Raw genomic sequence first — 253,111 nt, 5'->3', positions numbered from 1 at the left:
AGGGGTTCATAAAGTCTCTCATCTTGGCTGCCTTGGCTCTGGGAAACTCTGGTCTCACCGTGGCCCTGCTGTCTTCTATTGCTGACATTTGATATTTAATGACAAAGAATCTCAAATATCTTTCAATTTTAAAATGGTACATGTTTATGCAAGGCTTGGAATACCAATATAATTCTAAGTAGCCTGATAAAAGAATGAGGAACCTAACTTTAGTATTCAGAATCATTTATATTTAAAACCAAATGTTTTTTTTTTGTTTGTCTTCAGATAGTGGATTGTATTTGTGTACTTATTTGATTACTTTATTCCTATGCATTTATGATCAAATGTTCATATTCTAATTATATCTAAGTAGCATTATTAATGTTTAATAGTAACACTTCTATAACTCTTGAATCAGCCAAAAAGTATATATACATGTATATATATATTCATGTATATATAAAGAAAAGTGCAGCCTGCTCATGCTCATACATTTCTCAACATGCACTTAAACCACACACGGAGACAAATGCTCAAATATTATGTTGAATTTATTGTTCAGTCTATATGAGTATGTATTGTGTGACAAGTATCCCAAGGCTTGTGTTGTCCAATGTAGTTATCTGTAACTGTTCTGAATAAACATACTACACCATGACATCCTATTATACATCAGTGTATTACATAACATTCTTAACCCAAGATAACATTGCATGTCAATCAGTATGACATCACATCACAGCTTTTCCATGCACATCACACACAGAATCACTATGATGCAATAACCATCAGCTAGACAATGAGCCTGTGGGAGATCATCAAGCTCAGTTTCTACGTCAAAAAAACAACAACTCAGTAATCCTCTGAAAGGTTGGATAAGATGGTCACAGATGACAGATGACAGATGTGCTTACTGTGTGTGTGTGTGTGTGTGTGTGTGTGTGTGTGTGTGTGTGTGTGTGTGTATGTATGTATGTTTGAGAGAGGGAATGTTGTGTATGCCTGTATCCGTCCTATAATAAGTGTGTCAGTGTTTGAGGCTGAACATGTGTGTGTCGCAAATGTCGCTAAAGCTGCTGTTTTCTGATTGGCTGCTGCCCACACACACTCAATATGCCCCCCGCTGGCACGGAGAGAGAGAGAGAGAGAGAGAGAGAGAGAGAGAGAGAGAGAGAGAGAGAGAGAGAGAGACAGAGAGAGAGACAGAGGGACAGAGGGGGTGATATAAAGGGAAGACAGGAGTATGTGGGAGACGACAGTGGTATAGGAATAGAAACAGAACATTCATGGCTTTCACACCCGCGTAACCAGTTGACATCACACTACTGTCACAGCTGGAGCAGCAGGTAGGACACAACTCTCCTCGTGTTTTCAGTGCTTTTGCTTGTTTTGAATGTTTTTCTAAGGCCTGTGAAACTCATTGACAAGAGTGAATAACTGCTACAGGAGATGCTTTTCTATGTGCTTTATACATCTGAGAAGAGATCCCTCAAGGTGTTCTGTTGTGAAACTCAGCGTTAGAGTTCTGATACCTGTAGGAAAACTAGTAACAATCTGATGTGTAGTTTATGAGGAAAAAGATAAGTGTGTGATCTAATCATTATGGAAAAGTCTGAGAGTTGTTGTCTTTACATTTTCCGTCTGACAAATTAATTTTGAATGTAAAATCAATTGTCAAGAGGCAGGTTTGGTTGTCAGTCCAAGCTTCGATTCCTTTTTGTGCTAATGATCAACAATCCTCATTAAAGCTGTCTGCATTAACAATACTCCTGACATGATAAATGATGAGTATCACTTCTGGACACTTTTCTCTGAAAACACATGTTATCACTCAATGAGTGTGTGTGTGGGGGGCTGCCACTCACGATGTAGTGCGATAGCCAATTCAAAAGTAACACTGTTTGTTCTCTGATTGTCAAAGGTCATTCTGGAAATGTAGGAAATAAGTAACTAAGGTAGAAGTAGGCAAGAAGAAGAATTGGTCCATTACTGTTCAAAGCTCCATAACCCTTGGAGAAACAAATTGAATTTGATCAATGTGTTTTTATGATCGTTACAACATGCGAAAAAATACTGATTGCCTTTTATCTCTCAACACAAAGTCACGTATTATTTTGCCCCATGGCTCCATTGATTTCTGTGTGTGGAATACAGGAAACACTGTACACAGAGTGAAAGAGTGTGTGTGTGTGTGTGTGTGTGTGTGTGTGTGTGTGTGTGTGTGTGTGTGTGTGTGTGTGTGTGTGTGTGTGTGTTGTGTGTGTGTGTGTGTGTGTGTGTGTGTGTGATAAAGCTGGCAGCACAGTGACATCTAGCTGTGACCTTGTATTTCCTCTACTATTGAAGACAAACACATGTAATTATTTACACTGTTAGACAAAACCACTGCCATAGAATGACAAAAAGCCATTTTGACGTCACATAAAAGTAGGATTACACCCATGTATGGGACTGCTGGATTAAATAGGGAATCTGATCCAGTCAGTCAGTGACCTCTGATGGGTGACAAATGGAAATAAAAACCATAGATTGATAGAAGTTTGGAACTCTACAGGAGAGATGATCAGTAATCATAGCATTATATCATTATGTTTCTCCACTTGTCCACTGTATTTATCTCACACTTAAAGATGAGTGAAATGCTCTCACAATGGTTGTATAAACGGTGCCAAGCACAGGATAAAAGTTTTCTTACATTTAGAGATACAGCTAACATGTGTGCATCCCAACCGATCAATCTAATATAATATAATACCAAAATATATTCAATTTGGAACCATACAGAACAGATGGATGTTTGAGAATTTTGCTTAATTAAACATTAAATCAATTATCAAAATAATGTATCTTTCTGACAATCGGCTTAATTGTTGCAGCTCTACTTACACTGAATCCAAACTCTTGTGTTTGCACTACTAGTTTTGTCAAAGAGAGCTTTAATGGTGTAGAACAAGCAAAGGTTTGGCACCCACTTGTCAGTCAATAAAGAAGCATACAGACAGACAGACAGGCAGACAGGCAGGCAGACAGGCAGACAGACAGACAGACATACAGACAGACAGATACTTTATTCATCGCGAGGGACAGTTATCATCAAATAGGCCTTTTTCATGTTAGAGCAGGAAAGTGCAGGAGTAACAAATAACAGGAATAATGTCTGCACTCCATTTAGGTGAACAGTGTCATCAGGAGCTTTATGGGCAACAACTACGTTGGATGGATTAACTCCTCCCTTAACTTCATGTATGTGGTTTTTCAATTTCTAATTCTCTCCTAATTTCCTTTGTGTGTTTGATTTGCTCAATATGTTTACACTGGCTTTGTAAGTGTATTTGCAAGATACATGTATTAAGTCAATAGTCATTGTAATTCTCTTTGAGGACTAGATGGACTTGATCCTTACTTGATGCCCTGTGGGTGTTTTCTTAAACTTTTTCTTCCGAAGTAACCCTTAACACAAAGCTAGCAACTGATAACAAATCAGCCATATTGTATCACCCTTGGTGACAAAGAAAGATACCAGAGGTTTGGTTCATAACAATGTCTTCTTCTTCTCTGCCAACTACGAGTAAATAACACCAGCACCAGGCAATCAAATGTATGCCATCCACTTTCTTTTTTAAAAGCATTGGGCATGTGTATTGTTGTTTCCACACACTCTGGCACTTGACATTATGAGTGGGGGGTATCACCACAATTCATGCATGGACCAAGCAATACATCAGAATGGCATTATGTGTCATTATGGCAAAATGTGCTCCTGAAGCGGGAACTATAACAGAAGCCATTTTGAGTACTTTGCCAGGTGTTTATATATTCTCTGTGGACAGAGTTTTTCTCAACCGTGCAAGATGCAGTCACAAAACTTTACAGATGTGTAGTTGAGATCAAAATGAAGGTCGAGTTTGCAGATATGTGTGTTGTCCATGCAAGGATTTTACAACACACTTTAGGGACACCAGATAGCATTTGCCCACATAATGACACCACATACTATAATCTGTAGCAATACTGTCATATACAAACTCTGTACTCTACTTTGTAATTTATATTGCATTAAAAAAATAATCCCAGAGCTGCCCAATATACAAAAGCTTTGTATGTACTATAAAGGGTTAAGAGCAGATTGTCACCAGATTAAAGTCATTACATCAACAGTCTAGTTGGGTGGCAGTTCAATGATGATTTCCTATCTGAAGGACAAATCTGGCTTTTGCCCTCATCACTCTCTCTTCCTGTACAGTATGTCTCCCTCTCTCCCTGCTCATCTGTCTGTCTGTCTGTCTGTCTGTCTGTCTGTATGTCTGTCTCTCTGTCTGTATGTCTGTCTGTCTGTACAGTATGTCTCCCTCTCCCTGTTCATCTGTCTGTCCCTCTGTCTGCCCCTCTGTCTGTATTCCTCTCTCTAATCTGTAGGCCATATCCTGGGTGTGTCTGTGTGTGTGTCTGTGTGTGTCTGTGTGTGTGTCTGTGTGTGTGTGTGTGTGTGTGTGTGTGTGTGTGTGTGTGTGTGTGTGTGTGTGTGTGTGTTCAGACAGATGTGATCAGACACTTGAACCTGACCTCAGTTTACCTAGCTCTGTCACACACCCACACGCTCACACACACACAGATGACATAACAGTCTGTGAGTCAATATTAGGCCATGAATAAAACTCCAGCAATTCATTCCATCATCACCTCTCTTGCGACTGCAACAACAGCAAGACTGTTTTGATATATTTCTGTAAATAGCAAAGGGTGGACGATGTATTACTGATGTCAGGAGTGAGGTGTTCAGACTAGACTGAGTTATGACTCTGTGAAGGAGCATGAACTCAGACAGAAATGTAGAGATTTAGAGTTTTAAAATATGGTATTGCCTCTATGATCTGTGTGTCACTGACACTACTGCAGCTCCAATAACTAACTTCTTGTTGTCTTTGGAACCATCATGCACCTGTTTGATGAGTACAAGCAACTGACTCACATTTCACATTTGTTTCAAAGAAACTAAACTTGTATAAGTCAACAAGAGAGATACAATGCAGTGTGGTGAATTGAAGTGGTTTGTTTTAAATTGTTACAGTACAGGGGGGAGTTGAGGTTAGTTTATATCCCCATTGGCTGTACCTAAAGCACAGAGTCTTCCTGTTAGAGGTATATTGTCCCACTCAGCAGTGAGAAAGTACCAGGCTGCATTATTGACGTGATGTTTGTTAAACTGCACACCCTGGGCTATGAGTGAAAAAGCACAAAAACAATCAATTTTTGGTGAAAGCATGCCGGATTATACTGAGATATATATTGGCCTTCTTCTTTTTTCTCTTTTTCTTTTGACAGGATGGCATGTGTTTGTTATAATTAATTGAAAATGGAAGAAATATTACCACTACCTACTCCATCCCGTCAACCTTAAATTCCTATAGTCCGACTCGAGTCGACTTTCCTTACAGTGTTGGAGGGCGGGAACGCGCGTGCAGCCGTAGAGCGAGAGGGCGAGAGAGAGAGAGAGAGAGAGAGAGAGAGAGAGAGAGAGAGAGAGAGAGAGATGTACAATATTCTGCCAATACAGATTTATCTATTCTGCTCTAATTCACCGGCAACATAATACCCCGGGTCGATACAAACGTCCTCTCTCTCTCTCTCTCTCTCTCTCTCTCTCTCTCTCTCTCTCTCTCTCTCTCTCTCTCTCTCTATCCACCACATACACATACACGCGCCGGCCGCAGCCGTCAGCTGCTTGTATGCTTCCCTCCTCGCACCAGCGGGTGGCCGCCTGGCTGCTCGCGCTACCGTTAGGGAGAGGTGGAGAGGAATGCGCGCGCCGCGGCCGCCTGGAGATGATCTCGTTTTGGTTGCTGTGCTGGAAGCTGTTGGTAGGTAAATAAATCAAACGACACAAGTCAACAACGTCTTGATAATAAACAACAACACGTGTCCCGGGCTTTATGTCCTTCTCATGGTGCGGTGGAGATTTGGGGACGTTTTGGCGGCCACCGTGTAGCCTATGAGCGAGGTGTATGCGCGAGGCTTTGGCTTAGCTTGAGCTACCATCAAAACCCGGATTTCTTGGCTTCTGTTTGTGTGCTTATCTGTCACGATTTTGATGTTTTGCCCGATTTTAGGATGCTGTGTTATGTAACACATTTGGCTCAGCACTGAATAGAATATATTATCTTCAGAATGTAACAGAGCAGAAGAACAGAATGCAGTATATATGATTGAATAGAATAGACTAGTGAATGGTTTAATGCTTACTGATGAGGCAACATACCTCATCTTCCACAAATGATGTCTAAAGCTGCTCTGTAATCCCCCCCCCCACACACACACACACACACACACACACACACACACACACACTCACACACACACACACACACGCTCACACACACACACACACACACACCCACACACACACCCACACACACACACACACACACACACACGCACACACACACACACGCACACACACCCACACACACACGCACGCACACACACACACACACACACACACACACACACACACACACACACACACACACACACACACACACACACATTGTCTCCAGCTGTTGATGGGGGCTAAACAGAGGTTTGAAGTGAAGTTGATTGACATTACAGGCAATTTCATTGTGTGTAGAAACTGTCTTTCATATATTTGAAATCTGAAGTTCAGACAGAAGTTGTGCAAGTTGACAGAGGTTAGATAGATGATCCAAAAGGTCACTGGTTCAGATCCAGGAAGTGATAGGAAGCATGGATTAGAGCTGAGAGCTCTCCAATCCTTCCCCATATGTTGTGACTTGGCTACATTTAGAATAAATTGATTGAATGATCGCAGAAGAATTTATGCACTGTCATTAAATCTCCTTCATAAAGGCTTATGACAGCCCAGTGACTGGTGCTTTCATCCAATCAGTTGTAGAAAGGGTTCAACGTCCTGCTGATGTTTGAGAGATGAACAGAACTAAATCATTGGCTGTGCGATAAAGAAAATGCCTATTGAGCTTTGTCAGATCACACTTAATTGAGGGCTGTAGTTTCAGTGCTCATTGGTATGAACGTGTGTCACAGATGCAGATCATTACTAATCTTTTCATAAATGGTGTAATTTAGTCTTCTGAAGCTGGACTAAATTCATTTCAGGTCTCCTGTTTGTAAATATGTTCAGGTCAGCAAGCATGGACAGAAATGTTGGTATTTTCATATTTCATATTTAATCTTCTATACATGTACTATCTCATCACATCAATATAAGTATCATGCTGCTCAAGAAGGGCATATAAGATGTCATCATATTCAGCAGAGAAGTAACTGAAAACTGTGATTAATTGGATCTTTCTCCTCACAATTAACTGAAAGAGAACTGGCCTTAGCAGCTTGCCTGCCTCTGCAGCTATACCTACTGTTACCATGGCAACCCCTCTCATCTGTCACCAGCACATGCCTGGAACAACAGACCATAATAATCTGCTAACCCACTCACAGCCAACGCATTGCCACCATGGCAACAATAGGAAGGCTTGAGTTTAGTATAGTCTCCTACTGTGTGTATGGGTTGGGGGTGAGTGTGTCTATGTGCATATAACTGCTGTATATGTAACTTAACATGATCCAGTTCAGAACTGAAGTTGAATTTTTGTTTTTCTTAAGCAATCATTACTACAGTGTTTATTTTGACTTTTCATGTACAAACCACATGTGTTGCTTGCATAAAGCAATAGAGCAGTTTACCAATTGTTCTGGTTAAATCGGGATAGAAATGCGGCAGAGAGAAGAATAACAGCCAGGGATAAAATGAAAAGATGAAAAGTCATAAAGGGTTAAAAAGATATATATAATCTTAGTGAATCAAAATTAGGATTTTTTTAGATCATACAAAACTCAATAAGTAACATGTCAATATTGTAAGGTACAAAGTCAACATGTTGTGTGGAAACTAAGACTAATGTCCCAATTATGAGATAATAAATAAACCTTATGAGACAATAAAAGCATCTTATCATTTTTACCAAACAAGTCACAATTAAATCATTTAATTGTATGTACATTTTATTTCATTGCATAGTTTTGACTAAGCATCTTATCATGTTGACTAATTCTGATTAATTAATTAACAAACTTGACTCAATATTTCTCAATTTTGACATCCTGTTCCTGACCTTAACTTGTCAACTCAGGCTCTTCATGAATTGTCACCGTTGACAATGACCAGGCCCAAGTGGTCTACCTGTATTAAAAGAAAATGCTGCGATAGGGAGGGTTGCTGGTGCGTAGTTCACTCCACTCCTCTCCTTTCCTCCGCTCTGACTTTAGGTGTGTGTGTGGGAGCGAAACAGTGGTGAATGCGCAAGGCAAGAAAAAAACTTGAATTTCTGGGGGCACGGGGTTCCGTTGGGGGAATGTATTGTGGAAATAATCACAAACTGCTTTGAATGTTTAGAATTTAGACTGATATCAAGTTATGAATTAAATATTAAGTGTTTGTGTCTGCAGAGAGCATCAGCTGGACTAAGGAGACCAGCTGAGCTAACAGACAGTAACCCCGACAGCGGTAGCTCCAGCGACAATAACCCTGTCAACAATTCTCACACTCCTATTCAGTCAACAAATACAGTTACCATGGAAATCAGCTCATCGCCACCAATAACAGACATGGAGAGAGAAAACTTGGTTAGCTGGCGCAGCCAGGAAGTCGAAGAGCTCCATTACCCAGAGGTCCATGGGGTGCAGCAGCCAAACGGGGATGAGCAGGAGGAAGAAAAGCCTGCAGGGAAAGAAAATGGAGAAAGAGATGGAGATGGAGATGAGTGTGATTATATTGTTTTTGAGATAGGAGCGCAGAAGGGAGGGGACAAAGGAGGTGACGGTGAAGATGATGGAGGACAAGACACAGAGAGAGGAGACGAGGAGGGAGAAGAAGTAGGAAGAAGAGACACAGAAGGAAAGGAAGAAGGGAGAGAAAAAACAGAGAGAGAAGATGGAGGAAGAGGAGACACAGAAGAAGAGGACAGGTGGATAGGAGAGAAAGTGGGAGAGATAAAGGACGATGCTCTGTCGGAGCTCCTCTTCTTTAGTCCTTCATCACCAGAGCCCCTAACTGTCACCTCAGATCCTTTAGAGGCCTGGGGTCACGACCTCAGCAACAGAGATGACCTAAGCGACAGTCACCTTAGCGACTGCCTCCAAGCTGAGCTGGCTGTTGTGTACTCGGATAGCGACGCAGGAGAGGACCAATGGGCTATCTTCACACCCTGTGATGTCACTAACCAAGAAGAAGCAGGTGGAGGGATTCATGATAGCATCTGTGATGGAGAGAGCAAGGAAGAGGAGAGAGGGTATGAGGCAGAAGTAGAGACTGGAACAGAGGAGCAGAGAGAGGAGGAAGAGGAGAAGAGGAGGGGAGGCAGGGGTGATGATGATGAGGAGCAGATGAGGTCAGGGAGAGATCTTTTCCTGCGTACTCCTTCTGTCAGCTCCTCAGCCAGTTCCACAGACCCTGACAGGAAGGTAAGACTTTCCCTATTTTTATGGAACTTTCAGCCCAAACATTTGTTTTCATCTGCCCCACAGAAGATTTGATGATTTGTGAACTTGTTGAAGGTAAACTTCATACCACTCTGTAATGCCCTGTCCAGTAGCCCTAGGAGTTATGTTCACATTGAATGATTCTGCAATGTTCAGTGCCAGTGCAGGAAGTAGTGTGACCTTTCTGTAGCGGTGGAAGGTCAGGGTATAAAGGTTGGCGGGGGAATATCTATGAAGCGCATCCGTTTTTCATGCTGGAGAGATCCCACACACATTAATGATTTTTTGATAGCTCAGCATTTAATGCACGAGGAAGCATACTTACGTACTCTTTCCGAGAGTGAGTTGGGGGGGCTTAGCTACCCAGCTTCCCTGAGTCTTGACAACACAGTGAAGTGGCCAGGTTAGGTACCAGTGCCCTGTACCAGGACCTGTACCAAAACCTCCACACTACGCCCCTACAGAGAGAGCAATGCCACTAAATCCTCTTAAAGTGTCTGTGAAATTGAACAAATCCAGATCTTATTTTGGAAACTCGACACTGTTCCTTTTGACTTTTGTTAAGCGTTGTTGATGCTCCACATGCTGTTACTATGGAGACAGCGCCATCAGACTGTGTGAATCCTCCAATACTTTATTCATTTTTTCATATTCTCCCTTGTTCTCAAAAGGTCTACATCTTGTAACACATCTTATAATTATTTCAGTCTCTGTTTAGTGTTCCTTCAAAGGTCTGTTAGGAGACTAAACACAATCCCCTCTATGTATAGTAATCTAATCCTGAACATCATCTTTCCTTTCAGGTTCCTGTAGACTTCTGTGTCCAACAGCAGAGCCACAGTGAAAATGTCTCCAATGAGCATGTGGACTTTCTGTTGGCCCGCCAGCAGTGGAGGAAGATGGAGGATGAGGTGAAAGGTCAGCCAATCCCCAAACCAGGGCTCAGAGCTCAGGGGAGCTTCCAGGGCACCCACACTTCACTGTATCCCCCCACTCGCAGCCCCCGACTCAAACACAGGTAGGAAATACTGGAGCTACTAAAAGTTTTACTTTTCCTATTTTGATTGAGTTCTGCTCACACTAATTAAAACATTCATTTATACAACAATTTAAAATTGTGTGACAGTAAATTGATTGGGACGTGAATTTGGACTATTGCTCTGGAAAACCGGCGTTGACGTCACCCATTGGGTTGTGGACTACGTTTTTTAAATCTCGAGTTTGCCGTTTTGGCCGTAACCATCTTGATTTTTGGAACCAAAAGTGACACATAGAGGGTGGAGCTAAGTACAACCGAACACTGAACAAAAAATTTGTAGGCGACCAAAATGTTACAATAGAAACACATTAAAGGGTTAAATGTAGCCCCGCCCTAAAGCAGACGCTGCTCTATCGTCTATTTTACTCCAAATGGGACCATCAGTTACTGAATGAAACTAGAGATTGAGAACTGAGGTACTGAGGTAATCAAGTGACAAGTTCATTTTCTCATAGACTTCTATACAATCTGACTTCTTTTGTAACCCCTGCTGGATGTTAGAGAGAATGCAGCTTCCAGGCACTTCTGCATTAGCTTAATTTTTCAGCCCCGGGGTTGCTGCTTGTTAACAACAAGACTAGCTAGATATCCTGCCATGTCATTGTCCCCAAATCAATATCAATAGTTTCACAAACAAATGATAGGACAGAGTACTTCTTATGTGACACAAAGTATCAGTAAGTTCAGAGGACAGAGTACCGTTACTTCTTGCAGCGTGTGTGTCACATTCACCATCCTGTGGTGTTGTGAGGATGAGGTACTGAAGGACTCAGTGTTGAATAAGATTTTCAGATTAATTTCCCCGGCGTTAACTCCTTGTGCTGTTTCTCCATCTTTTTAAATTTCTCTTTCTTTCTTCATCTACATCACAGCCATTAAAGCTAACATATTCTCCAAATAGATTAAATTAAATGTTGATATTATTCATTGTTGTAATTACATGTCAGTTTGTTAATGTGTTGCTTTGACTGCTCCCCGTTGCCATGGTCACTAATTTCAATACAGCCAGCACATTCATTTAGAACGGAGGTTGTTGTACTTGATGGGACATCAGTGTGGCATCCGTCCAGGTCTCCCAGCCCCCACAGTCCAGATTGTTTTGTAACACTGAGTAAAGATTCTGTGTTTTGCTATCTGCTACTTACTGTAGAGCCAAAACACAGTTTAACTTTTAACATTTAATTGTTTTACTTTATCTTGAGATACCTCATGAATTACACAAAATAAGCATAGAGTGTGAAAGTTGTCAGCTTACCTGCCGACTGTAAAAAGACAGTAAAGAAAGTATGCTGGCTTTTTAACTTAAGCTAGGTTTTCTCCTTTCCTCTCAAAGGGAGATCCATCCACCACCAGTGCCCCGGGAGCCCCCCCTGGCCTACACCCTGTCCCCCAGTTCAGAGGACTCAGGCCTGGATGACTTGTCATACCGCAGCCCGCTGGAGGAGCCAGAGAGTGCGGTGGAGAGAGAGATCCGACTGACTCTGGAGAGAGAGGAACGGCACCGCAGGGAGAGGGGTGTGATTACACAGGGCCTCACTATACCCAGGTAACAAACTAATATTTTCTACACTTAACAGTAAACAGTAAACCGCAGCATAATGCAGTCTTTGTGGTGTCTAATATGATAGACTGGGTTTGCTAATCTAAACTATGTTTGCTTTTGGAAAAGAGAACCCAGGTTTAATGACTGAATAATGAGGATTAATATTTGTACTGAAAGGTTTACAGTATATTTAATGTTGCTGTCTTTAATAGTACACTTGGAAAGGTGTTTAGGTGTGGATACTATTTAAGATAACTATGAAAGCTACATTGGCTCTTAAACTGATCCAGTACATGAATGAAATGTACTTCAAAGAACCCTCCTTCTTACATTGTGGAGTTGAATATATTGCGTCAGTATGATCAGTAGGGTTGGGCTGGTTTATCCAATGTTACCACTAGGTGTCGCATTTGACTCAGCATCCTGTGACTGAACATAATGAGACTGGGAGCCATGTATAAGAGTGGAGCGACTCCACTTGGTGGCAGTAATGACAACAAACACTAAAGAAAAAAAGAAGCAGCGAGTGAAGGGGCACCACAATCAGACAACATTTTGATCTTTATAAACAGTTTCTCATGTTGCACTATATTTTATTTATCATTTTAAAGTTTAGAAGAAGAAAAGTTAAGTTGAATGGTTGTTGTGAGAAATAGAAACACGTGTCAGTTGCAACACTGCATTTATACTGTATAATTCAAGTAATATTTTATTTTTTAGTATTAAATGATACTATTCTTGCTTTATAACACATTTATAGATCCCATTTCTCAGCTTTATGATTCACTCTGTTATTATAATATTGTAGTGTGATGCACATATTTTAAACGTTTCTTTGTATAGCCTATTTTTTTTTTTTAGCGGCATATATTGTAGTATAATGCACAACACATTTTTGTTATTTTCAAATGTTCTTTTAATTTCTCTATGCTCAATAAAGTATTTCTGATTCTGATATCAACATGCAGTGAATGCATGTGCCCTGGCTCTGTCAGCGTACACTATAAATAAATGGACATCACAGGACCTACTGTACGTACAAGACTTATGTTATTGGTCTTTAATAATTGTTACACAAACATTACAGTTCACTGTAATTAAAGAGCGCTCCGGTAGACCCAGCTTGCTTTTTTTCCCCACTAGCTTTGGGAAAATTGGCCAATGATGCTGTCAGATCCCCACGGCTCCTTCTGTGCATGGCCTTTCATGTGAGACTGCGTTAGCCACGACTAGATTGAGATTATAGCCAAACATGTGTTTCTAAATGTTATTGACCTCTTTCCACTTGGTGGATCTTACTGACGGTCAAGTGTTTTAAAGATGGCTTTTCCACTGTATTGAAAGACACCATGTCTTTAGCAATGTATGTGGTGACTGCTTCAGTGCACTGCTTCTATCCAGCACTCTCTCGTGCTTCCTTGTTAAATACCCCTTCTATGGATAGTTGTGTTGAAGTCGTCAGCCCAGAAGACTGTCCATCTTTTGCTGTGTGGGCAGCAATGGAGGCATGATTTGATCTATTTTTTAAATTATTAGCATCTTTTGCTATGACCTTTTTCCTGCAGTGTTTACACTTTGCCTTGTCTAGGTTTTTTGGTTCACCTAACCCCTCACGCCCAAATCCAAATTTTTCCATATTGGCACAGTTTTATTTTAATTTTAATTTTAGAGATGAACTCTGCCATGTCTCGTCTTGTCACACCAAAACAAAACATGGGCGAAAATACTATGATTGGCAACATTTAAAGCTGCATTAACATTATTCTTTTTTTCTTTTCAACCACTTGATGGCAGGGGGACGATCCTACAACCCTGACATAATATAAAGTTATAAAGTTGTTATGGCATGTTATTTTCATTCCTATTTTCACATCCAAGACACAGAACAATATTAGTCTGTATTTGGTGCTAACTTTAAGTCAAATATTCACTCTCCTTTTAGCTCTGTTTTTGAGGAACACATCTGTTTCTTTAAATGCTCAGCTATGTTCACAAGCTAGTCATCAGCTTTGTCTGTCAGCTGTTTGCTGCTGGGTATGTAGTGTGTTGTGGGTTCATCAGAGTTTTTCTTGCTGAAAACATCATCCTGTAAACTTGTTTTAGAGTGAGTCTGTTGGCTAAAAAACAAAACAATGAGCTAAAAGATGCTCAACTGCCCGGCAGGGCTGAGGTTAACTGCTGGTGAAATGATTCTCTATTGGTTTGTCATTTGATTCACTGTCAATGTAAAAAAAGATTTATGAAAAAATGTAATATTGAATATTACATTTAAAATTGCTCAGTATTTACAGTAAATACAATAAAAACAGTAACGCTCTATTCTACTTTCTTTCCTTTCACTGGGAACCAGATAAACTGAGCTCAAATGAACTGATTGTTGCTTTTCTGTTGGTTTGTGTACAGACCCTCCACCCTGCAGACAGGACGATCTCCACCCAGACCTCCAGCCTGCCGCACCCCTACCTTGTCCATCTCCCCATCCCCTTCCTGCTCCTCTTCCCTTCCCCGATCTGTCTACCATGAAATGACAGCCAATAATGTCATTATCTTGGAGCCTGACTGCTCCAACTCCGCCTCCAGGAACCGCCTACTCTCCTCTGCAATCGGGGGCCTCTCCGATTGGCCGACAAGCCACGATGCCATGCCATGTGCCACCGTCATCGTTGTGGAAACCTCCAATCTCATCATTCGCAGCGCTTCTGAATTCTGTCTAAGCTCCGCCCCTGTGTCCATGGAAATGCAGGAGAGCACTTTCTCATCCAATCCGTTCTTTAAGCTACGCTCCCTCAGCAGCCAGTCGCTGGTGGAGCAAGAGATCCGCATGGTGAGGCAGCGGGAGGAGGAGTGGAGGAGGCAGAGGGAGGAGATGTGGAGGAGGAGGAAGGAGGAGGACTGGAAGAGAGGGAGGGAGAGGTACGATACTGTGCTGGTGTCTCCAGGCCTCAACGATAATATAAGTTTCAACGGTACGTACGGTAGAGTCATGGCCACTTATCCAAGTATCAGGAGCATTTCTGTTGAGCTGGAATTCAGATCAAAGAGGTCGTAGAGTTTTCAATCAATGTATAGTTGGAGATTCAAAATAGTGTTAGCAATAATTCAGAGGTTTGTAAATGATGGTGTGTTCTTAATCCATTGTTGAACAGAACAATAGACAATACTGTATACAGAGTGTGTGGGATGAGACATATTTTTTAAATTCTGGCTTCTGTCTGCAATGATAATTTTATTAAATGATAATATGATGAGATCATTCTTTTTGCTCTTTGTTTTTATTCAGTGCCAGAGGTTCCAGACAGATGTGTCTCCTCCCCTTCCTCCCCCTCCAGGAACCGCAAAATGGAACGCTCCAGTATGTCTTGTGACCAGAAGGTTGGCTGACACACACACCCACGCACACACACACACACACACGCGCGCGCGCACACACACGCACACACACGGCCACACACGCGCGCGCGCACACACACACACGCACACACGCGCACACACACACACACGCGCACACACACGCACACACACACACACGCACACACACACACACACACACACGCACACACACACACACACACGCACACACACACACACACACACACACACACACACACACACACACACACACACACAGACACACTGTACTGTATGTAAACTTTGGTATAATGTACATGTAAACTGTGTTGCAGACATAACAGTCAGAGAGAACTTATTGTTGTAAATACAAGAACTTGTTCCCTTCCTGCAGTCTTTTGCCATGCATACTCACCTGGTTGCAAGTATACATGGCCCAGAAATCTGAGTTCTACCTGGGGAAACCATCCCTCCTTACAGAAACAACGTTTCTTGTTTATAGATCGTTTAAGACAAGCTTACTGCAGAAAACTGACTTTAACCCGGTTACTTAGTCCATGTAAACACACTGATAGTAATTAGCTTCAGTGGAAGTTAATCCAATATCAGAGAGAACAATATCTGGTTATTTAGCTGCTAAATGCTCTACATTGATCCATTGATTATATATAAATATCTACATACACAGTACATTACAGGACATATTTACAGTACACCAATGAGGAAACATTTGACTTTACATTAATGTTTTATTCCTTTACAATTGTATTCACTCAAACTTTTCATGTCTTCCTGATTCAAACATGCTTAATAATGACTTTTGTAATGTATACTGTTACACTGCAGCTGATTGCAATTTACTGCGTTGGATTGCTTCATGTCAGTACATTGCATGAAAATCATGCAAAATCATCACATTTCCAATATGTTTTTTTACAATTTCCATGTTGGGTAATTGGTTTCTTCCTTTACTCATTCATTAATTTCTTACATTTATTAATTGTGAACTTTCTTTCTGATTTGTTAATCAGTTGGATTGATTTTTGTAATCCAGAAGTTCACAATTTAACAAATATATTCATTATTCGGCTATTATTATCATCTACCCATCACTCTTGCGTTCATCCATCTATTAACTCCTCCAACTATTCCACCTTCTGTTTATTCCTCTTTTCCTCCATCCATCATCCATCCATCATCCATCCATCATCCATCCATCCCATAATCCATCCATAAACCCATTTTGGCTCCAGTGGTTCAGCTGAATCTCCCCCTTCCTCCAGTTCCCCTCTTCCCTCTCTTCGGTGCCAAGACGACAGAACGCCATGGCGCAGCGATGGGAGGCCTCCCTATCAGCCAATCAGAAGGAGTGAGCGATGACTCAACTGTCAGCCATTTAAAAGCCAAAATGAAATGTTACGCCTTGTTCCTTCTGTTCAGAACTCGTTAATGTTTCCATAATGCTTTAAAGTCAAACTGTCTGCTGCATGATGTCTGAAACAGAATGTCACAATGGAAGTGCCAGCCATGTCACACTTTAGATATTGTTTGTATTATACCTTGTGTGGACTTCTAAGGCACATTCCCAGGAGGTGTATCCTAATAATAACTGAGTAAAATTGCAATCATAATGATACCACTGTTTTTTACATGTGACCTAGATTTTATGTAAACTTCTAAAGCACATGTCAGAATCTGGGGTATTCTCCTTTAATATTTACAGCACTTTGATTTCTAGATGTTTATGAATTATGGTACTACAAGTGTGGATATTTATTGATTTTATGACTGACTGACTGTATTGCAGAGATTTTCAAACTTTTTCTGGGCAGTCACATTTAGACATTAAAATGAGTAACAGCATATACAGCTTTTATTAGAAAATATTGTAGCTTTGCAGAGATTTGACAAGGTACAACATTATTTAGCATGTTGTATTCTTTAAAAAATGACAATTCATGTATTTTTAGTTGCCAAGCCAGAATTTAAAAATCACTGCCTGTGTGAAATGTTATAATGAGCCATCGATCAAAAGACTTTGGATATTGCGGGTTTCCATGTCAGCCATGTTGGCTGCTAACTGAATACTATTTGGGTCATATTTTCACTGACTAGTTTTTGCCTGTTCTTTGGAAGAGGTCGGTTGTTACCCAGTGTTCCGGAGGGGGGCAGTTTTGTGGAAAGAGCAAACACACTCTTTTCAGACATATTGTAATTTCAAGCCATGCTAATGTTCTTTACTCGCCGTACGCCACAGGGCTTTTCTGATGAAAGCTTTTGATGTTCTACATAAAACCAACAGTGGTAAGGCCTACAAGTTAACCTGAGCCGTGTTAAAACAATTAAACCTTTATCAGATAGCTACCTAATGTAAGATTAGATTGGCTCCGCCCTGTTTGCCCTTTGGCTTCTGAAGAAACATGTGAATACAGGCTCTGATATATCAAAACTACACAGTCATTACCTGAGACAGGAAGGCTACAAATACACAGCTGGTAGGGCTGTACCGAATGTCTTTCTCTTTTACATTTGAAGCTTCTGTTGAGGTTAGCTAATGAAGCTTTCCCTAAATCCTCAATTTGAATGAAATTATTTGTTGGATTAAATTAGTCTGTCTTTTTAATTTTTTTATTAAAGAAACTCATCAGTTTTGTCAACATAAATACATGTAGGTGCGGACTAAGTTTCAGTAAATTATGAATCATTTAAGCGCTGCTTTGATACTCCCCGCACGAACCTGTGATATGTTCTAGTAAGCTTATACAAACCCACGCATCACTTCTACTGGAATCTAATTCTACAGATAGTATAATACTATTAATATTCGTGTAGCCTAATCTTTATTTCCACCTGTGCAGAAATACCAGTTTTAAACACAATGAACAGACATACAGAAGAAAAAAAAGCTGAGCAGGATTTCGATGTTGATTTAGAATTTGAATGTCAACGTGAATGAAGCTTCTAACTATTCGGTACAGCCCTAAGAGCAATACAAAAAGAAAACTTCCAATATGGATTCCTGACACCTGACACACAGGCATTCTCCACACAGTCGGCGCATACATGCTAGCTAGCTTACAGCTAATGTCTGTTCAGTTGTTACATTAGCTGTTGGGTCAAATAGGCTGTAAAAAAAATACTCAGCTGTCAAAGGTATGTGAATGTTCACATTTAGTCTGAACACATTTAAAGTGAGCTGTCATTAGCACATATTTGCAGCCAACATGCTTTAGCTTTTAGCATGGAAGTCCCGTCCTGACTCTACAACCTGCCACTCTGTCTGTCTGTGGCTCTGCTGGTTTAGCTCAGTAACTCAAGCACTTCTCAAAGACTCATAATCTAATCTAGTCTAGTGAAAAGTTTTACATATTTTTATGTCCTGTCTTGATTTCTAAAAAGAGATTTCTTGTACTGTATTTTTCTGCATATATTTATGAATTGAGCAATGCTTATAAATCCTTAAAGCTTTTATTTGTGAAAGGTTTATAATATATTGTGTCAGAATGTTTGAATTGTAAGTCTGCTATGTTTTTTAGAGATGACTTGTGTGTGGTGTGTGCATGTGTGTGTTTTATAGTTCTCATTACATCCGCTAGTTGGAGCTTCCTTTAGTTTGGCTTCTCCAGCCCCAGGACCAGCCGACTCACTGTTTCCCCACTTGACTCAGCCGTATAAAGGTGTATTTAAGTCAACTCAGAAATGACAGATTTTAACTTCCAGGTTGGAAATAAAATAAGGTAATACTATTTTGATTGTGCGATAAGCTTTGATCTGTTACAGTATCATTTGTTTTTGCACAGAATCAAACCACATTGGTCACAAATGAACTACATTTGAGCTGTGAGCCACTGTGCAACCTGAAGCTGTATATATTTTCTAAACTCAATTTTGAGAGGCTAGGTTTAAATTTCCTCAAATCTATCTTAGTAGCATATTACATTTCATTTGAGTTGATGGTCGCTATTTTCCTCCTTTTTATTGGCTGTAAAATTAATTAAGTGAATTCGGCAAAAAATACTCCACATTCTGTGAAAAAATGTTTTCCCAAGTTTAGATGAAGTTAATAAGGCAAGTGTGTGTAAGTACCATTAATTTCTGTTTTCCCTTACATTTTTTACTGTGTGTGTATATATATATATATATATATATATATATATATATATATATATATATATATATATATATATATATATATATGTATATATTACCTGAACCTAGTCTATACAAGTCTGAATGTCCTTGTGAGAAGTACAAGCAGGTTGTTAAATATAATTTTGCGCGATGAAGAAAACACTCAAATTGCAGAAGCCTATTTTTTTCTTTATATTGTCTTAGCTGCATTTTTGCACAGAATTAAGCTGAGAATGTTTTTTATAGCAGTCACACTAGGAAGAGATCGCTTCAGGACCAGCACGGAGAGGAGGAACAGTAACTGTTTCATCAACCTTTAGCATGTGACATGTGTTAAGGTAGACTTGAATAAATCTGAACATATCCTTTAACACAAATCTAGGAGCGGATGTTGTTTGAGATTCTGAGATGTGTTGAATGCGCAATAATAACTGCCATGTGTAAAGTTGTGCATGTCATGATGTTTCTGTGTAGATGATATACTGTATGATACTACAACTATCTAAAATACTTCATTACTCCACAACACTACTCTAGTTTTTAGAAGAAAGTGCATTTAGTTCTTGTGAGGTGTGGCGATGTTCATGCTGCTTCTCATATGCTACCTGCTAATCTTCTGTATGGACTCATATAAACTGCTGTCCTGAACATTAATGCTTTTCCTCACTAGCCTCACATTTATCAATTATTCTGGTTCTGTTTATTTGCCTTGAGTTTCAGTCATTTATTATTGCCAAATTAAAGGTCTGGTGATGACATCGTCAATAAAGCGTGTGACTCCTGAAACCTACTGTGTGTGTTCATGCATGTTTATCTGTCAGCAACTATCTTCATCTTCAGACACACATACATATTATTATTTTTTACAAAAAGTAAGTAATCCTTATCCGTCTTACAAACAAAGCAAAGAGTGCAGTGTCAAGGTTGCACAGAACAAAGCATCGACATTAGAAGTAGAGGAACAACATGTTCATATTTGAGACATTGATGAAGCTGGATCACAGGAATATGTAGAATATTAACACACCTATGATGCTGCAATTATGCCAAAACTTCAATCTGGGACTGGAAAAACAATCCAAGCTGTGACTACGGAAATAAAAGCTTCTGATATTTGAAGTCTGGCAGCAGTGGTGATCGGTCAGTGAGGTCGGTCAGGATCACGGCAGGACTCTTCCTCTGGACCTGACACACGCACACACACACACACACACACACACACACACATTACACTGTGCAGCTGTACTTATAAGTGTCCTACCTGATACACAATAATGAATAATCTCATTTAAAAAGGTTAACATATTTAGAATTTAAGTTATAAAAGAATGAGGAAACCTTACAAGGATCCAGATTGACGCTTCATTCTCAAACTTGAAGAAAATGTTCTGGAGCTTTCTACCATGTCACATGGTTTTCATCAGCAGCAGTTTGTTCAGTTATCGTGGAACTGCAGATATTCAAACTGTTCTTTGTTCTGATCTTACAGTTCTTCCCTGTCTTAGAAAACAAATCCTTCTGCAGATGAAGATCATGTGATTCTGTTGAAAGCTCCAGAACAAGCACGGAAGTGGACCATGATCACAGCTATACAAAGATTGTCTTTGAGACCTGCTGTCAGGATGTATCCTGTACACACACACACACACACACACACACACACACACACACACACACACACACACACAGCGTGCTGTTATGAGGTACAGACCAGTACAGACAGAAGGAGCTGTTAGCATCACTCTGTAACAAATGTTTATTAGCGTCACCATTACACATGCTCATCATATAAAAGTGTGAAAAGCATCAGCAGTTAAAAAAACTATAGTAAGTCAAACTAAAGAAAAACAAAGTGATCGGGTTACATGCTTTATAATATAATTATGACACAGTAAGATATGAAGTTTTTTTTAAGTTGAGGGTTGAGCAGTGATGAAACCTGCCTCATACCTCAGAACACATTTTATGAAGATCCCAGTTTTTATACCAATTTGATTTAATATTGGGCTAACATGTAGTAACAAGAAGTCAATTGAAATCATTGAATTTGCTTGCTACCACTAAGTGTCTCTGCAAACAACTTTAGAAATACTGTAATAAAGTACACAGCACAGTACAACACTACAAAAGCACTTACTTTAAAAATCATAGAAATGTCATATAGTTTCAGCTGAAATATATTTCATTATCTGTAGAGTGATTATAGCTGCTGATCATTATGACCTTGTTCGCAGCTCCTTCAGTATCACCTGTCACTCCACACAATACCTTCTTCATTACTCTGTTCCCTGTATTCAGTTAGTCACTGTAACTTACTCAACTCAAGCTGGTCATGGTTTTATCTGGTTAAATAAATATATACATTGCATATTTCAACATGGAGCAGACATGGAGCAAAACGAGAAGTCTTTCAGAGTTGTGTTTGTCCATCTGATGAATCTAAATCACATATTCTCTTTCAGCTGTTTTTGGTCTCGACCAACTCCTGAGGGGAATGTCTGTGTGTTTAGCAGCTAAATGTTTCATATGTTCACCAGCTAGTCTTCCTCAGAGCCCTGCCTGCTAGAAACGTGCTTGATGAGAGGGGTGAGACTCCACTGTGGTGCTGTGGAGCCACGATGTGTAGCTACGTCATCTGCTCTGTAGCTCAAGCTATAAACCCTTAACACGCTACACACAATCGAGCTTAAGATTTACCAGACCTGTTCCTAGTTATGGTAGCTTATTTACAACATGTCAGCTAACTAATGATCCATGTATGGATTGAAACGGGTATTGTGTATTTCAGGCCTTTAGTTTAAGCATCCATACTTGTTCTCAGAGTGCTGCAGCAGCTCAGTTTAGTGATTTAAATGCATGTGTTGCTGTTAGTGGTGAGGTTAGCAGACCTGTCACTCATGCATTAGTTAGTCCCGTTAGCATACAGTACAGCAGGGTTTGTGTTTTTTCTGGATCTTTCTGATACCTGGTCCCCCCCGTCTCTCAGTCACTCTGTCTCCAACTCCCTCCACACGACCCACATTTCCATTGGCTAAACTTCCTGTGGAAATATTGCTCCCAAGGTGGGCGTGGTGTATCTTCTCCTTCATGCTGTTGTCATCACTGTTGTCTTCGTTGTCCTCAATGATGACCAGCTCTGCCCTCAGGGCGCCCTCAAACTCCTGACCCCTACTGTCATCCTGCGCCATCTGGAAGCCCATGAAGATGGCTGTGATTGGTTCAGTGGTGTCAATGGCGTTGAGGATGGTGTAAGGGTGGTCATCTCCGTAGAGGGGGGATGGCACTCTGTCAGAGTGGGCGGGGCCACTGTACAGGGCAGTGGGTGGTCTGTGATAGGAGGGTGTGCTGCAGCTATAAAGTTCTTCTTTATCCACGCTGATGTAATCACTAAGAGGAATATGATTGGCTGGAGTGTAGCAGAGCTGCGGTTGGTAGGCACACACTGCTTCCTGGTCATGTGATCTGGGAGGAGGGCAGTCATTGGTTCTGCCTCCATTCACCACACTATTACTTTTGATGATGCTGGTGGTGTGGTGGCTCGCAGGCCGATCTTCCTGAACACCGTGACCGTTTGTCACCTGGTACGAACTGTGGTGACCATCTTTGTGGTTGCCATAGTGATGTCCCACCCCCTTGTGGCTTCCAAGGCGATGAGCTTCCCTCACGTTGCTTTGGTTATTTCTCTCTTCCTGCCGTCTGTAATGGCTTTCCTGGTGACCACAGTGATGCTCTTCCCCTGCTTTCCTCTGCCAGTTTTCCCTGCAGTCTTTCTCTGTCATGTTGTTTCTGAGGACATAGTTCCCATGATGTCCTCGCTGGTTTCTTAGGTCAAACCCCTCTACCCCACCTCTCTCGTCTTGGTGGTTGTAAAAGCATTGCTCCTCCCTTCTGCTGGAATTTTGGTGGTAGTTTTGCTGCTTTACTTGCCGATGCACTGTTGCGCTTCTCAGCAACTGTTCCACCTCGTTGGCTGACAGCTCAGACACGCAGCTCTGATCATGTGACCCCTAAGAGTAGAAAGGAATATGGGTAATTATTAGGAGAACACAATGAGAGATCAATGGCAAAAGTATAAAACGCAGACGTTCCTGGTAAAACAATAAGGGTACTTCATAGGTTATTGTAACTCTCTCTTTACCTGCCTGAGTAGCAAAGCTCACCCATGCCTTCAGGTTATACTGAATGCTGCAGCCAGACTGGTAACTGGAACAAAGAGAGTTCCCATAACCCCCATTTTAGCCTCTTTGAATTGACTTCCAGTTGGATTTTAAGGTTTAACTCGTTATTTATAAAGCAATCCATGTTCTGGATCCAGCATACATCTCATGCAACAAAACTCTGCTAGCAGTCCCCTAATCTAGGCTTAAACCTTAAAAGCAGATTGTGCATCTGCTGTCAGGACCCAAAACAGTCAGTGACTTCTTTTAAATCTCTACTAAAAAGCCCATATAAAGCCATTAATTGGTCTTTATGTGCCCTGTAACTTTTCACTTCTACTTGTACCAATACATTTTGCTATATTAATGCTTGGGTTTTTCGGTTGTTTTGATGATGGTTTTATTGGCTACATGAATAAAGGTTATTATTAAATAATACCTCTTGTGAATTCAAGGCAAAAACACACTTCCTGCCGTCGTCGTAAACCTTGAGCCCCACGTGTTGGTTTAACTCCTCAGGAGGAATGGTTGCAGTAGAAAGTACTGTGCTCTTCCCAGTCAACAGGTTTTTAGTCACATTGATCTCCATGGCAAACAGAGCTGAGACAGAAGGAAGCAGGCAGTCTATGTTAATATCAGTCTATGTTGGCCATATCTCATCAGTATATATGATTACATCGGGAAGCATGATAAACAATGACCACTGCTGCTTCAGCTGCTGCTCCATTGTAAACATTTAAAAAAAGAAAGAAGGATATAACAACTCTAGCTATGTTTGAAGATTCACCCTCAATCGGAAGTTAGTCAGTAAAACTAAAAAACGAATGTTAAACAATTAAATGATCAATGCGCTGAAATGTTAATTATAGGCTGATATGAGTAATGAGGAAGATGAGCTGGATTGTTTCTTTGGTCTTTCACTACTGGTGATCAGAAGCTGACGTCATCACAGTAAGTGTAGCAGTATACATAAACTGTTGACGCAGGATGCACACTGACCATCAGACAACTGGATACTGTTAGGATCAAGTCTACAGGGATATAAAGAACACACCTCTTATAAACTCAAAGTTGGTTTGTAGCTTGCCTCCTCACAGAGAACAGGTGATGTAGGCAGTTTGGCTTCAGAGCAGTTTACATAGTTACAATGGATTCCAATGCTGGCCCAGAAAAATATCAAAATGTCCATACAAACACTTCTGCAGAACAATCACCTCTACGCTGTCTATTGTATGCTCAGTATGTTCTAAACACTTGTGTTTTTGCCAGAGTTTCTGTCTAGCAACAAGTGGCAGAGGTAAACTTGATCTCCACTGCAATCCAGGTTGACTACATCAGCTGCTCTCTGAAGGGAGTGAGCTACAAGCTTTTCAGACACATATCAAGTGAGGGTTTGTATTCCTTTAAGGTTCTCCATCAAGCTTCAGGACTATGAGTGAACCTTTTTATATCAAAACCGAAAGATTGCAAAGTACAATGTGCTTTGCATGACTTTACGGAAATGTGTAAAAATGATCTCACTGTGTCTTGGTGGGCTTTGTTCAGGGTGTTTGTTGGCTGGTAGACAGAGGGATTCTGGGACATCAGGGGTCACTGTGGTGACCTGTAAAGGCTCTGTGGGACATAAAACAGAGCTGTTAACACACATTCATCTTTGGTGTTGGTTAAAACATCCACATGATGTCATGACTTACCACAAACAAAGCTGTCCTGGGCCTCCTACAGGATAGACACAAATCAGTGAATGCAATGTAATGGAAGCAATAAAATACAGCTGTGTGTGTGTGTGTGTGTGTGTGTGTGAGTGTGTACCTTGATAATGTCGCATGGACTTTTCTCCAAAGTCTTCAGCCTTTTGAGGATGAAACTCTCTTTGGTAGAAACCTTAGACTCATCTCTCTCCAGAGACTCCACCTCCATTTCTATCCTAAAGGGTAAAAAGACACAGTGCAGGTTCAATAGCTTATATATATTGTGTGTGTGTGTGTGTGTGTGTGTGTGTGTGTGTGTGTGTGTGTGTGTGTGTGTTGTACCTGTGGATGTTGAGCTGCAGTGCTCTGCTCTGCTGCTGGCCATACAGAAGGCTCTGTTGCTGTAGGAAGTCTGTTGCATTATGGGAAGCTGAGTCCTGTAGCAGCCACTGCTCTCTCAGAGCCTTTTTCTAATGATTTCAGAGGAGAGAACAGACACAGGGTTCAATATGTGCTTCAGGTTTACACGTACAGCTGCTCATTGTTCTGAGTGCATTATGACAGCAGCTGGTGAGTGTAGTCACAGTTAATGGTGTCCACAGTGCCTGTCACAGATTATTCATGCTAATAAGAGATAATACCCATCCATCCAAACAGTTTCCTACACTTCATCTGTTGTTATTGTTGACCATGTATACATTTATTGAGACAATGTTTCAGTGTAAACGAGTGTAGTGAACCTTTAGATGCTGAAGTTTGAGTTTTTCTTGGTCCAGTTCCAGTTTCCTCTGTCTAATGTCTTCCTGAATGCGATGCTTCTCCTGTTACATTAAAGACACACAGTGAATTTACAGAGCAGTAAGTACACAAGTGATTTATTAATGAATGTTTAGCTTAGTTAACTGTAGCAGATATTATAGGTCCCACATTAATGTCTGACTTTGACAGATATGGAGCAGTTATAGTAGAGTAAAGCATTACAGTTATGGCCTGCAGCCTCTCTTTCAGCAGGTCACACTCCTCCATACTGCTGCAGGACAGAGACAATGAGAGAGAGGAGAAAGTGGACACAAACAGAGAGACATTTGTTAGACCCCTTCATCCACAATAAAGGCATACTGCATTGAACTACAGGATTAACCAAGCAAGGCTCAGCCACTGTAAGTACTGAAACAATAATGACAGCGTTTACAACACAAAGCCGTACAAATGGATTAGAGTCCATAGCAGGAAAACCAGAATCTTATTGATCTAATGCTGCAATGATGTAGCTCTCTATTTCACTCTGAAATTAATTTCCTGGTAGTTATTATTAATACATTAAACAAACACAGCAAGGACACTAACTAAAGAATGTTTCAATGGATGTAACTAGTATTTAATCAGAGCATGTAAGTGGCTGAGAAGAGCTGCATGAATGATACACAATAGACAATATATGGTGGAAAGTTAACAAACAAAAGAGGTGATACAGCAAGGCAATTAAAACATCAAAATTGAAGTAAGGTGTGAGCAATACTTGCCAAACAAAGACTTGATAGATTGAATAAATACATATTTATTCAACATACATGTTACTGTAGATAGAAACATGTCAATCAGATTTAGCTCAAACCGTAGCTTCCACTTGCATTTGCATATTAGTGAAGCTTTTTTAAACTTTAAAGTGTGACCTTATCGATCATCTTACAGTACATCTAACACATAGAATGTCAACCAGCTGACATGAACACATCTGCAGAGTTCACACAGTTAATAAACATTTAGATTAAGATATCTGTGTATGCTTTATGTAATGCTAAAGAAATGGTCTGCACTATCAACACTATAATAACAACATATCTTAATAACTGCAACATTAAGAAACAGTAGTATGATTATGATACACTGTACTGTATACTGGGCAGCTAACAATAAATTACCTTTAAATATATTGGTCACTGGACATACTGCTTCACATCTTTGTCTACACAAGATTATTATTTTAAGAAATAATCATTTGTCACCATGAAAGTGCTCAGTTTAAAATATACACATAACATGGTGTGTGTGTGCGTGTGTGTGCGCCACATACAGTCTCAATCAGTGTTTTCATCCTGTTGGTTTTAGCCTAAATCTATCTACTGACACATTTAAATGATCACATTATAAGGGGTTAGGTTCTATGTATGCAATATATATTAGGTGTATTTTATTCTGTGAACTACATGTCTAAAAGAGCTGCTGTATCAGGAGTACATCTGTGACTTCCTGTTCAGAAACACAGCACTGTCTTTTTATATACTGCTGGGTCAAAGCCTTTATTTATATCAGTGGGACAGTGGACTGTCTGCTGCTGCAGCTGTCCTCCATGTGTGCCATGTCTTTGCCTTGTTGTGGTTTAAATATACAGCAAACGTTAAAAAACATCCAAAAATGTCATTCTGATCTCCCACATGATGAGTTCCCTGATTAATGCAATCAAAGATTCAGCTCATCCCCTTCCCCCCACTAGTTAATTCCCCCATCTGTCCCCAGCACACACATATAAACAACTATACATTCATGATGGCCATGAGGCCGCTTGATATCTTAAGAAGTGTGTCATCCTCACAGTTTATCCAGTAGATTCAGTTGTTAACAACTCTTCAGCATGTCAGTTTCATATTACACATGATAGCTGGAGTCAAATAAACGACACTGTTGTTCAACTGTTCAACACCCTGCCAGGCGCACAACTTAATAACAGATATCTGTTTAAAATTGGAGGAATCCTTGTTACAAACACAGAGCTGGTGGGCAGCCGATACAGACTTTTTAAATGCTGATGCCGATAATCAAAGAGCAGCACGGTCGATGGTCCATATATAATGCCCATATATTGTTGTTTTTTGCATGTTTAACAATAATAACAAAAGAGACACAACATTGCTGAACATTTATTTAACACTGTTATTGTCTGCATTGCCTCTGTTTGCTTAAGTAGATCTGCACTTGCATCAACTCAATAAATGTCCACAGTTAATCATAAAATAACTTTGTGGGAAAAAAACTTATGAAAGAAAAATAAATACAGTTTTAGTGCCACAGCATTTATCAGCATGTATGTATTCATTATTTGTTCCTGAGAGACAACAGAAATGTTGGCTCAGTGAAATACTATAATAAATAAAAAAATCAACCTCGTAAGCGCAGGCATTGGCTAATGCTGAGTAATCGGTCTAGCACGACACAGGGCTGATGTTGATTAAATACAAAATTAAATAGATGTTAATTACATCACTCTGGGTTAATTTCCCTGCAGAGTCTGCTGTATGTATATAGGCAAGCAGGCGGTGTGTTTAATATAGATGTGGGACAGGAGAGTATAGCGGGGGTTCAAACATGTACATGTGTATAAGGGGGTCGTAGGGTGGAGGGTATTCTTAGACAGAAACATATATATTAACTGCTTCTATTTCCAGGGCACCATGTGCCAAACTGTGCTGTGTAAGGCACATATATTTCTCTACTGGCATTGTACCAATACTGCAGTATAGCCTACAGCTAAACACACAGTATGCTAACCTGTTATTGACCCATTGCCTTAGGTCAGCCAAGAGAAAAGGGTCTCAGATTAATTTAGCTCTAAATCACTTTATCAAACCGGTCCACCCTGAGTGAAGGAGAGGGACTACATATTGTTCTACCCTAACTCCATCCTGTCAGCCTGGGGCGAGGGCTTAATCTGACCCTGTGCAGTCACTTGTCACATCTTCTCCTAAATGAAAGGAAAACACACCAACCAGCCTGTCAGTAACAAATTATTATCACTCCTACAGAATAAGAGCAGAGTAGAGTTTATATCAGCCTGTCTGTCAGTAAAGCAGTGGGCAATCTGAGCTAATCTGCTCATGAGGCTGCTAATCTGTGTAAACCATCTGTTTTCCAGCTACAGTATAGACAGAAGGACCATGTGGGCCGATCAGTATGACTGACCATGTGCTCACTACCTGACTATCTACACATTCTCCCAACATGTTCTTTTATAGTGCTTCAAAAAGCTTTTACTCATCATCATTGGCATCATATTATCAGAGCATAGGGCTCTACTTGCTTTTTTAACAGTTGAATGAAATTAAACAGTTTTTCTTTTACAAAGAATTAACATTGATGCATCCCTTCAAGTTTGAAGAATAAATATACAGTACTTAATTGGGCCTGCTTTCACAGAATGTGTCTACTATTAACAATTACGGCACCAAAGTCACGACATCAATGGTAACATGTATTCAGACACGTCTTATTTTACTGAGGGTTCAAGATGTAACCCTACCCCAGCCAGACCAGAGACATATCTGGCAGTAGGGAGTGGGATCAACTGTAATGATGTGAAGTAAACTAAAGAAAAGAATAAAAATGTCATTAGTAGCATTTTGTCCAGTAAAAACCTTGTACAGGATCAATTTAAGGCTCAGTAACAATGAATTATTTAAGTAATACTGTGGGCTTCCAAAAACCTTTACCAGGGACCTTTTGACTTGTCTAGAGACATACAAATCACTTTTCACTGAACAGCTAGTATATAGTGTGTGTGTGTGTGTGACAAGGACCAACCAGTGTCAAGTCAGATAATGAAAGCCGGAAGCTGTGCGAGGAAAACTGTACAATTTGGTAAATGCACTGGCTCAGACCCTTATAGTACACTATTCCCACAGCCACTAAAGTATGCAATATATTAATTTAATACTGAATTTAATACTGAGAATAAACTGAGTTTGTATGAAGTTAATTTACAAATGAGCTCACCTCCACCTGGGACAGGCTGCAGCACAGCAGAGAAATTGAAGCTTAATCAGAATTAAGGAATTATCTCCACCTCTCTCTCTCTCTCTCTCTCTCTCTCTCTCTCTCTCTCTCTCTCTCTCTACCTGCCTCTCTGTCGCTCTTTCTATGTGCACTTCAACACATTGAGCCTATCAATGTACACCATCTGTCCTATTGTAAACCTACCGTGACCGTTTATCTAACTACAGTAAGTTTACTCGTCTGCTGGGTAGTAAGGGATGATGGACAACAACATACAGTAAATACCTCTGAACTGTTGTAGTCGAAGTTATGTGGAACTATGAAACAATGTTGCTGCATGTCGTAAAGCTTCAAGTTACTGTAATAGTTGGTGGTACACATTATGACTTATCTACGCAGCTAGAGAACACATCATTCTTCACCCATTAATAAAAGAAAGAGTAAGCCTACCTCTCTGGAGATGGACGCTCGTGCCTCTGTCCGACTCAAGCCGCGAGAGGCTCGAGACCACAAGCCTGCAGGTGGAGGTGGGCGGGGCTATATGCGTGTGCGTGTGTGTGTGTGTTACAGCTGATTGACAGTTACCCGTCCTCCTGTCAGCCAATAGCAATGAGACCAGTGTTGCCACGAGAGAGTTTACTAAATGACAGATATTTGTTAGAAAAAGTCCGCTGACAAAAAGCCCAAGTGACTGTTCTGTAACTGTGCGTGACAGTTTGGCAGTAGTCTTTGAAACCCTTCACTTGCATGCAAGTTAGAGTTAGAGCTTATAACTATTAATATTGTATATTATTATATCACTAATACTTTATCATACTTTCAATGCAGTAGTGACTTTTGCTGCAGCTCTGCTTTACTAGTAGCCTATCAATCAAGTATGAACAACAGCTAGCAATACGTGATTGCTTTTATTGCGTAATTATGTTCTGGTACCTGCCTTTATGGAAACATCTGTATGTCATCAAACTGCATGTTTTGAAATCGAAATGAGTGGCTACTGGCTTATAATAGGACAGCATGTTTATGTCTGAATAAGCTAGTCATTTGATAAACTTATTACTGGAATGGCCAATAAAAATCTTTACACATTATTTACAATAAATAATGTATTTAAAAAACATAGGTTTTATAAATACATTTTAAGTCAAGGGCAGTTGTTGTTATATTGAGATATCATCTTTTGTATTGGCACATGCCTAATAGTGCTGGGATATTTCAATGATGTGTTATATATCAGTCAGCTGCAGTAAGGTGAGGGAGCAGCAGATGGGAGCAGTGTATCATTAGTGCTCAAACCCTGCCTGACTGCTCGTCTACTGTGGAGGCTCTGCATGCTGCACAGTCCTGAGGATTATTTGTGTAAGTATTAGGGTTATAGTTAATACACATTATTATTATAGCTTATCATTATTATAACATTGTTGTTATTGTTACTATTATTATAACATTGTTGTTATTGTTACTATTATTATTATTATTATTATTAGAAGGGTTCTTTGTTATGGGTGGTTGTTATATCTGAAATCATGATGAATGTATTTGTAAATTAGAAAAAAGACAGCAGAGTCAAAGTTGCTTTTATTTATTATTTAAGCATTTTCAAAAAGAATGTTATGCTATAGCAGAGCAGCTCTGAGCGTAGATCTCTACTGACACACTTTTGTATTTACACAACCTCTTACAGAAAGTCATGAAAGCTTACTTGAGTCAAGCTCCTACTTCACTGTGACACAAAATACATTTACATCTGTACACATTATACCTCTATATGAGCTTATTTATCACAGAATAAAATAAGTAAGCACATAAACAAAACACATCATTCCAGCTGATGAATGCAGATTTACATCATTTTGATCAGTAAGGATAGTCATTTAAATGTGAAATACTGAACCTGTTTGGATACACAGTAGAATTTATTAGAATAGTGGGATGAATAGTAAGGGGCATTGCACGAGGGACAAAACACGGTAAGTGTATAAAAACTAAATAATCTCTTTGCTGGCCTGTGAGTGTGAAGTGATGCAGGACACATATTCAACAATGATAGCTTTGACCTGCACAGGAAGACACATCATACAGTAAGGGAACACATTGGGAATAGATTTATAGTTACTGAGGTAATCTGAGGTGTTTTTGTTCATCGTAAAATGACATGCAAATTACAAAAAAAGTAATTAACTATTCAACTAAACTACCATCTTGAGATAACAGCAAGGGCATTCTATTTTAAAGATGTCCCCGTTAACAGAGAAATAACCCACATGACATTATTTCACATAATATAGAAATATATTCTATGATGTTCAATATAAATTCATGGTCCAGTGTTTTACTAAATGTCACATTAGACGAGGGGTGCCCAAACTTTTTCCCTTGGAGGGCCAAAACTGAAACTCAGGACATAGGGTGTTGTAGTCTGTACAGTGTGTAAAGCCCACTGAGACAAATGTGTCATTTGTGATATTGGGCTATATAAATACATTTGATTTGATAATAATATTATTATTATTAATTTTTGCAATAAAAATATCTGCCGGGCCAAATCAAACCTTATGGCGGGCCAACTTTTGCCCGCTGGCCACACTTTGGGCACCCCTGCATTAGACATTGTTTTAAATATGTGTGTGTTTGTTGCTTCTGTACCTTCATTTATAATATAGCACCAACATATAATACACCGTGGTATTATTATAGTAAACAAATGAGACTGCAGTTTTTGTCTGACACCAAAATTATTTTCAAAATCAATAACACACTTATGATTAACCATTTTGCTTTTTTGCTTTCACTCTTTGAAAAGTGCCCTCTTCCTGTTTTGTGAAAACAAAGCAGCAGATGAAGCAGAACAATGGAAAAGCAGATCCATGTAGTGACCGCTTGTTCTCAGCAATTAAACTAATTACCCAATATTAATGTGGTAACCATTGATTTATGTTCAAAGGCTGCAAAAAGCATCTTGAAAAGACTAAGGTGTGACGTAGAGGGGGGGGGGTTATAGTCATGTGACTTCTGTGAAGGATCCTGGGCTCTATAGTAACAGAAAAGAAAAACATTTAAATAAAAAATTGCCTCTAAAATATAATTTGTACATTTATGCAGAAAATTTAATTTAATATTTGTTATTTGAGTTGTTCTGAAAACTGTTGATGTGTTGTAATTGTAAAGACACTGTGACAATGACGTTCACTTTACTGTGTGACTGTTTTTGCTTTTGGTATGTTTCAATTCATGTCATTTCAGACAAACAGCAAGTACGGACATATTGGTTTTCACATGTATCGTGCACTGAATGTGTTAAAGAGTAGCGTGTAACTTACCTCTGGAACAATGTATTTGTCACTGGCTTCCATTGAGTAATTTCTTTTGGGTGAAGACTCATCGGTGTTAGCTGTGCCGGCATCTGAGGGACTCTGAGAAATCTCAGATCTCTTTTTAAAATACTGAACCACAAACGCTACCTAGAAAGAGAAAGAATAGAAGGTACACTGTCATTTTAATCATTTCAAATGATTTATCCAGACCAAAAAATATGTAGACAATTATAGTCATACAAAAGAGTAAGCCTAACACCAAGAAATGTATGAAGGGACTTATTATGCTATACTATGGATGAGTAGAAAAAGAGAACATGTCACTTTTGTTGACATTGTTTCTGTGACCTAGCTTTTTGTGCACGCCACTTACACAAAACAAAAATTCAAGTTTATTCAAGCAACAACAACTTGTGCAGTGTGCATATGTGTCCTACAGCAATTTAGTCCATTAGGCCGGTTTTCTGTGGAGGAGAGAGCCTAAATAACATGATGATGTGCAGCGGCCTGACTCTGGGAAAAGTGGTTGGCTTGAAAAACCACCTTCAAATGTAACATTAAATCAATATCGTAATGAAAGAGGTAACAGGGTGTGGTGATCTTTGTTTACTGTCCGTCTCATTGGAAAATGCAAAGATTACACAAAGACTTGCTATTGATTACTTTTGATTTAATTGACTGATTTATTGATTTAATTGATAGATTTTTTTATATACAATATTATAGCATTGGTATCAATGCATTTCTGTGAATGGGCTGTTCTATAGTAGAACTACAGATGAAGCTAACATACTACAGTTGAATGTACTGAATGCTAAGCCTAGAATAAGGAAATAGGAGTTGAGCCTGACACATGTTGACTGACCGTCAGACCACCACATCCACCCCCCCTCTAACACTAAGCAGTCGGTATCAGGACACCGACTGCACAAGAGTCAATATTTGACGCCCTGGGAGTGAGACGAGGCTGTATAGCCCTCAGATTAATTACTCTGGCTAATTAGACAGGTGAAGTTGGGATGGAGCTCTACAGTGGAAATTGTCCCCCAGGGAGAGTGAGGGAGTTGTCCTTAAACACAGTCTGTACACACTCACGCAGGCAATGTCAATGTCAATGAAAATACACGTGTGGTCGACTCTGGCTGTGAGGGGGTTTAAGGCAAACAGTGAGAAGGTTATGTTTTGGTAAAAGAGATAGTTGGCTCTGGTTAAGGGTTTGGTGAGGGATGCCAACAATGCCTTGAGATTGAGCTGTCTGTTGTCTGCACAGTATTAGAGGACACTGTGTAATCTGAACTGAGTGGCTTCTCATTACAGACAGATGTACAACTTACATACTTACTTATGGACTTAGTGAAAAGGTGAAAGCAAACAAGTGAACTGTGAGATTGATCATAACAGTGAAGTTGCCTATCAATAATAATCCTGAACATACAATGAACCAGTGAATGTCAGTGTCATTAGATTGGTGTAATGTATGTATGTAGATATCAGTTAGAGAAGGAGTCTTCAACGTTTTTCAGGCCAAGGAGCCCCGAACTGGTGTAGCGTGGAGCAGGGACCCCTACTGTATATATTATATCGAAGAGGCTTGAAGAGGTCCGCGTGACAGGGGGACAATATATACAGTAGGGCAGGGATCGGGAACCTATGGCTCGCGAGCCATATATGGCTCTTTCGATAACGCAATATGGCTCGCAGACAATTTTGAGCTGACATTTAACATGATTAATAGGTAATAAATAATTATATTGTGTCATTTTAAAGTAAAACATTTAGCAGCAGATCTGTTTTTAGTTCTCCCCTCTCTTTCCTCCGCTCTGTCTCTGGCTGCAGGTGAAGGTGTGTTCACACGTGTGTGCGTAGGGGGCGGAGCCCCGCCCGTCGCGAAACCGAGCAGAGGAGAAACTGCGCAAAGCAAGCAGTAGACCGGGGGGGGGGGTCAAACTCAATCACAGAGAGGGCCAACATTAAAAACTGGGACTACGTCGAGGGCCAAACACGGTCCACATTTATTGAACAGGGTACACATAAAGTGCAAAAAGATATGGAACATATTTAAGTCAACTGCAGACGGATTGCTGAGCAGTTCAATTAAAATATCTGAGCAGCAAAGTCGGCAAATGCTCTCAGTGCGTCAGCATAATGCTGTCGGGAACACAGCGGTGGAGATGTTTGTCAGTGTTTGGAAACACGCAGTGACCAAAGTTTCCTTCTGCATCAGAGTCTCTCACAGGCAGCTCGTCATGATACATGTCCGTGATCACACGGCCCTGAAGCTGCAGGTTTAACAGTGAGATGCTTCGTTATGTCGCACAAACAGGCCAGCTCACATCGTCCCAGAGATCTGTGGTGTGTTTCCCTTTGCTTTCCAAAAACTTTCATTTCATTCACATATTTAGATTTTTCCTCGAATGGTTGTGCCATGCATTGATTTAATTACCAAAACCGGCGGGCCAGTTATGACAGACATATATTTTCTCGCGGGTCGGAAATAATTGCCTTGAGTTTGACACCCGTGCAGTAAACTGAAACGTGCTCATAAATGAGATACATAACGTAAGCATTTAGTTTATTTAATAAAAGAGCACGTGTTCAATGAAACACTGATACCGCTATTAGTACTCGGAGAAGTGTTATTCTTAAAAAATGCATGCATAAAGTTGCATTCAAATTTATTAAATATATGGCTCTCAAGGAAATACATAAAAAGATATTTGGCTTTTATGGCTCTCCCAGCCATAAAGGTTCCCGACCCCTGCAGTAGGGGGTCCCTGCACCACGCTACACCAGTTTGGAGGTCCTTGGGGGCCTGAGAAACATTGAAGACCCCTGAGTTAGAGGAATAATAATGGACCAGAAAGACAGCGATAGCTCCCCCGATGGCTTGTCCTGCAATGACATCGCTCCAGTGGTTTCGGTACTCGGCCACTCTGTTGATGCCTGTTAGCACAGCCAGACTGACCAAGGAGAGGCTGAGGAGGGGGCCGGTCAGACGACCTCCTTTGGATCCGACACAGGACATGATGTACATCTGGAAAGGACACGTATTTTATTCTGTGACACTGTTCAGAACCAGTGCTGTACTATACGGTAAGGCTTATAGTGGAGATAAACTGCTGGCCTCTGCACACATAAACATAGCCACTCACTGCCAGGTAAACAGCTGTATACACGCTCAGGGCAGCCTCTTTAGATGGGAAAGTCTTCCTGGCTCTCATGATGTCATCAGGCTCACCAGTACAAGCATCTGATTGGCTGACAAAGAGGGCCGTGTCCAGGCAGCCGAGGGCAGTGTAATTTGGCAGACAAACAGACAGGAAGTGAGGAGCCAGACTTCCTGTGACCAGCTGACCTGCGTTGACAAAGATGTCTGTTGTAAACAGACCGAAGACATACACACCTACAGAGAAACATACAGATACAGATTAGATGATTACATTTGTATGCAGCATGTTGCCATATCATGTTACATTCACATAGTAAGACAGCACATTAAAGCTTTAGCTGAAATAAAAGATTCATGTCCACACAGTGGTGGAGGAAGTATTCAGATCCTTTACTTAAAGGTGCTCAATAAGGAATTCAGAGCAGAGGGATTGCCTCCACACGTTTCTCACACACAGCGGCTAGCAACAAACTGCGCTAACAGCAGGATCAGTGTAAGCAACATTAGCAGTGATAACAGACCTGACAGTGTTAATCTGATAAATATCTTGATATAAGGAGGTTAGGATGTCAAAGTGCTCTCTTATGACGTGTTACCAACCCCACCATGCACACATACTGTAGTGAACATGAACTGGTCACAGCATCATAATGTTACATCAAGAAGATGATCAAGCATCCCAGATCAAACAAACATGTTTGACACTGCTCATAACTACTCTTGTAATTAGTATTGTGTTCTAACCAGAATATGTTCCTATGCAACAAAACCATCATCTTTTTGTAATTTTATAAACTAAAGTCATTTGAAACTAAAGTCAACTGACCACTTGACTGAACTCTTCAAGTCACGATATGGTTATCATGACATGATGTTGGGGCGCCCTGCTAGCTTATAACAAAGAAGGTATCTCGTCATAAAGTGTTTTATCTTGTATAAAGACAGAACACCTGGGAGATGCTGGATTTGAAGTTTTTTACCCATAAAGTAAAACCTGACCTGCCTACATCAGTAGAGACAGATGATACTTTTATTGCAAGTCGCTTTGGACAAAAGCGTCAGCTAAATTAACTGTAATGTAATGAGACTATCACCACTCAATGACTGATTGATGATAAACAATTGTATTTAGTATGAATAACATTTGATTAAACCACAGAAGCTAAATGTCAGTGTAGGTTTTAGTTATTTTAGTGCAATATTTATAATTAGATTACCAAGGAAACGGAAGGTCCTGCGCACCATAGGGTTCACGTAGCAACAGTCACCCATGACAACAACCTTCTCTTGGTCGTACAGGTTGTCTGAGTTGTATTGAAGGAGGAAGATAACAAGCTCGACACCTGAAATCTGAGAAACACAAAGAAAGAAGATTACATTCAGCCACATTCCCACTTCCTCAGGAAATTTCATTTCCCCTCTCTACCTGCTCACCAGATGCCCTCACTCTCCCATCTGTCCCATCACCTGACTCCCACATGAAGCCTCCTGCCCTGCACTAACCCTTTAACACCATTCCCATTCCCATTCCTGACCTGTCAGTACATACACAAACCCCTTTCCCCAGTCTGTTGCCAGATTGTCATTGATGCGTTGCATCTTATCCTTTCAAGCCTTTGTTACCTGAACCCTAAACCCTGAACCCTGAACCCTGGAACCTGTACCATTACCAGTATCTGCATCCCTGTTTAAGTGTTGACTTTGTTACTTCTGTTTGGACTTTCCACCCATGTCAGAAAGCTTATGTATGTACACTTTCTTTAGGCTGGACCTTCACAAAGCCGAAATAGCCAATTAGACATAGTGGCTAAACCTTGGAATTACAACTTCTAGGTCCGTCTTTCGCATAGACTTTGACCATTGGTAAAAGAGATGTCTGTAAATATAATATTTTTTAGGTAAATCCCCTTCCCAGTACAACACTATAATGCCCGTTTATAAATCACTAGGTGCTGAAGAGAGCAGCTAGGAGACAGGGTTAAAGGAAACGCTGCTGCGCTTGCTTTATGGGCCCCATGTGTCACGGTGGGGAAAAGGTGAGGACCCAAATGCAGTACACTGGACAAGGTTCTAACAAAAATAACTTTATTTTATAAAAAAGCTAGTAAAAACAAAGCAACAAATAAAACACAAACCACGAGGAGCACGAGGAGCACGAGGAGCACGAGGAGCCATCAACAACAGGGGTGACACTTAGATGACGAACTCACAAGGAACACTGGGACAGACAGGGATATATACACACAGACACTAAACGAGGGAACGAGACACAGCTAGGAGAGAAAGGCAAATACACAGGAGGAAACTAATGAAGGGAACAAGACACACCTGGGGAGAAAGGCAGAAAACACAAGGGCAGGAACTAATACCAGACATGACACAAGGGGAAGGGAACATTTCAAAATAATACAGGAAACAGAAACCAAGATCATAACACCATGGAGGCAGATGATCCGGGTATAATATAATTTAATTTTATACCCGGTAGACAAACTTTTTGAATGAACATGGACACGCTGTATCCAGTTCTCTTTATAAATCCATGAGGCCAGCACTATAAATGTGAAAGTCTGTCATTGAGTGAGTAATGGTGTTACACCATTGGGTGGTTTTAAAATGGGTAAAAAGGGTTACGTGGTTACGGTAAGCGCGTCATTTCCGGTTGTTAATGTTTCTGTGTTGCTGGTAGAATACTTCGGCAGCTCCAGCTTGACCCAGTTAATGTTGTTATATTCTTGATCACATCGGCTAATTACCTGTCATCTATCTAAAACTATACTTGTACTTCCTAAGCACTTACAACTCTCTCCTTATCCTCCTTCTCTTAGCGACTCTCGCTAAATCCTCAATTCTTTACGCTCCGTTCGGCTCTGCTAACGTTAGCTGCTGCAGCTCGGCAGCTAGCGATGGCATCTCCCTCTTCTGCTCTCTCCTGCTCGGTGTGTTTCATGTTTAGCTATTGCTCGGCCTCCTTTAGTGATAATGGTACGTGTATTAAATGTAGTTTATACGCAGGGTTGGAGGCGAGTTTTAGAAGGATAGATGAGCGGCTCCGCACTATGGCTAGTCAGCGGTTAGCAAGTGTAGCTGTTAGCAAGCCCCCTATAGTCGGTGCGGGCCGACCAGTGGTATCTCCTGTTAGCCGTCCCCCGGCGGGACCCGAGCAGCCGGGAGACTGGGTGACTGTCCGAAAGAAGTGTTATCAGAAGCCCACGGTTCACCACCAACCGCTTGCTGTTTCTAACAGATTCTCCCCACTCAGTGACACACCAGCTGAGAAGCTAACTCTGGTTATCGGTAGCTCAATTTTGAGATACGTTCATTTTGAGACACCAGCGACGGCAGTCACGTGCATTCCGGGGGCCAGAGCGGGCGACATAGAAGCACATTTGAAACTGCTGGCTAAGGCTAAACGTAAATACAGTAAGATTGTTATTCACGTCGGCGGTAATGACACGCGATTGCGTCAATCGGAGTGTACTAAAGTTAATGTGGAGTCGGTGTGTACATTTGCCAAAACAATGTCGGACTCCGTAGTTTTCTCTGGTCCTCTGCCAAATCTTTTGAATGATGACATGTTTAGCCGCATGTCATCATTCCGTCGCTGGCTCTCACGGTGGTGTCCAGATAATGATGTGGGCTTCGTAGACAATTGGCGGACTTTCTGGGGAAGACCTGGTCTGATTAGGAGTGACGGCATCCATCCTACTTTGGCTGGAGCAGATCTCATATCCAATAATATTACACAGTCTATTAGTGGACCTAATCCATGACAACCCAGAGTTGAGACCAGGACAAAGAGTTGCAGTCGTACACACTTCTCTGTGCTTCTTTCCGGGCAGTCACCCACTCAAATCCCCATAGTGACTGTGTCTGCCCCACGACCACTGAAACTAATCAAGTCTATGGTTAACAGAAGAGGAGTTATACATGAAAACCTAATTAAAATAAACACCACCGCTGCAAAAGTACAACTAAATCGAAAAATTAAATGTGGGCTCTTAAACATCAGATCTTTATCAACGAAAGCTGGATTGGTAAATGATTTAATATCAGATAATAAGATTGATTTATTTTGTCTCACTGAAACCTGGCTGAGACATGAAGAATATGTCAGTCTAAATGAATCTACTCCACCTGGTCATATTAATACTCACATTCCTCGAGGTACTGGCCGAGGAGGTGGAGTTGCGGCCATATTTGACTCAAACCTCTTGATCAATCCTAAGCCTAAACTAAACTATAACTCTTTTGAAAGCCTTGTTCTTACGCTCTCAAACCCAACATGGAAAACAATAAAGCCAGTTTTATTTGTTACTGTGTACCGCCCTCCTGGTCCGTATTCTGAATTTCTATCTGAATTCTCAGAATTTTTATCAAATTTAGTCCTTAAAACAGATAAAGTAATTATTGTAGGTGACTTTAATATTCATGTGGATGTTGATAGTGACAGCCTTAATAATGCATTTATCTCAATATTAGATTCAATTGGGTTCAGTCAAAATGTACATGAACCAACTCACTGTTTAAACCACACTCTGGACCTTGTTCTGGGATATGGTGTTGAAATTGAAAGTTTATTAGTGTGTCCACATAATCCTCTTTTATCAGACCATTTTTTAATAATTTTTGAAGTCCTGTTACTGGACTACAAGCCAGTTGTTTATCTGAAAGTGCTGTGACTAAATTTAAGGAAGTGATTCCATCAGCACTTAATTCAATACCAGGACTCAATCTCAATATAACAGAGGACTCCAATGCTAACTTTAGTCCCTCCCAAATTAATAATCTTGTTGATAGCGCTGCAGCCTCACTGCGAATAACACTCGACTCTGTCGCTCCTCTAAAGAAGAAGATCATAAAACAGAAAAAGAAAGCTCCATGGCTTAATTTACAAATCCGCAAACTAAAACAAAAGTCGAGAAATCTTGAAAGTAAATGGCGTTCCACTAAATTGGAAGAATCTCGTTTAGTCTGGTTAGATCATCTTAAAACGTATAAGAAGGCTCTCCGTAATGCCAGAGCAGCTTATTACTCTTCCTTAATAGAAGAAAATAAGAACAACACCAGGTTTCTTTTCAGCACTGTAGCCAGGCTGACAGAGAGCCACAGCTCTACAGAGCCTTCTGTTCCTATATCTCTCAGTAGTGACGACTTCATGAGTTTCTTTAACGATAAAATTATAATTATTAGAGACAAAATTAATCTCCTCCTGACCTCAATTGGTAATGACTTAACTTCAACTGTTGGAATTTTAAAAACATCTGTAACTCCTGAAATATATCTAGACTGTTTTACTCCAATCAACCTTAACCAACTAACTTCAACAATCTCATCGTCTAAACCATCAACCTGTCTTTTAGACCCGATTCCAACTAAACTGTTTAAAGAAGTTTTACCCTTAATTAACACTTCGTTATTAAATATGATCAACCTGTCTCTATTATCTGGCTACGTACCAAAATCCTTTAAAGTAGCTGTAATAAAACCACTTCTTAAAAAGCCTGGTCTTGATCCAGAGGTTTTAGCCAACTATAGGCCGATATCTAACCTACCCTTTCTCGCTAAAATCCTTGAGAAAGCAGTCAGCAAAATAGTTGTGTGACTTTTTACATAATAATAGTTTATTTGAGGTTTTTCAATCTGGATTTAGAGTTCATCATAGCACAGAGACGGCACTGGTGAAAGTTACCAATGACCTTCTATTGGCATCAGACAAAGGACTTGTCTCTGTTCTTGTCTTGTTAGACCTCAGTGCTGCTTTCGACACTGTTGATCATGACATTCTACTACAGAGACTGGAACATTGTGTTGGCATAAAAGGAACCGCACTAAGCTGGTTCAAGTCCTATTTATCTGAGTGATCTCAATTTGTACTTGTTAACGATAAATCCTCCATGACAGCCAAAGTCAGTCTTGGAGTTCCGCAGGGTTCTGTACTTGGACCAATTCTATTCACCTTATATATGCTTCCTTTGGGCAATATTATAAGGAACCACTCTATAAACTTTCATTGTTATGCGGATGATACCCAATTATATCTATCAATTAAACCAGATGAAACCAATCAATTGGCTAAACTTCAAGCATGCCTTAAGGACATAAAAACTTGGATGTCTAGCAACTTTTTGATGTTAAACACAGACAAAACTGAAGTTATTATACTTGGCCCTAAACGCCTCCGAAACGGATTTTCTAATGACATAGAAGCTCTGGATGGCATTAACTTGGCCTCCAGCACCACTGTAAGGAATCTTGGCGTCATCTTTGATCAAGATCTGTCGTTTAACTCCCACATAAAACAAATCTCAAGGACTGCCTTCTTTCATCTACGTAACATTGCAAAAATAAGACACATCCTGTCTCAAAATGATGCAGAAAAACTAGTCCATGCATTTGTTACTTCAAGGCTGGATTACTGCAACTCATTGTTATCAGGTTGTCCCAAAAAGTCGCTTAAGACTCTTCAGTTGATCCAAAATGCAGCGACACGTGTATTGACTAGAACAAGGAAACGGGATCATATTACTCCTGTATTAGCTGCACTGCACTGGCTCCCGTTAAAATACAGAATAGAATTCAAAATCCTTCTCCTGACTTACAAATCAATTAATGGTCAGGCTCCAGCATATCTTAAAGATCTCATAGTACCTTATAAACCAACTAGAGCATTACGCTCCCAGACTGCAGGGTTACTTGTGGTTCCTAGAGTCTCTAAGAGTACAATGGGAGCCAGAGCCTTCAGCTATCAAGCTCCTCTCCAGTGGAACCAGCTTCCAGTTTGTGTTCGGGAGGCAGACACACTCTCCACATTTAAGAGTAGGCTAAAGACTTTCCTTTTTGATAAAGCTTATAGTTAGGTTCTGGCTCAGGTTTGCCCTGGATCAGCCCCTAGTTATGCTGCTATAGGCTTAGACTGCCGGGGGACACCTCCCTGCTCTCTTCCTTCTCTTCCTCTCTCCCCCCCTCCCTCTCTTCTTCTCCCTCTCTATCTGTATGCATTTATGTAAATGTATGTTACTAACTCACCATCCGGGGTATCATCCCCGGAGTGTCTGTCTCTCATGTGACAGGGTGCCACTGATAAAGTTTACGTCAGGATCATGAATCGTGACAGCACCTGCTGACCTGGTCCTGCTGGACACCGGGAAGCCTTATTGACGTTTTCCTGGATTCATCCATACTTTCTATTTCTTTTTTTTCCAACACAACATAATTTCTGTCAAATGTTGTATTTGTACTATGTTGTTTATCCTGTACACACGACATCTATTGCACGTCTGTCCGTCCTGGGAGAGGGATCCCTCCTCAGTTGCTCTCCCTGAGGTTTCTTCCATTTTTTCCCCTTTAATTTTGGGGTTTCTTTTTAGGAAGTTTTTCCTTGTGCGATGCGAGGGTCTAAGGACAGAGGGTCTAAGGACAGAGGATGTCGTAACCTGTACAGTCTGTAAAGCACACTGAGACAAATGTATAATTTGTGATATTGGGCTATACAAATAAATTTCATTTGAATTTGAAATGAATAGGTGTGACAGTGTTTCCACTGGTTACATCTTTGCTACTACAGCAAAGAATAAATCACTAAACAAAACAAAATATTCCACCATAAGTCATTTGATTCACTTCATACCCATGTTGTTACTCAGCACGCAAAGCAAGACCTCCCCCAATAACACGAGTTTACTTATATTTTCTAAGGAAAAGAAAAGCAGATAAACACGGCAGGCTTTGAGTTAGCTAAATTACAGACACTGTGTATTTCCAAAGGTGCATTTTCTAGTTAAAAACACATTAGCAGGACATGAGATGCTACATCAAATTAAGGGGCATCAAGCAATCTATGAATGTTGTAGGAAGGTAAACCATAGTATTGGAGCACAGTCAACACACTTGAAGGAAGTTAGTAGTTCAATTCATCTTTAATGTATGACAACAGGATGGAATGTGAATGTGAAAAACATTTCCCCTGTAGCATGTATCACTCAGTAGCATCATTATCTCCCTCACAACCTTCAGTTGATTGTGTTTAAATCACAGTTACTCACCAGTACAACAGGCAGTCCCCCCACCACAGAGTACAGTATCACAGGCTGCAGGCGACTGTCCTGTTCAGGTCCAGGGTCTGGTTTAGTTAAGGTCGGGTCTCTGCACATGAAGCCCTGCTGTGCCGGGCTGAAGGTGTCAGTGAACTCACAGTAGTAAACCAGCATCGCTGTAGCTGCCAGAATCACCACCTGGAAGTACAGCATGGTGACCTCAGTCTCCAACAGTCCTGGGGACTTTTACCAGGGCGAGTAGGAATTTAGTCGTAAGAGGTCCTGGGTACTGTTACCACGATGACGAAAAATCCAACTTATAACTACTACCAATTTCTGGTTTGTGTCACCATGGTGAATACTTCTTCTTAATGTCACCCACCATAAATAAAGCTTTAGAATCCATCTGAATTCTTGAAGAATTCTCCAGTGCAAATATCAAACCACAGAGGATGACGACGATGATGGTGATGGTGATGATGATGGTGATGGTGATGATGATGATTTGCCCCTCAGAGACGGACAAAGTTGTTCTTCTTCATCTTTTTTGTGAACGTAACCTTGTCCTTCCGCTCTGTGAACTCTCTGAATCGTCGGACTGCAGAGATGCAGGGACACATTCTGTTTCACTGAACAATCTCTAAAGAGCAGCTTGCAGTCTACTGAACACAAACTCACATCAGTACAAGGCAGAATTGGTGAATTAGAGAAAGTGGAGGCAGACTGACCTTAAAGGTTGGATATTTTTTCTTAAATGGTAGAATAAAAAATCATTAAAACAAGGGTTTTACATTATTAAAGCTGCGTTAATGGATTTGTTTTGTGTTGGCAGGCAGTTGCCTATTTAACAGAGCAGACACAAGACAACATGATGAAAGTACAAGGCTGGATTAACAACCAGGAGACTGTTCTCTGCATGGAAATAGTTTTTGAATGATCTGTTTAATTGTACATGTGTTACAAACCTTACACTCCAGCATTAGTTTACAGTTCCCTGTCATGTGTAGTCTGGACTTGATGGGGACTTGCAGGCTGGGTGGAGGTGGGAGGGGGAAACTGGGGGTCCACCGCCAAACTAAACAGTTGAACTGGCCATGACATTATCCCTGAAAAATTAATATTTAAAAAATGGCCACTAGATGGGTAGAAATTATATTTCTGACATTCATTTGTCATTTTAATACAAGAGGTCAAATCAATCCCAGTGAACGCCACTACAGACAAAATAAACACAGTGAGAAAGTTCTCATGCAATAAGCTCTGCTGCCCTCCAGTGGTAATGTGAAACATTGTGTTCATAATATAAACTATCTGTCTGCAAAGAACTGTGTGCAGAGGCCCACAGGAAGTCTATCAGCAGCCCTGCTGCCCTGTATACTTACACACTAGCAGCACTGATTTCAAACCTTTACATATGGATACAAAAGAAAATATGTTGTTTCACCTTTGCCCAGGTATCACTAATGTGTTTCTGACTGATGTTCTCCTCTTTCTGAAACAACAGTAACACATGTGGATATTACACACATTTATATTCATTCATGTGAATCAGTTGGAACATAATTAGTGTCTCAATCAGTGGCCACTTTATTAGGTACACCTGTACAATACAACAGCCCTGCTAAACATGTATCTTTATGAAGCTCACATGTTGATTATGGAGGTACTAGTTGAGTCTACATTATAGTGAGTTTATAGTGTTTACATGATTTATAAACATGATAAGGTTATATATTAGAAACCTCTCCACCGCAGTGTCAACAAACTGAACATTGTCGGCATCATAAAGCAGGGTTTGTGTTTGTCTCTGATCAGTATGTCTCTCCTCTTGATGTCTGTCACTGGTGCCATCTTGTACCATGACCATGATGTCTGTGTAGTTTCCCAGCTCGGTGATCAGTAGATTTATTGTCCCACAGGTTATGAGACCTGTCTTTATCCGCTGCCCTCTCATATGTTGTGCACATGAGCCCCGACACCTGGCTGTACTGCTCAGTGTGAAGTATGGCACCTGATTGTAATTTAGTTTCCATCTTAATCATTCATCAAAATAATATTGAGTATTAGCTTCAGTCACATTAAATAATGTCATTATCGTCAGATTCAGTTGATTTGCCAATACAAGTCATGCAAGATTTAATCTTATTTTAGTCTATTTACTATTTCATCGAGTGTCATCAAGCCTCACTGGATCTGAGGACCTTCCAGTTACAGAGATGATTGTTCACATGAGGGAGTATAAACATGTTTGGAATTGTGAATGAGTTAATTTGATTCAAGGATCCTTTATTGTCATTCTGCAACACAGGGTTACACAACAAAATGCAGTTGTAGCTCAGTCCATAATGGTACACAAGAAAACATTAAGAGCCAACAGTAGTGCATTTTTTAAAAATTTGCAGCAGGAGGAATGTAAACAGCAACAACAAAAACAATTCTCTGTGCAGATAATAAGACGGCGTGTTAATCTTTAAAAATGTCAGGGAAACATTGTCCATCAACTTTTGACGTTTGAGTCAAAACACAGAGTCCTCCACTCTGTCCTGTGTCTGCCAGCCGAGTGCATCTGGAGCCAGGATGATGGAACCACAGTCCTGTTGCTGGGTTACATTACATTACATTACGTTACATTACATTACAGGTCATTCAGCAGACGCTCTTATCCAGAGAGACTTACAGTGAACTAAGTACAGGGACAGTCTCCCTGGAGCAACTCAGGGTTAAGTACCTTGCTCAGGGGCACAATGGTGGCAGCCCTGGTGTTGAACTCACAACCATCTGGTGTTCTGTTTGGAAGCCGTACTACTAGACCACGAGGCCATCACCACCCTATCCTAGGGTTAGCCTAAGTCTGATTTTCCTGCGACCGGATCTTCATTTTAGGTATCTTTGACAGTCTGCAGCTAATGTTCTGTCTGATGCAGTAGTGTTGTAGTGCTCTGTTCCAAAAGACAAATAGAGCGTTTTCCAAACCGTTCGTTATGATGATACATGTTCCATGATAACACATGATACTTTAATTTGGTCTACATTATAAATGAGAATCTGCATTTTTGCTTTACCTTGTCATTATGACGTACATGTTGAGTGCACAGCGTTATGGCAGTAGAATAAAGACATTACATGTTTATGTTGGTTCCCTTTAAGCCTTAAGACAGACAGGCCTGACAGCAGCACAACACCATTCTGAAACCCTAGGGAGAGATAAACAGACTATCTTGTTAGCATCCAGCATCATGAGTCTGAGCCACAGAAGCCCATTTACTGCTTTGTAACTACAATGAATAAATCATCATCAGGGTTTTATAGTTTGTCATGTTATTGGGAGTGTGTAGAAGTGAGCAAGCTCATCTCTCAGGCTGTTTACTACTGACTGCGCTGCAGTGTAGGTTACCATGGTGATCCAGGCCCCAGCTCTCTCCAATGAAACAAACAATGTGTTACAGTCAGTGATATATTTCATATGTACACCTCATGTGAACAGATCCAGACAGTCGTCCAGCTCTGGTACAGACCCGTCACCATGGAAAGAGTCAGTCTGATGGTGTAGTTCTCTCTTCCGCCTCCGTTCATACACACTGGTTTTCTTCTTCTCCTGTTCCTCCTCTGTCTCCAGTCTGTGAGGGGTCTCTTGTGCTCCATGTGAGATGGGAGGATCTGAGATTTGGAGTTTCTCTATAGGCAGGGCTGACAGGAGGTTCTGGTAGAACCTGGAGATAAGCAAACACAAATACATGAACGCATGAATGAGATTTCCCTGTAGCAGATTTCAATTAAATTCTGATGAATAGAACTAGTAATAAGCTTGTGATTTGTGTTGTGGGCCTGGATAGGAGGGAGCCGATCAGCAGACTGACCTGTGGATGCGTCGGAGGTTCTCCTCCATCTTCCGATTGGCTGTCTGACTCAGGAAATGGATGTATTCATGAGGAACCAGGAGCTTCCCTTCATGGCTGAGAGGAGCCTCCAGGCCGTGGGTGCTGCGGACGGCCTGGAGGGACAAAATACAGCAAGGACATGATAACTCCTTTTACATGCAAGCAACTCATACGGCAAAGCAGAGGGACATTTCTACTGCCTGGATTGTCCAAAGGTCAATTTACTAATATTCAAAGGAATCTGATGGTACAATCCTGGAAATGTCATTGATGTCACAAAGCCTACCGTGATGATTTTTCCTGTCTTGCTGACAGTGAGGCCAGAGTTCCTGAAGCCTGAGTTGATGGCCACTGAGTGCTAGAGGAGAGACAAGACTCACTTTATTTAAAATAATATAATAGCACTATACTGAAAAATGGCCCCATACCAAAGTCTAATGAGACAATCGAGCAACACAATCTCCCACGACACTTATGTCTGAACAGAAACCTAATCCACAGTGTTAAGTGTTTAGTTGGTGCACTGGAATGCAGACTGTCCTCCATGTTGATCGTGACAGTGAAGTGTAAATTCACCTGTACATCGATCACAGTTTGAGGCTTTAACTACAAATTGATAATGCATTTCTCAGCGTGTACAGGAACTTTTAGTTTGGTTTCCTTCCTTCTACGTACACTAAGAAACAAACTTAGCACTAGATAGAGATAGGTACTCCATCAGCTCCTGAGGCCTGCACTATGAAGCGAGTTCATCATATCTTAGCTTCACTAACCCCCGCCATCCCGCTAAACTGTCCTACGACGGTGGTCGTCACCTCACTAAGTGTACCCAGGGTTTCTCAGCCTGACGATGAGCCTTCACATTAAAGGGGCGGGGTTAGCAGCGTATGACAATCATAAACAGGAACAAGTGTGCTGTCATCAGAGCATCATATTTCACAAATTAAGAGTAAACTATAATATCAGACAAATACGAAAAAGTTAAACACATAATCGAGCTAAAAGTAACAGTTTAAACTGACACATGCAGGAAGGACAGCTGGTATAAAATCTCTGACTGCATGAATGTGTAAATAAATAGATATAATATGATATCACTAGGCAATCAGAGGCAAGAGTAACATAAACTGCTCCGGAGCAGGTTAGGTGTGCAGCATGAGTTACCATGGTGATCTACCCCAGTAAGAAGTGAAGCACAGTCGTAGGACTGAAACCCTGAAGTTACCTCTGTGGGGAGTGGAACATGCTGTGGTTTTCCAGTGCCAGTAGAAAAGCAGCAACATTTAAATAATGATAGTGGCATACCACTAAGAATGGGAATATGACATTGGACTAAGAGTGGCATACCATCAGCCACTTCTCCATACCGGAACAATCCCATTCCCGCTGACTGAAACCAATAGAGAGCAGAGGCTCACTGGAAGGAAGGAAATCAATCTTAAGACATAGAGTATGGTACCTGTAAAAATCACTGGCATTAATTAGTAAGAATCAACGATCATACAAATGAATAGGACATCTGCAGCACTTTCAATAATTACAGTAGTATGACAGTCATTGCTTTCTATAATAAGCAGTAAAAGAGCAGATCTTCATTCACAGCATCAGTGTTGTATGTAAACCAACACTGTGATGGTTCTTACACACAGACACACACAGTGTCAGTCTCACCAGCAGCTGTGCGTCCTCCAGCCGCCTGCACTGTACATGGAGCACAAAGGGCTCAAACTTCATCACTACATCTCCACTGGAGCTGGCCAGAGCAGCCACCTGAGGAGCACACACAGTGGACTCTCGGTAATATTAAATACACAATATTAGATATATGTCAGAAGTGCTGAGCAGGAGTCTATTAAAAAGTGTCTCACCAGCTCATCAGATTTGCATTTGTGGTGCGAGACAAACAGCCAAACACAGTTCCGTTTGTGAACTTCACTGCTCTCTGGAGCCTGGCGGGAAGACACAACACTTTAATAACCACACTAACACAATGCTGGGAATCTAACAGTCATAACATTGAATCATTTCAAATAGGTACGCATGTCTCATGCCAAAGGAATAACGTTTTCCTGACGCTAGCAGCTTGTTAGCTAGTTAGCCTGAGTTAGCCTCCGCCTCTCACCCCGTCGATGAGGATGATCCTCCCGGAGCAGGAGCTGGTGGTGAAGTACTCCTCACAGCCGTTGAGCAGAGACACTACATGTGTGATGTCCTCATCCACACTGCCCTTCTTACTCTGGTCCAGCTTGCTCACACACTGCTTCTTCCACTGACTGAACCTTTTCTCCATAGCTTGCTCGTGTAATGTGGCTACAGGCGTTACAGCGCCACTAACCTCGACAGCTCAGGACCTTATTGACACAAGCAGACACACTTTGAAACGCATCTTTAACCCATGCCCTACTTTAATATATAGAATATAAATTAGTTGATCCCACTCGGTTGTTTCTTCTTCTACAGTAAAACATGGCGGTCGAGTTATGAGGCAATAGCTCACACTGCCACCTGCTGTACCGGAGGTAGAAATGTTCCTTATTAAGAAGCATTGCATACTAACGCGTTTAAGCTGTCAGTGCGTTGTGGCACATGTTAATAAAACCCTTTAATACAAGTAAAAGGTAGAAGTATGCCCAGGTAAAGTAAGTCTAGTGAAATAAATCAATTGAAACCATGAGGAGGGTACATCCCCTGTATGTGTACTGTATGTTTCTGATCATGTCCTCATGACTGCCCAAACCTCTAAGAGGATTCAACCACTTCAAATGTGTCTTGAATCCTTTTTTTGTGAATCATACATATTTAAATGATATAATAGCAAACCTTTAATGATGACCTTTAATACAATAATGTAGCATTTTGCATTATTCATCATTGCATTTGCAATTGCAACGTGGTGTACAGTCAAGGTGGGCTTTGCCGCATTTGCACGTGGTACAATTTCCTTTGCATGAGCATCTTATCAATTCCCTACATGATCTAGATGCTTCTGGAATTGTCATCCAAATTGGTGCCCATGAATCAGCTGATTTTGTCCATCCATAATCATGTGGAGAGGGAACCACTTGCAGTGTGTGTATGCTGGTTGTCCATACCCCAGCTTGGTACATTGCCCGTCGGATATGTTGTAGTAGGGCATTCTGAGTAGGTGGCAGTCTGTCCATGGAGGTATTCCTATGACAGAAAATATATTTGCTTGTCTCATTGACAGAGTGTGATGCACTGGCTTTGTCATATAAGACTACAATAAGCCGTGCAAGCTTATTGAAGTGATGCGACTCTTCATTCGAGACCTCAAAAGGATGGCGAGCAAGATGTGAAAATGTTTCTGTTACCTCATTGTAGGCCTGTCAGGCTTGTCAGGCGGACTTCTTGCCCTTTCCTTTGAAGGCTGATGTGGTGTCACACCCAGAAAGTACATGGATAACTGGTAGAGCATGTGATCTTTCAGCCCCAAGGCTGGCACAGAGGGCATTAATGCTATATAATCTGTAATGCTTCCCCATGTCAAATGCCACCCAGATGTCGGCCAAAGGTTGAATTGCTGTTAAATTGTGGAATGCACCTACAAGGATAATTACAACATCTGTGTCCACAGTGCGTACTAAAATAGTTTTTCTGTCTTGATCCAATGCGTGCATTGCATGGGCTACAACACGTGTGTCAGCTTCCTCATGATTGCAGTTTGGCATGGGACTGTTGGAACCTATACATATGACTGATTCACCCGATGTTATGTAGACAGATTTCCCTGGTGGACATATGAACTCTGCAACACTGGAGGTCAGAAAAGCAAAGAGTTCTTTCTTGTTCTCGGGGTCATGCAGGAAGTCCATCCAGTTGCTTGGCATCTTGGTCTGACCAGACACCTTCCTTCACACCCCTTTCCCCCTCTTTTCCCGAGTAGCTTCTTTCAAACTGCCAGGGATGTATGTATCCCACACAACATTCAGCCTTGTGGTGTCCTGTAGTTGCTTTTCTAGATGAGGAATAAAAACGCTGACTGCATATTCATTGAATATTACAATACCAGCAGTTGGCAGGCAGTGGACAATAACAGCCCCATCCAGGACCTTGCAATCACATATTTTAGGTGGCTCAGATTGCTCCAAAGGTTCAATACATTTCAGCAGTTCAGATTTTGTACTTGGCAAATGTAGCTTGTCAAAATAAGAAAGTGAAGGTGGGAAGGATTGTATTTCATGGGCAGAGAATTCCTTCAAATCACTATCCCGCTCCATTCCAGCTCTGCATGGAAATGTACAATTGGCCAAAAAAGTGCCACATTGTTTTGAAGCACCTTGATTTGCTTCCCCTGTGCTGTGGGGATGCTGGAGCATCTGGTGATGCTGTCAGAGACAGAAGCCCCTCACCACATCATCAAAGATGGCAGACTGAGGCAGAGCCCGATGATGGAGTCCCTCAACCACCCCAGGTGTCCAACCCCTCTTGATATGGGAAACCCAGCACCAGGTGACATTTATTCCCACTTTTATGCTGCAGTTTACAAACTCCTCTGTAAAAACTCAAACAAGAATGCAACCAAAAACATGGAGAGAGGGAGAAAGTTCATCTGCACTGATATAACTCCAGAAGAAATGAAGAAGTTCGTAGGCATGTTGCTGTACATCTCAGTGTTGGACCTGCAGAAAGATGAGCAACTTTTGGTGTAAGCAAACCATTTTCCATTTGTCATTCGGATGTTTTGAGGCTTTTTAGGCTTAGGTGTTAAAGGGTTAATATTAAATTCTAACTAATAAATAAGAATTATACATAAGTTTTATATCCTAGCAATATTAAAATGGTTGCAACATTTTAAAATAATAAATCAGTACAACAGAGACATTTACAGCACTTCCAAGCCAAACATGAATTTGGGATTTTCATGAATTATGGGCAACCCTAAAATATTTCACGAAGGCTCCTACGGTTAAAATTGATCAGTAGGACCAGGAGAACCTTCATACAAAATTTGGTGCTTGTATCCGCTCCGTAACGTTAAATTCGTTAAGCCACCTGACTATATGACTCAAAAGAATATCTTCATGAACTCCAGAAAGAAATACTTAATTTCCAGTCACTTAGCTCTGTAGTGTTATGTGAGGATTGTAATGCCAGAACTGGGGAGGAGAATGATTCTAGATACAGATGGCAATAATTAGTGTGATTGATTAGGCCAGGGGTGTCCAAACTACGGCCCGCGGGCCAACTGTGGCCCTCGGTCCATTTTTAATTGGCCCGCAGCAAATTCTAAAAGTCTAATGGAAGATGGCCCAGATAGAAACTTGCGCTTGAATGTATTGTACGTCTTTGTTCAAACACAGAAACCCAGTTTTGACTTGCCAGCTAACTTAACAAGCTTGAGATATATCCATCCCCATTTCCCCTCATCCCCCCCCCCCCCCCCTTGGTTTTTTTTATAGGCAATATACCTCAAAAGTGTGGCCCAGCCCTTTGTATATTTTTCTGTATATGGCCCTCAGTGAAAAAAGTTTGGACACCGCTGGATTAGGCCATCACAGATCTATATCCAGACAACATAAATGCATTTACAGTCTTATCACAACGTCTCATATCCGACCACACATCCCCCTGATGACAACATGTTACCCTCCAAAACACTACAAATGGACTGAGAAAAGTCTCAATGATAACACCAATGCATTTAAAAACACAAAGCATCATATAATAATCATATATTTATGAATATTCTAAATTGAAGAGAACATACTGCAAATCAAACAAAAAACAATGCTTTAACAGTGATTGTTCCTTTTTCATAAATCATCTCAGAAACCTGTCAAACAAGAAACATAAAGACCCTGAAACCAAGAATTACGCCATGAATACCACACAGCCCTTAAAAGGTTCAGTGTGTAAGAATTTAAATTTAAAACAATAAAACAATGAACTAAAATTATCAACAGAGTGTGAAGAGGTAACAATGTTGACGTTGTGTCAAAGACGTCTATGTGTTGTGTTGCAGAGATATCTACTGAAGTTAGCATGCTAACATGGGTAGTGATAGTCTAGTGGTCCAAATACAACACCAGAAGGTTGTTAGTTCAATACCAGGGCTGCCACCATTGTGCCCCTGAGCAAGGTACTTAACCCTAAACTGCTCCAGGGAGACTGTCCCTGTACTTAGTTCACTGTAAATCTCTCTGGATAAGAGCATCTGCTAAATGACTTTAATGTAACATAATCTAATCTAATCTAACAGCTAGCTGCACTCTGTCCAATCTGTAATACCACTTGTTCCTCTAGAGGTGATAGTGAGTCACTGTAGCTGCAGTCTGTCCTCAGTACAGAGGGAGAAGAAGTACAGCTGCCATGTTCCGTGTCTGTTTTATAGTTTGTTTATTGGATTACATTAAAAGTGGCAGAAATGAGAAAACATCCCAAACCATCTTGCCTCGTCCTCACTGTTTCTCCAAGTATATGTCAGTCTGCAGCCGTCAGCAGACTCACTGTTGACGGAGAGTGCTGACTGGGGCTCCATCTGACGAAGGCGGCTCTCTCCCCCCCTCCACGTTACTGCCACTTTGGATTTAGTTCAATAAATGTAACTAACTAACGTAAAGTTACACGATCCGTACAGCCCCCAGTGCCACAGTCAACTCACAGATATCTCAGCCCCACGTTATAAGATATAAAACAAACTACAACTAAAATATAATCAGGTTAACATAATATAGTTGTTTTTTAATAACTGATGGTTTTGATGATTGATGAATTTAGGACCCAGTTTAGAGGTGAAATACTGCTGCCTATTTATTTGAAACAAGTGGCCCGGAACTAGACATTGAACCTTTAAACAATACAAGAAAAGAATCAACCAAATAAAGGCCAAATACAAATGACAAATTGTCAAAATCAATAATTCAATAGAACAAAACTATTTTTGGAAACCTGTGGGAAAAATGTAATTGAACCAAATATAAAGAAAGCTTTGCAAAACAGAATGGAAATGTTTGGGAAAACTATTTCTCAAAGTCCAAAATCCAGAATGCTATAGCGCCATATATTTAATACATTTGAATACAACTTTATGCATGCATTTTTTAAGTATAACACGTCTCCGAATACTAAAAGCGGTATCAGTGTTTCATTGAACAGGTGCTCTTTTATTAAATAAACAAATAATCAAGAAAGGGAAAATGAAAACAATGACCCGCAGCAACCAAAAACAAGACATTCAATTAACAGCCGGAACACCAAATGACCAAATAAATCGATCCCCAGAAACACAGCAAAGAAACACCCAGCCGTGCACAAAATAACACCACAGGCCAACACGGGCCACCCTTGAACCATGCCGCACCCCAGAAAGGGGTTTGCATAAGCTTGTGTTTCAAAGGGTTAACAGAAAATAATAAAAAACTATCCAATAAAATCTTGTGTAAATCATCATCACTGACGTTTAAAAGTGTCTATGTCTCCTATATGTTTATAAAACCTGAACTCGAGCCAGAGTCTTGCTCTAATATTGCACAGCCACACTGCTTTCGCCTCCTGCCCTTCTCTTTTTTCCACTCTGTTCTTTCTACTCATGTAGATGGCCATTTTGGCTTCTCCTGAGAAGAAGTTTAGGAGCTGCCACTTTTCTTTTTTGTAGGCAGCTCCCATGACAAAAACACTCTCAATAAAAATAACAAAGAGACTAAAAACCAATGTTAAAAGAGAGAAGAAACCCGTGAGTCTCTTACACTCAGTGAAAACGTGGAAGACAGTCTCACGTAAATTATAAAACGGACAATTATTTAAAACAGCAGGATTAATAACAGAGATAAAGGCATTTGAGGCGATAGCACCATGTAAAATCTTCAACTGAAAGTCGGCAGTCCACTTTTTGAGGGGAGGTTTGTATAAAATCTTTGTATTTTCTCGAAGTGAGGCTCTGGGGAAGAACTGGGAGACCGCCACGCCACTCCCCGACAGCGAGGGTTTCACTTTTCTTCCAATTCACCCTCGCTGCTGATGCCATGCTGAAATCTTTTACAATATTGGTTAAAATATCTGCTTCCTTCTGGCTTTCAATGAAAACAATGACATCATCCACATAAGCTGATAAAACAATGCTTCTACTAAAACCAGGAGGAGAGATTCAAGGGAGAGCGCATAGAGCAGGGGTCTTCAACGTTTCTCAGGCCAAGGACCCCCAAACTGGTGTAGCATGGAGCAGGGACCCCCTGCTTCAAACAAAAGGGGGGGGGGGGGTGCTGTCAGAGTTCTGTAAGAGGTGGGGGTGCTGTCGGAGATCTGTGCGAGGGGGGGTGGGGAGGATGTGAATGTGCGACCCCCCTGCAGTACCTCCGCGGACCCCCTGTTGAAGGGGCACAGCCCTGCCGGACCCCTCTACACACTCTAAAAGGAGCACATAAACTACCATTGAACTTCAGCACACTATCAACTTCACTGTACAACACCTTGATTTTAGCTATGAATCCAGGGCTGAACCCAAACTTCTCCATCACTTTCCAGAGGAAGTTGGCTCCTTGGACAGAAGCTTGTAATCCGCACACAGCAAACACACAGGACGCCAATTACCGATGTCCTGCAGGTTTCCCTACTTAGGCAGAAGTGTTATTACGGCTCTGTGGCAGGACATCGGCATGGAACCAGAGGCCAGGCTTTCATTAAAAACATCTAAGAGATCATTTGCTAAAATGTCCCAGAAGGCTTTAAAAATCTCAACTGTGAGGACGTCGATGCCGGGAGCTCGCCGTCCCTGCATGACCTATAAAGCTACCTGCAGCTCCTGCATAGTCAACGATCCCTCTAGCTGTGAGTTGGTCTCCTCTGAGACCTGAGGTAATGCATCACAGAGTAGAGTAGAGGGAAGAATAAAAACGAACAGCTCACCGGATCACTACTGAGATGTTAAAAGCAAAAAAACAAACAAATATATTATTTAAAACACGCATCATTAAAATGTGTTTTATTTTATTACTTTTACCACAAGTTTCTTTAATCTATAATACTCTTGGTCAGTGAGGCTGGACTCCTCTCTTTGACTTATATGGAGTCTGGTTGAGGTATTAAAAACTACCAAATCAGGAAAGTAATCCTCCACTTCTACACCATGTTGGTTTTTAGTTTGTTGGAGGAAAACTTTTAAACTTTAGCCGTATACATTTTTTCCCTCTGACTGTTACTTAACTTAAAACCAGGGATATCACTGCTGTTTTACAGACACTCTTCCTCACTAAGACTCTTGTCCGTCTGTCCCTGCCCACAGTCTGTTCCTCTTCCCCAACTTTACTGTTTTTAGCATCGATGGATGCTTTCTTTGACCTTTTCTTATGTTTGGCAGCAGGTATTTGCTGTACTGTCTCCAGTGCTGCTGCTGCCTCTTCCTCCTCCATCTCCGCTTCCTCTACCTGCTCACGCCATGTAACCTGCACCTCTCCTGTTACCTCTCCTGCCTCCTCTACGCGCACCTCTCCTGCCTCCTTTACCTGCTCTCCTCCCAAATCAACTGCCTCCTTTACCTGCTCTCCTCCCAAACCACCTTCCCTCTCTACCTGCACCTCTTCTCCCTCCTTGTTTTTTTCGACCTCACTTCCTCCTACTTCACCTAGAATATCTTGGTAATTTTTTTCCCCATTATTTTTCCCCATACCACTTAAATTAACACTACACACCTCGTGCGCCAGGTCGGACACAGATCCCCCCGCCGGAGCCACGGCTACCCTCGGCAGAGAGTCCTCCGCCGCAGCAGCCACCGCCCCTCCAGGACCAGACGGAGCTGGGTCCCCGCGTCTCGGACAGGCTCTTGCGGTGTGTCCCTCCTCTCCGTAGCCAAAACATTTCATGCCTGATGAGGTGACAAAAATCACGTAATCATAATCATCTACTCTAACATGGAAGCGGAGGTTGAGCTCCACATCCCGGTTATTAAGAATCATATACAGCTGTCTACGGTGAAGACACTACATGTTTCAGTAACTGAGACTTACATCCAGACAGAATCTTTTTCACCGGGGAAACAACTTTCCCGTGTCTGGACAGCTCTCTCCTGAGAAACTCATCGGTTATGAAATAACCGTTAGAAATAACAACTTTGGTTGCGGGTTGCGTGAGTGGCAACACCTTCACAAACACATCGTTCACCACGATACCTGTCTCAATGACGTGGTTCACCTTCTCAAGCTGGTCCAGGAAAATTACAACAGCGCCGTTCATCCGCGCCAGTGACTTAATACTGCTGTGTCCGACCTTTTCCCCCACAGCTAAACCAATATCCTCTACGCTACACAGGAAACCGGCAGACATCTTAATGCCATGTTTCCTCGTGAGCTTGGCAAATTCTCCATTGACCATGGCGTCAGACGCCTACCGGCGAGACAGCAGCAAGAGAAAACCTCACACACACCTCAAACACCATACCCAAACACACCGAAAAAGCACACGCTCAGTGTCTCACTCGCACACAAACTCCCAGCATGCGCTTAGAGAGAGAGAGAGAGAGAGACACACACACACAGAGAGGGAGGGAAACAGAGGGAGAGAGAGAGAGAGTGAGAGAGAGAGAGAGAGAGAGAGAGAGAGAGAGAGCGAGAGAGAGAGAGAGAGAGAGAGCATTATCCCCTATTGGACTGGCATGCTTTTGCTGGCCCAGAATCTATTAGTGTACCAGTAGTCTTCCCTTTCAGTTGTGATAAAAGCGGTTGAAGCAGATGAGAGTACAGTGACACAGTGCAAGTACAGGATCTCTGCCATGAAGACATAATGAGGATCAGACCCCAGGTCAGTCTCACTCTTCTTCTCTCACTACATGTACATGTTGTAGTGAGCTGTGATGTGTGCACAGGCATTATAAGCTTCAGTTCCTCCATCACTGACCAACGGATCGCCGGCAGTAATAAAGTGTTAGGGTCACATAAGAGTCAAGTGCAGCAGGACCATGGAACAAGACTGGTGTCTCAGATATTGTAAGAGATTATTGCAATCAAAATATTTGATCAACATAGCCCCCAGTAAATACAGCTGGTACAGAGTATTATTAAAAGACAAGCAGTCCTGCTAACAGTGGTGAGCAATGGTTTATTTTTATTATTTGTAATACTTCATAATATATAGTGGAAGTTAGGCATACAGAAGGTGCCAACATTTGTGTTATTAAGTGTATTTAGTCACCGTTTTGTCATCTTTAAATTTCATGGCCAAAAACTGAGAAAGGGGTTCAGTTTTCTATTTATTCTTGTCAGTGTGGAAAGGGTTCTGAACCATCATTTAGACTACGGTTAAAAAACACATTTCATTAGAATTACATCAAGTGGAAGTAACAGATGTCATGAAAGCACTAAAAAGTGTGTTCTCTCTATAATTTGTGACTTCTCTACTTCTGTTTCTCAGCTATAAGCCCCGTTCTAACTGAAGACGTAAATCTTAAAAAAGCTTACAAATGTATAGTTTCATAAAGAAAGAAAACGCTAAGTCATTGATCAGGCAATCAATCACATTAATAAATGAATCAAACTACCTAATATTTCTAAATGTCAGAAGAGGATAACAGTGACGAGGTCTGACCTTAAAACATTTTTTTGACAGCACATCGTGGATGATTTTGGGAGAGCATCATTATTGATTTACAATGTATTGTCATTTTTACAAGTATAGTTGCAAGATATGGAATACTTGTACCAAAGCTGTACTCATTAAATGTTCTATTTTCAACATATATAGCGTCACATAAAATGTGAAGTTCTTATTAAGATCAGCATCAGGCGTCTAACACAAACCCTGCATCTCTGATTTTGATGTCTGACCAACAGGCAAAACATTTGATAGTGGCATGAAAAGGACTTTCAATCTAGTTGTATCTGTTTGCAAAACACTGCTTCATATCTTCCAGCTGGTGTAAATCCTGTCACTTTGGTGTAATTATGAACTTCATTTTAACAGTATCAGTTAAATTCACATTTTTCGTTATTGTCACTCGTGTACTTAAATTATCCCAACAGTTTTAGAGAAATGTGTGATCTTCCTGAGGGTAAAGTTTCCTCTCTCCTGTCATGGCGTCGTTGTTTGTCTGCCAGAAGCTTCATAAACTCACGTTTTAAGACACATTTTTACCAGACACTTTTTACATCTTGGTGCTTTTTACCTCTATATTTTAACCAGATGAAGGATTTTAGTCCTTGGACGTCTGGATCTTAAGAGAAACAAGCTGAGCAAGCGTGAGCGGCAGCCGAACAGCGTGCAGGAGAAACTCTGCTTTTTACCTGCTTTATTTACTGTTTTTTGAGGAGAGGAGGAGACCTCTGTAGAAAATTCTGCTTCTGAACTAGGGACACTGAAGGAATCCTAAGGGGAGAAGCTGACATAATGAACTCCCATGATGTCATACTGCTCCATTTTTTTGCGTTTAGAAATGGATTTTCTAATTCCTAGAAAATCGATTATGAACATAATGACTTATTATGCATTTATCACGTTTTAATTAAAGTACCTCCAGCTACCAGTGTACTTAAGCAGTGTACCCTGCCCGTCACACTGCCCTTAACACTGGTGTAAAGGTGCAGCTGACTGATGGGGCTGATCACATGTGTGCTGGCGGTCTGTCAACACAATGACAACATATTGCATACAGTGCCTCAGGCCATAACTTGGCACAGTGTTGTGTGGCCGTGTGTGCTGAAGGCTGTGTGCCCCACATATGATCACAGCACAGCTCTGTTGTGCTACAAGGGGGCGTTCACACACGCTCATGCGCACTACCCTTACGGAAAATAGGTTTTTAGCACACTTCTGACGTCATGCCCATCGATAGGTTTTGGTTTTCCTCCAAAGGTTGTATAATGAGAAGATGAATCACTCAGTCGGTGAACCCTGTTGGGTTGAAAATGTGTAAAAGGAATACACATTAAACTGCTAGTGATATCTCGTTATGCAAAGAGTTTAGGGTTATTTTGATACAATAGAGGCTAATGGATAATGTATATCAGTAGTTCTCCAGCTGGGGGCCAGGAAAGATGATTTAAAGGGACCTCTTTCTAATACCAAATGCTAACACTGGATACTTTCACCTTTTCAAAATACTCTAAAAGTATCTGAGAAGGAAACGACACTGCTGTCAACTCATGTCCACACAACTGTGGTATCAGAATTATTTGTATTATAGTACAGCTGATACAATATGTTTCAGTAGTCTACTGATAACAAACAATATGTTTTATTGTTAAGTTAACTAACTTAACAAAATAAGTTCACACATGTTAAATGTAGCCTAATCTCAACACAAGCAGCCACACAATAACTTTACCTAAATACAATGGTCTAACATTCGAAATAAAATTAAGATTTGACACAGTAAATAGAGGTGTTAGAAGCATAGAAGCATGTCAACCCTCCCGTTTTCCCGGGATTATCCCGTATTTTTAACCTTTCAAAAAAAAAAAAAAAATAGGCCTAATTAAAAAAAGTGTAAAGTGGCCTCTGGTAGAGCAGATGGCAGTATTATGTTTAACATTAGCTGAAAAACGTTATCCGCCAGTAAACACACAGAAGAAGAAAACAGGAACAATAACGCAGAAGAAGACGAAAACATATGGATGAGAGTCACAGTGAACGGGAGATAGATGGAGACGCAGTTGTACCTGCCAAACAAGTTAAAACTTTATGTAAGTACCAAATGAGAGGAGACATTCCCTTATTTATTAAAAGCAGAGTCGGGCAAACTCGTGCTTTTTGTAAAGTGTGCCATTCAGATGTTAGCATCGCACACGGTGGAACAAGCGATGTTCGCCAGCAAGAAAAATCGTCCAAGCACAAGCACGCCAAGAGGCACAAACACATACACTGTCAATGACTTAATTTGTGACAAGAACTGTGTCGGAGGCAGACCAAGTGACCAAAGCTGAGGGAAAGATGTCAATACTTTGCGCCAAAAATAATGTAGCCTTCAGCTTCTGCGATGATTTCAGTCACAGTGTAGCGGACATGTTTCCCGACTCTGCCATCGCTACTTATGGCTACTTATTTTATTAAAACATTTATTTAAAAAATTTTATTTTATTAAAAAATAAATACTACGGTTTGTTACCCACCCTTGTCATTTCCAAAACAATGAAGGTGAATGGATTTTTCTTCATTCTTTTCAAATATCCCAGTAGTCTGTGGATAAACTAGACCACACTTGTACAAAAATGTACAAAGACAATTTTTTACCGGCAGAAATTGTTCACAGCGAGGTCTGTGGATCTTAAAAGGTAGGTTAAATAAAAACTGAAAATAGAGTACGCCTTAATTTGGTGCAGAGTGGGACGTAATTAAGTTTAGCTCTTCTCAATGATCTCTTTCACTGCCTGGCACCTGCTGATATGCATCAAGTTAGTGAAAGTTAGCCGGATAGATCAGATGTGGTTATTATTTTTGTAGTATAGTTCTAGCGTTAAAATATAAGCAAACTTTTTTTTACTTATACTAATACGAGTAAAAACGTTCCTAAGTTTTGCACAAGCGTTGTTTAAACATGACACATTGATTGAATAGGAAACAGTGCTGAGAAATGGTCAAATTGGTTTATTTTGAAAATCATGACAGGAAATGTAATTGGTTATTGTGTCTAGCTTAACGCCGCTCACCTGCTGCAGCAGAGCAGAGCTGGAGGAGAGAGAAGTGAAACGTCGCTGAGGTGCCCGGGGTGACTGCTCCTCTGAACACCCTACACATTGTCACGATGGATTTTAATGCCAGCACACAGGGCGGACAGTGCCAGTCCTGCGCTGGCACAATTATTTAAAGCCCAAAAAAACGTATTTTAGGGACTACCTCGGACCAATCACATTAGGCATCTCAGCTCTCTTCGCCGGGCTATGGAGATCCAACGTTAAGGGTTTGGGGGAACCGGACTCTTTCGGAATTCCGCCAAAATTACGACGGGAATCAAGTACAGCTGCCTGTCTCCCGGCAACGGGAGAGACCACCGGCCACTCGTGATGTCTCGTGCCAAGGAGCGGCTGAAAGGCGGGAATGAGACCAAGGACAGCGTCACTCTTCTGCCGTGCTTTTATTTTGTAGAGGTGAAATATCTATCTATCTATCTATCTATCTATCTATCTATCTATCTATCTATCTATCTATCTATCTATCTATCTATCTATCTATCTATCTATCTATCTATCTATCTATCTATCTATCTATCTATCTATCTATCTATCTATCTATCTATCTATCAAACTATCTTTCTATCTATCTATTCTATCTTATCTATCTTTCTATCTATCTATTCTATCTTATCTATCTTTCTATCTATCCATCTATCTTTTCATTTTCTTATTATCTATCTATCTATCTATCTATCTATCTATCTATCTATCTATCTATCTATCTATCTATCTATCTATCTATCTATCTATCTATCTATCTATAATAACGTTGTTATTTTGCAGAGGTGTACATGGAGCTGACTGGTGGGCTGGCGGCCGCTGTTTGATTTGGCTGGCTGATTTATTGTTTGACTGACTGGTCAACAACCACACTGAATTCCACAATCAGGTTAAACTATTGATGCTAATACATATGGAGTTATCATTGTGGATACTTGAACATAGCAAAGACACTGTATGCTGTTGAGATGCCACATAACAACGAGGCCAGGCTGCAATCCTGGTATAAAGAAAGCCATGCAGTTTGATAGCAGTGGTACTGACAATCTGTATTCACCTCATCCCTGTTTACTCTGTGGTTTTTGCAGCCAGTGACATTGCAGTCTCCCCTGGATAGTATAATTCTTTGGATGCAGGATGCTAAGACTATACTGCATGTATGCAAGTGCCTCATCATTCATGTATCATCAAAAAAGCAGCTTGATAGGAAAAGAGTGAAGAGAGCCACAGTGTTAATAGATGACTGTGAATGATAACAACTTACTTACTTCAATTTCATGTCACACTAACACAATTTAGTTACAATATTTTTTTAATCATCAGTATTTAGAAATGCGTGTCCACAGCTTGGCCTCGATGTTCCACTGACTCTCAGTTATTGTTCCTCGCCCCAGGACTAAAGCCCACAGTGATGCTGCATTTAGTTCATACGCCCCCAGACTGTGGAACAGCCTTCCTCTGGGCTCAATGTGCACTTCTTTTAACATTCAATATTATTATTAGCATTATTATTCTTACTAGAAGCAGTAGTGGTGGTGGTAATAATAGTGATATTAAGATATCCCTTGTCTGTTCATAACTTACATTTCAAGTACTTTGATAGTATCATATTGAAATACAAACATTAACAGAAGATTCTGTGTCACTGCAGTCTCTGACAGGCAGCCCTGGAGAAGGAGGGCTCAACATTAAGGCTTGCCCGCTTGTCCAGGCCTAGTAAAATGCCACGTCGGGCAAGTACATCTAGAAAGTCACTTGTCCGATCATGCAAGGGATAAAATAATGAAACACATCTCTTTCTTGCAGAGCTGATGATGGAAGTAGCTAGGGAATGATCTCTGTTGAGAGTTGCACATGTACAGTACTACCTGCAGTTAACTTTAGTCTTACACTCATAAATACAAACAATTTGTATGGGTAATTGTAAAATTGACTTTGAGCAAGAATATTTCTGACCCTCTTGCTTCAGTATTCCTGGTTTCAAATATTGAAGTTGTATTTATGATCAAAGGTCTTGGGACTGGACTGAGTCTTGCTTGCTGCTGCTCAGCCACTGATTGCATCATCAGGTGTTGAATTTGGGGTTGCAGTGGGTTAACAGAGTCTCGCTACGACCAGCAACAGTCAGTGTACTGAAACATGTACTGGCAGGACATACTGTTACAAATACAGACAGTAGCTTTACTTACCAATAACTGAACTACCAGCAACCTAGATTGATGTAGGCCTAATACGTATAAATGAAGACAATTATATGGTTCACAGTTCCCATATTTGTCCTGATACCTTGTGTGATAGTCACACATTAAGTATTGCATTTCCATAAAGTTCAGTGAAAAACATTGTGTGACATAGTGACATTTCCTGATGTTTGGTCCTCTATAGGTTGCATGCTCCTTTTATTAGACCTTCCAGATAGGGATGGAAACATACTGTATGTAGAAGAGCTTTCTGTAAATCATAATATTGATATTAATATAGTTTGGGACGTAGTACATTGAGTAAAAACTAAATTCAGAAACAATTTACAGAGAAATAACCAGATAGGAATTTCTGCTTTTGCTTAATCCAGTGAATTAAATATCTGACAAACCTAGGATCAACAATATATGGAATATTGCCATAAAGCAGTTTTACTCATTTACTTTACTCATTGCCCACAATGAACTAACCAGAGATATTAAAGGGAAATATATCTCATCATTAAAGGTATGGAAAAATCAATAATAAATAATATTACTTACAGAGACCAGTCAATTGGCAGTGATGTACCCCTTTAATGTCCAGGAGGATCTTGCAGTAGTGTACAAGCTTATATAAAGGATTTCTGTAGATATGTATAGATGTTCATTTTGATGAAAGTACAAAGCCTCTTGACACATGCCCTATTACTTGGGGTGTACTTTGTTTCCAATGTAAGTATGACGGCAGCCTCTCCGCAGAGGTTGCGTCAAGGAGAGAGAAGCCAGCTGTCGCGCTCATGAACATGCATGGCTATCTGTTGCTGCTGTCCGAGTCGATGATGGTTTACCCTTCTTGGGTTTTCCACCAGAAACGACAAAGAGCTAACTTTCCTGATACCTGAGTTTTCTGTATTGTGTGTCCACCTCTGGACCAGTAAACAATGTTTATGATATCAGTTAACTAAACCTGCTATATTAATTATGTCATATTGCCAACAATTTCCTCTATTTTAAGCTACAACCTGCTCTATGTAGCTGCGTTGGTAAGGCTACATCAGCCAAAGATTGTGTCAATATTTGTTTGGACACAGATCTGACACAAGGCTGAATGTACACTGTCAGTTACAACAGCTGTAGAACTGTGCCAGTAGTAGTGGCTACTAGGGATGTTAATAAACTCGTGGCACAAGGGTTACAGTTTACACCGTAAACATTTTTTTGTCGAAGACTTACTGGCTTACTTTGATTTTTAACATTGGATAGCTGTGTGTCTGGCCTCTCCGGTCCAGCTTTCACTGCCAGGAACATTTTGGGAGCCTCCATCTTGCCCGGCTCAATCTGCTCTGTGCAACGCGCTAGACTAGACATGTTTTTAGTGGAGCAAAGTGGAGAGCCTCTACTGGGATGCTTCTGAACTGCACTGCAGCGCGTCTGGTGGAATCACAAGCATTGTCTAGAGCAGTGGTTTTCAAACTTTCTGTGGCCAAGGCACACCAAAGACCAAGCCAAAATCTCAAGGCACACCTGTGTTCATATCTGGGCAAAATCCCCTCTATAACACATAGTATCACTGTTATCATTTATTTAGCCTAGTCCTTTTAAGATAGCTATTCTCCTTCACACTAGCAGAGAGCCTTTGATGTGTCACACTCTAATATTTCCCACCATGTGCAAATGGCTGAAACGGCTTCGCTTTGACAGATTTCTTTTTTTAATGATTGTTTTTATTTATATTTAGGCCAAAGCATATAAGACCTATTGTTTCTATATTGTGACATAAGTGTGTAGGACAAAGTACTGATAAAGTACAGTGCTCCCTGCGAAGTAAATTACAAATCATTCATAACCTTGTGTACAGTTAAATGCAATAGGCCTAATTGTTTCAAAATCCCACAGCACACCGGGATTTGTCTGGCACACCGTTTGGGAACCACTGGTCTAGAGCATCGGTCTTCAACAGGGGGTCCACGAAGGTACTGCAGGGGGGTTGCAAAATTGTTTGTAGATAAATCTTTTAAAAAAATATTTTGGACACATTCCCTCCTCCGCTGTGTTCCGCAAAGGGCGGGATATCCTTGGCCTGAAAACTTTGAAGACCCCTGGGTCTAGAGTGGCCCTGCTCATGTTTTCGGTCAGGTCTCCTTCCTCTTGTCATGTGATAAGTGGCGACTCTCTGCTTTCACTTTATAACTGTAGTGTCCGTCATCCGCCTAAATATGGATAACATGCTTAGTGTTTCACAAATAACAGTTATTCTATTTAATGAATGTGGGCACTGACACGCAAAAATATACTAACTGGGTTTTACTTTAGAGAAAGAAAAAGATGCAAAATGACGATGAGGGCGCTGGGCAAGTAATACAATCAGTTTGTAATGGGTGTACGGCCGATTAGCAAGGCTAGTGGCTGCTGTACTAGCAACAGAACACCCAACTGAAGTGAACTGCTGGCAGCAGAATAATGGTACATGTTTGGTTATAGTATTAGATGCAGCATGTCCCCAGGTGCAGCCACAATCACTAACTATTCGAAAGCACCTTTACTGTTACTTTCAATATAAAAATATCAATTATATAAAAATATTTAAATTGTTGTTATTTATTCAGCCAACACACTTGTCCACTGGCTGTTTGTGGCCATAAGACAGAGTGCAGAACCTAAACCAACAGCAGTGGTCAAAGCCAGCTGAATGTGCAGCTTGTGCAGTGGGATGGAGGGCAGAGAGAACAGTCGAACTCTGCTACACAGTGACATTGCAAACTCAGCTGCCTGATACATATCTTCATGTTTTTGAATCAGAAAACATTGTGCCACCTTATATCTTTACAGAGTCTAATGTGATGGTTGGTATTGGAGTGTGTCCCTGCTTTCTGCCCAAGGCATGGAGACACAATATGATCCAACCATGATCCACCAAGCTATAGGCAGGGCTGTATATTATGTGTTCGGCACACTGAATAATGGATGAATGACTAATGAGGAAAAAGCCTGTTGGCACATTTTTGCTGATTTTATGCTATTCTTGAAATATTGCCATGTTAACTGTAAACAGAGTCCATGATTAAGAATAGTTTTAGCTTGGCCTCTTTTTCCAGAATCTACAGTATTGTGAGGTCTGGTGAGAACACAACCTTGTACATCAGTGTGTATTAGTGTTGGCTGAATGTTCTTGGCTTTGGGTTAAAAACATTCTGAATCTATCATAAAAATTGCGTGTTTTCTCCTCCTTTCTCTCCCTGACAGCACTGCTCTGTGTCTCCTACATTTTCTATCTCACACACTGTCACACCATCCTACCCACCAACTGGCTGCTAGGCAACATGGCCCTCTGAATGGGGTGTATTTTTACATCTGTGTGTTCAGGGCTAGAGACATTAAGAGGAGAAAAACATCCCTACTGCAGTCTGGTTTCGTCTGTGTGCACAGTGGCCACTAAGGCTTTGGTTGAAAAGTCTTTAAAATGATCATCTCGATGTATTTACTTCGTCAGATATGCATGATGTAGTACACTCCGGAGAATCTACACCCTGCATGTTATAATAGTAGTTTTTTCATCTATTTTCTTAACTAGTGCAGTACAAGTTCAAAACGTGCTTATTCCTAACGGACCTATTGCTTGGCCTCTAGTATTGCTGCTTGCAGCTTTCTCGAGAAAGTATACACATCATTGCTAACAGCTATATACTGAATTTGTGACCAGGCTATTTCCAGGAACAAAGTCGATCTTTCCGGACGTTACATCGCTGATGCTTGAAATGTTTGAGTTTGCTACAAAGTAACATCTCTGGTCTCTCTTTCTGCAACTGTTTTTGAATGTACTGTAGCGAGCGACAGAGAGATAGCTGTACCCAGCATGCCGTTTGGTGTTGTAGCAGTCAATTGGGTCACAGTATATATAACGCACTACTAATAAATGTGTCCCAACACTGCACTTGTGTCCTCAGCAATACCCCGCCAAGTGCGAAGTCGATCGGATGAACGGTTGTAGAGAAAATCAAAGACTGGCAGACAGACAAGACAGACAGACAGACAGACAAGACAGACAGACAGACAGACAGACAGACAGACAGACAGACAGACAGACAGACAGACAGACAGACAAGACAGACTCCTTTTTTAGTTAGATGTAAGCATTTGCAACGCCATTCACGTACACATCAGAAAGCACATCGGCAACTGCACCACAGTTCTTAATGCTGGGACATTATTGCCTGGCTCCTGCAGGTCTTCTTGTAATAATCTCAAAGACTTTCATTTAAATGAATGTCTGTTAAGTCACCTTCTATTACCGAATGATAAGATAAGACATTAGATAAGGTTAGCCTTTATTGTCTCTCTTTGTGCTGGGCAAAGCCTTTCCATATACACACAATGTATCTGTTTACATGTACAGTCAACATACAGTAACACACACACATCCATATAGAACAAACATCTAAGAATAAGGCAGGATGCCCTTCACCACCTTGTCCCGTGTAAAAGCCCTAACGTTCGTTGAGGTGACACAGTGGTGGCTGTGAGAAAGCCCACCTGTAATACGGACATTGATGGCGTAATGTTTCTCTTTTGCCGGAGTCGCCTCAGTTGAATGTCACCAGAAGTGGAGCTAAATTGTTGATTCACATAAGAGGATTCTAATAGACGTATCTATTTGTCTCAAATAGATACTGGTTAATGTTACTAGTTAAGATCACCGTTGTTATTTCTAATAGAACTACAAACTGGGCCACATTGTGGAACACACTGTGAGATACAGAAACACACCTGCAACTACCGCTTATCGTCATAGGTGCCGCCAGGGAGAAGGAAAAAGATCTTTGAGACTTTAAGTTAGAATCGAACACATCTGTGCTCATGACATTAATGAATAATGTGCGGTAGCGAGGTCAGTGCTGCAACACTTTGAGGTTAGCTTCCCTCTACTTTCACTTTTCAATGTATTTTGGAATAGAAAACCTTTTTATTTTCCTTTTTATTATTTCTAAAAAGAAATTCATAGAATGCCTCAGTATGCGTCAAACAAAGTGTGATTATGTAACAGCTCCATCCTTCCTACAGTGCAGTCACTCCGGCTTTGTCTGACAAGTTGTGTAACTTTCTGAGAAAAGATAGAAAAGAGAAGAGAGAAGATGGAGGGGAGAAAGTCAGCCAGGGTTTCATTCTTCACACAACCTCTTTCATCACTTCTTGTGTGTACGACTGCGTGCAGCACCATGAATGTCCCATCTCCTCTCCCCTTCTTCCAGTGTGGACGTTAACAACATACAACAACTCATAAAAAGCAACTCAACAGTCAAACAGTTCTGTAAGCCTATATAAGTGTTGTCAATAAGGTTAATAGCTCAACATCCCCCATCTGTCCTGATTGTTTCAGTGTACTTTGTAGTATTTTATGGAGCTTTTAACTGGAAACTGACCAACACTGGACTTTTGTGGCAGATACTAAAATCTATATTTGACCGTTTCACATGGAGACACTGTTTCTAAACAAACTTGTTTACCATCCAAAAAATCCCAAACAGAAATGAATACATACACACTTGGCTTGTTGGTGCACACATCTGCTGCCACACTCCCAGGGTAGCTTCCCACTACATTTCACTTTTCAATGGGTTGAGAAAAGTTAGTTTCACATGATAATAATGTAATATACTATATAGATACAGATTACATGTCCCATTTCCATGAATAAATTCACTGCCAGAGTATTGAAACACTTTGTAAACCCTCCTGACTTGAATGACTTGTTTCATTTCCAACTTGGAATACATACTGAAATGATTCCTGCATGAAGAGACTAGACTAGACTAGATTAAATGCTAGGACTTTAGGAAAAGTGAAACGCTGTATTGCACTTCCTGAATTAATGAATGACATGATGTCTTACATGTGGAGGGTTAAAGATGGTGGCAAACAGTCTTTGTGCCTTTGCCTTGTGATTTTATTTTTTATATATATATATATACATATATAAATCTAATATAGCTTACACATGTTTTCAATGGATGGCCATGTGTTTCGCTCCAGCACTGGGTCCATCACTTAGGCCCAGGCTGAAATATCTCAACCATTGAATGGATGCCATGATATTTTGTAAAGAGATTCATGTTCCCCAGAGGATGAATCAGAACCACTTTTATAATGACTGACCAACTTACTGATTTTTTCTCTAGTACCACATGAGGTTGACATTTATAGTTTTGAGTGAAATGTCTGACATCTACCGGATGGATTGCCACAGGTGAATTTGATCAACTGCTTCTGAAACACGCTGCAGCGCGTCTGGGGGAATAGTGTTGTGACTTATTACCTATGCAGCTCCTGTCAGGTAACAGCAAAGATGCTCTCTAACAAAAGATGATGCGTTACAGGCTGAGTCAATGGTATGAAATGGTTTACATTTTCTGAAGAGCCGGCTGTCGCTCAAGAAGTAGAGTGGTCTGTGGTTCGATCCTCGGTCGACATGTCGAAGCGTGTTTCTTGGGCAAGACACTAAACCCCACATTTCTCCCAATGGCTTTCCTAGGCTTATTGACAATGAGAGGGTTTCAAGAACTGAAGTCCTAGCCATCCAATTGGTGAAAGAATTATTGCAGAAATCTCCAATTGTCAAAAGTTGTGCTGTCAAAAGTGGTTACATTTCGCACCAAATCTGTGTAACAGATGCAACAAACAAAAAATTGCTGCAACACCTTGAGACATAATAGAGCATGATAGTGTTCATCATATACTTCCATCATAATGTTCTAAGCCTTTATACACTCTCAATACACTTTCAAATTTGAATAGACTCCTAACCAAAACAAAATGTTTATTACAGATTTATGACGAGAAAATCTTGGCACACAGTGCTGAGGTGCATCTCAATGAATCTTCAGGTCCCCAGCTTTCAGATGATGTATACCAATTTTATGTGGCATATACTGTTGACCTGTGATCTCCTCCCAGATGTCCCAGATCCCAGTTCCTTATATTTTTCGTCATTTAACGATTTTTAAAAATAATTTAGAAAACTGAGGGCGATCTACCGTAACTTTAAGTAATTCACAGCATGTCTGCGTTCGTCCTCTCCGCTGCCGGTGCAGAAGTAGTTGCTGCAGGATTTCCTTTCTGTGAAGCGAGTGCTTGCGGGATCGGGACATGAAATCCAACATTCAAAGAGTCCTGCCAACTTATGATCATTTCCCTAGGAGAAATGTTCCCTGATTTTGGCTGAAGTGCCTGCTTATTCAGTCTCCAGGTGTGGCAGCAGAGGGAGTTCAAACCTCAGAACACGATTGAAACTGCCATGAGAAGTCGTCTGTGCAAGGAAAAGACCCTAAAACAAATGTTGTAAAATTGCATTGTTCGTATTTTCTTGTTTAGGCACACTGGCCAAAGTGTTTTCAGTGGCCTCCGCTGTTGCTATTGGGAAAAAAATAATTAATTTGCTTTGTGTGTGTTGACATGAAAAGTGACCGTACGCTCTCTGTTTTCAAATGTTTTCTAACGCAACCACTGCTACCGGCGCCTGCTGGTATGGAGAGTTATTTTCTCTCACGCAGGCAACGTGAACAACGCGCTGGTTGGCTGTTGGTCGGAGTCTTTGTTGTGTGTTGAAGTGCAACTTTTTGGCTAGGAGATAGGCTATGTAAGATGACGCAACAGTCTGCCTTCGTCACCACTAGTTCTTTGATGTCTGTTTGCTGTCAGTGAGTGTGTGAGAGAGTGTTCAATATTTTGGTTTATAACCAAATATCTATACAACTAGTGACATTCCCATCAGCATCAGCTGCACTTTGTGTTTTGTGTTTATTAGCAAATGTTAGCATGCTAACTCACTACACTAAGATGGTGAAAATGGTAAACAGTATGCTTGCTAAACGCCATCACGTTGTCATTGTCGTTGTGAGCATTTTGCCATGCGCCTTTGTGGTTATGTTAAACTCTCAGCTAGTCTGCCTTTTAAATATTTGGTGTTGTCATGCTGTCAGAAGGAAATAATTGGTAAATGTGTAATTCTATAAATCATGAAAAACTTGAAGCAACCCTGGTGGGTACTGGTGGTTTGCAGGCTGTGGAAACAGACAGGTCTTTACATAACTCAGTGAGAAGTGTGTGCGTCTCAGGCCAAAAGGCAGATCATGTAGTCCATCATTTGAACTGCAGGAAAGCAAAGCAAGAGGATGCAGCCTCAACTCACGTTTAGGTAATCTCTATCATTTCCAATTGTAATCTTGCTAGATGACCTACTCAGTGTTTCCCACAGGACTTAGAGAGGGGGCATGCTCCCCTAGGAGAACATTTCATACATTTTAAAGTTAAATGCAATCTCACTTTGAGAGCAAAATTAAGAGGTTAGATCTATGAAGAGCTCTGTGCACTTGTAAACAATTTAATTATATACACATTGGTTGTATATAATTGATACACACATCTAATCTACTGTCCCCACCCCCTTACACACATACACATGCAGAACAACATGCACACTGCACCCACAGACATTTAGCTACCCACTGTCTCTCTGTATATTGTTTGTATACATTGTTGTTCTTTATTTCTCACTTTTCCTTTGTATACGCCGTTCAGAGTGGAATGCAAATGAAGAATTGTGAAGGGAAACTGTTTTTAACTGTGCATATGAAAATCAATGTTTTACTTGATATGAATGTTGATGACATGGTAAAAGAGATGGGTTGGTTGGGTTGCCGACCGAGAAAAGTCCACCCAGGTGACTGCGCAGGGGGCTCTATCCCTCCCCACAGAGAGAGGGACGGCGCAGCTCGTCCACCACGATATCGGGAAGAGGTTCTTTAAAGCTGAGGGCCGGAGACGCGAGCCACCTTCTCCCTGGGGAGCCGGGCCTTTAAACCAACCTAGTGGAGGAAACGCACTCGACAAGGAACCCACCCGCTGAGAAGTGTACAAATAATTTTGGTTCATTATGAAACGGAACAAGTTAGACTATAGCAGGTACTCAAACTCAGGTTTGTCATGTTGCATCTGTGCAGCGGTCCAATAGTTAGTAACAATCAATCAGTCGTTCTGCTCTCAATGCCAACAGCCAACAATAGTTTTCTTTATCAATCAATGTAGCAATCTTTTTTCTTTTAATTTTAAATGGTTCAGTCTATGAACTGACAGAACATAGAATTAGATGTAGCCTCAGGGAAACATCCTCTAATTGCTTATTTTGTCTGACCAACAGCCCAAAACCCAAAGATATGTTTACAATCCTATAAAATGGAGAAAGGCAGCAAAATCCTCATATTTGAGGAACTTGAATAATTTTTTCCATGATTGATTTAATAAACTTAATCTGTCATCTAAATTGTTGTTGTTTAATTTTCTGTTGATCATCTAATCTATCAGCTCTTTTATGAGTAGTGACATTACTTTGCTGCATCCTATGGGGTCACTGTGCTACAGAACCACCTCCAGCTACAGTAGCTGACCATCACAGAGTAGCTGCTGAATCTACCTAGCTGTCCAACATTGTGATTTCCTTGCTAACACGACCCGAGCAAAGCACGCTGCTTGTTCTGTTGTTGGCTGAACCAACAGAAAAGTCTTCATGTCCTCCCATCACCTGAGGACGTGCAGTGGATTTACTTTATTCTTGACTTTATTGTCGCCACAACAACTGGACAACTCTTTCTCAGTACACAGCTACACTCACACTTAGGATTCACTTCAACACTGAAGCTCAGGATGGATCAATACCAGTGGCGGGCCGTGCATTTCACACCTAGGCCTTCAGTGATGTCCTACACAGTCCTACCTGAATTATCCCACCTCTTAATACCATCATTATGACGTCATGGCTCTAGAAACTATACATTTAGACAGAAACACAGTATAACCGGGCCATGCATCACCTTAACAACAGAGTTATATTAATATTTACGAAACATTTAGTTGTAAATAGCAGGCATTCCCAGCAGTACAATGTGCAGTGCCTCTCGGAGGCTGTGAGCCGGGGGTACCGCTCGTAGTTAGTGATTTGAAAGTGGCGGACAAACCCTTTTCCCGGCTGTGATAGGCTCGCTAGCGTCGGGTTTGGCCGTTCTCTTCTCACAATGTCTATCTCACTCAGGATTGACTAACCCTAACCCTTTACACCCATCAGTGCATTCACGGAAATGCTCCATCCTACCTCAGAGAATTGCTCACCCCACAAACCTCCACAAGAAACCTCCGTTGTGTAAAGGCTAACCTCCTCCTTCCCCCCAGGACCAAGCTCAAAACCATGGGAGATCGCGCCTTCTGCTCCGCCGCTCCCAGACTGTGGAATGCTCTCCCTGAACATCTGAGGACACCACAGACTGTGGATGCTTTTAAAACAGGCCTAAAAACCCATCTTTTTAACAGAGCATTTTGCTAGACTTTAACCATTTTAAAGTGTTGTCTTGTCTGTCTATCAAATGTTTTTATTTTATTTTTTAAATGTATATTTTGCTCATCGTTTTTAATCTGTAGCACTTTGAGTTTTGTTTACGCAAATGAAAACTGCGCTTATAAATAAAATGTATTATTATTATTATTATTATTATTATTATTATTATTATTATTATTATTATCTTTTCTTGAAAAGTTTGTCTTGAAAATAGCGTTGTAATTATATCTGCGACCAAATCTTCTCCTCCTTCAGCCATGGTGGGGTTGAAAAAAACAGCTTGTAGAAATCTACACAAATTAGCTCGTTCAAAGTTTGCTAGCTCTGCATAGCTCTGCCTCTCAATAGTGCGTATCCAATCAAAAGATGTGGACATGCTGACGTTATCGTACGCCTGCTAGCTGGCCCCGGTGTCGTCAACTCGAAATCTGATTGGTTAACACCACAGTTTTGTCTCCGTTCACTTTAAGCGACAGGCGCCCGCACTGTTGATTCTGAAGGCCTCAGGGCAGATTTCTTGGACCCTGGCAACACATTATGGCTGAAATATGATTGGATAAAAGCTCTAACATAAAGGCCAGCCCTCCAAATCTCCATCTGAGGCCGGAAGCAGCACAACCAAGAGGAAAGCTATGAAATGAAGAGAATAGATTATGGGGAATATTTTAATACATATTTGTGGAAAAAATATATAAAAATTAAATTTATATTCTGATGATGTTTAGGCCAGCAGAGAAGGCCTTTCTGGCCCTGACGGCCCACCACTGATCAATTCCAACTGTCCGTGACCCAACTTTCACTTGGAAGCTGTAGGTTTTGCCATGTTTATGCTGTGTTACTGTTTATTTTGCAGGTTAGCCTGTTGAAGTTAGTGTTAGCGTGTTGCATGGCTTATGCCCCAAGTTCTCAATGTTGCAGTGTGTATTACTGACAGCGACTGTGTGAATGTAAATCCTGCTGAGAGACACTCAGCCGAAAACAAACTGCTTGGCAGAGGTATTTGTACAATATTCTCTACACTATTTTGAAAGGGTATCAAAAACATAATCTGCAGTTTTGGCAAACTTTTCACAGCATAAATATGGCAATAACTGCCTGACAAGTAATAAGATGTAAGTTACTCAGTGAAGCATGTAAACAGCACAGTCCTCACAGAAGCTGCGGATGCTTCCGTTACTCAGCAGTTTTTATATAAGATCAGTCATGTTGACATGATACAGGATAAAGTGTGTTCCAACATGTTGCCTCATTATGGTGAGTGTCACTGTTCAGATGTAACTAATATGTGGTCAGGGTTTTACATGGGACAGTTGCTAACATTACAGTAATCACTATACTCTAACTTTGATTGAGTTTTTTAATGTTAATGATCTGACTAATGTTCAACATCTATTGTTTCACGTCGCTACAATTATACTCATATATTGTCGTTATACAATTTCAGTGAAATGTAATCCCACCAGTTCCTTCAATTTGTGCCTTAAAAATAGAATAGGAATAGTAATTTTGGGGTTTCTTTTAGGAAGTTTTTCCTTGTGCGATGCGAGGGTCTAAGGACAGAGGATGTCGTAACCTGTACAGTCTGTAAAGCACACTGAGACAAATGTATCATTTGTGATATTGGGCTATACAAATAAATTTGATTTGATTTGATTTAATTAATATCTGTGTATTTTTGGCTTTGCATTTCTTTCGGCTGACTAATGGACGCCGTGGATCGCCACTAGGAATGTTTTCAATGAAGTGAAACAGCAGCAGTAGAAAATGTTCACTGCACTAGAGATTTTAAGTTTCCACATCACACTTGTTTTAGCTGCGTGGATGTGAAAACAGCCTTCTAGTGTCAAACTCTGCACATACATCATTCTGCACAGTGAAGCAACTAAAAGCACAACATGTTTGTGACTGTAACACAGCTCTGACATGCTGAAGAAAAACAATCAGTAAACAGAGAGGCTTCTATCGGCTGGTTTAAATTACCAACAGTAACGCTGGAGTAAATTTATTATGGCAACTAAAGTAAAAGATTGACATCCCTGAGTGTGTGACTGTTTATACCCTGCACTAACATCGTGAGGAGTTCAGGTTGGTGTTCAACCTCAGACATTTGTATGTGTAAACATTACACAACAGAATATCTAGTATGTATGCTTGTGTGCGTCCTTTTAACTCCAACAGAGCAGGCATCGGGTAGAGCTGGATGCCTGTCTACCAGCACTATAAAACACTTCTCCATGCATAGTTTTCAAAAATATCTTATAAACTCACAACCTGTGCTCATGATAACAAGGTTTCTTTGAAGGATTTGTTCCATTCAATGTGTGTTCAAACCGCCATCTGCACTGCAGCTGTGTGTCTGTGTGTATATGCTGCCCACCTAACAAGTAAGGTTACCTGAAGCAGAGAGTGGTCTGTCCAGCAACAAACCATTCACCTCCACCTATTACTGCATGTTTGTGTCTGTATTTCTCTGTGTATACTAGCCATAACCGGGGTTAACTGAGGTCGATATTTTCGTTTCATTAAGGAAATCCAGTATTATCTGGATCAGCCTTTACTGGACTTCTTCTGTTTTTGATTTTTGCCTCAGTGTATCAAAGTATTAAATATGGCATAAGTATTGACACCTACATATTATATATAAATATTTTCATTTTGAACATTAGACTTTTTGAAGTATTTTCTTAATTATTTTGTATTTTTTTTTGTTTTTTTACTGCAGCTTCCCATTCTGGCCTCCTCTGTTGTCAGTCTTTATTTCCTGGAGCTGACGGATATTTTCCAGCCGGTGCATTCTGGGTACAGCTGTAATGACCGCAGTCTGTCTCTGCCCTACGTCCTGCCCAGACAGGAAGTCTGCTCTCTGCCTCTGCTCTTCAGCTTGGCCTTCACCGCTCCCACCGCCACTGTAAGTAATCCCCTTCACTGGCCCTCACAGTAATATCATGGGGCTAACACACTGACTGTGATTATACATGTAGGGAGAGAGCCAGCTGGTGGAAAACTGTTTCTATAAACTAGTGTTAACACAAATAAACCCTTAGTAAACCAGGTGACAACATTCCTCCTCGTATATAAATGTATATATATACATGTAGTAGAAGATGTTTCAATGGGAAAGCCAGAAGTGGTCTCCTGCATGTTAAAACGTGCCCATAATGCTGTGTGAGTGAGACCACACTGAGACAAGTACAAGTGAAAACACTAAGCTGTTTCCATGCAACACTAACTTTTGATGGGAATAAGCCAGCCATTTCAACCATGTTGACTAGAATTCCTTAAAACTAACTGCCCTTGTTGAGTGAAATTGCCTAATGCAGCTCTCGGAAATGACTTTCTTTCTATTTTCAATTTACTTTAAAGTGCAGATGTGGTAGGTAACAGAAACAAATTCTCAGTTAAGAATTTCTATGACTTCGCAGAGGATTTAGAATCTAGTATACAATTACTCCTGATTTTGTAAACTCTTCATTCTGAGCTTTTAAAAAAAGTATTAGGCAATTGCTAACTGCTAGTTCAGCCGAGTCAGTGGTAGATTTTTTTTTTTACCAGCTTTATGTTATTACACAGCTGACATTAGTGTATCAGACAATTATTGTACTCTAATCAGCACAGTACAGAACTGTATCGGGCTACAGTGCTAGCACAACAAACCTTGCCATCATTATACCCATATCAAAGGTCTTAAATGCCATTTTCCAAAACATTAAAGTGTTGCTGCTGCTGCTTATTTTTCTGATTGACAATTGTAGGCGTAAACCCCCCCCCCAGTCTGAAGTCACTGAGACCGCCAATGCAGTGGCTCATCGTCCTTTATATAGCCTGCAGATCATCAAGAGAAAAAATAAACAGATAATATTTGTCAGATTTTCTCCCATTTGTCCGGGTCTTTAAAATCTTCCAGGACACCAATTTCTTTCTAATGGAAACCATGCTCTTCCCCTTGCCAGGAGTTGGGGGAACTGTTTCTGACAATTTTTGTAACTTTCCAAAAGTGATAATCTGATCACACCTTTACAAAGTGATTGGCTCGGTGTGTGAAGATCTTTCTCAAGTCTTCATTCTTCACACAACAACTTCTGTCACTTTTAGTGTGAACAACCAAGTGCAAAACCATGAATGCCTTTGAGGAGAGAAAGTGTCTGAAAGTCTGCGCCATCATCCATTTGTAATATTTATCGCTTCGGAACTCTTTCTACAAGCAAGTTTACAATTTGACCATAAAAAAATGTGTAAGAGGAAAGACTTTGAAGTCGAAATATCACAAAAAGTGCAATGGAAACATTAATTTGGCAGATTGTTTTGGGGGCCATGAACATTTGCACATATCAAAATGGTTAGCCAAGAAATAATCTTTGCCGTGGCAGTCAAGTTTCTGTAATTCCCTATGCAAATTACGGAAACCGGGTTTTGTGTTTACATGATTAAGAAAGCCGAGTGTAACATCTAAACGCACAGTTCACATTTTAAGATGAAATAATGTTAATTGTTTGCCTTTCAAGCAGTAGACACAAACTTACTAACAGCTTTTTCTAAAGCATCTTGCAGTCTTCCTCGTCTGGGATTGACATCTCTGGATTTTTATGTCATTTTTTTTCTATAGATACATTAACACACAAAACCGCAAACTCTGTCAAATTCAGTTATCAGTCGTGGCAATGGGATATTAGTAAAATCAAATGGTGCAGTAATATTTAATGTATCTGGCGGATCAGTAAGACAAATGTATATGGTAATATAAAATCTGCATTGCCAACAATCTCTTCTTCATCTTTGTCTGTGTGTAGATTCTTATAGGAGAGGCCATTCTGTATTGCTATTTATCCAGGAGGTCATCAGCCACACAGACTGAGTCCAACATCAACGCTGCAGGCTGTAATTTCAACTCCTACATCCGCAGGGCTGTACGCTTCATAGGTGGGAGAACATATGCATTATACACACAACTGGTTATATGTTTTCACTAACTGAACCACAGAAATAAAAAATGACAACAGGCAACAGCTGGAACAGTTACAGTAACATGACTAATGTGCTCTCAGAATATGACTGGATACAGAACATTAAGACAACAAATTACATTTTAAAATGCAAAGTGTACTAATGCAGTGTTTGCTGGTGTAAAATGTATTGTTTTCCACAGGTGTCCATATCTTTGGCCTGTGTGTGACAGCACTGATAACGGACATTCTCCAGCTGTCAACGGGTCAACACACCCCCTACTGGTTAGATGTGTGTAAACCCAACTTGACCCATATTAACATGTCTACTTGTGATGAAGCTTTTATTCTGGAGGATATCTGCTCAGGACAAGACCACGGGCTCATCAATGCTGGGAGGTAATGCTGTGTTTTACTTTGGGAGAGTGAGTTAGTTTGTCAGAGGATGTGTGTGTATGTGTTCTCTGGTGTTATGGTTCAAATCTGCAATTATTGAAGCATAGAAAATAATATATTAATAGCTTAATAAGACACTGTACATCATCACTGCCACTGCTACACCACGGACTGGTAACAACATGGCTGTTTTACAATGACAAGATTAGAAAGAAAATGTATTGAGGTTACATTTAGGACACGTGTTACATAAGCCCCCGGGTACAAATCCAGGACCCTCTTGTTGTGAGAAGAACAGGGTTTGGCAGGGTTGTGAAAAACTGAGACAAACAGGAGAGAAGAGGGTTAGACGCACCGATTTAGGTCTGCACAGGTGATTGAATTAGAGAATTAGGAAAGCGTGGTCTTGTTCCTGAACCTTAGACATAATAACTCCATTAAGGGTTGTTTTATTCTTAAGGTTAGGATCTAATCTCTGAGAAGTTAGAGGACGTCCAACAGACTGATGTCACTGAGAGCGGCTCACAGTCAGTAAGTTGCTGCAGTTCATAAGCCCTGTGGTGGAGGATCATTAAAGATCACAATGGAGATGATGGTTTGCACAGCTTTATTGAACTCCTGCAGCACAACAATTGGCCTGATGGACAGATGAATGGTGATGCTGGTACAGATGCTACTGGAGGGGCACACTGTTTGGCAGATGTAGATCAAAAGTTACATATGTAACTACGGTTCTATGAATCCTGGATGACCGCCAAAGGCATTGCTTAACACTGAATATCTTCCGTCTCGCGCATGCGCAGGTCGAATATTTATATCAACAAAATCCTGTGTGACCTCGGATGACCCCGGTCATGTATAAGATCCGGTGTCATCGACGAGATCAGTCCTACAGAATCTTCTCGTTAAATCACGAGATTCCGAGTGACTAAGAACTCTGGCAGTCATCCAGGTTTCATAGAACCGTAGTTGCATACGTAACATTCGTTCTATTTCATCCTTACTGACCACCAGAGGCAGTGCTTAACACTGGATGACCTATAACAACAGAGGTGCGAGGAATCCTGAGTACCTACCTCATAAAGGTGGAGCAGAGTGACTCTGCAGAAGAACCACACCTAATGGATGAGGGGTGGCTACATTGACCCTGTAAAACCTGGAGAATGTGCTCGGTGATGCCCATGTGGCCGCACCACATATGTCCTCCAAGGCCACACCTCTCAGGGTTGCCCATGATGTGAAGACACTCCTGGTGGAGTGGCACTTCACTCTGGGTGGCAGAGAACAGTCATTCATGTATGCATGGGAAATTACATCCACGATTCAGTGGGACAGGCTCTTTGAGAGAGCGTAGCCTTTCCTAGGACCACCATAACAGATAAAGAGTTGTTCTGACAGTTGTATGCATGCGGTAGCCCCTATATAAGCTTTGAGGGCTCGCACAGGGCACAAGAGTCTTGACCTTTCCTACGAGGGGGTCAAACTGTGCCAACTGGATAGGCCGATTCAGATGTGAGCGTGCCAACACCTTAGCTCCCCTACACAGTTTGCTGAAATGATGGCAAGGAGAAAAGCAGTTTTGGCTGACAGCCATCTCAGCTCTGCCCGTTCCAAGCGTTTAAAGGGAGGTAAGCATAGGGCGTCCAAAACCAGAGGCAGATTCCATGTAGGAGCCCTTGGGACAACTGTGTCGTGTTGACTGATACCGGGATGGCGCACAAATCAACCAGTCGTCTAGGTACGGCAGAATTTTTATACCCCGAGACTGCTGGGGCAAGAGGGCTGCCACAACACACCTGGTGAACACCCGTGGGGAGAGGGAGAATCCAAATGGAAGCACCCTGAACTGAAAATGACAGCCTTGGAAGGTGAAACGAAGAAACGGCCTGTGATAAGTCACAATAGGGACATTAAAGTAAGCATCCTTCAGGTCGATGCACGTGAACCATTTCCCCTGGCAACAATGCAAAGAACGTCTGCTGTGCTCAGCATGTGAAATGGCAAGACTTTTAGGGACTTGTTGAGTCCCCTCAGATCCAGGATTGGTCAAAGTCCACCACCTTTCTTTTTTACAAGAAAATAGGTTGAGTAGAACCCCCGGGGCTGTGAGAGGGGATCCATAGCCTTGATTGCACCCTTGGCCAGGAGGGTGGATAACTCCTGGTTCAGGGCTAAGGCTTTTGCCGGATCACTTATGATGGTAATTTTCACCCGGCTGAAGGCAGGGGATCTGCGTCGGAACTGAAGCTTGTATCCCTGGGCTAAGGTGGAAACCACCCATGGGTCTGAAGCTTGAGTGTCCCAGTAGCTGAGCTTTTGCTGGAAAAAAAAGCCCACAGCTGGCCCCCTGGTGCCTACTGGAGTGAGCTGGTGGCTGTGGCCGGCCTCGGGGTGCAGATCTGAAACCCCTAGGCCTGCCAGGGGGGCTAGGGGGGACACACGTATCCCTACGAAGACACAAGAACTGCTGTCTGGTCTGCCTAGCCTGGACAGTCCGCTCTAGCACATGTAGGGCAGCTGAACCGAACAGCTCCCCTGGCTCCACTGTGACAGAACGGAGAGTCCTTTTACATGCCTTTGACAAAGGTGACCGCACCAGCCAAACCTGGCGGAGAGTCTGAACCAAAGTGGACATCAGGCGTCCAAGTTCTCTTGACATTAGGGCAAATGCTTGTAGTGAAGCATCACTGAGGCTGGTGGAGGAAGCGCCGAGAGCATCCTGCTGCAGGGAAGATGATGTGAGGGCGAGCATGAGGTGAGAGAGGGAGTTGCCGATACAGCCCATGCGCGCCGCTGTAGCATAAGCCCTAGAAAGTAGGTCATCAGTGACCCAACATTGGGGTCGAGGGGACCTGGTATTCTGCCTCAGAGTTTCATCAGTGGAAACTATGAGGGAAGCGATGGTAGGCTCAACAGCTGACATGTGGTCAAGGCCAAATTTTGCCGCATGTCTGCCAGGGTTCGGCCGTCAGGTGGGAGACGGGAGAGTGCCCTAGTGTCCCTCCATCATGCATGTAACTCCCTCAGATATTCATCAGAAGGAGGAACAGAGAAGGTGGTGGGTGCTGGAGTGCACATGAAGAAAGCATTAGCAGGCGTCGATTCTGACTGCCATACATCCAGCTGCTGGCGAGCCAGCGCCATGCGAATGACAGCCCCCATGGAGCTGTTTTCTGCCTCCTCCAAGGAGCCAGGCCCACTTCTGGAAGCGTAGGAGGGCTGCTCTTCGTCGTACTCCTCTTCGTCGTACTCCTCTTCGTCGTACTCCTCTTCGTCGTACTCCTCTTCGTCGTACTCATTAAATTGAGTGGCTGGAGTCAACTGCCCAGACAAGGGGACGCCAGCTTCACCCATCTGCTCCACCTCAGCCAGCCTAGCAGCCCTCACCGCACGAGGCTTGATGGTGCAATTCATGTCCTCCGAGAGGCCCTCCCTCAGATCCTGATCCTGGAGGCCAAGGCAAGAGGGGCAAAGGTCATGGCCGTCTTCTAGTTGAAGAGGAGTCATACAGGTGTTACAGCCGGGAGAGCTAAACATGGCGACGACGCAGTAGAAGCGAGAGCACTCCTTATAGAGAACCAGGCCAGATAGCAGTATATGCAGTGAGAGGGGAGGAGAGCTCTCACTTCACTGGTGCAGTCTGTAGGTTTAGCGTGAGCGAGCTTCTTCTTAGCACTCCGCTAACTCGTATTAGATACTGTACGCCCACAGTTTAAATGACGGCAAGCTACTGCTAGTAGTCCACCAGTTAGATTTGAGTGAGAGCATTCCACTAACTGAAATGAAAAAACAGCGGCAACAGTAATGTACACCATATAATTTAACAACACAGAGCAACGTGCTCCAGTTGACCGGAGTCAGCCAGTATGAAGGTCCAACCAAGCACCTCCGATAAACGCGGACTTTAAATAATAGTATATATTTCCTGATTAGCTCAAGCTAATGCTCGGAAAGTACTAGCCTGCGTCTTAGCAAGAAGAAATTAAGGACTGATCTCATCGATGACACCGGATCTTATACGTGGTCATCCAAGGTCACACGGGACTTTGTTGATATAAATATCGACCTGCGGAAGACATTCAGTGTTAGGTATGTAAGGATTAAATAGAACAACTGTGATATAATACAATTAGTATTTTTAAGTAAGTTTAGTATCGGTTACATTGCAACTTCAAGCTCAAGCCGTAAAAACACATACATGCCGTAAAACTTGACCTGTTCCAGGTGCCCTCTATATAAGCTGGAAATCCCACAACGCTACACTGCAGGGGATCATGCTTGGCAAAGCAAGTATGCATATTGTGTTTCAAATTAAATCAATCAAGCAAATCAAGTTTACTGTCATTTGAACATACAAGGTGCAACATAAATAAATCACACTATATACACAAACATTTATACAACCCTGAGCCTGCATACTTGATGTGTGAAGTGCAAGTTAAAATAGTGTAAGTTAAAAATAGTAAAAACAGTAGCTAGTTTAAAAGTCTAGTTAAGATAGTAATACACCGACAGGACATCAAGACCAGCCTCATCTCCATCTCATCTGCTCCTTCATTTGAACACCTGGCTTTCAAACTCTCTGGTCATACACAGTTAGTCATGGCGGTTGTCTACCGCCCTCCGAAACCACGCCCATCATTCCTCTCTGACTTCTCCGACTTTCTGACCCAGCTTTGTTCTCTCTCCCCCTCAATCCTCCTCCTCTGTGATTTCAACATCCACATGGATTCCACTGACTCCACAATGACCGCAGACTTCATTGATTTGCTCAACTGCTTTAGCCTCACTCAACACGTCAATTTTCCCACCCATAAACGTGGTCACATTCTGGACCTTGTCTGCTGTACTGGACTAAACCTACATCATTTATCCGGCTCCGACCACTTAGCCATCACCATGACCGTCAACATTCCCACCCCAACACCAAGGCAAAAACGCATAATCAACTTCCGTAGGCTAAACTCTGTTTCACCTACTTTGCTCTCATCCTTCCTCTCTGAAATAATGTCCACCTCTCCCTTCGTTGACCTCCGCAGCCCCTCTGACCTCACGAACTACTACAACCACACTCTCTCCTCCTGCTTTGACCAGCTGGCACCTATAAAAACCAAAACAGTTTATTTCACCCACTCTTCTCCCTGGTTTACCCCCGAACTCCGCCTGATGAAAACTTGTGCATGCCAACTTGAAAGACTTCGCAACAAAACAGGTCTCACAATTCACTCCCAAGCCTACAAAGACCACCTGCAGCTCTACAAAGATGCCCTCTCCCGCGCCCGCTCAACCTACTACTCTCAAATAATTCACTCTGGCTCCAGAAATCCAAAAATACTCTTCTCCACAATAAACAAGCTCCTCAGCCCCCTGGACATCACCTCCCAGTCATTCACAGTTGACAACTGCACATCTTTCCTCTCATTTTTCCAAAGGAAAGTAGACAACATCTACAGCAGCTTAACCACCACTGCACCTGCTCCCCCTCAAACCACCTGTCCCCTCATATCCTGCCAGCCCCTGTCTCAGTTCTCCCCAGTCTCCCCTACTGACCTCTCTGAACTCCTCACAGGAATGAAAACTGCCACCTGCACTCTGGACCCCATCCCCTCCAGCTTTGTCAAGGCCTGCCTTCTTGCTCTCTCACCACTTATCACTACAACAATAAACTCCTCCCTGCCAACCAGAATTATCCCACCATCCCTTAAAATCACCGCTGTCACCCCAATCCTGAAAAAACCTGGTCTCAACACTGACACCCCAAATACCTTCCGACCAATCTCCAACCTACCCTTTCTGTCCAAAGTTTTGTAACGTGCTGTAGCCTCTCAACTTAAACATCACCTCTCTGCCAATAACCTGTACGAAACATTCCAATCTGGATTCCGCTCCAACCACAGTACTGAAACTGCACTGCTCAAAATCACCAACGACCTTCTCCTCTCCTCTGATGCCGGAAACCTCAATATTCTTGTTCTCCTCGACCTCAGCGCAGCCTTTGACACCATCAATCACTCCATCCTCCTCACCCGACTGGAAACCACCTTCAACATCACCGGCACTGCCCTCTCTTGGTTCAAATCATACCTCTCTGACAGGCACCAGTTCATCTCTATTAATAATTGCAAATCCCCCACCGCTCCACTCCCCCAAGGTGTCCCCCAAGGTTCAGTTCTCTTGGTCATATAATCTGCAGTCATGGTCTCAAATTCATAAATACACTAATCAGCTCACCAAGACAGCCTTCTTCCATCTTAAAAACATCGCCCGTCTCCGTCCATCCTTCTCCTCCACAGCTGCAGAAATCCTCATCCATGCCTTCATCACCTCCCGGCTGGACTACTGTAACATCCTCCTCTATGGCTCACCCGCAAAAATCATCAATAAACTCCAATACATCCAGAACTCTGCTGCCCGTCTTCTCACCCACTCCCGGATCCGTGACCACATCACCCCCGTCCTCTACAAGCTCCACTGGCTCCCCATCCCCCAGAGCAGGGGTCGGGAACCTATGGCTCTTTCGATGACACAATATGGCTTGCAGACAATTTTGAGCTGACATTTTTAGTAATCAAGTAATAAATAATTATACTGTGTCATTTTAAAGTAAAACTTTTAGCAGCGGATTTTTTGTTCTCCCCTCTCCTTTTCTCCGCCCTGTCTCTGTAGGTGTGTTCGCACATGTGTGTGTTGGCAGTGAATCCCCGCCCTTCGCGAAAACCGAGCAGAGGAGAAACTGCGCAAAGCAAGCAGCCAGGGGTGTCAAACTCAATCACAAAGAGGGCCAACATTCAAAACTGGGACTATGTCGAGGGCCAAACACGGTCCACATTTATTGAACAGGATACACATATTGGATAAAGTGCAAAAAGATATGGAACATATTTAAGTCAACTGCAAATGGATTGCTGAGCAGTTCAATTTAAATTTCTGAGCTGCAAATACGCTCAGTTGATCAGCAGAATGTGGTCGGGAACACAGCGGTGGAGATGGCTTGTCAGTGTTTGGAAACACGTAGTGACCAAAGTTTCCTTCTGCATCTGAGTCTCCCACAGGCTTGGAAAGCTCTCACTGCATCATACATGTCCGTGATCACACAGCCCTGAAGCTGGAGGTTTAACAGTGAGATGCTTCGTTATGTCGCACTAAAAGGCCAGCTTACATCGTCCCAGAGATCTGTGGTGTCTTTCCCTTTGCTTTCCAAAAACTGGCAGATTTCTTCACGCATCTCGAAAAATCTATTCAGCACTTTCCCACGACTCAGCCATCGCACCGCCATGTTCAGAAAAGACTTAAATTGACTCTTATAAAGTTTCCTTTCTGTGTTACGGTGCTTATTACATGTTCCATCTCCAGAGCTTTACAACACAGCGCTTCCTGGTGTAAGATGCAGCTGACGGTGTATCTTCTCCCGCATCGTCACATCGCAGACTCTCCATCTGTCGTCAGTCCCGTCAGTTTGTCCCGGGACAGTTTAATTTAGATACTTCCTCGAATATATATTTTCCCGTGGTTGTGCCATGCATTGATTTAATTACCAAAACTGGCGGGCCAGTTATGATCGACATATGATATTTTCTCGCGGGCCGGATATAATTGCCTTGAGTTTGACACCCGTGCATAAACACTGAAACATGCTCATAAATGAGATAAACAACATAAGCGTTTAGTTTATTTAATAAAAGAGCACCTGTTCAATGAAACACTGATAGCGCTTTTAGTACTCGGAGACGTGTTATACTTAAAAATGCACACATAAAGTTGCATTCAATTTTATTAAATATATGGCTCTCAAGGAAATACCAAAAATATTTGGCTTTTATGGCTCTCCCAGCCAAAAAGGTTCCGACCCCTGCCCCAGAGAATCCAGTACAAGGTCCTCCTCATGACCTACAAAGCCCTCCATAACCTGGCCCCCTCCTACCTGACTGACCTCCTCCACAGACACACTCCCACCCGCAGCCTCCGCTCTGCTGCTGCTAACCTCCTGTCCCCCCCCATCCGGACCAAGCTCAGATCCTGGGGAGACAGAGCCTTCTCCATCGCTGCTCCCACCCTCTGGAACTCTCTGCCTCAAACCATCAGAGACTCCTCCTCACTCACCATATTCAAATCATCACTTAAGACTCACCTGTTCAACACTGCCTTCAACCACTGACCGTCTCTTCTCCTTATCCTCCCTTATCCTCCCTTATCCTCCCTTCTTTTTCCGTTTATTCGTTTATATATTTATCTTTGTGTCACTCACTCTGTCAAGCGTCTTTGAGTTTCTAGAAAAGCTCTATAAAAATTATTATTATTATTATTATTATTATTATTATTATTATTATTATTATTATTATTATTATTATTATTATTATTAATAAAGGTGGCAGCACATCTCTTGTTTCCTGCAGCTGTGACAGTGAGTGGACAGAGGTTGTGTATCCAGCAGCCTGATGGCCTGTGGGAGGAAGCTGTTTGACAGTCCTGTGGTCATTGCTCCGATGCTTCGAAACCTCCTGACTGATGCAGAGGAACGATGAAGTTGTGAAGAGTGTGTGAGGCCTGTCATACATTATTCAGAGCACGGTGAAGGCATTGGTTCTAGTAGAGGTCCTGAATAGATGGTAGTGGGGCTCCCCTGACCCCCCTCTGCAGATCTTTGATTTCACAGAGTAAGTGGCTGACAGGGTCTCATCTCGTATACAGCTGCGCAGGTGTACTGAGGTAGGCTGAGGTGTGCATTTTTATCATCTTAAAATATCCTGATAAACCAGGAAGTGAGAGAAGCTTCAGCTGTGCATGTAGTTCAATCATTGCTTCTACCAACATTTGCTGAATGTAAGACTGGCATGTTTTTCTAGTTTTCAAACTTCACAGTCCATGGGTCATTTATGTAAAGCTAAAATTCTTAATGAGCAGAGTACTGGGAACCAAAGGAGCTGATGGAGACCGAAGTGATGTCTTACACTGAAGGTTTATTAGATCTTGATAAAGGAGAACAGATGATGAACAATACAAGTGAATACAGAGATGCAGTCCCATTGTCTGCCACCATCCATTCTGCCAACCAGCCGCTCTCTTGACATCTATCCTAAACAAGTATAAACTTTCTATATTTTGTTTACCTAAAGATGGATCACCTAGAATGCTCCAAATCCTAGTCAACACATCGTCAACTGAGGGTTAACAAGGTCTATCTGCACTTTGACGAGTTTTGAGAAAAACGCATTTGAAAATTGAACAGTTCATAACGTGGACTGTTGAGACTATTTGGGCCATCCAATTCAGTGTGTATTATGGGTAGAAACGAAACTAATTTTGCAGATAGACCTTTGTGGTTCCTAAATTGTTGGAAAACCAGAGTCCCAAGGGTCTATCTGACATTTCCCCACCCGAAAATTGAAATTGTAACCCTCAACTGTATTTTATGCAACTTAACTTCATTTTAAGCTCTAAAAATGTTTACACAAGTTCCACGTGGCAGGAAACTTAAAAGAGAAAATTATATTTGCTAATAAATCTGAATTTTTAAGACTTTTTATTAAACTACTAATGATCTTAACTTGGACTACTAATGTTCTTAACTTGAACTACTATCTACTAGATTACATACATATAAAACAGTTGGCAGCAAAACGTTTTGAATAAATTATTCCTGTGCTTAAAATGATCACGTGATTAATTTCCCGCTCTGCTATTGGTTGTCAGCAGATAGACCTTTGTGATACTAAAATTTAGCTTGAACATGTGGAGATAGACCTCTGTAGATCTCACTGACTCAGCAAATATATACAAAATCTGCATTAATTAGTGATGCAGATAGACCCTGTTAACTTTAAAGCCGTTTGAGACATAGACCTTCAATTTGTCCAATTTGTCAGATAGACCTTGTTAACCCTCAGTTGATGACATTGTGAGTGACACAGTCAGAGCATCTCCCTGACCTCACCATTCTGAACAAACTGGGACAGCCTAAATTCTTATCCTGCAGCTGTTCCTTACCAGGTTCGGGTTAGAGTTAGGCTCAATATAAATCACAGTTCCAAATATGTACAGAGACTGAGGTTTGGCCATATCGACATATTGGATGTATACTAAGAATAGTTATTTAACCTGGTCCAGCTACAGGACTTCAGGTCCAAAATGTAGGATCTACTTAATGTTTTTCTTTACTTTTTCATGATAACTCATTTTCTGGTGATGATGACCTACTTGCAAAACGGTGGATTGAGTGCTACAGCTGAGTTTCTGCATATAAAGATTTTTTGTCACCTATTGTTAACACCAACTAAATGATCTCTTATCGTAAAGTGCACAGAGCAATTTTCTTAGCATTAGATGGCAGTGGCACACACACAGACCTCTCTAAAAAATTCTGCACACCATTACACGTTGTGACACAGCAGGCTTCAGCAGACACAGCATCACAGTTCTGTGTGTCTGTAATAAGAGTTTGTACAGTGAAATTATCTGGTTGATAGTAGCGTTCTCAGGATGCATCCTGAGCTCCTTCCAAAATCTCAGGATATGTTTTTTATTCAATCTCAAAACACCCTGTCCTCTGCATAGTTAAAACATTATTACTACGGGGACATGTGTTTATTCAAATGTGTAAACAGATTAAACAGACAAACAGTTGCTTTTCTCTCAATATTTACAGTTTGTAGTTGTGACATTATTGTGCATATTTAATTAGATATGACTTACTGAATGTAACCTGTTTAATCATTACAGTGAACAAAACAATGGATATCAAAGAAAACCGAAAAACGTTTTATTGTACTGCCAGTTACTGTAGCTGTAGCCTGAACATACATCTCATAAAGATATTTGGTGAAGCTTTGTGCTAAGTGTCTCCATGTGAAGGTCCTGGACTTCCACATCGACTTCTTTTTGTACTTCTCGTTTAGAATGAAAATTCAAGACTACCAACCATGTCAATGCAAAATGAATAACAAGAAGCAATTATTACCATACACTGCAGTATCAGCATGAGGTATAAAACTTTAGTTTATTACCAGAATTCACTTTTGTAATATTTGGCTTAACACACATAGGTATGGAGTTGTTGCCCTCCTTGTATCCTTCAAACACTGCATCTATTAAACACCTGCTCTCTCACACACACACACACACACACACACACACACAAACAATCAAGTGTTTGAAAGTCACTGTTTCAGATGAATATTCATGTAGACCTTAGCTGTCTGAACATGATAATTACCGGTCCTTCTCTTTTTTGTTCATAGGAAGTCTTTTCCCTCCCAGCATGCAACTCTTGCTGCATTTGCTGCTGTCTACATCTCAGTAAGTGCTTAATATACACTCTCTTATGTAGCTGGCAATGTCAGCTAAAATCTCCCCACAGAAACGTAGAAGATGTAGACAAGTTTGAGGAAGTTGTGTCAGTTGTAGGCAATTAAACAATGGTTAGATATCTAAATAAATGTCATTTAATCACAGGTGTGAATTAAATACGGTATCAGTAATCTGAGTTGACTATCACAGGTGTGGGATTATGTGTTTTATATCAACAATAAAAGATTGATAAGGGATTGGCTCATTGTGTGTTTCAGATGTACTTCAACAAGGTGCTGACAGACTCTGCCAAGCTGCTGAAGCCTCTGCTGGTCTTCTCTTTCATCATGCTGGCCATCCTGGCCGGGCTCACCAGGATCATCCAGTTCAGAAACCATCCTGTGGACGTCTACTGCGGATGGTTACTGGGAGCTGCTATCGCCGTTTATCTGGTAACACAGCTAGCCAGTCACAATCATTTTCATTAATATATGTTTCTTATGTAGCTTAACCGATTACTGTAGTAATTCTTACAGATACACATTCCCACTGCGTTGGTGTAAGACTCACATCACAAAACTGAGCAAATAATAAACCTCATGCAGAGCCATATCAATGAACATTGCTTATTGGTTGGAACTGCATCCTTAGCAGCATAACTCTGTAGCCTAAGATTAGAAATTAATTGTCAAACTTTGAGAAATGTCCACATTTCCCAGCCCTAATTGGGCGGCTGTGGCTCAGGAGGCAGATGTAGAGTCCTAGGGCAAGATACTCGACCCCAAATTGCTCCCTATGGCATACCAAAAGGTGTGTGAGTGTGTGTGAATGTTTATCAATCCTGATAAGCAGGTGGCACCTTGGCAGCGATGGTCAGGGACCTCGACGGACCAGACCCGGGCAGCAGAGGCCAGCTCTGGGGATGTGGAATGTCACCTCTCTGTGGGGGAAGGGGCCGGAACTAGTGCGGGAGGTGGAGCACTATCAGTTGGATCTGGTGGGGCTTACCTCTACGCACTTGGTTCTGGAACTGTACTCCTGGATATGGGTTGGACTCTATTCTTCTCTGGAGTTGCCCAAGGTGTGAGGCTATGGGCGGGTGTGGAGATACTCACAAGTACCCGGCTGGGGCGCCACTACGTTGGAGTTCACCCCAGTGGATGAGAGGGTCGCCTCCCTACACCTACGGGTTATGGGGGGAAAACTCTGACTGTTGTCTGTGCCTATGCACCGACTATGGCGAGTATTCGGCCTTCTTGGAGACCCTAAATGGGGTCCTGTATGGGCTTCCAGTAGGGGACTCCGTAGATCTGCTGGGAGACATCAACGTGCACGTGGGAAACGATGGAGACACCTGGAGAGGCATGATTGGGAGGAACAGCCTCCCTGATCTAAACCTGAACGGTCGTTTGTTGTTGGACTTCTGTGCTCTGGACATATCTGGTAAGCCCAAACGGGTAGTGCGGGTGAACTTGGAACGTCTGGAGGAAGCCCCTGTCTGGGAGATCTTCAACTCACACCTCCGGTGGAGCTTTTCAGGCATCCATGTGGAGGTTGGGGGCATTGAACCTGAGTGGGCGATGTTCAAAGCCTTCATTGCTGAAGCTGAGGTGAGGAGCTGTGGTCTCAAGGTCTTAGGTGCCTCAAGGGACGGTAACCCTTGTTGGACCTCGGTGGTCAGGGAAGCCGTCCGACTGAAGAAGGAGTCCTTCCGGACTATGTTATCCGGGAGGACTCCGGAAACAGTTGCAGGGTACCAACGGGCTCGAAGGGTGGCAGCCTCTGCCGTGGCAGAAACAAAGCAGCGGGTGTGGGAGAAGTTCGGAGAAGCTATGGAAAAGGACTTTCGGTCGGCACCAAGGTGCTTCTAGAAAACTGTTTGGCATCTCAGGAGGGGGAAGCAGGGAACCATCCCAGCAGTGTAGAGCAAGGGTGGGACCCTGCTGACTTCAACTGAGAAGGTTATCGTGCGGTGGAAGGAGTATTTTGAGGAACTCCTGAATCCAACTAACACGCCCTTTATGGTAGAGGCAGAGATGGAAGCGGATGGGGGACCATCGTCAATTTTCCAGGTGGAGGTCACTGAGGTAGTCAAACAACTCCACAGTGGCAAGGCTGGGACAGTGCCTAGGGGGTGGCAGACCGGAGTGGTGGTTCCCCTATTCAAAAAGGGGGACCATAGAGTGTGTGCCAACTACAGGGGTATCACACTTCTCAGCCTCCCTGGTAAAGTCCACTCCAAGGTGCTGGTAAGAAGGGTTTGGCCGATAGTGGAACCTCGGATTGAAGAGGAACAATGCGGATTCCGCCCTGGTTGGACCAATTCTTCACTCTTGCAAGGATCCTGGAGGGGGCCTGGGAGTACGCCCAGCCGGTCTACATGTCTTTTGTGGATCTGGAGAAGGCGTACGACCGGGTCCCCCGGGTGATACTGTGGGAGGTGCTTTGGGAGTATGGGGTGAGGGGGTCACTTCTGAGGGCCATCCAATCCCTGTATGCCCAAAGCGAGAGTCAAACTCGTTCCCAGTGGATGTCGGCTTCCGCCAGGGCTGCGCTTTATCACCAATCCTGTTTGTGATTGTCATGGACAGGATATCGAGGCGTAGTTGTGGAGGAGATAGGTTGCAGTTAGGTGGCCTGAGGATCTCATCGCTGCTCTTTGCAGATGATGTGGTCCTGATGGCACCATCGGTCTGTGACCTTCAGCAGTCACTGGATCGGTTCACAAGCCGAGTGTGAAGCAGTTGGGATGACCTAGGCCCCTCCCTAGGGAGGTGTTCCAGGCACGTCCAGCTGGGAGGAGACCATGGGGAGGACCCAGGACTCGATGGAGAGATTATATCTCCACACTGGCCTGGGAACGCCTCGGGATCCCCCAGTCGGAGCTGGCGGATGTGGGCCAGAAAAGGGAAGTTTGGAGTTCCCTACTGAAGTTGCTGCCCCTGTGACCCGACCCCGGATAAGAGGTAGACCAGGGGTCGGGAACCCTTTTGGCTGGGAGAGCCATAAAATGCCAAATTTTTTCGAAATGCATTTCCAAGAGAGCCATATAGCCTATTTAATAAATATTGAATGCAGCTTTATGCATGCATTTTTCATACAGTTTTAAAGTATAACACTTCTCCGAGTACTAAAAGCGCTATATATAATAAATTAGGGCTGTCGAATTAACGCGTTAATTTCGATTAATTAATCACAGAAAAAATAACATGTTAAAAATGTTAACGCAGATTAATCGCGCTCCTAGATGCCCCTGACTTTTGGTCCGACAGCACGGAGCACGGAGTTCCGACAGCCCCCCCGTCCCCCCGTCTCACGGAGCTCAGAAAGCACGGAGCACGGAGCTCTGACAGCCCCCCCCCCTCCCGTTGCACGGAGCTCTCACAGCAAATATTGTTATATGCGATTAATCACAAAGCTTGTAATTAATTAGATTAATTTTTTTAATCGCTTGATAGGCCTATAATAAATATATTTATTATTTTTAATACTCTTGTTGATATACTGTAGCTAACCAATAATAAATTAAATACGTCTTACCATTAATGCGACTTCTGGTGCTGCATGGTTTTGCTGATGGCCTTGTAGTCTGGTTCATAAGTGGTGAGGTTCAGCTTCATGCAGGCGTTGAGGCTTCCATCAGTTAAACGTGAGCGTAGGTTGGTCTTAATGTTCCTCAGATGCGAGAAAGACTGCTCACATGCATATGTAGAGCCAAACATGGTTAATATGGCAACACTCACATGCTGCATTGTGCGGTATGTGACCGGAATCTCGTTCCAAGTTTTGAGAATCAGCTGGTCTTCAGGTTGAAGTTTTTTCATTTCTGTCCACTTGTGTTCACTCGCCAGCTCTGCTCGCTGTCGCGCAAGTCTTTCCAACTCTCCATTAAGGGACTTAAACTTACTCACCCACATGTCTGACGCCTTCAGGTCAGCAACTTCCAGCTCAAAGTCTCTGATGGAGACCCCGGGGATGCATCTCAGGTCAACTTTGTCCACTGCACACTCGTGTGGATGAGTGATGAATTTAAAAAGATCAGTGCACTCACGAAATTCTCTAAAACGCGTTTTGAATGACTGCAGGAGATTTGACGTAAAGCCAGTTATCTGCTGGAGATCAACATGTTGAGTGGGCTCACTTGATAAGCACGCATCTCTAAATTGTTGCAGTGTTTCAAAGTGCAGAAGACGACCTGTTTCAATGTCCCTGATGAAGAGTTCCAGTTTGCTTTCAAATGCAAACACTGCTTGTTGAAGGGATAAGATTGTATTTCCAACACCTTGCATTTTCACATTGAGCTGGTTCAGATGGCCAGTTATGTCCACGAGATAGTGAAACTGCAGGAGCCACTCAGTGTTAGCTAGCTCCGGATGCTCAACGCCTTTCATTTCAAGAAAAGTCCGGATTTCACTCAGGCAATCTGCAAAACGGCTGAGCACTTTCCCCCTTGACAACCAACGCACGTTGTTGTGTAAAATCAGGCCGGGATATGTATTCCCAACTTCGTCTGACAGTGCTTTAAACTGGCGATGATTTAAAGCTCGGGCAACAATAAAGTTGACCACTCGAATGACCAGCGACATCACCTCACCAAGCTGCTTGTCGCACGTTTGAGCACAAAGCGCCTCCTGGTGCAGTATACAATGAAAACTTAGGATGGGTCTTTTTTCATGTTCACAGAGAAGCGCGACAAATCCTTTGTTTTTCCCCAACATGCAGGGTGCACCATCAGTACACACAGAAATCAGTTTATCCATCGCTAAATTTTTTTCTTTGGCGAACTCCATGAAAGACTTGAATAAATCCTCTCCTCCGCCTTTCATTGGCAAAACAGTAACACTTTCCTCATGCATTGTGTCACCTTCAGCATACCTCGCAATGATGCTAAACTGAGATAAATGGCTAACGCGAGAGAAAAGTATGTCCCTGCGTTTATGTCCTTAATTTGCGTTTCCTCGACTTGATTTGCCATCATCATGAACAGTCCTTGCTGACAGAGGCATGTCTTTTATTCGTTTGATTATCCTGTCTTTATGTGGGAAGTCATCAAACAGTTCATTGGCCACATCAAGCATGAAACTTTTGGCATACTCGCCATCTGTGAATGGCTTTCCATTCCTTACTATTGCCAAAGCATCAGCAAAGCTAGCCGAATTCCCGTCACCTTGCTTGGTCCATCCGAGGAGTTGCTGCTGACTGGTTAGCACTCTCCGCTGTAGCTCTTCGCAGGCTGCTGTCCCCAGCTGGATATTTCGACGCAAAAGAAGCATGGTGTGTATCAAAGTGCCGCTTTACATTTGTCCGTTTCATGGATGCAATTTTATCGTTGCATATCAAACATACCGCAGATCCTGCTCTCTCCACAAATGCAAATTCCTCTGTCCACACGGCCTGGAACAGACGATAATCCTCATCTTTTTTTCTTTTCGACATCTTTTCTGTTTTAAGGGTTGGAAGCAGATAAACTAGCGGGTGTCGACTATTCTATATTTGGAATTTTATTTTTAAAACTAATTTCTGCTAAACGTTTTACTTTAAAATAAAATTATTTATTAATTGTTAATCATGTTAAAAAATGTCAGCTCAAAATTGTCGGCGAGCCATATGTCGTCATCAAAAGAGCCATATATGGCTCGCGAGCCATAGGTTCCCGACCCCTGCGGTAGACGATGGATGGATAACTTTGAATGTCAGCATTTACCACCAGTGTGTGAATGGGTCAATGCTTACTTGTGTTGTATAAGTGGTCTGGAATAGAAAATAACTCTATACATGTAGTCTATATACCATTTAATTGCTATGTAACAGGCAATAAAGTAAGTTTTACTGTTGGAATTGATGATGATGCCCGCCACACTGATTGAGGTGTTCTGCCTCGTAACTATCGGAGTCTATGGATATTTTCTTTAGGATTAACCAGTCTTTAAACATTGCCAAAGCCCATCCCGTGTCCCCTTTACTGTTTAATTCGTGTGTGTCTTCTTCAATTTTGACATTGATGTCAATTATTCCTTTAAAAACAATGCAATTCAAAGGAGCTTGACCATTCTGTGCCAATGTATAATAATATCTATCTCTCTTGCAGGTAAAGCCTTTTTGGGTAAAGTCTTCAAATCCAAGTGGGTTGTAATATTGTGTTCCTAAACAAGTTGCATATTGAGTTTTGAAAGTCAGAAATGACATTGATCAACAACATATAACCCAAGAAGATGCTTAAAAGGGTGAAACATGACATGGTATGATATAAGAAAATGGATGAGGCCGAGTTAAGTCTGTTATTTTCTATTTTGGTACACTTATTATCCCTCTTATATGATGGCCACTTACCAATAGAAGAAAGAAAGAAAGATGAAATGGAAGGAAGGGAGGCAGAAAGAAAGAAAGAAGACAAACCCCCCCACCCAACCTAACTCTTTAGATTTCCAAAGAAAACACTGTGAACAAACCAGCCCACATACAGTACCAACCATACACAAATACAAAATAAGCAATACACAAAACCATACCAAGCAGTTTCCGACAAAGCAAAGCCATTAACTTGTACCAGTTAACATACATGTAGTCATGCCCATTCAGTACACACTGCCCCTTCTGATGGCCTCACATTCTGAAACCCCTCAATGTCCAACCCCCTGAACATCAACACTGGTGAACAGGCAAACTTCCCCTCAGCTGCTTTCTCCGAGTGAGTACAAAGGTCCCAGAATATACAGAAAAAACTTCACAGAGCACATTAAAACATAAATCATAACTGCAACATAGTTACATTAAACAAAGTATAAGAGTCTCAGGTATGTCGCAAATCCTGGCATACCCACACCTGAGTCAACCTTTGCCAGAAAAGTGGTTGTTGCCATGGCTCCATGGATATGTATGACCCTCCACTACCAATCTCCTGACCTCTTAAGGAGAGGAAGCTTATGAAAGCTCTCCACCTGTAGCCTGCCATACTGCCCTTTCAGAACTCCCTGCCACTGAGTCTCTTTTACATCCTAAAAAGCCCTGAGGTTCCTCATCTTTACCCCGTGCAGCACTTTCCCCTTCACCGACCTAGGCTCAGTGGCAGAAGTCAGCAGCTCACTTCCAGCCAGTCATCCACCAAAGAGAAACAGGGAGGCCGTGGCAGATTGAAAAGGTCCAGTACTGACCCAGGCAGTGAGGTCAGCACTTCTCCTCTTTGCCTCTCCATCAGGCTCAGTGATTACAGCACAATCTGCCAGTTCCTGTGGAGTCTTCCATGACCCTGTCCCCATCTGCCTTGGGTGGCCCAGTGAGAAAGTCCTGGAATGCTCCAACCTTGCTAGGTCATCAGGAAATATTGTCGGTCCAGCCCAAGCCGCCAACTCCTTTGCAACGCCCGCAGCGACTCCCACCAGCATACCGAGTCGGTCTTGTACAGCAACTGTTGCGCTGCCTGGATTCTGAAGGCAGCTGGTCTGCTCTCGAGCTTCACCAGCCCCCGTCCTCCATTAAGCCAGTGGAGCCTCAACCAAAGAAAGTCCACCAGCCTGTTCTGGACCCCTTGCAGAAGACCCAGAGGAGGAACAATACAGCCAGCCGGTGCTACAAGGATGATGCCGCCATGTTATTTTTGATGAGCACCCACCCTCGATGACACCTAGGTGAGAAGCCACTCCCCATATAACAAAGCCAAAGAGAGGGCAAAATATTATGTTATAGTTCTAAATGTTTTTGTTTCTCCACAGCTTATTTTGTACTAGCATGTGTTACAAATTGCGAGCTTTATGTTTTTTTCACTCGCGATGAAGATAGGAAAAACTCTCCCAAAAAAAACTATTGGAAAAAAATGCTTCAGTGTATTATTAAGAAATGCTTTATGGGCTGAACATGGATGTTCAACTCAAACTGGTAGATATTAGCAGAGTATATCTGATACCTCCCACACACCATCACCTCCAGCCCACACACTCTCAGATAAATGTCCAGCATACACTCAAGCACACACACGCGCACAAACACACACACACACACACACACACACACACACACACACACACACGCACCACGCAGCCCTCTTCAGCTGCCTTCATATTTGTTGTTCTGCCTTCTCCTGCAGGAAGAAACGTTGGCTACAGATATGTCAGGTTGTGCTCCAGAATATCAACTCTACATCAGCTGATGCAGGATCAGTAACTTAACACAATTTAAACTAAATGCATTTCACCACTGGATTTCCCTTATTTTATACCAGAAAATGATTGACCTGGGAAAAGGTTATTAACTTAGGTTGTAAGCTGATGATTACTCACAATCATTGTTCACAGTACAGGCTTCACTGGGATATTTGAGGGTTCTTTGTTGAAATGAAAAGAAAATATGTAAAATTTATGCTGATTGGCAGCCTCCACTTGTTTCTATTCTGCAGTTCATCCGTACTGCACTCGGTCAGGTTTGGCAGGAAGTCTGCTCATGACTTGACATCACAAAACTAAAAATGTTGTACTCTTCCAGTAAACACTTTTATTCCAGTTACACTGTTCTGGTAAATGTAACCATGTCATTCTTTTTGTATATTGTTGGTTATGTCCCTGTACTGGCTGCTGTGCTGTGTGGTGCATAGGAGGATGGAATTGGTAATACTTATCAAGTCATTGAGTATTAGTGCTGCATGGTATTGGAAAAGCATATACAGTATATAAGCAGATATTTTTTATGACTTTTCCAACAACAAACTGTATCCAGGAAGCCTTACATCAGAGTAAATGATGTCGTATCAGACACACTTCTCTTGTAGATTAGTCAGTCACAAAACAGTTGTAGCATTACGTGTTTGAATGTTGTGGAAATGTACCTATAAGCACTCAGAAATAAAACACACAAAGGATTTGACAAGTTTGAGGTAATGGTATAATTAAGAAATATAATGCACGTGCCATAATCCTACAGGTTGGTGAGAACTGTGTAGAGGTGTGACATTCTTGACATCTCTCTCAGTAATGTTGCAAACTCATTATTATATCACATCATTGTAAAAGGTCATCTCAACCTTTGGTGAATCAATGGTTGCTTGCTCTTCAACCTAGTTACAGATGACACTCCTATTTTCTACATGCAATCTGCCGGAGGTTATGTCATGTAGTCTTAACAGGAGGCAAGTATAAACAATGAGCAAAAAATAAAGTTGTGACTGTTGCACCTGCACACAATGTCATTGTTGAAACTATATTATCACTATTGAAAATGTTCAATTAGAACATTTTATTCAAGTAATGTACAGAAAGGTAGTCATCATGCAGTGTTGTGTTACATTACATTTTTTATTAAAATATTAGTATTACTGATGCATTAACATGGAAGCAGTTGCTGGTTGAGGAGGATTTACTGTTGGGTAATTTTATCTATAATAATACATCACATTTTATAAACTTTTCATATGTTCTGTCAAATCTTAACCTGCAAAGTAAGATAGTATAGATAGTTGAAAGTATAACATAAAAATAATAATAAATAAACTATATATATATATATAAAAGAATTCTACTAAATTAATAATTTCTTTCGTATTTTTGTCATATACAGATATGCAATGATTATTGCTGGGTAATATGTATGTTGATATTGTCCATTGTCAAGTCTCTATTTGATCATGTGATGATAAGACACGATGGTGTATGTGTTTGTGTATGTGCTTCATAAATAATTACTAGCGTGCACTAGGGCCTGTCCTAACCTGGCACCACTGATTGAAATACTCAAGTAACGTACAAATATCTCAGTACTGCACTGTTTTTTCCATCTTTTACATGTTCCTCTGTCCTTCACCTAGCATTTACAGTCTTGATGTGTGTGCTTTTGTAAATACTTACATTTTTAAATATATAAATGTCAAAACTTAGTGTAAAGGTATCACACATAGCAGAATAATTATAAAGTCACTGAACTATCTCAGTAATGTCAGTTACACAGCAATTACAGCTAATATAATTTTTTTTATATGATGTTAGCTAACCATCATTTTAGTGTATGTACCCGGGCCTGAGCGCACATTGTGGACAGTTAGAACAGAGCTGTCAATCAGACTGGCAAACATTCAGCATTTCTACTGGGGCAATAGATGGGACATGGTCACGCATTTGCCCATTTCTGGAGCAATATACACTGTCCAAGTTCCAATCCGTTGTAACTCTTGTTACATTCTAAATATGTGTATGTGTATCAAAGTTCCTCCTAAGGTGGGTGAGGGAGTTGTGTGGAAACAGTCCTCCCCATATCTCTCACAGTATTATTACAGCTCCGTAATGCATTGCCATCGCTTTGTAGCGATCCAATTTGGATTTGATTTAAATTCCTCGAGTAACTAAATGCCGCCAACACATTCTGTGTCACATGAACATGCATTACATCACTAAAGCTAAACACGCTGTAGCTGTGACTTCAGTAAAGAAGCCGGTATGGCTGTCACCTGAAATGGGATTTGCCAAACTCTTTTTTATGCTAATATCTTTGCTGTATGCTCCTCTGTGTCTGTGTGTGTGTGTGTGTGTGTGTGTGTGTGTGTGTGTGTGTGTGTGTGTGTGTGTGTGTGTGTGTGTGTGTGTATGCAGGGTGTGTATGCAGTGGGAAATTTCCAGCCCAGCGAGGATCGGTCCAGAAGTCGAGCACCTACCCCCACCCTGAGAGAGCCTCCCCTCTCCTCCCTGCCCAATGTCAGCCAATCAACAATTAGCAACAGCCACCAAGGTAAAACCCTGTCTCTTAGAATTACAGATTACATCACCCTGTCATGTTAATTTCTAGAATACATTTCCAGAAAGAATGCTACACATACACACCCTTATTATGATTTGAACAGAGGACCTTGTGGTTCAGCTTTGCTCAGTCCCAAAAGTCTGAGTTTGGGTATACTAAGCACTGTGTACCAACAATGCAATGTCTTTGAACAAGGTGAAATGCCATAAAAACACAATCACAGAAAAAAATAAATGCCATTAATCTGAAAGAGCAAAGAGAGGCCTTTGCTGACCTTCTTTAGAATGTGAATTTGTTTACAACAGTGCTTTTAAACAGTTGTTTAAATTAATCCAACCAAAAGCATTTTAATCATTTATTCAGACTAAACGTAAACATCTATTAAAGCTGTCTGCATAGTGTGCAGCTGGTAGATGATTTAGAGATGCTAGTCTTTGAAACGCTATGCTAATTGGCCATACTTCTTTTCAGCACAACAGACTCCCTGTATGTCTTGATTTCCATTAGAAATTCTGGGTTAAAGATTCAAGATTTTGTAGATTTCCTTAAGTGAGCAATGTTGATGAAATCTTATTTAAAATTTCTATTTTGATCCATTAAATAGTACCTCATTGTATTTCCATTGACCTGAGGGACATGCTAGAGAAAGTTTCTATCTTTGGAGCCGTCACTGATGTAGAAGGTGTTTATATGTTCCGCTGAGGACCAAAGCCTCAATCTAGGCTCTGAAGTCTTGGGGAACATCTGTGGACAAACCTGGTTCATGTTCAAATCCTGGATCTACCAGCTTGGCATCCATCCACACATCACGTTCTTTGATCGTCTATGAAGTCCCATTAACACCGTCCCATTAAGTGTCCCATTAAGTCTCACAAGCAGGCATTGAGGTGAAACAGTCGAAATTTCCACTGGTAAGCACTGAGTCCACCCTCAGATCGGACATTGTCATGTGGTCAGTGTCAAAGGCGCAAATGGTCGCACTGGAGCTCACTGTTCCCTGCGAAGCCCGGAAGAGGAAGCCAATGAGAGGAAGAATGCCGAGTATGAAGAACTGGTTGCAAGTATAGGAGCACAGTGCTATACTATGGAAGTGGGATGTAGAGCAAAGTACTCAGTCTCCTGGAACGGGTTATGAAAACACATGAAAAGACTATCAGGAGTGCCCCTTAGGCAGCGGCAAGACCCTGATTGCTGTGGATCAAACGGAGGGGTCTAATAATAATGCTTATAATCAGTTCTTTCTTAATGAGTTCTTTGTGACACCAAAGAACATAATGTATAGCAGGGGTATTCAACTAAAATTCTAAGAGGTCCAGTTAGAGAACATGTCCGCGAGCAAAGGTCCGGAGCATCATAATGTCTAACTTGCGTTATGAATTAGTGTGATATATATTGAAGTCTAGTAGCTGTATCAACGTCTGCACGTCATCAACAACTGACTGTCAAATATAATAAAGTACAATTTAAAACATTTAGACAATATTTATTGTCACTTAACATTGAACTATACAGATATATATAATACTGTAGATATGTATATGTTCTTCTCGGCCTGCATTTAAAAATAAAATTGAGAAAATAAATAAAATAGCTTTTGAAAAATTGTGCATCTTAAAATAAAGTGCTTAATCTTAGAAAAATAAAATAAAGTGTAGCAGCATCTTGAGTTTCCCTTTTTCTTTAACTGTTTCACATCTTGATTTAACTCTCAACCAATGTTAGTCTCAACACATCTTAACAATTGAACAGTTTAACCCAGACTAGCACATCCTGGGTTAAACTGTTCTCTGTGGCTGATGATGCTGACAGGTGGCCTATTTGCTTTATTTTGTCACAAATCAAAATCACATTGGGCTCTGAGTGCTTATTTTCTGTGACCTCAGTTCAGACTTGAGGGGGTTTGTTTGGTTAAAAACATTGTGCTTTGCCTCATAGTGGCGTTTCACATCACCACTGTTAATGAGCACCACGGTCTCTGAGCATATGAGACACTGGTGAGACACAGAATGAATGAGTCCATTCTGGGTTGAAAGCTCTGTTGACTTTTCTCTTCTTGGAGAGCACCATGAGTAATAATAATTTCATCTACGTAACATTGCAAAAATAAGACACATCCTGTCTCAAAATGATGCAGAAAAACTAGTCCATGCATTTGTTACTTCAAGGCTGGATTACTGCAACTCATTATTATCAGGTTGTCCCAAAAAGTCGCTTAAGACTCTTCAGTTGATCCAAAATGCAGCGGCACGTGTATTGACTAGAACAAGGAAACGGGATCATATTACTCCTGTCTTAGCTGCTCTGCACTGGCTCCCGGTAAAATACAGAATAGAATTCAAAATCCTTCTCCTGACTTACAAATCAATTAATGGTCAGGCTCCAGCATATCTTAAAGATCTCATAGTACCTTATAAACCAACTAGAGCATTACGCTCCCAGACTGCAGGGTTACTTGTGGTTCCTAGAGTCTCTAAGAGTACAATGGGAGCCAGAGCCTTCAGCTATCAAGCTCCTCTCCAGTGGAACTAGCTTCCAGTTTGTGTTCGGGAGGCAGACACACTCTCCACATTTAAGAGTAGGCTAAAGACTTTCCTTTTTGATAAAGCTTATAGTTAGGGCTGGCTCAGGTTTGCCCTGGATCAGCCCCTAGTTATGCTGCTATAGGCTTCGACTGCCGGGGGACACCTCCCTGCTCTCTTCCTTCTCTTCCTCTCTCCTCCCCTCCCTCTCTTCTTCTCCCTCTCTATCTGTATGCATTTATGTAAATGTATGTTACTAACTCACCATCCAGGGTATCATCCCCGGAGTGTCTGTCTCTCATGTGGCAGGTTGCCACTGATAAAGTTTACGTCAGGATCATGAATCGTGACAGTGCCTGCTGACCTGGTCCTGCTGGACACCGGGAAGCCTTATTGACGTTTTCCTGGATTCATCCATACTTTCTATTTCTTTTTTTTCCAACACAACATAATTTCTGTCAAATGTTGTATTTGTACTATGTTGTTTATCCTGTACACACGACATCTATTGCACGTCTGTCCGTCCTGGGAGAGGGATCCCTCCTCAGTTGCTCTCCCTGAGGTTTCTTCCATTTTTTCCCCTTTAATTTTGGGGTTTCTTTTTAGGAAGTTTTTCCTTGTGCGATGTGAGGGTCTAAGGACAGAGGGTGTCGTAACCTGTACAGTCTGTAAAGCACACTGAGACAAATGTATAATTTGTGATATTGGGCTATACAAATAAATTTGATTTGATTTGATTTGATTAATAATAATAATAATAATAATAATAATAATAATAATAATAATAATAATAATAATAATAATAATAATAAGCTTTATTTGTATAGCACCTTTCATACAAGAATTGCAGCCCAAAGTGCTTCACATCAAAAACATAACAATTAGTACAAGGACAGAATAAGAGCATTTACAGTACAATAATCACAGTGTAGATGTAAATGAGTCTGAAGTACCATTATAAAAATAGCCGAATTAAAATTGTATAAGATAGCAGATAAAATAGTATAAAATAGCAGATAAAATTGCAGAATTAAAATAATATAATATAGCAGAATTAAAATTGTATGAAAATAGCTGAATTAAAATAGCAGCCTTTACACATTCTTTGACATTTTCATAATCGCTTTGTCTGTACTTTCATCTATATTTGTCTTTGCAAATAATCCACATACTTTCTTCCTATCCCTGTTCTCTGCTTCCTTCTCCCATAACATAAACTGTCTTCATGTTCTTCCATTGTTTTCAACGCTTCAGATTTAATCTTTCTCTTTGACATTACTTTTTCCTCTTGCTCTCTCAACCTTACTTTTAACTTTCTTACTTCCTCAACACTAAATGATCCTCCTTCAGGAAAACCAAGCTTAAAAATGTATGAAATCATTTAAATGAGTTTAAAGTGGCACCATTAAAAGGCTAAGATAAAGATATATAAAATATCACCATTAAAAAGCTAAAGTAAAGAGATATAAAATATCACTATTAAAAGGCTAAAGTAAAAATATATGTTTTTAGCTTACTTTTGAAGATATTGAGCGAGCTTGCCTCCCTAATGTCTGCAGGTAAAGTGTTCCATAGCTTTGGCTGCGTCCCCAATTTTCTTTTGGATGTTTCTGGGAACATTTAATAAACCAGTAGTGGATGATCGCAATGTTCTTGGGGGCACATAGTTTATTAGAGAGTTGGCAGTGTAACTTGGTGCGGTTCCGTTTAGGGCTTTGTATACAAAAATCAATTCTAAAAGTTACTGGAAGCCAGTGTAGAGTGGCTAACACTGGACTGATGTGGTCTCTCCTCTTGGTTCTAGTAAGTAGCTGAGCTGCAGAGTTTTGGATGAGCTGAAGTCTCTCCTTTTTTTTTTTGGAAGGCCTGTAAAGAGTGCATTACAGTAATCGAGTCGGCTTGAGATAAAAGCATGGATTAGTTTTTCAGCATCCTTTTGATTTATAAATTGTCTTATTTTAGCTATATTTCTAAGGTGGAAAAATTATGTTTTTGTCACCTTGTTTATGTAGGATTTAAAGCTTAGATCTGAGTCTATGATAACACCAAGACTTGTAACTTCAGGTTTAATCAAAGGAGTAAGTTTCCCCATGTTATTCAGCATCATCTCTCTTTTTGCTACAGGACCTACTAGTAGGATTTCAGTTTTGTTCTCATTTCATTTTAAGAAATTATTGCTCATCCATTTATTTATTGCTGACAGACAGGTGGTGGAGTTAATAGCTGTAGTATCATTTGGTTCAGCAGAGATGTACAGTTGTGTGTCATCCGCGTAGCTATGGAAGCACACATTGTGTTCTCTAATGATGTCCCCCAGTGGTAGCATGTATAGGGAGAACAGTAATGGACCGAAGCAGCTCCCTTGTGGAACTCCAAAGTGGGCATCATAATTCTCTGACACAAGATCTCCAAGCCTGACAAAATACTTTCTCCCTTTGATATATGTTCTGAAACAGTCAGAAAGACCAACCAGTTTTTCTAAACGATTAATTAGGATGTCATGGTCGATCGTGTCAAATGCTGCGCTCAGGTCTAGCAGGATAAGAATTGAGACCTTGTTTGTATCAGAGTTTAGTCTGAGTAGTTATTTTTCCCTCCCTGTCTGCCGCTCACTCGTCTCTTCGTCAGTGTTTCTCTCCCTTTCCCTGTCTTCTCTCCGTGGATCGCTAACTCGTCTTTCCGTCTATCACTCGCCTCTCATCTGTCTGTATTATTCAGAGTCTCAATGTTTGCCGGTTGGAATGCACATATTTGATTGGCTGCGTAGCATCACGTGGGATGGCTCAACTCACATGTAATTGGTCTGTGAGTTTCCTGAGCCGCTAAACCAGTGCCGTAAAAACGAGTGCGGTGGTTCTCTAGTTCACTCCTCTCCTTTCCTCCCCTCTGTTTGTGTGTGTAGGTGTGTGCGAAGCGCCGCCCTTCATGATACAGAGCAGAGCGAATGTGAATGTGCAAAGCAAAAAAACAAATGCGCCGTTAAAATAGAAGTACCGGTCTGGGTCCGTATAGGTCGGCGTCTGGGTCCGGACTCGGACCGCGGTCCGCCTGTTAATTATCCCTGATGTCTAGTATACACATCTGATATGTACAACTGATGACAATCACCAAAACTATCCAATCAACGAGTTACCTTTCAGCCTGTATATCTTCATGTTTACTCCTCTTGGTTCCTTTGTAAAAAGTCAGTGAGAACAGGAACCAGACCAGAACTAAAATGCAACAGTATATCTTTTGAACCGAGCTACAGTTCAAATCATCATCCCCTTTTTTTAACTTGACAGTGTGACTCTCCCTGTTATCCGCTTACAGGTCACCACAACCTGGCTCCCAGCCAACCAGAGCCCATCATCACGAGGACCTCTTCCCACACGTTGTCCCCCATCCAAACAGAGCACATCCTGACGAGAAGCGCCTCCTACCGAGAACCTTCTCTGTCCAATCTGAAGAGAGCCAGTGCTGAGGTGGAGGTGATAACCCCATCCAGTCCTCTGGGCAACCATGACAACATGATGACCTTCAGCAGCAGCACACTGCCAAGGTCAATATTTGTAGTGGAATTTTTATCCACAGGTTTGGTTTCGGAGAGAAAACAAGGTGCTAGTACTTTGCCTATCCATAACATATTATGTTTAACTGTCACATACTGCTCCACCTGTTGAAGGCTATTTTGCTATCTGCTTTGCTGCTCTTTTTATTATGGATAGAGGACTGCCTTTCAATTTAAGTTCAGTTAATTACAATTCTGCCTTGTTCGCTACTAATTGTTTCAACATGGAAGGAACTACACTTTACAACAGGGGTAGTGTTAGTGACCCCTGCTTTACAGTATACGCTAAAGGAAAGTTTTATTTTCCAAAAGCACCAGGAAATGGTGGGACTGGGGCATAGTCATACTGTTGCTGATGAGCAGATAGGAAATAGCAGAGCAGGAAGTATTTTACCAGCCGCCACACCCCCTTATTGGATATCAGTTATTGATTGGAAGCTGCAGCTGATCAAACTGATCTGATACATTTCAACATCACTGGAGTTTCATACCGGAGTGAAGACAGATAACAGATCAAACTCTATTGCATCACTCTAAAGTTTTATATTGTATTTATTTTCTGATTTTCGAGCGGGGATGCAAAGATGTTGTTTCCCAGCAGTTGTGGTATCGGGCGTTCCAACTATCCGACAATGTCATTACTCTCAGATTTGATATTTATATGTTTGATCTCCGGCTCAGGTTTTCTAGGTCGTCCGCCTTGGTTTTCTAGGCGATCTCCTTTTCCATCTTTTCAATTCCAGTGCAGGTATATCTCAATATGTCTTTGTTAGCACCTACCCGGGTCTCCTTCTCGCCAACCTGCTTGGCTAAAGTTGAGAGCGACTAGATTGAAGGTCGACTGTTTTCTTATTTTTGTGACGTGTTGGATTTTCTTGGTCTGCTGCCATCCTTGCCTTGAGGGAGGTCTCAGTATGTGTGTTGAATATTGTTACAATACGTTTCTTAACCTTTAAGCTGTACTGTTCAAGCAAACAAAAGTCCTAGAGGAGGGAAAAATATTTTCTGAATTGGAGTTGAGTTAATAGTTAATGACTGTTGAGGCGCACCAGAAGCTCACACGTGATCTGCGTCACGTGATCCCATCATTTATTAACTTTAGAACAATTTGCTCATTTGAGAGCAAATATTTACCATTTTCAGTTATTAAATTGCGAGAACATTTTCTTTATTCAAAAGCATGAATTGGTAATTATAATAATGTTTTTGCTAATCACATTGTTGTACTTAGCACACTGGTAACTTGCCTCAGCAGTATATCACTTATGAATGCTGATGCTTCATTCCCATAATCGTCTTCTGTCTTGCTGCTCATGAAGTTTCTTTGCCCTTTCCTCCAGGTCCCATGGAGGCTCCTCATTGGAGGAGGGTCGCATTCCACGCCGCCATGCCTCCATCCACGCATCAATGGACTCAACCCGATCCAAACAGCTCCTCAGCCAATGGAAGAATAAAAATGATAACAGGAAGCTATCCCTGCAGGTGATGGATGGAATCAGACCGACCTCCTCCTCATCTCCTCAGAGGAACATGGAACTGCGCTGCTCCTCTGAACCGTCTGCCATGGGCCTCGAGGCAGAGCTCCGGGGTGTAACACACCTGCCTTCCCTTATCGCGTGCCAGGAGACAGAACTGCGTGCTGGGGCCCACATCCCAGCTCAGTACATGAAATTAGCAGCAAGCTCTGTTCCTATGGCCAATCATAATCATCTGACCCATAACGGCAGCACCGGATTGACTGGTGGGGCCAGAGTGTCTATCCAATCCCGGCCTGGATCCTCCCAGCTGGTTCACATTCCTGAGGAGGAAAACCTCACCAGCAAGGATCAGGAGAGTGAATCAGAGGACAGCATTATGGATGGTGGCGGGTCTGTGAGGGAAAAGTGGCTGAGAGTGGCTGAGAAGACCACCATTCCCTGCCGGCCGCTCAGTGCTGGAGGACAGCCTCGTCTTATGCAGGTTCATCATTCTTTTTCTTTACCAACTTTACCTTTTGTAATCCATCTGTCTGTTGTGAATCTGAATCAAGTCAAGTGCTCATTAGATTACATTACACTAGTTCAGTGAGAACCACAGTATGGCTGGTTGAGCATTAGGTGATGCCCCTAACATCCGCTCTGAAATATCTGCCAGGCAAACAGTGAGTGTCAGAAGGGGGGCATGAAAAGAATAGTTGGATGTTGTCAGCCTGGCTTTGGTATGAGAAGCTACTCAAGTGTATGACAGCACCAAGCGTCCTTGTTTAGAGGGAGAAAAGGAACCCCTGTTCCTGCATAGTTTAGACATGGTTCCTTTCCATGTCAGCTAGTGAGAGTGACCTGTCAGGTGGGATACAAACAGAGAGAGTGCAGAGCCTGAGGCAACCAACACAGCCGACACGTTCACAAGTGTGGGCACAGAGTCGATGTAATCTATAGACTGATAGAAAACTTAATCATCCACACTTCTGATGGCTGATCTATTAAGTCATTTATCGAGTACAGTTCCCAAACATACAGTACATGTAGTGATTCCACCTTCTTAGATGTGATGTTTCCCTGCTTTTGTTTGTTTCACATGATTGTAAATTAAATGTCATGAATGCATTTGTTGTTCTGACTGGCTCTGATAGCTTAATAAGAATCATAATGACAAATGATGGCCATCTGGCATTATTTTCTGTCATTAACGATGAATTGCTTAGTTGACAAAATAAGGACAATAAATCAATATCAATAAAGAAAATAATTAAGTTTACCAAACTAATCTTTACTAAATATATATGGGCTTTTTGCTGAGATTATAACAGCAGTCATTGAAATGGCAACTTGATTTGGTGAAATAGAATTGTCAGTTACGTCAAGTACACTTCTCTGAGATAAGAAAAATAAACTCCAGAGCTGTGAGAAAAACTTGAGCTTACCAACAAATAAACACATCTATTAAGCGTTATAATCCATTTTAGTTCACTCCCCAGTAATGCATAGTGATTTAAAACTATTATTTGAAAAGAAACATAAACCTATTATTTCAAGTTGAGTGAATTTTATTTATATAGCCCAATATCACACATTTGTGTGAAGCGGTTGGGATGAGGATCAGCACCTCGAAATCTGAGGCCATGCTCTCAGCAGAAAACCGGTGGATTGCCTACTCCGGGTAGGGAATGAGTCCTTACCTCAAGTGAAGGAGTTCAAGTACCTCGGGGTCTTGTTTGCGAGTGAGGGGACGATGGAGAGAGCTGAGCCAGAAGGCAAATCTCTTGATCTACCGGTCGATCTTCGTTCCTACCCTCACCTATGGTCATGAAGGGTGGGTCATAACCGAATGAATGAGATTGCGGGTACAAGCGGCCAAAATGGGTTTTCTCAGGCGGGTGGCTGGCGTCTCCCTTAGAGAAGCGCAGCCATCTGTGAGAGACTTGGAGTAGAGCCCCTGCTCCTTTGCGTTGAAGGAGCCAGTTGAGGTGGTTCGGGCATCTAGTAAGGATGCCACCTGGGCACCTCCCTAGGAAGGTGTTCCAGGCACGTCCATCTGGGAGGAGACCCCGGGGAAGACCCAGGACTCGGTGGAGAGATTATATCTCCACACTGGCCTGGGAACGCCTCGGGATCCTCCAGTCTGAGCTGGCGGATGTGGCCCAGAAAAGGGAAGTTTGGGATTCCCTACTGAAGCTGCTGCTCCCCGCAACCCGACCCCGGTAGATGATGAGATGAGATGAGAATATCACATCTGCCTGTACAGCATAAAACACCCTCTATCCCAGGGGTGTCAAACGTTTGACACCCCTGGGATAGAGGCCCGTGGAATGACTTTGCAAAGTGTAAAAATGTGTTTTGATCATAAAGTAAAAGCCTTTGTAGATACACTGTGATCAGTAAGTTGTACCACACATGTGTAAATGATAAACTAATACTATTGTTGAAATTGCACCTTTTTTCTTAAGAAATTTCAGGTTGTTCATAATGTTTTGTAAAAAGATTAAGTTTGAACATTTTCAGAATGTAGGGTACAAAGGGAGTTGTCGTTATTTATAGGTTATTATGCTGTGATTTTACTGGTCCGGCCCACTTGAGATCAAATTGTGTTGTATGTGGCCCCTGAACTAAAATGAGTTTGACAGCCCTGCTCTTTCCTCTCATAACAAACCCCTTTAACCGCCAGCCAGATAATGAAAGAATATGCAACTAATTGAAAGTTAACACAAACACATGAGTTTTGAGTTTGGATTTAAAGGCCTCAATAGAATCAGACTGTCTGATGTTCATATTATTGTCAAACATGAAACAGGAGCACACATAAATAAGACTTTGAATATAAGTATTTACATGGCTAAAGATTGTCTTAGTGATTTAACAGCTCTGTGATTGTAATACTAGTGCAGAGTTGAGGTATTTGCTGTCAAAAAGACGGGTTGTTTTTTTCTTGATGCCAAATGCAGTGATGCAAGAAAACAAAGAGCTTGAAGACTCAAGATGTCACCTATATCCTTGGCCTCATAAAGTCAATGTGCTGCAAAAGCTTATTCAACAATGTGTTATATGATAAGATCAGGAATTTATTGTAGTCACTATACAATTCCTGTCATCCTCCTATTACAGGTGATAGCCTTATCCAAACAGCAGGGTCTGCTTTACTCTCCTCGGTCGGAGGATGGTGGATCCATTCGGTACCGAGCCCTAACGGACCAGGACCCATCACCACCAGCCTCCACCACTGGAGCAGTGGGAGGAGGAGGTCTGTATGCTAATAGAGTCTTATATATCTGCTTATATACTACATGTCAATCATTATGACATCAATCATTTGTATAATTAGCATTAATGACAACCACAGCTTGCAGCTTAAATGCAAAGTGTTGGGTGGAGTGCAGTTTTGTTATTGCAGAACAACACAGCCATTTTATGGCGACGGTATAAGAAAGAACCGTATTCTCAGGGTGTCAATTTGAACAGAACTGGTCCAAGATAGAGGCTATCAATAAACATAGCCATGGTCTCATTCTATTATAAAACTTATTGTGGTTAGACACTTAGCCTTTCTGCCTATTGATCGTGTGCATGTGACGTCACACTTATTTCCAACCCGGAATTCAGCCATGTTGGATGGTATACACAACCAAGACGGCGGCCATTCACGTGTGAGTTGCTGCAACGCTTCGTAATTTTCTTTGTATTTAAATGTCTAAAATTGAAAGAAAATGCCAACCTTGTGCTCAGTGTATAATAGTGGTAATAACGCTACACGTGACCCAGAGAAACAGTTCTTTAGATTTCCTACAATCATCAAAAACAACAATCCACTAAAGAGGGATGAATTACTGTCTACCGAACGCCGTAAGCTGTGGTTTAGCAACATAAATAGATTTAACAGAAGAAAAAGCACAATTCACCCGTGTGTGTGGCGACCACTTTATATCTGGTAAGAGTTCATGCTAAAGCTATGTTTACGTTTACGTTAGCGAGGATAACATCGCCGCTCTTCTCACTCACAAACCACGGCTTGAGCGGTGTATCTCGAGATCTTTGAGAGTGATTTACACGGGCATGGACGAGCACCCCGTTATCTTTCACTGATTTGGTAAGAAGACTACCAACCCAGCCAGAAACAAAGAAATTATAAGCATCTAAGCTCTTGTATGCCTTCATTTGTGCATTGGTTGCCCACAACGTTTGTAGCACAAGATAGTTCACAATATCAGGATATTCAATCGGCAGTAATGAATCTAAATCCTCAATATAATCAGACGGCTTCAGCGTGTACGGGTCAAGACCGTAAATTTGGACTTTTTCTCTGAATCTTGCCTTTGCAGAGGACTCCAGAGAGTCAAAATACTTCGAAGAAGTCGGAGTTGTATTGTTGTAATTGTTCGCTTTAGACGCCATTTTTGATTTGTATATCATCCAACATGGTGTTGCACGCGTACGTTACACAGTTTTGTCACGTGATTGCACACGAAGAATAGTATGGCTGTTTTACTACATTTAAGGCAGATTGCATTATGGTGCATTCACACCGGACGCGAAGCAAACTTCGTGTTGCGTTATAAGCTCAAGTTTAACTATGACATCATTTGCGTTTACTCACGTCACTCGTGTTGGACGTGCCAAGAAGGAGGCGGGGCTTACTTATACATACCAACAACGTTTGATCAATCATGGCCGAAATAACTACTATTGCATTGTACATGTTGTTGAAGTCCCAGATTCATCGGGAAACTAAACGCTGTCATGTCTGGGTTCATAACATCATTCAGCAGCACACAGCTCAGTGAATTTCACCGAGCTGTGTTCACTGTCAATTAATGTTGTGTACAGTGGAACCCAAAATAAATTTATAATTTTTTTTGCTGGGATTTAGTTGGAATAAACGTATCAAAAGGGTGCCAAATGAACTACATAATTATTCTGATTAGTAAAAAGCCTGAATTAAAGCTTTGTCAGGTCTGTCCGCAAGACGACAAGCGAACAACTTTTAAAATGCTTGTTTTCTGAATGGAGATCGGTTCGATCAGGGCTAGGCTGAGTTCACAGTGCAACTCCATCAATACTCAAAATAACGTAATTTGGGTTCTAAAAACAGCAGCAACTTTATTGTTTGTACCATAGACAGTGTGGGGTTTATACACATACATTTATAAATATTGATTTTTGTCTTGTCATTGTATAAACATGAGGTACTGTAGAGCTCTGGGTGCCGGTGCTAGCAGCCAACCGCTACTGTTGTCCTCCGTTTCGGATTCAATGTCAGTACATCACTGACTACAGAGGAGAATCCACACCATCTCGCAAACACGCCCCTAATAATGCATATCTTTAACGATACATTAATGAAACAGGTGGGTTATATAAATAAATAAATAAATCACCCCACATACAGTTGTCATGAAAGGAAAAATTAGCTATAGAGACCCAAACCGTTTTATTTAAGATAAGGATACATACATATATATTTTTAAGCATTTGAGAGATGTGTGAAAACCTTGTTGATTTTTGTCTTTTTATCAGACTTCTTGGCAGATACAAAAATATTTAATTTGGCCAACCTTAAACTTGACAACAGTTAAGCACCGAGGAAATCACATTTGTTACTTTCCCAGAATCAGATGATGAAGGGATATTAATTTCACTTCTGTGCCTCCAGCCCTTTAATGCTGTGAATAAGGTATAGAACTAAGCCAGTGAATACTCCTAGATGTATAAGACTAAATGACCATACCTGAGATTTTGTATTTGATACCAATACCAGTGAAATTGTACCAACTGGATACCACGGTAAAAACTAAAACAAAACAATAAATCCCATGTAACATACATAAACCTCCTTGCACAAAACAGTATTCAAACAGTAATAAAGAAATGTAACAGGTCATAATTCCCTATATAATATCGATGTATTTGGCTGTGAAACCATCTCCTTCAAACAACAGTAAACTTGAATAAGTTTATCATTCAAATTTTACAAGATTACATTTGAACGTACTATGGTAATTGAGATGTTTTATTTCCTTTCGGATTTTAACGTGTCGTTAAAGCCCCTTGGTACCTATGGTACTTATGGTACCTCCAGTACTGTAGAAAAAGGAGTACAGTCACTTTTTTAGAATTTTAGTATTGGTTTTAGTGGCATCTCTAGTCTGGAAAGTATGAAGAATGGCAAGGAGTGGGACCTAATGTATGAACACTGTGCCTTTAGAATTATGGATTTAAACATTCAAGATGATGACTATCATTGTTATAATTGATTATTATTAGAGGCAGTAGTAGAAGATAATTATTGAGTTATTGATCCTTTGTCTTATTCTGTTAGGAGGAGGTTTGGAAAGAAGTGGCAGTATAGTCCGTATTGATGCCCACCCAGAGTCCAGATCAAACAAACCTGTGGTGAAACCTCCGAGTACCGACGGAAGTGGCTCCTGGCGATGGAAGCCACCAGAACAACGAGCTTCGCTCCGACAGTCAGCTTTCACCCTCAATGACATGAACAGACACACAGACAGCTGTGATTCGCTGAGGGATGGAGAATCAGTGGACGGGCGGACGAGTGTGACAGGAATTGAAATGGAGAGCGAAGGAGGAGGAGACGAAGGGGGAGGAGGAATAGAAGGAGGGGAGGAGGAAGATGTATACACAAACCATCCCCATGTTGTACACCCTTTACACCCCTTACATCCCAATAACCCCAACAACTTCCAGCACCCCAATTTTAACCCCAACAATCCCAACTTTAATAACGTTCACTTTAACTACAACCCCAACTCTGCCAACTTCAATCCCAACTCTGTCAACTTCAACCCCAACTCTGCCAACTTCAACCCCAACTCTGCTAACTTCAACCCCAACTCTGCCAACTTCAACCCCAACTCTGCTAACTTCAACCCCAACTCTGCTAACTTCAACCCCAACTCTGCCAACTTCCAACCCAACTCTGCTAACTTCAACCCCAACTCTGCCAGCTTCCAACCTAACTCTGCCAACTTCCAACCCAACTCTGCCAACTTCCAACCCAACTCTGCCAATTTCAACCCCAACTCTGCCAACTTCAACCCCAACTCTGCCAACTTCAACCCCAATTCTACCAACTCCAACATGCCTTTCCCCCCCACCTTTGCTCCTCCCTTCCATCCCCACCCTCAGGCCATCACCACCATCAGGGTCACTCCGGTGGAGGGAACGGCTGCCAGCAGCGACGGTGGCTCAGATTGCCAGTCTGTTGCCTCGTCCAGCTGTGAGTCCACCCTGAGGAGGAAGAGTGGCTCACACATCATCCACGTCCCCGAGCGAGGACCCACCCCCGACATACACAATAACCACCGCCTCTGTGATGACAGTAACCGCTTCGACAACGAAAGCAGCAACCGTTTTCATGAAAACCTTCAAAGTTTTCAAGAAAACCCTATCCACCCCATCCACCCTATCCACCCCATCCACCCCATCCACCCTAACCATCCCATCCACCCTAACCACCCTAACCGACCCCAACAGGCAGTTGCAGGGGATGTTTGGCCGTCCCGGCCCAACCCCTCCCCCTACCCTACCCCGCCCCATCTTGACACACACTCCGCCTCCTACTCTGGGGTTGGCCTACAAGGAATGACACGTTGTGTGTTAAATTCATATTCTATACCTGGGATTAAAATGTGTCCTACTTGACCAGTACAAAATGTCAATGGGGATGCTGCATTGGTCAATTCAGAACTTCGGATTGGGTCAAAAATGAAAGGAAATTTGGTTTAAGCTGTCCACCAACCAGGGTCAGGCAATAGGGGATGGGAATGGCCAAAAAACAAGTCCCACCCGCAACCTGTCACCTGGCGAACTACCCAACTGAATAAATATTATGTCATAATAGGAGACGTACTGTTAGTTTATTAAAACCGAAAAAGGTTTACAATCTCCTTTGGGTCAAAAGCCATAGAGAGTAGACACACAATTAGCCCTAACCACGATCTCCAACTGGCCAATAAGAAATCACTTTAGTCAGGGCCCAACAGAGGATGTGTGAGTCAACATTTTTCCTTTTTTTTTCCATCTGGATACACCAGTCAGTTTTTTGTAAATGTGATAAATTGAATGCACTTGCTTCATACAGTAAAGGATAATGGGCTAAATAAAGTGCTGAACCTTTGACTCCCTCAGCAGGAGACTCCAGCTCCCCCAGTATGTCATAAAGCTCCCTGCCAGCGAGGAAGGATTCAGCCTAATGACTGACTGCTAGGTCAGCTTCTCATCACCACAACAATTCTACAAACAGTATATTCTCAGCGCCATCGTTTTGTCACACACAGGTAACAATATTGATATATAAACTTTACTGTGTGTCACATGTCATTAGATGGGCATTTGCATTCAAAGCCCGTATCTGTGCTGTATATGCACATTTGTACATATGAATGTGGGTGGCCACAGTGGAAACTAAACCCACAGTCTTAATTGTGTCTTGGCTACAAGGAGTCCCTTTTGGGCAATAACAGTATCTCTTCAGTCATGGTGGTGTTGTGTTTGTGTTGAAGAACAATATCATGGGACATACCTTGTGTTTAAATATAGCTCAACAAGCGCTCTGTTTTTCACATGCTGTGTGTTAATGATGTGAATTATTCTGTCTGTGTAGTAGCTGTACTGTACACTGGCACATGCAGCATGTGAGTCATCTAAACAAACTTAGACCATACACAAGTCCAAAGAGTGAAGGAAGTGAAGTCTTTGTTTGGTTCATTTTATCAGCTCATCATGTCTCCCAGCATTACAGTCTAGTGTATTTACAATTCAGTTTTAGAGCAACTATTGGGGAAAAGAATTGTGATATTTTGAGAAAATAGTTGCAATGTTATGAGATAAAGTTGTAGTTCTATGTGAAAAAAGGTCATATTATCTGATGAGAATAGTCGTGATTTTACAAAAAAAACTGGCAAAATATTATATAAATATTATATAAATAATGAAAAGCAACTTAACAAGAAAGTAAAATACAACATTAATACAGTAGAATACAACTGAGTATACAGATGTGGTTTGTATAAAAGTTTACTAGAAAGTAAAATAATTCAAGATAAAATTATAAACAAAAAAAGCACTAGAGTACAAAAAACTTTTATTTTTGAGTCGTAATTTTACATGAATGAATTGTAATTTTAAAATACAATAAAAATGTGTAATATAAAGAAAATAAATCCAGGTAGGCTGCCAGGCTGCTCTAACCTGTTTACTACAATAGAATATTAATCTAAAAATGTTATTCTCAAAATATAAAAATAAATTATCAGAAGATTACAACTATATTTTCATAATAATTGTGACTTCTTTTCTTGTAAAACAATAACTTTTTACAAATGTTGAAAACGTCTTAGCAAATTAACTTAATTCTCATACTATTAAGACTTTTTTCTTGTACATAACATAATTACTATCTAATTTATTCTTGAAATCAGTTGTTTTCCCTTAACAGTGGCCCTATATATCAGTCATAGTGTTATATTACACACTAACATTGCTTTGGGATTTTGTATGTTGAATTTCTGTGTTGAGTAGAAATTATTCTGACATTTATACTCCATGTATGTTGGAGAAAAAAAATCAAATCAAATTTTGAATTGACTTTGCCAGAAACAACACAGCGTTTGGTCTATTCAACAGACATCACTCATCGTTTTCTTAGCCCAGTGTTTACATTCTCTCTTTAACTTAGTGCCCAAGTGCCATCAAAGGAAGTCGTGTGGCTGTGGGCTAGTCACATACAGTAGATATGGTGTTCGTGCAGAACAGCAGTGAGTGGGAAAATAAAGATCCTTAAGTTTGGATCATGTAGAATTTAAGAAAGCACAATTACTGCAGCTTGATGACAGTGTCAGCAGAACACAGTGGACATTTATTATAGCTGTGTACATATTTATATATCTCGTATGTCACATGTCTCTCTGGTTATTGCATCTGTAGGTGCCATGATGAAGACTGAGATGATGATGATGATGATGCTGTTAATGCTAATGGTATTAATATGTTTTAAAGGAATACATAATAGCTGAGTGGAGAGGAGAGGACTTATATTCTAATATTTCAACATTTATTATAGGTACTATTTGAGTTAAACAAGTGGATATATATCAAGTGTGTGTATGGTTGAATGTGAGAGTTGCTACTCAACTTATTTACACGTGTGGGTGTGCAAATGTTCTCTTCTATCTAACAATAAAGAATGGACACAGTTAAATGAGATGTAGAGTTTGCAGGCAAGTGCCCTGATTGGTCAAGAAGAAACAGTGACTTTGCTTGATGGAAAGGATTCGAGCAGGTTTCTGTGGCTGTTGTGGCGGCGAGCAGTGATCCAGATCTATGCTTTCTGCTTCTGTTGCTGTCATTATTGTTTTGAGCTGGTGTGAACATTTGGAGTGGTGTAAAAGGTGTAGAGCGTACGAGCCACATCATCATATTACCTGTAAACACTGATGAATACTGTTTTTGCGGATTTCACAAAGCAGCATGATACAGATGTCATGAAACAGATGCGTGGTTTTGTTCATTTAAAATTAAAATAGAAATTTAAGTAGAAGAAGAACGTTGCAACTTTTAAAGTGTTTAACAACAAAGGGGAGCCATGTGGAGTAATCCTACAGCTGTACAGTAACTGTTCATTCTTAGGAAGTGAAGTTGTGTTGAAATGGCCTGTTAGTCTTAGTGAAAGTCAACATTGTTAGTAAAAAAGGCTGTATCGAGATATGGAGACAGTATTTTGATATTGATGGAATTTCAAAGAAATTGATATTTCCTCAAATAGTTTCAGCCCTACCTGCAGCAGACGTTCGGAAGAAGCACAACTAGTTTAGCACAGAATACAAAGGTTAATGCTGATGTACATGTGTTAGCTTTCAGCCCCAAGAACCTGGCTTCACTTTGCATATACACTACGTCGTTAACAGTTTGAATGGTCTACACATAACCCACCCCTTAACCAAAGCTGCTTTACCTGCATCAATATTTTCTCATGACAAAAATGGCAGGACACAGTTGTGTTACTATTAACACAATCCAGAGGAATGTAAGGAATAGAATACAACCATTAGAGAGTTTGGTGGATGAGGCTTCGTCCTTCCCACAACATGTGTTTAACATGAATGCTGTGATCAAACAGTCCCTGTAAGAAGAAATAATCACATACATTAATGTGTCATCCCTTTGTAAAGTGTTGGAGACAGAGAAATATATTTTAGTATGATAGATGTTGTGGAATGTGCTTTGTAATCAAACTCTAATTTGATGTAAGCATGTCAGTGGATTAAAGTGAATATTTTAGTTTCAAAGTTTTATGAGCTTATAGCAAGATGAAACAAGGACATTTGTTTTGATTCATTTGAGAGGGACTTTTGCTGAGCCTTGTACGATATGCTGTAGTGGAAACGAGAAATAGATTTTGGAATACTGATTTGTTATCGCTTACGAGAAAGGCAATCAATCAATAGTCAAAGTATTGGCAGAATATCCTGAAAGTATGTTTCTGTTCATAACTAATGTGATGATGTCTTTAGACTTGGAGTATTTATATATTCTCATGTGAATTCATATTTTTAGTATTCTGATGTAGTATTTTTCCAATTAAGAAGTGACATTGTTACTTTATTGCTGTTTCTGCATTGTTAAATTGAAAATCATGGTTTTGCTAACAGATGCGTTTTAAACGAAGACATTAGAGAGGATTGCCCTGTGAGAGTAAACCAGTCCAGTCCCAGGAGGGCTGCATCTGTGCCAACATATGGTACGAATACAAAGAGGAACATTTTAATATCAGTGTCCAAGAACATTGTGGACATCCAAAATTGAATTGTGCCAAGTTTCAAGTACAGTGATACAGACACGGTGAGCGCAGGAGAGAGCACTTTACTGGAACAATGTCCCTGCACCTGATCATTACTGCCACACAAGTCTCTGCACTGTCCCATTACTCTGGCTTTCACTGTATACAAATGACATGTTTTTATTTGCATAGTCATGCTAGTAGTAATGTATGATTTGCTATTACAGAAGTAAATATTTTATAAAATTCTGATGATGTTTATCTGTGAAGGCCTTCTCACAATGTGCTTACCTAGCTGCATTATTAGCTCCATCTTGCAAACCCTTGAACACTCGAGCAAAACTAGTTTGCAGCCTTAACACTCAAACTTCAATTTATCCCTTGATACTGTTATATAAAATGATATGATATGAAAACAGGTTAGCTGATGTTGAAGTGAGTCTTTAGTTTGGGAATGGAAATGAACTAGTTCATATGTGAGTAGCACCTTATTAGCTCACTTGCGTACAAAGTGGTTGGTGATGTTTGTTATGCTAGCAGCTACATAGCTAGCCTTCATACTACCTATTGTTACAACACATGTTCATAGATTTAACCAGCTGCTGAATGTGAATGATCCACAGATAAATATTCAATAATTACGTAATATTTATATCAACCACTTATTTTTGTCTTTTCTTTTCATTGAGTCTCTATTGATATGATATATATATATATATGTATATATATATATATATATATATATATATATATATATATATATATATATATACAGATATTTTTGATTAGTGTATGTGAAAGAGATTTTTATACATCCGCTTGTCAAATGTGTTGTTAATTGCCATGGTAACCATCTGTACTCATGTGAGTGCATGGTCAGTCTACCTTACAGTTAGTCCTATAGTCAGGGAACTCTTATAATAAAAGCCATGTTGGAAATCGGTAGTATTCTGCAACTTATGGATCCTGAAAGCAGTCAAATATAATTGACACTTTGCATTTCTACTGCAAGTCAGTGAATAAAGCAGCTGCTGAAGGCTGAGCCTCACAGCAAGCCGCTCACATCAGCTCCTACAGCACACTGACACAACACACTGGCTGTCAGCACAATGACCGCTTGCTCAATCTTTCTAGTTGATGATACAGTATATGTAAAAAAAATTATAATTAAAGAAAAGTTACACAGTAGAGAAATGCTCTTATTTTCTTTCTGTCAGAGAGTAATTTGAAAAGATGATATAAATCTCAATTCTGTACATTGCACACACAGATTGGGAGTTAAATTGTGGTTAGCCTAGCTTAGCATAAAGGCTGAAAGCAGAGGGAAGCAGCTATACTGGCTCTGTCTGGTTCAAAAATAAACCTAGCAACAAGTCTAAAGCGGACTGCGACACTCTGTCCTCCACAAGAAAAAAATAGTTTCTGGATAATTTCACTCTTGAACAGTCCTCTTGGAAAGAAAGCAGATTAGCGTATTTCCCATAATGTGGCACTATTTCTTTAATATGATCAAGACAGGGGACTGTTACCATGCTATTGGAATGTAAGACAGTACTATTATATATTATGTCATGGATCCAAAATGAGTGGTTACATAATATTATACAGAAGTCATTCTTACTGGATTTATGGTTTAGTTTGATGTTGTTTTTTTCTATTACATTCATAATCAGTTGACATGAGCTTCTAGCTGTTTATAATGATTCTGATGCTGTACATAGACATTTGTATCTTTATACTCATCATTATATCCTGTGTGTGAGCCCAGCCTGATACTTTGGATGGTAAGCTCGGTGGAAAATGCTAATGTTTAGCATAGACTAAAAGACATTTTCAGCCAATCCACCTACAAGGACATCCATCCACAAGCTGACACCAGAGTTCTCTACGGCCCACTGATTTTTACGTGATGTTTAGTTGGCAAGAAGACAGAACTGTTACTGTGATTACATTTGAACTTGAACCCAGGCCTCATGTCTGTTTGGTACACTACAAGACTTCTAACATGTTAATAGAAAGTGGTTGTGAAAAAGCTGTTTTCATGTGAATACCTTGGAACTCCAGTTTAGATGTGCTTTTCCACACACACACATTATGCTGATAGCTGTAGGAAACATCAGCATCAACTGCAGTTAGCCTGTAGTTAGTAGTTAGGTTCAATCTATTTTGCTTGCTGTAAGACCCAGAAATGAGTCAATGATAAGCAGCACTTGTGAATGTTAGTGTTCTCTGCAGCTATCAGCAGGATTGGTGAATAATGATAAATAAAAACATCAGAATTCCTGAAAGTTTAGGAATAAATAAGAGAGTCATTATACTTAGATTCAGTGAGTATTAATGGCATTCAGCATCTGTGTGGTCGCTCTCAGTGACACTGTTCCCACTATTCTGTATAATTTATTCCGTTGTACAGTACATGTATTGCATCGTTGGCTATACACCATATCTTATACGAGTACTTTTGTACAAGCAATATTTACGTTTGTTGCAGAATAATAAAGAGTGACAAAGCCCCCTGAAGAACAAACACAGGACACTGGAGTTTGTGTCCCATGTGGAATCTAAAGTCAATCTATTGTTAGCTAGCTAATTCCAATTAACATTAACAATAGCAACCAATGCAGACCTGAAGTCTGTATCTAATTAATGTGTAAAGAAAGCTACTGACCCACAGTCCTTCTCCACAGACTGGACAGATGTGAACGGTTTTTAAAAACACTCTGAAGTATTGCTTTGCATTTAGACTCGGATTATGTTAATGTGCCATCATGTTTGGGCTCACTATGTTGAGGGCTGTTACATTTGAAATAACTCTGTGAACATGTACTGATAATGACAGACATCCTTAAGTTTCTCTTTTCCAGTGGTGTCTCTGTAACAAAATAAAAGTTTGATATCAAATCTGTCTGTCTCAGTGTCTTTGTACCTTTTCATTTTGTTTTCTAAAAAATGCGTGCAGATTAAAGGCAGGAGAAAGACAAAGGATGCCTAGAAATGTCATCATAGTAAATTGATTGGCCTGTAAATTCAAGTTCATTGTCATGTGTATTAAAAATACAGTGAAATGCTTGTGCTCAGGATATTCTCTGGCTGACTAAAGGGGCACACAGATTGTTAGAGATACTTTGAGCAGAATATAGTACATCTAAGTAAAAGGGATTTTACACTTGTGCAAAACTAGATTACCAACTGCGGGACCCACAGAAGGTTTTAGGGGTTGTACAGCACTGAAGCACAACATTAAGGTAGGTCCTTTTGCCCCAACCAATCAGTAGTAGCCATTCTGCAAACGTCACAGGATGCTAGGAGCAATAACTTTGTTTTTCACCACAAATGATCACAGAAATGTGTTAAATTACAGCATGGATTTATGGATTTAGCCAGGATCCCTCCTTCAGGACTGCTGCAAGAGGGACCAGAACCAGGTTCCCACCACGCTTATAGTGTGTGACTGATTACTTGATTCTGTCCATCTGTCTGACCTCCAGCTGAGACACTCCCATCTCTCCCCAGCAGCCGGCACCCTAACCACACCCACTGCCACAATATGTACTATAAACTCCTCCGGTGATTACATTTTGCCAAATTCCCTGAAATATTACAGAGGACATAACCTCAGTGTCCTTCATGGTACAAGCTAAGGCCCTGGGTTGCTAACTAGCTATGTAGGAGGATGTTTTCTGTGTTGTTAATCTCACCTCATCATTGAGCTAAACATCATACCTGTTCATATCACAGAGGTCTGGAAACAAGCTTATCAATGTAAATCACAAATGTAACAAGTAAGTGTCCAATCGATCACTCAGTAAGAAGACTTTCAATGTACTTTATCACAAGAATGGAATAAAAGGGTAATGCAAAATAGTTTCTTGCAGCCACTGCCTCTTCTCAAAGTGTTGTGGTGCACTCTCGCAGAGGAGGAGGAAGAGGAAGAAGAGGAGGTGGATGAGAGGAAGTGGATGTGCTAACAGAAGCTATTCAGACTATTAATAGTTTAGTGAGTAACAGTGATAAGACCTAGTTATAATATCATAAGGTCCTTTAAATCTGGATCACTCTTGCTCACTAGAGGGAGGGATGTTTACTGAGGCTAAACACATATTTAGCCTTACTGTGTGTGGAGGCAGTGCCACATCATCAGGGATTTTTGGTAGGGAAAGTGAAGCATAAAGGGAAACAGACAGGATGAGACGGAGACATGTGATCAGCAAGACAGTCCAATAACTTATGACTTGAAAACATAAACTCAAAAAAAGATAGAAAATAAAAGGAAAGGATAGAGTGGGGATGTGGTAATGATGACTTAGACACCCACAGATTTGTTGATTTTAAATGTGAAAATATTACATCCACCTTTATAATATTCTTACTATTTCTTTTTACCTCAATGTACCTCTTCTGTCGCTGCCTTGCTCATTCACACTCAATCTCACCCCAACTACTCCCCTCGAAGCTGCTGCAACCCGAGAGTCTTCCAAGCTGAGTTTCCATGGCAATAATACGAAAGAGAGCCTAGAGACCAAACAGACTGGAGGTGGGTGGTAGACAGAAATGTGCTTTATTACACATATCTCAGCACAAATGTAATATATCTGTGTTTATTATATGTATGTGTATACGTGTTTGCGCACATACTGCAGACAAAGCTTTGATTGGCTGGTCAAAAATTCACCATGGCAACTATGTCAGAGAGCCCAGTATGCGTTCAGCATACTGGGTGCTTTCACGTGCGGTAGGGACATGTGAGTTGTGTGAAGTGTTGAGTGGGGACATGCTTTTGATCAGGTCACAAGTCTTGATGGTTCCCCACTGCACCCTAACGCCTCACTTACTCACCCAGACTTTACTGTGATTAGGGACAGGTTGTATCATGTGAGCCGTGACACACAGAAGGGAGATGAAAACACCCAGATGTTGGTGCCAAGCAGCCATCGCAAAATGATTTTCCAGGTGGCTCATCATAACCCAATGACTGGTCATGACAAAACAGTACACCGGTACCTGGTCCGATTTTATAATGGAGGTGCCGTTTGAGAGGGTTGGCATGGACCTCATCGAGCCATTAGACCGGAGTGCACGGGGATATCACTTTGTGTTGGTCCTCGTGGATTATGCAACGCGATATCCCGAAGCAGTGCCGCTGCATAATACCTCGGCAAAAAGCGTGGCAAACTGTTGGGGGACCTTTCCATCCGGACCAGTGTCTACCATCCGCAGACAGACAGGCTGGTGGAGCAATTTAACAAGACTTTAAAGAACATGGTTCGTACATTTGTTCACGAGGATAGCCGTAATTGGGATAAATGGTTAGACCCTCTGCTTTTTACAGTGCAGGAGGTTCCCCGGGCCTCTACAGGATTTTCTCCCATTTAATTGCTGTTTGGCAGGAAGCCACAGGGTGTCTTGGACCTGGTAACTGGGTCCAAGCAAAAGTAAAAATTCAATTCAATACGTCCCGGACCTGAGAGCAAAACTCAGTTTGAGTCGGGCGGTGGGGGTATGTGGCAGTGGGGTGTTGTGACAGCGTCAGCTGCTGGTGATGTGATGGGAGTGGCTCAGCTGGAGATCAAAAACTGAAGGAGCATCCTGTGGTGATACTGAAGTACAATGGAATAATAACCAAATAACTTAACTGAGAACAAACCAGGATGGCAGGATGGCACAAGGAACACAGGAATAGAATTCACTAGACTAAATACACAAGGAGAGCAGGCTCCCTCCATCGCAGCTCTCTCTTCCCATCTCCCTTCTTCCAGCTCTATTTTCCCTGCACCCTGCACCCTCTTCCCAGCGCCCTGCTGGTAGCTTCCAGCTTCCTCCTTCCACCTCTCTCCTCCTAGCTCCCTGCTCAAAGCTACCACCTCCCTTTTCCCTTCTCCCAACTCTCTCCTCTCAGCTCCTTCCTCTCAGCTCAGACCCATTTCCTTTGTTAATCGTTGCAACGCAAATACTATAAACAGCCACTCCCGTGTTGTTGTAACGCTCTGAGCTAAGAAACTACACATCCACGTCCATATGGAACCATGTTGCCCTTTACATTTTCTCATAATTGTGTTATTGCTTCAAGCAATGGGTAAATAACCAACAGTAATGTAGAAAACACTGGATAAATGTTTAACCCTTTGATTTTTATTCATACACAATAACAAGAACAATATAAATAGAACATTTTTTAAGCATAATGAAACATACATGGCAGGAACATAGACGCAACAATAAAATGACACAAACAAATAAACAAAACAGGACGGCACAATTCAGCGGGACACAAAGGCTGAAGAATAAATCTAGGTTTTGAGTTGTGTTCTAAATGAGCTAAGTGCAGGGGGTGATGTGGGCTCTTTTCTTGTTTCCAGTGAGCAGCCTAGGTTGTTAAAACTTTAAGCAGCTCAGGAAAAACCTGTGGAAGCTCTAGAAAAATAAAATTACATAAATACAATTCATACAGATCTACGCTGAGGTTTGGATGCTTCTGATTACCTCCACATTGAAATAAATGCATTCAGTTGTTCTGGATAAGACTGACGAATGGTGTACACAAGCCAACAATGACACATATCAACAATGACACAGGTTTTTTCTTTACACACTTCACAACACAGTTTTAACGGTACAGTCAAATGTTAAAAGATCAGAAATCATTTTCAATTTCAGCCCAAACAGCTCAGCATGTTCTGTAGGAAACGACAGTATGATCAAAGGAAGTCACACTCCTTCATAATAAGAGTCCTCTAATCCTCTATCAGTGTTTGTTTTTAGTTCTGCATCCAGTTTTGAAAGAAAAGCGTGTGTGTCACAGGCAAATTTGAGCAAGTCGACTGTTGGATTCTAACTATTGTCTTCATAGAAAATTACAGTCCATAAGTTGGTACCACTTTCTAATAAGGCACCTTTTATGAATTGTTTATTACTTTAACCTTAAACATTTTAAAATACATTTAGCTAAAACTTTATTGACCATTAATAACAACAAGTGATCTATGAAGTTCCCATAACTGAGACTATTACCTGATCTGTTGCTTGTTAGTATGTGCGTGATTCTAGAGCTTTTAGGTTTGCAGAGGTGAGGACAGTTTAAAACTACCATTTAATGCAAGAAATGTGAAAAACAAGCATTATATTCCAAGATGTTCTTGTGCGTCGACTTATTTGCAAAAAATGTCCTGACATTCCCTAACGCACTCTGTTTGGAGACACCATCATATTCCACGCAATTATTTCAATACACAACTCTATGACATGGTATCTTTTAGAACAAAGACCATCTGCCTGGCTACTTTACTGTTCTATTCCAGCCCATGCAGTCTGGTCAAGTCTGGGACTACATACAACACATGTGATGTTAACAATATGTCCTGCTTAAGCTTCTGTTCTGCCCAGGTTAACTGAGCATGTTCATTACTTACACTGTTTGATGAAACAAACCAGGACCAGAAAGACTTAAACATATGACCACATATACAAAATGAACCAAATTAAAACAAGATTACTAATAACATTACACAATGGATTTACACTATCGTTACAGTATTTTGTTTGCTACTGCACTTTTTCTAACTTGATTCATTATATTACACATGTATTCTACTATTCTGCCACACATGCCTGCTAGGAGATGTGCCACACACCATCAGAGTCCCTTTGTGCACATGGCATACCATCTTGTACATACAGAGTTGGTATCAGTCCTGCGAGTATGAAATATAACTTGTCTAGATAGAGAGAAAGATAGAGAAGCAGGCTTGTCACCGTGAGGTTCTTGGTCTAATCCCCAGCAATGACCGGATTATTTGATCCATGAATCTATGTTTTAGTCATTTATTGTTCTCTATGTGTAATTATGTTGACAGAAGCATGTTTACAAAGTGGTGACCTCTTCATTACTGCTAATCTATGGGTTTCAACTGTAGTGTGGCTTCGGCTAGCTGCTATCCAATGATGACGCCGGCTCACCCGGCATCGACAGGCGCTGCTGGCTCCCATGCTGCTCTGATTGGTCAATTCCACTCTGGAGGTGAAGCTCTGCCTGACTGTGTTGTGGATACGTTGGCTGATGGAGGAGTTGGCTGTCGACAGTTGGACTGAGTTTGGAGGACTGGTCTTGCCAGGGAGGGACATATAGTAAGGTCATCAATTTTAGAGTCCACAGAAGCCTGTGTTTCTGTGAATGTGGGTTTGATTTGAATTGTGTCATACTGAACTCTAAGAGGGAGAAAATGATGGCTGTCTAGATAGTGCCCTGTAAATAATGCATTAAAATCTCAATGAAATTCTTGATGGATACGTTTACATGGACACTTGGATAATGTGTTCTGTTCTTTAAAGTTTGGCTTAAGTAATTCAGGCTTAACCTTGGAGGATAAGGCTGTGTGTTTGAGTTGATTCATCTCAATATTCTGGGAATAAAAGTCAGAATTGTATCACTTTATTTGCATTAATCTGATGGCTGGGTCCTACTATATTCAGTCTATATCTGTATTGCAAGGTTCTGTCTGTAGACACTTTGCAAACAATGTCAAGAAAGAAATTGTGTGGGAAAACAAGATTTCTGATTAGAATTCAGAATTGTGGAACAGAACAGAACATTTTGTTCTCTTTCCTACTTCCCTCTTAAAGCTAAGAGACTACTGAAAGGTGACAGTACCTGTGAGACAGAGGCTGAGCTCTGTGTCCTGACAGGAAGGGCTGGTTGATCAAGTCTCTCTGAGAGCAGGGGATTTAGGGTGGAAGTTTGAGGAAGGGGTGGAGAGCTGTTCTGGGGTAAGGTGGGGGAAGAAAACAGTGAATGAAATGAAGTGTGAGGGGGGGAAGCAGGTATGAGAAGCGGGAAGGCAGTAAGATGGAGGACAGAGCCACAATCATGAGAGTTAGATTCTGGAAGTTGTTGAAGGATTGGATCTTGGTTTTCATTGGACTGTTGCTGCAGGGTGCGGGGGGTTGGTGGTTGGGGACTTGTCTGTGGGGGAGGCATCAGTGGGGGACAGAATGGGGGAGGAGGGTGCGTTAGGTGTTGATGTGAGGGTACTGTAGGAAGGTGGAATCATTGGCATCTGCCTCTGCAGCAGCTGCATGATGTTCCCAACGTCTGCTGACATACGAGACTCCAACCTGGAAATACAAACACACACACACACACACACACACACACACACACACACACACACACGCACACACAGTGATGAGATATATCAGAAATATATCTGGAAGTCTGCAACAAAACAGCTAACTACTAACCTGTCAGTTTGACAACCGTATATATTCTAAGTGTTCACTGCTACACAAAAATAAGATCTTACATGTTCTATATACGGCATTCAGAGCATTAATATAGCAGCAACTATGTGCTATGTAAAGCTACAGTGTAGTAATGTCTACCTGAGCAAAGAATGAAGTGTCTCTCCCTCTGTGTGTGTGGTAAGCCCAGCTTCTCTGTGTTTTGTTTATGTAGCTGGTACGGCCGCATGTCCATGTTAGTGCATGTGAGTCTCTGTGTGGCTAGCTAATGGCTGCCACTGACGACTGACCCAAACCACCTTTGACCCTTCTAGAACAGCCGCCATTGTCTATCATAACTCACCTCTAAGAGCCAGTCACCCACAAAGACAGGCTGGAACCAACTTTAATCCCACTGTGGACTCTGATCTTTACCAAAATGCAGTTTAGATCATGTCTCAAGACAACTAATATAGTGTTTTAGTATGTGTGTGTAAATAATTGATTACAACACAAGACTGGACGGGGCTAGTCAGTTATTGTGTGTGTCAAGGCTTCTGTTCTCACCTTAAATCTCAGTTTCAATGACATCACAACTAGTGTGGAGACAATCATGGTCCAGTTTGTTATTTACATGTGTGATATGGACATTTAAAGTCATAAATTAATGCACATACATGGAGAATGGACTTTTCAGTAAGGTTTTGGGTCTTGGTAAACTTTGTAAATAAACAATATTAGTTATAAGTCTAAAAACATGTCTGGGTATCTTTAAATATCTTATCTTGAGTTGGTCTGTAGTCAATAAGAATAAAACTGAACTAGTTTAATTACCTTCTCTGTAGTAACTAGTAATATAATTATCTTTTTGTAAATTCAAACATGTAGGCTCCACTTCTCGCTTCTGCGCCTGGCCTGCTCCTTTCCTCTGTTTGTTTGTTTTCATGTTGGGCTGCCTTGGACTCCTATTGCTGCAATCTCTATGTTGCCCTTCATTTCCGGCTTCCCTAGCAGGCATCCACCTCCTCATCACGTCTGTTACTACTCGGCGACCTCAACATCCACATGGACTCATCCACCAGCAAGCTTCCATCCACATTCTCTACTCTATTGGACAATTCTTCTCTCACCCAACATGTCACCTTCCCCACCCACTCCAAAGGGTAAATTCTCAACCCTGTCTGCTTCACAAACCTCCCAGTACTGGACCTCCACCTGTGCTCCTTTCCCCTATTTATCTTTGCTTCCCTCGGCCACCGCCCCCTCAGAGAACTCACCTTCCACAATCTACAAACCATTGATCACCACCATCACTGTGACTTGCTATCCGCTGCTTTCCCCCTGGACACAACCCTCACCTGACCTGATGACCTTACAAACCACCTCAACTCCACCCTGTCTACTGCCCTCAATACCCCTGCCGTAGCCCCAGATCCCTCTTCTCCATAGTAAACATACCTCCTCAAGCTCCGTGCCGACAACCTCCCTAATTCTACTACTGCTCTATGCAACTCATTCCTCCAGTTTTTTGCAGACAAAATAATTTCCATTAATCAGTCACTATCCCCTGCATCCGACCAACAAGAATCTCCCCCAGCTTCCACTACTGCCATCTTTCCCTCCATCTCCCTGAACCTCCTGTCACCCCAATCCTCAAAAAACCTGGTCTAGATCCCTCATCCCTCAATAACTTCCGCCCAATCTCCAACCTCCCTTTCCTATCAAAAACCTTGGAACGCATTGTTGCCAACCATTCCCATCTCCATAACAATCATCTCTTTGAACCCCTCCAGTCTGGTTTTCATCCCCTCCACAGCACAGACACTGCTCTCCTATAAGTACTCAACAACCTCCTCACCTCCGCTGACACCGGTTCTCTCAACAGCCTCATCCTCAGCCACAACATTCTGCTCACCCAACTCAAGGACATCGGTATCGAAGGTACTGCACTCAGGTGGCTCCAGTCATATCTTTCCAACAGATCCCACTTCATCTCCCTCCACAACCACTCCTATGCCACAGCCTCAGTCACCCAAGGTGTTCCCAAACAATCAGCGCTTGGCCTCCTCCTCTTCATCATCTACATCCTCTCCCTTGGTCAGATACTCCGCCATTTCAACCTGGACTTTCACTGCCCCAGATATACCTCAGTACCAAATCCCCCCATAACCCCCGCCCCTCTCCCACATCGACTCATGCCTGTATGCAATAAAAATCTGGATTCAACAAAACTTTCTCAATTTGAACAGCAATAAAACCTCCTCATTGGCTCCAAATCTACCCTCAGCAAAACAACCAACCTGTCACTCACAATTGATGGCACTGCTGTTTCCCCCTCCACTCAGGCACGCAACCTTGACGTGATCCTTGACCCCATCCTCTCCCTTGAGCCTCACATCCGCCAAATCGTCAAAGCCTCCTTCTACCACCTCCACAATATCGCCAGGATCAGACCCTCTCTCACCTGCCCCGCAGCTGAAAGACTTATTCATGCCTTCATCTCCTCCCGCCTTGATTATTGTAATTCACTTCTCTATGGCATCAGCTTAACCTCCATCAATAAACTCCAACTGGTCCAGAATTCAGCCTCCCGACTCCTTACACACACCAAATCATGACACCACATCAGCCTAGTCCTCAAAGAACTCTACTGGCTTCCCGTCTCCCACCGTATCATATACAAAATCCTGGTCCTCACATATGAAGCCCGCCACCATTTGGCCCCCCCTTATCTCACTGATATCATCTCCCCCTACCAACCCCCACGGTCCCTCAGATCCACCTCTGCTGGTCTCCTCTCCACCCCCAACTCCAACCTGCACAGCTTTGGGGACAGAACCTTCTCTGTGGCAGCCCCCAAGCTCTGTAACTCCCTCCCCATAGATCTCTGCAAAACAGAGTCTCTCGCACTGTTTCGGTCCCACCTTAAAACCCATCTCTTCTCCTCTGTCTACTCATAGCCATCCCCCCACAACAATCCATGTCTGTTGATTGTCTTTGTTTGTCCCACTCCCACTCCCCCACCCCCACCCCCCTTATATTATTGTAAAGCGACTTTGAGTTCTAGAATAGCGTTATAGAAATTATATTTATTATTATTATTATTATTATTATTATTATTATTATTATTATTATTATATAGACAGCTAGATACTGTTTGGATGGAGATGTGCAGTGCTCCCGGAGTTTAGACTCTTACAGCTATTTTGCTGGTATTGTGGTATTTGAATTTAAATCTGATTTACATGTAAAGTTATCACCACTACTGATGAGGTCCTCAGACCCACCTGGTTATCTGTCGCTGCATAGCATCCAGCCTCTTCTCTAACGCCACCTTCTGCCTCAGAGAGATGATGGTTGGAGGAGGAGGGCTGGAGGGAGGCTCAGGACGAGGGGAGTGAAGGCTGAGGGAGGAGGTCTCCTCCTGGTGTCTCTGCTCCTCTCTGCTCTCTGAGTCCCAGAAGGTAAAGATGTTGGACACTCCTGAGAATGTTTCTGGTGCACACACACACACACACACACACACACACACACACACACACACACACACACACACACACACACACACACAGTGAGAAACACAGAGCCAGGTGGAGCTGTCATCACTATACACAGTGTCTTAGTTATCTCATGGGCCTTGAATGCATCTTGACACTTGCCTGTTACAGGGTTACAGGTCTTCTCTCTCCTATCAGTGTTTGTGGCAGCAGTATGAATCATGGAGGTCACCTCTGAATCCTCCCCTTCATCGTCACTGGATAACACAGGGACATATCTACAGAAGCATTAAGTTCACAGTTTCCTTTTGTAATGGGGATGAAAGTCTGTTTTATAGGAGGGGAACAAAATAGCAAGTCTTACAGTGCACGTGTGTGATCATCTCTGTTGTGGCCAGCACGCTGCTCCCCGTTACTGTGTCTTCTTCTACATGTGTCGGCAGCAGTCTGTCTCTCTGCGGTGTCACCTGACACGTACACACAAACAATTACTGTCAGTTTGCAAGCTGAAGAAGTTAACAAAGTTCAGAGAAGCTGAGTATCAATCAAATCAAATAATGGTACAATTAACATGAAACAGACAATTAACATCAAAGGCAGGTCAAAGTGAATCTCAAGTCTTATAAAGCTCCAGTTCAAGTTCAACTTCTAAACTTTGTGCTTTGAGTCCAAACCAAATCATTATGTACCCTTAAACCAATTTACTGCATGTCAAAATGAATTATTAAATTCAAGGTTCAAAGATGTATTCGTTATAATTGTAATATGGTCAGTAGCACACTCTAGAGCAGGGGTGGGGAACCTATTTCATGTCAAAGGCCTTTTTTTTTTTTTTTACAACATCCTTCGAGGGCCATACTAATTATTGAACTCATAACCTCTGCACATTTTTTTAAGACACAGCCCATTCATTTCACCTTTCTTTTATGCTGTGCAAAAAAGCAACTTTTTTATCCATGTATCTTTCTGTTTTATCAGAAATCAGAAATCCTTTATTAGTCCCACAACGGGGAAATGTTTCTTGTCACAGCAAAAGAACATATGAAGTAAAAAGGCAGTAAACAATAATTAAATAGAATAAAAAAAATAATATAAGTACCAAGTGGTTGATCGAAACTAAAATGAATATTGCACATGGCAGTGATAATTGCACAAATTATAAAAAGTGAGTATTGTAAATGACAGTGATAATTGCACAGCAGTGGTGGAATAGTTCTTGGTGTGGTGGTCTACCTCTCTATCTCTCCATGTTTGTATGTTACGCTCTGCAGAGAGCTGCTTGTTGGGACAAACTCCGCCGAAGAGCGTTTACTTTATCCAAACGCACTCGTCCTTTCGTCCCAGTTTGACATGTTTCGTGTTTCACCGCAAGCCCGTCGGCACAAACTAGGCACACTGGCCTTTTACTTCCTCAAATAAATAATTGTTTGTCCATTTCACCTGGAAAGTGCGACATTCCGCATCCAGCTTTCTCTGTTTTATACTCGCCACGCTGCGTTCACTGATGTTTATGACAGTCTCGTTTAATATTGAAGTGTTTTGACATGACGTGACCACATGATGGCACGTTCCGCTTGTGTTGTGTTCAAGGACCCTGACCTTGGCCAGGAAAAACATTCAATCGCCCGTCTATTGCTGTCTAGATTTTTTTTTTAATTCTAGTTTTTGCGTGTGTTTATGAATTACTTCGAGGGCCGGATCAAATGGTCTCGCAGGCCGTATACGGCCCGGAGGCCGGAGGTTCCCCACCCCTGCTCTAGAGCATAGGTCTTCAACAAGGGGTCCACGACCCCCAGGGGGTCCACGGAGGTACTGCAAATTGTTTGTAGATAAAGCAATTAAAAAAAATATATCTATACAATATATACAGTCGGGGTTCCCTGCTCCACACTACACCAGTTTGGGGGTCCTTGGCCTGAAAAACGTTGAAGACCCCTGCTCTAGAGGAGGTTATAAAAGGCTGGGCAGTAATAATAAAAACAAATAATAATAATAATAATAATAATAATGATAATGGAATAAAAGTACAAAAAATATACAAGATAACATTTATTTATTAACAATTATATTGACAAAGTATTCCATGTACACAGTTTGAGAAACACTGACAGCAGAACACAGAGGTCTGTTACACTGTCCAGCATCCTTCTTACAAGCTGTTTGTAATGGTGAAGTGCTACCTGTGTGACTGGAAGAGAGTTTATGTTTCCTCTGTGGTCTGCTCAGTTCCTCACAGTCAGAGTCTTCTCCACTCAGAAACTCATTATTCACCTTCAGACAGGGAGGGAGGGGGAAGAACATGACAAGGTATAGAGAAGAAGAATCATGTGGGTACTATAGATTTTATATAGTATTTTATAATACACTAATTCTAAATGTTTCTAAAAACAGCCTTGATGCGACAGTGTACGCCATCACAATGGCTTGTTGCCTCTTCAACCACTTTTCTTTGTCCGACAAAAGTTTCAGAGACTTAAAATCCAACATTCACATCTACCCAGTGAGAGGTCAGCTGTGTGCAGGGTTTGTATTTCTGTCACTTTCACATGTACAAGCTAGTGAAACACTATGAAAGTCTTTGAGGAGAGACTGTCTGAAAATGATTATTATCATTATCATTATCCCCATATTTTAATGGCCCCTCCACCTCTAGATAGATAGATAGATAGATAGATAGATATCTGGTAGACCTGGTTTCAATTAAAAGAGGAGTAACATGAGTAACATACATCTCTGAGATTGAAGGTGATCTCCAAATTGGACCAGAAATATTCACAAAATTCAGGATACATGCCAAGAACCTGCAAACACAAATAAAAGGAAATCAGCAACGTCAACACTACACTAAAGCTATTATGTGTGTGTGTATGTGCGTGTGTGTGTGTGTGCGTGTGTGTGTGTGTGTGTGTGTGTGTTTGCGTGTGTGTGTGTGTGTGTGTGTGTAAAAACACTGATACATGTTTAGAGTAAAGGACTCTGACACTACACTGATGGTTTGGATTCACTTTGATTATTTATCACATTAGCCAACTTCAGCCATTCATTCACTTTGTCCCTAGAAACTGGATGGTTATTAGTTGGGAAACAAAACACGTGATACCTCCAGCATATCCTCTCTGTGTATGGTGTGCAGATCACAGTAGGTCAGAGCTCGGACATCAGCACTGGATTTTCCTGGCTGAGCATACAGATTGATGAGCTCCCCAAAGATATCATTCTTCCCTGGAGAAGAAACACATGAAGTCAGGATATGAACATGAATTCTGATGTGGTCTGTTATTCATATACAGTAAGAGACATTACTGACTCTAGTCACTAGTTCAGGGGTCAGCAACCTTTTTGGCTGGGAGAGCCATAAAAGCCAAATATTTTTAAATGTATTTCCTTGAGAGCCATATATTTAATAAAATTAAGTTTTAAGTATATCACGTCTCCGATCAGTCTTTTATATTCACAACTCACTTTTCACATTGAACAGGTGCTCTTTTATTAAATAAACAAAACGCTTATGTTATTTATCTAATTTATGAGCATGTTTCAGTGTTTACTGCACGGCTGTAAAACTCAAGGCCACAATTATATCCGGCCCGCGAGAAAATATCATATGTCTATCATAACTGGCTCGCCGGTCTTGGTAATTAAATCAATGCATGGCACAACCACGGGAAAATACATATTTGAGGAAGTATCTAAATGTGTGCAAAATAAAACTGCCCCGGGATAAACTGAAGGGACTGACGTCAAATGGAACGCCTTAGATGCGTGGTGAAAGACCGGATTAGTGGGCAGGATGCGGGAGAAGATGCAGCTGACGGTGTATCGCTGCATCATACACCAGGAAGTGCTGTGTTGTAAAGCTCTGGAGATGGAACATGTAATAAGCACCGTAACACAGACAGGAAACTTGAGGAGATACATTCTGTACATGGCGGTGCGATGGCTGAGTCGAGGGAAAGTGCTGAATAGATTTTTCGAGTTGCAGGAGAAAATCTCCCAGTTTTTGGAAAGCAAAGGGAAACATACCACAGATTTCTGGGACGAAAAGTGTCTATGTGAGCTGGCCTTTATGTGCGACATAACCAAGCATCTCACTGTTAAACCTCCAGCTTCAGGGCCGTGTGATCACGGACATGTACGATGCAGTGACAGCTTTCCAAGCCAAGCTGCCTGTGGAAGACTCAGATGCAGCAAGGAAACTTTGGTCACTACGTGTTTCCAAACACTGACAAACCATCTCCATCGCTGTGTTCCCAATGGCGCATTCTGCTCATAAACTGAGCGCATTTGCCGACTTTGCAGCTCATAAATGAAAAATTAACTGCTCCGCAATCCGTTTGCAGTTGACGTGGAAACAGCACCTGTGAACATCCAAATGGAGCTGATTGACTTCCAGTGTAATGACACACTCAAGGCAAAGTATGACTCTGTGGGCGCTGCACAGTTTCCAAGCTTCATCCCCAAAACGATGCCTCAACCTTCATGCCGCTCACATGCTTTGCATGTTTGGAAGCACATACCTGTGTGAGCAGCTTTTTTCTGTGATGAAGGAGTCGTCTCACTGATGCTCACCTTCACTCACTGAGGGTTTCCACAGAACCCCACACATTAAACTGGCAGCTAAGAAAAGATTCCAAACATCTGGCTCTGACACATATGCATACTCGGAGGATGTAGCCTACCTAAATATGTTCCATATCTTTTTGCACTTTATGTCTAATATGTCTATCCTGTTCAATAAATGTGAACCGTGTTTGGCCCTCGACGTAGTCCCAGTTTTTTATTTTGGCCCTCTCTGTGAGTTTGACACCCCTAGTCTACTGCTTGCTTTGCACAGTTTCTCCTCAGCTGTTTTGCGAAGGGCAGGACTCCGCCCCCTACACACACACACACACACCCACACACACACATACACACACACACACACACACACACACACACACACACACACATATACACACACACACACACACACACACACACACACACACACACACACACACACACACACACACACACACATATAACTAAAACAAAATCTGCTGCTAAATGTTTTACTTTAAAATGACACAGTATAATTATTTAATACTTGTTAATCATGTTAAAAAATGTCAGCTCAAAATTGTCTGCGAGCCATATCGCGTCATCGAAAGAGCCATAGGTTCCCGACCCCTGCACTAGCTTGTACCTGAGCCACATGCATGCACCTACCCAGTATCGCTACCACCACGTTTCCTTTGAGGATCTCTATGGATCCTGTAGAGATGAAGTACAGAGCTGAGATCAGGTCTCCAGCATGGACGAGGGTGTCCCCAGGAGGAGCGTGGGTGGTCTTAAATCTCATGGCTAGCGCCCTCAGACAGCCCTTAGTGGATCCTAGACAGCAGAATAAATTCAATGTGATGGTCTATTGCTACAAGAACCATGTTCTTGATCTTTTCTTTACCAGGTTGACCAGTGGTGTAAAAAGTACTCAGATTTTTTACTTAAAGGGGAATTTAGCATCATGATGTGTCATCCGGCCGGCAGGTGAGCGGAGAGCTCCGAGGGCCAGTAACACGGGAAATCAGCAAAGTTACCTTTAAGTAAATGTAACGATACGTTAGTGTAGTTTACTCTGTTACAAGTCAAAATCTTAATTCATGAAAGTACTTAAGTATTAGGATCACAATTTAATTAAAGGGCAATAGGCCTTTAAATGCCAACATTCAGAGCCTATGAGTATGCTATGAGACTCAGACTCATTCATAGCACATAGTTGTTTGTTGCTATATTAATGCTCTGAATGTCGTATATACTGTATCATCTTTAAAGTACCAAGAACAAAATTACTCATTATGCAAAATGGCACAACTTAAATTATATATTATATTATTGACTCTAAGTTGCGTTAAATGGAGTAACTTACTCCTCAAACTGTATTTAAGTACAGTACTTCAGTAAATGTACTTACTTTGGACTGCTATAAATGTGCGATATATCATTTTGTTAATAATATATCCAATTTTCATGTGTAATGTAAATTAGTATTACCTTTAAAAGCCTTAAAGTCTTGCAGCAGTGACCTGTTGAGGTGGAGACAAATGTCTGCCTGGAGACATTCTGGGAAACCTTTTAGAACCTGGAGGAGAAGTAGGGACAGGGGACACAAAGAGAGGACACTCTTGGATTAAGATCTTAGCTAGACTGTAAACATGATCAGTAAATAAAGTTATCTTATAGTTGTGTTTATCAGCAGAGGATAGAATCTGGTAGTTTGTGAAGTGTTGAGTCAGCAGTTGAAATGACGCAGTGAGCATTTTTGGGTGCTAACTAGCTGTTGAAAACATCTCTGTTAAAACGGGGCTTGTGTTTGTGTCATACCTGCTTATGACTTGTTCTGACCATGTTTGAATTACAGTACTTTATTGCAGGTTATTAGATTAGATGGCAGCACCTCACATTTGCTGTACTGGTGTTGGAGCAGTCAGCGCTCCAGGCTGTAACTAGCAGATTGTTAGTCCCTAATAGGACAGGGATGTCCTGCGATTCCAAACATGAACACATATTAAATGAATGTCACTAGGATCCACTAACATCACTACATGATGAGTCCTCTTTATATCTTGTATGCACTTTATTTGCTATAAACAAGCTATATTTGATTATTAATAATAATAAAGATAATAATTCTTTTTTATTTATAAAGCTAGTTCGTTAACAAGTTTACTAGGTTAAAAATAGAATATATAAATAATATAAATGATTATCAGCATGATTACAGCACATATAATGTTGACCTAATATAAAGCTTCTTTTTAAAAGTAGATTTTCTTAAAATGGATTTAAAAGCAGACACATAATTAGCTAACCGAGCAGTACCCCAATAAGGCCATTATTATGTATGTAGATGCATTAGTATTGCATATTCCTAAATACAATTACCATAAATCAGTTGCCAAACGATGAACCTGTGGTGTTTGGGGCCCTATGACAGTTGCCCATATTGCCTTGTTATCGCTGCATCTTTAAATCCTGCATCCTGCATCCTGCATCCTTTTTGACCCCTCCTGCCAAAATCAGCATTATAATTTTAGTAATCTTTGGAAACTATAGGATCTTAAGCAGAAGTCTTTATAGTGAAAAGAATCACAAACAACATCGACCGTGAGGACTTCCAGGTATGGCTGTCAGAAAGCGTTAGATCCCCTGAAAGTCTTCCATACTCACAGCGTTCATATCTATCCCATTAGTGTAGGACCAAGCGTGTTGGAAGTATTCCTCCAGCCTCTGTCTCAAAGGGTTGGGGATCTGGTGGAAGCGGATGAACTCTCGAACTCTCATCATCTGGGTGTGGTAGCGTGCCGTACCAGAGTACAGCCGCTGGATAATGGCTGACACATTACCAAAAATACTGGCATACATCAGAGCTGAGGAAGAGACCAACACAGAGACCATGTATCATTTACCTCCTATCCGAACAAGAAGTTTAATAGATGAATGTCTAGTTCATTAGGGCACCAACATCACAAACCAACAAAAACAATCAAATAATGAAGGAATTACACAATACAAAGCATGCTGGCATGCATTCCATAACCATTAATGAATGTAAAAAAAAACACAGGAGTGAAGCTATACCCTGCTTAGAGGCTGTCGAGGAAATGCACGTCATCTTGACTTGGCTCGGCGTGGCTAAAGCAGACTGGACCCATGAAGAACCCTACACGTTACCATCTAATTCAATCTGGCAAGGTATTCCATCAGCTGGGATCACAGAAACCAAAAGCTGCTTCACCAATTTTAGATTAGAAGAAGAATTTCTGGTTCATATTTAATGAGTAGGTCAGAGACGTAGTGTGGAGAAACCCCATTTAGGGCTTTATAGACAAGGATATGTAATCCATTCTGAAGCTAACCAGGAGCCCATGCAGAGATCTGAGGACAGATGTGCTGTGATCTTGCAGCTGGCTGTTGGATTAGACTGCTTAGATAGACCAGTTGACTGTTTTATACTGTCATTGACTGCTGACTCCTCATTACTCTTTCATTCAGTTTGGACTGTTTTGGTGAGTTATATTTTGTTCCTTTCCAGTTTGATTGCAGTGTTGTTTACTGTTGTATCTGTCTGTTTAATAAGGAGAATATATGTAAAATGATTTCATTTCTGGGCATTTTGTGAGTTTATTTAGTTTATTCATTTGACTAGAAAAGCTAAGAGCATCTTGAACTAGTGCTGAACAGCTGAAACTACAGGAGGGGGGGGGGGGTTCACATGATCTAAATATAAAATGGTAAGAAACAGCAGTTAACTCAGATATAATGTGGATAATTAAAAAAGTATTCGTAGTGTGACTTTTTCTTGCAAGCAAAATACTAAATATTATGTCCTCAACATTTTGTATGGTGTTTTTATTATACCACTAACAATTGAGAACTATGAATGATAACAAAGTAGAGAAACAACATTTTGATTTGATATCTGATGGTGCACGATGACAATTGCCAAAACTGTCAGTCTGAATTACTTTATTACCAACCCCATCAGCAACGCTGTCTGTGTCTAGACATAATTTGTCACTGCAATATTGTCACAACAGTGCAAGACGCAGTCACAAAACTTTACAGATGTGTAATTGAGATCAAAATGAAGGTCCATTTCGAAGATAGGCGTGATCCAAAGAAGGGCAGCAGAAGTAGGAAGCTTTGAGGGATCAGAACAAACTGTTGAATGCATACATTGTTGTATCCTTGACATGTCTGTGGCTAAACTATGACACTAGTCAAAATCCTTAGTACTGCCTTCAAAAACTGCTGTTACTTTAGCTTCACTGGTTTTCCTGATATGGCTAAAAAGTCCTAACAAGTTTTTTGTAGAACTCACCACCAACAAGCATGACGCAGATGGAGAAGATCTTCTCAGAGTTGGTGTTTGGGGAGACATTCCCGAAGCCTACGCTGGTCAGACTACTGAAGGTGAAGTATAGAGCGGTGACATATTTATCTCTAATGGAAGGGCCTGACCCGATGATGGAGTCATTGTATGGCCTCCCCAGCTGCTCTCCCAGATTATCCAACCAGCCGATCCCAGCCGAGGCCAAACGCTCCACATTACCTATGGCATACCTGGGAAAAGGAACACAGCAACACTGGTTCATTTATAAAAGAAAAAATAGCATGAAAGAAAACTAGTATTTGAAAGCTCCAGAATACTTTTTGTTTTTCATACCAGAGTAATTGTTTGAAAAATAGGAGGCCTACAATTTTTATTATTCTGTAACTATGATGTAACAAAATTGCAACAAATATTTCATCAATAGATTCACAATTAATTTCCCCACAACACTATTATATATAATACTAATTACATAACCAGAGCAAATAAACCATATGCCTATACTTAAACCAGACAATTGTCTACAGGCTGCGTAACCTGAGAAATACTGCAGGATAATGTACCAGATGCAAGCCAGCCAGTGGGCAATGAGGGCGAAGGTGCACATGAGGAGGAAGAGGACAGCTGCCCCGTACTCTGAGTAACGGTCCAACTTCCTGGCTACACGAACCAATCGCAGTAACCGCGCTGTCTTCAGTAAGCCAATCAGTGTGGTGGTCTGTTAGGAGCGGGAGACAGAGAGCAGCAATGTGACCATGTGACTGGATCAAAATGTAATGTCAGTATTATTGGAGTCTCTGCCCTCCACGTGTTCTTTTTCTTTCTCCTCTTTCTCTCGTGCTCATTGTTTCCCTGCAATCACTTTTTACCCATACCTTCATTTCTCACACCCATCTATCTTCTTCTTTCCCTCCCTCCTCCCTCCTCCCTACCTCTCCCTCTCCCTCTCCACTTCCCCTAACCACCTCCTCTCCTGAGCGGTAGATGAGGAGGTCAAAAGGAATGGCTGCCACCATGTCAATGAGGAACCACCCTTTGAAGTAGTAGACTGCGATCCGAGAAGACTGGCTCACCACCTGAGCAGATAAAAGACAGACAGGAGGCTACGTTTCTTTAAATTCAAAAACAAGCACACAGTTTTACCTAATTTACCCCCGGGATCAATAAAGTATTTCTGATTCAGATTTTTAGCTATGTATTAATTTGTGGAAGACTGTTGGGTTTTTTCAAGAATAAAGCAACGACTGGAGTTTAAAAATAGTTAACCTTTTTTGTGGAAAAAGTTGCAAAGTTTTAATTTTACTTTCCATATGTGTGACATTTTCATAATCATGTGCATTTTACATAGTTTTCTATAAAAACGGTATAGAAGAGAGTACAATACTAAAACTATTACTATAGTAATATTAATACTTTCTATAAATGAGCCAATGAGTGAGGGTGTCAATAAGTCACACAGGTCAGCCATACACACACACAGAAAGTTAGTTAGTAGATCAGTCAGTTTACCTCATCATTAGAGTTAACATATGTAGTCCTGAAGTTGATGATGATGTCCACAATGAACATGATGTCCACTATAAGATCCACCACATTGAGGGGGGAGCAGGAGTAACCACAGGTCTGCATGGCTGCCTCCTCCTGGTCACTAAAAGGAAATACACCAAGATAATATAACATCCACTGTAAAAAAAAAACTTGACAGCAACAATTAAAATTAATAGACCACAACATTGAAAACGAAGAATGTTACCTGGCAGATAACAAAGGATTTAAAACACATTTACATGCTTACATTTACATGTATAAATGAATCTCCTATATTAAAACACTTTTAGCAAGTGTAATGCGTGGACACAAAAATAATTCTGGTATTCTTTGAACTTTGTGAGGCCAAATACATTTGTTGTGTGGGTGGTGGAGGAAAGAGAGGACAGGTCATGGGGTCACTTCAGGTTTAATCTGCAGAGTAGATTACAGATATTATGTCAGCAAAATTCACATTTTGACCTGACGATGGCACTAGAGTAAAGGTCAGGAATTCACTAAAACGAAAGTGATGGATGTAACTACGGTTCTATGAATCCTGGACGACCGCCAGAGACAGGATTTAGCATTGAATATCTTCCATCTCACAGATGTGCATGTCGAGTATTTATAAGAGTGCCCTCTTGGTGGAGTGGCACTTTACTCTGGGCGGCAGAGAATGGTCATTTGCCCTGTATGCATAAAAAATGATATCTACGATCCTGTGGGACAGGAGGTGCTTTGAGAGAGCACAGCCCTTCCTGGGACCACCGTAACAAAGGAAGAGTTGTTCAGACAGCTGTATGTACGCTGTAGTCTCAATGTAAGCGCTAAGGTTAATGCAGATGTAACACGATGCAAGATGTTTAAAAGTATCAACCTTCATCAGCCCTATTAGTTCTAACGAGGGAACATTACATCATCATAATTAACTTATGCAGGTCAGATGTGCAGTGTTGTGTGAATTTCTACCAACCTCAATAGAAAAGTAGCAGAATAAGGAGTGAATATGGCTGTATAAATGACCAAGAGCAAAATGACCCAGTCCCACACAGCTTTGAATGGACTGTAGTGAAGGATGGTCCACTTCTGGATCCTGGGAGTCTGCAGTTTATACTCTGGTAACACATCCGCACCCAGAGACAGCACCTAGAGGAGACAGACAGATCTGTTAGTCTGTTCATCCACTCTTTTAACATTTTATGATCGACAGTATCAAAAGCCTTGATCTACAAAGAGTGCAGCACAGTGTTGTCTTTAATCACGCAAGTTAATAATGTCATCCACATGTGCAGATGCAGCCGTGTTATTGACGTGGTTACAGGTTTACAAGAGGGGTGTTCCGCTGACGGGCGTGGCGTGGTGCTCCCCGCGATACCCTAACACAGAGCATTTGGACCTGAACAAACAGTTAAGAGTCATATTTATAAGTGTTCACATATTTTATAACAAGAATTAGAATTGTTTTTTAATTGTTAAAACTAATCTGAATTAATGGTAACAAACTACCGCTCTGGTCGGGACTTGGACCAGCAGCAGACGAGCTGCACTCTGGCTGCTGGTAGTAGCAGAGCTAACACCAGCATCACTTCTGCTGATTCAGGCTATTTGCCTTTAAAAAACGTGGATATTTTCGCCTGAGTTTCCGAACATTGAGGTCGACGTCAATCCATTTATAATTAATGTGTTGGAGTACACGTGCGTGTGTGTAGGGTGCAGAGCCCGCCCTTCGCGAAACAGAGCAGAGGAGAGAATGTGAATATGCAAAGCAACAACGCAGTAGACACGGAAACGTGCCCATAAATTAGATAAATAACATAAGCGTTTAGTTTATTTAATAAAAGAGCACCTGTTCAACGTGAAAAGTGAGTTGTGATTTGGCGCTATATATAAATTGTTTCACATTTCTGAGGCTGCTGTGTTTAACACCAATTAAAGTTTGAATGTTTGACTCGTTTCTGATTGGCTGCAGTTTATGACACCGATTAAAGTTTGAATCGTAAACTTCCTACCGTTGCATTTGTAACACTCCTGAATAAAATGTATTTTTCTGCTCCCTGGGTACATAGGGTATTAGGGCAATTGAAGGTAAAAACAACAACAACAAAAATATTGTAATAATATAATATTTATTATTATTTAGAAATGTTATTATGTAACTTCAATCTCAGAGAATTTCAGTTTTTATAATAACATAATATAACAGCCTAATAATAAGAAAATAATATAAGAATTTAAATACAAGATTAATATAATCAATATGTAATATAAATAATAAATACAAAGAATAATAATCCTAATAATTCAAACAGAATAATAATCAACAATACAATACAATTGTACATTTTATTTGATGGGGGGAGGTAAGGGACCTGGATAATGATAGGGGGGAGCTGGCCCAAAAAAGGTTTGCCACTGGTTTACAGTCACAGTAATTATCATTTATACATATATATATATATATATATATATATATAGAGCAAAAGTGTACTTTTACAGAGCATGCTTACAGATGAACTCAATTTGTTTATGCTCCGGTGGTGGGCTTCTCAGCTCTTTGAATTCACTGAGCATGTGGGCAACAAATGTGGGTAGGTGCTCCTTGGGACTCCGAATGCCTCTCTGATCACCACAATTGGCGAATCGCTGTTAGCAGCATGCTGGAAGCAGACTTCATCATGGCTCTCTGATCACACTGTAGACTCAACCTTCATCTGTTGTAATGAGCTAATGGGTAACGTGAGGTGATGTATTGGTATTGTATAGACAGACCATCTTAAGCTTCATTATCATATACACCTTGCGATCTCGCATTAATCATGAATTGGCTTTTAAACATAGCAATACACACAGAGAGTGATTCAAAGCTTCTTGGACCCAGTTTAGAGGTAAAATATTGCCCTATTTCTTTGGAGCAGGTGGCTCAGAATTACACATTGAACCTTTAAAGTCAAAAGACTTGTGTGTGTACCAATAGCACAGTATGGGGCCTAAAACAAGCCCAGGGGTGCTCTAGTTTAAAGGATGAGGGTGGAAGAGGTCTGCGGTCTTCCCATCAAGAAGTCCAGAATCCACATGCACAGCAAACTGTTTAATCCCAGGTCCTAAATTCTTATTTTGATTCTGTCCAGCCATTCACCCCTTCTTTTCACTGTACACGTGTGTACATGTTTCTCATTAACGTGAAATGGACAGAAGGGGAAAGCAGTCCGCAAAAGACATTCTTTTTACTAACACCACTTTGACACAACACATCGCTTCTACAGTTACTGTGGTGTCTTCCTGATTCCAGCATCTTTTCCCTCATCAACTTCTCACAGAACTTCATCTGAATTTATTATTATTTTGATTTGAAAGCCTCTCGCCGTCTCCTGTGCTGCAGTACCACTGCGTGGCATGAAAAGTTACGCTGCACTGGCGGGGGCGCTGTTTTACCAAAACGCAAATATCATACTGACAGAATTGTTACTGACAGAATGCGACTGTTTCTTGCCTTAATCCAAGAGGTTAGTTGTAGTATAAATGCAGGAAATTTCTTTAAATAACCATTTCTTTTTTCTGGGGGACAACTCGCAGACACCCCCCACCATTATATATTTCTCTGTTTTCTCCCAATTTTTAATATCACCACGTCAATCCGGTAGAAACAAACGTGTTTTTGAAATTAAAAAATGATGTGGGAGACAACCCAACAGTAAAAGTTATAAAGTGTGTGGTGAGGTAATGTGACCGAAATACAAAAAATGTTCACCACAGTTGACAGAGGCATAATACAGCATTACAGCATATATGTTTTCCATTTTGTCATGTTATGTTTTCTTTCTTATTTATTTGGGAAGGTGGTCCTCAGAATTTCTTTAACAATCAGAAGTGGGCCTTACATTTGAAAACATCTACATGCTTGGGTTCATAATCTGTTTCGGAAGTGCATACAATGGGTATGCCTATGATAGGGTGGTGATGGCCTAGTGGTCTAGTGGTATGCCTTGCAAACAGAAGAATGATTATAGGCGCACTTTTCATTTGGGTAAACAAAACTCAAAGTGCTACTTATCATAAAGGGTTCTGTTGCGGCAATTCATTAATTTTGACTTTATCCAAAAATGTTTTTGTCGCCTTGTTTTCTGATATTTGAGCATATTCCAAAGAATTGTATTTCCCTCTGATACAATACATTTAGAGACACTCTAGGTGTAGTTCGGTTGAATCTGTCCCGTTCTTGTAGCAATGCTTGATCCCACTTCATGGTGCAAAGTTCCAGCTGAGTAAAGTTAGAAGTCCTACATTTGTAGATCACCAGAGTATTCTCAAGGTTTTGTATTGAGATGTATGACACTCCCATGGGTCAGTTCACTGCCACACATTGTAAAACTTATCTTCAGCACTCCTTCCGTACATCCACAACACATCACTCGCTGGATCATTTCAACTAAAGAATTTGGACTTACGAAGCCTCCCAGTGATGTGTCAAAGACAAGAGTCCTGAGTGTGGAGCGTATGCCAAGTAGACCCAGAAGTGATCAGAAGTTGGTTTATCAGAAAACTCCTCTAGCATCAGTTCTCTTTTCTTGTTGCAAGATTGATTATTTCAGTTGAAGTAAAAGTACTCCTTGACAGCTTCCTCTTCCTCTGTAGTCATCTCTATATATCTAAATATCTTCCTTTCCTTTCAGTCTGTGATCTCTGGGATAGCTTCAGTAACTGTCGTCAGCACGTTCAGTCCCACACACTGATCCTTGCTGCCTCTCTCATCGCAACACAACCTCTTTCTCCTCCCTGTTTTCTCTCTTCCCCTTATTCTTCTCGTCCCTCTTTCTCCCTCCTCTCTCCACCTTAACCTACATGATGCAGCATTGACATTATTAATGGTTGACATGTTTCCCACAAAAAATGCCCTTCTCTTGTTAAGATCTCACCTCTCCAACAAGAAGATTAATTATATTTTTCTTCATAAAGTGATTTTGTGATTGCAGGTCATAGTTCACAACAATGTGCTGGTTTATGGTTGAAATACAAATATTGGGTATGCTGAAAAACACGGTGTCTTTATACATAATTACAGTAATGCATTCACACAAAGCCAGAAACAATATTTGCTCTGAGAGTTTTGATGCAGAATGGCCTAATGATGGTGCAAAATGAAAAGTTCAGGGACCACAAAAGTTATTAGGATTCATCTTCAGGGGTACATGGATGGCAAATCCATCTAATAGTTGTCAGATCCTTTTATTCAAAACCGTGTTGCCGTGCTACGAGAAAATAGTCAGGGGTTCACTAAAAACTTTAGGGATTATCTGCTGGGCACCATGGATACCGGTACCACATTTCATGGCAGTGCATCCAATTGCCAGCATTGCCAGCCATAGGGCCATACCTGCTAGTGGTGCTGGAATGCATTTTAATATGTAAAGTAATTATATGCAGTCTATTACAAACCATCACTATTGATGTATGTACGAAGCTTGCAGCTATCGATAGTATCAGTTTTAGTCGATACAATTCCCTCTCACAGGATATCCATTTATTTACTTGCCTTTGTTTATTTTCCTTTATAATCCAGCTCTTGTATTTATTTAATGGAGTTAAACACAGTTAAACCCTTAGAACTTTACTTGAGTCTGTTTTGACCTGGCATGACTGGAACAATGCCCCACACCCTCAGTGTATAATTATTATGTCCATGCACTGAGAGGATATGGCCTCATGAAAAATGTTTAAATGTAATATTAATGGTCATCATTTAGAGAACTACAATTTGCTTATGATGGTTTCTGACTTGAGACTTTACTTGGATTTGTCTCAAAACTTCAAAAATGACTTGCATTTGCCCCAAAAATAATTACAGAGAGTTATTTACAAAACAACACAGCTGTTATGTTGTTATGTGCAAAAATTGCTTCCAAAACAATCGAATGTTCATGGGCCATTAGAGTCTGAGCTGTTAGACTGTTCCAGCTGTGCTCATAGACCCAGCATTACAGGGTCACATTTAAATTTACATTTGACTGACAGTGATGGTAAACTGAAGTGACTCTGCTACATTAAAAAGGTATTTTTTGGATAAGGTCCACTGCAAGGCCTCAAGCTTCCATATGTGCCCCCAAATTATAGCTAATAATAGCCTATCCAATCAACACACACACACACACACACACACACACACACACACACACCAGGAACAGTCTTAAGGGCAGTCACCTGCATTGTTTCCACAATGACATCATTATCTCTGACCTTGTCCTTTCTCTCTCTGAGGGAGAAAAAAAGAGAGAGAAATTGCTAAAACCATTAGCAATCAATTTAACAGTTCTTTACTCACGCCAGCTCTGGGCACTTTAAAAAGCTCTCACAAATTAAACATTTCTCCTCAAGGCTTTATGCTGGATGACATTATCATTGTGTGATTAGCAAGTGTGAAAACAAATAAGAAAGTAGAGAAAAAAAAGAGAAAAGTTACTAGTATGAAATATAAATTCCCTAAAGAATTGGTATCATTGTTGTGGTGATGTGCAACAGCTGGTCATTTAAAAAAAAAAAAATAATGTAAATTATAACTTCAGGTAATTGCAATTTATTTCACCAAATTACAAGGACAGCAGATCTACTGCAAGACAAAGGCCATGAGTGAGACTCAAAATACATGCTACAAATACCCACACAAGAAATGTCTAAGCACCACCAAAAGGGAACTACTGTAGTAACCAGTTGTCCTTACGCAGAATCTGAGGACACGAGTGATGTCATCAAAATACCCCTGGCCATGGCAAATTAACTATACAGTTCTCAGCGGGCCCTTTCATTAATCATATAGTCCAGATCTGCTCCACAACAAAAATATCTCCCATGTAGGCCTCACGCAGTGCCCTCCACCTGAAACAGCTGGGAGTAGGAAGATGCTACCCTGATGGAGATGGAGCATAAAGGCTGTGTGATACTTTTTCTCCAACTATAAAACTCTTTCAAACAAGCTCTGTTCATGGTTTGACCCATTCATGTATTTAGTTTAGATTTGTGTTGTCTTGTTAATTTCATAATTTCACTTACATGACAGTGGTGTGCTTCATTGTGTAATATGATTTAAAACAAATAAAACAGTCTAGTTATATCAGAAATTCAATATATATTAATAATTATTATTAATAATATATTAATAATAATTCAATCTAACCCTAAGACTACAGTTTAGTGTATAATTTAAGAATGACAGCAGTTTCTGTGGTAGCCTGGCGTGTTTCAGTCTCCTGAGGAAGAACAGTCTTTGCTGAGCCCTTTTCACCAGGTGTGAGGTGTTGGACGTCCATGTCAGATCTTTTGACAAATTGACTCCAAGGAACATGAGGTTCTCCACCCTCTCCACTGCTTCTCTGTGTATGTGGAGGGGGAGGTGGATTACCTTCTGTTTTCTTCTGGTTTTGGAGGTGTTAAGGACAAGGTTGTTGTCTTTACACCACTCAGCCAGATGTTCCACCTCACAACTGATTCTCTACTTTTTACAGATGATGTGGTTCTGCTGGCTTCATTGCTCTGTGACCTAAAGCACATTTAGGTGGTACAAGTCTGAAGCCATGATTACATTACATTACAGTTCATTTCACTGATGCTTTTGTCCATGAAACTGTGGATTGAGGGGCAGTCAACTCACTGTCACACAGGATTGGTACCAGTCACTCTACATTGCCACCCTCACCTGATGCTCATGAGCTTTAGGTAATGACCGGAAGAATGACATCTCAAATGCAAGTGGCCAAGATGAGTTTTTTGGGTGTCTGGGCTCACCCTCTGAGAGAAATAGAGTGAGGTATCTTTATAAACACACTATAATATTGTGTTTTTAGTGTGTGTCTTTGTAGTTGAGGAAATAAACTAAACTAAACTAAAGCAGCCAGCTGAGTTGGTTCGGGCATCTGGTTAGAATGCCTCCTGGTTCCCTCCCTTTCAGGTTTACCAGGCATGACCAGCTCCGATGAGACCCTGAGGCAGAGCCCTCTGGAGGGTTTACATGTGTCAGAAAGTCTTGGGATGCACCAGGAGGAGCTGGTGCATGTGGCTGTGTAGAAAGACATCTACGGATATACAAAACGGACGACTGCAAATGTTTCTACTACATCGGGTGTTTGCATGGTGGACATGTTTGACAGAACATTAGAGTGCCAGGTCATCTTCACTAACCTGGGTGACTTTCTCCGTGACGTGGTGTGTTCTGTCCATCAGTTTGCAGGGAGGTCTGATTTCACCAGGAGGTATTGTCTTTGTGTCAAGCAGGCTCTGGCTCATCTGCTGCATATGCACAAACCACACATTCACACACATAAATAAAAGCAGCTCGAAATAACATTCACATGTTACAGTGTGTTTTGGCATTAGGGTGATGATGCAGCTCAGAGCAATTTACGAGGAAAAAAAAAAGCTTTCATTTTCATATACAGTATCTCTAACATTACCAGCAACCAAAACATAGTGAGGTCAAAGGTCTGAGCCTGTGACAATATAGGAAATTATAATATTTTAGAGTATGAAAAAAAGGTGATAGGTTGAAGACGATAACTCAAGAACCACAAGCCACCCACTCAACTGACCGCTCTTACTAGATGAGCAGCAACATCACCATGTTTTCACTGTCAAGCCCACATCTTAGACAGCAGAGCTGCAATTTACCAAAGTATAGAACGATTTTAGTCATTGAAGTAATATTTAAAACTGTATGTATTTATTTAAATTGAGCTGAGAGGAGTCACCTGAGAGAATTCAGATATTAATGCCGCACCATCATTTCCTGCATCAGTACTTGAGCTAATTACAACCTCTTATTTTCATATCTATGTATTTCGCTCCCTTACATGTCGGAACATGTTGTTAAAGTGTAGGGTGTATGTGTGTGTGTGTGTGTGTGTGTGTGTGTGTGTGTGTGTGTGTGTGTGTGTGTGTGTGTGTGTGTGTGTGTGTGTGTGTGTGTGTGTGTGTGTGCTACCTGGCTGTTGGTCCGGTAGCGTGACTCAGTGTCTGAGGTCCCAACTGGCACACTGCTCTTTCTAATGGTGACTATACCAGCTGAAGGAGAGGAAATAAGTTGTGTTGCAGTGTTACAGTATGTCAAAGCAAAATCTAATAGAAATTCAAATAAAAAAACACACTGATTACCACAAGCGGGAATATCAACAGACTTTGAGTGCGATCACTGTTTTGTCAGCCTCCAGCCTCCAGCTCTGAGAGTTCTTTCACTTTCACTCACATACACACAGACTACAGCTGTTAACTAGACACAAAGTGCTTTGCAGAAGCAAACTAAATGGAAAATAACACAATTCATAAAAGAGAGAGACAATAATAAAATAAATCAAGATGTGAAATACGATTTAAAGGGTTCAAAAGCTGCAGAAGTATAATAATATAACATATTTAAACCACCTTGGGAAAGCAGTGGTAATTTAAACAAACTCATGGTTGGGGCAGATCTCAGGTGTTCTGGAAGTTTATTCCACCATAGAAACTGAAAGCTGCTTCTGAACGTTTGGTTCTGACCCTGGAGGCAATGAGTAGGCCTGTCCCAGATGATCTAAGACAGGGGTCGGGAACCTTTTTGGCTGGGAGAGCCATAAAAGCCAAATATTTGTTTATGTATTTCCTTGAGAGCCATATATTTAATCAATTTGAACGCAACTTTATGTGTGCATTTTTTTAAGAATAACACGTCTCCGAGTACTAATAGCGGTATCAGTGTTGCATTGAACACGTGCTCTTTTATTAAATAAACTAAACGCTTACGTTATTTATCTCATATTTCATTGTTTACTGCACGGGTGTCAAACTCAAGGCAATTATGACCTATGTCTTATGTCTGTTGTTGTTGGTGTTGTTTTTGTTGTTGTCCTGCATTTTAGCGCCTTGAGATTGCTTTTAGCTTTGAAAGGCGCTTTACAAATACAATTTATTATTATTATTATTATTATTATTATTATTATTATTATTATTATTATTATTATTATTATTATTATATCCGGCCCACGAGAAAATATCATATGTCTGTCATACCTGGCCCGCCGGTTTTGGTAATTGCATCAATGCATGGCACAACCACGGGAAAAGACATTTGAGGAAGTATCTAAATGTGTGAATGAAATGAAAGTTTTTGGAAAGCAAAGGGAAACACACTGGACTGTTTGTGCGACATAACGAAGCATCTCACTGTTAAACCTGCAGCTTCAGGGCCGTGTGATCACGGACATGTATCATGACGAGCTGCCTGTGAGAGACTCTGATGCAGAAGGAAACTTTGGTCACTACGTGTTTCCAAACACTGACAAACCTTCTCCACCGCTGTGTTCCCGACAGCATTATGCTGATGCACTGAGAGCATTTGCCGACTTTGCTGCTAAGAAATTAAAATTGAACTGCTCAGCAATCCGTCTGCAGTTGACTTAAATATGTTCCATATCTTTTTGCACTTTATGTGTACCCTGTTCAATAAATGTGGACCGTGTTTGGCCCTCGACGTAGTCCCAGTTTTTAATGTTGGCCCTCTCTGTGAATGAGTTTGATCCCCCCCCCCCCGGGCTCCGCCCCCTACACACACACACACACACACACACACACACACATGTGTAAGTGTGTGCGCTGTGCAGTCAGAGACAGAGCGGAGGAAAGGAGAGGGGAGAACTAAAAACAAATCCTAAATGTTTTACTTTAAAATGACACAATATAATTGTTTATTACTTGTTAATCATGTTAAAAAATGTCAGCTCAGAATTGTCTGCGAGCCATATCGCGAAGCTCTAAGAACTGTTGTGATGTGTTACAGGTGTAGATGTTTGAGCGCCTGTCCTCTGTTTGGATAAAGTCATACATTCATAAGTATTATATTTGTTAAGCTCTTAGGTAAAAGGATTTCAGATTCTTTAGCTTTTCTTCCTTCTGTTAGCTAATAGAAAATGGCATACTTGCAAACATGCAGCTACTTTTGACAAGAAGACATTTGTTGAGTTGATTTATAGTAATTTCACTTATTTTAAAGTAAGAAAATCATCAGAACCTCTTTTGAGGAAGACATTTATGGTACGTTTGGATTTGATAGTCTTTGTTTGGGATTATTGGGGTTAGTGCTGTTTACATGAGGAGGATGGAAGTGTATTAAATGCAGAGTTATTCTCACCAGTACAGCTGTGTCTCAGCTGCAGCCTCTTTTCCCAGTAACTCTGCCCACTCTTGATAGCATCCACGGAGGAGGAATATTTTAATGTCCCACAGCTGCCATCCGACCTGCTGGACGGCAGAGGATGGTCGTCTTCATCTCGGCCAAACTCTATTAAGACGTGCTGAGCTTTTTATCATTTCATTCTTTCTACTCATGCTGCCTTCTGTGTGCGGTGGGCTGCATAGTCTACAAGGATGTGTGTGTGTGTGTGTGTGTGTGTGTGTGTGTGTGTGTGTGTGTGTGTGTGTGTGTGTGTGTGTCGCAAACACTCCTGATGAATTATCATGCCGCTGTGTGTCTGCTAGATGTGTAAATGGGTCAGAGTTTTGTAATTCTGTGTTGTTGTTGGGTATAAACAGTATATAAATATTTATAAACGCTATAATAGGGTTTATTATTTGCCAACAACTATAACTTCCTGTGAGCAGCCAGAAGTGGAGGTGAAGTGAGGATGATTGCACTCCATCATGTTGTGTTATTTAATATTAATAACAGCAGTCACATATCTTATATAAATATATTGAATTACCTTAGTGCCTTTGAGGAGGCCAGTTTCAGGTCCAGTGTTGGAGGTGCTGAGGTTGGAGTTGGGGGCAGACCTGTGTTGAGCTCCCTCCCTCTCCTCCCTCCTCCTGCTGCTGCACATGTATCCACCAGCAGCCCACACACATCACCTCCTCCTCTTCTCTTTCTGTCTCCTTCGCTCCTTCGCCTGGGTGCCACCAAATTGCCTCTCTCTCTTCCTCTTCTCCCTACTCTCATTCCTTCCTCCTCCTCCTCCTCCTCCTCCTCCCTATCTTGGTCCCACAGCAGAAGTCCAGTTCCTGCCTCCTCCAGCTGCTGTCTCTCAGGGAGGGACAGCAGTTTATCCAGGGCCACAGACTCGTGTCCAATGGGAGGGATGTCTGCATGAGGAGCACCCAGCTCTGTGTCCGATGACAGCACACTCGTACTGCGGCTGAGGGAGCGGAGGAAGAGGCGCAGACTCTGCGGCCGAGCTGGATGGAGAAGAATGGTTTACACACAGCACAATATAAACTGAATGATATAGTTAAAGAACCTTAATTATTTCATTTAATACTGTTATAATGCTCGGTATCATTTACAGCCTGGTCCCTGTGTGTCTTAGTTAGGCATGTAATATATTGTCATTTTGAAAATATGGTAGGATACTCAGAGTACTCACTAATATCTGCCTTATTACTGTAAACAAATGCAAACTAAACTTTGATCTATATCTAATTTATATTTGTATTTCGGATGACTGTGTTTGAGCTTTAGGTAATGCAAACCGAGAGTCTGGTGTTACAACAGACAAGTATCATCTGGATTACTTTTGATCCTGAGGTCAACATTTGGTGATTATGACACAGATCTGAAGCCATAACAGCGTCTCTTGAAGTCCAAGCAGAATTATGATAGTTTACCCTTGATGGATGTCAGAAATACTGATAAGAAAACTCTGCTTGGACTAGGTGAGGACTGATTAGGATGCAACTTTAGATGCATAACATGCCATAGGGTTCAAAGGGCCCTTTTCCCAAGCTAAGACTTTTCAAAAATAAATAAATCCCTACCCAGAACATACAGTTCGTAGATACATTTGTTAGTATGTCATCATTCATACCTGTGTGTGTGGGTGAATAAATGAAACATACCCAGGGTGAGCCAGGGGATACGCAGCACTCTGTTGAGCTCTCTGGCTGGGGAGCTGTTAGTTGGTCTGGGATCTGTGGGGAGCTCAAAGTTGAGAATGAACATGATGACCAGGCCGTCTTCATTCTTCACTGGAACCACGTCTATTGCACAGTGGAAACACACTGCTGCAGAGACAGAGAGACACACAAGAGAAGAGAGGAGGTGTGCCAAGCAGGAAGAAATAAACCAGTAGATTCATGTCATTCGGAAGAACTCCTCTAGATGGTGACACCAGACTGAAAATCATTTATGTGCTGCTCAATGTATCATGAAAACAATGTATACCTTTGTGAGCTGACATCCTACCTCTGCCTGCTTCTGCATTATTTAAATATATCCCTAATGATGAGTATACAGTATATTCCATTCAATTCATAAAATTAAAACAGTACAGAAGTCTTCATGTTGTTGGCAATGCAGTAGTTTAGCTTTAGTGGTGCATTGACCAAGGATCAGACAGTAAAGCGAGGAGGGCATAGGTTTGAGAGAAAATAAACAATGTAATTATTGTCTCTATACAGTGGCATTCTCACAATACAGAGATGAGTATCCTGTAACTTCGGCATGGATTAAATATGTTGAGTTTAGTTCAATTGTTTTAGTTCACTTTATTGCAGACTTGTAGTCCTTATAGTCTCATCGTGTCAGACTATTGCAGCTTTCCTGATTCTCGTCTGCTCATCTCAGTATGCACCGCTAACCCAAAGTAAAAAGGTTCAGAGCAGTTCAGAAAACAGAAAGCCTGCCAGCTGACTTTTCAAACAACAGGAACAACAAAGCAAGTTAGCACTGAGCCACTAACTGCAAAGTGAACAAAGGAGCGACTGGCTTCCTCCAACCTGCACAATCGGCCTTAACTCTTCACCGCCTGGCTTCAGTGTTGTGACCTTTTTGTAGTAAGGCTATTGTGTAGAGGTACACACAGAGGAACACACATAGATACACACAGAAGAACAAACAGAGGTACACACAGAGGAACACACAGAGGTACACATAGAGGAACAAACAGAGGTACACACAGAGGTACACGCATAGGTACACACAGAGGTACACACAGAGGTACACACATAGGTACAAATAGAGGAACAAACATAGGTACACACAGAGGAACACACAGAGGTACACATAGAGGAACAAACAGAGGTACACACAGAGGTACACACAGAGGAACAAACAGAGGTACACACAGAGGTACACACAGAGGAACAAACAGAGGTACACACATAGGTACACACAGAGGAACAAACAGAGGTACACACATAGGTACACACAGAGGAACAAACAGCGGTACACACAGAGGTACACACAGAGGAACACACAGAGGTACACACAGAGGTACACACATAGGTACACACAGAGGAACAAAGAGGAACAAACAGAGGTACACACATAGGTACACACAGAGGAACAAACAGAGGTACACACATAGGTACACACAGAGGAACAAACAGAGGTACACACAGAGGAACACACAGAGGTACACACAGAGGTACACACATAGGTACACACAGAGGAACACACAGAGGTACACACATAGGTACACACATAGGTACACACAGAGGAACAAACAGAGGTACACACAGAGGTACACATAGAGGAACAAACAGAGGTACACACAGAGGAACACACAGAGGTACACATAGAGGAACAAACAGAGGTACACACAGAGGACAACGAGGAACAAACAGAGGTACACACAGAGGTACACATAGAGGAACAAACAGAGGTACACACAGAGGTACACACAGAGGAACAAACAGAGGTACACACATAGGTACACACAGAGGAACAAACAGAGGTACACACATAGGTACACACAGAGGAACAAACAGCGGTACACACAGAGGTACACACAGAGGAACACACAGAGGTACACACAGAGGTACACACATAGGTACACACAGAGGAACAAAGAGGAACAAACAGAGGTACACACATAGGTACACACAGAGGAACAAACAGAGGTACACACATAGGTACACACAGAGGAACAAACAGAGGTACACACAGAGGTACACACAGAGGAACACACAGAGGTACACACAGAGGTACACACATAGGTACACACAGAGGAACACACAGAGGTACACACAGAGGTACACACATAGGTACACACAGAGGAACAAACAGAGGTACACACAGAGGTACACATAGAGGAACAAACAGAGGTACACACAGAGGAACACACAGAGGTACACATAGAGGAACAAACAGAGGTACACACAGAGGACAACGAGGAACAAACAGAGGTACACACAGAGGTACACATAGAGGAACAAACAGAGTTACACACAGAGGTACACAACAGAGCAGAGGTACACACAGATGTACACATAGAGGATCAAACAGAGGTACACACAGAGGACAAAGAGGAACAAACAGAGGTACACACAGAGGCAGAACAAATAAACACACACAATCTGACAGGCACCCACACACAAACAAACACACGCGCACTCACACTTGCACACAAACACACAAGCAGACACACATATTCCTTCTGGTTTGTTTAGATTAGATGTTAAATTAGAATGAAATTATGTTTTTAACCTTTATTAAAGTTTTTTTATTAAATGTATTATTATTATTTATTAAAATAGCTGTCATTTTTGTCCAATCTGTAGTCACATTTTCAAAACTCTAAACATTATTAGCACAACCTCCCTCTGTTGTTGACCATTAAAACAATTAATGTGGTTTTCACACAATATGCAGTCAATTACCTCGTTTCTTATAAGCTCACATTTTCTTTACACACAAGCCTACCCAATACCAACGTTATGGATCTTTGTTGATTTATTTACAAATTAAAACCTTCAACATACTGTAGTACATAGGTCTTCAACAGGGGGTCCGCAAAATTGTTTATAAAATAAAGCAATATCTATCTATTTCTTTTATAAAAACAGCACCACCCCCGTCGCACAGAACTCCGACAGCACCCCCCCTCACATAGAACTCTGACAGCACCCCCCCTTCGTTTGAAGCAGGGGGTCCTTGCTCCATGCTACACCAGTTTGGGGGTCCTTGGCCTGAAAAACGTTGAAGACCCCTGCTGTAGTATAATCCTCTGCTCTGCAACCACCGCAGCTCAAAAGTTGTATTGAAAGAGCTGATGATTGAGAAATGGCTGATTTACTGTAAGTGGTGTAAAAGACTGGCATGAATGATTTTGTAGTCGGATTTGCTGTGTTTTCATCGAGTTAGTGTGTGTTTACAAATATATGTATATCTTTTATCTATCCTCTTTAACTGTGCTATATTATTATTGTATTTTCATTGTGTTGTTAAGCCCCTTGTAATACATTTTTAAATGTCTAGTTGGTATGTCAAGAACATGTTGTGTGTGCGTGTGTGTGTGTGTGTGTGTGTGTGTATGTGTGTGTGTGTGTGTGTGTGTGCACGTGTGCATGTGCGTGTAGTATATGAATGACAGAGACCAGAGAGGGGGGGGGGTCAACCAGGCTGGATTAACGTAGCTACATGCTAATTTATTCTACTTTAATGATATCACAGTGACGCTGCTGGAAGACCATCTGCTATGGAGCTCACACACACACACACACACACACACACACACACACACACACACACACACACCACACACAACACATCACACACACACACACACACACACACCCACACACACACACACACACACACACACACACACACACACACACACACACACACAGTAATGCCATGATAATCCATTGAGACTAAATCTAACAACTTTAAAAATAAATATAACAGACTTTGACTCCATTTTGGAGTAAGCACACCAATGACACAGGTAACAAGGTATAGGGACATCTGATGAGGTACATAGGTTAGTGTTCAGATCCAACCAAGAGACTCTCCATGCCAAAGTTGTTAATAGGAAAATATTACCTTCTCTGTATATTTAATTGATAATATGAAAAATTTCACCAATAATAGATCAAATGTGCGGAATGCTGGATATCGGGTCAGATATGTAAAGGAGCAGATCATTAGCATATAAGGAAACCTTATGCTCAATATCCCATCTCCTGAGCCCAGAGAAGAAGGTGCACGTCCTAAGTACTATAGACAAGGGTTCGATGACAAGGGTTTGATGGCAAGGATGAAACGGGCAGGGGAAAAGGGGCATCCCATGTGACAGAGGGAAAAACGATTAAATAAAACCAATAAAAGGTCCTATCGTTGTCCTCTGCCTCCTTGGCTATACCAGTATCTGGTCGTACCTGACGTTAATTCAGGGCCAGTCATTTAGTAAGGGCTTGCGCTGGTTGAAAAATGCCTCGACCTCTGAATGCTGAAAGTGTGGTTTACGTCTTTGTAATGTGATATAATTAACTCCTGAATATATTAATATGTATTTGATTTACTACAATTTGTAATAGTCAATTACTATATGTATTTGTGTATATATATAATATTATGTACTGAATGTATGCACTGAAATATTAAAGTAATACATGCAGGAGGTACTCTCCTCCTGTATGACATCAGCACTAAGGGGCCTGGACTCAGACAACCAATGGGAAGAGGTGGAGGAGTATATAAAAACTTTGGCTTTGAGGCGGGACGAGTCTGTGAAACTGCTAGACAAAAAGGAGCGGTGAAGCAGGATCGTCTCTCAGCTGAGAGTATTTTCTATGCTTGTCTTATCACTTTATTAAATGGTTTGAGATAAATAAGAAGTTTACTGGATTGATTCAAGATAGAAACTCTAACTCCAAATTAAGAACACTAACAGTAACAAACACATAGTACAGCTGGTTAGCGTAAGGAAAAGTTTGGCTTTCATTTTCTTGAATTCCATATGTTTCGTGGTGAATCAGGTGCTCATGTCGGGGAAGATGAAGACCTTCCTTCCCTGGAAATGGAACTGGCCACCTGTCCTTGCTAATTCCAGCACCCTCTCCTTCTCTTGGAAGCGGAGAAATGCACCAGCATAGACCGAGGCTGCTCTCCCACTTTCGGTACAGTGTGCTCTGTCAACCTCTGGTGCTACTGTGAACGTGGCATCTCCCAAAATGTCCACAAATTTGGGCATAACTCCCTGAGTGATTGACCTTGAGACCCCTCAGGATTCCTCACCGTCTACAGATTGTTTCGCCGGGACCGGTTTTGCAGTTTTCTACGGCAGATTTGAGCACAGTCAATCAGTCACTGTGTTTATTTTGCGTTTCTTCCCCGCGTACAGCTTCCAATGAGCCTTGAATAGGATGTAAGCTTGTTTTAATTTCTGAAGAGACAACTAAGATTGTTTACTTCAGTTCGACTTGTAGAGACGATACAGTTAGCCCGTTACCTGGCTGCTCCGTCGCAGCTGCAAGTAAAGTTTCAGATGAGTCCGACACTGCTCTAGGACCCACTGTCCTATTATAGCTATATAGCTGGGAGCTCCTTTCATCTGTGTCTTCCTCACTCAGCTGTCATACCGGAAGTTCGTAATTTACTTTTTTTTAACAAACTATTATATGATATGATACGTATGGCATGCTGCCAAAGCACAGACAAAAGAGGAATATTTTGTTAATGCGCTTACAACGTTTGAACACCAAGCATCATTGATATAAACACAGTCTACCTCTTCACCGGAGTCCTGCGCTCGGTCCTGCGGTCCGCCAGTCAAGTGCAACAGCTTGATCTAGGATGCCTGTCTTATTTTCCTGTGACCGGACATCGGGCTGGGTAGGGAAATAGATCCATAGGTCATTGCTGGGTTAACCTAGCACTCCTCTCAGTACTGATGGGCAAATGAAGCTTTTGTGAAGCACTGAACCACTTCAGCCAATTGTTTCGGAAATGTGTTCATCACTCGAAGCTTCAGGTGCAGTGACCTCTACTGGCGAAGTGCAAGGCTACAGTAGATTTAAAGTATCTTTGCCTTGAAAATTCTTTGACGCACACATCTAAGACTGAAATCATGTTCTATTTAAAAGTAAAGATTGATGATTGTGTGTATGTGTTATTGAGAAGAGAGTGCTGGGAGGGAAATGTGGGCTTATTAGGCTTTAAATGATAGTACAGTTTAAGATTGGATAGAGATAAGGGAAATGAAATGCAACAGATGGACACTGATTGGATTTGAACCTTGTGCTGCTGCATCAAGCCTTTAATTGAGGGAACGCCTGCTCTAAGAGCTGCGCCACTGGGGCTACGTGTTTTTATGTGGGATATACATAATTCAGATTTAGATCTGGTTTCTTTACTTGCGTGTTTGTGCCTCTTGTGCTTGGACAATTTTTCATGCTGACGGACATCGTCCGTGTGCAAAGCTAACATCTGAATGGCACACTTTCCAAAAAGCACGAGTTTTCCCGACTCTGCTGTTTATTAAATAAGGGAAGGTCTCCTCTCATTTGTCTTGTTACTTGCATGCAGTTTTAACTTTTTTGACAGGTACAACTGCGTCTCCATCTATCTCCCATTCAATGTGACTCTCATCCATATGTTTTCGTCTTCTTCTGTGTTATTGTTCCTGTTTTCTTCTTCTGTTTGTTTACTGGCGGATAACATTTTCCAGCTCATGTTAAACATAATACTGCCACCTGCTCTATCGGAGGCCACTTTACACATTTTTTAATTAGGCCTAAAAATACGGGATAGTTACGAGAAATATTTAAACGGGAGGAAAACGGGATAGAAGGAAAAATATGGGATAATCCCGGGAAAAACGGGAGGGTTGACAGGTATGAGCAAAGGAGTGATGTGATTTCCATGTTTCCATTGAACTGATTGGTCAGATCTTATCTCTGAAGTCAACCTAGCTACAGACAACATATTTTAAATTGTGTTCTATATTTCAAATATGTTTTGGAATGTTTTCTCTTCTAATTTGTGTATAAAAGTAGCACACCATAACGCCACTGTTACTACATTTCACAAGCATAAAGGAGCATTCTACCTAATTTACACATAAATGTGAGTCTACTAGTCACAAGGAGTACAATTCACCCTTTGAAAACAGTTATATACTTGTCAAGACAATAACCCAGATGATGTCCCGGGGTCATCTCATATATAGTTTGAAAAATATGGGCGAGGGTCATATGTTTTTAGAGCTTGACCCAGAATAAGGATTATAAATCTATATAATTCCGTCTGTTGTGAGTCCTCCACCTTTATTTGGGTGCAATATTGATTTATTGATATATTATTATTAGTCAGAAAGCAGTGAGACACCTCAGCAGCCCGCTGCTCATCTCTGCTGCAGGCTAGAGACTTCTGGCTGCAATTGCCACTTGCATAAAACACCACAATCTCAAACCAAACTGCTGGTTGGGTTGCATCGAGGGTAATGTAGGCACCAGGTTTGGACCAGGAAGAACAATGTGTAAAATAAAAAAGACAATATCCCTAGTGTGGTTCTGCCCCACCAATTTTGATCACCTTTTTTTGTAAACAGTCCATTATGAGTCTGACAATGATATAGGAGTGCAAAAAAGGTGTAGTTCTCTTGTAATGAAGATATCAACTGTAAAAGTGAAATTTTACTGCTACTGCAGTAACTGGGGTAATGGTGGCTCACTTATTTCCCCCAACAACCCTGATTCTTCTACTTCTACTTCAATCACATTCATTTAATTAATGTTACAACATTTTCCTAAAGTTGCACATTAACCATGGAGAGAATGTGTGTGTGTGTGTGTGTGTGTGTGTGTGTGTGTGTGTGTGTGTGTGTGTGTGTGTGTGCGTGTGTGTGTGTGCGTATGTGTGTGTGTTTGTTTTGAGGTCATAGTGAAGGTTGGTACCAGTCTTTAGGGACAAAGAGAGAAATAGGATCATATTTTTCATTAGAGTATAAGTACCATATCAGACTAATTAAATGATAGACAACGGATTAGAGATTAATGGAAAGAGCCAAAAGATTATCCAGCTCTCTCACACACACACACACACACACACACACACACACACACACACACACACACACACACACACACACACACACACACACACACACCAATCTGGTTCTCACTCAATCTCGCACCAAGCTTCAACTTTCTGTCATTCTACTGCGTCCTTTCACTACTGCGTCCTTTTTCATTTCATTTCAGTTTCAGTCCCTTGCTAAGCGATAGTTATACAACTGATTGAGCCCCTCAGTACCTACGATATCTGTGGTAAAATTTGCTGTAAAATGTGAAGTCCCTCTATATAACATTGATTTGTATTATATATCTGTCCAATATGCGATCTAAAAGATCAGAACAGCCCCAGAAGAAGGTTAGGGTACATTTTTAGAGCACTTTATATTCACTTTGCGCTCATAATCAGTATGAAATTAGCATCTAATTTGTCTCGGAGCATTCTGAAAGTGGGGAAAGATCACCTTCATGGTTAAAGTTGCTGGAGATCACTAGTGAAGCTACATTGCTCAGCCAACAGGTTATTTGTTTGGGGAAACGTACATGGTGGATCTACCAGCAGTGACTTCTACCTTCTGTGATGTATTCACAGCCTTTCAACAGTTTTTGACATTCCCTGTCTAAGTTGCAACTGCAGAGTGCCCATTCAGTAAAAAAATTAAAAAATAATACATTTTAGGAGGGCAGTGCGACAGGAGAGGTTGAGTTACCTGGTCATAGTAAACATAAAGAATGAATGAGCAAATTTGAACTTGGGGCAGATTGTGGAGTTCTTCTCAGTGTGCAAACCATGCAGAATGCTGTTCAGACAGATGAACAAACTCTCTCTCCACAAACACTGTGTTGCGTCGCATTGTAACATGTGTGTAGACAACAAAATGTTCAAAAACGGTGCAGGCTCTTTCTTTTTGCTATAATGTATGAGTGTTTAATAATTTATTATTTACTGTTGATTCTGACATTACTGTTACGCCTCAGACACAGGGAAAGAAGACTCATACGCACGACTCCGGACACAATGGTAAAGTGTGAAAAAACAATACTTTACTTTCGTAAAACAGAATATTAAATCAAAGCGCTCACTAGGAGGATTAACAGAGTTGTCTGAAAAAACACACTGATACTTGGAACACTGTACTTGGATATGCTACGACAAGGATATGGTAAGACGAACTGACACACGACAAGGGGAGACAGGACAATTTATACAAGAGGTGAGTGGGAACAGGTGAAATCAATCAGGGGTGAGGGAGACGCTGACGATGGAGGGACATCACACCAGGACAGGAAGTAAAGGGATCTGGGTTGAGAAACAAGAGGTAGGTACAAAATAAAACAAGAAGTGACAAGACAACATGAACAACTCAACAAATTTGACGAGACATGACAATTACATCATAATGTTTCTTGATTTGAGTGCAGTTTTTGACACTGTGGACGACAGCATTCTTCTAAGCCGCTTAGTATCAAGGGGGTGATGTAAATGTTGGTGTACCCCAGGGAGTGGTCCTTGGCCATATGCTTTTAGTATTCTATAGAATACAATATCTGGTAGGTTCAGCTGAGCGCACCACCCTCAGGGCCAGTTAGAGAGCAAAGAAGTCCCTCTTGGCTCTGTTGGGATACTCTCTATGGTCCATGTATAGAAAGTTTATAGCACCTTGAGGGGCACCATGAAGTCCCTAAAGTGTCTGAGGTGGAAGGGATGCTGACATGCCTTCTTCATCAATGTTCTGGACCATGATAAATCCTCTGTGATGCAGACATCAAGGTATCTGAAACTGTCACCCTCTCCACCGGGGCTCTGTTGATCCTGAGGGTTGAACAGCCATTGCTTTTACATGCACTGTAGTAAGATGTTGACTGCAAATCTCATTCCATACCCCAATTACAGAAAACAGGTTTCTCGTTTACATGACGTTTTACAAGAAATCAATTTACTGGAGAGAGCCGACTGTGAGCTGGTTACGTAGTTCATGTAAAGACACTGCATGTTTTAGGGCAATTAGTAGTAATGCGTTTGAGAGAATACGTGTGTGGCATCCAGCTATACAAGATACTATTTAAAAAATAAGAATTAAGAAAAAACCTCGAAACAACACTTGACAACCTGTCTAACCTGTATTTCACTAACTAAGACTATGCTATTAGTATAATAAGAAAGTAGTTTTATTTGGAGTGGCTAGAGGGTGAGGGAAAGATTGGGTAAGGGTCGCGTTTGGTGGGATGAAGAGCGGTTGAGGAGAGGAATGTAAGGGGTCAAGGAGAGGGATAAAAGGGGTCGAGAAGAGGGATAAAAGGGGTTGAGGAGAGGGATATAAGGGGTCGAGGAGAGGGATGAAGGGGGTTCAAAGGGTTGTGTTCAGTGGGATGATTGGGGTCGAGGAGAGGGATGGAAAGGGTCGTTTAGAGGGATGAAAATAGGATTGTTAACGTTGGGACAAACTTGAGCCGATGGTTGGTCAGGCTTGTGTATGGTGGACTGCGGGGGTAGAGGAGAGTGATGAAAAGTGGTCGTTTGCATGGAGATGAGCCGGACAAGGTTGTGATGTCGCTGGAAGGGTTGAGACTCAGGGTGGAGGTATGTCTCAATGAGCTTCATGCTACATAATCCCCCAAAGAAACTTCACGGACTAGGTGACCGTTGGCTCGACTAGTGACCAAGGACTTTGGTTGTTTAGGCTAGTCTCTGGTTTACGTACATTAGATTAGGTTTGGATATGAGTTTAAACGGGAGAGGAAATCAGGGAAAGAGAAGTCAAACTAGTCATCATATTACCATTCTTTGTAAAATAAGTCTTGCCTTATTTCAGCATGCAACAGTATCCAGTCTTAATTGCTCATCTTTTACTTGTTATGAGGAGAAACATTTCCTCTCATTCTTCCATGGTGACCTTAGAAGTCTAATTACATTAAATAAGGGGGAGGCAGCTTTGAAGGTCCCCTTTAACCTCCTTATAATCCCTATGTATTCACTAAGGGTTGATTTTAATTTGGTGTGTTTTTGTGTGCATATCATAGCTGAGTACTTCAAATGAAGACTGTTACAACTCCATTAGCAAATCAAGTGAACCAAGGATACATATTACGGAACTATTATAATATTGTGTGTGTGTGTGTGTGTGTGTGTGTGTGTGTGTGTGTGTTAAAGAATCTAATCCCACAGATCCCCTCAGGCTCATCAGACAGTACAGTGTTTCAGGCTCTTACAGTATGTGCACTGCATATTACACCACAATATTATCTACATTTGGACAAATCGTGTCTAAATCTACAATGTGACAAAAACCTCCAAATATATTCCACTGACTCAACATAGAAAGGGTGCTGAAAATGAATCTGTTTTTCAAGGACCAAAACTGTAATATGGTCAGTGAACTGCTGACTCTGCTATTGTGAAACTGCCTCTATACTTCACTTTGAATTCAGTCTGAACAAACCTTAACCCTTTACTCAATTACCTAAAGGAGATATATTGTGCTCAATTTCAGGTTCATACTTGTATTTTTGTTTTAGAAAAAAAAACATTGCTTGTGTCATACTATCCCTGAATATATACCTGTATTCAACGTCTGCGCTCTCTGTATCTCTGAGAGTGACTGTTACGGCACTGTAGTTGTGACATCACAACTTTACAAAAATAAATATATATATATATATAAATATTTTTACTTTCCATTTAAAGGCAAAGTTTCTGAATATGGGCTGTGTGCATTTCTCCATGGATTGAGTGTTTTGACAATATTTATATATCAGCGAGACCTGCTTGACAATCAAAAAGCTCCTGGAAATCTAACATTTTACAATATGGAACCTTTAATTAGACCAGACTTAATTCTTCCACTTCATTCTTTGGGTTTTCAATGTAATGTATATTACGTCTTGTCACTATTAGAATAGCCCGGTTTTTTTTATTAAACTGAAGACATTTTGATTGAAGACAATCTTAAGGTGCTTTTACACATAACCTGTTTGGTTCAATTGAAATGAACTCAGGTCCATTTACCCGGTTAGTACTGTTCATTTGGGCTGCTGTGAAAGTTGTCAATCAAGCCCTGGTCTGAACCAAACAACCGGACCAAGACTGCCTGAAAAGGTGGGTCTGGGTCCGCTTCAAAGCAGACTGCGGTTGGTTTGTGGTGAGAAAGCAAAGCAATCAACCACAGAATTTTAAGATAGCAGATATGTGATTATAGCATGATTTTCAAAGCTAAACTACTCATAAAGCATACAGCGATCCCATTGTAATATGCCCGCGATCATTACTATACAAGACGCTTCGTGCATGTGTCCGGCGCTCCCAGACGTTCGCACCGGTCATCTGGGAGCGTGCAAAGGGCCTTTTGTACGGACGTGGAACGTCACCTCTCTGTGGGGGAAGGAGCCGGAACTAGTGTGGGAGGTGGAGCGCTACCAGTTGGATCTGGTGGGGCTTACCTCTACGCACAGTCTTGGCTCTGGAACCGTACTCCTGGATAGGGGTTGGACTCTATTATTCTCCGGAGTTGCCCAAGGTTTGAGGCGTCGGACGGTGGTGGACCCCGGTGGTCAGGAAAGCCGTTTGACTGAAGAAGGAGTCCTTCCGGGTTATGTTATCCGGGAGGACTCTGGAAACAGTTGCAGGGTACCGATGGATCCGTGGCAGAGGCAAAGCAGCGGGTGTGGGAGAAGTTCGGAGAAGCTATGGAGAAGGACTTTCGGTCAGCACCAAGGTGCTTCTGGAAAACCATCCGGAACCTCTGGAGGGGAAGCGGGGAACTATCCAAGCTGTGTACAGCAAGGGTGGGACCCTGCTGACTTTGACTAAGAAGGTTATCGGGCGGTGGAAGGAGCACTTTGAGGAACTCCTGCATCCGACTAACACGCCCTCTATGGTAGAGGCAGAGCTGGAAGATGATGGGGGATCATCGTCAATTTCCCTGACGTAAGTCACTGAGGTAGTCAAACAACGCCACAGTGGCAAAGCCGCAGGGGTTGATGAGATCCGTCCAGCAATGCTGAAGGCATTGGGTGTTGAGGGGCTGTCTTGGTTGACACGCCTCATCAACATTGTGTGGAAGTCTGGGACCGTGCCTAGGGGGTGGAAGACCGGGGTGGTGGTTCCCCTATTCAAAAAGGGGGACCAGAGAGTGTGTGCCAACTACAGGGGTATCATACTTCTCAGCCTCCCCGGTAAAGTCTACTCTAAGGTGCTGGAAAGGAAGGTTCGATTGAAGAGGAACAATGCGGACTCTCGCAAGGATCCTGGAGGGAGCCTAGGAGTACGCCCATCCGGTCTACATGTGTTTTGTGGATCTGGAGAAGGCGTATGACCAGGTCCCCCGGGTGATACTGTGGGAGGTGCTGCGGGAGTATGGGGTGAGGGGGTCACTTCTGAGGGCCATCCAATCCCTGTACACCCAAAGCGAGAGTTGTGTCCGGATAATAGGCAGTAAGTCGGACTCGTTCCCAGTTAATGTTGGCCTCCGCCAGGACTGCGCTTTATCACCAATCCTGTTTGTAATTTTCATGGACAGGATATCGAGGCGTAGTGCTTAGAGGAGAGGGGTTGCAGTTCGGTGGCCTGAGGATCTCATTGCTGCTCTTTGCAGATGACGTGGTCCTGATGGTTCATCGGTCTGTGACCTTCAGCAGTCACTGGATCGGTTTGCAGTGTGAAGCGGTTGGGATGATGATCAGCACCTTAAAATCTGAGGCCATGGCTCTCAGCAGGAAACCGGTGGATTGCCTACTCCGGGTAGGGAATGAGCCCTTACACCAAGTGAAGGAGTTCAAGTACCTTGGGGTCTTGTTTGCAAGTGAGGGCACGATGGAGCGAGAGATTCGCCGGAGAATTGGAGCAGCGGGGGCGGTATTACATTCGCTTTTCCGCACCGTTGTGATGAAAAGAGAGCTGAGTCAGAAGGCAAAGCTCTCGATCTACCGGTCGATCTTCGACTCGGAATACAGTCGCCGCTTTGCGTTGAAAGGAGCCAGTTGAGGTGGTTCGGGCATCTAGTAAGGATGCCACCTGGCCGCCTCCCTAGGGAGGTGTTCCAGGCACGTCCAGCTGGGAGGAGACCCCGGGGAAGACCCAGGACTCGGTGGAGAGATTATATCTCCTCACTGGCCTGGGAATGCCTCGGGATCCCCCAGTTGGAGCTGGCGGATGTGGCCCGGAGAAGGGAAGTTTGGGGTTCCTTACTGGAGCTGCTGCCCCCGCGACCCGACCCCGGATAAGCGGTAGACGATGGATGGATGGATGGATGGATGTAACGTTATACTTTACCTTCGCCCAATACACATTTTTACTGAATGGAGTCTGAACACACCTTAATACAAGTGAATAGCACCTCCAATACCGGCTTCTAACAGCTAACGTTAACTAGCTGCTGAGTTCAGCAAGTTCATACAAAATCAAATCAAATTTATTTGTATAGCCCAATATCACAAATTCTACATTTGTCTCAGTGTGCTTTACAGACTGTACAGGTTACGACATCCTCTGTCCTTAGACCCTCGCATCGCACAAGGAAAAACTTCCTAAAAGAAACCCCAAAATTAAAGGGGGAAAAATGGAAGAAACCTCAAGGAGAGCAACTGAGGAGGGATCCCTCTCCCAGGACGGACAGACGTGCAATAGATGTCGTGTGTACAGGATAAACAACATAGTACAAATACAACATTTGACAGAAATTGGATGAATCCAGGAAAATGTCAATAAGGCTTCCCGGTGTCCAGCAGGACCAGGTCAGCAGGCACTGTCACGATTCATGATCCTGACGTAAACTTTATCAGTGGCAACCTGCCACATGAGAGACAGACACTCCGGGGTATCATCGAGTTAGTAACAACAAACTACTTCTCCTTAGTAATGAAATTGTCTTTAGAGTTTAAGAGCTGGAGAATAGATGGTTGTCCACACACAAGTATACAGTAGGAAAAAAGAGCACTTGGCACTAACTTCATAAAATGCAAAGCCTCTCCTGTGGATGCTTCAGTTGAAATGACTGTACTGAGTTCTATCCTCACATAACCACACCCTCACATGCTAATAATCAGCCTCATTCTATTCTCATTCTTGTAAAAGGAAACATTCTAAAAAGTACAACAGAGTCTGAGGCACTGAGGAAACTAATGATGGTCAGCAAAAATCCTGATATACAGTTAAAGTAGAAGTGCTGTGTCAGCATGGCTCCCGATTCAGTAATCATTCTTGACACTCATGTTCTGTCTGTTAAAGACATTTATACTGTTGGCCTCCTCGTCTCCAGGCAAAAGCAATAAATCTGGGAATTGTTATTATCTATGAAATATAATAAAAACACAATAACAAAAGTAAATGTCAGTAGCTGCAAAAATGACAGATTAAATGTTCATAGGGGGGCTGCAGCACTGCAGTCTGTGAATGTACTGTGTGTAGAAACTTGTGGTAACATGCCATCACTGTCCAATGTCAACCATACAAAGTGCAACTAATATTTGTAAAGTAGACACAATACATTTAATATATATGTATAAATTCAGTTGCTGAGAAAATCTACAAAATAAACTATAGGTTATGTATATAAAGGGAAGAGGCCCCAGATTAAAATCTATTTGAGTCAAAGTGTCTATGATAATAGAAAGAGAAAGCTTGTGACAAAAATCGGAAAAGCCTTGTTGGACATTTTGTAAGCACTTCTGAAACTTCAGCCGCAGGCTTCAATATCTGATCAACAGCTAAAAATGCTACCTGTGCAACACTAGTCAAGCTTTATCTTGTATTGCAAAACACATCTGGTGAAAACGGATAGAGTTATGATGATGATGTAGTTATTGAAGAGTCACTTGACACTTCTTTTCATTAGAATATGTCATGGAGTCCATTCCACAACAAAACAAAGGAAGTAAAGCAACAAAGAGAGCGTGAACAGTCTGTCCTCACGAGGAAACATCTGTATGGTTATGTTTACCTGACATGGCCCTATAATGCCCATGGGAATTATGAGTGCTGTCTGTAAGGAGGTGCAAGTTCTGTGATGTTGTTACAGCACTGAGCTGTGTGAAGTCTGAGAAATTGAAGTGATGTCACTTGAGTCAGCATCAGTTCAGCAGACGACAAGTTTGAAAAAAGAAAACTCTACAACTGATGACTGAATGTATCATACCATCTTTAGTGTAGAGGGAGATTTCAACCTTCCTCTCCTCTGCTCCCAACAGAGCTTTAGCCATCTGGGCCACCGCTGGCCTCTTGGTGTGCGGTCCATACAGGAAGCTGCAGGTGCAGGGCTTCTGCATGACCTCGGCCCGGCTGTAACCGCACATCCCACAGAAGGCGTCATTACAGAAGATGATGGCACAGTTCTCCACCTGTGCATTGGCGATGATAAACTTTCGATCTGTGGAGGAAGAAGAAAGAGAAGAAAGGACAGATGAGGAGGACAAAAACACTTAGCACACCCACACACGTAATGAGAACACGCATTCATACTGACCTCCTTTAAGAGGACTCTGTCAGAAACATTGAGGGGACAAAGTGTCTAAACAGTGTAAACTCAGTTCTAAGGTTAAACAATCCAGTTTTTACAATAATGGTGCAACTTGCTGACGCAGTTATTATGACATATTGAGCACTAACATGACATTTTACCAGGTGCAGACTCTCGCATGAAGTGTTGTAAAGATTCAGGAAAATTCCCTTCCTGAGGAAATCTGAGGTAATAAAGGTTTTAGTACAAATCTTTAGAGATTTAAAGTTACCATGTGTAGATTTTGGTTGTAATTTTGTAATCTTATTATTATTATTATTATGAAGTTTTTGTTTGTAGGATACAATCCCAGTGGAAATTGGTGCATTCTAAGAGCTGTAAGAGCTACTTTAACTATCTACGCCCACTCACATCCAACACTGTCATTTTTAGTACCGGCACCAGACAGCACGAGATTATGGAATTCTTCAAAGCCTACAAATATTAAATATATATTAACAATGTTTTGTATTAAAGTCAAGGTTTTGGCATAAATGGCATCTATCTGTCTAACACTGTAGTCCAATCTAGAATCTAGACACATAATTTTGAACCAAAATGAAAGCAACTTTGAATGCTTCTCTGCGAGTCAACATCTCAGCCATCCCACTAACACACCAAGTGTCTCACTGAGGGTAAGCACAATATTTATTTTAGTCCTTACAGATGACAGTGGCATAATTCATATTTACAGCCCACTAGGCTATATTTATTCTCCTCGTCATGTTGTATTTTTTTGTCATATATGGTTTAACGATCAGAAGCGGGCCTTAAAAGCTTGCAGAGAATTTCAGAGCAGAGGGATTGCCTCCACATGTTTCTCAATATGGCGACAGCGGAGCCGGGGCTAGCAGCTAACAGCGCTAACAGCACCAGAAAGTGCTGACCACTTGTTTGAACAACCACAGAGGACGTCTTTATTATGTTCAACATAGCAATTCTATGTAGGCCACTGACTGAAGCAATAACACACAGTTATGGGAGCTCCGAGGGGCTGGATTGTTTACAGCATGTGCTAATTATTTTTGACACAACAAATAATAACAAATAATACTACTAATTCAGAAAAACAACATTCAATAATCCCAGGCTAATATGCTACATAACTGAAATGCACATCACTAAATGTTTAGCGTTATACACCAATGCTAGCACAATTAATTCTGTATTATTAGAATGAACAAAAAAATGCATACAAAGAGTTTACAACAACAAGCATGAACAAACAATCACAATCACAACAGAAATCTGTGGATTTACAAATGACTGTAGCTGTGAGCCAACACATCTGCACTACGAGCTACAGTTGAATAAGGTACGTTACATAGTCCTGCTAGCTAGTAGCTGCCTGCCAGCTGTAGCTAGCCCGGGTCGCACAGCACAAGACAAGAGTAATGTTAGCATACTTTCAGTGTGTCAGGTAAATAAATCCTGATTAGTATTAATCCACACTGGAAAGACTATCATATGTATTTGTCTACCTCAATCAATATATATTACGACACTACGAATATGTTTCTGCACTATTATGTATTTTCTGCACTATTATGTATTTTCTGCACTGAATGTATTACAAACATAATAGGGGCACTTCCCCTTTAAGAGTAACAGGTCAACAAACCATCACTTCCTGACTGCTGACGGAGGAGCGTGAGGGCGCCAAACTGGGACCAATGAGGAGAAGGTCAACGCCTACTCCATGTATTAGATGAGATGTTTACAACCCTTTGTACACACTTGGAGCGGGACCGTCAGACAGTTAACTGGGGCTTTTAGAGCGTTCAGTCTGTGGAAACGGCGAAGTGAAAAGTGTCCTCAGCTGAGAGTATTTTCTATGTTTGACTTATCACGTTAAATAAATATATCGATTGAACTAGAGGATTGCTGTTTTGATTCGACATTCAAGCTCCGAGTTCTTCAGCTTTTTCCAAACCCTTTAATTGGCGTCCCTGGGTGGGCCCAGAAAGGAGAAGTGAAGAACGATCGCCGAGTATCGTTGACTGGTATTCATTGCACGTGCAAAAGATCAGGTGAGAGTGAACACCGGTTAAAACAAATATTCACTACAGGTAGATTAGGAAAATTTATTAATGAATGCCAGCAACAATGTTCGACGGTCATAGCTAATACAACTGCTGTTAAACGATAGAAAGCAATCCTGAATGTTGAAATGCATGTGATAAGAGCAAGCATTGAAGATATTAATTGTGTTTCACGATATTTATAATCACTAAAAAGCCTACGGAGGGTTCCAGCGAAGATCTGGTTAGGGCAGGAAAAGCTCATATTAATCACTAAAAAGCCTACGGAGGGTTCCAGCGAAGTTCTGGTTAGGGCTCACGGGGAGCTCATACTTAATCAAAGAAAGCCCGTAATGGGTGTCCGGTCTGGTACCGGATAAAGCTTACGGTAAGCTTGCATTGATGTAGTTTAATACGAAAACACCTACGGAAGGTAGCTAAGAAAGCTTAGTTAGTTTAATGTTAAAGAAGTCCTATGGAAGGCAGATAGGTATAGTTTAATTAAAAGACTTAAGGGAAGCGTGGCTTAGAAGCCAGTGTTGTTTACCAAAGGAGAATAGTGATTATAATCCTGAATTACGTGAGAACCGATGACGATCGCCTCATAGTCTCAGATGTTGTATATCATCTCCTTTGGGGCAAGCATAGTGTAAAACATGTTAAGATTTGTTGTATTGTTGTATTGTTGTGAGTAAAGTGTGTTTAAAGCAGGCCTAAGGCGAGGCTAAACTAGCGCTGATATTTGGCTAATGCATTGGAGTTTGTAAAACGGGTGAAAACTGTTCAAACTGACTGGTAGACAGTTGTGAAATCAAAGAGAACCGTGGAGTGTGTGTGTGTGTGTGTGTGTGTGTGTGTGTGTGTGTGAAGTAGTTTTGAGTTGGAAAAACGTGAAAGCAGGAGACGTTTTTGTGAGAGGCCTCTGAGATTAGGACCAGTTAACTGTGGCCAAGTGATGCTGGGTCGCTAATTCCGCCTGCTTGATGTTACGAGGCATGAGAAAGTAAATTGTGATAAACTAAACCTTGAAACTTGTGCTGGAGCAGTGTGTGTGGAAAAAAAAATGCATATGTGATGTAGTGACCGAGTGATTAAACCAAAGATGCGAGTTTTCTCCAAACTAGGAGGAGAGAAAATTTAGAACAAAGAAACCTCCATTTTCTATCCTTCTTCATCCGGTGGGAATTCAAAAAAAAACCCCACATCCGGTTGAGAGCTAAAAATGCCTCTGGTGGACAAAATTGAGACTACAACTAGAAGTTTATAGAAACTTTACAAAATTTAAACACCTCCACCTGTAGGACGGCAAGTGAAGCGCACCTAAATTTAAAAATCGGGCAATAGAAATTCAAGGATAGAGTAGATGGACTTTTGAATTCTTGATTAATTTTTCTCTGAGTGACCAATTGAACATTTATTTTTCAGTAAATTTCTCGGTTCATTCATTTTTATTACAGTTTTATATCTTTTGATTAAAAAATATTTTTGCATATTACAGTTTTTATACCTTTTGATTAAAAAATATTTTTGCAAATTGGCATTTGTTTAAAAAATAGAAACATTTTGATTAATATTTTTCTAATCAACAATTCATTACATTTTTTATTGCAATTTTCATTAGATTTTCAGATTAACATTTTGTTCACTTACATTGATTAATTGAACATTTATTTTGATTAAAACGTCGCTTTCATTTATTTTTAGACAAAATATTAGAAAACAAAAAGATACTTTGATTAACATTCATTATTTTAGTTTTTGAGCTAAAGTTTGTTTTTGTTTAACCCAATTTTAATATTACAAATTTGTTTATAGATTAACATTTTTAGGAAATCCAGAAATTTAATACATATATGTTTTATCAAATTTTGTTTTGTTTAAACCATTTTATTAAAGTTAAACATTTTTTAACATCTTTAGAAATCCGGGATTTAACAAATAAACAACATTTGTCCCTTAGTGGGGTACTGCGTACATCAGTTACAATGGCGGACAAGGGGGACTCAAAACCAGTCAAGACTGTAACCACAGCGGACTTGAAAGTGACGATGTTCAAAAGGCTGGAAGCCTCCACTGAACCTACTGAAAGAAGGAAAGTCAGAGAAAAAATGGAAGAGCTGCTCCAGCTGTGGCAAACAAGAAAACTCATCTCAGAAGATGACAAGCCAGGTCTTACTGTAAAACAACGAAAAGCAGTTGTTGACTATGAAAACGGAGAATATCTGCAACACGCCACAGCCTGGGAGAAAGCGGGGAAAAAAGGATTCGGCACTGCATATAGAGCATTTCAGAAAGCTGAAAAGAGGAAGGCTCGTGCCACGAGTCTTCTTTTCCATCTTAAATATGTACCACCAAATGCGGAGGGTACAATCTGCGTGGTCAAGAAAGCGGGAGAGACAAAAGATGACAGCAAAGATCAGAAGACACACATCTCTCAAACTCCTCAGCTCTACCCAGATTTGTCCCAAGTGGCCGACACTCCGGCATACTTATCCAATAGCAATCCTTTCCCTTCCACTTCCATTCAAGCACCCGTGTACAAGGTGAGTGGAGGAGTTTTGGAACTCGAGGAAAATGAGAGAAGCGCACGTATGGGATCCGTGCTGAAACAATTCACAAAACTCTCAGACGAGGAACAGAGAATGGTGGAACATGGCATGAGGGAACACAGCATGAGGGAACACAGCATGAAAATGAAAGACAGAGGGTTCCAAAAGGATGTTCTCTCAACCCCAGTTCCAGCACACTTGCCCCACAGTATCTTGGAGGCTGCCCAGACCTCTCATCCTGTCCAATCGCTATATCATCCCCAGTCACTTCCAAATTCCTCTGGAAGACTGAAGAGCATGACCATGGACAAAGAAGCAAGACAAATGAGTGGGGACGGAACAAAGCAAAAGGGATCACAAGGAATGGCTGAGCTATTGACCCGAACAAACTATCATGACTACGTGGGACAGAGTGTGACACAAGGGATTGGATCATCAAGGGAGAAGGACTGGGGAGGACAGAAGGGCGCATCACAAGCGGGAGGATTCCAAGGGGATGCAGAAAAGGATCCCAGCAGAAAGAACTCAGTTACAGAAGACGGCCGAACGAAATTAACCATACTGGAAGGAAGCATGACAGTGGCTGAAGAAGCCTCCATCGCCAGCAGAACCAGAAGACAGGATCAATTAAGAGAGGTGCAGGCCCCCCTCATGACAACTCAAGGAGGGAACATGATATACCAACCATGGAGTCATCGAGACTTGGAGGGTTTGGTGTCCAAACTTCCTCCCCTCAGCGGCGGAGGACAAAAGTGGATTTCGGAATTTGAAAAGTATACTGCAGGAGACAGAGTGTGTGTGGGTGATTTGAGATGTGTCATTGCCAGACTGGAAGGAAGTCTGAAGGCGAGGGAAATTGACACTAAAACAGGATGCAGTGGGGCGGATGATGAACTGTCGTTCAATGCATGCAGGAATCACTACTGGACTGCCCTGAGAGACACCTACCCCACCACTCGCAGCCTGACAGCTATGTCCAGCCTGAAGAAAGGAATTGAAGAAGACATGCATCTTTTCTTAAAAAGGAGCGAAGGCGTCTGGATAGACGGCACTGGAGAGAGACATGACTCCACCCCAGCAGTCACCATGCTATGGAGAAATGCAGTGATAAAGGCCCTGCCTCCTCGAGTTCGAGAACAACTGGAGGATGTGGTGGGACTAGACACAAAGTCTAATGAGGAATGGAGAGAATACCTTGTACACCACGACCTTAAGAACAGGAAAACGGAAGGAGATAAAAACGAAGAAGTGAATGCGCTTACCAAGAGATTGTTAAGGATGCAAGTGGCTGAAAAAGACAGCGAGGCTTCAAGGCTTAAGAGAGAGAAGAGACAAATGGTGATGGGTTCTCCAGCTGCAGTGGAATTCGGAACAGAAGGGCAAGCGCAGCAACAGGCTACACTGGAGGTCAGTGCTCAGCCCTATTACCCTACAGGGCCGTTCAAGGCTCATCCCTATAATAGAGAAGCCCAGTTTAGTGCCCCGCCTTACTACCCGACAGAGCCACGCGGAGAACAGTGGAGAGCGGGAGGAAATCGCTACAGAGCCAGAGTACAAGACCAGTCAACTAGGTGCTTTGGTTGTGGAGATCACAGCCATTGGCTCAAAGATTGCCCAAATTATCAAAGTGCTCAGCGGTATGGGCCCCCACAGTACATGCAGCGTGGGAGGGGACTCCCTAACAATAATAGAAGAGGAGGGAGAGGACAAAGAGGTTATGGGAGAGGTGGCAACCCACCAAACACCCATCAACTGCCCCTCTCTGCTTGGGAACCGCCCCAGCAGTGGGATGGCTCCTACCAATGAGGATGCCCAGAGGATCCAACTGCAGGTGAAGCTATTCCAGCTAAAAATGAACCAATGGTCACCTGTATAATAGAAGGAGAAAAGATGGAGTTGATGGTGGACACAGGAGCTACAGCGTCCTGTCTGACTTCCCTGAAGGGAAAAGTACCACCTCTCTCCTCTAAAACCCTTCGGATAGTTGGATACTCGGGAAGATCAGAAGAGCAAAAGTATACCGTGCCATTGGTTACTGCAGTTGGTAAACAATCCCTACTACATCCGTTCCTATATTCCCCAAAATGTCCTGTAAACCTAATGGGCAGAGACCTGCTGGTCAAGACAGGAGCACGAATTCTGTGTTCTTGTGATGGGTTGGTCATACAGTTCCCAGGACAAATACCCCTGCATGGACATTACCAGAATGATCAAAGAATTATGGTAATGGCTGCCAGCCCAAATCGTGAAATGGAGGAGGCCACAACAACAGTGTATTGGAATCGACTGTTGACTGATGAACAAGATGCTCCGGGAGTTCAGAAGGCCTACATGGAATGGAAACCCTGGATCAACACTTTGGGTCCATATGGTCCTCCGCTTGACCCTCTGCATTGCACCTATAACTACCTACGCCAACCAGACGAAGAATACCAACAAGCCTGGGAAGAAGAAAAAGACAGAGAGAGAGAGCAACTGATGGTCAAAGACATTTATATAGGACCTCAGGGTGTGGCTGCATATTGTGCTCTCAAGACAGAACAGCAACAATGGTATGCACTGTCGACTGAAGCCGTGCCACACATCACACTGGCACTGGCAGTAGGAGCTGAAGCAAGATCTTTAGGTCCCATGGTCAAAAAAGCCAGAACAATGAACTGGCTCCCTACCAACATTGCCCGCATATGGAAATCAGACGACGAGACCATGTGGAAAATAACTCATCACAGTATGGATGTTGGCATCTTGGAACAACACGAACTGGAAAGGGATCATGGGAGAGAACACACCAACCATCCTGACACCGAAGAAACCCTAAAGACAGTACCACACTATCTGTGGGCTACTGGAGACTATGATGTAGGTTATGTACCTAATCATCAGGTCTCAGTCACTCTGAGACCTGGGCAGATGTCATGTTGGTTGCCACAATACAACCTCAAGAAGGAACAGATTGAAGGTATAGGAGCAACAATCACTGGACTTCTAGGTGCAGGAGTAATCAGACCCTCAAACTCCACCTGGAACACTCCTATTTTGCCAGTCCCAAAAGCAGGCAACAAAGGCTGGAGAATGGTTCATGATCTAAGAAGAATCAATTCAGCCACCGTTTCACAACACATCCCTGTACCAGACCCCTATGTGGCGCTACAAAATCTGAACCCTGAACACAAGTACTTCACTGTGATAGACTTGGCAAACGCTTTCTTTTGTTTACCATTGGATCCTGAAGTACAGGACCTGTTTGCATTCACATACAGAGGACAGAGATACACCTACAACAGAATGCCACAAGGGTACAAAGATAGCCCAGGGTTGTTCAATCAAGCGCTGAAAAAGGATTTAACCATGTTACACTTACCACAGGGTGTAACTCTGATCCAGTACGTTGACGACTTGCTGCTTGCAGGTACTACTGCTGAGTCGTGTCTAGAAGCTACAGCTGATCTCCTCGCACTACTTGCTAGAGCAGGATACAAGGTGAAAAAGGAGAAAACACAAGTCGCTAGAAGATCAGTCACCTTCTTAGGAAGACTAATTTCTGCAAACAGTCTGACCTTAACCAATGCACAAAGGACCTCAATCCTGTCACATGGCAAACCAAAGACTGTACAACACATGCTAGCATTTCTCGGCCTGACGGGTTATAGCAGAACTCATGTACCAGAGTACGTCAATCTGACCCAACCTCTCAGAGACATGCTTGCGGAAGCAGGAAACAGAAACCTCACCGCTGAACTTATCTGGACCATAGAAGGCGAGGAAGCCTTCACCAAGACCAAGCAAGCCTTGGGACAAGCTGCCCATCTCTGCTCCCCAGACTACAATGCGGACTTTCATTTGGATGTTTCTGAAACAGAAGGGATGGTAAATGGTGTTCTGTTCCAGAAAAAAGGGGGAGAGAGACATGTACTGATGTACCACAGCTCAAAATTGGACAGTGTGGAGCTAGGACAAACAGGTTGTGCAAGACATTTGGCTGCATTGGCAAAGACAATCAAGAAGACGGCACACGTGGTGATGTGCCATCCACTCAAAGTAAACACTACGCATGGAGTAGTGGCTTTTCTAAACTCACAAGCTTTCACCTTTTCACCAGTCAGGAAAATACAAATTGAAGAAGTGCTGACTAAACCACACATCACATATGTGGCAGAGACAATTAACATGGCAACAGGACTGAATTCAAAAAACCACGACGCTCATGACTGTGCATTCGTCTCACAACAAGACCTCAAGATAAGGTCAAATTTGGAAGCAGAGCCACTTCAAGATCCAGAGCAAACTATATATAGTGACGGTTGTTGCTATAAAGGAGAAGAAGGAAATGTGGCTTCTTATGCTGTGGTGCAACAAAATGGAAAAGAGATAATAACATTGGAAGCTTGCATCATTCCACAACCAGCCTCTGCGCAACTAGCAGAAATAGTTGCGTTAACACAAGCGTTAAAACATGGAGAAGGCAAGAGAGTAAACATATACACAGACTCAGCCTATGCTCATGGAGCAGTCCACATTGACGGACCTCAGTGGATCAGAAGAGGTTTTTTGACTTCATCCAAAACTCCTGTTAGACATACTGAAGCCTTAAAAGCCCTACTAAAAGCTGTACTACTGCCATCACAGGTTGCTGTAATAAAGTGCAAAGGCCATCAGAAAACAGATACAGCAGTAGCAAAAGGCAATGACGCAGCAGATAAGGCAGCGAAACTAGCAGGCGGCTACATACAGCAAATGATTTGTCTAAACAGTGAGAGAGAAGGAGAGCTGACTTTGGAGAGCATTAAAGAAATGCAGAAACTAGCAGGTCCATATGAACAAACGCAATGGGTTCAAAAGGGTGCCGCCCATACAGAAGGGCTGTGGAGAGCACATGATGGCAGGCTAGTGGCACCAGCTAAGTTATGCCACATGCTGATAAAACAAGCCCATGGCCCCACACATGTTGGAAAATTAAGAACAACAAGAGATGTCGAGGTACAATGGTGGCATCCATACATGAAAGAGATGGTGGAAAATTTTGTGACAGAGTGTGACACCTGCAACAATTTTAATGACAAACGAACATACAAGTGTCCAATGGGTCGGTTTCCAGTTCCAGATGCTCCATTTAAGGAGATATGTATTGACTATACTGACATGGGAGCAGACAATGTTGTGAGAGGATACAGATATATCCTGGTGATGGTTGATCGTTTCACCAAGTGGATTGAAGCCATCCCCTGTAAAAAAGAGGATGCCAACTCTGTAATCAAATGGTTACAAAAGGAACTCATACCAAGGTATGGAGTGCCACGCTGTATAAGATCAGATAATGGAACACACTTTACCAGCCACAAGCTTGCAGAAGTAGAACAATATTTCGGCATAACACACAATTTTGGCTCAGTCTACCATCCGGCATCTCAGGGTCTGGTAGAGCGTGCAAATCAAACACTCAAAAGAAAAATTGCTAAAGCATGTTATGGTAACAAGCTAAAATGGGTAGATGCTTTACCCTTGGCACTCATGTCCATGAGATCCTCACAAAGTAATCAAACACATTTGTCTCCACATGAGCTGTTAACAGGGAGACCGATGCCTGGCCCTCCAAGAGAAGGAGGGCATGGACCTGTTTTAGATCTATGGCAAATTGAAGTAGATGAATATGTCAGGGAATTGACTAAAATCATAAGCGTTTTGTCTACACAGGTGCAAGCAGCAGCAGAGGTACCTGAGGAACCACCAGAGACTCCTGTTGGACCAGGTGATTGGGTAAGGCTCAAGGTCCACAAAAGAAAGTGGTCTGAACCTAGGTGGACGGGACCGTGGGAGGTGATAGAACGCACTTCACACGCGCTCCGAGTAAAAGGTAAAACAGGAGCTAATTGGCACCACCTCACACATTGTGTACCCGCACTGGCGCCTGCTCGCACTCTGGCAGAAGTTAGACAAGATCTGAGCCTGTCAGAACAAAACGCTAATGAATAATATAGTGTGAGTCTAGAAAAAGCATCAGAGGACAAATTGTCTTTAGATTACCCCCACTTTACACCTGTTACGACAACGTGCAGGTTCGTTTAAGCAAGCCGATAAAACCAGCCAACATTAAGCGATATAGACAAGATAATGAAAAAGAATATCACTCTGTGGGGAAGCACTTCGGTGTTAGCCGGGATAGCGTTGCTTGCTGTCCTTATAGTACTCCCCTTGACATGGGGGGAGTTTGACCCGCATGAATCACGTAAAGAACCAGATAATCTAACAACTAACCAATTCCAAAATGAAACTTCACCCCCTAACAACCTACGCATGAAACGCATGAAACGGGACGAAACCGTAGATATTAACAAAGAGGGAATTACTGTAACAGTAGAGGAAGGCAAGATCACCTCGTTTGAATTTGATGTAAACACCATGAAGTCTGTTAACGCTTTCCAATGGAGCACACAATGTGATTCCAATAAAGCCAAGTATCTATGTACACCTCCCTGTTATTTTGGCGATGTATTTTCACACTCGAACGGAGGATGGATTAATCTAGACCATCGCTTGGTTGAAAAATGGAGAATCATAAAACGAAGCCCATGTCAGTGCGGTGTGAAAGAACCACCAAATACTAACCCTGATCCAAGAACTTTGCCTGGTAATGGTCATCCGACAAATTGTAACCCTGTGGTCATCACGATCTTCAATCCCGATTCCACTGATTCTGGCCTGTACTATTTAGGTATATCAAAGAATCCTAAAGACCCACTTTTCAGCTTCACGTTAAGGGTAATCGAGCCTAGGAAGACACCCTATATATTGCATGCTGATTTGGAAAAGAAAAGAACGAAAGTGACTTATCTGAATGTCAATAGTCTTAAAGATACAATGGCAGCGGAGACAGGATATCAAGAGAAAAATGCATGGTTGGATTGGGTGAGATATTCGGCTGCACATAATTATCAGCCAAACTGTGTTGCATGTGCCACGGCTAGACCTAGTTTAGCAACTGTGCCATTCCCATTGAATCTGAGGAAAGACCCAACAGGTATTAAGTGCATGCTCGCATTGTACACATCTCTTGAACCAAACGGCTGCAAATCATTAGCATTGTTGTATCCAGTGACTAGAAAGGACATCATTCCACCCCCATTCAGAGCCTACGAGGGCGATTATGAGTGCATCAAGAGAACCAAGGGTACAGGCACTGAAGTAGGACATTTTAAAGGGTGTAATTCTACCATAGAGGTCACCCCACAAGGGATAGTCCTGGAAACACCTATATCATTCATGTTATATGCCAGAGCTGATGTATGGTGGTATTGTGGTACACATATCCTGTATCCAAATCTACCAGCAGACTGGGTAGGTACCTGTGCATTAGTGCAGTTGGTAATGCCTTTCTACATAATGCCATTTACTCCAGAAGAACTTACTGATCTGGCTAATGGAGAGACTCTCAAGAGTCGAGTTAAACGTTCTGCTCCCGGTGGAAGTTTCAGCTCCACAATTTACATAGACTCCATAGGAGTACCACGAGGTGTGCCCAATGAATTCAAAGCTAGAAATCCAGTATTTGCGGGTCTGGAGTCCATTTTCGCTCAGGTCACTATCAACAAAAATGTAAATTGGATTAATTACATTTATTACAACCAGCAGAGATTTGTGAACTTCACCAGAGATGCTCTAACTGGGGTGCATGAGCAGTTAGGGCGGACTAGCCTGATGACTCAACAGAACAGAATTGCATTAGACATGTTGCTAGCTGAAAAAGGGGGTGTCTGTAAATTGTTTGGATCTATGTGTTGTACTTTCATCCCAAATAACACAGCTCCTGATGGATCCTTTACCAGAGCTTTGAAAGGACTTGACAGACTGAGCAAAGAGCTAGCATCAAACAGTGGGGTAGAGAATTACTTCACAGACTCCCTGGAGCGTTGGTTTGGTCAGTATAAGATGTTGGTATTGTTCATACCGATAATGATAGGCATAATAATCCTATGTGGATGCTGTGGCATTCCATGTATCCACACCCTGACCACTAGATTGATCACCACTGCCCTGAGCAAAGAGAAAGAAACTGAGAAAGGTCAGTTTTTTATGCAAGAGCAAACCAAGTTACTCATAGACTATGATATAGAGCAGGAACACGAAAACCAGGAAGATAATTTCGTGTGAATAACTCTACAAAGTGTTTTTTGCTGCCATACCGAAGCCACAGACTTATTGTAGCTACAGTCTTTTATTGTAGCCACAGTCTCTCAGTCGTATACAGATATTACAGTCTTTTACTGATGTTAAAGTTTACTAATATTTACAGTCTTTTACTGATGTTAATGTTTACTGATATTTACAGTCTTTTACTGGAAGTGTTTTTTATTATACTGAAGCTAATTGTCTTTATGCTGGAATAAAAAGTGAAGTTCTTTGTTATTATACTGAAGGTGTTCTTTAGTACAGTTGATGTTTTATACAGAAGGTATTCTTTATTAAAGTTGATGTTTTCTACCAAAGGTACTTTTTATGACTGGAATAAAAACAAGTGCAATGTGAATGTATTCTTGTATACCATATGCTGAATTTGTACACCACTCGGTGCCTTATATTTACTGGAGATTATACACACCATAAATGGTGTGTAAAGGGGGAATTGTCAGGTAAATAAATCCTGATTAGTATTAATCCACACTGGAAAGACTATCATATGTATTTGTCTACCTCAATCAATATATATTACGACACTACGAATATGTTTCTGCACTATTATGTATTTTCTGCACTATTATGTATTTTCTGCACTGAATGTATTACAAACATAATAGGGGCACTTCCCCTTTAAGAGTAACAGGTCAACAAACCATCACTTCCTGACTGCTGACGGAGGAGCGTGAGGGCGCCAAACTGGGACCAATGAGGAGAAGGTCAACGCCTACTCCATGTATTAGATGAGATGTTTACAACCCTTTGTACACACTTGGAGCGGGACCGTCAGACAGTTAACTGGGGCTTTTAGAGCGTTCAGTCTGTGGAAACGGCGAAGTGAAAAGTGTCCTCAGCTGAGAGTATTTTCTATGTTTGACTTATCACGTTAAATAAATATATCGATTGAACTAGAGGATTGCTGTTTTGATTCGACATTCAAGCTCCGAGTTCTTCAGCTTTTTCCAAACCCTTTAAGTGTCACCTCCATCTGCTGATGAGAATCATTCATGAATGCAGAACATATTTAGATGATAGGGATCCAGATCAGAAACAGCCTACATGAGGTGGGCAAACATAAGCAACCTCATGGATGATACATAGAAAGGATGGCCATGTTGCCCCAGCCTAATGTCACTTCCTTATTAAGTGAAATGTGACGTCACAACAATTGCTTACTCTCTTGCTACTGTATAATAGAGCTGTACATTAAAGAGAAACTCCACTGATTTTACTCGTCAGTCTGCCTCCAGGTGTTGAAGACTAATATGTGAAAACGTATAAAGCCTTTCGTGTATGAAGTCGGTGAAATTGAAGTGATGTCACTTGAGTCAGTGTCAGTTGCAATCTTAGTGCTATGATTAATAAATGCATATATAGTATATAGTATATATATATATATATACATATATATATATACATATTTTAAGACCAAGGTAGGAAAACACGGCGTCAGTTTTTATTTGTGTTGCTTAAATGCTTTTAAATGTTTTAATCATTTTACAGATTAAATGAAATTAATAGATGATACATGACGATGCAATGGATAAATGCCTGTTGTAACTAATGTAGCAATGACTTTAATCTGGCTGTTCGACACTCAACATAAATTTACAGGAGAAAATGTAAGACTATTAGAAAAACTAATAATTCCTACATTAACAGAGGAATTGTCAAAATGTAGTAGTTTGTAAAAAAAATTATAAGAAAGGTAAAAGTGTTTTGCAAATTGTTGAAAAATATATTTTTTTAATTCTCTGACAAACATAACAGTTTACTAATCATTATTATTTGCTGATTATTTGCCTGTTTGTAAATGTATTTAAATAATTCATTTGACCCAAAACATAAAGTGTATACATATTCTATGTGTTATTAAAACAAACACCTCCACATAATGTTCAATATATTGACATCTGTTTACAATTATTGTTACTACACAAGCATGTCTATAGGTTATGTATTTTGGCCTCCCGGAAAATCTGCCAGTTTATTTATAAATGATTGTGTTAATCTGAGTGTAAATCATTTCATGGATTAAATAACTGAATACCCATAACATAATGAGTATACATATTCAATTTGGTAAAAAAACAAAAACAAAAAACACGAATAAAAGTTTGCCTCATTTAATAAACGTAAACTCATCAAATAATGCAGTGAGATTCAGGTGTTGCTGGCTAAACCCAACGCAGCCAAGTACTTACTCTGCCCCTCGAACTTGCGGATGATGGTGTCCAGGAAAGTGTTCTGGGGGGCCACATGGCCCCGTCTCACCGGCATGGTGATGGAGCTCCTTCAGCTCTTATTGCTGGACACGAGCTGTTCCGATGAGTGGAGCAGATGTTCTCCTGCACAGAGCCGTCTCCTAATTGTCTGCTGTCACACCACATCCTTTCTCCCTCTCTCAGGGTATCTCCATCCAGACTGCACAGGCCCGCCCATAATCTGAATCCTTGCTTTTGATTGGTCCGTACAACAGGTAGGCTATATATTATCCATCAATGAGCTATTACTGCTGCTTCTGATACCACTACTGCATGTCATACTGCTGACATGGTTATACATGTTATTGTGCTTTAAGGCATTAACAGGCATCACATCAGAAAATAATGTTTTCTTTGTTAGTTTTTTTAACTTCTAATTTAGACCAATAAACAAGCTGCAATAAAAAACAAAGGATACATTACAATTTGGCTAAGAATCAAATTAAAGGCAATAGGTAAAAATGAAGAAATGCACAAAAAGGAGATGGTAATTGATGAATGATGCAGATCATTTAGAGACGGGTTTGATATTTAGCATTCACTGCTGATATTCTTTCTGCCTCATGTGTACTTCTCACAGACCAACAGAGACTGTGCAGGGAACACACCAGAGGGACCGTGCAGGGGACACACCAACAGAAACAGTGCAGGGGACCGACCAACAGAGACAGTGCAGGGGACACACCAACAGAAACAGTGCAGGGGACCGACCAACAGAGACAGTGCAGGGGACACACCAACAGAAACGGTGCAGGGGACCGACCAACAGAGACAGTGCATGGGACACGCCAACAGGGACAGTGCAGGGGACACACCAACAGAGACAGTGCAGGGGACACACCAACAGAAACAGTGCAGGGGACCGACCAACAGAGACAGTGCAGGGGACACACCAACAGAAACAGTGCAGGGGACAGACCAACAGAGACAGTGCATGGGACACGCCAACAGAAACAGTGCAGGGGATCGACCAACAGAGACAGTGCAGGGGACACACCAACAGAAACAGTGCAGGGGACAGACCAACAGAGACAGTGCATGGGACAAGCCAACAGGGACAGTGCAGGGGACACACCAACAGAGACAGTGCAGGGGACACACCAACATAGACAGTGTAGGGGACATCAGCTCTCTCAGCACTGTCCCTGCAGCAGAATGACTCTTACTTCAGCCCCACAGTGACACCTGCTGGATCAATGAAATGATGAAAGATGTTGTCCTGTCAGGTGCTTTAGTTCACAAAGAGGAAACACTTTGATAAAAAGTATTATGTATGTCAGTCGTTCTCAACCTATCCATTATCCAGGTCCCTTACCACGCCCATCAAATAAAATGTAGGCTAATTGTCTCCCCAGAATTTTAATGTTGATTATTATTCTGTTTGTATTATTCTGATTATTATTATCATATTATTTAAAAAGAGTTTGTTGTTGTTTTAACCTTCAATTGCCCTGATACACCATGTACCCAGGGAGCAAACAAAGACATTTTATTCAGGAGTGTTTAACAAATGCAACGGTAAGAAGTTTGAGATTCAAACTTTAATCAGTGTCATAGACTGCAGCCAATCAGGGTCAGACATTCAAACTGTAACCGGTGTTAAACACAGCAGCCTCAGAAATGCGAAACAATTTGCAATCTTAAGTGTTCCAACAATAAATGAGCAGCCAACAAAGGAACAAGTCTGAGGTGCTGCGCCCCAACGGTTCCTCCTGAAATTCTGTTTTTTAAAATATATATATAAATATATATAACTATATAGCGCCAAATCACAACTAAAACTAAAACTAAACGCTTATGTAATTTATCTAATTTATGTGCACGTTTCTGTGTCTTGCTTTGCGTTATTCATATTCTCTCCGTTTCGCGAACACCTCCAGTCAGAGACAGAGTGGAGGAAAGGAGAGGAAAGAACTACAAAGTGAAAAAAAGTCAAAATCCAATACATTATTATAAATACAGCGACATCCCCAACGTTCGGAAACTTAAAAAATATCCGCGTTTTTTAAAGGCACACAGCCTGAATCAGCAGCAGTGATCTGGGTGTACAATGAATCTTGGGATACGTGCGACCGTGAAGGATCCATCAGATGTGTCCTCCAAATCCGGGAAAAGAAGGCGGGATTGTCGGCTGCATTTGAAGGAGTCTCCGAAATGGGACTGCCTTGTCGCTGCAGCTGTGGCGTAATCGGTCTAAAAACTAACAGCTAGAATATTATAGTTATGTTGTGATCAAAAAAGAGAAAGTATGGATAAATCCAGGATAATGTCAAAAAGGCTTCTCTATGCATACAGATAGAGAGGGAGAAGAAGAGAGGGAGGGGAGGAGAGAGGAAGAGAAGGAGGAGAGCAGGGAGGTGTCCCCCGGCAGTCTAAGTCTATAGCAGCATAACTAGGGGCTGATGCAAGGCAAGCCTGAGCCAGCCCTCACTATAAGCTTTATCAAAAAGGAAAGTCTTTAGCCAGCTCTTAAATGTGGAGAGTGTGTCTGCCTCCCGAACACAAACTGGAAGCTGGTTCCACTGGAGAGGAGCTTGATAGCTGAAGGCTCTGGCTCCCATTGTACTCTTAGAGATTCTAGGAACTACAAGTAACCCTGCAGTCTGGGAGCGCAATGCTCTAGTTGGTTTATAAGGTACTATGAGATCTTTAAGATATGCTGGAGCCTGACCATTAATTGCTTTGTAAGTCAGGATAAGGATTTAGAATTCTGTATTACCGGGAGCCAGTGCAGAACAGCTAATACAGGAGTGATCCCGTTTCCTAGTTCTTGTCAATACACGTGCCGCAGCATTTTGGATCAACATTAAAGTGAACACATTAATGCATCAATAATGATAATCCAATAATATTGTATATATGACTCTGAAATGGGTCTCACTGTATTATGAGCAAGATTGAATGTGTCCTTAACTGCTGTGCAGTAAAACTGATGTTCTAATATATTTCTGTCTTCAGGAGTCACTTTAAAATGTTGATTCCTTCAATCAGCGTCCACTCAGACCTTTACTATCAAAAGAACCATTTGTCTCTTCCACCAAATAAGATTTGTCTGGAGCCGCAAAACGTATTTGATAACACAGCTTATAAATTGTATATATAGTTATACTATATTTGTTGCATTTATGAAATTACAGAATGAAAATAAAGGAAACTGTTTAGATTGTGTTGTTATTTCTAACTGTTTTCACAAAAGGAAAACACCAAACTCATTTGAAAACTCATAGGAAAAACTACACTGGCTTGTTTAGGCCTACTTTGAAATAAGTTAAGCACAGAACTATGCAGGTATATTTGACCCCTCCCCATATTTATTGAATAAAATACAATAAAATATAATATAATATAAAAAATACGCAAAACAATAAAGAATACAATATATAAATGAAATTAATAAAAGAAGTAGCCCACTTTGAAATAAAAACAAATGTATAGCTGCAGGCTAATAGCTTAAAAAGAGCAAAGAGGGGGAGAAAATAGGCCAGTTTGTATTTAATTACGTCCATTTCAGTGTCTTTCCATCCACATGGTGATGGTGTTCATTTATTTGGCTTTTAAACAATTCACAACACTCACAAATGTTTTTAAATTCCGAAAATAATAGCGCCCGTAGACGCAGGAGAATGTGCTGCATTTTTTTAGTGGACGTAATATATATTTAAAAAAATGTATTCCATGTTTTTCTTTTGTCAAAGCTACAGGAGCCTCTACAGAGGTTAAAGAGCCGCATGTGGCTCTTGAGTCGCAGGTTGCAGACTCAGACAGAGGCCGTGTTGCTTGAATCCAAGTCAGACTCCACCTCTGTTGAGCTCTACCTGCGCGTGGGGAACATCAAGGTGAGCTCCTGTCACATTACACCAAGGCTGTAATTCAGGGGCTGCAGCCTTCGGAGGACGCAGCCTTCGCGGTCTTTAGAGACCGAGTCCTCCGGCTGTGTCTCAATTCATGGGCTGCAGCCTGCGCAGGCTGTATTTGTAGACCGATTACGTCACAGCGGCCGCGACAGGGGTGTCCCATTTCCCATGTCCCACTCCTTCAAATGCAGCCGACAAATGCAATCTTCTTTTGCCAGATTTGCAGAATACATCAGATGTATCCTTCACAGCCTCAGGTATCCCAAGATTCATTGCGCGCCCCGAGAGAAAAAAATTCTGATGAAAAATGGCACCCCTCGACCCAGCAGTAGCGGCAAATGGATATACTTTTAAATGTAAGTATTGGGTTTCAACTATACAAATGTTATAAAATCAAAGGACCTTAAAACATAAAATTTCGGTTAAGTTACCTAGCATAAGTTAGTGCTGATGCTAGTTAAGCTAGCCGCTCAGCAGCTGTTAGGAGCGGCTGCTTTGCTGCCGGCATCCGACCTAAGTTAGCCTTTTAAAGTAGATCTTTTAAGACCTTAACTTTCAAACCTAAGAGTTTTAAATGTTGATTTATATTTTACATAAATTGTGGCGACTGTATAGATAATGTATACTTCATATTACCTGCTTGGTTTTCTGACAGTTGAATATCACTTAAACAGTCCAGTGCAATCGTTCGGATTGAATATACATGTTTTATTATTTATAATATGTGTACTTATTTTGCAACTTAATCTCTTTTGTTTAGTGGTGTAATAAACTTGCTCTAACATTTTGTTTTGTTTTAGGGAGAAGGAGACGGAGGCAGAAGAGAGGAGAGGATGGAGAGCAGGGAGAGGATGGACAGACTCTTTTCTCTGCTGGAGAAACTTGTTGACAAATTAAATGGAAATTAATTGAAATAAATAATATATATAATGATGAATATATTGTGCATTTCATTTACATGAACTATAAATGAATTCATTTAGAAAAAGGATTCTTTAATTTATAAAATTACCTATCAATGAATGGAAATGAATGATCGAACAAAGAAAATTATAGAATGATTATTATAACCAAAAATATTATAAAACAATATAACATTTAAGCCCCTGGTGTCTCCTGATGCATCATGTGGGGGGTTCCAGAGTGTGTAAAAGATGCCCCTCCACTGTCTAAAATATATTATCGCCAGTGATAAAGCATATCTTAAATAATGATTGAAAATAAAAAAATAAAAGTATTATCTCTAGTTCCGTTCTCTGGGAAAATGTTAAAGTAAGCCATCAACTGCGCTTGATAACTCCAGGGAGTTGCGGCTAAATGTAGGGGCGTGAACAACTGGTGACGTACAAGGAAGTCCCCGTAGACCGGACCGTCTCATTTCGTAGACCACTCGGTTAAACCTTCGCGGTATACGGAGGTCCTGGCCTGCAAAGACCGCGAAGGCTACGTCCTGCGCAGGCTGCAGCCCATGAATCGAGACACAGCCTACGAAATGAGACGGTCCGGTCTACGGGGGAGTTCCTGATACGTCACCAGCTGTTCACGCCTCTACCTTTTGCCGCTCCCGTCGCCTAGCAACTCTCAGAAGTTATCAAGTTGACGGCTTACTTTAGCATTTTTTCCCGGAGAACGGAACCACAGATAATACTTTTATTTTTTTCAATCTGATTTGAAGGTATGTTTTATCACCGGTGCATAATGTATTTTAGACGGTGGAGGGGCATCTCATACACACTCTGGAGACACTAGGGGCTTTATTGTGGCAGCCCATTCAAGTCCAGCAGCAAACTTTATCTGTATATACTGTAAATATTACATTGTCTTATAATATTTTTCTGTTTATAATAATCATTCAATCATTTTTCGATCATTCATTTCCATTCATTGTCTAATTAAATAATCCCTTTTCTAAATTAATAAATCATATGTACTAAATAAATTCTTCATGAACCTCGAAATCAATTAATCAATCATTTGCTAAGTTTTCATTCATTTTCATTTATAGTTCATGTAAATTAAATACACAATATATTCATCATTATATATATTATTTATTTCAATTAATTTACATTTCATTTGTCAACAAGTTTCTCCAGCAGAGAGAAGAGTCTGTCCATCCTCTCCCTGCTCTCCATCCTCTCCTCTCTTCTTCCCAGGGACGTGCAGTCTGCCTCCCCTGACTGCATCATGAAAAGTAAAAAAACAAATAACAATAAAATAAAATTTAAATGTATATTTATCCACTGGTCTGTGCTATAAATGCATTTTCTGTATGATTCCAATAATTTTGAGAATTTTTATAGTCAAAATTGCTGAACTTGAGTATCTGTAGAGCTGCGGCAGGGATGAGCTGAGCCTCGGATTGCGCAACCCCTCGCAAACTAGGTTGAGCGCATGCATTTGGCGCGTGCCTGTTGCTATCTCTCTGTATGTCGCCAATATAATGTTTACAGACACTTTTATTATGCGTCCTGACTTTCCATAGTCCAGTTAATGTATGTAATGTATGTGTGTAACATATTTAGTCCATACCTGTCAACCCTCCCGATTATCCTGTATTTTTCAGTAATTATCCCGTATTTTTAACCCATCAAAAAAAGAAATAGGCCTAATTTTAAAAAATGGCCTCCGGTAAAGCAGGTGGCAGTATTATGTTTAATATAAGCTGAAAAACGTTATCCGCTAGTAAACACACAGAAGAAAACAGGAGCAAAAACACAGAAGACGAAAAATATGGAGTGAACGGGAGATAGATGGAGACAAAGTTGCACCTGCCGAAAAAGTTAAAACTTTACTTTGCAAGTACCTAGCCAAATGGGGGGAGACCTTACCTTATTTTATAAAAAGCAGAGTCGGGCAGACTCATGCTTTTTGTAAAGTGTTCCATTCAGATTTTTGCTTTGCAAACAGCGGAAAAATCTTCCAAGCACAAGCACGCCAAGAGGCACAAAAGCATACACTGTCAATGACTTCATTTGTGACAAGAACTGTGTCAGAGGCAGACCAAGTGACCAAAGCTGAGGGAAAGATGTCAATGCTTTGCGCCAAAAATAATGTACGTTCAGTACTCATCAATCATCAAATAAATTGATGATAATAACTAATAAATAAAATACATAAATCTTATAAACATGTCTGTACAAATAATACATACTTTAGATAAACATGTATTTCCTGAATGTATATACCCGTCCCTTATGTGTTTACATTTACATTACATGGGTTGGGGCTGGGTGGCTGAGAGCTGTTAAGGTATGGGCGGACTCTGCCAGAAAATTTCCCTTATTTTAAAAATCCAATGTTGACAGGTATGATTTGGTCTTGCTGATGTGACATTAAACCACAATGAAAAAACACCAGGTGAGAGTGACTTTACTCTGCTGCACTGAAGAGGGCGCAAGTGAGCACACAGGTTTGTGTTGCTGCTGTTCTTCTATGCAGAGACGGTAAGCACCAACAAGCTACTGCTAGCTAACATCAGAGTCAGGTGCACTGTAGCACCGTTTAGTTTAGTTTCTTTCTCCAACTGACGGCTAAAAATGGAAGATTTTACAAGTAAAGGTAAGACCACAAGTCTATTGAAAATGGGATCTGATTAAGAGAAAACAATCCAATATTTAAATTAAAAACTACATTTGACTACATGACCTTAAATAAAATATTATTTTGATAATAGTGCAGTCTGTGTTAAATTTAATCAAAGCATCAGACTTAAAAAGCTATGGAGGGTGCAGAGCAAATACCTCTCTGAGCCGCTATAAATGTAACGTTCTGTGTGTGTGTGTGTGTGTGTGTGTGTGTGTGTGTGTGTGTGTGTGTGTATAAAGAATGCTGATATGAGATATAGAAAATAACCAGTAGTCAATGTTCATGCCGCCAAGAAAATGATGAATAAGCTACTCAGTTGGGTTCATATATTTGTAAATCTGATGAACCTCACCGCACGTCACTGCTTCTGCCTCTGTCTCCTTCTCCCTAAAACAAAACAAAATGTTAGAGCAGTTTAGCTATACACCACTAAACAAAAGCAGATTAAGTTGCAAAATAAGTACTCATATTATAAATAATAATATATGTATAATCAATCCCAACGATTGCACAGAAAACCAAGCTGGTAATATGAAGTATAAATTATCTATACAATCCCGACCAGAGCAGTAGTGCTTTAACATTCACTCCGATTTGTTTTATTCTTGGTGTATCCTTGGAATAACATTAATGCTTTCGAGCAGTGGCGGCTGAGGGGGCGGCACTTGTAATTTAAGATTTATTGGTCAGCAAAATAAAAATAAAAGTCTAAAAACACATTTGTTAACTTTATCCAAACGCACTCGTCCTTTCAGCTCGTCCAGTTTGGCATGTTTTGTGCTGTAATGAGAGCCTTTTAAGAGCCTTTTTCATGACCGCACAAACTATGCACACTGGCCTTTTACTTCTACAAAGAAATAATATTCCGCATCCACCTATCTTGTTTTTTACACTCGCCATGCTGCATTCGCTGATGTCAATGACAGTTTAATATTGTATAAGTAATATAAGTTTTTTGTCATGACGTGACCACGTGATGACACGTTCCGCTCGTGTTGTGTTCAAGGACCCTGACCAGGAAAAACAGTCAGTTTTATTCTATTGCTGACTAGATTTGGATAAATTTTTTTGGAGTAGATTTTTTTGCGTGTGTTTATGAATTACCTCGCGGGCCATACACACAAACAAAGACACGTGAACACCCCCCTTTCTAAAATATTGCTTCCAGCGCTCTGAACAACCCATTGAGAACCCCTGATTTATGTGAATGAAATGTTCACATCTTTAGAACTAATATGATGATGTTTGGAAAACTTCATAAGAATACCCCCCCCCCGAAAACTGAGGCACTCACTTGTCCATTGTTATATATTATACTATACCATGACATACCATATTATATTTAATATTATATTCTGTTTTATTGCTGTACTATACTACATGTTAAATTAGGTTATATCTTACACTATGTTATACTGTATTACTACACTGCTACTCTTTACTATATTTCTCATATCCCATAATATATCATAATGTACCTTAATATACGATTTTACGTTCATATGTTACACTGACACTGTGCTGCCTATTTCTATGTTTATAGAGTTGGGACATGTTTTTTGGCGCAGAGTGAGCGCTCCTTGGTTTGTTGGTTTGCTGGGGGCGTGTCAGAGTGAGCGCTCACCGCTTTGCAAGGATCTTTGTAAACGAAGCATGGAGATCAACAAGTGGAGCAGAGACGCCATGTAAACTGTCTGTGATGCTTGAGCCTTGGAGACTATTTGTCTGTGAGTTATTCATGTGCAATTTGGATGTGTTATGTGCAGAATGTTTGAAGTTTGTAACTTTTGGTCTGATTTAGTTTTACAAACTAAAAGAAGAACAGTAAAGTCAAGAAAGCAAACCTTGCATCTTTATTGGAGGACTTTTGAATGTTAGCTAACTGTCTAGCTACTAAAGGTGGTAAAAGTAGAAGAACTCGGAGCTTGAATGTCGAATCAAAACAGCAATCCTCTAGTTCAATCGATATATTTATTAACGTGATAAGTCAAACATAGAAAATACTCTCAGCTGAGGACACAATTCGCATCGCCGTTTCCACAGACTGCATGGCTCAAAAACCCCATCTTGCTGTCTCACGGCTCCGCTCCAGTGTGTACAAAGAGTTGTAAAACATCGCATCTAATACAAGGAGTAGGCTTTGTCCTTCTCCTCATTGGTCCCCGTTGGCGCCAACACGCTCCTCCGTCAGCAGTCAGGAAGTAATGGTTTGTTGACCTGTTCTCTTAAAGGGGAATTGCCCCTATTATGTTTGTATTACATTCAGTGCAGAAAATACATAATTGCGCAGAAACATATTCGTAGTGCAGAAATATATATTGATTGAGGTAGACAAATACATATGATAGTCTTTCCAGAGTGGATTAATACAATCAGGATTAATTTACTTCACACTACGCATAGGGATACACGCTGTAAGGGCAGAACAGACACTATATTCTATTATATTAATACAAACAGAGTACCACTACTTATTTGTATTATTTTATGTCTCTTTCTATACTCAGCTATATTTATTTATTTCCTTGTGGTCCTGCAACACATTTCCCCGCAGGAATGAATCAAGGTGTATCTTGTTGTATCACCTGACACGGTTTACGTTCCTCTCTCTTGATTAGGTTTGACTTGGCTTCTGATTTAAATTGAAAGTTTACGTCCTGCTGTGTTCGAGGCTTGGATAAATGAGCTAAAGCGTTTACTTGAGGGGACTATGAGAGTGTACAGACAGTTATGTGAATGTGAAGATTTGGGGCATTAACAATCTCAGTGTAACAAAGCCTGATCATCAGTTGACCTTTGACCTCTCAGCTCTGAATCTGTTCCAGGTCTCTCTGTCTGCTTTCATCACTAAGCTCTCACGTGACATTTTAGTTATCAATTGAGTAAGAGGTTTAAGGCTCTGACATCAGATAGAAGAACAAACATGGTGTGATGTTCTACCACCAATCAGCTGACCCCCCTGCAATGCAATCCAACTGAACATATTCATGAAAAAACATCCAAAATCACTTTACAACTAAATTGTGGAACTAATATGAGATTTGTTGTTTTTAATTTACCTTTTAGTTTCATGTATGTGCTGAAGACAAAGACATGCTTATTATTTTTTAATTAAGATATGGATATTGTATTTGAATCAACTTTTACAAATCAAAAAACACATATTACAAATACAAAAATCAACCTTATAAAAATGAACGGATGTTAAACAATGGCAGATTTAAACACTCAGTAGTAAGTTAATGCTTCAGTGCCTCTGCAGAGGTCAATGTACAGGCTGGCTCTTATTTTCACTCAGTGTGGGCACCTCGCTCAGTGTGGGGACGTCGCTCAGTGTGGGGACGTCTCTCAGTGTGGGGACGTCTCTCAGTGTGGGGACGTCTCTTTGTATGAGGATATCTCTCAGTGTGGGGACGTCTCTCAGTGTGGGGACGTCGCTCAGTGTGGGGACGTCTCTCAGTGTGGGGAGGTCTCTCAGTGTGGGGACGTCTCTCAGTGTGGGGACGTCTCTTTGTATGAGGATATCTCTCAGTGTGGGGACGTCTCTCAGTGTGGGCACGTCGCTCAGTGTGGGGACGTCTCTCAGTGTGGGGGCGTCTCTTTGTATGAGGACATCTCTCAGTGTGGGGACTTCTCTCAGTGTGGGGACGTCGCTCTGTGGGGACGTCTCTCAGTGTGGGGACGTCTCTCAGTGTGGGGACATCGCTCTGTGGGGACGTCGCTCAGTGTGGGGACGTCTCTCAGTGTGGGGACGTCTTTTTGTATGAGGACATCTCTCAGTGTGGGGACGTCTCAGGACGTCATAAACCTGAGCAGACGGCTGCTGATGGAGGATCCCATACTGTATTAGCGCAAATGATTGGATTTTCCCAGAATTCTGTGCAGCTCTGGGGACATGAGGAAAGGTTTTTCTGAACTACCATCATGCCTCTCCAAGTCATCACCTGGTTGGACCGATACAAAGAAGCATGAGAGGAAAAAGCCGGTATGGGCAGATGATGATAGATGGGGGGGATGAATGGGTGTGACGGAGGTGGTGGAAGTCAAGGATGGAGTTCAAGTTTGAGGACAAGAGTCAAATCAAGAGGCATGGAAGGGAAGTAAAGTAGTGGGATAGCAGGGTCATTTAAAATGAAGAAGAGACAAAAGGACAGATAGAGGTTAAATGAGATGAACACCATGTGGTTGAACACTACAGGATTCACTCAAAGCATCCAACCAAAATATAATAAGAAAATGTATATATCAGTAACATTTGGAGAAAGAAACTTGGCATATTCATACTTGCTACTGGGTGGATGAATATATCCAAAGCTATAACAATACCTTAAATGAACCTTGTTGATATTTTCAGGTTAAATGCTCAGGACAGTTTAAAGGAAAAATAGTTTGTCTAAATGAGTGCATCAGTCTATGAAGTGTCAGCGTGTCATAATGCTGACACTTCTGAGTGTTAGTAATGTTCTTGTTAACATGGATGTGACTTCTAATTCTGCAGAAAACTTAATCGTAGATTGGAAGACAGCAGTGTGTGACAGCTGTGACAAGAAGGGCTGATATTTGATTTTCAAACAGAATATATGGTGTCAGTATTGATATCACTGCACATGTAAAATGCTGCCAGATATTCATTTTTGAATTGTATGTTAGGAATACATTTCTTTCTTACGAAGTGACCAGTCACTTTATCGATGTCTTACATAACAGCAGCAGTGTACTACACACAGTATTTAAAGTGTTCACTTACAGAAGCAGAGGAAGAGTGTGTCAACACACATGGCATAGACGCTAAAGAAAGCATGAGCGATCAGGAAGGCCCCGATCACCACCGTCTGTCATGTGGAAACACAGGTTAGAAACTACATTAGTGTGGGCTCAACATGCTTCTAAAGAAAGGGAATGTTTATATTTTATATATGTCTTTCTTTGTATTTCCATGTCCAGTTCCATGACTGTATATCATTTATATTCCTGTGGATTACTGGCCAGAGGTAGATTATGTGCAGATTAACACAAACGGTCACCAATTCAATCTTTACATCCAGGTTAGTGAGATGAGAACCTGCAATGATTGTTATTGCAAAAAGGATGTGTGTGTGTGTGTGTGTGTGTGTGTGTGTGTGTGTGTGTGTGTGTGTGTGTGTGTGTGTGTGTGTGTGTGAGAGACTCTCACTAGCAGGGGGACCCAGTAGTAGTTGAGAATGGGCACTTCCTCTTGGATAACAGGGATCTTCTTGGTGAAGAATAAGAATGCAACCACACCTGAGAGAGACACACACACACACACACACACACACACACACACACACACACACACACACACACACACACACACACACACACACACACACACAGTGTTAATGCTTCACATTAACATTAGAGCTTTCTAATAATGTTAATGTTTCATATTAATATAAAGCTCCAGTGTTATGCTGTATATTGTCACTTACCAACTCCTCCTGCTATCAGCACTTTGCCCAGAAACAACAGGAAGTCTGTCACTCTGTCTAGAACTGCAGTCCTGCAGAGAGAGTGGGAAAGTTCCACCTCACCACTCATCCGACACATGGCTTCAAACTGTCAGAGCCCTGATTGACAGCCATGTGATGGGGCTGTGTCACTCACACATGGAGTGTGTTCACTGGCTCTCATAATCATAAACAGCCTCTCTTACAGCATAAAGACTAAAATAACTTCATAAAAACCCTGTGAAAACAAAACCTTTAAAAGGCCCAGAGTGAGCTGTACATGGATAATCATCGGCTCATCATAGGGTGTTCGACACACATTTCTATAAAGCATGCACACTGTGTTGTTGTTTAGTATAACTGAAAAATTATTTATTAAACAAATAAACTCCGGTTGACATCAAAGAAATAATATAAAAAATACAAATATAATGTGATAAGGCGATTTAATGCCGTCTAATGTGGTCAGAACACTGCAGCTTCTCCGCCATCAAACCCACAAACAAAACATTTCCTCTGTGTATTTAAAGTCTCGTGCCCACTACAGGTGGAGCGTGACATCACACACACTCATTCACAAAAAGGGGAGAGCACATTATCACTCCACTGGATTACATAAAGTAAATTTACGGTTCATATTAATATAAATCATAAATCACACTTTTAACCATAACTCAAAAGATATCTTTTAGATATTTTCTTTCCAAAACCAAAAGCTCTAAATGGCTTCAACAGTCTCCTTACCTCACCACATTCCTCATGAGCAGGAAGAAGGCTTCTCTGGCTGAGGTACACAAGTTCTTACCATAGATCGCCACCTGGTGGAGAACAGACCAGAGACAGCTTTCACAACAAGAGAAAATGAACAACGATGGCTTGTATTTATTCTACTTAGCACTACTTTGACCAACTCACCATGATATAAGCATTACGGTTCATGTAGCGTATGAACTTCTCCAAACACCAGAAACAGCACTTCAGACAGTTCAGTATGAACCTGGACAGACTGCTGTCCACACCTACATGATACACATGGACAACATCAGTATATTGGATATTTGTTATAATTATTGTTATCTGTGCAGGACAGAGCGCAGGACACTTTGCAGGACATAGTGAAGGACAGACTGCAGGACTCAGGTGGGACGAGAGAAGGACTGTGTTTACATCAATGATGCTGGGGGCTCAAAGTTGATGGACAATGTTTCTCATGTGTTTTTGTGCTGCTGTTTACATTCCTCACTCCTCTCTGTTTTTGTTTTGTTTTTCTTGTGTAGTGTAATGGACTAGGTTACAACTGCATTGTGTTGTGCAACCCTGTGTTGCAGAATGACAATACGTGATCCTTGAATCCTTGAATAGTGACAGCAGTATCACTATAGTAGCAGGAAGGATGTGTGTGTGTGTGTGTGTGTGTGTGTGTGTGTGTGTGTGTGTGTGTGTGTGTGTGTTTGTATTAACCTTTTAGTTTCTGCTCCAAGTATTCCAGAATGATCCGCAGCAGCTGTGCAGCTGACAGAATTAGAGCTCCAAATGCCAAAGAGCCTGTGTGATACCTGAAGATTCAACTCACTGTTACATTGTTATGCATTACTGTGGAGAATGATGAAAGATGAAACACAATTTGTCAGGCTTGTTCTCCTGAGTGAGTCCTCACCTGATGGCCCTGCTGAATGATGAGAAGAGGGGACATGGTGGGATATCCTGAGGCTTCCTCTTGGCCCAGTAGTAGCTAGCAAACGTCCCAGCCAGGGTGCACTGCTCAAGGGCCAAGCTGAAGTTGATGAGCCAGAGGCCGAGCAGCAGGTTGGACAGCTGCAGCAGGAAGAGGTGGTGGTGGTAGGACGTCTCCCCCCCATAGAAGGCGAACAGACACTGAGAGCCTAGACACGAAGCTGATGTGGAGATGATGCTTCTGTTGAAGCTCTGACAGAAGGACAGTTATTTACCCGGGCCTTAAGTAGCTTTGTGCTATTTGCATTTTATTCATTAAAATATGATTTAGTGTGCAGACTGAGGTTGTGTGGTAAGTTGATGTGAAGGAGTGCACAACATACACTATATGCATTTATACAGAATGTGCCATGGTATACAGTAAGTTTGAAAATATATTAGTTATGTCCAATAAAATACAATAAAAAGAGTGTAATTGTTTTAGAAATATACATATACATTAAAGTAGAACACTTCTTGTACAAATAATGTATTTTATTTTGTAAGAAAAAAACAATGCGGTGATTTAAAGAAGTGACACCGCAGAGATGTAACCCTTTCATAGATAGCAGACAGCTTTTAGTTTCTTTGTTAAATCAACTAATGGGTGAAGACAAGACTCAAACTAACTACTGTAAGAATGTGTTTGTTTAACAACAGTTCTTATCTGTCGAAGTGTAAATGGTCCTTATGCTTCAAGCTAGTGCTGGTCAGCTCCTCTAACACAGCTCAGGTGGACGTTTGAACTTTTCTCTCAGCTCTTTTTATACGTTCTTCATGCTGGTAATTCTGTCACGTTTTGTGTTAACTAAGCGCAGACCTATGAATTATAAACATTTATATATTTGGCCGTTGGAAATGGTATCAGACCTTTGGACGACACTTTATACAAACTACTTAATGAAGCACACTGACCCTTACAGTAAGTGCACTCCCCAAGTCTTCAGTATGTTAATAAGCACACCACTTTGTGGGATATTTACATGTGCACCACAATTAACCATGAGGAAAGTTTGTGCCACACACAGAAGCAAATATAATGTAAATGAGCCCAGCAGCAGAACAAAACTACATATCTCCCCAAACACACAATGTTTCGCTGCCTTTCATTTCACAGTGCAAAGCCACTGCAGACCTTTAGTAAATATGGGCAGTTTGACTGTTTAACAGCCTGAAAACATACTACTACAGTAATACTAAGACGTATTGTACCTCAGGGTTGCAGGTGCTGTTGGCATGGTGACAGCTGACGTCAGGAGACATGACTCTGTAGACGGCCTCACCTGACGAGGCCAGGTAACTTTCACAGTGAGGGTTAAAGACACAACCAACAAGTTGCTGACAAAGCTGCTGAAATAGAAAACCATATCTATCCTCTGGGTCCTGAATAGTTTCATATATATCATGAGTGACTTCAAATGAGTCTCTCAGTTCTGACCCCAAGAAGTGAACATAACATGTAAATGTGTGTGTGATGAGCACTGCGAAGGATACACAGCAGTAACGGCCCAGTACGAGATGCAAAGAGTCAGCAAGAGAAAGGTGATGACTGGAAAGAAGAGCGTGGACATGATGTGACTGATGGCTCTGCAACAACACAGAAAACAACTATCATCACACAGTATTGCTTTTAATCACATGATTCAACTTTTAGGATTTAGACTTCATACTTGCTGGCCTCTCTGAGCAGGGCGATGGCCACTCGCACTCTTCTCCGTAAGAAGATCAACATCAACAAGATGGAAGCTTCTGTCACTGCCAGAGACACCACTGACACACAAACAACACACACACTATATTTTCAGGGGTCAAAGGAGTTGTGTAGTTTTATTTGTTACATTTTTGCTTTAATTCCCTCCAAGAGTACTGTTCTGAAAATGATTTCCGATCCCCCTAAGAATAATTATGTCATTATAGTCTGAATTACACAAGCTTGAATGGTCCATACATATGGATATTATTTAATATTTCATTGGATATGCAAATTGTGTATTTGCATATGAGAGAATTTGCTCATCAAATCACAGACATCTTTTGTTTGCCTGCCTTTAGTTCACAAGTAAAACAAATGATGCATTATGTCTGCTTCATAAAGGATCAATGATTATCATGTCTTTTCAATAGTCCGATGTTGATGTGAAATAGTTGGATGAAAAACAGACTTCATTAACCCAATAAAATATAACTATACCATATTGAAAACAAATTGCCAAAACATTACATTTGTATTTGAGCAATTTCTGTTAAAGTTACTTTGTTGTGTCCCATGGGAGGAAATTGAGTTGGAGAAAGGGAATTCCTGTGAAATGTCACAAGGCAAACAGACTTACATAATATGATCCATGTCTGAGAGAGCTGTAGATACACCTGCAGGTCAGTCTGCAGGCCCACTTCTACAATGGCAACATCAGAGCCGGGTCTGTGTCTCAGCCGGGACAACTCCATGCAGCAGTACCACAAACCTGCACACACACACACACACACACACACACACACACACACACACACACACACACACACACACACACACACACACACACACACACACACACAGGTTTCAGAAACCGTTTTACTACTTATCTCATTGTTTCTTTGACATAGTTAAGTTAAAGTTCAATAATAGTAATAAAAGCAGTTCCTTTCAAGTGAAGGTGTGTCAGCAATAAAGGAGGAGCTGGGATGTGAGACCGATTAGAATGATAAGATTCAAGTAAAAAATCCCTTGAACCCAAGGTGAAGCCCTGAGTACACACCGTATGCCAGCAGCAGTATGACAGTGATGATGGTCGTCCACAACAGCAGGCCAGCAGTGAACCTCAGCAGCAGGATGAAAAGTAGACTCACAGCCAGGGATAAGAGCAGACCTCTGTCACACATGCACACATAAAAACATTATGTTAACAGAGAAGCTTTTGCATGTCGTTGCAACTTGAAGTTGAAACTTGGTAGTCATCCATATCTCTTCACGTTTGTCCATATTTTAAAATGGTCAACTACCTTCACATGCTTTTTCTAAAACTAAATTATTCCAGGTTTATCACAGTGTTTCAAAGTACAAACATATCAACATTGTAAAGCAGGGGTCTTCAGTGTTTTTCAGGCCCAGGACCCCCCAAACTGGTGTAGCGTGGAGCAGGGACCCCCTACTGTATATAATGTATAGAAGGAGCTTGAAGAGGTCCATGCGACGGGGGAGCTGTTTGGTCTGGATGAGGTACGTGGGAAGTGGGAGGGTGCGTGGCACAAATTTCTTTGAGTTCACCCCGCCCTTCGCGAAACACAGCGGTGGAGGGAATGTGAATGCGCACAGCATTTTTGTTGTTTAAAAACGTAGGGTACAAGCGGGTACAAGCGGGTACAAGCGGCCGAAATGGGTTTTCTCAGACGGCTGGCGTCTCCCTTAGAGATAGGGTGAGAAGCTCAGCCATCCGTGAGAGACTCGGAGTAGAGCCGCTGCTCCTTTACGTTGAAAGGAGCCAGTTAAGGTGGTTCAGGCATCTAGTAAGGATGCCACCTGGGCGCCTCCCTAGGGAGGTGTTCCAGGCACGTCCAGCTGGGAGGAGACCCCGGGGAAGACCCAGGACTCGGTGGAGTGATTATATCTCCTCACTGGGAATGCCACGGGATCCCCCAGTCGGAGCTGGGGTTCCCTACTGGAGCTGCTGCCCCCGCGACCCGACCCCGGTTAAGCGGTAGACGATGGATGGATGGAAAAACGTAGTGTGATAGTAACACAAGCTGAGAAGAGTCAAACGTACATACATACACACACACACACACACACACACACACACACACACACACACACACACACACACACACACACACACACACACACACACACATTACATACATACACTATAGTAAAAATCTTTGAGACGAGTTTAGATGTTGTGCTTGTACACAGATGCTGTTGTATGTATAGTTACATGAGTATCCATGCCCATGACTTGGCATAATCTTCCACTATCTTCATGCCCAGCTCCTTAGTGTCCACCAGTCCTGTTATACCCCTGCACACAGGAGACAGATCAGCGATTAGACAAGAAATTAACATAAAAAGCAGAGAGACTCGTCCCATCAATGTTGCATTAAAGACAAAGACATTAAAAAGACAGAGAGAAATGCTGTGTCTGACAATTCCTATGACCTATTTTATACAAACATATCTGGTTTATTGTACAATGGAATAATTGTGGAAGTTAAAATCAACTGGTGACAAGGGAAACATAATAATAATAATAATAATAATAATAATAATAATAATAATAATAATAATAATAATAATAATAATAATAATAATAATAATAATAAATTGTATATGTAAAGTGCCTTTCCAAGCTACAAGCAATCTCAAGGCGCTAATGAAGGTAAGTCAGGGGAATTGGAGGGGACTGTTGGTTGGATGACGTGCAGTTGGTTCTTTAGTGCAAAGTGATCTTTGACAGGTAGACACAGCAAAAGAAAGAAATGTAAAAAAGATGTAGTAGAAGTTACAGTACTTGGCAGCATGTTGGAGTTCAGTGACACTGCGGGCCATTTCCAGAGCGTCTTTAAAGCTGGTTCTGTTAGCTACAGTCACAGTCCCATTCAGAGTGATGAAGTCTGGTAGACATCTCTGGAGAACTGACACACACACACACACACACACACACACACACACACACACACACACACCCTTAATGAAAACATCTAATTGTATATGTATATGACCTAGTTTTACATAATTAGATGAAACGTTTAGAAGCTTGTCCATCCTTACATGGTCTACTAGGGACAATCATGGAGGGACAGTCCTCATCTCGTAGCACCTGAGATACTGGCTGGAAGAAACAGACAGTTGTGATACTTTGTGACGATATTTGGTCCGCACAAACGCAAAGAGAACAGAGACAAACTTCTAAAATGAGGTCATTGTTGTTGCTTTGAACATGTTTCCAGCAGGATGCCGAGATGTATTCCTGAGGTCTGCAATCCTTTGGCTTCACCTTGAGATTCTGTCATAAAAGTTTTACCCAGGATCCACTTTGACTCCCACAATATTGTATGACTACTACACACTTTATGCTGTCCATTACTACTCTAATCTAAGCACATAAAGTATTCCTGCTCAGTGTGTTAAACAGTGTGTTTCTAAAGACATAATTACCTTGTCAGGGTTACTAAAGCCAGGCTTACAGAACTGTCTGTAATATTCCCAGTAGCTCTTGCTGAGCATGTGTTGCAGCTGCATCTCAGTGTAGGTGGCAAACCTGTCCGGGCACTTTGTCACACACATCTGGAAGAAAATGATCACATGGAGTACATTTGTGATTTTATTGACTTCTGTCGCAGTCAGCTAGTAAACAACACTTTTATATTAACAACTGTAATCTTGCCTCAGTTAATGAGCATTAGACAATATGTGACACTTTCTGTTAGCGTGTGACACATTCAACATATCTCGTGATAAAGCTGCAGATAAGCATCAGGGAATGGAGTACCTGAGTTGTGGGGCACTGCAGGTTGATGAGTATAGTTGGGTTGGCACATTTCAAGATGTTGAAATAAAATAGGATGGGTTTCTTCCTACAAAAAAGTGTTCATGTTAAAGCACATATAAAGTACATCATCAATCTGTGGAGTTCCAAAAGTAATTTCACATCTCTGTAGTCTGCAGTTCCTTCTTTACATGTTCCACACAATGTTTCTGAGCCTCTGCTCAAGGACAGATTATTGGGTAGAAGCATGTTGACCGCCTCGTTGTAATACTCTTTGTTTGTGGTTGTTTGTGGTTTCAAACACTTCAATTATCCAATTCTGAAATACTTACTGGTGGCTCATCCTCACAAACACAAGTTTAAGAGTCATTGATGTTTGTTGAGGAGTTGGAATAAGAAGGTACCACATGGATTTGACTGCCTGTTTTCCTTTTTTAAAGCTAAAAAATGTTTTTAAATTACAACATAGGAGAAAATTGACAGAGAAGGTTGAGAGTGTGAAAGGTTAAATAGCAAACAGTCTTTTTGGTAAACTCTTTTATATTGATATTACAGCAGAAGCTGTAATATCTACAGGGAGTAGAAGTTTAGGAGAGGTACGTACTAATAAAGGATGAGCTGCTCTCACACTACGCTGTCTCCCCACTGCAACTATCTGAATGTACAAATTGTAGCGTCTACTGATAGTTTACATCAATCAATCAAATTATATTTATATAGCCCAGTATCACAAATGACAATTCTGCCTTAGGGGGCTTTACAATACAGCATACAACAACCTTTGTCCGTAGACAAACATGTGGTTCACAATAACTAAGGGAGAGTTAGCCTTCTCTGGCCTTCATTACCTGCAGCCACTTGTTGAGGGAGTGCGCAAAGTGTCAGACACATAGAATCAAGACAATCCAGGTTTTAGTAAAAAACAAAAAGAGATAACGCCTTTTAATGTCAGTGGGCTCTTCTGCTCTGTCACTTACTCTTCAGCATGTAGCAAGGAATCAGCAGTAGGTGGCAGCACAACGCAGAGAAACATACAGTACGTTTGTGTGTGTGTGTGTGTGTGTGTGTGTGTGTGTGTGTGTGTGTGTGTGTGTGTGTGTGTGTGTGTGTGTGTGTGTGTGTGTGTGTGTGCTGCTTCATTGCTTTGTCTTTCTGTATCTCTGACAGACACACACACTTATAATTTTCTTGCAGCCTATCATTCATCACTATGGTTGTTTCAGTTCATTCAGAGAGATTCAGATCGTTGGAAATATCACACCAAGTGAGTGAAAATGTGGGAAAGACTGTAAAGAGAGTAAAACAGACTTACGCATTGGGAGTCCCCTTCTGACCACAGAACTGGCCATAGCTGTTGGTTGGGTGGAGCACCTTCCTGGGATCCCCATGTAACCAGGCTGACAGACAGACAGACAGACAGACAGACAGACAGACAGACACGTTACCTTTAAGTATGTTTACTAAAGTAAACATTGTGCGTTGTCCCAAAGATGAATGTGTATCTAGTACAGAGCTCGTGCAAAACATGCCTGTTCAGAATGACCAATTGCATTGGCCTGTTTTATTGCTCCAAGCTACACCTTTCATGACACAGATTGACGAATGAATTAGAGCATGGATTTAATTAGTGGAGGTATTTTCAGTGACAAGATGTTTTCTAAAAATGGATAAATATTGGCTGATAAGCAGGTTTATTATTTTCTTCTACACTAGTGGTATAAAGGATTGTAGAAATGGACTATCCTCTCTGCACAAAGGAATTAGTGTGATAAAGGGGTAAAACACCTTTTCTTACTAGTAAACTTTCTCGTCGTTGTCGCATTCTGAGCCTCACCCTCAACAGTGCAGTGAAATTGTTAATGTAAATATATAAAAATGAAAGAGTGAAAGAAAGCAGATATGTGTGAGTGTGTGTGGCACTGATTCAATTGAAGGAAGGATGTGACAAAAAAAGTGATGGGGGCTAAGTACAAGGTACAGAGAGAGAGAGAGAGAGAGAGAGAGAGAGAGAGAGAGAGAGAGAGAGAGACAGAGAGAGACAGAGAGAGACAGATGGTGATGTCATCCGGAATGATGTCATCAGTGTTTGGTACTGGAGTGGACTGATTATTTGTGTGTGTGTGTGACTATGTATGTATGTATGTATGTGTGTGTGTGTGTGTGTGTGTGTGTGTGTGTGTGTGTGTGTGTGTGTGTGTGTGTGTGTGTGTGTGTGTGTGTGTGTGTGTATGTATGTCTGTGTCCATGCTCTTGAAACTTGCACCCATACAATCACATACAGTACATGCACAGGTTTAATATTTGTGTGTGTATAAATAACATCTAGTGTGGTTAGTGCATGCATGTGTGTGTGTAGTGGGATAGTTAGTTCATGTGCTTTTTATAGGGTGATGTCACCAGTAGCCCCAAGTAACGCACGCACACACCCACACCCACACACACACACACACACACACACACACACACACACACACACACACACACACACATACAGAACTCCATTTACCTCTTCTGCTCTTTGGGAATGAGCTCATACTGTGATAGTGGCAACACACGTAAGAGCAATTATGGTAGTAGTAAAAGCACTATCTATAGTAAAGAAATAATAATGTTTATTATTATTATTATTATTATATTATTAATGTTATTATCATATATGAATAGCAGTAGTAGCTTCAGCAATAGCATAAATCAATTGCATTAGTAGTCGCAGGTAAATATCACCAGACAATTCTTTCAACCTTTTGCCTGTGATAACACAAATTCAAGATCATTTTTAAATAGTTTGGGCATTTTTGCACATCTAACTAAGAGACAAGAAATTTCTCTCTGTCTGTCTGTGGGTAAGGATGTCCTTTGCATATCTCGAAAACAGTTCATCCAATTTATTTGCTCAGGACCCAGGGACTTTAGGGTTCTGCAGACTGAATCGAGCAATGCGTCTGTAGTTCACTTTAGCGGCTTGATGCTGGAAACTAGCATTGCATGATGGATGCTGATAATACTAATGTTACATGATACATGGTGAATATACTAATGTTACATGATGGATGCTGAATATATTAACGTTACATGATGGATGCTGAATATACTAACGTTGCATGATGGATGCTGAATATACTAATGTTGCATGATGGATACTGAATATACTAATGTTACATGATGGATGTTGAATATACTAATGTTACATGATGGATGCTGAATATACTAATGTTACATGATGGATGCTGAATATACTAATGTTACATGATGGATGCTGAATATACTAATGTTACATGATGGATACTGAATATACTAACGTTACATGATGGATGCTGAATATACTAATGTTACATGATGGATGCTGAATATACTAACGTTACATGATGGAGGCTGAATATACTAACGTTGCATGATGGATGCTGAATATACTTATGTTACATGATGGATGCTGAATATACTAATGTTGCATGATGGATGCTGAATATACAAATGTTACATGATGGATGCTGAATATACTAACGCTACATGATGGATGCTGAATATACTAACGTTACAAGATGGATGCTGAATATACTAACGTTACATGATGTATGCTGAATATACTAACTCACATCATGGATGCTGAATATACTAACGTTGCAAGATGGATGCTGAATATACTAACGTTACATGATGGATGCTGAATATACTAACGTTACATGATGGATGCTGAATATACTAATGTTACATGATGGCTGCTGAATATACTAACGTTACATGATGGATGCTCAATATACTAACTCACATCATGGATGCTGAATATACTAATGTTGCATGATGGATGCTGAATATACTAATGTTACATGATGGGTGCTGAATATACTAATGTTACATGATGGATGCTGAATATACTAATGTTACATGATGGATGCTGAATATACTAATGTTACATGATGGATACTGAATATACTAACGTTACATGATGGATACTGAGTATACTAACGTTACATGATGGATGCTGAATATACTGACGTTACATGATGGATGCTGAATATACTAATGTTACATGATGGTTGCTGAATATACTAACGTTACATGATGGATGCTGAATATCCTAATGTTACATGATGGATGCTGAATATACTAATGTTACATGATGGATGCTGAATATACTAATGTTGCATGATGGATGCTGAATATACTAACGTTACATGATGGATGCTGAATATACTACTAACTCACATCATGGATGCTGAATATACTAATGTTGCATGATGGATGCTGAATATACTAACGTTGCATGATGGATGCTGAATATACTTACGTTACATGATGGATGCTGAATATACTTATGTTACATGATGATGCTGAATATACTAACTCACATCATGGATGCTGAATATACTAATGTTGCATGATGGATGCTGAATATACTAACGTTGCATGATGGATGCTGAATATACTTACGTTACATGATGGATGCTGAATATACTAACGTTACATGATGGATGCTGAATATACTGACGTTACATGATAGATACTGAATATACTAATGTTACATGATGGATGCTGAATATACTAATGTTGCATGATGGATGCTGAATATACTAACGTTACATGATGGATGCTGAATATACAAATGTTACATGGTGGATGCTGAATATACTAACGCTACATGATGGATGCTGAATATACTAACGTTACATGATGGATGCTGAATATACTAATGTTACATGATGGATGCTGAATATACTAACGTTACATGATGGATGCTGTATATACTAACGTTACATGATGGATGCTGAATATACTAACGCTACAAGATGGATGCTGAATATACTAACGTAACATAATGGATGCTGAATATACTAATGTTACATGATGGATGCTGAATATACTAATGTTACATGATGGATGCTGAATATACTAATGTTACATGATGGATGCTGAATATACTAACGTTACATGATGGATACTGAATATACTAACGTTACATAATGGATGCTGAATATACTGACGTTACATGATGGATGCTGAATATACTAATGTTACATGATGGATGCTGAATATACTAATGTTACATGATGGATACTGAATATACTAACGTTACATGATGGATACTGAATATACTAACGTTACATGATGGATGCTGAATATACTAATGTTACATGATGGTTGCTGAATATACTAACGTTACATGATGGATGCTGAATATCCTAATGTTACATGATGGATGCTGAATATACTAATGTTACATGATGGATGCTGAATATACTAATGTTGCATGATGGATGCTGAATATACTAACGTTACATGATGGATGCTGAATATACTAACGTTACATGATGGATGCTGAATATACTAACGTTACATGATGGATGCTGAATATACTAACTCACATCATGGATGCTGAATATACTAACGTTACATGATGGATGCTGAATGTATCAACTCACATCATGGATGCTGAATATACTAACGTTGCATGATGGATGCTGAATATACTACTGTTACATGATGGATCCTGTATATACTAACGTTGCATGATGGATGCTGAATATACTAACGTTACATGATGGATGCTGAATATACTAACGTTACATGATGGATGCTGAATATACTAATGTTACATGATGGATGCTGAATATACTAACTCACATCATGGATGCTGAATATACTAATGTTGCATGATGGATGCTGAATATACTAACGTTGCATGATGGATGCTGAATACACTTACGTTACATGATGGATGCTGAATATACTAACGTTGCATAATAGACGCTGAATATACTAACTCACATCATGGATGCTGAATATACTAACGTTGAATGATGGATGCTGAATATACCAATGTTGCATGATGGATGCTGAATATACTAACATAACATGATGGATGCTGAATATACTAATGTTACATGATGGATGCTGAATATACTAACATTACATGATGGATGCTGAATATACTAGCGTTGCATGATGGATGCTGAATATACTAACGTTGCATGATGGATGCTGAATATACTAACGTTGCATGATGGATGCTGAATATACTAACGTTGCATGATGGATGCTGAATATACTAACGTTACATGATGGATACTGAATATACTAACGTTACATGATGGATGCTGAATATACTAATGTTACACGATGGATGCTGAATATACTAACGTTACATGATGGATGCTGAATATACTAATGTTACATGATGGATGCTGAATATACTAACATTACATGATGGATGCTAAATATACTAACGTTGCATGATGGATACTGAATATACTAACGTTGCATGATGGATGCTGAATATACTAACGTTGCATGATGGATGCTGAATATACTAATGTTACATGATGGATGCTGAATATACTAACGTTACATGATGGATGCTGAATATACTAATGTTACCTGATGGATGCTGAATATACTAATGTTACATGATGGATGCTGAATATACTAATGTTACATGATGGATGCTGAATATACTAATGTTACATGATGGATGCTGAATATACTAACGTTACATGATGGATACTGAATATACTAATGTTACATGATGGATGCTGAATATACTAACGTTACATGATGGATGCTGAATATACTAATGTTGCATGATGGATGCTGAATATACTAACGTTGCATGATGGATGCTGAATATACTAACGTTGCATGATGGATGCTAAATATACTAACGTTGCATGATGGATGCTGAATATACTAATGTTACATGATGGATGCTGAATATACTAACTTACATCATGGATGCTGAATATACTAATGTTGCGTGATGGATGCTGAATATACTAACGTTGCATGATGGATGCTGAATATACTTACGTTACATGATGGATGCTGAATATACTAACGTTGCATAATAGACGCTGAATATACTAACTCACATCATGGATGCTGAATATACTAACGTTGAATGATGGATGCTGAATATACCAATGTTGCATGATGGGTGCTGAATATACTAACATTACATGATGGATGCTGAATATACTAATGTTACATGATGGATGCTGAATATACTAACATTACATGATGGATGCTGAATATATTAACGTTGCATGATGGATGCTGAATATACTAACGTTGCATGATGGATGCTGTATATACTAACGTTGCATGATGGATGCTGAATATACTAACGTTACATGATGGATAATGAATATACTAACGTTACATGATGGATGCTGAATATACTAATGTTAGATGATGGATGCTGAATATACTAACTCACATCATGGATGCTGAATATACTAATGTTGCAAGATGGATGCTGAATATACTAACGTTACATGATGGATGCTGAATATACTGACGTTACATGATGGATGCTGAATATACTAATGTTACATGATGGTTGCTGAATATACTAACGTTACATGATGGATGCTGAATATCCTAATGTTACATGATGGATGCTGAATATACTAATGTTACATGATGGATGCTGAATATACTAATGTTGCATGATGGATGCTGAATATACTGACGTTACATGATGGATGCTGAATATACTAACGTTACATGATGGATGCTGAATATACTAACGTTACATGATGGATGCTGAATATACTAACTCACATCATGGATGCTGAATATACTAACGTTACATGATGGATGCTGAATATACTAACTCACATCATGGATGCTGAATATACTAACGTTGCATGATGGATGCTGAATATACTAATGTTACATGATGGATGCTGTATATACTAACGTTGCATGATGGATGCTGAATATACTAACGTTACATGATGGATGCTGAATATACTAACGTTACATGATGGATGCTGAATATACTCATGTTACATGATGGATGCTGAATATACTAACTCACATCATGGATGCTGAATATACTAATGTTGCATGATGGATGCTGAATATACTAACGTTGCATGATGGATGCTGAATATACTTACGTTACATGAAGGATGCTGAATATACTAACGTTACATGATGGATGCTGAATATACTAACGTTGCATGATGGATGCTAAATATACTAACGTTGCATGATGGATGCTGAATATACTAATGTTACACGATGGATGCTGAATATACTAACGTTACATGATGGATGCTGAATATACTAACTCACATCATGGATGCTGAATATACTAATGTTGCATGATGGATGCTGAATATACTAACGTTGCATGATGGATGCTGAATATACTTACGTTACATGAAGGATGCTGAATATACTAACGTTACATGATGGATGCTGAATATACTAACGTTGCATGATGGATGCTAAATATACTAACGTTGCATGATGGATGCTGAATATACTAATGTTACACGATGGATGCTGAATATACTAACGTTACATGATGGATGCTGAATATACTAATGTTACATGATGGATGCTGAATATACTAACATTACATGATGGATGCTAAATATACTAACGTTGCATGATGGATACTGAATATACTAACGTTGCATGATGGATGCTGAATATACTAACGTTGCATGATGGATGCTGAATATATTAATGTTACATGATGGATGCTGAATATACTAACGTTACATGATGGATGCTGAATATACTAATGTTACCTGATGGATGCTGAATATACTAATGTTACATGATGGATGCTGAATATACTAATGTTACATGATGGATGCTGAATATACTAATGTTACATGATGGATGCTGAATATACTAACGTTACATGATGGATACTGAATATACTAATGTTACATGATGGATGCTGAATATACTAACGTTACATGATGGATGCTGAATATACTAATGTTGCATGATGGATGCTGAATATACTAACGTTGCATGATGGATGCTGAATATACTAACGTTGCATGATGGATGCTAAATATACTAACGTTGCATGATGGATGCTGAATATACTAATGTTACATGATGGATGCTGAATATACTAACTTACATCATGGATGCTGAATATACTAATGTTGCGTGATGGATGCTGAATATACTAACGTTGCATGATGGATGCTGAATATACTTACGTTACATGATGGATGCTGAATATACTAACGTTGCATAATAGACGCTGAATATACTAACTCACATCATGGATGCTGAATATACTAACGTTGAATGATGGATGCTGAATATACCAATGTTGCATGATGGGTGCTGAATATACTAACATTACATGATGGATGCTGAATATACTAATGTTACATGATGGATGCTGAATATACTAACATTACATGATGGATGCTGAATATATTAACGTTGCATGATGGATGCTGAATATACTAACGTTGCATGATGGATGCTGTATATACTAACGTTGCATGATGGATGCTGAATATACTAACGTTACATGATGGATAATGAATATACTAACGTTACATGATGGATGCTGAATATACTAATGTTAGATGATGGATGCTGAATATACTAACTCACATCATGGATGCTGAATATACTAATGTTGCAAGATGGATGCTGAATATACTAACGTTACATGATGGATGCTGAATATACTGACGTTACATGATGGATGCTGAATATACTAATGTTACATGATGGTTGCTGAATATACTAACGTTACATGATGGATGCTGAATATCCTAATGTTACATGATGGATGCTGAATATACTAATGTTACATGATGGATGCTGAATATACTAATGTTGCATGATGGATGCTGAATATACTGACGTTACATGATGGATGCTGAATATACTAACGTTACATGATGGATGCTGAATATACTAACGTTACATGATGGATGCTGAATATACTAACTCACATCATGGATGCTGAATATACTAACGTTACATGATGGATGCTGAATATACTAACTCACATCATGGATGCTGAATATACTAACGTTGCATGATGGATGCTGAATATACTAATGTTACATGATGGATGCTGTATATACTAACGTTGCATGATGGATGCTGAATATACTAACGTTACATGATGGATGCTGAATATACTAACGTTACATGATGGATGCTGAATATACTCATGTTACATGATGGATGCTGAATATACTAACTCACATCATGGATGCTGAATATACTAATGTTGCATGATGGATGCTGAATATACTAACGTTGCATGATGGATGCTGAATATACTTACGTTACATGAAGGATGCTGAATATACTAACTTTGCATAATAGACGCTGAATATACTAACTCACATCATGAATGCTGAATATACTAACGTTGAATGATGGATGCTGAATATACCAATGTTGCATGATGGATGCTGAATATACTAACATTACATGATGGATGCTGAATATACTAACGTTGCATGATGGATGCTGAATATACTAACGTTGCATGATGGATGCTGAATATACTAAGGTTGCATGATGGATGCTGAATATACTAACGTTGCATGATGGATGCTGAATATACTAACGTTACATGATGGATACTGAATATACTAACGTTACATGATGGATGCTGAATATACTAATGTTACATGATGGATGCTGTATATACTAACGTTGCATGATGGATGCTGAATATACTAACGTTACATGATGGATGCTGAATATACTAACGTTACATGATGGATGCTGAATATACTAATGTTATATGATGGATGCTGAATATACTAACTCACATCATGGATGCTGAATATACTAATGTTGCAAGATGGATGCTGAATATACTAACGTTACATGATGGATGCTGAATATACTAATGTTACATGATGGCTGCTGAATATACTAACGTTACATGATGGATGCTGAATATACTAATGTTGCATGATGGATGCTGAATATACTAACGTTACATGATGGATGCTGAATATACTAACTCACATCATGGATGCTGAATATACTAACGTTGCATGATGGATGCTGAATATACTAACGTTGCATGATGGATGCTGAATATACTAACGTTACATGATGGATGCTGAATATACTAACGTTACATGATGGATGCTGAATATACTAATGTTACATGATGGATGCTGAATATACTAACTCACATCATGGATGCTGAATATACTAATGTTGCATGATGGATGCTGAATATACTAACGTTGCATGATGGATGCTGAATATATTTACGTTGCATGATGGATGCTGAATATACTAACGTTGCATAATAAACGCTGAATATACTAACTCACATTATGGATGCTGAATATACTAACGTTGCATAATAAACGCTGAATATACTAACTCACATCATGGATGCTGAATATACTAACGTTGAATGATGGATGCTGAATATACTAATGTTGCATGAAGGATGCTGAATATACTAACATTACATGATGGATGCTGAATATACTAACGTTGCATGATGGATGCTGAATATACTAACGTTGCATGATGGATGCTGAATATACTAAGGTTGCATGATGAATGCTGAATATACTAACGTTGCATGATGGATGCTGAATATACTAACGTTACATGATGGATACTGAATATACTAACGTTACATGATGGATGCTGAATATACTAATGTTACACGATGGATGCTGTATATACTAACGTTGCATGATGGATGCTGAATATACTAACGTTACATGATGGATGCTGAATATACTAACGTTACATGATGGATGCTGAATATACTAATGTTACATGATGGATGCTGAATATACTAACTCACATCATGGATGCTGAATATACTAATGTTGCATGATGGATGCTGAATATACTAACGTTGCATGATGGATGCTGAATATACTTACGTTACATGAAGGATGCTGAATATACTAACGTTGCATAATAGACGCTGAATATACTAACTCACATCATGGATGCTGAATATACTAACGTTGAATGATGGATGCTGAATATACCAATGTTGCATGATGGATGCTGAATATACTAACATTACATGATGGATGCTGAATATACTAACGTTGCATGATGGATGCTGAATATGCTAACGTTGCATGATGGATGCTGAATATACTAAGGTTGCATGATGGATGCTGAATATACTAACGTTGCATGATGGATGCTGAATATACTAACGTTACATGATGGATACTGAATATACTAACGTTACATGATGGATGCTGAATATACTAATGTTACATGATGGATGCTGTATATACTAACGTTGCATGATGGATGCTGAATATACTAACGTTACATGATGGATGCTGAATATACTAACGTTACATGATGGATGCTGAATATACTAATGTTATATGATGGATGCTGAATATACTAACTCACATCATGGATGCTGAATATACTAATGTTGCAAGATGGATGCTGAATATACTAACGTTACATGATGGATGCTGAATATACTAATGTTACATGATGGCTGCTGAATATACTAACGTTACATGATGGATGCTGAATATACTAATGTTGCATGATGGATGCTGAATATACTAACGTTACATGATGGATGCTGAATATACTAACTCACATCATGGATGCTGAATATACTAACGTTGCATGATGGATGCTGAATATACTAATGTTACATGATGGATGCTGTATATACTAACGTTGCATGATGGATGCTGAATATACTAACGTTACATGATGGATGCTGAATATACTAACGTTACATGATGGATGCTGAATATACTAACGTTACATGATGGATGCTGAATATACTAACTCACATCATGGATGCTGAATATACTAATGTTGCATGATGGATGCTGAATATACTAACGTTGCATGATGGATGCTGAATATACTTACGTTGCATGATGGATGCTGAATATACTAACGTTGCATAATAAACGCTGAATATACTAACTCACATCATGGATGCTGAATATACTAACGTTGCATAATAAACGCTGAATATACTAACTCACATCATGGATGCTGAATATACTAACGTTGAATGATGGATGCTGAATATACTAATGTTGCATGATGGATGCTGAATATACTAACATTACATGATGGATGCTGAATATACTAACGTTGCATGATGGATTCTGAATATACTAACGTTGCATGATGGATGCTGAATATACTAAGGTTGCATGATGGATGCTGAATATACTAACTCACATCATGGATTCAGCCATCCCTGTGGAGGTTGGGGGCATTGAACCTGAGTGGGCGATGTTCAAAACCTCTATTGCTGAAGCTGCGGTGATGAGCTGTGGTCTCAAGGTCTTAGGTGCCTCAAGGGGCGGTAACCCTCGAACACCGTGGTGGACCCCGGTGGTCAGGGAAGCCGTCCGACTGAAGAAGGAGTCCTTCCGGGTTATGTTATCCGGGAGGACTCCGGAAACAGTTGCAGGGTATCGAAGGACTAGAAGGGCGGCAGCTTCTGCCGTGTCAGAGGCAAAGCAGCGGGTGTGGGAGAAGTTCGGAGAAGCTATGGAGAAGGACTTTCGGTCGGCACCAAGGTGCTTCTGGAAAACCATCCGGCACCTCAGGAGGGGGAAGCGAGGAACCATCCAAGCTGTGTACAGCAAGGGTGGGACCCTGCTGACTTCAACTGAGAAGGTTATCGGCCGGTGGAAGGAGCACTTTGAGGAACTCCTGAATCCGACTAACACGCTCTCTATGGTTGAGGCAGAGCTGGAAGCTGATGGGGGATCATCGTCAATTTCCCTGATGGAAGTCACTGAGGTAGTCAAACAACTCCACAGTGGCAAAGCCGCAGGGGTTGATGAGATCCGTCCAGAAATGCTGAAGGCTTTGGGTGTTGAGGGGCTGTCTTGGTTGACACGCCTCGTCAACATTGCGTGGAGTCTGGGACAGTGCCTAGGGGTTGGCAGACCGGGGTGGTGGTTCCCCTATTTAAAAAGGGGGACCAGAGAGTGTGTGCCAACTACAGGGGTATCACACTTCTCAGCCTCCCTGGTAAAGTCTACTCCAAGGTACTGGAAAGGAGGGTTCGGCCGGTAGTCGAACCTCTGATTGAAGAGGAACAATGCGGATTCCGTCCTGGTCGTGGAACAACGGACCAACTCTTCACTCTCGCAAGGATCCTGGAGGGGGCCTGGGAGTACGCCCATCCGGTCTACATGTGTTTTGTGGATCTGGAGAAGGCGTATGACCGGGTCCCCCGGGTGATACTGTGGGAGGTGCTGCGGGAGTATGGGGTGAGGGGGTCACTTTTGAGGGCCATCCAATCCCTGTACGCCCAAAGCGAGAGTTGTGTCCGGATACTCGCCAGTAAGTCGGACTCGTTTCCAGTGAATGTTGGCCTTCGCCAGGGCTGCGCTTTATCACCAATCCTGTTCGTGATTTTCATGGATAGGATATCGAGGCATAGTCGTGGAGGAGAGGGGTTGCAGTTTGGTGACCTGAGGATCTCATCGCTGCTCTTTGCAGATGATGTGGTCCTTATGGCATCATCGGTCTGTGACCTTCAACAGTCACTGGATCGGTTCGCAGCCGAGTGTGAAGCGGTTGGGATGAGGATCAGCACCTCCAAATCTGAGGCCATGGCTCTCAGCAGGAAACCAGTGGATTGCCTACTCCGGGTAGGGAATGAGCCCTTACCCCAAGTGAAGGAGTTTAAGTACCTCGGGGTCTTGTTTGCGAGTGAGGGGACAATGGAGCGAGAGATTGGCCGGAGAATCGGAGCAGCGGGGGCGGTATTACAGTCACTTTACCGCACCGTTGTGACGAAAAGAAAGCTGAGCCAGAAGGCAAAGCTCTCAATCTACCGGTCGATCTTCGTTCCTACCCTCACCTATGGTCATGAAGACTGGGTCATGACCGAAAGAACGAGATCACGGGTACAAGCGGCCGAAATTGGTTTTCTCAGACGGGTGGCTGGCGTCTCCCTTAGAGATAGGGTGAGAAGCTCAGCCATCCGTGAGAGACTCGGAGTAGAGCCGCTGCTCCTTTACGTTGAAAGGAGCCAGTTGAGGTGGTTTGGGCATCTAGTAAGGATGCCACCTGGGCGCCTCCCTAGGGAGGTGTTCCAGGCACGTCCAGCTGGGAGGAGACCCCGGGGAAGACCCAGGACTCGGTGGAGAGATTATATCTCCTCTCTGGCCTGGGAACGCCTCGGGATCCCCCAGTCGGAGCTGGAGGATGTGGCCCGGAGAAGGGAAGATTGGGGTTCCTTACTGGAGCTGCTGCCCCCCGCGAACCGATCCCGGATAAGCGGTAGACGATGGATGGATGGACATCATGGATGCTGAATATACTAATGTTGCATGATGGATGCTGAATATACTAACGTTGCATGATGGATGCTGAATATACTTACGTTACATGATGGATGCTGAATATACTAACGTTGCATAATAGACGCTGAATATACTAACTCACATCATGGATGCTGAATATACTAACGTTGAATGATGGATGCTGAATATACCAATGTTGCATGATGGGTGCTGAATATACTAACATTACATGATGGATGCTGAATATACTAACGTTACATGATGGATGCTGAATATACTAACATTACATGATGGATGCTGAATATACTAACGTTGCATGATGGATGCTGAATATACTAACGTTGCATGATGGATGCTGAATATACTAATGTTGCATGATGGATGCTGAATATACTAACGTTGCATGATGGATGCTGAATATACTAACGTTACATGATGGATACTGAATATACTAACATTACATGATGGATGCTGAATATACTAATGTTACATGATGGATGCTGAATATACTAACGTTACATGATGGATGCTGAATATACTAATGTTACATGATGGATACTGAATATACTAACATTACATGATGGATGCTGAATATACTAACGTTGCATGATGGATACTGAATATACTAACGTTGCATGATGGATACTGAATATACTAACGTTGCATGATGGATAGTGAATATACTAACGTTACATGATGGATGCTGAATATACTAATGTTACATGATGGATGCTGAATATACTAACGTTACATGATGGATGCTGAATATACTAATGTTACATGATGGATGCTGAATATACTAACGTCACATGATGGATGCTGAATATACTAATGTTACCTGATGGATGCTGAATATACTAATGTTAGATGATGGATGCTGAATATACTAATGTTACATGATGGATGCTGAATATACTAATGTTACATGATGAATGCTGAATATACTAACGTTACATGATGGATGCTGAATATACTAACGTTACATGATGGATGCTGAATATACTAACGTTACATGATGGATGCTGAATATACTAATGTTACATGATGGATGCTGAATATACTAACGTCACATGATGGATGCTGAATATACTAATGTTACCTGATGGATGCTGAATATACTAATGTTAGATGATGGATGCTGAATATACTAATGTTACATGATGGATGCTGAATATACTAATGTTACATGATGAATGCTGAATATACTAACGTTACATGATGGATACTGAATATACTAATGTTACATGATGGATGCTGAATATACTAACGTTACATGATGGATGCTGAATATACTAACGTTGCATGATGGATGCTGAATATACTAACGTTGCATGATGGATGCTGAATATACTAACGTTGCATGATGGATGCTGAATATACTAACGTTGCATGATGGATGCTGAATATACTAATGTTACATGATGGATGCTGAATATACTAACTCACATCATGGATGCTGAATATACTAATGTTGCGTGTTGGATGCTGAATATACTAACGTTGCATGATGGATGCTGAATATACTAACGTTGCATGATGGATGCTGAATATACTAACGTTACATGATGGATGCTGAATATACTAACGTTACATGATGGATGCTGAATATACTAACGTTACATGATGGATGCTGAATATACTAATGTTACATGATGGATGCTGAATATACTAACGTCACATGATGGATGCTGAATATACTAATGTTACCTGATGGATGCTGAATATACTAATGTTAGATGATGGATGCTGAATATACTAATGTTACATGATGGATGCTGAATATACTAACGTTGCATGATGGATGCTGAATATACTAACGTTACATGATGGATACTGAATATACTAACGTTATATGATGGATGCTGAATATACTAATGTTACATGATGGATGCTGAATATACTAACGTTGCATGATGGATGCTGAATATACTAACGTTGCATGATGGATGCTGAATATACTAACGTTGCATGATGGATGCTGAATATACTAATGTTACATGATGGATGCTGAATATACTAATGTTACATGATGGATGCTGAATATACTAACGTTACATGATGGATGCTGAATATACTAACGTTACATGATGGATGTTGAATATACTAATGTTGCATGATGGATGCTGAATATACTAACGTTACATGATGGATGCTGAATATACTAACGTTACATGATGGATGCTGAATATACTAATGTTACATGATGGATGCTGTATATACTAACGTTGCATGATGGATGCTGAATATACTAACGTTACATGATGGATGCTGAATATACTAACGTTACATGATGGATGCTGAATATACTAATGTTACATGATGGATGCTGAATATACTAACTCACATCATGGATGCTGAATATACTAACGTTGCATGATGGATGCTGAATATACTTACGTTACATGATGGATGCTGAATATACTAACGTTGCATGATAGACGCTGAATATACTAACTCACATCATGGATGCTGAATATACTAACGTTGAATGATGGATGCTGAATATACCAATGTTGCATGATGGATGCTGAATATACTAACATTACATGATGGATGCTGAATATACTCATGTTACATGATGGATGCTGAATATACTAACATTACATGATGGATGCTGAATATACTAACGCTGCATGATGGATGCTGAATATACTAACGTTGCATGATGGATGCTGAATATACTAACGTTACATGATGGATACTGAATATACTAACGTTACATGATGGATGCTGAATATACTAATGTTACATGATGGATGCTGAATATACTAACATTACATGATGGATGCTGAATATACTAACGTTGCATGATGGATACTGAATATACTAATGTTCCATGATGGATGCTGAATATACTAACGTTGCATGATGGATGCTGAATATACTAACGTTGCATGATGGATGCTGAATATACTAACGTTGCATGATGGATGCTGAATATACTAATGTTACATGATGGATGCTGAATATACTAACGTTACATGATGGATGCTGAATATACTAACGTTACATGATGGATGCTGAATATACTAATGTTACATGATGGATGCTGAATATACTAATGTTACATGATGGATGCTGAATATACTAATGTTACCTGATGGATGCTGAATATACTAATGTTACCTGATGGATGCTGAATATACTAATGTTACATGATGGATGATGAATATACTAACGTTACATGATGGATTCTGAATATACTAACTCACATCATGGATGCTGGATAACTGGAAATAACCGCGACTTGGGTGTGTTTTTTGCCGGCGTGGGCAGGACTGTATTTTTCGGTCTTTGACTTGATACTAATTTATACCACTAACAACATTACCACCAGCAAAATACCTCCACTTATTAAAGCCATGTTCTACTTTACATGTTCAAACTTTATAAGTAAGCGACTAATAGGCCTATTCCTGTTTGGAAATGAAAATCTAAGGGCATTTCACTGGTGTTCCTGACAGTAGCCGAGACTTGGGTGGGTTTTTCAGGGGCGGATTTAGTGTTCTAGGGGCCCAAGGCAAACACCATCTTACTTTACCTTTTCACCCTTTTTCTAATTGAAAATGGTGGTATTGGGAGTGGTAGAAGAATTACTTTTTTTATGAAGTAAAACTATTATAGTATGCTATAGAATGCTGCACAGTAAAAGTCCTGCATTCAAACATTATCAGCACTGTTCAAGGTGGAGCTTTCAATTAAAATATAATGCTGGATAGTTAAAAGAATAATAATGCATTATATTTTGATCATTATATTGTGTTGGTCAAATCTGAATCTAAATGTAGTAGTACAATGTTCACCTCTGAAGTAACAGTAATCATGAATATTTTGGTGCATTGGGCACTTTCTGCAAGTTATTTTGAGGTGCAATTACTTAGAATAGTAACATAATTTAATATTTTTCACATGTAAAAATCATAACAAATCTACAGCCGTTCTGGGCCCCTTTTAGTTAGGGGCCCCAGGCAGTTGCCTAACTTGCTTAAAAGTCTGCTGCTGGTGTTTTTTTCCGTAAACCAGTGTGTATTTCACCGGTGTTTCTGACTGTGAGTAGCTACAACTTGGGTGTGTGACACAAATCTGTCCTGGTATGTGTACTGCTCAGGACCCAATAAAGCGCAATGCTGAGTGTGAATTTGTTTGGATGAGCGGTTCTCGAGAAAACGGCAAGCAACAATAGCACAGACCAAGCATTCAGCTTGTCCGAACAGGCATGTTTTGCACGGGCACTGCATTAGTCTTACATAAAACAAAGAAAGAAATGAAAGCATCATTAGGCTGTGAAAGTCCCCAGAGATCTAACTGTTGGGCAATATCATACTAGCAAATAGGATTTAAGGACTGCCTACAGATGATCTCATCCACTGCTGAAGAACAAGCTCTGCCTTCTGTATGAGAGAGGCTTTAGAGGAGCCTCTTTCTTTAAATCTGCCTTTAGGTCAAATGATGATGACAGACACCAAATCTAACATTTCTGTATTTGCCAAAGGCTTGATTAAAAACACTTTCTTTATAAAGACATGAAGACATTGTGGAAATATTTATTTTATCCACATCTAGGTCACAAAAGCTACTGTTAACAAAAGCCTTTTGTGACCCACATTGCTCTTTTAATTAATTGACAGCAGAAAAAGATAAATGTGTCAGTAAGTAAGTAAGTAAGTAAGTAAGTAAGTAAGTAAGTAAGTAAGTAAGTAAGTACATAAATACAGTGCAGATGATCACAGAGAGCAGGAGCAGCTTTGCTTGCCAAAAATCATCTTAACTTAAGGTCCACTTACTAGCTTTTTTTCTGAGCTTTCAACCAAATCTCTATATAGAGATCAGGTGCTCAGGTGTCTTTACATGACCTATTGAACTTTGGTCACATGACAACAGATGGTTGTATATCGAGATATAGTGACAGTAACCTAGGACATGCATGAACTAGAAATAGCAAATAGACTTGCATTTATAAAGGTTTTTCCAGTCTACCGACCACTCAAACATCTTTACAACACAAGCCAACATTCACTCATTCACACACATATTCATACACTGGTGGCAGAGGCTGCCATACAAGGCTCTCATCAGGAGCCTTAAGGGTTCAGTGTCTTGCTAAAGAATACTTCTACACTATCTCTGGAACTTCAAATGCTTTAATTCAGCTTCCTCCTCGACTTCCTGCTGTGACTTCAGGAGCCCATGAAAATATCAATCAGCTCTGGCAACAAAAAGATTTATCTCTCAGATAAGCCTCCCAGCAGTGTGCTGACTCACATCATCTCTTTCTTTCTCTTCTCTCTTTTCCCTCTCCACCTCAAAACCGCTGTCCACTTACACAATCAATGTGACTGTGGCACAGAAAGAGAGGAAATAAATCAGGGAAACCAGTGTTAACCGGGTAGACAGAGATAGAAAGAGATGACCGAAGAGAGAAAGGTAAAAACTATACAAGAAGAAACCATCATCTGATCCATATCATCAGAGGCATGGTCATTGGCTGCATTAGGATATTTGCTGTTTTGAATTAATATATTGAATGAACATATTTCTCTGTTCTGATACCCAAGAACAAAAAGAAAAATAGGATCTGGAGGGGAGATTCAAACCAAAGCAAGTAACATCAGGGTTGTAATTAGTTAGCAAAATTCTTGCTTTCAGGTCTCAACTAGCTGCGTCCGTTGATTTTGACACACACCGTTTGACAAATTCTCTCCATATAAGGTTGACACGGGTATCGTGTTAGCAAGCAGTTGTCTATTTACACCTCTGTATCTGCTGAATCCTCCACTATGTTCTCCCGCTAGTCTCTAACTGGGCAGGCTTTGTACAGTGGCTTTATCTGAGACTTTTCTTTGAAATCAGCTCTTGCTGAAAACAGTGAGGTTGATGAGAAAAGAGTTTGCAAGCCAGAAAAAAGGCGAAAAAAAGAGTGGTCCAAAATAGGCTAAACAGCTTGTGATAGTTCTCTGTGGGTTCATCACTACGAGACACCCTTCACATTACACACACTTTTCTTGATACATTGTTGATAGAAACATATTGATTTGTAGTAAAGGTTTAAAGGTCATTGTCAACCTTGGAAACAGTTGAAAAATAAAATCAAGTCAAGTCCAGTTCGTACTTTTTCTGGAGCTTTCAATCATGAAATCTTTTCTTTCTCAGCAAATGGAGTTTGTTCAGCTGTCATGTAACTGTTCAAATTTCTATATTTCCTTTTTAAAGTGTTTTATTTGTGGTTTCTTTGACAGTTTTAAGTGGTGACATAGAAAGACAGGGAGAGGTTCCTAGTCGGATGAGTATACAGCTTGGTATTCTTCTTAACCACAAGGCTCCCAGTGTGTCCCATTTTTTGAGGACAATTCATCTATGTTTGCTTTGACTCTGAGAAAGTCTATGTGTTACGATTGAAAAGCTCAAGAACAACTTGAGGTGAGATTTATTTGTTAATGTATTAGTGCAGCTTTAGAAAAAACGCATGTATTGAAACACACACACAAGATTTTGAGAGATCAAGAGGAAACAACAAAGATTGTATGTGTGTATAAATTCAGTAGAGAATGCACTACAAGAAGAGTCTGATCAAAGAGGCTTTTTTCCATACTCAGGGTAATGTGTGTGTGTGTGTGTGTGTGTGTGTGTGTGTGTGTGTTTGCGTGTGTGTGTTTGTATATACTCACTCACCCACTATCCCGAGGGCCACATATGAGAGGATGACAATGATGAAGATCAAACAACATAAGATATCAGTGCAGCTTCTGAAAAGACAGACAAACATTGTTATATATACACAGTTTATACTTATTTAGTTACTTTTGGATCCATGATTACTATGCTATAGACTACTCTTGAATTTTTTCTGCCTCTGGCACTGGTGAGGGCAAGATAAAGAGACAAAGAGAACTAGTTTTAATGAAGAAGAGGGAGAGAGGAGTTATTTCTCTTTAGGAAAATAATAAAGGCCCTGTCACACATATCCATATGGCAGAAACGTATGCTGGCGTATACGAAATATCGGCAATACGTTGATATAAATTAAGGGTAAGTTGTGATCGTTCGAAGGACGCAGACGATACGCCGAACACGGCAGACATACGGCCCTGTCACACAGTTCCGTATAGGTAGAAACATATGCCGGCGTATATGAAAATTAGCTCAAAATAGTCCAAATACGTCCAACTTCTTCACAGCGGTGTTGTAGCTGACGTATATAACAAATACATAACAAATTATTATACGTATGTCCAACATATTGATAGCGTATCACTTACTTATACAAAACGTATCAGAGCGTCTGGCCAACGGAGCTGGAAAAGTGCCATTTGGTTTGCGTCATGCTGATGCTGGAGAACGGCTAGAATGTACTCTTGTGGCAGCCTCTCAGCATCATCCATGCTATCTGGTGATGGGTTGATGTATTCCTCAAGACGTGCTGTGAAGAAGTGAGGATGAGCTACTCACAGGCACCCTATATAGTATATAGTATATTCAAACCTCTCTGGGAACCATCACCTTATCGTGGTGGAGAGGTTTGTGTGTCCCAATGAACCTGAGAGCTGTGTTGTCTGGAGCCTAGTGCTCCTGGTAGGGTCTCCCAGGCGAGGGGCCTGACTAAGAATGGTTCAAAATGACTTCATGAAAACTTGTATTTGTGCAATCATTTGCAAACTACAGTCAAAACTTGACTGGGTAAAATACTTCTTATCTTAAGAAGCTAGGCCCAGAGGAGGGCCCGACAGCCCGAAGAAGCTACGTGGTGCCTCCCATCCATCCACTTCTGTGCTAGTCATGGAATGGCCATAACAAACACCATGTTCGAACATAAGGATGCTCATAAGTATACGTGGTACCAGAGCACCCTAGGCCAAAGGTCAATGGTCGATTTTGTAATCGTATCATCTGATCTGAGGCCGCATGTTTTGGACACTCAGGTGACGAGAGGGGCGGAGCTGTCAACTGATCACCATCTGGTGGTGAGTTGGATAAAGGGATGAGGGAAGACTCTGGACAGACCTGGTAAGCCCAAACGGGTAGTGCGGGTGAACTGGGAACGTCTGGAGGAAGCCCCTGTCCTGGAGATCTTTAACTCACACCTCCGGCAGAGATTTTCAGACATCCCTGTGGAGGTTAGGGGCATTGAACCTGAGTGGGAGATGTTCAAAACCTCTATTGCTGAAGCTGCGGTGATGAGCTGTGGTCTCAAGGTCTTAGGTGCCTCAAGGGGCAGTAACCCTCGAACACCGTGGTGGACCCCTGTGTTCAGGGAAGCCGTCCGACTGAAGAAGGAGTCCTTCCGGGTTATGTTATCCGGGAGGACTCCGGAAACAGTTGCAGGGTACCGAAGGACTAGAAGGGCGGCATCCTCTGCCGTGTCAGAGGCAAAGCAGTGGGTGTGGGAGAAGTTCAGAGAAGCTATGGAGAAGGACTTTCGGTTGGCACCAAGGTGCGGTGGAAGGAGCGCTTTGAGGAACTCCTGAATCCGACTAACACGCCCTCTATGGTAGAGGCAGAGCTGGAAGCTGATGGGGGATCAATTTCCCTGACGGAATGTCACTGAGGTAGTCAAACAACTCCAGTGGCAAAGCCGCAGGGATGAGATCCGTCCAGAAATGCTGAAGGCTTTGGGTGTTGAGGGGCTGTCTTGGTTGACACGCCTCGTCAACATTGCGTGGAAGTCTGGGACAGTGCCTAGGGGGTGGCAGACCGGGGTGGTGGTTCCCCTATTTAAAAAGGGGGACCAGAGAGTATGTGCCAACTACAGGGGTATCACACTTCTCAGCCTCCCTGGTAAAGTCTACTCCAAGGTACTGGAAAGGAGGGTTCGGCCGGTAGTCGAACCTCTGATTGAAGAGGAACAATGCGGATTCCGTCCTAGTCGTGGAACAACGGACAACTCTTCACTCTCGCAAGGATCCTGGAGGGGGCCTGGGAGTACGTCCATCCGGTCTACATGTGTTTTGTGGATCTGGAGAAGGCGTATGACCGGGTCCCCCGGGTGATACTGTGGGAGGTGCTGCAGGAGTATGGGGTGAGGGGGTCACTTCTGAGGGCCATCCAATCCCTGTACGCCCAAAGCGAGAGTTGTGTCCGTGTACTCGGCAGTAAGTCGGACTCGTTCCCAGTGAATGTTGGCCTCCGCCAGGGCTGCGCTTTATCACCAATCCTGTTCGTGATTTTCATGGATTTTGACATGTTGGGTACGTCCGGTAATTTTGAACATGCTCAAAACATCAGCGTTCAACAACGCAACCCAGCCTAACACAGCATGCTCTTAACTACTTAACTACTTAACCACTTATGCTTTACCTTATATACACCAGCGTATTGCCGATATTTTGTATACACCATATTTTTGTATACGTTATGCATTCATTGGGTATTCGTCTGATATATTTTGTATAAGTAAGTGATACGCTATCAATAGGTTAGACATGCGTATCTGTATACGTTCACTTTTCTGATCCGATGAAAAGTTGGACGTATTTGGACTCTGACAAAATTTTCGTAGTTAATTACTGTAAGTCAGACTCCTCGTTGATGTCGCAAAAACAGGTTAAATGCTGACCGGATTATGTCGTTTAGAGAAAAATCAAATCAAATCAAATTTATTTATATAGCCCAATATCATAAATTATACATTTGTCTCAGTGTGTTTTACAGATTGTACAGGATACGACACCCTCTGTCCTTCACAGAAAGACCTCGCATTCCACAAGGAAAAACTCCTTAAAAGAAACCCCATAATTAAAGGGGGAAAAATGGAAGAAACCTCAGGGAGAGCAACTGAGGAGGGATCCCTCTCCCGGACAGATTGTAATAGATGTCGTGTGTACAGGATAAACAACATAGTACAAATACAACATTTGACAGAAATGATGTTGTGTTGAAAAATCCAGGAAAATGTCAAAAAGTCTTCCCGGTGTCCAGCAGGACCAGGGCAGCAGGCGCAGCCACGATTCCTGATCCTGACGTAAACTTTATCAGTAGCAACCTGCCACATGAAAGACATAGAAACTCCGGGGATGATGCAGAAGACAAGATAGCTAAGGGGAGTCTCTTTGTGACATCACGAGTATATATATATATATATATATATATAGCCCATCGGAAGGGTTTTTGTAAAGCAAAAACCTAGTCAGCCACTGTTGAAATTTTTCCTTTTGACGCCAGTACTTTTATAAATACATTTAAGTGCTGGCGGAGGATTGAGTCTAAACATCTGAGGCTCTGCTGCATTGAATAATATATTCAATATTGAATATTTTTAATCATACACCCCGCTCCTAATATCCCAAAATATGTCAAAGCAGTCAATGGAGGAGTGAGTGCCAGTGAAAGACGGCTCTGTGCTACTACGCAATTAGCACCGACGACTCCCAGTGGCTCTTGTGCCCTAGTGGAGGACAACCAGGTCTCAGCAAGTACATCTGTGGACACCAAGGCCCTCAAGGACAAGATACTTTCTTCACTACGCCAGGAGATTTCTTCCGGTATTCAGCTCCAAGAAGTTATCCGAACTGAGTTTTGAGCAATGAATTTGTAACCCTCAAAACAGAGCCACAGGTGAGATTGTCACATTCTTGAACATTGTCCTTATCTACCTGCTCTGACAATGTCATCCCATTCAGGAGAGATTGGAGGCTCTGGCTGAGGAGCTGAAAAGAGGTGGACAGGTACGAAGATTGAAATCCAGATCACGGCGAAACAACGTAAGGACTGTAGGTATTCCAGAAAAACTTTCCAACACAGTGGAGGTGTCTGCATTGCTCCAGACAGCACTTAATTTGGATAGCCAGCCAAGGTGCTGGTGCGTAGTTCACTCCTGCCCTTTCCTCCACTCTGTAGGTGTGTGTGGGAGGAGGGAATGTGAATGCGCAAGGCAGGAAGAAAACAAAAAACTTGAATTTCAGGGCGCGCGGGGTTCCGTTGGGGGAATATATATGTATGCTGTCGTGCGAGTGCTGTCAGACAAAATTGATTTAAAAAAAGTTGGATAATTTCCCACGGCACACCTGACGATCTAGTGTGCCGTGAGAGTGAGGGTTTGGTCAGAGGTTTCACATGTAACCACAGCCAATAGTGACGTCATGGTGTACTGACACACCCTGGAGTTCACTTTCCATCAGCAAATACAAGATTTACAGCTGCTCTTAAGTTGCTAATTACAGTAAAAAGTAACATTCTATTATCACATGGTATTAAATGACCCTTTAATAGGGACACACCTAAGGGATGTGTTGTACTGATGACCCACGTGTGCAACAAGGTCCCTTACAAACATGGGCAAATACACTTTAAGACATGCTTGGTGTTTAGGTGTGGATGAGGTAAACATGTCACTTAAATGTCAGTGAAGCCGACAGCAGATGAACTGTGTCTTTGCTGTTTTATGTAGATGAGATCTACTTCAGCATTTGGTCTTTATTAAAACAGAATATAGATGATCACAGAGAGCAGGAGAAGATTCAGTAGAGGACAGATATTGGTTTTTGGGAGGACCAGGAAGAAGAGATTTATCCTGGATTATCCTGGAAATACTAGTGTAGACATAGTGTTTTCAAAATGAGCTGTCTTAGTGTGGACATAACATCATTTAGCAGAGTACATAGAATAAAGTATCTCTGCTGCTTTGTATGCAAAAAATGAAGTATGGAGTTACCTTCTGTGGACTGGACCTCTGAAGGAAGCATCAAACCTGTGTGGTTCTCCTGAAAGAAACAAATAAATAAATAAAATGGATTTAGGCCAAAACAAATCAATTCAGCACCTGCTGAGAGGAGAGGAGAGTAGTTAACAGTGGCTGAGGTGTGTAGCAGATGGTTGCTCAAAGTCGACTGGTCACAGATGTAAGTATTATATAGTACACATATACATACATATACATATACATATACAGTAAGTAAAGTAAATGTATTCTAAAGCCACATGTTGTTTGTCAGGCCAAAGACCTCCTGCAGTAGAACCTGTTCACTTCTGTTCCACTGTGTTTTACTAAAACATGTGATATTTGTTGACAGAGTTGTTTTTGACAGATTTATTGATCGATCAGGTCAGAAATCCAGCGGGAGCAGGATGCAGTGTCATTTGACGAGGATGGATCTTTTAGATATCCCAGGCAAAGTAGTAGTACATTACTGTCCATATAGCTGATGAAGGCTGGAAATAAAAACAGAAAAGGGCATTTTGAAATAAAATGTCTATAGTATAATAAAAAAGTATATAAAATGTGGTTATTATACATTTTAATGACGAAATAGACTGACATTCCATTACAATGAGTTGAGTTTTAATAATGTAATCTAAATATTTAGTCTTCCGTCTTTCTGTGGGCCCTCTGCAGTCTGCACAGTCACACCTGCGTGAAGTTAATATTCTCCTGCCATTCACTTCCATTCCATGTGAGCGGAACAAACATTTGCTTCCGGTAACGAAGAAAATTTGCATCTGTACATTACATCACAGTTCATTTAGCTGACGCTTTTGTCCAAAGCGACGTACACAAAGTGCAAACAATCATGAGGATACAACTCCGAACAGCAAGAATCTTGTAAGTACATTAGCTTCAAATAGGTACAATCGTATAAGTGAACACTGTCTTCAAATAGCCAGTTTGAAGTGCAACATACAGAAACAATAGAATACAAATTCAACTTTTAGCTATAAATAAGCCAAACCAATACAAGTGCAACATACAAAGAACAACATACGCTTCACATGGACTTAAACTTTGGGGAACTTTGGGGTGAATATTGCTTGGCGATGGTATTAGCACATGTCGGACCGTGCCCTAACTCAGTGGTTATACTGGAGAAGTTTAAACTGGGATTTGTCAGTACATAATATGTTTAGCTGATATTCCAACAGTGCTAACCCGAGACTAACATTCTATTTTTATTGAGAACCTTTACAAAGAGCTTTGCTAAAGCAAAACGTTGCATGTTAATTCCAGCTTGTTAGAGGCATTATTGTGCACTTGACACTGAAACAGGAAGCTGTTCCCTATTTAAATCTGCACATATTTTGATGATAAGCTTCCAGTTTCTGTTACCAATGAAGCTGAGTGGGGTGAGGTTAAGAAATCTGTATTGTTCACATCCACTTGTACAGAATCCCACTTGTTCAGTGGGATCAATTGCAAGAAATTGAAAAATGTAATTCAAATAAAACTCAATTTAGTCAATAGTTGAAGTTAAAAATGAAAGTTATACATTGCAACTGTATGTATAATGCAGCTTTTTAGGACATGCAATCACATTGCATGATGTGATGGGAGGTCGATGTAGCATTCTTTGCTTTGAGACTTTATTTGGACGGCTGAGGTCTACAGCTGAACTGCAATTTATTCTCTCTCCATTCGCTCTTCCTGAATATATTTATTTTCCCTCTCTCTTTGACAGAGACGTTGAGAGGTTTTGTAGATAAAGATATGGAAATGAGACAATTGCTTGTCAAGATTTAAACATCAGCTAAATCAAACTTCATAGTCACACCCAACCACACCCACACAAACACACACTACTTAATAACATGCGCACAGACAACACAGGCACATACACACATAATGAAAGAGAAGTGCACACACACATTTCAAATTTACATCTCAGGGCTAACAGGAAATATTTAGAGGGAGGACAACATTTCATCCTGCTGCTTCCCGTCAGCCATCACAGTCATAGTTTGTTATGTAACACTGCTCAGAGCTCATGCTGTCGTCCTCAGCAAAACTCACTTCCTGTCTGGCAGAGCAGCAGCAGGTTAGCTGAAAGATGTTAAGATAGTAGCCTACACACTGTGGCTATTGCAATATATTTTATGCTTAATCTATTTAACAGTTTTTGCTTGTTTTGGTGGAGGAGGTTGCACTTCAGCTATGGGACTCATGGTGGAGTGCTAAATCCAAATTCCAGTGAACATAATAACAAAAAATTGAAAGGGTAAAACATCCCAGGATTCAAAGTCAAAGGGGACAAAATATTATTGGCTCACATCACAATAAATATACGCTTGCCTTGTTGGGAGTACTCGAAGTGTACGGATTCAGTTCAGTTATATACACAAGGGCAGAGTAAACACACAGCTGGGAGTTGGATCCAATTAGTTAGTCATCATTAAGTCCATTTGGTGTCATAGTGTTGATTGTGTATATCCAGAACATTTCCCTTTGGGCCAGTTTCTTTAAGAGCTCGTCTCGCAGGCTTCATGACTTTCTCAATCCCATAGAATTTTAATGAAGATGATGAATTGCGGTTTGCTTCATCATATTGCATAATCTCTATTGCCTGTACGTATTTCAGTTATTTTATGAGTTGTTTAGATTGTCCAACATATTGTAAACCACACGGACATACTAACACGTATTGACTTTTATAAATTCCAGAGTGGGAATGATTGAATGATTTGGTGTTTGTTGTATTGTTGCAGCCGGCAACACCACATCTGTACATGCTCACTGTAGTCAGCCATCTGGTCTTGTTTTGAGTGATATTTTTGTACAGGACAGTGTTTTTAATTGTGGGTGATCTCCAGGTCTGGGTGAGCTAGCTAGCCACACAGAAACTCACATGCACTAACATGGACATGTGGCCGGCCTGTCTACATAAACAAAGCACAGAGAAACTGGGATTACAACACACACAGAGGGAGAGACACTTCATTCTCTGCTCAGTAGACATTACTACACTATAGCTTTACATAGCACATAGTTGCTGCTATATTAATGCTCTGAATGCCGTATAAAAAACCTTTAATGCCAAAATGAAAACCTGTCCAATCACCGGTTGGGGGAGGAGTGGGCGGAGCTTAGTGTTGCTAACACAAGGTCATGGCAGGCAAGATCGACAGCATTTCACATTTTAAATATTCCATAAATGTTGTTGGATCTGTGAACCTGGCCTTCCGATATTAAATGTGATTATTTACTGCTTTTTATTGCCGTGCTGTTTTGTGTCTGAATGCCTGGTAATAGATACAGATGCAGAGTGAATACTGTTTGAGGAAAAGAAGAAGTTTGAAGCACTCACACTTACTTAGTAGAGTGAGTACTGGTCTACAAAGGAAGCACAAGAGACGGAAGCTGAAATGAAGAGAGCCCAGGAGGTTTCCTGTCAGACAGTCCTTCTGAGAATCACAAAGGACTTTCAAATGTGTATGTGTGTGTGGAGAGAAAAGAAAAGATGAAAACAGAGAAAGAACAGAGAGGTGGGGAACAGAGTAAAGGATGACATGGAAATATATTCAGATTATTCAGCAGTGAAAGAGAGAGGAAATGGAAGGAGCGATGGAGTAAAGGGGTGAAAGAGGGGTCACCCTGTACCTAATGCTCATTGATTAATCTAACGATCATTAAAAATTCATCTTACGACTGTTTAGTATGAGCAAGATGCTTTACAATAGAGAAACAATATTGCCCCCCTGCAGGGGGCTCCAGTAGGGGACTCCGTAGTCTTGCTGGGAGACTTCAACGCACACGTGGGAAACGATGGAGACACCTGGAGAGGCGTGATTGGGAGGAAGGGCCTCCCTGATCTAAACCCGAACGGTCGTTTGTTGTTGGACTTCTGTGCTAGCCATGGAATGGCCATAACAAACACCATGTTCGAACATAAGGATGCTCATAAGTGCACGTGGTACCAGAGCACCCTAGGCCAAAGGTCAATGATCGATTTCTTAATCGTATCATCTGACCTGAGGCCGCATGTTTTGGACACTCGGGTGAAGAGAGGGGCGGAGCTGTCGACTGATCACCATCTGGTGGTGAGTTGGATCAAGGGGTGGGGGAAGACTCTGGACAGACCTGGTAAACCCAAACGGGTAGTGCGGGTGAACTGGGAACGTCTGGAGGAAGCCCCTGTCCTGGGGATCTTTAACTCACACCTCCGGCGGAGCTTTTCAGCCATCCCTGTGGAGGTTGGGGGCATTCAACCTGAGTGGGCGATGTTCAAAACCTCTATTGCTGAAGCTGCGGTGATGAGCTGTGGTCTCAAGGTCTTAGGTGCCTCAAGGGGCGGTAACCCTCGAACACCGTGGTGGACCCCGGTGGTCAGGGAAGCCGTCTGACTGAAGAAGGAGTCCTTCCGGGTTATGTTATCAGGGAGGACTCCGGAAACAGTTGCAGGGTATCGAAGGACTAGAAGGGCGGCAGCTTCTGCCGTGTCAGAGGCAAAGCAGCGGGTGTGGGAGAAGTTCGGAGAAGCTATGGAGAAGGACTTTTGGTCAGCACCAAGGTGCTTCTGGAAAACCAACCGGCACCTCAGGAGGGGGAAGCGAGGAACCATCCAAGCTGTGTACAGCTAAGGGTGGGACCCTGCTGACTTCAACTGAGAAGGTTATCGGCCGGTGGAAGGAGCACTTTGAGGAACTCCTGAATCCGACTAACACGCCCTCTCTGGTTGAGGCAGAGCTGGAAGGTGATGGGGGATCATCGTCAATTTCCCTGATGGAAGTCACTGAGGTAGTCAAACAACTCCACAGTGGCAAAGCCGCAGGGGTTGATGAGAAATGCTGAAGGCTTTGGGTGTTGAGGGGCTGTCTTGGTTGACACGCCTCGTCAACATTGCGTGGAGTCTGGGACAGTGCCTAGGGGTTGGCAGACCGGGGTGGTGGTTCCCCTATTTAAAAAGGGGGACCAGAGAGTGTGTGCCAACTACAGGGGTATCACACTTCTCAGCCTCCCTGGTAAAGTCTACTCCAAGGTACTGGAAAGGAGGGTTCGGCCGGTAGTCGAACCTCTGATTGAAGAGGAACAATGCGGATTCCGTCCTGGTCGTGGAACAACGGACCAACTCTTCACTCTCGCAAGGATCCTGGAGGGGGCCTGGGAGTACGCCCATCCGGTCTACATGTGTTTTGTGGATCTGGAGAAGGCGTATGACCGGGTCCCCCGGGTGATACTGTGGGAGGTGCTGCGGGAGTATGGGGTGAGGGGGTCACTTTTGAGGGCCATCCAATCCCTGTACGCCCAAAGCGAGAGTTGTGTCCGGATACTCGGCAGTAAGTCGGACTCGTTTCCCGTGAATGTTGGCCTCCGCCAGGGCTGCGCTTTATCACCAATCCTGTTCGTGATTTTCATGGATAGGATATCGAGGCGTAGTCGTTGAGGAGAGGGGTTGCAGTTTGGTGACCTGAGGATCTCATCGCTGCTCTTTGCAGATGATGTGGTCCTTATGGCATCATCGGTCTGTGACCTTCAACAGTCACTGGATCGGTTCGCAGCCGAGTGTGAAGCGGTTGGGATGAGGATCAGCACCTCCAAATCTGAGGCCATGGCTCTCAGCAGGAAACCGGTGGATTGCCTACTCCGGGTAGGGGATGAGCCATTACCCCAAGTGAAGGAGTTCAAGTACCTCGGGGTCTTGTTCGCGAGTAAGGGGACAATGGAGCGAGAGATTGGCCGGAGAATCGGAGCAGCGGGGGTGGTATTACAGTCACTTTACCGCACCGTTGTGACGAAAAGAAAGCTGAGCCAGAAGGCAAAGCTCTCAATCTACCGGTCGATCTTCGTTCCTACCCTCACCTATGGTCATGAAGGCTGGGTCATGACCGAAAGAACGAGATCACGGGTACAAGCGGCCGAAATGGGTTTTCTCAGACGGGTGGCTGGCGTCTCCCTTAGAGATAGGGTGAGAAGCTCAGCTATCCGTGAGAGACTCGGAGTAGAGCCGCTGCTCCTTTACGTTGAAAGGAGCCAGTTGAGGTGGTTCGGGCATCTAGTAAGGATGCCACCTGGGCGCCTCCCTAGGGAGGTGTTCCAGGCACGTCCAGCTGGGAGGAGACCCCGGGGAAGACCCAGGACTCGGTGGAGAGATTATATCTCCTCTCTGGCCTGGGAACGCCTCAGGATCCCCCAGTCGGAGCTGGAGGATGTGGCCCGGAGAAGGGAAGATTGGGGTTCCTTACTGGAGCTGCTGCACCCGCGACCCGATCCCGGATAAGCGGTAGACGATGGATGGATGGATGGATTAAAAAATATCAATGATAATAAATATCAATTAACATGAATAAAATCATAAACAGGGTTGATAATAACGTGACACACCAATGAAGTAGATGCAGTAGCTCGAAAAAAGCATTACAATGGCTATCAGAAGAAATTAATAATTATTACAAATAATTATTAATTATTATATTAGTATGACATTTTGTGTTATTATTATTTATTTTTGTTCACTCCTCTCCTTTTCTCTGCTCTGTCTCTGACTGTAGGTGTGCGCACGTGTGTGTGTGTTGGGAGCGCAGCGCCCCCCCCAAGACAATGGTAGGGGAAACACTGCATTGACACTAGGGATATCATGAGAACAGATACTTTAACATACTGGTTTTTGTACAGTACCGCATGTACCATAGTTACTTGGGAACCGTGGTATTGTGACATCCATAGTTTGCAACACTTTTTTGCATCTTCTCTAGTTAGTTTCCTCCATTTTACACACCACTGCACTTTATTTGCACTCACCCAACATGTTATACTTTTGTGGTCCACTTCCTACCTCTGCACCTCTCACAACTCCTCTCTTCTCTGAGATAAATCATCGGAAGAATTTTCAAATTCAAACATCAGGGGAACCAGAATACAAAGAAACAGAGTGTTCATATATTCCAAGTGCTGCTCCCATTGGCAGTGTACTTTGTTGTTTAACTCCACTTCAACTCCAAGTGAATCCAAGTGTTTGAATATATATATATATATATATATATATATACTCAAACACTATATATATATTTATAAAATATATATGGCTGTCTCTAATAGCAGGAGGCGTTTAAATGACTGAGCGAGTAGCTCGTCCCCAAATGTTCTAATTCAGGATCAAAGCATTCTGTATTTTGTAACTTTTTCTTTCACACACTCATGCTAAAACTCTCATCACAATGAATATCCCAGCTTTTTGTCAAACAGTAACTACAGTATATCCTGACAGTAGTGTATGAGACGGATAATCTCAGAAAAAATCTAAATCTATTTCTGCCTCAAATATTGTCAGAAACCTTTAAATTTGAGTGTATACTGATACAGCTCCAGTCAGGCGGGGATTGGTTTTGGCTTGATTTCTTTCAACCTGGTGGCCGCAAAATACTATAATTTTCCTTTTGTAGGTGATGATGGCACTCATCAGTACTACTTAAGTGATCCAACATGTTTTACAGCAGCAGCACTCACAAGGACCAGTAAATGAACCTATAGTCATCATTCAGACCTGTACGCACTTTCCCATCACAACAATAAAGTGAAATTAACTACAGACTTTCATTTGGAAACGGAAAAATTAGTTAGTTTCAAATTGTTGGAAAGCTGTGTGCTATCGACCCATTCATCTCCACTGTGTTTTATTGTCATGTGACTTTATCTGCCTGTAGGATTCTGGATGACACGATGTTCAGTTGTGGTCAGACTGTGGCTCTGCTCTGAGCCTGACTGTCAACTAGACAAAGAGACACTGACACATGGCGTTATGAAGAACACATATTACCTCTTAGCATCCCTACTTAACTTTAAGTCTCCAACAAGCCTGTCTATGCAAGTCAGGCTACATGTAATTGGTGTATGACAGATATCTGACATCATAATGTATCCAGCTACAAAAATATCTCATTAAAGTCATCCATCCATACATCCATCTATTATCTGTGGCCACTTATCCTCAGATGGTAAGAGGGGTGCCGAGAGGACGGTCCATCACAGGGCTGACACATAGAGACAGACATACACATTCACACCTGCAGGCGAAACTCCGGAGCCCCTTCACTTTAATCAGCAGGTGGTTTTAAGGAGTGGAAGCATTTATTCACCGACAAATAAACTGCACACATTACTGCTGACTTCATACTCACTGCACACACAAGCTCGCTCCCTCGCTCTCTCTCCCTCACCACAGTTCCGTGGGCTGAATGGAGATGGTTTTCAGGTTGTGGTGGCAGATTTAGTTTAGTTCTTAATTCAATTCTAAATCCTAATTACTAAGTCACCGTCACACACACACTCTCTGTATCGCTCTCTCAACCACACTCGCTAGTTTTTTAACAACCTGAGCACCGAGTTGTTACTTTAATAAAAAAAATACATTTAAAATAGCTGCTAAGGCTGAGCAGGGAGTCAATTTAGGCAATCGGGCTGAGCAAAACCCAGCAAGTGCTGTCACTCACTGGAATTTAATTCATGTCATGTGTGTCATTGTTTACTCCTCTTGGTTCATTTGTAAAAAGCCAGCGTGAACAGGAACTGGACCAGAGCTTAAAGGCAACAAGGTTTCACACATACACACACAGGCTGTACTCAGCAGAGGGATAGTGTCACTAATAACACAAACAATAATAAATCAAAAATATTTATATCACTCCACATCTTTGATAATCCAGTGTACAGGAGGCAGTTAGTGTACAACATGTAAACAGACCTGAGGTCAGCTATTCAGCTGGCATTAGTGAACAGTAATGCTCAGCTAATCTTTATCCTGCTGCTCACTAAAATAGCCACAGTCTGCTCAGACCAAAGCACCGACACTTTTGTTGGCAGGGTTGTCATTGGCTATTTTTAAACTTCTCATTAGCCATCAACAAATCTTCTAAAGTGAAAATCAGTACAAACCTAGCAGAGAACAGCGGGTGCATGCTGAGTTTTTGAGTAAGATCCAGATTGGCAATAGCTGTGCATTACACAGCTTTATACACAGATGGCCTGTGGCCACAACACGTTGTTTCATGGCCACCAAATATGCCCTGTAGGGGGCCCCTGGGGGTCTCTCTGGAGAAGGAGAGTGTAATGTACATATAGGCACAAAACTTAATCTAAGATAAGAGACTAAATAATCAAATATTTTCATTCTGTTGATGTCATTTTCCTTTATTGTGTCACAGGAAGAAGGTCTAGTCTTTACAACAGGTAGGGCCAGTACTCACAACTATGAGCGTTGATAGTAAAGTATAAAGTACTGCATCTACAAACACATACACATACTACACATACAGTATACCATATATGATTATTTTACTTTTATACAGAACATGGCCCACTGTGTAGACAGCATGGCAGCAGTCAGCACACACTGTGTGGAAACTACACATACTGTATTCTAGCCGAGACTCTTTATGCTTAAATACGATATCCATGTGATTAGTAAAGGGATTTTATTGTTCATGTACAGGAGTGAACAATGTGCCAACAGCCTCTACATTAAATACTAACTTTTGTGCTTTCATTTATTAGTTAACAACAGCTAATAATAATACATTTTATTTGGAGGCGCCTTTCAAGACACCCAAGGACACCGTACAAAATGCAATGTCCACAATTAGCTTAATTAAATGGTAATGCTCTATTGTATAATGCTATACATTTGGTCACAACACTGACATGAAATAATTACGTCCTAACGGTCCATCATGTTCCCGGGCTGCTCCGGTAACTACTCACCGTAGTAGGGCCCCGGCGGTGCAGCTCCAGCGGCTGTCTCGCTCTTGACGGCGGCTGAGCTGCTCGCGGTGTACCGGTGGGGTGCCATGACGCGCGGTGCTGTCTGCAGACAAAGAAGAAGAGGAATGAAGAAGCAGCTGGCTGTGGAAGTAATTTATACTTCTCCTCGCCTCTCCTCTCCTCTCTACTCCTCTCTACTTCTTCTCTCCCTCTCTTCTCCTCCAAATTACTCCGATACGCTCGCGCTCTTTGTTGACACGTCACGCCACTGATGCTGCTCGTGCTCCTGACTGCACCTGCACACCCTGCCAGGTGTTACACTGCCCGTTATTCCAATGCAGTCTACATACAAACTTTTTTCTTACACTACACCAGACTATCTGATGACAATCATTACAGCTCTCAATATGTTAAAGGCTTCGTTAAAGCAAGACTAAATAAGTCTGAGTTAGCAACACATTCACATTTAAAACCCCTATCCTGCTATTGTCTTCTTATTTACTCAAACGAACTCAAGATAATAATAAAAAACTGTCTTTAGACAAACTAATCCATTTATTCATGTAGCACTATATTTTTGAAAATAGCTACTTTGGTTTGTATTTAATTCAAACTTTATTTCAGACTCACATGAAAGTCCATATAAATGATAAAAAGAAAAGCAATAGGCTATAAGATAAAACTATAGCAATTCATCATTCAATTAAAAAGACATTGCTATGTAGGCAGTGTTTTCTGAGCCTGGATGAATATCAATGTACACAAAACTGAAGAAATTGTGTTCGATCCCAGATCAATTGGCGGTCATAGTTCTGTTGACATACATGGCCAGGACATCATACATGCATCATATCATACATACACTTCTTACACATATTTAGGGGTCCACATTGATGGTGATCTCAGCTGGTACAGTCATGTTTCAAGTGTGTGTACAAGAATCCACCAGCGCCTCCATTACCTTCTGAGACACTTTTGGTGTCTGTGGGAATATCACGCTCATCTTCTATAGAGCTGCCATAGAGTTTATTTTACATTATGGTATATGGTATGACTGGTATTACCAGCTAGATTGGAAACCTAACGGTCAAGTTTAAGGCTAAAATGTTCATTCTGATTAAGACAGCAGGGAAGATTATGGGGACGTCCATACCCCTCACCCCCCAAGACATTTTAGAGCGGTCCACTACTCAGCAGGACAGCAGGATTTTATGTGACCCATCTCATGTGTTGAACTCTGAGATTGTGCTAATTAATTTTGGGAGAAGGTACAGGGTCTCCTTATAAACCCTCATGTGTCCCTCTGTCAATTAAACTGATCAATGGGCAACTCATGGATGCTTGTAAACATGTAAAGTGAGATGTGAGTGGTTGTGTATCATTTATGTACTGAATGTCTATGTTCTTGAGATGTATGTCTTGAATATCTGTAGCTCTTAACATGGTGAATGGAATATGTGTTTTTTATTTTTATTTGATCTTAAATCTCAGGCATATGTCTGCAAATGTGTTTTTATGTAATGTGTTTTTTGTGTTTTTGTATTGTTACGTCTAGTCTTGATGCAGCTATTTCCCCTTCTCCAAGACAAGTTTCTCCAATGGGAGCTACATTGCAGTCTCACAGTCACAGACTGCAGTAGCACCTTTGTGATTTTATTCATCACTTTAATATTTACTGTCTCTTCCTCGGCTCAGCCTTGAAGCTTCACTAGCACTGCAGCACTGCCCCCTGCAGGCTGGACAGCAGTAACTCAGTGATGTTCATCCTTCTGCACTTATGTCTTGTTTTACTCATCATCATGGATCCACATAATATATTTAGCAAAATGTAGTTCTATTTCATCCTTACTGACAGCCAGAGACAGTGCTTTACACTGAATATCTTCCGTGTCGCGCATGCGCAGGTCAAATATTTATATCAACAAAGTCACGTGTGACCTCGGATGATCCCAGTCATGTATAAGATCCGGTGTCATCAACGAGATCAGTCCTTCATTTCTTCTCACTAAGACACAGGTTAGTACTCTCCGAGAATTATCTTGAGTTAATAAGGAAATATATATACTATTACTTAAAGTTTGTCACTTGTAGCCCCGCGACCACGTTGGTCGGAGCTGCAGGTTACTCGGCTGCGACAGGCTGTCCCTCTCCAGGAGGTAACTGTGTGTCACCGTTTTTGGACCGGAGCTTCGGTCAAGTTCATCGGTGGTGAGATTGTTAAGCTTTGCAACGAGGGGGCAGGGATTGAGGCCTCGGGACCGAGGCCTCAATTCACTTCGCTTTCACCTTTTTTCTTTTCTAGGAGCAGCAGCTCAGCTACTGGGACAACATCCTTCAACTTCTGCCCCTTTTCCGAGGAGGCCGGTCTTTGCCCTACATTCTGTTTCTCCACCTCTAGCAAACTGGCAGCTGCCTCAGCTGTCGTTCCCTTGGGCTTATTGTCACTGCGCCCCCTGCAGAGATGGCTAAATGGCTTCCACTTGGACGCCAAGTGCAACAGACACAGGAGGGTCAGGGTGTCACATCAGTGCCTCTTTGCTTTATCCCCATGGAGGGAGAGGGCTTATCTGTCAAGAGACGTGCCCATGGGTTCTGTTTCTTCTCGCAGAGAGACTGTTACCACAGATGCCGGCCTCTCTGGATGGGGGGCGTTGTGGCAGAACAGGACGGCTCGGGGGCAGTGGTCTGCCCAGGACCGTACAGAGCATATCAATGTGCTAGAGCTACGGGCTGTAAACCTAGTGCTCAAGCACTTCCTTTCATACCGGAGAGGGAAGCATGTGCTTGTTTGGTCTGACAAGAATACAACTGTTTTTTTATATAAACCATCAAGGGGGCACCAAATCCGCACGGTTTCTGGAAGTGTCCCAGACTCTTCTGACGTGGGATCATCCAGTGTTAAGCACTACCTCTGGCGGTCAGTAAGGATGAAATAGATCGGAAGTTACGTATGTAACTACGGTTCTATGAATCATTGATGACCGCAAGAGTTCTTAGTCACTCGGAATCTTGTGATTTTGCTTGAAGATTCTGTAGGACTGATCTCGTCAATGACACTGGATCTTATACATGACCGGGGTCATCCGAGGTCACACGTGACTTTGTTGATATAAATATTCGACCTGTACATGCGCGAGACGGAAGCTCTGCAGTGTTAAGCACTGCCTCTGGCGGTCATCCAGGATTCATAGAACCGTAGTTACATCTGTAACTTTCCCTTTACAGTTGCAACTCTTGAAGCCTCAGTTCAGTTTTATAAAGCTCTGGTACAGTCCCTGAATACAGACATGAGAGGGAGGGAGCTGTGTAAGTAACAGGCAGTTGACATCACACCACACACAAGTCCAAAGTGTTGACTGAGTTATGGATTTTATGCTAAAATGGTGTGCTGCACAGATACATTGACATGATTACACATTTCTCTATAGTAAGTTCACTTTTTCTCTCACACAGCTCTCTGTTCCAACATGCAGCTCCACAGTTCATGTGACATCTGAGGAGCAGAACCCTGACAGCATGTATCCCAACACACAATACACAGTGACCTAACAACACACAGCATTACTGCACGGACCACTATTGACCAAGACTCCTTTACAACAAAAGTGTGTTACCTTACAGTCACAGACAGGAATCAGACATGCTGCAATATGCTTCAACAGGCTTTATTTTGTAATGATTATTACTATTGCCATTTTTCCATAGAGTAATTCTAAGTGCTCAAAACACATATTCACTGCATAATGTATAGATATAAAAATATGACAGTGCTAGTCAACTCAGTCACAAATTCTCGGCACACTGTCCTCTCCTGTAATACAGCTGCATGCCTGAGCAGCAACGTGCAGAGCTGTTCAAACATCCAGCATGCATGTGATCATGTGGCTGCTACATGAAGACAGTTCCTCTGTGGGGTGGAGGAATGGAGAGTCAGGTGGAAGTAAAAGTAAACCAGTTACAATTACAAAACGCCTATTTTTCTCAAGAGAGACTCTCAATGTTGTATGTCCCAATCAGGAGTTAATGCCTTTCATTTAATTTATTTTTTATTTTTTAGATGTAGCAGAATACAGCAAGTCAGTCTAATTTACAGTCACTTTGGGTTATATTTTGAAATGTAACCGTTTTTACAACAGTATGTAAACAGTAACGCCTTGAGATTGCTTTTAGCTTTGAAAGGCGCTTTACACATACAATTTATTATTATTATTATTATTATTATTATTATTATTATTATTATTATTATTATTATTATTATTATGTGTAAATAGACAGCGATGTGGGGGTGGTTGAGGTTGAGTGAGTTTTAGAAAGTAGTGAGAAGGGTTGTGTGGCAGCAATAGTTAAACACTGTGGTCATTGAATGAATTGCGTGTGAAAGCAATAAAAAGTCAACCAGTTTATTCCATATTGACTGCGGAAAAGTATCTAAAATTAAGTCAGTATTGCGAAATACTTATAATAAATTGTAAAATACAAACAAAAAGAAAAACCTGTAATTGTGAGAATACAAACAGTAGTTCAATCAAAAGCATCAAACGAGAGAGCATGCTGGGTATATTCAAACCAACACCTGAGTGAGGTCATTGCTCGAGACAGATGGTATTAATATATTATTATAAATATATTATTCATTCAGTAACAGGCCAGCTTTTCTTGGTTAGAAATCAATCATCAGGCAAGGTCCGACCAAAGATGAATGTTTTAGCATAAGGTTGTTGTACAAAAAGGTTCCATAGGGTGGCAGTAGCAGTCCAGCTAAGAGGCATGCTAACTCCCCCCATCTCTTCATCTGTTCTCAGTCAGCAGGGATCACAGTATGGCTTACATACCTCATGATGAGGAACACTTCAGCTCTGAAATAAAGCTCCATACTTTATTACACAGATGTTACCTACTACAGAGCCATATTACTAATAGTCTTAGCAGTTTCCCATCATCCATGCATGGTGCCGCTATGAGCCAACTTGCCAAATAACCTCTTTGCTCAAGCACCACTGTTTAACACCAGGCCCATCACACACACATTGTAGTGGCTGCTCCACTTCGTACAACTTCTCTATTGTTGAGTGAATCACATTCATAACATTTCCTAATTATTTCACATTACGCATTCACATTCTCAGATTCATGAGACACATTTACTGAGGCCCACATGGTCAAAGAACCTGCCGATATCCTGACCAGCTCATGAGGATTCCTTTAATAGCCTATATGTAGTCTGTGCCGTGGACCCAGACAGGAAGTGGAATGTTCCTGATTCATTGTTTTCCCCTGAAGACAGCCTCACAGGCAGTGCTGTCTCCTGCGCTGTGTAACACTCCCAATACGCTCAGAAGAATGGTTTCGGTTGACGTTTTCAGAGGAGCAAGTCTTTAAAGTCAAACCTGCAAACTGCATCTTGCTGAGTGTAACTGACAGACTTGTCTTACTGCTTCAGACAACTACATGGCATTGTTGCACAGACCATACCTGTCAACCCTCCCGTTTTTCCCGGGATTTTTCCTTCTATCCCGTTTTCCTCCCGTTTAAATATTTTCCCGTAATTATCCTGTATTTGTAACCTTTCAAAAAAGGCCTAATTAAAAAAAGTGTAAAGTGGCCTCCGGTAGAGCAGATGGCAGTATTATGTTTAACATTAGCTGAAAAACGTTGTCCGCCAGTAAACACACAGAAGAACAAAACAGGAACAATAACGCAGAAGAAGGAGACGAGAACATGATGAGAGTCACAGTGAACGGGAGATAGATGGAGACACAGTTGTACCTGCCAAACAAGTTAAAACTTTATGCAAGTAACTAGAAAAATGGGAGGAGACATGATAGGAGAATTACATAATGCATTATAGACATGAAAGGGTCACCAGAATTAAAACTACGTAGGACGGTTCTGACTGTGGCAGCCTGTTGCACCCATTGATGATATCCCTCCACACACACACACACACAAACGTGCACACGCCCTTATTTAATAAAAAGTAGAGTCGGGCAAACTCATGCTTTTTGTAAAGTGTGCCATTCAGATTTTAGCTTTGCACACGACGGAATAAGCGATGTTCGCCAACATGAAGCATCGTCCAAGCACAAGCACGCCAAGAGGCACAAAACATACACTGTCAATGACTTCATGTGTGACAAGAACTGTGTCGGAGGCAGACCAAGTGACCAAAGCTGAGGGAAAGATGTCTATGCTTTGCTCCAAAAATAATGTAACATTCAGCTTCTGCGATGATTTCAGTCGCAGTGTAGCGGACATGTTTCTCGACTGCCATCGAATGGAAGTACTCGTCGGGGGAAAAAAAGCCACACAACTCATCCATCATCAAATAAATTGATGATAATAACTAATAAATAAAATACATACTTTACATAGACATGTATTTCCTGAATGTATAGGCCTATACCCATCCCTTATGTGTTTACATTTACATTATATTGGTAGGGGCTGGGGGGCTGAGAGCTGTTAAAATATGGGTGGAGTCCGCCAAAAACAATCCCTTATTTTGAAATTTCAATGTTGACAGGTATGGCACAGACTCATGTAATCATTTCAGATATTCTTCATTTTTTAGGCTGGTGTTGTAGATTTTGAGCTAGTCATGGTTTAACATGTGTGATAGTGATATTCCTTACGCAGAGTGGATGGACTTGCACAGTGGTTCTCAACCTTTTTTGGGCCAGCGCTCCCTTATCCATTATCCAGGTCCCTTACTGCCCCCCCATCAAATAAAATGTTGGCTAATTGTCTCCCCTGAATTTTAATGTTGATTATTATTATGTTTGTATTATTAGGATTATTATTCTTTGTATTTATTAT

The 253,111-nt window shown here is 41.2% G+C and overlaps 8 protein-coding genes across 12 annotated transcripts in view; 3 read left to right on the top strand and 5 right to left on the bottom strand.

Moving 5' to 3' along the window:
- frrs1a (ferric-chelate reductase 1a) overlaps positions 1-92 on the top strand; it is an 8,797-nt gene extending 8,705 nt beyond the window's left edge. Inside the window, exon 16 of the mRNA XM_029453419.1 lies at positions 3-92. Coding sequence (XP_029309279.1) covers positions 3-92 — 90 coding nt within the window. The remainder of the gene's footprint in view (positions 1-2) is intronic.
- Positions 93-5,467: 5,375 nt separating this feature from the next.
- Positions 5,468-20,346, top strand: LOC115022813 (uncharacterized). Of its 2 annotated transcripts, none has more exons than XM_029453910.1 (7): positions 5,468-5,840; positions 8,464-9,477; positions 10,299-10,513; positions 11,868-12,080; positions 14,481-15,043; positions 15,358-15,449; positions 16,709-20,346. In XM_029453910.1, the coding sequence occupies exons 1-7, from the start codon at positions 5,709-5,711 to the stop codon at positions 16,796-16,798; spliced, it is 2,319 nt and encodes a 772-aa protein (XP_029309770.1). In that variant the 5' UTR covers positions 5,468-5,708; the 3' UTR covers positions 16,799-20,346. The 2 variants fall into 2 exon arrangements, with proteins under 2 accessions (XP_029309770.1, XP_029309771.1); XM_029453911.1 differs by having other exon boundaries at positions 5,711-5,844.
- A 2,125-nt stretch (positions 20,347-22,471) lies between these two features.
- Positions 22,472-30,639, bottom strand: LOC115022927 (palmdelphin-like). Its single transcript, XM_029454039.1, has 9 exons — positions 30,622-30,639; positions 26,386-26,434; positions 26,145-26,225; positions 25,747-25,874; positions 25,526-25,640; positions 25,408-25,432; positions 25,235-25,327; positions 24,153-24,313; positions 22,472-23,563 (listed from the first exon to the last, which is right to left on the bottom strand). Exons 2-9 carry the CDS (start codon positions 26,428-26,430, stop codon positions 22,472-22,474), a joined length of 1,740 nt encoding a protein of 579 aa, XP_029309899.1. The 5' UTR covers positions 26,431-26,434; positions 30,622-30,639.
- A 1,517-nt stretch (positions 30,640-32,156) lies between these two features.
- On the bottom strand, positions 32,157-44,903 carry LOC115022442 (phospholipid phosphatase-related protein type 5-like). The gene is made up of 6 exons (XM_029453418.1): positions 44,700-44,903; positions 37,872-38,004; positions 36,638-36,888; positions 36,274-36,519; positions 33,492-33,632; positions 32,157-32,228 (listed from the first exon to the last, which is right to left on the bottom strand). The coding sequence occupies exons 1-6, from the start codon at positions 44,901-44,903 to the stop codon at positions 32,157-32,159; spliced, it is 1,047 nt and encodes a 348-aa protein (XP_029309278.1).
- A 2,056-nt stretch (positions 44,904-46,959) lies between these two features.
- tyw3 (tRNA-yW synthesizing protein 3 homolog (S. cerevisiae)) lies at positions 46,960-51,032 on the bottom strand. 2 transcript variants are annotated; one of them, XR_003833977.1, is made up of 7 exons: positions 50,691-51,032; positions 50,437-50,517; positions 50,240-50,338; positions 48,855-48,926; positions 48,548-48,681; positions 47,753-48,400; positions 46,960-47,629 (listed from the first exon to the last, which is right to left on the bottom strand). XR_003833977.1 is itself a non-coding variant. In XM_029454311.1 (6 exons), the coding sequence occupies exons 1-6, from the start codon at positions 50,856-50,858 to the stop codon at positions 48,163-48,165; spliced, it is 792 nt and encodes a 263-aa protein (XP_029310171.1). In that variant the 5' UTR covers positions 50,859-51,032; the 3' UTR covers positions 46,960-48,162. The 2 variants fall into 2 exon arrangements, 1 of the variants encoding a protein (XP_029310171.1); XM_029454311.1 differs by having other exon boundaries at positions 46,960-48,400.
- Positions 51,033-63,196: 12,164 nt separating this feature from the next.
- Positions 63,197-123,096, top strand: LOC115022758 (phospholipid phosphatase-related protein type 4-like). 2 transcript variants are annotated; one of them, XM_029453846.1, is made up of 11 exons: positions 63,197-63,594; positions 78,464-78,649; positions 80,570-80,658; positions 80,885-81,080; positions 92,312-92,369; positions 92,639-92,812; positions 102,929-103,064; positions 108,905-109,133; positions 110,483-111,101; positions 113,723-113,858; positions 116,931-123,096. In XM_029453846.1, exons 2-11 carry the CDS (start codon positions 78,552-78,554, stop codon positions 118,271-118,273), a joined length of 3,078 nt encoding a protein of 1,025 aa, XP_029309706.1. In that variant the 5' UTR covers positions 63,197-63,594; positions 78,464-78,551; the 3' UTR covers positions 118,274-123,096. The 2 variants fall into 2 exon arrangements, with proteins under 2 accessions (XP_029309706.1, XP_029309705.1); XM_029453845.1 differs by having other exon boundaries at positions 80,529-80,658.
- A 5,421-nt stretch (positions 123,097-128,517) lies between these two features.
- On the bottom strand, positions 128,518-189,773 carry LOC115022441 (potassium voltage-gated channel subfamily H member 7-like). Its single transcript, XM_029453417.1, has 21 exons — positions 189,698-189,773; positions 174,395-174,625; positions 158,364-158,528; positions 157,462-157,703; positions 153,687-153,794; positions 146,494-146,666; positions 145,500-145,638; positions 144,953-145,066; positions 144,554-144,708; positions 143,979-144,220; positions 142,325-142,524; positions 141,149-141,236; positions 140,327-140,491; positions 138,219-138,340; positions 137,848-137,919; positions 137,228-137,389; positions 136,559-136,613; positions 135,483-135,585; positions 135,281-135,396; positions 134,909-135,116; positions 128,518-131,516 (listed from the first exon to the last, which is right to left on the bottom strand). The coding sequence occupies exons 1-21, from the start codon at positions 189,771-189,773 to the stop codon at positions 131,315-131,317; spliced, it is 3,138 nt and encodes a 1,045-aa protein (XP_029309277.1). The 3' UTR covers positions 128,518-131,314.
- Positions 189,774-199,489: 9,716 nt separating this feature from the next.
- LOC115022950 (choline transporter-like protein 5-A) lies at positions 199,490-246,494 on the bottom strand. 2 transcript variants are annotated; one of them, XM_029454071.1, is made up of 22 exons: positions 246,296-246,494; positions 236,549-236,597; positions 231,574-231,647; positions 211,173-211,257; positions 209,864-209,948; positions 209,530-209,658; positions 209,143-209,203; positions 208,883-209,006; positions 208,310-208,393; positions 207,134-207,246; positions 206,711-206,842; positions 206,051-206,150; positions 205,875-205,967; positions 205,593-205,680; positions 204,325-204,593; positions 204,129-204,223; positions 203,583-203,686; positions 203,412-203,485; positions 202,650-202,720; positions 202,373-202,461; positions 201,947-202,031; positions 199,490-201,143 (listed from the first exon to the last, which is right to left on the bottom strand). In XM_029454071.1, exons 1-22 carry the CDS (start codon positions 246,381-246,383, stop codon positions 201,046-201,048), a joined length of 2,190 nt encoding a protein of 729 aa, XP_029309931.1. In that variant the 5' UTR covers positions 246,384-246,494; the 3' UTR covers positions 199,490-201,045. The 2 variants fall into 2 exon arrangements, with proteins under 2 accessions (XP_029309931.1, XP_029309932.1); XM_029454072.1 differs by having other exon boundaries at positions 199,490-201,086.
- Between the last annotated feature and the right edge of the window lie 6,617 nt (positions 246,495-253,111).

Source organism: Cottoperca gobio, chromosome 17, assembly GCF_900634415.1.
Source record: "Cottoperca gobio chromosome 17, fCotGob3.1, whole genome shotgun sequence".
Lineage (NCBI taxonomy): Eukaryota > Metazoa > Chordata > Actinopteri > Perciformes > Bovichtidae > Cottoperca > Cottoperca gobio.
This window is presented reverse-complemented; position numbering and strand designations above follow the sequence as displayed.

Coding starts and splice junctions, on each gene's coding strand:
- LOC115022813 (XM_029453910.1), top strand. CDS start 5,709: ATGCTTCCCTCCTCGCACCAGCGGGTGGCCGCCTGGCTGCTCGCGCTA. Junction 10,514..11,867: donor AGCCCCCGACTCAAACACAG/GTAGGAAATACT, acceptor TTCCTCTCAAAG/GGAGATCCATCCACCACCAG. Junction 12,081..14,480: donor CAGGGCCTCACTATACCCAG/GTAACAAACTAA, acceptor GTTTGTGTACAG/ACCCTCCACCCTGCAGACAG.
- LOC115022950 (XM_029454071.1), bottom strand. CDS start 246,383: ATGGCACCCCACCGGTACACCGCGAGCAGCTCAGCCGCCGTCAAGAGC. Junction 231,648..236,548: donor AGAGGTCCAGTCCACAGAAG/GTAACTCCATAC, acceptor CTGTCTTTTCAG/AAGCTGCACTGATATCTTAT. Junction 203,687..204,128: donor CTTGGAGCAGAAACTAAAAG/GTTAATACAAAC, acceptor TGTATCATGTAG/GTGTGGACAGCAGTCTGTCC.
- LOC115022442 (XM_029453418.1), bottom strand. CDS start 44,903: ATGCTGTACTTCCAGGTGGTGATTCTGGCAGCTACAGCGATGCTGGTT. Junction 38,005..44,699: donor GGGGACTGCCTGTTGTACTG/GTGAGTAACTGT, acceptor TGTGTTTCTCAG/ATTTCAGGTGTCGAGCTTGT. Junction 36,520..36,637: donor ATACAGCTGTTTACCTGGCA/GTGAGTGGCTAT, acceptor TGTCCTTTCCAG/ATGTACATCATGTCCTGTGT.
- LOC115022927 (XM_029454039.1), bottom strand. CDS start 26,430: ATGGAGGAGTGTGACCTGCTGAAAGAGAGGCTGCAGGCCATAACT. Junction 25,328..25,407: donor CCAGGACAGCTTTGTTTGTG/GTAAGTCATGAC, acceptor TATGTCCCACAG/AGCCTTTACAGGTCACCACA. Junction 24,314..25,234: donor ACAAAGCCCACCAAGACACA/GTGAGATCATTT, acceptor CTTCTGTCTCAG/CTCTGTTTGCCATGGAGATC.
- tyw3 (XM_029454311.1), bottom strand. CDS start 50,858: ATGGAGAAAAGGTTCAGTCAGTGGAAGAAGCAGTGTGTGAGCAAGCTG. Junction 50,518..50,690: donor GGATCATCCTCATCGACGGG/GTGAGAGGCGGA, acceptor TCTTCCCGCCAG/GCTCCAGAGAGCAGTGAAGT. Junction 48,401..48,547: donor AACCTCCGACGCATCCACAG/GTCAGTCTGCTG, acceptor GCTTATCTCCAG/GTTCTACCAGAACCTCCTGT.
- LOC115022441 (XM_029453417.1), bottom strand. CDS start 189,773: ATGCCGGTGAGACGGGGCCATGTGGCCCCCCAGAACACTTTCCTGGAC. Junction 153,795..157,461: donor AGGAGGAGGAAGGAATGAGA/GTAGGGAGAAGA, acceptor GTGCATATGCAG/CAGATGAGCCAGAGCCTGCT. Junction 145,067..145,499: donor ATGTTAACTCTAATGATGAG/GTAAACTGACTG, acceptor TTATCTGCTCAG/GTGGTGAGCCAGTCTTCTCG.
- LOC115022758 (XM_029453845.1), top strand. CDS start 63,511: ATGTCTCGTGCCAAGGAGCGGCTGAAAGGCGGGAATGAGACCAAGGAC. Junction 78,650..80,528: donor TCACCGCTCCCACCGCCACT/GTAAGTAATCCC, acceptor GTCTGTGTGTAG/ATTCTTATAGGAGAGGCCAT. Junction 81,081..92,311: donor GGGCTCATCAATGCTGGGAG/GTAATGCTGTGT, acceptor TTTTGTTCATAG/GAAGTCTTTTCCCTCCCAGC.